Here is a 233,773-nt window from a genome sequence, read left to right on the forward strand (position 1 = left end):
GAGGGATAGAGAGCCAGAAACGTCAATAAGAGAGAGACATTGATCAGTTGCCTCCTGCACACCCATACTGGGGATGTGCCCACAACCAAGGTACATGCCCTTGACCGGAATCGAACCTGGGACCCTTCAGTCTGCAGGCCAACACTCCATCCACTGAGCCAAACCGGTCAGGGAAGAACCCTCACTTTTTCATTTAAGTCAGTGAAGGCTTTCCCAAGGGAGTGCTGCGTAAGCTAAAACTTAATGAATAAGTAAGCAGAAGCTAGGTACGTAGCTAGGATCTTAGTTTGGGGAAAAGGAAATGTTTCAGACAAAAGATTGTATGTGTTCCCTCAAGTGTTGTCTTGAGCTGGAAAGCAACATAACCTCAAGGAACTGAAAGATGTTCAACAAGATTGGAGCAAAGAGAGTGAAGGAAAGAGAGCGGCAAGGTGCAGAGGAGGGGCCGTTGGGAGCTAGGTGGCCTAGAGTCTCCTAGGCAAGTGCATGACTGTGAAAGTGGGAGGCTGAGGAGTCAATGAGATGGTCACTGGAGATGAGGTGTCCAGGGACTAAGACATTAGGAGTTGTTTGGCCCATCGACATGAACAGTGATGATTGCAGGAGTCAGACCAGAGAGGAGACGGGCTCAAAGTCATTAGCAGATAATTTAAAGATGCAATGAGGACACCAAGAAATGGCTGGAGGAATTTTATCTCTCACCCTGTAATCTCCACTAACCCTGTCAAGTCACCCAAATAGTAGGAGTAGTAATAACAAAAATTAGTGATATGGGCAAGAGATCAATTGCTATGTAATAGGGTGGGAAATTAGGTGTTTTGACTGAATGGATTTTTTAAATTTATTTTTTATTATAGTAGACATACAATATATTATTTTCAGGTGTATCACACGTGGTTAGATAATTATATACCTTATGAAGTGGTCACCATGATAAGTCTAGTACCCATATGGCACCATACATAGGTATTATGATATTATTCACTATATTCCCTATGCTGGCAATTTGTATTTCTTAGTTCCCTTCACCTGTTTTACCCAATTCCCTTACCCCACCTCCCATCTGACAATGGTCAGTTTGTCTTCTGTATCTATGCATTTGTTCCTATTTTGTTTCATTTGTTAAATTACTTTGTGTTTAGATTCCACATAGAAGTAAAATCACATAATATTTGTCTTTCTCTGCCTGACTTATTTCATTTAGCCTAATACCCTCTAGGTCAGTAGTTCTCAACCTTCTGGCCCTTTAAATACAGTTTCTCATGTTGTGACCCAACCATAAAATTATTTTCGTTGCTACTTCATAATTGTAATGTTGCTACTGTTATGAATCATAATGTAAATATCTGATATGCAGGATGGTCTTAGGCGACCCCTGGGAAAGGATTGTTCGACCGCCAAAGGGGTCGCGACCCACAGGTTGAGAACCGCTGTTCTAGGTCCATCCATATTGCAAATGGCAAGATTTTTTTTTTAATGGCTAAGGAATATTACTATATATATATTTTATATATATATATAATGTCTTCTTTATCCATTCATCTGTCAATGGACACCTAAGTTGCTTCTGTATCTTGGCTATTGTAAACAATGCTGCTAGATCAGGTTGATGCCTGGGGCAGGAACACAACCCTTGGATAAGACCGTCCTGTCTCCAGCTTCTCCCTCTATGAGAATCTTCCACTTGGCAGATAAATCCAACTCTTCCTCATCGTAACGTCCTCCCTTGACCCTGCACACAGTCTGTCGACTGCTAGCTGTTCACAGCTAAACTTGCTGACCTGCTGACAGCAGTGAAACGGGGGTTTCAGAGCTGTCCCTGCATACAGGAGCAGGGCTTTGGCTGCTCAGGTCACCTCTACCACTGTCTTTCTTCTCTGATTCCCACAACAAGCTGTGGGGTTCTCCCAAAATGAAGGAAGATTCTTTCCCTTTGGCCTGGCTTATGAACAGAGAGGGGGAAAGCAGGGAAAGACAACAGCAAATTCTTCTGATAAAAAGACAGGGGGAAGCTTCCTGAAAGTGTAAACTTGGCAGCGTTTGAGCCCACCCTTCCCTCCCAACCTCTCTGGCCTCCCTCTCTTCCCTGCTTCCTACACTTTCCTCCTGCCTTCTCACACTGTTCTGCAGTCGCGTCAAAGGCCTCGCAATTTTAAACTTCCTTATGTTTATGTGCATCTTGTTTCTTTCACTTGGAATGCCTTGTCCATCTATCCCCCTTTGGCCTTAAACTCCCAGGAGAATACGTCGACCTTTAAACACTAAATGGACAGACCCTCTCTTTTGGATAAGAACAACGAAGTCGAAGGGAAAACATGACAATAAGATTTCTGATATGTTTGAAGTTGTTAGGAAAATGTAAAAGAAGTTTGAAGACATAAAGTCCAAGTGTCAGCATTTTGTCCAGAAAATGCTCCTAAAAATAAGAGGAAGATTTCTATGAAAGTATGAAGCCCTATCACAAAGAAGCTAGTAGATGAAATTAGAATGACTACAATGGCAAGAAAAGCTAGCGACTACTATGTGCATGTGTTACATGTCCCGAATGAACAATGGGAACAGAGGTACCCAGGATGTGAGCTTTTAGATCCAAAAGATGTCCCAGGTTCTTCACTGTCACCAAGTCTTCAGTGGCTGATGTTAAACTCAACTCAAGCCTGAAGTAGGTCAACGAAGGGGCCCTCAACATAGTTATGACATAATCAAGAAGCAGATTGTCCTGGTGCATAATCTCTTATTGCATTTCAAAGAGGCAAACAGCTTACTCTGGCCTTCAAATGATTTCCTCCCTGAGGCGAAAGGAGGAAAGAGGCTATTCTTTTCTTAAAAGAAGGACATACTGTTAACAAGGAAAACCAGACCATTGTAGGTCATCTTAAAAGAATGAACCAAGGGGTCTACCAGTGACTTAGAGGTTACTTTTTCTGTGAACCTTTTTATTACTGTCTACTGCATTACTTTCATTACTTTTATGACCCTCTTCTGCATGTCATAAATATTACATTATTGCACACATTTCGCTCTGCTGTAGTTTATTTCTTCATGTCTCTGTCTCTCTTACTGGGTTGTAAGCCATTTAAGGACAGAGACATTTGGTACCATTTTTGTTCTCTGTGTCTGCTCAGGGTTGACTGCCTAATTATACTAAACCGAACTTAAAAAGGACTCTCTGTGTTCTCGCAAGGAATGTCACTACGACATGAGTACTCTAAGCTAAAGTAAAGAATATGCATGAGTTGTTGTTTTTTTTACTGGAACTCTGATACCTTAGTAGGAGCAATATCCAACACAAAGCCAAGTTTCCTGACAGGACTTTAAATCAAATGCTCTTTGTTTTTGCGACTCTATCCCAATCTCTTGCTGCCTTTGTCTGCTAACTCTTGGTGATTGTTTAATGCTCTACAGCTGTTTTCACTTCGAGGATTTTAAGTTTTTCTTTCACCAAAAGGCATGAAATAGCTTATGTATAAACTAGTGACCCCGTGCATGGATTCATGCATGTTGAAAGGGAATTAATTAGAAAGCGATGGCATGATGGAACTGGGCAAGACAGGCTGGACACGGCCTGGAGTCAACCTCCTGCGGTCCCTCCCCAGCCAGCTGTACCTGTGGTGGCCCCATGGCTCCCAGGGCATCTGCAGGGTGAGTGAGGTCCCTCTGGCAGGTAGGGTCCCTGGCCTGCAGGGATTGGGCCAAAACCAGCTCTCCAACATCCCCAGGGGTCCAGGAGTGTGAGAGGGCACTCTGCAAAGTTGCTGTCGTACAAAGTGTGAAACACAGACGCAAGTGTGCAGTAACCCAGATTTGGGGCCGACAGTGCCCCAGCAACAACATAACCCACGGCCAAAGGTGGAATCATGCAGCCCCACGAGGAATCAGGCTCCCTCCTCTCTGGTTTCGGGGCGCGTCATCCAAGAACCGCCACTGCCAAGTCACTGCAGCTCGGTAGCTCCTGCATTGAGCATCTGCCCCCTGTTGGTCAGTGTGCATCATAGTGACCAGTCAGACAGTCCAGACACTCAGCATATTAGCCTTTTATATATATAGATAGTTTTTTAATGGAATTATTTCTTATATTTACCTCCCAATTTTGCACCCCTGCCACCTTCCATCCAAAACATAAGCTAGCCTCCCCTACACAGTACATCAGTTACCTATCTGTGAATATCATCACCTTAAGTCCAATGTAACCCAGAATTCCTCGTTTAGGCAGCTCAGCATATCCATCCCAAGGCTTGCTGGCAATGTAGTCGCTACTCTGCTCTCCTTCATACGTACTGCACATCATTGAGCAATCCATGAACTAATTTTCTATGAAAATACCACTGAAAAAGCACAGCCCATCAATCTTTACAAAGAAAAGGCAGCAAAGGAAATGGTGGCCTAAGGATGACTTTATTCAAGTCCCAATGGCCCAATCAGAAGCATTCATTTTGCATGATGCAATGTCTAACTATCCTGATAAAATAGTTCTCTTTGCATATTTTTTTGTCTGGGTTGTTTAACCAAGGGTCAAGGCTTGAAAATAATAGCAGATGGCCAGAAGTCATGAGTCCAGCATTCTAGACTCAGCTTGGAACTAACTGTGTGAGCTTGGTCAAGTCACCTATTTATTTTAATTGTCATTTTTTATTTCCCTTGGGCTAAGCAAAAAATAAAATATACTGAACCTGTGATAAAGATGCTTTTATCAAGAACTGTGAGGGGTCTAAGATTTACACTACTTGAAATCATACAAGTTAGCCTGCCACAATTTCATGGATACCGTAAAATAAAAACATAAGATTCCTGGGTCAGAGACCAAGGGTTTTTATCATGACATAGCAAGTGGCATGGGCATCAGTATATTCGCTTCAGTTCTTCTTCTGCCCAAGTTGCATGGGTATGACAGTGGGCCCAAAAGGAAGCTTGCACGTAGTTCATTGCATTTCAGAACAGGAACCCTGATTTTAGGGAATCCAAATTCTTATAATGTGCAATGAGCATGCCTGCTTTTGCCCCAAGGAAGACACTCTATTTTCCAATGCTGTTTGCTAAGTTAATATCCTTTAAAAGATAGCACAGAACAAAAAGCAATCAATGCCTTGCTCACAAGACATGCAGAAATGTGAGAGACCCATGTAGACTTATCTCCCAAAATTTGGCAACCTTTGTATAAAGGAAGTATGTCCTACTTATCTATCAGTTTTCTAGGAAAACTATTTCTAGAAGATGTACTTAATTATGATTTTTCTTTAGTGTTCAGATTGAATGTAAGTAATAAGATTCTTTTTTTCTAAGAATCTCACTCTATAAGGGCCTTATTCTCCTAAACAACAAGTATTGGTATTATATCTATTTCATGGAATTTTATATTGAGTTATTGTATCTATCATAATCAGGTTCTAATATAAACCAGATGTTGTCCTAGGTCTGTGTTTGACATATTTTATCTTTTAAAAGTACTGCAAGGTTTTACAGATGTTGGAAACTGAAGTTAAATAAGTTATCAGAATCTACATACTTCTGCTTTCTAAAGCCATGCCTTTCCACTAGCCTGTGCGGTTGATTAGTAGCCAATAAATATGTGGAAGTGGCCTGATGCCTAAGTCATTGACATTGACAACTGAAGTTTACTAAGTGCTATTTGAACAACAGTCATTCTCAATGCCTAAGCCAGTGAGTGCATCAGTTTTTAGTGTGAATGAAAAGTATGTGGGGAGGATGTGAAGATGCAGATTCTAGAGCTTCAACCCAAGAGACTCTGACTCGACTGCTCTTTGTTGTGGTCCATTAATCTCTATTTTGTTCTTCTTATTTTTTATTGATTTATTTTAGGCAGAGAGAGAGAGAGAGAGAGAGAGAGAGAGAGAGAGAGATCAATTTGCTGTTTTCTTTGTTTGTTTATTTATTTATTTATGAATTCATTGGTTGATTCTTATATATGCCCTGACAGGGGATCAAACCCGAAACCTTGGCATATCGGGACAATGCTCTAACGAAGTGAAATGCTGGCTAAGGCTCCAATAATCTCTATTTTATTTTATTTTTAATTAAATCTTTATTGTTCAGATTATTACATTAGTTACCCTTTTTTCCCACCATAACTCCCCTCCACCCAGTTCCCACCCCACCCTCCGCCCTCACTCCCCACCCACTGTCCTCATCCATAGGTGCACGATTATTGTCCAATCTCTTCCCTCACCCCACACCCCTTCCCCCCCCACAAGAATAGTCCGTCCAATCCCTTTCTATGTCCCTGATTCTATTACATTCGCCAGTTCATACTGTTCATCAGATATTTATTCCCTTGATTTTTATTTTATTTTTTTTTTTCAATTGGAAATAAAATTTAATGTGCTGCAGTCAATGAAACATAAGTGAGGATTAATTTTATCTAGAGTTACAGATTTCCAAAGGAGAGAAAAAGAATAAGTTATGAATCTATACTTAGCAATATATATGAAATGCATTTGTCAATAAGAATCCATGAAACATCTTTTATATATAGAAAATATTTCCAAAGGATAATTCATTTGACAGAGAAGCAAAATGGTGAAAAAAAATGCTGACAACCCTCCCCCAAGCCCCCACTCAGATAATTTATGGAAATAGCAAGAAAACAAAACACCTCTCTAATGTATAATGTTTAATGAGCAATAATAACTATTGCCAATCAGATGAAAAGGAACTTTCTCCACTTTTGGTGGAGAAAGGATCAAGTTGCAGTTTTGTTCTGCTCACCTTTAGAATTAATAAATAGGTTGTTTGTCAACTTATCTGCAATGTTTTTTTTTTTTTAATTAAATCTTTATTGTTCAGATTATTACATTTGTTCCTCTTTTTTTCCCCCCATAACTCCCCTCCTCCCAGTTCCCGCCCCACCCTCCGCCCTCACTCCCCACCCACTGTCCTCATCCATAGGTGCACGATTTTTGTCCAGTCTCTTCCCGCATCTCCCACACCCCTTTCCCCCCCAGGAATAGTCAGTCCATTCCCTTTCTATGTCCCTGATTCTATTATAATCAACAGTTCATTCTGTTCATCAGATTATTTATTCACTTGATTCTTAGATTCACTTGTTGATAGACGCATATTTGTTGTTCATAATTTGTATCTTTACCTTTTTCTTCCTCTTCCTCTTCTTAAAGGATACCTTTCAGCATTTCATATAATCCTGGTTTGGTGGTGATGAACTCCTTTAGCTTTTCCTTATCTGTGAAGCTCTTTATCTGACCTTCAATTCTGAATGATAGCTTTGCTGGATAAAGTAATCTTGGTTGTAGGTTCTTGGTATTCATCACTTTGAATATTTCTTGCCACTCCTTTCTGGCCTGCAAAGTTTCTGTTGAGAAATCAGCTGACAGTCGTATGGGTATTCCCTTGTAGGTAACTGAGTTTCTTTCTCTTGCTGTTTTTAAGATTCTCTCTTTATCTTTTGCTCTTGGCATTTTAATGATGATGTGTCTTGGTGTGGTCCTCTTTGGATTCCTTTTGTTTGGGGTTCTCCGCGCTTCTTGGACCTGTAAGTCCATTTCTTTCACCAGGTGGGGGAAGTTTTCTGTCATTATTTCTTCAAATAGGTTTTCAATATCTTGGTCTCTCTCATCTTCTGGGACCCCTATAATTCTGATGTTGGTACGCTTGAAGCTGTCCCAGAGGCTCCTTACACTATCCTCGCATTTTTGGATTCTTTTTTCATTTTGCTTTTCCGGTTGGGTGTTTTTTGCTTCCTCGCATTTCAAATCATTGACTTGATTCTTGCGCTCCTCTGGTCTGCTGTCGGGAGTCTGTATAATATTCGTTATTTCAGTCCGTGTATGCTTAATTTCTAGTTGGTTCCCCAATATAAGATCGAGGGTCTCATTAGATTTCTTGAGGATCTCACTACATTTATCGGCGGCTTCTAGACAGTTCTTAAGAGACCTTAAAAGTGTGGTTCTGAACTCTATATCTTCCATTGACAATTTTGTCCTGTTTCTTTGTCTCCGCATTTTGTTATGCTTCCTTGGTGCACCTCCTAGTGGTCTTTATTTGCAGTCTTATAGTTAAATCGTGATTGTTGTAGCTAATTCCAGGGAGGGTTTGACCTCTAGGCCAAGTGGCTATGAGAATCAGCTGTGTCAGTAGTGAGAGAACTTCTGTCCTCTAGGGAGGTGCTAATCTAGCCTTTGCCTGAGGCTATCCGGCAAATGCCTGTGTGCAGGGCTTGGGCGGGGCGGGTAGAACAGGATCAACAGGGTGGGCCGGAGAGAGCAGTTATGGCGGCTCTCAGTCCTGTCCCCAGGGGCTCTGCCTCTCTGAGTCCCAGCACCCGCTGCAAAGCTCAGAGAGAAAGCTGCACTCGCTCTGACCGAAGCCAGACAGTCCCGCTTCTCCCGTTTGAGTCTGGGTCCCTAAAGACTCGCCCGGATCTGGAGCTCAGAGTCTGCGACTCCCTCCCGATTGAAAACGCCAACCTCGCCCTCCGCCGCCAGCCCGCTCTGCGCACTCCGCACCTCAGAATTTGACTTCAGCACTGCGCCTCTTCTGAGTGTCCGTATGCGTTTCTCTTTCCTCCTAGTTGTAGGACTTCCACTCAGCCAGCGTTCCTGTGGTTCTGGGTGATGTCCCTTCCGTTTTTTGGTTTCACTTTTGAAGTAGTTGTTCAAAGCAGCAAACTCCGGCGTTAACCTATGCCGCCATCTTGGTTCTCAACTTCTATTCCCTTGATTTTTAGATTCACTTGTTGATAGATATGTATTTATTGTTCATAATTTGTATCTTTACCTTTTTCTTCTTCTTCCTCTTCTTAAAGGATACCTTTCAGCATTTCATATAATACTGGTTTGGTGGTGATGAACTCCTTTAGCTTTTTCTTATCTGTGAAGCTCTTTATCTGGCCTTGAATTCTGAATGATAGCTTTGCTGGATAAAGTAATCTTGGTTGTAGGTTCTTGGTATTCATCACTTTGAATATTTCTTGCCACTCCCTTCTGGCCTGCAAAGTTTCTGTTGAGAAATCAGCTGACAGTAGTATGGGTATTCCCTTGTAGGTAACTGACTGTCTTTCTCTTGTTGCTTTTAGGATTCTCTCTTTATCTTTTGCTCTTGGCATTTTAATGATGATGTGTCTTGGTGTGGTCCTCTTTGGATTCCTTTTGTTTGGGGTTCTCTGCTCTTCCTGGACTTGTAAGTCTATTTCTTTCACCAGGTAGGGGAAGTTTTCTGTCATTATTTCTTCAAAGAGGTTTTCAATATCTTGCTCGCTCTCTTCTTCTGGCACCCCTATAATTCGGATGTTGGTGCACTTGAAGCTGTCCCAGAGGCTCCTTACGCTATCTTCGTATTTTTGGATTGTTTTTTCATTTTGCTTTTCCAGTTGGGTGTTTTTTGCTTCTTCATATTTCAAATCTTTGACTTGATTCTTGCGCTCCTCTGGTCTGCTGTAGGGAGTCTGTATAATGTTCTTTATTTCAGTCAGTGTATGCTTAATTTCTAGTTTGTCCTTTTTCACAACATCGAGGCTCTCATTAGATTTCTTGAGGATCTCACTACATTTATCAGCAGTCTCACCAGTCTTCTTGAAGATCTCACTACATTTATTGGCGGTCTCACCAGTCTTTTCAAAGGCCTTATTAAGTTTATCGGCGGCTTCTAGACGGTTCTTTAAAGACCTTAAAAGTGTGGTTTTGAACTCTATATCCAACAGTTTGCTTTCCTCCAATTCTGTCGTTTGTGTCCTGTTTCTTTGTCTCGGCATTTTTTATGCTTCACTGTGTCAATAGAGTGCCTTTTTGTGCTAAGTGTCCCAATTACCTGAGGTAGACACTCTTGGTGCACCCCCTTGTGGGCTTTGTGCACAGTCTTGTTGTAATTAAGCCTTGATTGTTGTAGTTATCACTGTGAAGAATTGACCTCCAGGCCAATTGGCTGTGAGAATCAGCTGTGTCTGCAGTGGGAGAACTTCTGTGCTGGAGACACCCCTCTGGGGGTAGACTTGCTTAGATGGGGCTTTGGTGCTCACTGAGTCTGCCCCCTGGGTGTATCTTTTATGGCTCCACGGAGCTGCAAACTGGATGGTCCCACTCTGACCTCTGGGCTTCCTGGCTCCTGGATCTCTAGGGAGGTGCTAATTTAGCATTTGCCTGAGGCTATCCAGCAAAAGTCTCCCTGCAGGGCTTGGGTGGGGCGGGTCCCATGGGATCAACAGGGTGGGGTTAGCAATTATGGCTGCTCTCAGTCTTGCCCTCAGAGGCTCTGCTTCTCAGTGTCCCAGTAATCACTGCAAGCCCCACGGAGAGAAAGCTGCCCTAGGGTTCTGAGCGATGCCAGACAGTCCCGCTTCTCCCGTATGAGTCTGGGTCCCTAGAGACTCGCCCGGAGCTGGAGCTCAGGGCTGGAGACTCCCTCCCAATTGAAAACAACAACCACGCCCTCAGCCACCAGCCCGCTCCACATGCACTCCGCACCTTAGTATTTTACTTCAGCACTGTGCCTCCTCTGAGTCTCGGTATGCTTTTCTCTTTCCTCCTAGTTGTAGAACTTTCACTCAGCCAGCCTTCCTGTGGTTCTGGATGATGTCCGTTCCGTCTTTTAGTTGTATTTTTGAAGTGATTGTTCGAGGCAGCAAATTCCGGTATTTACCTATGCCGCCATCTTGGTTTCTCCCAATCTCTATTTTAAACAAGTTCTTCGAAGTATTTTAATGCAGGTGCTCCTTGAACATCATCTGAAAAACACTGGGACCCCTAACTATAAAGAGAATGACATGAGACAAAGTTTCACTCCAGGACAGATGACAGTTTTACAAGTGTGAGAATGGTTGTTAATTTGTTAAAAAATACTATGAACAACTCTACTCCAACAAACTAGACAACCTGGAGGAAATGGACATATTCCTAGAAAAATACAACCTTCCAAAACTCAATCAGGAAGAATCTAAAAATCTCAATAGGCCAATAACTATGGAAGAAATTGAAGCAGCAATCAAAAAGCTTCCAGCAAACAAAAGCCCAGGGCCAGATGGCTTCACAGGGGAGTTTTACCAAACATTCAAGGAAGAACTAAAACCTATCCTCCTCAGACTATTCCAAAAAATTCAAGAGGAAGGAACACTTCCAAGCTCATTCTATGAAGCCAGCATCACCCTAATACCAAAACCAGATAAAGACAACATAATGAAAGAGAATTACAGGCCAATATCCCTCATGAACATAGATGCCAAAATCTTCAACAAAATCCTAGCAAATTGGATCCAGCAGTACATCAGAAAGATCATACACCATGACCAAGTAGGATTTATCCCAGGGATGCAAGGATTGTACAATATCCGCAAATCAGTAAACTCAATATATCACATAAACAAATTGAGAGATAAAAACCACATAGTCATATCAATTGATTCTGAAAAAGCACTTGACAAAATCCAACACCCATTTTTGATAAAAACTCTCAGCAAAGTGGGAATAGAAGGATCATACTTCAACATAATAAAAGCCATATATGACAAACCCACAGCCAATATCATACTCAATGGGCAAAAACTAAAACCATTTCCCCTAAGAACAGGAACAAGACAGGGATGCCCACTCTCACCACTCCTGTTTGACATAGTACTGGAAGTACTAGCCATTGCAATTAGACAAGAAGAAGAAATAAAAGGCATCAAAATTGGAAATGAAGAAGTAAAACTGTCCTTATTTGCGGATGACATGATATTGTACATAAAAAACCCCTAAAGACTCCATCAAAAAACTATTAGACTTAATAAATGAATTCAGCAATGTAGCAGGATACAAAATTAACGCCAAGAAATCTATGACATTTCTATACACCAATAATGAACTTACAGAAAGAGAGACTAAAAAGTAGCCCCATTTACCATCACACCAAAAAAATTAAGATACCTAGGAATAAACTTAACTAAAGAGGTAAAAGAATTCTACTCAGAAAACTACAGGAGAAACCAAGATGGCAGCATAGGTAAACACCGGAAATTGCTGCCTTCCACAACAAATTCAAAAATACAACTAAAAGACAAAACGGACATCATCCAGAACTACAGGAAGGCTGGCTGAGTGGAAATTCTACAACTAGAAGAAAAGAGAAAAGCACACTGAGACTCAGAGGAGCTGCAGAGGTAAAGTGCAGAGGTATGGAGGCGCACGCAGCAAGGGCTGGCGACTGAGGACGCAGCTGTCTTTTTGAATCGGGAGGGAGTCACAAGCTCCCGACTGCTCTGAACTCGTTCTGGGTGAGTCTCTGGGGACCTAGACTCATACGGGGAGAAACTGGACTGTCTGGCAGCAGGCAGAACTCAGAACTCAAGGGCGGTCGGTTTTCTCTCAAAGGTGCTTGCAGTGATTACTGGGACACTGAGACGCCGGGGCCCCTTAGGGCAGGGCTGAGGATCAGCCATAGCTGCTTGCTTCACCCTGTTGATTCCCTCAGACCCCCCCCCCCCCACACACACACACACACACACACACCCAGGCTGCAGCAGAGGCTTTTGCATATGAATGCCCTGGCCCTTCGCAATCTGAAAATTACCTAACAACTGCAGCTGGGTCAGACAGAACCAGAACTTCCAAGAGAAGGCCCAAGGCCCCACAGCAGCTTGCATTGCTTCACAGCTGGGCCTCATTTGGGCACCTCCAAACCCCAAACAAGGAAGGGGAATCTGCAGATCTCTTTGTAGCTCCTGCTGGGTAGCCTCAGGAAGAGGCTAAATTAGCACCTCCTTAGATCCAAGAGCCAGTGTACCCAGTGGTCAGAGTGGGACCATCCAGATTACAACTCCTAAGATCCATAAGGGACACCTCAGGGGGCAGACTCAGTGAGCACCAAATCCCCACTGAAGCAAGTCTTGCCCCATAAGGGTGTCTTCAGCACAGAAGTTCCCCCACTGTAGACACAGCTGATTCTCACAGCCAATAGGCCTGGAGGTCAATTCCTCTCAGTGATACCTACAACAATCAAGGCTTAACTACAAGACTGTGCACAAAGCTCACAAAGGGGTGCACCAAGAGTGTACACCTCAGGTAATTGGGGAGGCTGAGCCACTGGGCCCTATAGGACACCTAGCACACAAAGCCACTCTACCAACACAGGAAGCATAAAAAATGTGGAGACAAAGAAACAGGACACAAATGACAGAAATGGAGGAAAGCAAGCTACTGGATATTGAGCTCAAAACCACACTTTTAAGGTTTTTCAAGAACTTTCTAAAAACTGCTGATAAATGTAGTGAGACCCTCAAGAAATCTAGTGAGACCCTTGAGGTTATGACAAAGGACAAACTAGAAATTAAGCATACACTGACTGAAATAAAGGATATTATGCAGAGTTCCAATAGCAGACTAGAGGATCGCAAGAATCAAGTCAAAGATTTGAAATACGAAGAAGCAAAAAACACCCAACTGGAAAAGCAAAATGAAAAAACAATCCAAAAATACGAAGATAGCGTAAGGAGCCTCTGGGACAGCTTCAAGCGCACCAACATCCGAATTATAGGGGTGCCAGAAGAAGAGAGAGAGCAAGATATTGAAAACCTCTTTGAAGAAATAATGACAGAAATCTTCCCCTACCTGGTGAAAGAAATAGACTTACAAGTCCAGGAAGAGCAGAGAACCCCAAACAAAAGGAATCCAAAGAGGACCACACCAAGACACATCATAATTAAAATGCCAAGAGCAAAAGATAAAGAGAGAATCCTAAAAGCAACAAGAGAAAGACAGTCAGTTACCTACAAGGGAATACCCATACTACTGTCAGCTGATTTCTCAACAGAAACTTTGCAGGCCAGAAGGGAGTGGCAAGAAATATTCAAAGTGATGAATACCAAGAACCTACAACCAAGATTACTTTATCCAGCAAAGCTATCATTCAGAATTCAAGGCCAGATAAAGAGCTTCACAGATAAGAAAAAGCTAAAGGAGTTCATCACCACCAAACCAGTATTATATGAAATGCTGAAAGGTATCCTTTAAGAAGAGGAAGAAGAAGAAAAAGGTAAAGATACAAATTATGAACAACAAATACACATCTATCAACAAGTGAATCTAAAAATCAAGTGAATAAATAATCTGATGAACAGAATAAACTGGTGATTATAATAGAATCAGAGGCATAGAAAGGGAATGGACTGACTATTCTTGGGGGGGAAAGGGGTGTGGGGGATGCAGGAAAAGACTGGACAATAATCGTGCACCTATGGATGAGGACAGTAGCGGGGGGAGAGGGGGTTGAGGGAGGAGGGTGGGATGGGAACTGGGTGGAGGAGACCTATGGGGGTAAAAAAGAGGAACAACTGTAATAAGCTGAACAATAAAGATTTAATTAAAAAAAAAGAAAACTACAGGATGTTTAAAAAAGAGAGGAAGATATAAACAGATGGAAGAACATACCATGTTCATGGATTGGTAGAATCAACATCATTAAAATGTCCATACTACCCAAAGCAATCTACAAATACAATGCAATCCCCATTAAAATACCAACGACATATTTCACAAACCTAGAACGAACTCTCCAAAAATTCATCTGGAATAAAAAAAAGACCCCGAATAGCTGCAGCAATCCTGAGAAAGAAGAATAAAGTAGGTGGGATCTCAATACCAGATATCAAGCTGTATTACAAAGCCACTGTTCTCAAAACTGCCTGGTACTGGCACAAGAACAGACATATAGAACAATGGAATAGAATAGAGAACCCAGAAATCGACCCGAACCAATATGCTCAATTAATATTTGACAAAGGAGGCAAGAACATGCAATGGAGTCAAGACAGTCTCTTCAATAAATGGTGCTGGGAAAATTGGACAGATACATGCAAAAAAATGAAACTAGACCATCAATTTACACCATACACAAAAATAAACTCAAAATGGATAAAGGACTTAAATGTAAGACGGGAAACCATAAAAATACTAGAGGAATCCAAAGGCAACAAAATCTCAGACATATACCGAAGCAATTTCTTCACCAATACATCTCCTAGGACATTGGAAACTAAAGAAAAAATAAACAAATGGGACTACATCAAAATAAAAAGCTTCTGCACAGCAAAAGAAACCACCAACAAAACAACAAGAAAGCCCACTGCAAGGGAGAACATATTTGCCAATGTTATCACGGATAAGGGTTTAATCTCCAACATTTATAGGCAACTCATACAACTTAACAAAAGGAAGATAAACAATCCAATCAAAAAATGGGCAAAGGACCAAAGTAGACACTTTTCAAAAGAGGACATTCAGAAAGCCAAGAGACATATGAAAACATGCTCAAAGTCACTAATCATCCAAGAGCTGCAAATCAAAACAACAATGAGGTATCATCTCACACCTGTCAGAATGGCTATCATCAACAAATCAACAAACGACAAGTGCTGGAGAGGATGCGGAGAAAAGGGAACACTCATGCACTGCTGGTGGAAATGTAGACTGGTGCAGCCACTATGGAAGACAGTATGGAGTTTCCTCAAAAAGTTAAAAATGGAACTCCCATTTAACCCAGTAATCCCACTTCTAGGAATATATCCCAAGAAACCAGAAACACCAATCAGAAAGGATATATGCATCCCTATGTTCATAGCAGCACAATTCACCATAGCGAAGATCTGGAAACAGCCTAAGTGCCCATCAGCAGATGAATGGATTAGAAAACTGTGATACATCTACACAATGGAATACTACACTGCTATAAAAAAGAAGGAATTCTTACCATTTGCAACAGCATGGATGGAACTGGAGAGCATTATGCTAAGTGAAATAAGTGAAATAAGCCAGTCAATGAAAGAAAAATACCACATGATCTCACTCATTTATGGATAATAAAGACCATTATAAACTGATGAACAAAAATAGATTAAAGCAATTAAAAAGCTAATTCAGGAGGCAAAGTGTATAAATAAATAAACAAGTAAATTTGCACATTATTATCAACCAGATATTGGATTTGGCTCTGCAAAATACAGGAAAAGACAATATCCAAACTTTGTATATATGACCTAATTTAGGATTCTAGATCCTGGTCTATTCATAAAGAAGATGTATTTCTTTTTTCCCAAAGGTTTTATGAGAAATAGTGATGACTGCCAAGCAAAGAAATGCTGTGAGATTTGCAGCCTCTCTGAGCCTCAGCAAAATGGAAATAATAAAGTTGACTTCTTGGGGGTTTTGGTTATTGGTGTGTGTGTGTGTGTGTGTGTGTGTGTGTGTGTGTGTGTGTGTGTGTGTGTTTAGAGAAAGAGAACAATTTGTTGTTTTGGGAGTCATTTATAAAGATTTAAATTATTTCCCAAGTGCCTGTGTCTAGCACATTGTAGGCACTCATTAAGTAGCAGAACTACTGTGTGCTTTTCTTGTATTTCCCACCAACATTGTAGAAGAGTGAGAAAGCTGCCAACTCCATCCTCAGTCAGGTTAGCACAGGTTGGGGAAGGTGCTGTGTGCTGGCAAAGCCTGGTTTTAGATCTGAAGTGTGGAATGCAGAGGGTCCTATGGAGAGCAGTGTGTGTTTCAAAGAAGAGTTTCCACCAGTAGGTGGCACTTTGCTTATTGTAGATAAAATGTCATCATGTACTAAGGTTTTATGTATTTTAGGTTTGTCTCTAATAAAGCTGAATACAATTCACTGATATTTTATTTAATTATTTTACGTATTTTGTAAATATAATAGATCTAATTCTAGAGAAATGAAACAAGGATTTTATCCTAAAGGAAGGATATAGATAGGAAATAGGACAGCGTAAAGATGGCAATATATTTCAGGTTGATGCATAAAGGTTATTTGTCATTCCCTGTGTGAAAGCTGCGGTATGTAATCCATTTGCTTTTTCATTTTTGTTGTTCAAATCCTGTCTTTCATAGAGTGAGCCAAACAATTCCTTTCATGCCCTCTAGTGGATATTTGAAGTTAAACATCAATAACATGGCAAAGTAAGCAAAATAATAATACACAGGATCTTCAAAACCTTTTTTAAAATAGTTTTTTTGTAATTAAAATTCCACTATATCTGTCCACTGGTGTCAGCATTCTCTTTTTCTCTGCCTATAATGCAAATTTCCGAGTCAGCTCTTCCTATTGTGTGGAAATTATTGGTTGAGGGGAAGGGAGTCAGTAGATGTGGCTTTGTATCACTGCCACCTCTGGGGCATCTCAGAGTGGCTGTGACATTGTGATACTTAAGAAGCCTCTTTTTTATTCCTATTTTTGTTCAATAGTCATATCCACTGGCAGGTGAAACTTGTATTGGAAGGGTGAGAGGTAGAACTAGCCCATTACTGAAGCATTCTTTATATTAGCTGTTCCACCACACACATATACGCCATCAGGAGAACAAAGGAGTACTTTACCTGATCATCTGGTTGCCCATGGCCATTCCTATAGAATACCTCCCAACCCCAATTCATTTCACCCACCCTCTCTCAGGGGCTGAGTGTTACTTAGCAGGACCATACCAGTTATTAAATATTGAAATACTTTGCCTGGTCGGTGTGGCTCAGTGGTTGAGCTTTGACTATACACCAGGAGATCATGGTAGGATTCCCCATCAGGGCACATGCCCGGGATTGCGGGCTTGATCCCTAGTAGGGGGCAGGCAGGAGGCAGCCCATCAATGATTCTCTGTTATCATTGATGTTTCTATTTCTCTCTCCTTCTTCCTTCCTCTCTGATATCAATAAATGTATTTTTTAAAAAATATATTGAAATACTCCGGATGCACACAGAGCCACCCAGCGGGAGATCACTCCCCTCCCTTTGTTGTAGTCTCAGTCACTCAGAGTCATCCCCTCTACTTCAAGGAGAGCAAGGAAACTAAACTTGGGATTACCTGGGCCACGGCTCCCATAAAACCAAACGGGAAGAGGCCCAGACTCCTCTTTCCACTTGGATGATATCACCGAGTGTTCAAGGAACTTTAAAAGAAAGTACAGTCATGACTCGCATACAAGTATAAAACAAATATGTGTCAAATCTTTCACTTAACTCATTAATTAAATGAGGGAACTGGTAAAATGAGAGACTCAAATAACTCAACAGGAAATTCCATTAAATAGATAAGAGCACAATTACTTGTTGACGGAGAGAGTAAAGCTCCATTAACAACCATTTTCAAAGGAGAAGCCAAAAAGCAGAGGCATTTATAAATCAGGAATGCTGAAACGAATTAGCAAATGGAAACATAACTTGTATTTTTTTGGAGAAGAGGGAAGAGAAAGTCAATTAACCCTTCATTGGACAGAGTTTATTTATAGGTCTATGGACGTATTTGCATTGCTCTTAGTTGTTTACAAGTTAACTTTGTGCTCATTGGAATTGTAAAATAGCTAACCAAAGACGGCGATGCACATTACTATAGGCAGACATCCCCAGTGTTACAGCATTCTCTTGAAAAGATATTAATCTTGCTTGCTTATTCCAAAGTCTTTAATGTTTCCTTACACGGATGAAGTAGAAGAAAAATGAGTAGGATTGATCCGTGAGCACTTTCCTTCCCTTACTAGCAGTTGCCATTGGATTTGGGTTAGGGAATCGGTAAGAAAGATTAAGAAAAGTAACTACTTACTCATCAGCACCAATCCCAGCAGAGTATTTCAGAGATGAATTATAGAAGCAAAGATATTTTCACATCCATTAATTCATGCAACTAATTCTTATTGACACCTACTATATGCCTAGCTCTAGGAAAACCATGAGTTCCCATGGTTTCCAGGGCACTACTATAACTAAAAACCATTTAACCCCTAAATAAGGAGGGCTATGAAGTTTGAAAACACAGTGTAAAAATCCTGTTCACCTGTTTACCTCTTAGGCTAGTTGTCTGACCATCTTGCTCATCCATATTTTTCATGATTGATGCAACCTGTCTGTAAATTTTTCACCATAATCTTCCTTCACCCATTCCTGTGACCCCTAGCCCTCATTCCAGGATGGTTTTGGCCATCTTAAAGGTCTATTAGAGTACCCCAGCAAAATAGTAAGTCTTAAAGCTGACATCTCAGTGGGCCTGGGGTAAGATTTTCTATATTATATTAAAGTCATATCCTTCTCCAACAAAGGTATAAGTCAAAAGTGCCTTATTTTCAGGCCTTTGTCTTCAGCCATCTTGTCTAAGATATTATTTAGACTTGATTTAAATTTTGAAAAACATCAAAGCAAGTTAGATCTGTACTGATGGAAACACCAACTAGGAATAGGTAGGTGTGCCCCGAGTGGGCTGAAAAAACAATGACACATGTCTACCAGGAGGTGGCAGTGTTGCTTCTCTAAATATCTCACAGATCAGAAAGGACCTTAATTCTAGGGACAGAAACTGAGGGAGGCTATTTCTTGACTCATTTTACACTTAATTCATAAGTATTCCTTACAGAAAAGAACATGACTTACATGAGTTCCATCTCAAAGTTCACCATAATAATAATACTCGAAATATACACAGAGGCAAAATATAATACTAGGAATATTTCTTTAAGTACAATATGAGTCCATAGACACATATTGAACCATCACTGTGGAAGGTTCCCTTCTGGAAGTTCTATGTGAAAGACAGAGAAAAGTAAAGGACCTCAACCCTTAAGAAATTTGGAAGAGACTTGGAAAGAAGAACTACATTCATCTAACTAGTGCTCCTAAATCTTTCCTCCTCAGAGACATTCAACTTGCTGCTTCATGGCTAACCAGAGGATTGTTCTTCTTCCTTAGCCTATCATAGCCATGTTTTCTTTACCCCTTTCACTTGTTTGACTTAAAATATCTCAGCCCTTTACCTTTTTAGTGCTGGAGGCAAAGAAATAAGTCTTAAGATAAAGGGGGCATCTTGCAACCCTTCTTCCCAGGCAGCCAAATAGTCCCCAACTCGAATGACACCTGACTTCTCAAGGTCAACGTGATAATTCCCACAGAGACTTCAGCAGCCTGCCCACACTGAACAAAAGTTTAGTAGTCAAGAATTTCGAAGGCATAAATTGTTTTGCCTTACTTATTATATTTTCAACTTTAACCATTGAACAAACTGCATTTCATTAACGTGTTACGACAAAGAGTAGTAACTAATCCGACACCCCTCTGTTTGCCAACCAATACCAACAATAATCGTCATTAATAGCCTGTCCTGGGCTTTTTCTCTGACAGGCAAAGGCCCTCCCTTGGTCTCCATGAAATGGAAGCCACTGTGTGAACTCTGCGTCTGTGTGACGAGGCTCTGACTCAGAAAGCTCAGTCATTAGTTTCAGTGTCTCCAGCATAACTTCAGGATTCGCATCGCTGGGTAGAGGGAGTGGTTGTGTGTTAGTTTATTTTATTTCCAGGCAAAGGAATCATACAGCCAGCCTTCCTAGGGCCACTGGTCATCTACTGCTCCCTCTTCTCTTCCCCACCCCGCAGGTTTGGGGTGGTTTTGCTAGTTGAAGCTCATGGCTGAGAACACAGTGGCTAACGCTGCCGAGGGGAGACACCAGGTCAGCAGCTGAACCCCTAAAGCCATGCGCGCCTGCCCCATACGTGCCTGTCCTTCGTCGTTAGTGGGCTTCCAGGTTAAATAGCTGAGACAGCGCGAAGAAAAAGACGACCACAGCCCAACAGGAACGACGCTGTGGCTAAAATTAAGTCTTCGTACTAAGCATGCATTTTTAATGTGAACGTTTATGAAAGTTGCCTCTTAGTGTTTAGACAGGCTGTTTCTTCATTGGTTATTTATGATGCTTTGAGCTGGAAACACGAGCTAGATGGGAAAGCCAGAGAATGGGATTTACTTAACCGACAACCTCAGCCCATCGTAAATAAAGAGAGGCAAGCCCATCAGCTCTTCAAGCTGCATCATGGTAAGTAAACTTGGGAAAGCTACCAGGATTCAGCACATCTTCTTTCCCTCCCAACCTGAAATTTCGTCATGACATCATGTCTGATTGGTTTGTTTCTCTACGAGGGATTCTCTGCCGTGTTGTTTAATTGTGTGCCATTTTATAATTTGGAATGTAACTATAGGAAAAAATTTTTTCCATAAAATTGAAGAGCTACAAACAAAATGCCTTCACCCAAGTGAAAATAGCTTGGAGGGGGAGGGGAGCAAGGAGGTGCTAGAGATGAAGACAAAATTCGGTCTGAGTAGAAAAAAGGAGGGCTTGAGACCCCAGGAGTGAAAATGGTCCCCTGGTCGGTTCAGTTCTTTGTGCCAGACCCCTCCTGGAATGCAGGGTTTTTTTGGACCTTGGGTGCAAGATTCCTCCGAGAGTATTAAAGGGCTGCAGTGGGGTTGCCCGAGGAGTGAGCTTCTTCAAACAAATTTGCCCTGAAAAACGAGTTTCTGAGCCCATGTGCTGGGGCTCCAGCCTGGACCGTGGTTGAGTTGCTTGTATGTCTCTCAAGTTAAGATACAAGTCCTAAGCAGCCATCTAAGCTAGTCTGCCATCTTCAGAGAAGCCGAGACTGTGCTGGCTTCTGTGTCCTGAAAGAATGCATTAATCCCCACTTCACACGCAGAGTAATCCCCAGAAATGTGGTAAACAGATTTAGAATGCCCAGGGCCCGAGGCCCAGAGTGAATAGGGGATCTGGGTCCCACCCAAGGGGACTGGTGAAGCAGCTTATTTCTGTTTCAGGTGGAGATCCCGTGAGCCACTCATGTCTAACGGGGCCTTTCCAAGTTCTGTTTTTACAAAGCCAAGATATGCAGCACACAAGATACAGTAACTACCTTAAGAGCTCTCAATCCTACCCTCCGGGAGGGATGGCTTTCCTCCTGGGGACTGTGTCACCATTCCAAATCTTCCCCCCTGATTTGCCGATAAAGGTGAATTTCACATCGCTCAGACCTGACAGACTGCGGGCCACGCTGGTTTTTACCTTAAGCTCATTCTTAAAATAGTACCTTCTTGCTTGGACACCCTCGGAGGTGATGCATAGCGCTGGAATAAGAGGGTGTGACAGTGAATAGAACCTGCAGGAGCTGTGGTGCCCTCTGAAATAGCTCCAAATTCTAGGATTAGCTGGACTGGCCCAACAGGCAGGCTAGTTCCCAAGACAGAAACATTTGGATCACTGCAGGTCTCTTGGCTGTATAGGCAGAGGGTAAGGACTCTCGGTAACAGTCAAATCCATTTCGTTTTTTAAAAACTATATATGTATTGATTTTAGAGAGGAAGAGAGAGGGAGAGAGATAGAAACATAAATGATGAGAGAGAACCATTGATTGGCTGCTTCCTGCACACCCTCTAATGGGGATCCAGACCACAACCCGGGCATGTGCCCTGACCAGGAATCGAACCATGACCTCCTGGTTCATAGGTCGATGCTCAACTACTGAGCCACACCGGCCGGACTCAAATCCATTTCTAGAAGCATTTCATAGTTGTGCGCACAGACCCGGTGCTAACCACCTGTGGGCCAACATGTGCCACCAGTGTTTTATAAAATAAAGTCACAGTTACTTCTTTTTCTTCAATTACAGTTGACATTCAATATTATATTAGTTTCAGGTGTACAGCATAGTGGTAGACATTTATATAACTTATGAAGTGATTCCCCCAATAAGTCTAGGACGCCCCTGACACCATACACAGTGATTACACTATTATTTACTATATTCCCTATGCTGTACTATACATCTCTAAAAATAACAGCTATTTCTAATTCTGAGTTGCATTACATGGGTGTGTTCACATTGTGAAAAAATCATCAAGGGGTCCACTTAAAATTGTGGCTATGTCCATATACTTCAATAAAAAGTTTACTTAGCCTGGCCCGTATGGCTCGGTGGTTGAGTGTCAACCTATGAACCAGGAAGTCATGGTTCCATTCCAGGTCAGGCACATGCCTGGGTTGGGGGCTCAGTCCCCAGTGGGGGGCAAGAGGCAACCAAATCCATGATTCTTCTCATCACTGATGTATCTATCTCTCTCCCTCTTCCTTCCTCTCTGAAATCAATAAAAAATGTTTTTTAAGTTTCTTAAAGAAAACAGCAGAGGATTGTTCTAGATATGGGGTCAGCAAATGATGGTTAGTGGGCTAAATCCTACCACCTACTGTTTTTTATGACCTGTGAGCTATGGATGGTGTGTATATTTTTTAATTGGTTTTTTAAAAAAAGAAAAAGGTGAAAAACAGGAGAAAAGTAGTATTTTGTGCATGTGAAAATTGTATGAATTTTCAAAATTCAGTGTCCATGAAGAAGGTTTTATTGGCACAGCCACTTCCATTCTTTTACATAGTGTCTATGGCTGTTTTTGTGCTGCAACAACAAAGTTGAGTAGCTGAGAAAGAAATATGACCTTCAAAGCCTAAAATATTTATATTTACAGTTGACCCTTGAATAACATGGGTTTGAACTACACAAATCCACTTATATGCGGGGTGTGTGTGTTTTTTTAATAAATACTGTAAATGTATTTTATTTTACTTATAATTTTCTTTAAAATTTTTTTCTTTAATTTATCTTTCAATCATAATTGACATATTATATTCATTTCAGGTGAACAACACAGAGATTAGACATTTATATACATTGCAAAGTGATCATCCCAATGAGTCTGGTACCCATCTGGCACCATACTCAGCTATTATAATGACTTTCTTAAAAACATTTTTTCTCTAACTCACTTTATGGTAAGAATACAGTTTTTAATACCTATAACATACCAAATATGTGTCAATTAACTGTATATATTATCAATAAGGCTTCCAATCAACAGTAGGCTAGGAGTAGTTGAGTAGTTATACATCAACTTTCAACTTCCCAGGGTGGGGCGGGGGGCTGCCAGTGCCCCTAACACCCACTTTGTTTGAAGGTCAACTATATATTATATTATAATAGATTCTATTATATAGAAATATTATATTCATATCTTGTTTTTTACAGAAACTGTTTACTGACCCTTGTTCTTGATTTAAGAAGACAAGGGATATGGGACAACCAAATCTTGGTAGGATCTAGATCAGAGTAAAAAGACACTTGGAAACGTAAGTACATTCTGTGTGATCAGATAATGTTTTTGGATTAGAACCGTGTTAAATTTCCTGGTGTGATCATAGTGTTGTGTTATGTGGGAGAGTGTCCTTGCTCTTAGGAGGAACATCCTGTTGCAACTAATTTGCAAATGGTTGGGGAAGATGTATCCAAAAAGCATACAAATTTCTCACAGATGTGATAACATGTTAACAGTTAGTGAATTGAGGTGAAGGATATAAGAGTCTTTATCCTGCTATTCTTTGAGCATTTCTGCAGGTTTGAAAGTTTTTAAAGTAAAAAAATGGGGAAAATAAAAAATACATGCCTAAAAACAATATTAATTTAAAAAGAAGTCACTAAGCAGGATATACATGATCAATGGGTAGCACATGCTGAAGGTTAATCAGTTAATACAGTGGTTTGAGGTTTGCACATAAACCTCTTTAGCAATTATACTTTGGGGGGTGTCATCTGTCAGCCACGGCTCTCACCCTTGTGGCTTTTCTGAATTCTCCTTTCTGTTTTTTTCTGAGCCCATTCCAGACTGCAAGGGGTTTACCAAAGATTTACTTGTTATTCAATCTCCACATTTGAAGCAAAACGATAGTCAGTGTTTATCCTGACCTTGGAGAAACTAAAAAAATTACCTCCCACATAAACGTGCTTTTTAGTTTTTCCCAGAGGGACCCAGCAATCTATCGTTAACTGTCACTGTGCCTTTTAAGAATTATTTAATTCCTTGAAGATTTATTACCTCTTTAATCAGAGCAAGCGTTTAACACACCAGTAATGATCAGTAATGTACCAGTAATTATACACCGTTCTCAACCTACATTTTCTGTGTGTGTGTTTTATGGGAGTTTCTTTTCTAAATTATGCCTTTGTCTGTGGGCAGCAATTCTGAGGTTTAGGAACCAGCTGAGGTATCGATTATCTTAAAAGGTTGCCTATGGATCTGTAAGGGCTCGAACATCCTGTGCAGAAGCACTCGCAGGCGGGGCCTTGGAATGCAGTAAATGTCATTGTCACTCTTCAGGATCATGTCAGGCTGACGGATTGTGATATAAAATCTGTTTTATCACAACTCATTTTCATCTCCGATTTGTCAAGCAGAGAGAGACGGTGCAGGTTGTGGCTTCTCAAGGAAACGAAAACAGCGTTTGTTTTATTAATAGAGTCGATGGTCTTTTCAGAGCAAAATGTAGATCAGAAACAAATTATCCTTTCCCTACTGGCTGAGATTGAAAACAACTCCCAACTGTCACAGAAAGGAACTAGGCTTCATGTGAAAATGCATGAATCAGCTTCTAAAAATAAAATTGGAAGCACTTTTCCTTGCTGCAACCGTCATTCCAGGAAAGTAAGTTATAGGAGTGTCTCACATTGTTTTATGGGACTTGGAGATGTAAATGATTTTTGGTAGACATCCTGTCGGCTTCCTATTTGAATCAGCCCAGAATGAAGCTGAAGAGAAGTTTGGGGGTGGGGGGTAGGGGAGCGAAGGACCGTTACTGGCAGTGAAACAACCAGCCATTGCCAATAACTTAGTAAGTCCATACATACACATTACACTCCCTTCAAAGTTTTTTATTGGTCATGTCCACACAGACTGAAGGTTCTAAACCGGTGGCCCCTCTCAAGGCTGATTGTGAGGACTCTGGCTGTTTTATGGAAGGACCCACAGCACAGCGTGGAGGAAGGCGATAGGAGTTCGCTCTTTGTGACCCTGTGCCTACCGCTCCGGGTCCGGGCCAGCGGCAGGTCGGGTATCCTCCACCTCCAGGGAGGTGCAGCTCTGTTCGGTGAGCCCTGCAAAAGGCATTTGCAAAGTAAAGCACAGAAGTTAAACAACCAGGCGTATGGCATGGGGGTAACACAGTTTCTCTCTCCTTCGTGGGCATTTCTTCCTATTCTCCTGTCCTTCTATCATTTATGCAGCACCCTGAGACCGAGGCTTCTTTCCAAAGAGGCGAGAGGACACCAATGACCCTGAGAAGAACAACAGGATTTCGCAGCAGCCCCGGACGTCTATATTGATTTCCAACGTAGCTGCTTAAAGCCACGCCAGGGCCAGGTTCAGGGGGGAAAGAAAATCGGTTTCTTGAGCTCCAGAAGGAAAAGAACATGAAGCGTTCAGAACGTCGTGCTTATAGGTCAGGTTCAGTGTCTGATTGGGAAGGTCGTTCTTCTGAAACACAGAGGAAAGATAAGAACGGTTGAGGGAGTGGAAAGACAGAAAGGGAGCTGATGATGTGGGTCTTCGTAAACGAGCTCCTGGCTCCAAATCCCTAGGAGGGAAGGGGTGATGGGACCCCCCAGAAAGGTGTGGGAAGACAAGATGGGAGGAGGGACTTGTGCCCTGGGTGCTGTCTGGCATGCTGGGAGGAAATGACCTTCCCGGGCACCCTGTGCCCACATGCAGTGGCATGGGAGGAAGGGCCCATGCAGGAGAGAAAGGATGTGAGCTGGCCCACGTGACCAAGGTGCCACTGAGTCTCCTTCTGTACCTGGGTACCTGAGGGAGGCCTGGGAGTGATCAGGGACTTGAGTGAGCGCAGAGAGAACTGAAGCGCTGAACTGCAGAGGAGGAGAGGGGCTCCCCGAGGAGAGGCTGCAGGGTGGGCCGCCAGAGTCGGAGATGAGTTGGGGAAAGTTGCTGAGTTTCAGAAGCCCAGCAGTCACCAGCCAGAGTTCAGTCAGGAACCACGTCAACAGGGGAGAAAGCTGACCCCAGCCAAGCTGTTGCCCTGAGGCAAGCCTGTTGTGAGAACCAGCTCTGAGTTACATCAGCAGTGGGTGCCAGCAGCAGAGTGACTGCAGCCTGGAAGGCTTCTCAGTGCCGGGGCCTCTGACCGCTCCTGGGAGGGAGAAGGAGAAGGGAGAAGAGGTGAAACAGGAAATGGCCATGTGCCTCCACAGAGACGGGCCTTCTGCTAAATGCAGTGGCCCCTAAACCAGGCCCTCTTGCCCCTCCAGGGACGTTTGAAAATCTCTGGAGGCATTTTTGGCTGGTGTGTGGAGGAAGGGGAGGTGGCTCCAGGCGTGGAGTTGGCAGAGGTCAGGCCTGCTGCCAAACATCCACAGGGCGCAGCACAGCCCCCCGTAGTCTTGTCCAGCCCCAATGTGAATAGTGCTGCGGGTGAGAAACCCTGAGTCAAACTGGCCGACTCACCACCATCAGCAGAAATGAAAACATGGGCAATGTTCGAAAAAGTTCTATTTTTGTGCAATGGCGTTCCTAAATACAAATATGTACAGGTACACACATGTAAGCAATACAATGCAAGGATGGATATTGGAAAAAAATCCGGAGTGGAACAAAAAATGTGAGGACATAGCTCTGAGAAACTTTAACATTTAAAGGTTAAGTAGGAAACAACGGTCAAGGAGACTTTGGGAAGGGGCCACGAGATAAAAAAAAAAAAAAAAAAAAAACAATCGGGGGTGGGGGAGCACGCAGGAGGAAGCCCATCAATGACTCTCTCATCACTGATGTCTCTATCTCTCTCCCCCTCCCTTCTCTGAAATCAATCAGAATACATTTTTAAAAGTGAACAAACAAACAAAAACCAAGGGGGTGTGTACTATCACAAAAGAAAAGAATGGCTCAAGCAGGACAGAGCCGCCACCTGTGCAAAACGCTCTAAGAAGTGAAAGTGACTCGTAAACAGTGAGCCACTTGACTTCAGCCTCCTGCCTATTAGGTGGGAAGCGATGAGATGCAGAGTCATGTCCAAGAATTAGCTTTAGGTAGGAGAGGAGATTGCAACATCAGAGGCTGAATTGCCTGTTAAACTTCCCACATCAGAGGCCAAATTGTCTGTTGAAACTGAGATGGAAAGAAATGAAGAGAAACCAAAGAGTGTGCAAGCTTTCAAATGGTGAAAGTATGAAGAGTAGGAAGGTCGGTCAATTAAAGAAATTGGGTCAGAAGCATGGGCAGTGTTGAGCGCCCAGTGAAGGCTGGTGGTCAAGAAATTGTAGTGATAATGATCAGCGTGTGATGTGATATTTCCGCAGCACTACTCAGCTGCCTGATGCAATCACAGAGGAGACACCTAGCCAGAGTAGCCGGCACAGGGTTTGTAGGCATGGTGGTCCTTAGCCAGGGTTTGTGTCAGAGTCACACTGGAATTTTTGGGAACCACTCACACACAGGCATAGACTATACTCCAGAGCTGGCTCCAGAAAGTTGATGGTTGGTCCATGCATCCCTTCTGTTTGGAGGAAATTCCTCAGTGACGTGCAATTCCTAGTTAGTAACCACTCTTCGGGTGCCACCAAAGACAGACGGGCAAAGGAGTTAGCAGGGAAGGGATGAGAATGATGGGCAGTAAAATCTAAACCAGCGTAAGGAAAGAAGTAAAGTCATAGCATCTCACAGGGAGCAGTAATAGAGAGATCAATAGACAGGAGGTCCCAATAAAGTCAAATAACATGTAGAAAGAGTACTGACAGCAGGATTTGGATTCAGCAAATTTAGGGTACATTTTCATTCTCACCATCAATGTTTAAAGAAGAGAAAAAAAAAATAACCTGTCATCTCCCATAAAGCTGTGTGTTCTTGTAAACTGTGGCCCAGAAATGCTTGTCATTTTCTCATTATTCACAGATGCCTTCCCACAGTGGGTGAAGGACAGAAGACAAGCACACTTGAAAGAGGAAACCATGATGAGAAGGGCTGTCCGACACTGACAACTGAGCGTCAATCATTTCCCCGTGAGCCACCGTTTCTTGTCATTCAAACGGTAAGACAGTAACGCTGAGTATGAGGCAAAAATTGTGCCTTTCTTGTACAATTCAGACTTTGCCTTTTCCCTGTACATTTACTTCTACTGGTATAATTCTCCTTACAGTAAACAAAACGATTGCTACAAAGAGAACATTATTTCAGGGTGACGTCAGAAGGAAGACTTAGAATAATGAGGGCTTTAGGAAAGGAATTTAGAATTTTTATCTCTGGTCAGTACATTATTTAACAGATCATCTCTTTAAGACCCATAAATCTTTAAATTCATCTTTGAAGTTGTCTTCTTCTAATTTTAAGAACTGTGGCTGATGTTCTCATCCCCCAGCAGCCCTTCTGCGCAACTCTATCAGCGAGGGCGATGAGGAGACCCCTCGCAGCATTCTCCTAAGGGCAAGTTGCTCTGCTGTAATGTGGTAGCTCCCCACGTTTCTGTGTTTGTTTTTAGTTTTCCCAGGAGTAGGTCCAAACTCATTGGAATGGCAGAGAAGGTTCTTCATGGTCCAGCCACCGGCTCCTTCTCCAGCCCTCTTATCACTTTCTTCCTTCTCTCTCTGGAAGCCTGCACTTGAGTCACACCAAGTGATGGCATTTCTTGGTGATAATATGCTCTCAGCTAGGAACACACTCCCCCAAGTCTTCAGGATGGGAGACAGATTCTATTCTCAGTTTTGCCATCATACAGGTGGCCTCAGTTTTTCCCTCTGCAAACTAAGGGTTTTAGAGACTTAGCAGTTGCAAAGTGTGGTCCCTGGCCCCCCTATATACTTTGATAGGCAGGTGTGTGTGTGTGTGTGTGTGTGTGTGTGTGTGTGTGTGTGTGTGTGTGTGTGTGTGTGTGTTCCAGTCTCCAGCCTAGTCCTCACCACTCTCTCACCTACACCCAGCAGCATACACATTTACACTTGTGCCTGGCCCCTGGAAGCACATGAATTGGCACCAAAAGGCCAAATGATCTCTAAGGTTTCATCCAGGTCTACCAACATGTGAAATAAATTAACTCCATAACTCAGGCTCAAGCAGCTGGTAAATGTGCAGGAAACACATAAAAGACCTCAGCCTCAGGTACCAGAGACCCTATCAAATAGTCCTGGACTGACACCAAGACCTTTACAAAACAATCAGATTCCCTTGACTGATCCCATATGGCTAACGAATTTGCTCTCTCTTACCATGTGGCTTAGCAGGTATTATCACCATCGCTCCCAACATGGTCTGTTTTCCACACAAAACCAAACTGATTTCTCCACAGAACACCTGTCCCTTTTGAAGCTGTAACCCAATGATCAATAACCTTTACTTCCTTCCTGAATAATAATTTATATGAGAGAAAACGAAGGTCCTAATCTTTCTCATTCTAGCCCTGGCCAGCACCTGCAGGGCTCAGCTGCAGAGGAGGAAATCTGGGGCCCATTTCTCCCAGCACTTGACTTTGACAGGATCATGAACCACTGGAATTCCAGTCCACTCCGGGGAAGCTTGTTGTTCAGATTCTGTGATATATGCTCACCTACTCCCAACATCCATTTCCTTTGACGTAAAGAGTATGGCCTTTTCTTTGACCAAAGCCCAACTCATCTTCAACTAGTTTGAACTTTTTTTTCTTACACTAAACTCATGCTGTTCAGATCTGGTGAAAACAAATAAATCACCCAATTTGCCCCAAAAGAAAAAAGGCTGTGACTGCTGCTGAAGGGCAGAGGGCTGGATCAGATGGTCTCTTAAGACCCCTTCTAGCTCAGCCATTTTATGAATCTAGTTTAAGTTCATTGAAAGATGACGCCACAACTGTGGAAACCTCACAACATCTTATGAATAAAAATTACTGGAAAAATGCAAGTGGTCTATATTAAGAAATCTCTCCTCAAAAATGAAAACAAGGACTCATTGAGGAAGTACATGCGGACACACCAACTTCTGGACATCAAAGAAAAGGCCAAAGTAATTCAGGGCTGGAATATGGCGAGTGGCACCCAGAGATTTGAGAATTATGTCCAGGTGATGATCTACAGCTGTAGAGAGTCCAGACCTGGGATACTCAGAGTGACTTATGACTGCAGAGCTATGTACAAGAAATATATTTAGAAGTGGAGGAAAGAAAGATTGCTAGTGTCTCTGTAAGTGCTTGTAAGCCTCTGAGAAATAGCTAAGCGCTTTTAAAGCCATAAGTAAATATATGACCATTTGTAACCTTGATCAACCTTTGGAAGTGAAGACACATTGTGCCTGAGAAGACAGGGTAGGCATTCATGCAGCCAGAATCATAGCAGCCTTCAGTTTCATTCATTTGGAAATGATCTTTCACTTCTGAAACTCATTTGGTTAGGCAGTGTATCAACAAAAAATCCTAAAATTGGCTATCTTGTGTAAACATAGAACTGCATTCTAATAACTGTTTACACACACAGCAGACAAAAGGGATTGTCTCTCAATTAAAAGGAAAAAACGGAACTAAGGAAGAGAGGAAAAGAGGGAGGAAGAAAAGAAAGGAAAGGAGAGGGGAGGAGAGGAGAGGAGAGGAGAGGAGAGGAGAGGAGAGGAGAGGAGAGGAGAGGAGAGGAGAGGAGAGGAGAGGAGAGGAAGGGGAGGGGAAGAGGAGGGGGAGGAAAGGAGAGGGGAGGGGAGGGGAGGAATAGAGAGAGACATTTTCTGAAAAGATGTTTGAAAGATTGGCCTTGGGAAGGTAGGCATTAAAATCCTACTGATAGGCTACAGTGGTCGGCAAACTCATTAGTCAACAGAGCCAAATATCAACAGTACTTCTTCAAAATAGACTTACCCAGGCCGAAAACCGACTTCTGCGCATGGGCCACGAAGTTTCAATAGCACTGTACGTGCGCGCCCGCACGTGTATTTTGTGGAAGAACCACACTCAAGGGGCCAAAGAGCCACATGTGGCTCGCGAGCCACAGTTTGCCGACCAGAGGCTAGGATAAGACAAAACTGCAGCTCAGAGAGAGGAAGTGGTTTTCCCAAGGTCACACAAATAACAGATAGAGCAGGACTTGAACTTGAGCACCCTTTCCCTCAATCCCATGCTGCCTACTGGACAATGCTACTCAGTTGGTGTGACTCCCAAAGATGGCCCTACAGGTTACTGCTCTGCAAGGCAAAGTATACAAAGTTTCTCCCTCCCATTCTCTGTCCCCAAAAGAATGGCAGCATTGGTGAGTTGATAAACTATATGTATTTGCAACCAAAGAGAATAAAAACAGACTCTCATTTCTAAATAACAAGTCTGGGGAAAAGGTCTACATAATTGGTAAATACTTGGCAAACTTAATTTTTCTTCTCTGTAGATATAGACAACATTGAGCATTTGTATGATAAATTCAGAGCAAATCAAATATATGTGGCCAATGAACATTTTTAAGATACCCTTTTCTGCCCTAGCTGGTTTGGCTCAATGGATAAAGCGTCAGCCTGTGGACTGAAGGGTCCCAGGTTCGATTCTGGCCAAGGGCACATGCCTGGGTTGCAGGCTCGATCCCCAGTAGGGGGTGGGCAGGAGGCAGCCAATCAATGATTCTCTTTCATCATTGATGTTTCTCTCTCTCTCTCTCTCTCTCTCTCTCTCTCTCTCTCTCTCTATCTCTCTCTCTCGCTCTCTCTCTTTCTCTCTCTCTCTCTCCCTTCCTCTCTAAAAAATCAATAAAAAATTTTTTTTTTTTTTTTAAAAAAGATACCCTTTTCTGCTTCACCTGGGTTTCCTGCATAATCAGCTCCTCAGGTAATTAAGGTACAAGCTAGTAGGCATGGCATATCAAGCCACATCTTGGCCTTCCACTTTCTCCCTAACATGAAAGGGGAGCTATTATAAATAACTGCTCCGAAAGTTCCCAGCCTTTCGGTTGTAATGAGTTATGTATTATAGTGAAAGAGGAGCTTTTGATAATATCTTGGCTGATTTTATAAAGGTTGCTTCACAAATAAAATACATAGAAGACTTGAATCAATTTGGTTATGGGAGAAACTGTTTTGAGGTAACATGCAAAATATATATTTAAAGTATTTCTGCTAGAAATTTTTAGAAATATTTGCCTTAAAATATAGGTGTATTTTCCTATATATGTATACAAGACAATGGTGTATATTAACTCTTTGTTTTAAAAATTCATTTTGTTTAAAAAATGTAGCCAGAAAAAGAATCCACAGTTTGATTCATTAGCTAAATAAAAGTTTTTAAACCTAAAGTACATGTCCTCTTAAAAGTTGGGGGGAAAGCACAACAGTAATGAAATGAAACAAGCTATATTACCCAAAGTCTCTACCCATGAGTAATCATCAGGAAAAATGTTATATACAGTCATTAGGGCCAAAGAGTAGAGGAGAAATAATGGTAAATTCAACATTTTATAGTTTGATATCACTCCTTTTGGGATTCATGCAAAGTACTAAGTAAGGCAACTGAGTTCTTTAAGTCTGAGAATCTAATAATGATTATAGCTGCCATTTACAAAGCACTTACTATAAACCAGACACTGTACTAAGTACCTTGCATGCATTACCTCATTTAACCCTCACAATAACTTATGAAGTGGGTGCTATTTTTATTCCATGTTTATAAAGGCCTAGACTAAAGTTTAGAGACATTGCCCAAGGTCACTGAGATAATAAACAAAAATCTCTGACTCAAACTCTGCCCGACTCCTGAATCTGGACTCAATCATTATGCAATATTAACTTGCTATTAAAGAAAGCCATTGTTCATTCATTCAAACACTTCTATTGATTGCAGAACCAATGAAGGTTTTAAAGCATGATCAGACTTGTTTTTAGGAACCTTACTCTGGCAGTGGAGTGGGGAATGACCTATGTGGAGGAGGAGACTGCTGGCAAGGACATAGTTTAGGATGCTATTGCAGTGGTCTGAGCAAGACATGAAGACCTTCACTTAGGCAGGTAGTAGCAGTGAAAATGGAGATACTTAGTTTTATAGCAGAACTAGAGGCCCAGTGCACGAAATTCTTGCACAGGTTGGGGGCAGGGGTGGTGGTGGTCGGTCTCTCAGTCTGGCCTGCACCCTCTCCATTCCGGAACCCATTGGGGGATGTCAGACTGCCGGTTTAGGCCCGATCTCAGGGATCGGACCTAAACCGGCAGTCTGACATCCCTCTCACAATCTGGGACTGCTGGCTCCTAACTGCTTACCTGCCTGCCTGCCTGATTGCCCCTAACCACCTCTGCCTGCCAGCCTGATGCCCCTAACATCTCCCCTGCCAGCCCGATCACCCCTAACCTCTCTGCCTGCCTGCCTGATCACCCCTAACTGCCTCTGCCTCGGCCCCGCCACCATGGCTTTGTCCAGAAGGATGTCTGGAAGGTCACCTGGAAGATGTCTGGTCTAATTAGCGTATTACCTTTTTATTAGTATAGATTAGTAGCAGTGGATGAGAAACTGTGACAGGTGAGAGAGAGTGGATTATTGAGGATGACTCTGTCTTCTAGCTTAGAGCCTGAGCAATGCCATTGATGGCAGATAAAAGGGCCGAGAACAAGTTGGTTAGGGCAGTGGGGATAATGAATTTGGTTTGGGTGTCTGAGGCAATTCAATTAGGTGTGCAGAGCTAAACATACTCCTAGGTAGGCATCATGATTGTAAGGATAGAGGTTGAAGTCAAGGGAACAGGGGGAATCACTCAGGGAGAGTTTAAAGGGTTAGGAGAGAAAAGAGACCAACAGCTAGAGCCTTGTGAAACACCACCAGGGAAGGGTGAGCAGAGGACGCCCAGGAGCAGAGTGCTGAGTGGCAGGAGAACTAGAGTGAGCTGTATTCAGAAAGCAAAGGAAGGGGTTTCAAGAAGGAAATGATCCAGGGAAGCCAATCAAAAAAGGCCCAAATATAGATCTTTGGATTTAGCCATTAAAAAGCCATTAGCTCAGGGTACATCGAGCAGTGGAAGTCAATGTCATTTTAGAGTCATCAGAGCCTGTTGGGTATTAGGAATAAACTTCTTACCTGATGGAAGAAGGCTGTAGGAATCTTACTATGGCTTCAAAAGAGTATAGGCCAGGCTTTTGGTGTTCCTACAAATTCTGAACTCTGTGTTTAACTGGATTCAAAATATTAACATTGCTTGACTTAATTTTTTTAAATTTAAATTCAAAGTCAAAGTGAGAGAGGCCTTCAAGATAATAAATGCTTGACATCCCATAATTGTTCTTATGTAAGGATAGAAGCCCAGAGACTTAGGTTAATTCAGTGCTCACAGTTATGTCAAGACCAGTCCTGATGAGAGAGACCATGTAATTTTGTAGACCTAAATGCTAAAATGAAGCTGTCACATGCCAAGCAACAGTATCAGTGATTCTCCGAGCCTGAAAGTTTTGAAATTATGTGATTCGTGATAAATTTTAAATTTGCACATTCTCATCTCAAATTTTGTACATAAAAAAAACTTTATTTTTATTTTGTACTATTTTAATATAGATTATTCAGATTCACATAAAACACATCCACACTATATTATAACATTACTTTATAATAAATATTACTTTATAAAATAATATTACTTTATATATAAAATACCTAAGTAAGCTTTTCAAATGTTAAAATTTGGCAAATATAATTGAGATTACATTTTTGCTTTATCATATTACTTCCTAAATAAGTTCAATAGAAATGTAAGGTATATTAATATTATCGTTAATCAAATATCACAGTAACCTATCATCTTGCCATTTGAGATCCTTCTGTAAGAAGCTAATGGATTTTGTAAAGTGTTTGTGTCAGTGTGAACTAATCTCCACTTGGAGTGGGCCACCTATATCAACCCTGTGTTTTATGTGAAAGGCATAAATTATTTTGTTTTACATTTGAGACACTGGGTCTGTGAGAAAGTGACAAAGACAACTTGAGTTATGGGTGAGTCAGATTAAATCAGACAAAGAGTGAACAGATTCCTGTGCTTCTAGGCTTATTCTCGCCTTTGTTATACCACAAATAGACTGTCTCTGTACCCACACCCCACTCTACCAATCTAATGGAATGAATTGTATTGTTTGTATTTCAGAAAAAGTCTTTCTTTTGTCATTTTCACTTGTAGTTAGCTGGTAAGATAACAATATTACAATATCTAGAACTAAAAGTATGTTATCTCAAAATTACAAATGCCAGTGATAAATATCCTATATAATAAAACCCTAGTATGCAAATCAACTGAGCAGTGGAACGACCGGTCACTATGATGCGCACTGACCAACAGGGAGTAGATGCTCAACACAGGGGGAGCACCGCTCAGCCAGAAGCTGGCTCATGACTGGCAAGTGCAGCAGCGGTGGCAGGAACCACTCCTGCCTCCACAGCAGTGCTAAGGACCCCTTGGGGGTCCCAGACTGCAAGAGGGTGCAGGCCAGGCTGAGGGGCTCCCTCCCCCCCCCCCCCCAGTGCACCAGGCTTCTAGTTTATATATAATAGGTCAATATTAACATTTTAACAAAATCAACATTGATGTTGACGGAGAAAGAATGGCTACATGAAGTATGTCCAGCTGCAAACATCTCATAGTCACAGAAAATAGGAGGGACTCCTTGAAGTTAGAAAGTCATTTAGTTCAGAGGAGAAGACTTAAAAACAGTAGCTGAGACAAAAGAAAAAAAAAATACAACTTTCATTCATGATCCAATTCTCTGAAGACTGCATCCAAACTGATTAGAGGGTGTGTGACAGCCAAATGGGTTTGGCCAATGGAACAGGGTGTGGTGGAGGGATTTAAGTTTGGGACTAGGAAACTGGAGCCTGACTTTACTCTAATTATGTATATCCCATCTTTCCCTTTCCCTCCAAGATTTCAATATATTTGTCTATAGAAATTGTGGGTGTGGGGAGGGATTATTTGTAGTGTGCCTTGTACAATACATGCTAAGGTAATAAACTATGATAAAAAGTTCTATTCAGTCCTAGCTGGAGATGAGTTAAATAGGCTAGACCACTGAGAGGTAATTTAGAGCATGGGTGATTTTTTAAGAAGCAATGATCTTCTTTCCCTGTATTACATTTCAGTGTGGAAAATATTGGACAGTACAGAAAAATAAAAATAATTGAAATTTACCCATAAATCCAGAAATCAACACTGTTGACATTTAGTGTATTTTCTTTGAGTCTTGTGTATGTGTGTGCTTGTGACACATGATAATCTACACTATTAAAGAGAAAACATTGGTTTTAATAAGTTATAATCATACTATATATAGAGCTTTGTAGCCTGCATTTTTCACTGGATAGAAAATATCAATATTTTAAAAATAATCTTTGAGGACTTTTGGTGGCTTTCATATTATTCTACTGAATGCACTTAACATTATTTATTTAATCCCATCTTGTTATATATTTAAGTTGTTTTCAACTTTTTGTAATTAAAAAACATGCCACATTGAATATCTTTAAATATGAATCTTTGTAGCTAATTGATATATGATTAAAATAAACTTTGGGTATCAAAATCACTTAGTAAAATGATATGAACATTGTGGACTCTTGATATACATATATTCCCAAAGGACCTTCTCAAAAGGTTATACCAAGTGAACATTGTGCAGTATTGTATTAGAATGTGCATTTCCATGAAATTTATTTTTTATCTGTAATATTTAATAAGTTTTTAAAAGAGTATTTTGCTTGTTTTTAATTTTGATTATTCATGAGAAATATTGTTGAAGTAGGATAAGTATCTATGCATTTTTAATTGAATCACTTATTTTTCAATATAGAAGACACAATCTACCAGCTCACCAAAAGAATGTCTAAAAGAGCAAACTTCCAGCTTACAGTTAAAAAGACAGTAGAAACTGCAAGCCCCAGAGGATACTCAGCCATCTACCAATGATCTAGAACAGGGATGGAAAATGTGTCAAATATATGGTGCCTTTGTTCTCCTTCCTCTCCCTCTCTATTAACTGGCAGGCATCACTAATTGATCAGGGCACTATTTTTCCAATTAGCCTAGATGTACTCTCAGAATTCTTCTCAAACCAACTACTATCATTCTGAGCTATTATCCCTTTTAGTTGGTACTTGAAATAAAACCAGTTTTCCTCCTTGGCCCAGAGTGTAGCCTACGATTCCACTGAAAACGATAAAGGCAGGGAACCAACAATGTTACCTGGCCATTGGACTCTTCCTCAGCTCTAGTCTTCTTGCAAGTACATATCATAGAAATGCACTGTTAGCTACACACAAATTTTCCTGTTGCATATACTCCATTGACACATACAATGCACTTATGGAAGTTCCCACCCCCTTTCCATGTCCTCCTTAGTTTCTAAAATAGTACTCCTTGAAGATACTCACTAAATAGCTGTTGGCTGTCTAACAGTGTAATTGTCAGGATTCATCTTAGGTCTCTTCAAGCTCAATAGAGATTATTTCCCCGAAGTTTGCCTTTTCTGTCCAGCATTCAGTTATGTTTCATCTTCCTTCTTCTCTCTTCCTATTTTAATGTCCCCTTTTAATGCAGCTGTTACCATTCCCTAAAGAGACACCATTTCATGAGATCCTGAATGGCTATGTCCATTCAATAAGCACATATGAGGGTGACTGCTGTGTGGCATCTTTAGAGATCAATAAAATCATTCTTGTGTAGACTATCAGTCTTAGAGAAATGGTGCCCTTTTATTTAGCTGCAAAAGAAGGAAGCAGCTGGTGAAGAGTCGATAATGAGATAAACAGCAGGAAGGACCAGGCCAGCGGAACTGATGACGAATGACTAGTGAGCCTTTCCCAGAATGAAGGTTAGCCTGTCTCCCAGCCTCTGCAACTCTCCTCTTCCAACAGCTCAGGCCACCAATGACCAATCCCAACCTAAGAGATAAGATGTTCATTTCTATTTGAGATACAATGCATCTGGTTCATCATGGAACTTCCCACATATTCAATCAGTCATTTGTTAGTCAATATTTTTGAGTACCTATTATATGCCAGACACAGTAGTCAGCAAGACAGGCATGATGCCTGCCAAAGGAAATATATGGAATAATTAGGGGAGACTTTAGTTGTTCTACAATCTCTATGAATCCCCCCATCCCACATAAATTCTTAGTCCTTCTAATCAGACTGCCACTCAAATCCTCTCCTATGGAAATTCTGGAGCACCACTTGTCTGATCCCTGCCCTCATGGAACTTACATTTAGTGGTCAAGCACCAACAAGTTAGCACTCAGTGACAACCCAGGACTACAGATGCTCTGATGGGGGCACCAACTGGGGCTATGGACACTCAAGAAGGACATTGAACCCAAGTGTCATGGAAATGACATTCAAGATGAGACCTAAAGCATATGACTTAGGTAGTGAAGAGGCAGGACAAAGAGTCCTAAGCAGAGGATTCAGTATCTACAAAGACCAGAAGGAAAGTCTAAGAACTGTTGGTTTTGGAGGGTAGAAAGTGAGTGGGCAAAGGGTAAGGGAAACAGGGCAAATCACAAGATATGGGCTGGGGAAGTGAGAAGAGCCAGATGTAAGAGAGCTATAAGCCATGGGGTTTGGACTCTATCCAAAAAGAACTGGGAAGCCAACTTGTTGACAGCAAGCAAATAAACTGATCAATCTGTGTTTAGAAAGACAAGAGGGTGAACGATGGAGGAGAGAGAAGTAAAGCTGGAGGAGAGGGCTTCCTCTAGTCTACACACTAGATGTGGTGACGATGGCGATGGGAAGAAGTGTGAGAGTTGTGTTAGTTTTCTAGGTTTGCTGGTACAAACGGCCATAAAATGGGTGGCTTAAAATAATCGAAAATCTCACAGTTCCGGTGGCTAGAAGTTTGACATTAAGGTGTTGGCAGGGCCATGCTTCTTCTGATACCTCTAGCAGAGAATCCTTCTTCTCTCCTCTAGCTGCCGGCATTTTTTTAGCTGCCAGCATTTGACAGCAATGCCCGGCTCGTAGATTCACTGCTCCAGGCACATGTCCATCTTCTCCCTGTGTGGTTTCACATCATCTTCCCTCTGTGCATATTTGTCTCTAGACCCAGATTTCCCCTTTTTATAAGAGCAATAGTTGTATTGGATTAAAGCCCACCCTAATGACCTCATTTTAATTTCATTGCCTCTGTAAAGACCCTATTTCCAAGAAAGGTCTCATTCTGAGGTTCTGGGAATTAAGACTCCAACATATCTTTTATGAGGAACAAAATTCAACACATAACAGGTCTCTTCAAGTCCCAGTTTCTACCTGATGCCCTGGGTTAGAGGGGTGCCTTGTTCCCTGACCCTAAGCCCATGTCCTCCAAGATATAGCACTGCCTTGTTCTCCACAGCCCTCCTTCCAAAGGCTAGAGACTTGTCTCAGCCCAGGAAATGGAATCTTCGGGACTTTCCTACTACCACTCACTGCTTGCCAGTTCAGCTCTTAGAATGTTTTCTGTATCTGAATTCCTCAGCCAAAGCACTGTCCATTCCACGATGTCTCATTCCCACGATGCAACATTCCTCTCTCAAAAAGCAATTAAAAATATTTTATTAAAAAAATATTTATTGAAGGGCTCTAAGAATACTCCCCAAAATTAAAAACCATCTAAAAATTAAATATATACTATATTATACTATATATTTATATATGTAAAAATGTATATATTATATGTATAAATTGATGGTAGATATAGGCTATCCAGAACCATGTTTGTTTCCCACAGCTCAAATACTCATCCCCACTCAATGGGGGGGTGGGGGGGGAATCACAGTCTGAAAGTTCTCAATTACCTGATCTTTAGTTTAAAAGAGCAAGTCTACCTTCTTCTTGGTGCTTTTAAGGATTTAGATTTGCAGAGTTTGGCTCCAGTATAAGTGAGTTATACAATAGATGTATGAATGTAAAAATACAAATTTTTAAAGCTCAGGTCACAAATGAATTCTCACAATTTTCTGTGAGGGACTGAAGTTTCAACTCAATTTAATCACCAGAAGAGAACAGGTTAGGGAGCCAGAGTAGAATCAGCGCACCTGTGGTTACTGAATAAATATTTGATGATGTTGATTATATTCTTGCTCAAGGCTGAGAGGTTGTCACCAACAGAGAGATAGCTGATCAAGTCAAATGGCTTGTTCTTATTAGCATGTAAAACTCATATCAGACTTTTACTTGTTAATAATGTCATATGTTGTAAAGATAGAGTTTTCTTTTTTTTTATTAAATTGACTGAGATGACATTGGTCAATATGAACATATAGGATAACAGAGTTTTCTAAGCTCAGATGCCTACCAGTTATTTATAAGTAATTCCCTCTGTGTATCGAATTGGGTTGAGAGGCTCCAAAACAATGCATGGGTTGACAGAATGATCTCATTCCTTCATTAAAGTAAAGGAAGCACTAAAGGGATTATCCAAATAGATGAATTCTAAATCTGATTTGACTTCAATAATATCTCCTGGATATTTCAGTCAAATTGTGTTGTTACTCACTTCATTTGTCCATTTTATACAGATGAACCCATCATAATTACACTAAGTTTAAAGGAAAGATGCTCCTGTTCAATTGTTTTGTCATTCAGCAAACTTGTATTTCTAATAGCAACAACCAACCTGTTACGTAACCAACAATTGCTATGTCTTCTTAATCTATTTTTAATCTTGCTTTCATAACTCAAAAGCATAAACACTTCATTGATTTTTTTACTGTGTTTTTATCAGTATGTTGTTTAATTGATGCTAAGGTGAAGGTGTTTTTATAGTAACAGGCAAAGCCAGGGGTGGGTGAACCTCTGACACCACTAGAGACCTAGCAAATTTGACTTAGAGGAAGTTTGTCTTTGCTGCCTTCTTGCCTCCTTTTAGTCTCAGAACTTCCATCTTCACAACACTCTTTATACTGAGCTTCCACAAGTTGTCCCCTGTCGTGTAAAGCCTTCTATTAAAATACTGCTCAGGGTTCACATCCCATTACCCTCACCAAGCGCCCTGTAAAATAAAAGAGATAAAATGCTTCCATTCTCATTTTCTCCACTCCACTTCAAAATATCTCCTTAGCTTGGAATTAAGAAACGTTAGCAGATTAAAAGAGCTCACATTAATGTCACATTATACAAGAAGAATATGTTAGATAAGATGTGGAAAGAAAAAGAGTGAAATAGGGTTCTTGGTGGCCCTCATGTGTCTATCTACTTCTCCATGATGGGAGGAACAATGTGGCAACCCATCTTTGAAAAGATGCCTCCCCATTTTCCTGTTTACTGCATCCTTTCCAATCCAATTTTCTCTGACTGGTTGATCTCGGCCTTTCAAATTAAACACGACTATGCCTATTTAAAAATTTTCAATTATAGTTGACATTCCATGTTATATTACGTGTACTGCATAGTGCTTAGACATTTATATAACTTATGATGTGATTCCCCCAGATAAGCCTATTACCCCCCTGGCAGCATACACTTATTACAATATTACTGACTGTATTCCCGAGGCTGTATTTGACGTCCCCGTGAAATACGGCTCTACGTTGATTATCTTCAATTTAGACCTCAGAAAGAGTTACTCTTCCATCTACTACCAGGAGTTTTTCTTCGGACACCCACACAGAATGAAAGGAGAAAGCTTTGATGTTTTCTTCATTTTGCCCTCACTTCACACAGAATCATCTTTCTGTTTTTAGATACCATGGGTAATTTGGGAACACCAAACTATGCAAATAACCACACCCTTCTCTAAGTTTCAGTAATTCATAATTAAACAACTCCCTTAAAGGGCTTTTTGGAGAGTGGAAGCTGGCTTTAAAAATGTGCGTCAGTTTTTCATTGAACACAATTCAAAAACAGCCCCATAACGTGTTGTGTGTGTGTGTGTGTGTGTGTGTGTGTGTGTGTGTGTGTATGTGTGTGTGTGTGTGTGGGTGTGTGTGTATGTGGGTGTGTGTGTGGGTGTGTGTGTATGTGTGTGTGTGTGTGTATGTGTATGTGTGTGTGTGTGTGTGTGTGTGTGTGTGTGGGTGTGTGTGTTATTGATTTTAGAGAGAAAGAGGAAGGGGGAGAGGGGAAGAGAGAAAGAGAGAGAGAAATCTCGGTTTGTTGTTCCACTTATTTATGTTATCATTGCTTACTTCTTGTATGTGCCCTGATGGGAGGTCGAACCCTCAACCTTAGTGTACTGGGACAGTGCTCTAACCCAATGAGCTACCCAGCCAGTATTTGTTTTTAATGTGCCATTGTAAAATAATTCACTGGAATAAACATAAAGTTGAGTTTTAAAAGGCCAAGGTAGTGGGATTTTAAAATAATTGTAGATTTTATAAGTTAAAAAATTGTGGACTATTGTCATTTATGTTTCTATTTCTTTTCCAATGAGACACGTTGGGTTAAGTTCTATTTTTAAATGTATCTGAGCCTCTAGAGAAGAAATTTATTTTTGTTATTATTATTATTATGTTATTGATTTCAGAGAGGAAGGGAGAGAGAGAGAGAGAGAGAGAGAGAGAGAGAGAGAAATGATTAGAGAGAATCTTTGATCAGATGCCCCCTACAAGGCCTGAGCCCACAACCCCAGCACGTACCCTTGAATGGAATTGAACCTCGGACCCTTCAGTCCACAGGCCGACACTCTATCCACAGAGCCAAACCAGCTAGGGTGAGAAGATACTTAAATAAAGGTCCAGGATACTGGTTCTATCAAACTTGAATCTTCAAGACCAAAACCCACTGAAGTGGCTGAGCCTAGCACCAGCACAAGCTGATACAGAGCGGTAAAAATTATCTCCTATTTATAGGTAATAAAGTTAATGTTATTGGGGAATAAAGTTAATGTAATGGGGACAGTGCTGATACAGAGCGGTAGGACATCACATTTGGCAAAGCAGCATTTTGAGTGTGAGCCTGAATTACTGTAGGAAGGAAAGTTTATGGCATTTCCCCCTTCATTTTGAGATTTGTCAACAGTACTTCACAATAGGGGAAAAAATACAACCGTCATATAACAGCAGAATGCATTTGTACAGAAGGATCAATAGGCTTTAGCATCAGACATCCCACTCAATCCAGAAGCATTTCAAGCTGGTAAAAGCAGGGTCGGTCAAGGGGAATCCACACTAAGCACTCAAGAACCTCCAAGTAGGGATAAGCCTGACGGAAATGCTGCATAAGGATAACACTCGAAGGCTGATTAGTGACACTGCAGCCATTACTATGCAACACGAAATTTGCAGAAAAACCTTATACTAGTAGTTGTGATGATTGGAATACAGATCAAGATACTACAACAAGGAGACCCAACAATACAACACCTTAAGTAAGACAGAAGTTTATTTTATACATTCTGTCCAGAGGTAGTTGAGCACCCTTAGGTGCATAGGTGGCTCTGTTTCAGGGTCAGACAGGGAGCCAAGTTGCTTTGATTTTGATGCTCTGCCTCTTATTAAGGTTCTCTCATCTCATTTTCATGACAGATGGTGGCTCATGAGCACCAGACTATGGTTGGGCCCCAAGAAGCAGGAAATGAGAAAGTAGAGGTCAATTAACCTCTTTTACAATAACATACCCTCCAAATTACATATCCTCATCACAAATTACATCACATATCCTCACAGCTACATGCAAAAGAGTCTGGGAAAATCTAAAACTCAAGAGCTTCTCCTACTCAAAGGAGAATGGGAATTGTAGTCCAATTAGAATTTTCCCATAGTAATTAAATGACAAGCTTCAAAATACATGTGTGTGCTTATATACACACACTAACACACAAGCATACTTATGAGTAATTAGGTGCTTACAGGAGGGCAATATTACTTACTGGTAGGTAGATCAAGAATAGACTTTGAGGCTAGGGAGACCTGAGTTTGAATCCTGACTCTATCATTGACTAGGCATGTTGCTCTTCTAAACATTAACTTTATTACCCATAAATAGGAGATAATTTTTACTTCATAGAAATGTTACAAGGGGTAAATTAAAGAATGTGTAATTTTTAATGATAGGAAAATTTTTTTCTGGTCTTTGTCCTGAGTTCCTGGCATGGAGCTTCTAAAACTCATAGAATTTCCCAAGTATCTTTGTCATTCATGAACTCCTTGGCTTGCCCCCGAGTGTGGGCTAACAAGATGGAAAGGGCTCTGGATGGGGACTGGTTAGCAGAAAGACCAGCCATGTGATTAGAGGGTTGGGGCTTTGGGCCATGTGATAACAGCCCAATCTCCTGACTTGGTGTGTGTGTAGCGGGGAGGGGCGGGTTGGGGGCTGGAGATGAAGTTCAGTCATGTAGCCAAGGATTCAATATGTAATGAAATCCCAATAAAAACTCTGGCCACCAGAGCTCAGTGGAGCTGCCTGGTTGGTGAATACCTAGGGTGATGCATTCTCATGCCACAAGGAGAAGGCAAAGAAGCTCTATGTTCAGGACCCTCCCTGACCTCGCCCTATGTGTCTCTTCATTTGACTGGTCTTGATTTATGTCCTTTATATGAAAAATTTAATAATAGTGTTTTCCTGAATTCCGTGAGTTGTTCTAGTGAACTATCACACCTGGAGGGTTTGTAGGGACCCCCATATTTGTAGCCAATCAGTCAGATATGCAGGTGGCCTAGGGACCCCGAAGTGTGGCCAGCACCTGAAGTGAAGGCAGTCTTGCGGAGGACCAAGCCCTTAACTTCGATGGTTAAGGACAGAGTTGAATTGCAGTACACCAGTTCAAAATGCTTAGGCAGTCATTGGAAATGTGAGAGCTCCATAAAGGCTAAGTGCTATCCTTGCGTTTAATTATTATTACTAGGGTTATCGTTACTTGATTGAGTTACTGGACTCCTCGTGATGTTGAAATAATATGGAATCATTAGCCTACAGTCCTTCTTACCAGAGTGTAGGACACATTTTCCTCAACATGTGGCATCTCCAAGCCTCCTTCTACAAATAGGAAGTTGAAATAATTGCCTATGTCCCTGCCAAGTTAGTGAAGAAAACCCAGTACACCACCAGGGCTTGCCTCAAATAAGCAACGTGACCATCCTCAACAGCACCCAGTTTAAAGGGGCCCACGTGAATGCCACTGACAAAGTACACAAGCTTCTGAGCCCCTCAGAATTTGGAGCCATCTGAAGGAGGTGGCATTTTATTCAAGCTTGAGTTCACCATGTATATATATTTGAGGGCTGCTACCATGTGGGAGGGGTTCCCAACTCACAAGGAAGTCGCCTTGCCTGGCTGGGTGAAGGCATGTGCTTTAGGACAAAGAGGCATCACCAACATCTGGGCAAGACATGGGGAAGATATTTTAAATACGTAAGTGTGGTAGAAAAAAGCATGTGATTTCCTGTTTGGCAGCATTGTGTTCAAATGTAGTCTTTGATTTGAGGTAAATTGTTTAATCTCTCTGAACCTTAGTTTCCCTCTTATGTAAAACAGGGTAGTAATGAGTCATTCTTAGGTTGTTGGGAGGAAGCACTGAGCTTGGATGATGCATGCAGAGCATTTTCCATAGCACCCGGCTTCAGAGAAGCAACCGAATGCATGTTCGTTCCCATCCCTTTCGCTTCATGGGGCCTGGTGGGAGGGAAAGCCTTCTACTCACTTACTGTTTTAAAAGCCCAGTGCAGAAAGCTTTCTAGGGTCGGATTACCAGTTATTCTTTTCCTGAAAGGCAAGTCTTAAGTTACAGTTCTACTGTAAACATCTCCAAAACACTACAGGCAGAAAGATCAAGGAGATTTGCAGTTCTTAGAAGGATTCGTGATATCCCATGTAAGTTCATATTTCAAGGCTGATCTGTTGGTTTGATGGGATTCTGTCATCAGGAGTTTTCTTTCTCCATGTGGCTTCTAAGAAGATAATCTGACCTTCACAGTTTATTTCCCACAATTTGTCCCTTTGCACGGGTAGTATTATTTTCTATCACTTTGGCATTTTAAAGAACATTTCTATTTCGAATTCACTGTAGAGGATGGAAACTGGACACTTCCACTAATGAAGATTTTTTTTCTTAATTTAGTCAGAGCTTTCAACTCTTCATCTCTCCTCTTTCCCTGATGCTAAAATCCTGCCTGCTTATACTGCCAAGGTAGAAACAACTGCAAAGCTCAAGGTTGCTTTCAACAGATAGCTATTTGTCTGATGCCATAGGGAGGTAGGATATAACTCCTTCAGAAGGAATGCGCCTTTATGGTGAACACGATCTATAAGTTGTTGGGCTTAAAAACATCATTAGATGAATATTAATCAATTAATAAGTAAGTATTTGTAATTACGGGTATGTGCAAACATTAATTATAAAAAGTTTACCCCTGTATTTTTCAGTGTTTCTACTTCATAAAACAATAACTCATAAAGAAGTAGAAATAAATGAAATGCCCAACCAATAAAGAATTCATTAACACTTGTGAAATTCTATAGGATAGAACATTATTTGGCCATTAAAAATGAAATTGTAGGGGCATATTTATTAATATATTTATATATTAGCAGCCTACATGTGCAAAAAAATAAAATTATAAAATTATGCATGGTGCAATGCCATTTTGGTAAAATAATTTCATATTTATGTATTAGTTGTATACTATGAATATGCCAAGAAAAATGTCTAAAAGCTAATGCACTAAAATGCAAGTGATAGAATTACAGATTATTTTTATTTTCTTCTTTGTTTTGAATATAGTTTTTGTCTATAATGAACATGCATCGCTCGCATACATTTTTACTTTACTATTAAAATAAGCATTTTCTGATCACAGTAAGCTCAGTGGGATGTAAGAACAGCATAATAAGGCTTTGTAGTAAAGAGAGTTTATGTGCTAGAAGGGGCAGTGAATCAGGAGTCCAGGCCCCAGCTGAATTCCAGGATGCTTGCATCCATAATAAACTCGCCTCTGTGCGAGATAACCTTGGGCAAGCCCTATGCCTTTTCTGTACATCACTTTTTCCACAGGGGAAGGCACGATGACATTCCACACCTCCATATGATATCACGCAGACTGGGTGCGTACCTCCTACATGCTCTGGGTCACAGGAAAATCCCGCCCACTGTCAGCACTTGGATTTCCATTAGTGATGTGAGCTACGGGTTTGTTGGATATTTATTTAGTATTTCTATTTATTTTGCTATTATTAGATTATGTTCTGGAAACTTTTCCATGCATCATGGAGAGGCTTCTCCGTGGGTAATCTTGCATTGGTAATCATTTCCATCAGGAGCAGGGAGGCTGTGTTGCTTTTTGCTTCTCTATTAAGTTCGAGGAGATCTTTTCTAAATCTTTGTATTTGGTTTTGCAGTGAAGACTTTACCAAAACAAAAATTTACCTCTGACTAGGGAGCTGGATAATTCAGCAAAAGGGAAATTACTAATAAGAATTTGTAATGGCAGTTTAGACAATCATACAGCCCACTGAAGAGAAAATAGATTATAAATCAGAGAAATACCATAAAGTTGTGCAGGTTGGTCTTCAGCTTTTATAGTCTTTATCATTCTCGGTGAGACTATGGTTTAGAGTAGATGCTTGAATCTTCGAATGTCTAATGATATGGGAAAAAGCTCATGTAATCATTTGAAAAGATCGGAGGTTAGGGAAATTGCTATCCATTGTTTCTTCAAATTAAAATGAACAGGGTAAATCTGACATTTGGGCATTTAAATCAGAATAAATAACAAGCAATAAGCCTTACACGGGCTTCTGATAGTCTTCCTAGCTCTGCATTAGGCGTGCTTCTTTCTGTGTATGGCAAAAAACTGGAGTACTGGGAACCTTGCCCCGAGGTTACAGATGACCAACATCAGGTGACTAATCATGGTTCAGTTTTGATTCCAATTCAACCATTAATGAAAGTAGGCATTCTTGGTGTAATATTCAGTGCAAGAAAGGCTCAAAAAGAAAATGTGATATACAACCCTCCTGAAAAGCCACTGCCTGGTTCCATTATCACCTTTTTATATGTGTTGCTCACGGTAGCTATGGTAACTAGCATTTAAGACGGGCAAGCACACACAAAGTCCTCGCTGATGGGACAGCTCTCTCCTGAATGGCTTTGTTTCAAGTCTAAGATTTCTCTGTCTGCTTTTGCAGCACATTTCACCTCCAAAGTCTTGAGTGACTAACTTACTGCTAGGAGGTGGGCAGGCTAAGGGGAAAAGGGGGTGTGGGGTGCTGGAGACAGGCTGCATTAGGGCCACCTGCCCTTTCAGAAAAAAAAAATGTAGATGTCCAGTGCAGTGAGTCTCAACCCCGTGTGTTCAGCTGGGAAAGAGAGAGGCTGGTCTGTGACAGCTGTTGCATTGTTGAGAGCTGTGCTGGGCCAGCCCCCTCCGGGAGCAGAGATGGGGTCAGGCCCTGCGTTGCCCGGCCACAAACTCACCGTAACCTTGCTTGGGCAGGGGGCGGGGTGGGAGCACGGCTTCCAAATCGAGACTGAAAAAGGACAGATGATCTTTCAAGAGTTGAAGTCAGAGCAAAGAAAGGAAAGGGAGCAAAGCGGGGGAGAGGAAAGCTAAGCTGGAATTAATACTCTGAGTATTGATGAAAAACAAATCAGGCTAGTGATTTTTATTTGGATTTAAATACATTTTGGTGTATCTCATCTAGTGTTTTAGCAGCTATGGGTAACATGTTGAAACATGTTGTGGTAAAAGTAAAAATGGTAAATAGAAACTCTTCCATTTGGGCTTTTATATTTTCAACATAAAGGGATGCTGACAATTGTATCCAAGGAGGCCTAGTATGCTAGCTTTTCTGGCATTCCAGCAGACCCCAAATATCCCTTTTGGAAGACTACACATGACATGACATTGCAGGACACATTAACCTTGGTTGGGATATTTTTACACATATAAACCCTAAACTGAATGACAAACTAATAATTTCCAAGCATTTCTCTAAAGGAAGCTTATATTTTGGTTGGCAAATGTGCCTAGGGGAAGTATTACATTAATAATACTTGCTTTTTAGACAATTGCTTTTTTTTTATGTAGTCGGGTGCTTTATGGTTGAAAAGAGAATGAGTACACTTTAGCTTTTATGACTAGTCTACCTGAAGAATACTCAGGAAGCACAAAAATAAAGCCCTGTCTCATGCCAGAGGGAAAAGTTTGATGATTAATGGCTTGAGAAATATATATATATATATTTAATATCCATCATAAAATATTATATATTATATATATTATGTATGTTTTATATATATCTACAAATTGATCAGATATGAGAAAAATAAACAATATTGCTTTGCTAATGAATATTATAATTATATAATCTGGCCTTCAGCCAACCCAAAGTTGGACCTAAATCCAATAATTTGGGGATAAAACATATAAAAACTTATGACCCATAACATAAAAGCTCCATTTCCTCAAGCCCTTGAGTTTAGTTACATCTCTGATACTGCTAAGTGGAGAAATGGCTTGTGGAAAAGAGCTCTAGAACTTTCCTGTATGTCTGAAGTGCTGCATATGACATTTAGGCCAGAAAAGCTAACTTATCGGTTTAGTTTCATGGTCAGTGCCCATGTAAGGGGTGGGCAAGGCTACGGAATTAGGCATCCCATTCTGATAATCTTACTGGTCTCTTTCTTGCTAAGCTCAAAAGCAAAGCAGCAGCAGTTAAAGAGGTACAGCTGTTCGAAGTGCTTTTTTATTTCGGTCCATTGGCAGACAATTGCAATGTGATTTCTTAATGCTAACGGGCAGATGCCACGCAATGCACCCATTAGCAAAAGAAGGGTATGTCTTATCGATTGCTATAGCTAAGAACCATGCTGATAAATAAGAGTTGACTTTTATAAGGCATTATGCCTTGAGAAGTTCAGACATTCAAGGGACCCATATAAGGAAGTTGAATAGACTGGGGAAGGGCTCGTCCCATTATGTACCAAACATCTCACCAAAGCCACACCTATCTGTCCTGATTCCCCAGAGACATGCCAGAGCATAGGCTTAGGGACACCAGAGAGACCTAATTTCAAATATAGTTGTGTGACCTTGAGCAAATTACTTAATGTCTCTGAACTTCAATTTACTGTCTATAAATCAATGGATTTTTTTTTTTTTGAGAAATAACAAAGTATACAAAGTGCGTACTTAGCACAGTGCCAGGTACATGTTAAGCCTTCCCTTTCACTCATCAATCTCACTCCCCTGCCACTTACTTCTCTGCTTCAAACCTATGCAGCAATAGGAAAGCTATTCTTTTACTTGATACCTTCATTTGCTCAACATTTTAGCAGTTGTTGGTCTTCCAATTTTTTGCACAATTGAAAAAGTAGACTGGCCTAGAGTTATTATGAGGACAAAAAGAAGTAATGCATATAAACTGTATGTTGGAGGTAGCATTCATATATTCATTCCTTCTACAAATATTTGTATGTGTCTGTGCCAGGACTGGAAGCCAGACTTGTCCTCAATCTATGTAGGGCGGTATAGGGTACAGGAAAGTACTGAGGCAGGATGGAACACAAAAACCACTTCCATAAAAGAGGTAATGCTTGAGTTGAATCTTGAAAGAAAAGAGAGAAGCAGCCAGATTGGGAGCAGGAGAGAGTGGATAGGGTGTGTCAGGAAGGAGGAGGAGTGGGGAGGAAAGAAGTGCCAGGAAAATACAACACCCAGAGCTTTCAAGGCACTTTTTCACTTCCTAATCTCAAACATGAGCAACTAGGGACTGCGCTCAGCGAGGAACACTCTTAACATGAAAATAAAAGATTGAACCCCAAAGAGAGAGAGAGAGAGAGAGAGAGAGAGAGAGAGAGAGAGAGAGAATATTACTTTGTGAGGAAATAAAAATAACGAAAGAACTCTTTTTTAAACAATCATTATTAATATCATCATTGAGGTTAGGAAAGATTTGATACCCATAAAAAATAGAATGCTATAAAAAAATAATGAACAACGACAAAAAGCTCATGGAAATGAAAATCTTGAAAGCAAGATGAAGGTAGTTGATATGTAGAAGAAAAAAAAAAGGAGATAAAAGCTAAAACATCCTGAATTTTAAGATGAACAAAGTGAATCTTGTTACTATGTTACAGATTTTTGTTTTCTCCATAAGGCTACACACTAGAATTATTTCAAATACAAACAGCTGACTGTGAGATAACTGCTAATAACCTAAGGATGAAGGGGTTACTGAGAATTAAAAGGTTGAATTACTATTCCTCAGTCTACATAGGAAAATTGCCACCTCCAGTCCTGAGTGCTGTTGGCCACAAAATCCTGGGGCAGAAAGTGGTGAGACTATGTTCCCATGTCTCACATGTTAAAAAATAATATTTACAAGAGGATAAAATGATTTTCGTAAAACATAAAATAAACATATTCGAAAAGTTTTATTTAACTCACTAAGGAGGGAACCAGTAAGATATTATAATTGGTTCAGAAAAGAACTCCAAGTACCATGCATTTACAGTGAGAAAAGGACTGATGAAATGAACTTGAAGAAAAAAGCTTGGAAAGTAAATTAGAGTTGCCTTAGTTTTTTAATAGCTGAATCAGAAAATAAGCTATGAAATGTATTTTAAAAAAACTAATAATATATGCTCAGTTTTAATGGCCTTACTTTTTTGGTTTGTTTACTGATTAATGCCTTTGTCTACAACATAAAGGGTTATTCTTGTCTTCAAATGTAATCTGCCTGGACAGCAAAAATTCTGTGCCTTACCAGAAAATTTCTCTGTGCTCCATATTAACTTTATTATGTCCTTTAATACTCAAGCCCATGCCCAGAAGGTTCCTCACTTCTGATAGAGCTATGTGTCGTCCTTTCAATTGTGTTGTTTTCTATGTTTATTTTGAATGTTTTATTGCCACTTCAATTAGTAACCAAGTGCTTTTTCACAAACACCCATGATCTCATCTTAATTGATATCAAAATTTCCTCTGATAACTTTTTTTTATCTTTGCCTTCCCAGAAAATGGCCTGGCCCTTATCAAAATTGTTACCTATGTGAATTCTTCTTCAGCTTCTTCTTATTACATTCTAATTTATATTTTTTCACAGTCCCTTTCCAAGACCCAACACTGGGACATGCACTTCCAGTTGCCCAAGGTATTCCCTGAGCTAGACAAGGGCCATGCTGAAGATTTTCCCTTCTCCTAACTCTTCCAGCAAAACCCACCTGTCCTGTGTCTCCTTCCCTAGAATTTCTGTTATATATAGTTATCTGATTAACTATTCCATGGTAAGGAATTAATAATATCCTTTTCCAGAGATCATTTGCCTTTTAGCAGAAGAAAACATTAAAAAGTATTTAAATATTGGCGTACATATTGAATACTGTTTGGTGTTGGGCATTATGCTCTACCTACATCATCAGACATGGCCAATTTCTTGACCCAGGATGCTTAAATTCTATTAAATTAAGTCACTGTGGTAAGTGGTATAGGAAAGTTGCATATAAAAAGTGCCAGAAAGCCTCACCTTTAAGTTCAATTGATTTCTAAAAAGGTGCCAAGCCAATTCAATAGGGGAAAGAACAGTCTTCAATAATTGATACTGTGACAACTGTATATTTACATGTAAAAGAATGAAGTTAGATCTCTACCTCTCACCAGACACGGAAATTAAAAATAGATCAAAATCTAACTATAAGTGCAAACTAGGAAACTCAAAAGAAAATATAGGAGTAAGTCTTCATTACCAAGGATAAGCAATGGTTTCTTTGATACAATAACAAAAGCACAAGCAACCAAAGAAAAACTAGAGGTTAGACTTTAAAATTATTAAAAACTTTTGTGCTTCAGAGAGAAAACAAGATGGTGGCATAGGTTAACACCGGAGATTGCTGCCTCGAACAACCACTTCAAAAAACAACTAAACGACGGAACAGACATCATCCAGAACCACAGGAAGGCTGGCTGAGTGGAAATTCTACAACTAGGAGGAAAGAGAATATCATACCCAGACTCAGAGGAAGAACAGTGCTGAAGTGAAATACTCAGGTGCGGAGTGCGCGCGCGGAGCGGGCTGGCGGCGAGGGCGCGGTTGTTGTTTTCAATCGGGAGGGAGTTTCAGACTCTGAGCTCCAGATCTGGGCAAGTCTCTAGGGACCCAGACTCAAACGGGAGAAGCAGGACTGTCTGGCTTCGGTTGGAACTCGAAGGCAGCTTTCTCTCCGAGGTTTGCAGCTGTTGCTGGGACTCTGTGAGGCAGAGCCCCTAGGGACGGAACTGAGAGCAGCCATAACTGCTCGCTCCGGCCAGCCCTGTAGATCCCCGGGGACCCACCCCGCAAGCCCTGTGCAGAGCCATTTGCCGGATAGCCTCAGACAAATGCTAGATTAGCACCGCCCTAGAGATCCAGCACAGAAGCTCTCCCGCTGCAGACACAGCAGACTCTCATAGCCAGTTAGCCTGGAGGTCAAATCACCCCCGGTATTGCCGACAACAATCAAGGCTTAACTACAATAAGATTGTGCACAAAGACCACTAGGGGGTGCACCAAGAAAAGATAAAAAAAATTCGGAGACAAAGAAACAGGACAAAACTGTCAATGGAGGATATTGAGTTCAGAACCACACTTTTAAGGTCTCTTAAGAACTGTCTAGAAGCCGCTGATAAGTGTAGTGAGATCCTCAAGAAATCTAATGAGACCCTCAATGTTATGATAAAGAACCAACTAGAAATTAAGCATACACTGACTGAAATAACGAATACTATACAGACTCCCAACAGCAGACCAGAGGAGCGCAAGGATCAAGGCAAAGATTTGAAATGCGAAGAAGCAAAAAACACCCAACCAGAAAAGCAAAATGAAAAAAGAATCCGAAAATACGAAGATAGTGTAAGGAGCCTCTGGGACAGCTTCAAGCGTACCAACATCAGAATTATAGGGGTGCCAGAAGATAAGAGAGAGCAAGATATTGAAAACCTATTTGAAGAAATAATGACAGAAAACTTCCCCCACCTGGTGAAAGAAATAGACTTACAGGTCCAAGAAGCGCAGAGAACCCCAAACAAAAGGAATCCAAAGAGGACCACACCAAGACACATCATAATTAAAATGCCAAGAGCAAAAGACAAAGAGAGAATCTTAAAAGCAGCAAGAGAAAGAAACTCAGTTACCTACAAGGGACTACCCATACGACTGCCAGCTGATTTCTCAACAGAAACTTTGCAGGCCAGAAGAGAATGGCAAGAAATATTCAAAGTGATGAATACCAAGAACCTACAACCAAGATTACTTTATCCAGCAAAGCTATCATTCAGAACTGAAGGTCAGATAAAGAGCTTCACAGATAAGGAAAAGCTAAAGGAGTTCATCGCCACCAAACCAGTATTAGATGAAATGCTGGAAGGTATCCTTTAAGAGGAGGAAGAAGAAGAAAAAGGTAAAGATACAAATTATGAACAACAAACATGCATCTATCAACAAGAGAATCTAAGAATCAAGTGAATAAATAATCTGGTGATCATAATAGAATCAGGGACATAGAAAGGGAATGGACTGACTATTCTTGGGGGGGAAGGGGTGTGGGAGATGCGGGAAGAGACAACAAAAATCATGCACCTATGGATGAGGACAGTGAGTGGGGAGTGAGGGCGGAGGGTGGGGTGGGAACTGGGAGGAGGGGAGTTATAGGGGGAAAAAAGAGGAACAAATGTAATAATCTGAACAATAAAGATTTAATTAAAAAAAAAAACTTTTGTGCTTCAAAGGACAGCATCACGGAAGTGAGAAGACAACACACAGAATGGGAGCAAATATTTGCAAATCATATCTCTGATAAGAGACTGGTATCAAGAATATATAGATAACTGTAGGGTTGTATCAAGAGTATGTAAAGAATAGACAATTCTCCAAAAAGAAAGATATACAAGTGGCTAAGAAGCACATGAGAAGATGCTCAATTTGCTTAATCATTAGGAAAATGCAAATGAAAATCACAATAAGATACCTCATCACACAAACTAAGGTGGTATAATTAAAAAGGCAGATAATAACAACTGTGGGGAAGGATGTAGAAAAATTTGAACCTTCATTCACTGCTAGTGTGAATACACTGTCACTTTGAAAAACATTTTGGTAGTTCCTCAAAATGTTAAACATAAAGTTACTATATAAAATGTATGTCCACACAAAAATTTATACATTAATATCCATACAGCATTGTTCATAATAACCAAAAAGTGGAAACAACCCAAATGTCCCTCAGCTGATGATTGGAAAACAAAATGTGGCATCTATAATAATAAAAGCATAATATGCAAATAGACCAAATGGCCGAACAGCGGAATGACCATCTGGGTGTCCTTCTGGACGACCCTCTGGATGAAGCCGGGGTCAAGGCTGCTGCGGCTGTGAGGGCCGAGGCAGCCAGGGCTGCGAAGGCCTACTCTTGCATGAATTTCATGCATAGGCCTCTAGTATTCCTCTAATGGAATGTTATTTGGCCATGAAAAGGAATGAAGTACCACCCTAGCCGGATAGAGCATCAGCCTGTGGACCAAAGGGTCCCATGTTCGAATCCAGTCAAGGGCATGTACCTTGATTGCAAGCTCCTGCCCAGGCTGGGCCCTGGTTGGGGTGCAAGCAGGAGGCGACCAGTTGATGTGCTTCTCTCACATTGATGTTTCTCTCTATCTTTCCCATTCTCTTCCAATCTCACTAAAAATCAATGGAAAAATATATCCTCGAGAGAGAGAGGATTAACAAAAAAAGGGGGTGGGGGGAATGAAGTACAGATGTACACTACAACATGAATACCTTAAAAACATTATACTAAGTGAAAGAAGCCAGTCAAAAAAGACCACACTTTGTGATTCCATTTTTGTGAAATGTCCAGAATAGGCAAAATCATAGAGGAAGAAAGTAGCTTTAGTGGTGGCCAGGGGCTGAGAGGAATGGGGAGTGTGTGCTAACGGGTACAGGGATTCTTTTAGGGGTAATGAAATGATCTAAAATCAGATTGCAGTGGTGGTTACATACTGGAAATATTCTAAAAGCCACTGGACTGTACACATTAAGTTAGTGAATTTTATGGAATGTGAAATATATCTCAATATATCTCTGTATTTTTTTTTAAATCCCAGAACCATGGAGTAATGAGAAGAGGAAAGCTTTATGAAGAAAAAGACATTTGATCTATAGATTAAAGGATAAGAGGTAGCTGGCCACATAGAGGAAGGTGAAAGGACTTTTCAGCGAGACAGAAAAGCTAAGAATTTGTGAACTGCATGGTATTTGAGAAATGTATGGCTAGAAAGAGATCAGTGGGGAAATAAGCCTGGAAAATAAAACAAAGGTCTGAATCAGCCAGTCTCAGCAGGAGAGAGAAGGAGTGATCCTAAGAGGGTAAAGAGAAGGTGAAGAGGCTGTTCACAGAGGTTTGAGCAGAGCTAAGGGAACCCAAATAGGATGGTGATGCTCTCCTGGGACCAATGACATCAGGAAGTTGTATGACCCTGAGGCCTAAAGGTGTGATGAAGGAAAAAATGACCAGAACTCAGTGAAAACTACAGCTAAGGGAAAGAACCCCATCAGTTTGGACCTTAGGTGGGGGAATGCAGTCACTGCCAAACCTTGGAGGAAAGAAGGCTAGGGGGAAAATACTGTGACTTCTCTGTCAGCCAACCCAGAAGGCACAGAGCACAGAACCAGTTGACACAGTCCACACAGGTCAGCTTCCTGGGGCGGAGAGCTGGGCCAAGTGTGAAGAGGGAGCCTGCAGAGGAAGCAGCACAAGGCCAGACCATAAAAGACCCGTGGGCCTTGCCAAGCAGTCTGGACTCTGTTCTGCAGACAGGAGGAAACCATAAAAGGAGCTTAAGTAGGGAAATGACTGTAAAGTGATGGTTTGGAGGGAGAGAGCCCAAAACTGGTTCTCAAAGTGTGGTCCCCAGACCAGCAGCCCATGCATCACCAGAAGACTTGTCAGAAATGCAAATTCCTGGGTTCCCTCACTGACCTACTGAATCAGAAATTATGGGCATGGGCCCAGCCATCTGTATTTTAACCAGCATCTCCAGGTGATCTATGGGTGCTGAAGGAGCACCATTAACCTAGAACACCCTCCCTGCATCACATACTCAGCAAGATTATTAGAAAGTTGCAAATCACACCCGTTTTAAACAAGAGTGTGGCTTGGCCTCAGCAGAGCCACCACTTACAGGTGAGCAGTGCACGTTTCTCCCAGGCCCCATTCAGGTAGACCTCCAGGGCCTGCTCACTGGGGACCTGGAGAGGGTGGAGAAAATACTATGGACCCACCCATTTCCCTTACTGATTAGTATTTCCAGGCACAAGCCTTAGTCTGTAGGGAAGGAAATGTAATGCCCATATACACTGAGTGGCCAGATTATTATGACCACCTGACGTTTGTAGGCAAATTAGCCGTACATCGTATGGAATACGGAAGCCAAAGGCCTGTTCGAACACCTTTGCTGTCTGCAGTCACCAAGATAAAATGTCTCCAATTCGCACAGGAACACAAGGATTGGACAGTCAAGCATTGGAAAAAAGTCATGTGGTCCGATGAATCACATTTCCAGTTGCATCATGCAGATGGCAGTGAGAATTCGGCAGAAACAGCATGAAAGCATGCACCCCACATGCATGAGTACAGCCCTTCAAGTGGGTGGGGGGCAGTGTTACGGTTTGGGGCATGTTTTTCTGGCATGATTTGGGCCCTTTAATTCGTGTGGAACAACGTCTGAATAGCACAACATACCTAAGTATCGCTGCTGATCAAGTTCATCCTGTCATGTTGATGGCGTATCCCAATGGAGATGGCTTCTTCCAACAAGACAATGCGCCATGCCACAGTGCTCGTATTGTGCAGGAGTGGTTTCAAGAACATGAGGGAGACTTTACCTTGCTTAGGTGGCCCCCACAATCACCAGACCTCAATCCAATGGAGCATTTGTGGGATGAAGTTAAAAGAGCCATCAGGCAGCTGGTTCCACAACCATCAAATCTCATAGAACTGGACAGTGCTATTCATCAGGCATGGTGTCAGATTCCTCGCATCCCCTTTCAACATCTTGTGGAGTCAATGCCAAGAAGAATTGCCATAGTATTTGAAGGCAAAAGGTGGCCCAACGAAGTACTGATGGGGTGGTCATAATAATCTGGCCACTCACGTTCAAATATATTCCACGTTCAAAGGCTGTTAAATCTTGTTGTGTACCATATCTTCAGAAAAAAATCACTTCTACCGCCGTGGTAAACAACCTGCTTCCCTATTTATAATGGTCTGGCCCTCTAGCAACTTCAGCGCGAAATTATAGCTAATTTGCCTACAAACGTCAGGTAGTCATAATAATCTGGCCATTCAGTGTATATCAGAATGATGTGAATCCTCAGTCCTAGAAAAAATTTGCATTTGTTGAAAGAGCACACTCTGGTCTTTCCCCTTGGAAAGAGACTGGGTGAAGGGTTGCTTGTCCTATGCAAGACCCAGAGAGATTCTCTCTTGAAAGTAGTCATATTTGAAAATATTCTAAATACTGCATTCAAAATTGATTGACTAAATAAATTATGGTACATCCTCAAGTGTAATAAATACTATGTAGCATTATAGTCGATGATTCATAAGAACATTTAATGTAATTTTAACTTTTAAAAGTACATATTCTATATGATTCTTTTTTAAATTACATGAATATTATTTATGCATAGAAATAATATGGAGGGGTATACTTCAAAATATTAATAATTCTTATCTCTAGGTGGTAAAATGATATGGTTTTTACTTATTTCTTTTAATTTATTTGTATTTTAATAATTTTTTATAATGAACATGCATTCTGAGATAAGAAATGCAAGTTATTATTTCAAAGAGAAAGCAGAAAATGTAATAAAAATACGTTAATATTTAAATACTTGAAATTTTGAAAATATGTGCAACAGCTAAATTATCATAAACAAAGTTAAGAGGTATGTCAAACTGGCAAGATATTTGTAAATTAGCCCTAGCTGGTTTGGCTCAGTGGATAGAGCATTGGCCTGTGGACTGAAGGATCCTGAGTTCGATTCTGGTCAAGGGCACATGCCCAGGTTGGGGGCTTGATCCCCAATGGGGGACATGCAGGAGGCTGCCAATCAATGATTCTCTCTCATTGATGTTTCTATCTCTCTCTCCCTCTCCCTTCCTCTCTGAAATCAATAAAAGATATTTGTAAATTATATGACAACGGGTTAATAAGAGAAAGAATACCCTAATATAAAAGTTGGCTTAAGTCATAAACTGCAATCTATAAAATAAGAAATATGAATGCATTTAAAACTATATATATATATTTAACCTTGCCAATAATCAAAGAAATTAAAAAATAAAATAAGGTACACTTTTTTGCTTTTCTGATTGGCAAAGATTAAAATGAGTAATCCAAAATAAAATAAAATGAATAAAGCCAGAGTTTTGTGAGAGTGTGGAAAATAGATATATTATCATGGTTTTGAAAATAATATAGTTTCAAAATTTTTAGATGATAATTTCAGAATATGTTCTGAAAGCCCTAAAATACAGCCTTTGACCAGGTAGGATTTTTTTCTGAGAATATAATTAAATAATTGTACATAAGTTTATGTTTAGCTAATTAACATTGAAAAGATGCTTAACCTCACTACTAACCCGAAAAACTCAAAAATAAGTCATTGTTATGCCCTGGGTGGCATTCTCAGAGGTTAGAGCATTGGCCTGTGCATCAAGTTTGATTCCTGGTCAAGAGCATGTACCTGGGTTATAAATTCAATCCCAGACTCCTGTGGGGTATGGGAGGCAACTAATCCATGCTTATCTCTCATATCAATGTTTCTCTTTCTTTCCCTCTCCCTACCTTCCTCCCTCCCTTCCACTCTCTCTCTAAAAATCAATGGAAAAGGTATCCTCAAGCGATAACTAACAATGTGTGTGTGTGTGCATTATTGTTTAGAAAAAATTAAAATATATATGTTCATCTATGGGGCTGTCAAAATTAAAATAATTTCCCAATGTCAAGCATTGTCAAAGTTCTGAAGATACAGATACATATTACTTATAGGAAGCTAACTTGGTATACCCACTTTGGAAGATAAATTTGACACTATTTAAGAAAATACCATGCTTATTTTGACCCAATGATTGTACTTTTTAGTATATAACCTAGAGAAAAGATGCACATGCTCAAAGAGAGACACATAAGGATACCCATGTTCATACATGATTCGTAATAGACAAGAAAAAAAACAAACAGGAAGAACAGCCTAAATTCCCTTATGTAGGGAGCAGATAAATAAGAGCAAGTAAAATTATAACATGGAGGACTAAATTAGGTTTATGTATAATGATATGGGAGATGTCAAAAACATATTGGTGAATGAGAAAAGCAAACTGCAGAAAAATATATACAGAATAATAGTATTTATGTAAAAAATACACAATAAGACATTACTAAATGCTTTTGATACATGTCTTATATATGTATGTACAAAACTGGACTGTAGTATGAACCCAACTCATCATAGTTACCGCCTCACAGAGGAAGGATGGGGAACAGATTGGAAGATGGTAGCCAAAGGAATTTTTGTTTGGAACAGTCTCACTTTTTTTTTAAAGAATATTTGTATACTTTAAAAATATTTACATACATGGAAAGGCTGGGAAATAATGTGTTGTTGAAATATTTATAGTAGTGAATTCCGAGTAATGGGAAATGGGTGTTAGTTTCTGCTTTCGACATTTTTATTTATTAAAAATTCAGGATCTTTCCCCAAAGAGATGTATATAAAGAAGTTTTATTGTAGCTTTGTTAAAAAGAAGTAGAAGGAGGACAGGGCGGGTTGGGGGGAGGTCATGGGGAGAAGGACGGAAGAAAAGAAAAAATCTGAAAAGCTACATAGTGTATGATTCCAATTATATGACATTGTGGAAAAATCAGAACTACAGAGACAGTAAAAAGATCTGTGGTTGCTAGGGGTTGAGGGAGGCAGGGATGAATAGGAGGAGCACAGAGGATTTTTAGGGCAGTGGAACTGCTCTTGTGGTGCTGTAATAGGGGGGTACAAGTCATTACACATTTGATCAAATCCATAGAATGTGCAAAGCCAAGTATGAACCCTAATGTTAACTGTGGACTTCCGGTGAGAATGTGTCAATGCAGGTTCATCCATTGTAACAAATGTACCACTCTGGTGAGGGATGTTGCTAATGGGGAAGACCATGCACGTGCTGGGGCAGAGGGTATAAGGGAAATCCTACCTTCCTCTCAATTTTTCTATGAACCTAACTGCTTTAAAATATAAAGGTAGAAGTTCCAACACAGAGGCTTGATGAAATTATGCTATATCATGGAAGAAACTGTTATCATTGAAAACAGTAATAATATGGATAAAGACATTTTAAAACTTATGAGTAAGAATAAGATCAAAGTTAAAAAAGGGGGGGGAGGCTGGTGCAAACAGAATATATGTTATGAATTCATTTTGCTAAAAAGAAGCTAATATTTCCAAATGATAGATCTGCAGGTGATGTTCTTTTTGTTTATCTGTATTTTCTTATTTATCTAAAGAGAGCATTACTGATTAAATAATAAAGTTGATAAAAAAAATGAAGTCTAGCAAGGGTAAGTTAATGGCAAATCTAGTATCACCCTATTCGATTTTTTGTTGTTTTTTTTTATTGATTTTTTAGAGAGAGAACATCGATTTGTTGTTCCACTTATTTATGCATTCATTGGTTGCTTCTTGTATGTGCCCTGACTGGGATTGAACCTGAAGCCTTGGCAGATTAGGACGATGCTCTAAGCAACTGTGCTATCTGGCCAGCCTATTCAATTTTTATTTAGCTTATATACATCTCTTTTATCTTTTTTAAAAATATGTTTTTATTTATTTTAGAGAGAGAGGAAGGGAGAGGAAGAGAAAGATAGAAACACTGATGAGCGAGAAACATCAATCGGTGACCCCCTGCACTCACCCTACTCCGGATCAAGCCCACAATCTGGGAATCAAACCAGTGACCTCTTTGTTCATGGGTGGATGCTAACCACTGAACACACCAGCTGGGACATCTCTTTTATTTTTTCTAATAAACTGCCCAGCAGATCGTTATTCCAAAAGACACTCAGGACTTCATGCTGCCAGGAGAAACATTATGATGGGCAAAAAGGATTTAAAATATAATTTCATATGAAAATACAGCCCTGGCTAGTGTGGCTCAATTGCTTGAGCATCATCCCATGCACCAAAAGGTTGCCGGTTGGATTCCCCATTAGGGTACATGCCCAGGTTGTGGGCTCGATCCCCAGTAGGGGGCATGTAGGAGACAGCCATTCAATAATTCTCTCTCATCATTGATGTTTCTATCTCTCTCCCCCTTCCTCTCTGACATCAATAAAAAAAATAGATATCTTTTTTAAAAGGCAAATGATTTATTGTGTTACCCCCTAATGTGGTACAGCTAAGGACTAGGCAACGAGCTCTATGTATAGGAACCTGGGTGCCAGTACCCAACAGTATTTCTAACCTGTAGAGAGCCAAGCCTCTGACTCAGAATTACCTGGAGCCCTGGTTAAAATGAAGCTCCACACAGGCCTGACCACAAGGCCTGACCCTCGGTAAGAGCCTCAAAGTTTTTATGTATGCTAAAACTCAAAAGCCTTGGCCAGAGACTGACCACCAAATCCCTGTGATGTTCCAGAAACGTGGATTCTTCATCAAAGTGCCAGTCCAGAAAGGTGGTATCAGTTGCACTCCCCCTCGACAGAGCCTTGGCATTTCAAAGAGTACCAGAGACAGAAGGAAATGCATCCAGGGTGAGTTATCTTTAGGCAGTCTTAGAGAAGAAAGAGTGAGCCCGGGAATTCCTGTGGATCCAAACCACAGGGCCAGGCCTATCACATAGGTGATGAGCTGGCAAGGAGATAAACTCCTAGGATGCAAGGAATGCTCCTGACACATCACAGAGGAAGTCTGCTGTTGACAAAGACTCTCTCCTGTTCCTCAGGACATCAGGATGATAACAAGCATTGCTAAACGACTCCGTGGGCAACGCTAAAAATGATTTGCTCTATCCCTTCCCTGCCTCCAACCAGTTTCTGACTATAGGAGGTGGAGAGAGAACAAGAAAGCCAAGCTTCCCCTCGTCAGTAAATATGAGCTCCAGTACACATGGCGCACCCTCTGGAGTGGACCTGCAGTGTCCACTGGCCAGTGTAGCCACTGGCCACGTGTGGCTATTAAGCACTTGAAATGCGGCTAGTCTGAATCAGGATGTGCTGTGTGAAATACCCATCCATTTTTTTTGAAGACAGTGTGAAATAAAAAGTGTAAACTATCTAGTTAATGATTTTTTATTACATGCCAAAAGATATTTTGCATATAGTTGGTCAAAATTGGTCTCACCTGTTTACTTGTACTTTTCCTAGAACATCTTAAAGTGCATACGTGACTTGTAATATAGCTCTATCAGACAGCAGCTCTCTAGAACGAAAAGGTAAGCAGATGCTGCCTAGCAAAAAAAAAAAAAAAAAAAAAAAAAAAAAAATATATATATATATATATATATATATATATATATATATATATACCAAGTGGTTAGATTAGTCTATTGCCTGTCAACCTAGCACAGTTTCCATTCCAAAAATGCCTCTCTGACCTTCACTCAAGTCGCTGAAATTTCTTTCTCTTTCTCTGGTGAAGTTCCCTGTGGTGAAATGAGAGATACATTCTTGTTTTTATTTTATTTTTTTTAATCTCTCAGTTCCTCAAGGCCAAGGACTTTGTGTTCTGAGTTTTGCCTGCCCCACTATGAATGCAAGATAAAGATGCAAGCAACAATGAGCACCATCTGTGAAACTCCCTTCCGTTGTTCACACCTCAGGGTAGTTCATTAACATTTGTGGTTGTGTAATAGCTCTCGGGTGTATAGATGAACAGCTAGAGGTAATTGCTGAACACTTATTGCTAATGAGTAAAGGCTGATTGAGAGTTGATAATGGAGAGTTCTGGTTAACTCTGGACAATAGATCAAAGGCAATTCAAGCACCAGAAGACACCTGTTTTGTGCAATACATAGGGGAGTAAGGAGGGGAATAAGAAGCAAAGAGATTAGAATTGTAAATAGAATATACATTTAGTAATCATAGCAGGAAGACCTGGAATAGCTGGACAGAGGAATTTTAGATGTGAGTTTAAATGTTAGAGCTAAGATAGGTCTCCTAAACTAGGCAAAGCTAGAATTGGTTGTGCTCTTTGTGTGTTTAATTACACATTGAGCTGTTCTTACAAAATGATAAATTGTGCGTGCATACAAACATCTGCAACCTACCCTGACTCACGTGCGCGCGCGCGCCCACACACACACACACACACACACACACACGCACTTGCTCACACACTCCCCTCTCTAAGGCTGGAAGTTCCACAGTTCCCACAACAACCAGCCTGGGTAATGTGGAGCTTTTCAAGTATGAATCTGAAAAAAATATAGAGAGAGGATTGCAGTGTTTAATTTTCAAACATTTGTTATTCTGGGGCTGCTTGTACCAGGGGGCCATGACCAAAACAAGGATTAACTTAAATCCAACTTTGGCCAGATCAGGAAAATCTGTGGGTCAGAGGGAGGAGTCTGTGAAAATCACAGACACATTTTAAAGGATTAAGCAGCTTGTTTGCAGTGTCCTTGTGTGGGACCTGCCCCATTCCTTTCCATTCCAATACTCTTCCCCCAACTCTTACTCTGTCTTAGTTTTTTGTATTATTTGCTTTTTGTTCATTGTCACAATATGCTGCCAATTAGAGATGATTTGTGTTTGCAAGATTCCTTCCTAAAAATTCAAATGATTCTAGGAAAGTAGGGACTAGTCACACATTTGTGTAAACTTCTCTAATTACACCTGAAACCAGCTGTGTTGGAGAAATGGCTGGGGGAGCTATGACTAAGAGGAGGAGAGAGGAAGTAATTTTTGGAACTTGGAGCACTTTAGGAATTCAGACGGACCTGTGGAGGTACCATGTGGAGAATACAGAGTGCCACGAGGGCATAGGAGCCTGATGAGGGGGCACCAGATACTGAGAGAGCTGAGAGTGGGAGGCATACGTGAGGTGAGGGGAGAGATGAGGACACACTTCACCAATTTAGATCTTTCAGGTCACCATCTGTTGGAGAAGGAAAAGTAATGCTCTTTCCTCTTTTCTGCTCTTTCTTATTCCTGCAAAGACTGCTACCTTCCCTCACATTGAGACTCAGGCTAACATGATTAATGCTATGACTGTTCTATTCTGGGATATATTTGCATTTTTTGGTCTAGCCTGGGAACCTGACCACCATACTATATAATCCTATATAATAAAAGCATAGTATGCAAATTGTCCCCTCAACCGAGAGTTCTTCAGGGAGTTTGCCCTGGGGGCAGGGCTTGCCAGGGGAAGGGAGGGAGTACACGGCTGGCCACCGCCAGCCATTAGGGACCCTGCCAGTGCACGAATTTCATGCACTGGGCCTCTAGTTTATAATATTAACCATTTTTTCTCCTTAAGAAAAAACAAATATTCACTAATGCAAGCAGGTGAAATGGGACAAAATAATTCTTAAGATGTAAATTACCCATAAATATAGCTTAGATAACAGCTTTATGCTTCTAATAAAGTGGTTATTCTTGGGATGATTAAGCTATGATCCCAAAATAATCATCCTTTTTACAAAAAAAAAATTCATTTCATAAACAGCTCTCCACATTGTCTCTGAGAGATTATTTTTATCATTATTTTGCAGGCTCATGAAAAAGTTTTAAGAACAGCCTGTGGGGCCCTGCTCTAAGCTGCTATGCAGCCTCAGTGCCAGTTTCATTATTCCAGAACTCTCTCTCTCTCTCTCTCTCTCTCTCTCTCTCTCTCTCTCTCTCTCTGCATCCCAGCTGATACCTACAGAGCCCTGAGCTGACTTCCTTCTCTTCCTCGTTCAAAACCACTTACCCCCTGCTAACCTATCACCAAGTTCTTCTTTCCTGTCTGAGGGACAATGCTCAGCTCCCTGAACTGAATAAGGACTCTTCTCTGCTCAGGCTCTGATGCCACACTTCTGCCCAAATTGAGTAAAATGACACATGTACTCCATTTCTAGAATCCAGCAGCAGAATGAAGCCATGAGAGAAAGAACAGAGCATTGCAGAGCAGTTAGAAGAGGGCCGTTCTCTTCTATTACAAATATGGGGATGGACAATGCCAGTAAATGTTTAACAACTGGATATGTGGGGGGGCCCCCTAACCTGTAGCACTTGCAGATTTTCATGATGTCACTACTCCCACCATTATTGGCTATCAATATGACGTCACTGACTGTGGAGCTGGGAAGGGATGTACGGGGTACACCATGAACCTCAAGATCATAGATAATAGTTCAATGTAGAAATAATGAACAAGGGATGAGTTTTCAACGTAACTTATTTAACTATAAGTTTATATAATTTAATTTATAATAGTAACTGTGTTTAATACCTACCTGGCTCACAAAATTTCCAAAATCTAGCCATGGTTTTTGGGAGGCGGTGTCATGGGGCCCCAACATACCAGTGACATCGATCTGCCCTGAGCAGGGGACTCTCTCCTGCACATTTTAAGTAGGACTGTACAGAGTGAAAAGGCTTCCTGAAATGAGGGCTGTTGAGATCTGCACCACTTATTTAAAATCATATATTTATCTTAGAGACATCTGGGTTTTCTTTGGAGGTTCCCATCCTAGACGTTGACTTTATTCAAAGCTATGCAACTTGCAAATTCTAGTCGGCTTGTAGCCAGAGGTGGTGGCGCTTCCAGCATAGTTAACACACATGCAAAGTCAGGAAGGGATGACCCTGTTATTCAGAATCACTGTCACACATGAGTGCAGAGTAATGGGCTTATATTTCCCTTGTTTTAGCTGTGTTTAGATTTAAATGAGGATAATTTCCTAAAACAATAACATAAATCCCAGAGAAGAAAACCTGTCACTTGCAGGAAAGCAAAGCCAGAATAAAGCATTCCAATATCTCCTTTTCCATTTTAACGGGGTGGCTAGTCTTCTGAAAATCCAAAATATTATTTTAGGAGCTTGAGACATAGGGAGAGGGCAGAGACAACCCCAGAGAAAAGGTTACAATCACAGCGTGGTGAAGAGAAAATACTCTCACAGAGATAATAGGCCATGACATATTGTATTGAAGTGTGGCTTTCCATGAGAAATTCCCCATCACGAGGTTCTCATGTAATGCGGGACGAAAGTCGTCCCTAATCTGCAAATCCAGTGTAGAAGTGCTAACACAACCTGCTGTGAAACGCGGCTCTCACATAAATCCCACGCACTGGAATATTTCAGCTACAAAGGAGAATATATCTGCCAGGGTAATTCCCAAGAGGAAAGTTACAGAGAAAGTCAACAGAATCCTTTCTCTCCACAGAACACCCAGCCTATTTTTTTTTTTACTTGTAGACAAGGTTTTGCCACACGTGGATTGCCCATTTGAGGGTAAAAGAGCCCATAGAGAAATTTGATGTTTAAAGAGAAAAAGAAAATCAAAATTGTGTGACACGCTCAGGAGGGAATATTTTGAAAGCTCGCATGGGATGGTTCATCTAACATGGATGGCTAGGGAATTTTTACCCATGGAAGGTCAGTTGAGTCTTCATCTGAGAATTCCTGGCCAAGAGTGGCAGGACTGTGTATCTGGAGGCAAAACTTCAGTCTTCCAAACCAGAAAGAGTTGGCCTCAGGGCTTTCGCATAATTCAGGAAGCATTCTGCATCTTCTGTTTCTATTATTCTTGAGAAGTTTTAGGTTGCTATCTTAAGTTTTTAGATTTTATCTTTATTTCCTAATCAGTTGCCCTATTGCTTTAGAATTTATGTGTCTACATTGATTTGTTACCTCAGAATGCTATAAACTCCTCTCCCTCCCTCAAGAACCACCAAATTTTATTGTTAAGATGCTGACAGATTTACCAGCTTTTCCAGACACCTCTTGGGGATGGCTGCCAAGTTCACAACTTTTTCCTCTCTGGGAAGACTCCCACAACGGGACAAGTCCTGAGGGATCATATCTGAGCCACACAATCTTGTCATCGTTGCTATAGATGAGGGGTTTGAAAACTTTCGTGTGCCAGAATGGGCTGGAGGACTTGTTCAAACACAGACGTGGGACCCAACCCTCAAGTTTTTTCCAGTAGGTCTACGGGTGGGGCTCAAGCATTTGCATTTCCCACAAGCTCTCAGGTGATACTGATGTTACTGGTCTGGACCCACACTTTGAGAACCACTGCTGTAGAGAATTGAGGCGGAGATCGTTTCTCTAAGATAGGGCAATCCGCTTCTCTCGGGAATTTGAAATTTGGAACAAAGACACACAGAGACTGAGGGCTATTAGAGCAATGCTCTGGAGAGAAGGTTCGCAGAGCTGGTCTTGTTTTTTTAAATATATTTTTATTGATTTCAGAGAGGAAGGGAGAGGGAGAGAGTAACAGAAACATTCATGATGAGAGAGAATCATTGATCGGCTGCCTCCTGTACACCTCACACTGGGGACCGAGCCCACAACCTGGGGGAGGTGCCCTGATCAGGAGTCAAACTATGACCTCCTGGTTCATAGGTTGACGCTCAACCACTGAGCCATGCCAGCTGAGCTGGTCTTGTTCTTAAGTGGTGCCTTAGTTGTTCAAGTCTTTGAATGAATCCTAATACATTTTTTAGTTTGCATAAACTGGCCATGGAAAGGTTCTGTAGTCTGCCCCTAAAAGAACTTGAACTAAGACAAGGGTATATCAGTTAAGTGTTCCACCACAAAAACAAAAACCATTCTAAGTCTCTAAGACAGTTGTAATATAGTAGAGGGCATTGTCTTAGGAGGTCTAAGACAAACAGGCAATGAGAGATTAGTCACAACAGGAAGCTATCACCACCCTTAGTCTGGAGGGACAAAAGGAGAACAGAAGCTGGGGCAATCTGGAAGAATCTGGGACCACAACAGACTAGTCCAACAGAGGAAATGCTGCTCAGGCTGCCAGAAACTTCACCCAGAGCAGCTCTGCAGAGGTGGAGAAATACCCTGGCTTTCCCCTTTCTCCTGCCCCCAATCTCCCAGCAGTCTTCTCTGCGCTGGGAAGCTTGGGAGAGATGGCTTGTGATACTGAGGACAATTTGGGGCACTGCAGAAGGACACAGTGTGATCTGAAAACTAGCCAAGAACTAGCACTGTTCAATTTGGATTTCTCATTTTTTCTTCAAAGTATATTTTGCCTACTTACAAGTTAGTGAGATAATATGCATGCATGTATAATTTCTCAGTTTCTTGTTAAGAATGAGATTTTTTTAAAAAACATGTTATTGATTTTAGAGAGAGAGGAAGGGAGAGAAAGAGAGAGAAACATCGATGTGAGACAGAAACATTGATCGGTTGCCTCCCGTACACATCATGACCAGGTATGTGCCCTGACCGGAATTCAACCAGCCATCTTTCGGTGCATGGAGCCTCCCTCAACCAAATGAGCCACATTGGCCATAGCAAGAATAAGATTTTTTTTTAAATGTAAATATGTTTTTTATTAAGTTGTTCCATAATTGGGGTGGACATTTCTGAGATGATCTCTAGGGGAACATCACAAATGATAACAAGAACTAGCATTTGTATAGTTCCTTTCAATTTGTCTCATCTAATTTAATCCTCACAAACCTTGAGAAGTAGGTTTTATTATTAGCCCCATTCTTTTGTTTCTAATATTTTCATTGATTTCAGAGAGGAAGGGAGAGGGAGAGAGAGAAAGAAACATCAATGATGAGAGAGAATCATTGATCGGCTGCCTCCTTCATGCCCAGCACTGGGGATTGAGCCCACAAACCAGGCATGTGCCCTTAACCGGAATCAAATTTTGGACCCTTCAATCTGCAGGCCGATGCTCTATCCACTGAGCCAAACCGGCTAGGGCAGCCTCATTCTTTAAATAAGGAAACCAAGGCTCAGAGAGAATAAGTCACCCAGAACAAGCCAAGTCACATTGTTCAAAAGGAGCAAACGGCCTGATCCCAAACCTGGGCTCAGCACACAAACTCAATTGTTGCAAAACACCAAGCCATTGTGTGAAAACACATGCAAGGCTACAAACTTAAAATTCTTTCTCTGTTCATATCTCATTTCCTCCCTTATCTAAAACCCAACATCTAGAGTGAAACCTTGTAGCCAGAACTAAGAGATTACTTTGAAAGATCAGCAAAATACCCTGTGTCTTCCCCCTTCCCTGCCCCTTCCCGCTCCCTCTACCTCTAAAAGGTCAATGAAATCTGTCTTCAGTGGTCCCACAGCTTCCTAATTAGTAGGCAATGATTGTGGGACAAGACAAGGCCTTTCAAAAGATCATTCTAGAATAGCAGCAGTTGTTTAAAAAGAGAAGAAAAAAGTAAAGAAACCCATTGACTGGGAATATAAATTAATAGAGTGGATATTTTAAAATACATTTTTATTGATTTCAGAGAGAAAGGAAGAGGGAGAGACAGATAGAAACATCAATAATGAAGAAGAATCACCGATCGGCTGCATGTGTCCTGACCGGGAATCGAACTGTGACCTCTTGGTTCCTAGGTCGACGCTCAACCACTGAGCGACCCAACTGGGCTGGAGAGAGGAGAGAGGAGGAGAGAAAGATCCCTTCTATCTCCATAGGAGTTAAGCTTCTGGTCTCAGGATCTCAGACTGCATTTCTGATGCTGAAGAGCCATCTTTGTTTCCCCTGGTTACCAGTGAAACAGTGTGCCGGGATCCGTTCAAATCCATTACACTTATAGCAAAATGCTTCCAAACACAATGTCTTGCTTTCATTACTTATCATCTATATTTATATCTATTTCATAGGAAGTAGAGCTCACACATGCACAGCCCCACATTCCGGTGCTTAAACTCTATTGTGCACGATGACCTTTATATATGTAACATGGCACATCCCTATATTAATTGCTATAAAGAGTAGACTATTTTTTCCAGGCAGACTCCATTCTTTCATTTACTGCTAAAAACCCAAGATAATTTGCTGTAAGGTGATTTTGTTCTATAAAGTTACCACTCAGTGTGCTTTATTAATATACTTTTATCTGTAAGGATAAACCCTGCCTTATGGAGAATCTCTACATTCAATCTAAGTAAATTCCAGGCTCACTGATTATATTTCCATCTAAAAGTTTTACACAGTTATAAAACCGGGAGAGCTTTTAGAATCATCCCAGGTCAAGTTTCTTTCTGAATACTTTTCCACAATGAACTGCAATACATTAAGCCTTCTAAGCCTACCCATTAGCTAGAATATCACTGATTGTACTCTTGATCTGATGGCCAGTGGAACATTTGTATTGTCTGGGTTCCATTTAAGACAATATTTGGAATGGACAGAATAGTTCAGAACAGGAGAGCAACATTCAAAGTTATCTTCCTTCAGTGGAGAAAAATGTGTCTGGTACATAAGCAATAGGCTTGTTAAAAGAAAGCCAGAACTCAGCCCTAAAGCACCTCTCTCCGCAGAACAAAGCATTTTCCTCTCCTCTGAGATCTGCAACTAGCTTCATGAATATTTTTCTCTTGAACCCAAGTTATTGTTGCACAATGAAATGAGATAATAAGTGATAAGATTTCCACCAAAATTAGGTGGAGAGTTGTTTAAAATAGTAATTGTGAACTTCACAAGACATACAGTATTCTAGAGATATTGCTAGTGGAAATGGGCTGTGAGCTGATCCATATATGTGATTTCAATATCAAATGTGGTTGTAATGTAACCTATTTTTACAACTGAAATAAGTAGATGCATTGGGGGGTGTTTGTTTTTCCAGTTAAAAAAAGACACCTTGCGATAGCTGTCAATGTTATATATATTCTTTCATATTTGGCATTCATTGAATGAAAAATGCCACGGAAATATTTTACATATTAAAAATAAAATCTTCCTGAAGGCTCAGAATTCTGATACACACCTTTACCATTTAGGTATATTAAGATCAGGGCAATTCTTGAACAGCATGTCGTTTGCTTTAGATCATTTAAAAATATTTGAAGCTAAAAGTATGGAAAATGGGGGCACAGTGTTAATGACTTAAAAGTAAGTGTGTACGCATATATATCATTTATTAAAACTTTTAGAAAAAGATGTCTTCCTGGGAGTTGAAAGCCATCAGAGCGGGAAGTCTGCTGCAGGGAAGAACAAAAGCATGGCTGCGCGATAGCATTATCTCTGCAGCAGCAGCAGCAGCAGGCTCCCCGAGGGAGGGCTGCGGCGACTGTCTTGTCTATTACACTGCATTTTTATTAGTGACAACCTCCGTTATTCTGTCAGCTCTGCCAACTAAGCTGTTCCCTGCGAACTCCGTTAAACGGGAGAAGGAAAGAGAAGACAGAAAGATAAATTGTACCAAGTGGGGCACGCGGGGATTTATTCCTCTCCTTCGGGGTGGGCTTCGCTTCACCCTCGGGGACTTGGGGGAATTCCAGGACTGCATTTAACCCAGAAACCCATGCGTTCTATTAATTAGTTGCTACGCGAAGGGAAGGCAGTGAAAGACTTAATCTTCTGTTTCCAGCTGGGCAGGGCTGGTCGGAGCTGCCTGGCCGATGCGCACTAGCCCGGAGCATTTGGGGCCCTCAGAGCCCCCACCGGCAGTGGAGGTCAAGTCAAAGAGCACGACCGCAGGATGCCCCCCGCCCGCGCGGTCCGCAATTTAGCTTCTGCACGACCACCGCTACCACTGCAAGGCTGGAGGGCGGGGAGGGGGCGGGTCCCTCTGGGGGCGGGACTAGGGGCGGAGACAAAGAGGCTGAGGAATCCGTCGGGAAATGTAGTTCGGCTAGCCCCAGTAGCATAGCTACCCAGGTACTTCTTGGGAAATTTGGACTGCAACTCCCAAGAGTCTGTGGGGCCGAAAGGGAAGTCCATGCGCAGTGGGCGCCACATTGCATCCTATCAGCGGAGGAGGGAGTGATGTCACCTGCGAGTTGGTAACCTACTAGCGGCTGTGAAGGAAACTGTTTAACCGGATCCCATTGTACCCGGAGCGCAGAGCCGCCTTTCCAGCATGCAGGGGCTGCTCAGGTAAGGGGGGACGTGCCGCCTCGCCCGCCGCATTCATTCATGAAGTGGCACTGCGCGGTGGCGGCGGGGGGTCGGGGGGGGGCGCCCTTCTTCGGGTCGGCGCTGGTTTCGCGGCGCACCCTCCGGCTGCCTCCCCCGAGCTCGCGGACCAGTAGGTAAATATTAAACCCGTCCTTCAGGTTGGGTCTGGGTGGGAACAGGACCTAGATAGCTCCCGGCTGCCAAGCTGGATTTGGGAAAATGGCTGCAAGCACGGCGCAAAGAGAGGCGAGCCCAGAGGAAGGCGCCCCAGAAGATGAGGGTCCCTCCCTCCTTTCTTTCAGAGGCGCTCGGATGCCTCGAAAGCCGGCGGGGTACCCGGTACAGCCGTCTTCCCGCAGTCACCGGGGGCTGGGATTCCGGGGGTCGTGGCCTGGGCTGCGGGCACTGCCACTGTCGGGAGCTGCTGGCCGGGAGGGGAGGCTCCTAGAGGGAGAATCCTGAGGGGGTTTCGGAGGTGGCGACAGGGAAGGAGGGATCCGCGCGGAGCCCCCGCCACCCCGGGCACCTTCCCGTAGTGGAAGGGATGGGAGAACTGCAATCCAGGCTGAGTCGTAAGCTAAAGGTTTCAAAAGAGAGGAGGGGAAACCCGCGCTGCGGAAGGAGCGAGGGGTGTTGGCGGACAGCGGCGAGGGGAGGCTGCCGCCCGCGGACCGGGTTCCAGGCGCCGCGGCGCGCTCCTGCCCCCCCGGCCCTCCGAGGAGGGCGCACCTGGGCCCCCCCCTGCACCGATTGCTCCTTCCACGAAGAGCACCTGAGCTGGGGTGAAGCGTCTTCCCGGAGCCCCGGGTGGGAGGTGGTAAAGCATTGGGGGGTGTCGCATAATCTAACGATAAGGCTCTCTGTCGGGGAGGAGGGCGCGGTAACCGGCTTTTCCCACCTGGGGCCGAGAATACTACGACTTGTGATCCGCTTGCCTTCTGTTGGAAGACGTGCGCGCGGCCCGAGGACTCCGTACCGTCCCCTGGGTTTCCCTTGCGGTTCCCAGCACGCTTATTCTTTCGTTTGCTCACTCGCTGATCAAACCCTGCTAATGGCTCTGTTCTCAAGCTGCTCGCAGCCTGACGTTGGGTGTTCTGGGCCCAGGAATAAGATGCCCACGTCCCACTTTCCCCAACCGCGCCCCTCTTTGCCCCCCATCACCCCCAGGTGACCATCAAGAGCAAATGCCACCCGTGACCGTTGTGCTATCGCGAAGCTGGTAGTTTCTTGAGGCTCCAGAGCGACCTAGTGAATGGAAGCGGAGTTTGTCCGCAAGATGAATCCCGTTGCCATGGCGACTCCTGCCGTCGGAATCTTAACTGCTCGCACTGCTGTTTCAATTCGATGTGGCTCTGCGGGCAGCTGGGAGGGAGTGGCCAGTGAGTGTGGTCAAATGCTCGCCCTGGGCCCAGCTGCTCTCTGCTCTTCACCGGTTTCACAGCCCTGGGCTCGCTCCATTTTCGTGTAAAGAGCTTGGACACAGTTCTTGGCCACTTTTTCTCTCAGATTGCCCGTACCTCGTCCCTCCCCAGAAATAATTGTTTGGAGCCTTCTTCCTGAGGCAAATTCTGAAAATTGCAATGGAGAGGTCTTTCCCCTTTCAGGATAGCTACTTCTTTTTCCTAGTGCCGCGAATTACAATGTTGGAGGGAGCTTTCCCCATGTGGGAGCTCTCTGGCCACCTGCAAAGGTCCTCAGTGTGACCTAGGTGCAACCAACTGGAAGTTTTTATGGACAAGTGTTAACTGAAATTGAATTCTGGAAGTCACTGCCATCCCTTGTGGTTCTGATAAAAGCTAAAAGCCTGCCTAGAGGATGCAGGCACTTGAGAGTGAGGCGTGCTGGGCTGGGATCTAGGGAGCCTGCCCTGGGCCCTACCAGCTCTGTCAGTACTGGCTACCCACTCTGAGGTTAAACCCTTTACCTCTGGGGACCTCAGTCATGAGTGATGTGGAGAGAAGGTACAGCAGGTTTCTTAAAGTTGATTCTAGGTATAAAATCCTGTGACTCTAAGGACTTGGTCATTGTCTTTTATTTTATTTTTAAAGAAAGATGGAGATGAATGTTTAAACCAAGCTTCTACCACTGTGGCATTTGGGTTAATATCTCGAAGCGTCACTTGGATGGCAAAATAACCTGGCTATACATGGCAAGTCTTCAAAGTGTGCAAGGCAGCTATGTTACTATTTATATTATTTTATTTATTTTTATTTTTTGTTAATTCTCACCCAAGGATATATTTTTCCATTGATATTTTTAGGGAGAGTGGAAGAGAGAGGGAAAGAGAGAGAGAAACATTGATGTGACCAGGGCTCGGGTCAAGGAAGAGTCCGCAACCAAGGTTCGTGCCCTTGAGCAGAATCAAACCCTGGAACCTTTGGTCCACAGGCCAATGCTCTATCCACTGAGCCAAACCAGCTAGGGCACTATTTATATTATTTCTAATACTGTTACAGTATCTTGACTTCTCTTTGTTCTTTTATGTTCCAATTAATTGTTTAGGTTTTGCCTTTTTTGAATGCAGTTATTTGCAACTTGATTTCATTAAGTGTAATTGATTACACAAATATTTTGTTTCCCTTCTGCTTTCATTTTATACCAAGGTGTATTATCCCAGATATTGCTGTTAAGCGGAAGGGGGCGGGGGAGGAGGGAGTGTGTATCTGTGAGAGTCTATGCATGTGCATTTGTGTGCAGGTGAATGCTTGGGGATGCTATGTGCTGGGTGATTGACATTCATCAACTCATTTGAAGTAGGTAAATCCTTTCTCATGGGGAAATGGGATCAGATATCACTTACTCTTTATTTTTGCCCTAGATTATCATTGACTGAAACAAAAATTTCTTTTATCTGTTTACTTTCTGCCTCTCTATAATTCTGACACCCATTCCAAGGTATGGGTATTTTCCTCACTCTTCTAAGGTCTTTGAGAGCAGGGTCTGTGTCTTGTCTGTCCCTGTCCCTCCAGCATTTGAATCAGTGCTTGTCCACATAGGTACTTAATAAATATTTGCAGAATAAATATTAAGTAGTTGAGCCATGATTAGAGATCCAATATCTGTATCCTTTCTCCACTGATAGTTCTGTCATCAACTGTAATATTCCTCATAGCTTTCTGTCAAGCAATTGCATTTGGCATAAGCCGTATTTCCTGTGTAGCATGTGACTTGAAGTATAAAAGGCCTTTCACGTGTTTGAAATGTACATATTTTGCGACTATCTGCTTTTGGAATACATTCACCCACAGAGGTTCCCCCTGCACCCCCAATTCTTTTTTTTTTTTAACTTACTGATTTTTAGAGAGAGAGAGGAACATTGATTTTGTTGTTCTACTTACTTATGCATTCATAAGTTGATTCTTCTATGTGCCCTGACTGGGGATTGATCCAAAATCTTGGTGTATTGGGATGATGCTCTAACCAACTGAGCTACCTGGTCAGGGTCCCCTATATTCTTAATACAATTCTTATTACCCCAGACCAGACAGTTCTAGATTTCTCTCCATTGTATTATCCTTGGCCCAGATACTAGTAACTTTCCCAGGAGGTGTATGATAGGAGAACAGGGAGAGTGACCAAGACAAAGATAACTAGAGGCTTTTGCCAGGCCACCAATGGCTCCTGGGGCACCACTTGGGTACAAAAGCTAGACAATAGCGCTCTCATCTGGGATGGAGTTGTTCTATAAACAGGATCAGCTGGCTGACCTGATAGAGGAATAGGGTGGGAGCCATTTGTCCAATATTTGTAACATTCTGTTACCATCTGGTAAGTCAGGTTCTGTGGGTTTTCAGAAGTATAAATTAGTGAGGAGGTGTGATAGTGAAGAGGGTGTGGTGGGTCATGTCCTTGGGTGGTGCCTACAGGAGCTCAGTGAGTAGGTGCCAAGGAATTTGAATCCTGGCTTTCCTGTTTGTGGACACGCTCTGGGTGTTAAGAATGTGTTGTGTTATATCTGTGTGTGGTTTTATTTGAGCTACTTTGTTTAAAAGGGTGCTTTTGTTGTTGGTAGTATAGTCGTCAGAACAAATAGTGTTTACCAACAAAATATACTTAAGATTGAGAGTGCTTCATTTTGTAAACATTTGGGGGATGGTATTAAGAGTGGCTTTGGCTTGGGAATCTTGAGTTCTTCTGTGAAATCCCTTAAAAAGTTACAGCTATTGGATCAGGGGAAATAAGCTTTTCCAACAAAAAAGGTACCACTGAGAACCTTAGGTGCTTGGTTCAGGAAATAATCACAAGAGCTTGTAACTTCCATGGGGCTCTCCTAGCTTCATATCATGCTCTGGGCATTTCTAAGTGTTAAAGTCTATCCCTTATATTGCAGGAAACAAAGCAGTTTTGTCAAGTTATGTTAGCCACCTTGTTTAATCTCTAGGGGGGGGGGGGGCATCAGTCAAAACGAAAATTCTATTTTGTTTGTGAATTTTCTTTGAATAAGGAGTGTGGACTACTGTCACTTATTTAGACATTACAATTTCCAACTTGGTATTGAAGTAAAACTTCTAAATGAATATATATTTTAAACACTCATAGCATCAGTTCTTAGTGGTTTTCCCAAGAACTCGATTTAAAGGGAACTGATAGCACAAGTAACATTTAAGAAATAGGTAAGGATGGCTTCAGAAAATGAATAGGATTATGGCTGGTGTTTTGCCATATATTACATAATATTAATAAAAGGAAAGACATGAGAAAAACTTCCTGAATAATTAACGGAAAACTCGCAGGAAAGAACCCTGACACCCGAGGACCGAAAGTGGAGACCGCATAGAGCCTGGATTACTGCATGTAACATTATTATACTTAAGATAGTTTTTCTCGAAATATTAATGTTTATTGCATGTAAAAAAAAAAGAAATAGGTAAGGAGGGCAGTTTCTGTATGTTGGCAGGGCGGGGTGGGGTAGGCCGGGGTTGAGGATACTTAATTAATTCATTCGTTTGTTTGTTTGTTTGTTTGAGGTGACACTGGTCAGTGGGGTCGTATAGGTTTCAAGTGTACATTTCTATGGTACATGATCTGTATATGGCATTGTGTTCCCACCACCCGAAGTCAGATCATCTTCCATCACAATATATTTGGCCTCCTTTACCCTTTTCTTGAAGTCACAGTCATTTGGCAAGTGTACTGTCTGTTGTTGTTGTTTGTTTTATTGTTGATCCTCACCCCAGCATATTTTTTCCTTTTTTTTTAGTTTTTTTTTTTTTAGAGAGAGTAGAAGGGAGGGGGAGAGACAGAATCATGATATGAAAGAGGCACATCGATTGGTTGCCTCCTGTACTCCTCCCACTGGTGCTGGGAATGGAGCCTGCAACCCAGGTACCTGCCCTTGACCTGAATTGAATCTTCAACCCTTCAGTCTGTGTGTGACACTCTAACCACTGAGCAAACCGGCTAGGTCGTGTACTGTCTTTTTATGTAGATTGTGTTTAGAGGGGTCGAGAGCTGCTGGTAGAGATCAGAATTGAAGATTATCTTTGTCCCCCACCCCCGGATTCCTGCAAGCCACCACTTAGTACCCCCACTGAAAGACAAACAGATGATGAGTTGCAAGTTGATTTTGGTGACCTACATGCCACTCTAACAGACTATTTCTGCAGCAAAAAAAAAAAAGTGTTTACCTTTTTATTTTCTGGCATCCTTTCCACTGTTCCAGGAACGGAGAACTGAGCATTTCAGAGTGAGTTTGCATAGTACACATTTCTAAAAACGATTGAAATGGGAAATCCTAGGAGCACAGCAACAAGCATACAGAACTCCCCTCCCCCCAGTAAACTGAGGTTACCAAATTCATCCTCAGCAACTTTGATGAGCTTATTTTCCTTGCTGATGATTAAGCACGCCTGGTTTTTCCTCTGTCTGAACATCTGCAGTAAGGGCTTCCCTCACCTGGAATGTGCACTCTTCTGAGTGTCTAGAGTCTCCCTGTGCTTTCACATCCAGCTGGAATGCCACAGCTTCCAGGAAGCCTTCCCTGCCTGTCCTTCAGCTTTCACCACCCGCCTCTGCTCCTTTCTTCTCAGAGCCCTTTGCCTGACCACACAACTTAACATTTACAGCTAATGTGCAACTAATAGTCCAGCTATGTGAGGTGCTTACCTTGTGCCAAGCTCTTCCTAATACTTGACACGACCTTAATCATTGGTTCCTTACACCTACTCTATGAAATAGGTATTATTACCACCATTTTACAGGTGAGGCAACTGAGGCATGAAGAAGTTAAGGAATTTGCCTAGCTCAATTCACACAATTGGCAGAAGTAGCAGACCAAGTTAGGGACCCAGAACTAGACCAGGCAGTCTAGTTCTTTACATCCTACACTCTTATCTTGCTTTTAGTTTTCCTACATATCATATTCTTTTCTCTCTATCCAGTTGGGGAACCACAACTTCCTTTGCATCTCTTAATTTTAAAATAGTGCTAGGTCAATAAATGGTGGGTTGATTGAGGGTAAAAATGCTTCTACACTTAACGGTATCTTATAGTCTGGTTTTTCTGGAAATGTTGCATGAAATTAAAAATGGTGCATTTGCTTATTTGAGTGATAAAACTTTTGAACTCCCTTCTGTTTGCTATGTGAATGATAGGCAAGTTATTCAAAAAAGGAAATGCTCTTATATTCCAAATCTATTCGGAGCCTTCCCAGTCAAGTCCCTCTTTATTAACTGAGATAACCTCTCAGTAGGTTGAATCCCTTATCTGAATCCCTTATCCAGAACAGGCCCACAGAGCCTGCCTGGAGAGTTAAGACTTTCATAACTTCTTAGCTTCCCTCTTCCCTGTTGCTTTTAACATACATTGTAAAAGCTTTTCTGAAAAGAAAATAATGAAAACTCTAGCAGTAGTCAAACATGTAACCCAATATTGGGTATTCTTAGATATTAAACTGTTTTATTCCACCTTAGAAGAAAGACTTTTATTTATTTTTACAGTGGAACAGATTTGGTGCCAAATATACAATTGCAATTCTTTTAATCCACAGTCACTATTGTGAATTTAGAGTGGAAAACTAGGGAAGCAAGTTCAAGTTCCAGTGTAGTTGGTGCGATTTCCTGACTTACAATAGATCTTTTCCTTTTGGCTTAATACTGAATATTGTGCCACTTTGACAATAATTAGTGAAGACAGTTTACTAAAACATGAACTGTGTCATTTAGGGAAATAATAGAAAACTTATGCCCTAACAGCATATTGCAAGGGAAGGACAATAAAAACAAAAGATTTGTTAGTCATTTAGGCTACTCAAACGTAATATTCATTCACCAGACATTGATTTCAGAAACTTTTTATTTTTTCATTCATCTTGTTACACTTTCTAAGTATGTCATTCACCTTTAGTGACAACCTGAGCTCATTCTGTTCTATATATTGCACCAGAATTAGAGTTGAAAGTTACTTGTGTTTCTCCCAGGTACACAATTAGGGTCACCTATTAAATAGGTCTTTGTCCTTTTCATTTCTAAAAAAAAATCTGTGAGTTTGGCAAATGTTGCCCATCTGATGGACTTTCTGAATTTAGACTTCCAAAGGTAGATAGCCCACATCTGAGCATTGGCCATTGTGTGGGCAATACAGATGTCCATCTTTTGTTTTTGAGATGGGTTCTAATATTCTGGCTTGTTGGCTAAGCTCAGTTTGTTAGTGACGTACAAACCAGGTCAAGGGCATGGGTTAGTTTGACTTGTTTTGGAGCCACAAACTGCACCTGTAATCCTAGTCAACTTTTTTTTTTTTTAACTCATCATGCTTTTGGTTACAGAGGAGAGTAGATAGTACACTGGCTGTATCAGTGCATGGCCATTACCACTAGAGGCAAATATGGTGCCATGTTATAAACTGAACTGATGTGTGTGGGGTCCTTAATTTTTTCAGAAGCCATGAGTTAGAGGCAAGGCTTTGCTGGCAGTTTGCCAAGGGACTATATGCTCTGACAGGTATCACAATTGGGTCAGGACTAGGGGACATTTCCTAAAACTTTGTCCAAATCCCATAAGCCTTGTCTTTTCCCTTTCTTGGGGGTGTGACTGAAGTCATTAGTGTGTTTTGGTGCTACTTCTGAGCTTATCTTTTATAATGCATCTGCAGATATGCACCTTAGAAGAGGGAGGGATGGTGGTCACCATCATTCACCGAGTGAATCAGGTTGTTCATATGTGTCTAGGCATAAATTTGTATGTTTCATAGAGATTGGGTAACACCAACTAGTGACACGTCTAAACACGACTTAATTTAGGACCTGCAGTTCTGTGACAAGGTCAGACTTGGGCCCCTCCTAAATCCTGACAACTTATTACAAAACTTATTGTATAAAGTTAAAGAAAATGAACAAATTTAACCATTTGAAGGACCTTTTTGCACTATTTTACTCTTGGTGAAATTGTGGATACAGAAAATGTCCTATGGTGCTATCCAAGGTAAATTATTTAGGATTTTCTTTAAATGCATTTACAGTTACCCTATAATAGTAGTTGTTATTTGATTGATTGATTTTTTTAAATTTTGTTTTATTGCTTAAAGTATTACAGAGAGTATTACAAATGTTGTTATTTGATTTAAATGATGATGGCCAAAGAAACAATAATAACATTTGTCTGTTTCTTATTCTGTTTGTGTGTGGCAATTGTGATTGCATTAGAGGTGTGCCCACCCCTCTCCACCATACCCTCCCTTCCCTACCTCCCATTGCTCAGCACTCAATGGTAATTCAAATTAATTAAAAGTCAGAGTGTGGAATGAATTGTGCTGGAGTTGAAGTTGATGGCTGAGATTGCATCGTGTTTTTAGAAGGTTAATTGAATAGCCTGTCATTATATTTTGTGTTTTAAACATTAAGAATAGAGATTGGATCGGACTGGAAAACCTCTATGACCCATTTGGGGCTTGGTGTTCTGTGAGTAGGTGACACTTCCAGCTACAGAAGTTCCAGGGACTGTGGCAAGAAACTGCCGTGCCTATGACAATCTCTGCTAAGAGACTGATATAAAAACATGTTCTTTTTAGTTTGACCCAGTTTCTTTTGAGGTTATGACTGAGGCTTCCTTTCTTCCATACTCCACCTTTTCCTACTACACTCCTTGGATTGTAATTTGAGTGTGGAGGACCATCGAACTGCTGCCAGTCGGCTCTCTCAGCCTCCCTGTGGGCAGAGGGAGCCGCTGTCCCCAGGCTGCCAGTTTCCATATAAGGGGAGCCATGGTCTCTGACATTACGGAGAAACACATCTTTCCCCTGAACCTCCTAACTTAGGATGGGGAGCTTGTGGCAGCAGAGAGGGGAAGGTTTACGTTTGAATTCTCCAGCGCGCAGATTGTTTTTCTGATGGAACAAGTTGGAGGAAGTACGTGGAAGGGAGGACAGAGGGAGTTACTGGGTTTCACTTATCTTATCATTTGTTTCCCTCTGGATTGCCTTTGTTTATACTGTCTCTTCAGGCCAGGAATTCCTCCAGCAGAAGCATGCATACACGTGGGGATATTCAGATGGCGCTTCCTTCTTGAGTTCCTGCTGACTTGGCTTTCCTCTCTACTGCCTGATCTGAAAGGAGGGCTGGGGATATTTAACCGGCTTTGGATTTTTCTGTTATATGGAAAGAGATGTAAAATACTGACTTGAGGCAAATGTGTTAATGACTTTTCTGATGAGGAAAGAGGACGATGCTATGTAGGTTTAAATTTAACATAGAACTTATTTGTGTGTAGATTGTTTTTAGTCAGGAATGCTTGACACCTTGAGTGAAATCCCTTTGCCTTTGGTTGCGGCTTTGCAATTGCACAGAGGAAAAAGAAACCAGTTGATTTTAGATTCAGGTTTGGGTACTCGGCACTTTTATGTTTTTAAAAAATATTATTATTGATTTCAGAGAGGAAGGGAGAGGGAGAGAGATAGAAACATCAATGATGAGAGAGAATCATTGATCGGCTGCCTCCTGCATGCCCCCTATCGGGCACCGAGCCCACAACCTGGGCATGTCCCTTGACCGGAATCAAATCTGGGACCCTTCAGTCCACAGGCCAGCATTCTATCCACTGAGCCAAGTTTTATCCACTATGCCAAACCTACCAGGGCAATATTGGCAATTTTAAACATTCTGGGCCTCTTTCTTCATCTGTGGCACAAGGTAAAAATTCGAAAATTTTATGAGAAAGGTACCATCTTAAAATGACCTCACTTATGCAGCGTTGTGTAACATTGGCATATTACCCACTGGGTTTCCCTAGAATGGAGATCAGTTGGCCCCTGCTCTTAGCACAATGTACCTGAGACCCTGTTCTTGGCTGAAGCTGAACCCTCAAGACTGGATCTGTAGTCTGTTTTCCTTAATTGAATAGCTTCTAGTTACCTCCTCCAGTGCTGACTCTCAGGTCCATGTGATGAGGCTAGAGTCTTTGAGTGATCATCTAGTTCTGTTTAAATTGATAATTCTCTTTACACCACAGTTTGACCACGAGTGGTACCCAGGATGGATGTAGCCAGCTGTCATGTTTTGTTTGGATAGTACAGTGTTATTCTTAAAATGGAATGATTTTAGTGAGCATTTCACTCTGGTTTGTCGAAGACCTCACCCCACCCCAGTGGCTCATACACAGTCACTTTATTTATGTGATATTTCTCTAGCTCGTTAGCCCTTGAAGGCATTTGCGTTTCAGTTAAAAGGTAAACCTATTTTAAACTGCATTAAATTGTGATGAGAATCTCTTCAAACATTTATCTAGCAGTAGGTTGGCAAATGACCCAATCCAGGATCTCTCAACCCCAGCACTATTGACATTTTAAACTGGATAATTGTTTATTGTGTGGAGCTGTATTGTGCACTATAAGATGTTTATCAGCATCCTTGGCCCCTACCCACTAGATGCCAATAGCAACTTTCCCCCATTTGTAACAACCAAAAATGTCTTTAGACATTGCCCAATGTCCCCTGGGGGCAAAATCAGCCTCAGTGAGAGGCAGTTGACAGACTTGGAATGGTCTGAGAACTTTAAACACTGGACCAAGCTTGGATATTTAGAGATAAATTGGAATTCATCTGGGAAACCAAGCTACCCTGCTGTTTTTATTTATTTGGGCAGTTGGTTAGAGCAAAGTAAAGGTCAGTGGATTAGGCCCTTTGGGGTCACTTCTCCATTCTTCCATGACCACTGCCTGGGAGGCCAGCCACATTTTAAGGACATGTCCTTGGTCACAACAGGGGACTGTGAGACACTGATGCTGGGTCAGGGCAAACCCACCAGAGCTAGTGGGTAAACAACTTTGAAGCCCATGGCCTGTGTTGGTAGATCAGTAATGTTATCTGTGGGTAAGGAAGATGAAGCTTCGGAGAAGGAAAAGGTCATCTCTGTCATTATTGCCAAAGGCCAAATGATTAAAAAAAAGAAAAAAGAGCCTTAAATCAGCAGCGTGGGAAGAACTCTGAAAAGGATTAATAGAGTGACATTCCATTTTTTTCTCACCCTTAAACAAGAATCTCTTTAAAACTTGACTCTAAAACTTGGGCTTTGGCAACACTCAAACTGGCCTTGCTCTCAGAAAAACGTTGATAAGATTTTCAGTGTACACAGGGAGAATGTTGTGAAGTTTCAACTAACCATCTCAAGCTCAGTTCTTGAGCAACTAATGCAAAGATAATGCTTGGGGAAGCGCAGTTTCAGTTAAAAGGTAAACTGGAGTCCCTTATTAGAGGCAGAGGTGGGACTTTGGAAGGGATCCGTGCCTCTTCCCGAAGGCTGTGTGTTGGTTCTGCATCTCAAATGTACATCAGAATTTGGGCGGATTTTAGAAAGAGATGTTTAGGGGTTTTGATTCAGTGAGATTGGGGTTTGAGCTTCAAGCTCCCCAGATAATTCTGATATTTAACGAGGACTGAAAACTAGTGGGAAGTGCAAATGATCTTGCAATTTGGGAATGTGTGCTGGGCCCAGATGGCTGGCTGGTAAAATGTTTTGTTTTTAAAATTTTTGCATCCTTTTTGGCTTGAATGTGTGGGGGTATTTTTGTTTTCTTACTTCTCTAGAATTTTGAGTTTGTGAAAAGGATTACTCTTTTACTCTTTACATGTGCTGTATTATCTGGTACATGGAACCGAATGCTTCTAATAATCTTGAAGCTGTATTATTTTTTGGCAGGCTTTACTGAAAAACTTGTGGAAGTTATCTACTTTTCAAGATGCTTCTCTGAGAGGATTCAATTTGCATATTAACCTATTGTTTAAAAGACAAGGAAGCAGAAATCACCCTATCACAAATGGCCCAACACCTTGAGTGTCCTTGAGATAAAGTAGGTGGGAGAGTAGTTCAGTATCAGCTTCTCTTCTAGAAAAATCTACATTCTAGGAAGGACCTAAACATTTCAAAGCTAAGTTTAACTCAGGGAATTTCCCACCCGACTTTTCTCTCTGGTTTCATAAACATGAGGTAGATTTGTTTCCTGCAAGTGTCCTTTAGCCAATGCCATGCGCCACCGTGGAGGACTACAGAGTCCCAGCGTTATAACTGCCAAAGATGGAAAATGAATAAAATGGCTTCTTTCACTCAGATTTTGCTTAGACTTTCAGATCCAGATTTCTATCAAGCATAGCAGAGGCAAGGGACTAAGTTTTAGGGGAAAACATTATACTGGGCATTTTATGGACTATCTCATAAAGCAACATTTCAAAACATGATTCATTCATTTTAGCATGTTAAAAAATGTTTAAATGTTGGGTGTAAACATTTCGGAATGCTGTTTTAAAATCCCAGATTTTTTTCTTTGGAATATAGAACTCTTGTTTTAACTTAAATAAAGCTCGAATCATCCTCTGTCATCAGCTTCTGAAACAAACAAATTGCATTGAAGAGTCTCCTCAATGAAAGATTCATTGCTTTCATTGGCAAGTAGTTTCATGTTTTGCTTATTTGGATTATGTTTGTGTTTTTAAAGGGATGGTCACAGCATTAGTAATAGGAAGCAATACTCTACAATCCCAAATCACAGTTTTTCCAATATTTGTTATGCAATAGATCAAATCTTCTACCCTCAGTATTTTTCTTTCATAAATGCTGATTTTGAGTCCCAGATGGCCAGTGTTTTCTAGTGCTAGAGAAAGATGTGTTAGTGTGGCATGGTATAGAGAAAGGATGACAGATAAAAAGAAAGACAGAACACAGTGTTTCTTCATAGGGTAATGAAAATGTTCTAAAATTTGTGGTAATGGTTACATGGTGTGAGGATATACATTTGTGCCCCCTTATCCACAGGTAATATGTTTCAAGTCCCCCAGAGGATGCCTGAAACCATAGATAGTATCAAATCCTAAATATATAATGTTTTTTCCTATACATGCATACCTATGATAATGTTTAACTTATAAATTTGGCACAGTAAGAAATTAACAACAATAACTAATAATTGAATAATTATAAAAATATACTGTAATAAAAGTTATGTGAATCTGGGCTCTCTCTCAATATATCTTATTGTACTATACTCACCTTGTAATGATCGGAGATGATAAAATGCCTAGTGATAGAATGTAGTAAGGTGAACGATTACGCATTGTGATGTAGCTACTTTCTGAGGGTCTGTCAGAAAGAGGATCATCTGATTTGGGTGATCCTGGATCATCTGAGCCATGCTGATGGTTGAATGTCAGGAGCAGATGATGTCAGTGGTTGGGGAAATTTAATATTTTCAGACTATGGTTGACTGCCAGTAACTGAAACCACAGAAAGCGAAATTGAAAATAAGGGAAGGGGGTTGGACTACTATACTAAGACCCACTGAACTTTATATTTTAAATGAATGAATTTTATGGTATGTGAGTTATGTCTCAATAAAGCTGTTATTTAAAAAAAGGAGTCAGACTAAGTTAAACTTTAAAAATATAATTTTAGACTTTAGGGAGGTCTTACTTTTCCATTTCTTTACCTCATGTATATCTCAATTTTTTCCTCTAAATAAATAGTTGTATATCATGGACAAAAAATAACGGTTGTGATAATTCTTCCAAGTTTATGGACCACTTTAAACATGGGAAACTTATAAAGAAATTTTTGTAGTAGAACCTGGCTTATAATTTTCTTATTCCTCTTAATTGTGAGCTAGGTTAGGTATTAAAGGATAGAAAGCTTTGCACTATTTTATACCTGCTGTGATGGTGGACTAAGGTTTAGGTGATACATTTGGCTTAGTTACACTTTGCTTTAAATTTGTTCCATTTGATATTTTGCAGGATTTTCCTGCTGTATGAGCCTTTACACCGTGTAAAAAGCACTCAAGTATGTAATCTTGCCTGTAAAGCTAACTATGTGTGTTAGAAAAGAAATAATTCACTTATAAGAGATTATGTAGCTCAAGGTTTCTCAGATTTGGATTCATGATCCTTTGAGGAACACTGCATAAAAAATTAAATTGCTGGATATTTAGGGACTCATTTGATGCCAGTGGATCATAAACTTGTATGCAGACGTGGTGGGTAGGCTTTGAGGTACTGTGATTCTATTCAGGTATAAGATGCTTATCCAGGCATATTAGTTTTATTGTTGAGTAATGAATTGCCACAAATGTAGTGGCTTAAAACTCTACCAGGTCAGAAGTCTGGGCATGCTTGGCTAGGTTCTCTGCTCACGGTCTCACCAGGCTAAAACTCGAGTCGGCCAAGGCTGCAGTTCTCATCTGGGGAACAGGGGCTGATGTTGGCAGAATTTATTTCCTTGTGGCATTAGGACTGAGGACTGCTACCTGTTGGCCAGGGACTGCTTTTAGCTCCTAGAGGCCACCCACATTCCATGCCATGTGGTCCACACTGGCAGTTCACACATGGATGGTTGCTTTCTTCCAGACTAGCGGGAACACACTTCTTTGACTTTCTTCTCTGCAATCAGCTGGGCAACGGCTTGGATCAGGCCAACCCAGGTAATCTCCCTTTGACAATAGAATAACATAACCAGGGGAGTGATATCTTATCATATTCACAGGTTCTATTTATTCAAAGTTCAGCCTATGATACCAGATAACAGAATTTATGCCAGTAGACTTTGATGATTATTAAAATGAACATTGAAAATCTAAAAATGAAAGACACCTCACAAACGTGCTTCAGGATCCCCTCAGGTCTTCCTTCCTTAAATGGCTCCCGTCAGACTTAACTGCTTCTCATCCCTACTTTTTTTTGTTTTAAGTAGAGTGAACATAGAGATTTTTAAAAAAGTTTTATTCTTGAAAATTTCCAACACACCAGTAAGAATTACTAATATAGCTAGTGTGAGAAGCCTCCATATACTCACAGCTTCACCAATTATCAGTCATGACTAATCTTTCATTTCTACCACCAACCACTTTAAAGTATATTCCAGAGAGCTTATGATTTTCTCTGTAAACATTTTTGTAATTATGTTCAAAATAATCAGGACTCTCTTTAAAAACATAACTAAAATACCACTATCAGTCCTATAATAATTTTTATATTATTTCTTTAAACTTACTGAACATCTCATCAGTTTTCAAATTTACCCATTACTTTTTTAAAAGTGTGTTCAACTCAGGATTTCAATAAGTTTCTTATGTTACAGTTTTTGATATGTCCCCTAAGCCTCTCTCAATCCATGCAGGACTTTCCCTTGCAAATTACTTATGAAGAGAAAGAACCCTATTTGTCTTGTAGGGTTGTTTTAGAGATTGGACCTCATGGTACAAATCTCTCTTTCTGTTTCCTGTAAATTAGTTAAGATGAAAATAATTAATACCACGGACCTATCTGATCACTAGAGATAGAAAAGCTTCTTTGGGAAATAAAATGTATAGATAAAATTTATTAAATGCATTTGTGTATAGATAATTGGAAAAACATTTGGGAGTAGAGCAAGTATGTTGGGTTTTTCACAACTGTTATTGAGAGCAATCTAAGTGTTATGTACTTACAGTGTATGAATTAGTGCCATTTAAAATCTTATAGGAAATATACAACATATGGATTTATTAAGTAACACTTGGATTTGTTTAGTTCTTTGGCCTAAGTGTTTTTGTTAAATCAGGTTTTAGTTCCCATAAAAGGGGGAAAAATTCTTAAGGAAGAAGGTGTTTCAGTTTTGAGTCTTGGAAATAGCCATATTTTAAAAATTGTGAACATTATGAAATAATTGCTTTTTCGTAATAGGGCTTTGTTAGTAATTTCATAATGCAGACTCTCCAAAGATATGCCCTTTGTCCTCAAAGAACATTATGTATAGATTAAATCTTTACTATTGAAATATTATATTTTTAAAAGCATAACACTTAATATTGTTTTAAAAGAAGAATTTTGTATGACTGCCATTGAAAGAAAGTAGAAGAGATTATTTTAAATTTTGTTTGGGAGGAAAAATAACATTGGGTTGAAAGAATTAAAATCTTAATTAAGAGCATAATAGCTTAGAATACAGAGTACAGAACTTTTTCTGTAAAGGGCCAGATAGTAAATATTTTAGGCTTTGTGGGCCATACTGTCCCTGTCAACTAATTCTTCCATTGTGATAGGAAAAGCAGCCATAGACAATATGGAAACATGGGTGTGGCAAGTTGGGAAAAACTGACATCTTGACAACATCGAGTTTTATCCATGAATATGGAATATCTCTCCATTTATTTAGGTCTTTGATTTTGTCCATCAGAGTTTTATAGTTTTCCTTATATAGATATTGGCCTAGTTAAAAGAAAAAAAAAAAAAAGCCAAAGATTATTTCTGGAGAACCTGCTCCACCACAAATAGCTGAAAAGATACTTAGTAATCTCTTTTGGGCATATCTAAAGCTTAGGGTTTTCCCTAAAAGTAGTCCATTCTCTGACAAATGTTGGCCTGCTCAGCATGGAAAATTTATAAGGCTATTCTGAAACTATTAACTCAGAAACTTATTCTATTTGACTATAAAAGTTAGTATTGGTTACTATGTGAAAAAATGGGGAAAGTATGAGGAAATAGAGAAAAATCTCACAAAGGAGGCAAATAATGTTAATATCATGGGAAAATATATGAAGTTTAAAAATATTTTTAGTTAATATATATTAATTTTATTTATTGATTGATTTTTGGGGAGAGAGAGGAAGGGAGAAAGAAAGAAAGGTAGGTAGAGAGAGAAACATTGATTTGTTGTCCCACTTATGTATGCATTCATTGGTTGATTTGTATATGTGCCCCGACTGGGGATCGAACTTGCAACCTCGGCATATTGGGACAAAGCTCTAACCAACCGAGCTACCTGGCCAGGGCCAAACATATATTTTAAATTATATATTATCTGCACTCTTTTGCATCCTTTCCCCAACAAAATGTTGTTATAGCATTTTTCACGTTATTAAAACTTTGTATTATGGTAAAAAACACATACCATAAAATTTACCATCTTAACCATTATTAAGTATACAGTCCAATAGTATTAAACATATTTTGCATTGTTGTAAAACACATCTCCAGAACATTTTCACCTTGCAGAATTGAAACTCTGTACCAATTCCTCCTTTGCCTCTCCCCCTATCTCCTGGTAACCACCATTCTACTCTATGAATTTGACTACTTTAGATACCTTATATAAGCCAAACCATACAGTATTTGTTCTTTTGTGACTGGCTTATTTTACTTAGCATAAAGTCCTCAATGTTCATCCATTTTGTAGCTTGTGATAGGATTTCCTTCCTTTTTAAAGCTGCATAGTATTCTGTTTTATGTATATACCACATTTTGCTTATCTATTCACTCACTGATGGACATTTGGTTTCTTCCACCTCTTGACAATTGTGAATAATGCTGCTATGGATGTGGGTGTGCAAATATCTCTTTGAGAACATGCTTCCAGTTTTTTTGGATATGGAAGGTGGGGATATACCTAGAGTCTGGGTTATATGGTAGTTCTATTTTTAATATTTTGAGAATCTGCTGTACAATTTTACATTCCCACCAACACAAGTACACATCTTCACCAACGTTTGTAATTTTCTGGGTTTTTGTTTTTTGATATTAGCCATCCTAATGGGTCGTAAGGTTATTAAAACTCTTAATAAATTTCTTAGATGGTGGCATTTATTTCTAATTTATGTGCAGTATAGGGTAATCATTTTCCTAATTTTTTTTTCATTAAAAACTTATGAACATTTTGTCATATTTCAGACCATTTTCTTTTTTTTTTTTTTAAATATATTTTTTATTGATTTTTTACAGAGAGGAAGGGAGAGAGATAGAGAGTCAGAAACATCGATGAGAGAGAAACATCGACCAGCCGCCTCCTGCACATCCCCCACCGGGGATGTGCCCGCAACCCAGGTACATGCCCTTGACCGGAATCGAACCTGGGACCCTTCAGTCCGCAGGCCGACGCTCTATCCACTGAGCCAAACCGGTTTCGGCGAGACCATTTTCTTAGGGTACATTCTTAGAAATTAAATTAATAGGTCAAAAGGTATATAATTTTTTAAAGCTTTTTGTAAGTACTGCCAAATTGTCCTCAAGAAAGGTTTTCCCCGTTGACACTGAATTAGGGTATTAAAGCATGTTTCATTTCACCCATGACTATGCTGAGTATTACCTTACAATTATCTGTCATTGAGCAACTGACAAGTGTTTTCACATTGTATTTTAATTTGCATTTAAAAATTTTGTTAAATCTTTTTTTCTTTCTATGCTATTTGTACTTTTCCTTTCTTTCTCAAGTGGCCTGTTTACCCATTTATCTGTTTAAATCTCAATGTTTTGAACAGATCATAAAAGAAATTAATTAGCACTGCAAATATGAAGCTATCAAAACTTTTCATAATTGCAGTAAACAATCATGGAATCCATTAGAAGGAAACTTAAGAGACCTCTGGGCACATTTAAAATTACCAAAATATTTCTCTGTGATTAAGGGTTTCTGGCTGCAGATTTGCAAATTTAATTATCTTAACAAGCCCTTTCCTCATTATCTGGAGGCAAAGCTTAGGCCAGCTCCTGTCATTTTATGGCCAGTTTGCATTTTGCGGAGTTTGCCTCAGTGGTTTTCCTACTATCTGTGGCTTTTCTGCTGATAGCGAGATTGCTATAGGGAAGGCATTTCTGAAGGCAGATAGAACAGGGAGATGATATGAAGTTTTTCCGTCGGACTGAACATGTTTGGAAGAATAGGAGGTAGAACAATGAAATAATCCAAATATTATGAGGAGGGAGACAGGAGTTTATATTAGAATGGTTTATGTGATAAAAGAAATGTTATACCCTGTTCTTTTTCTTTATAAATGTATTGTAAAACAGATACTCAGATGCTTAGCTAAAATATTTAAAGCATTGTCTGTACAGCACCCAATGTTAGAAAAATGCTGTACTCCTCATGGCCCAGTTGCCTTTGTGTCATCAACATAAGTCAATATTGTGAGGGAAATGGGTTTCCACGTACCTTAAGTGCTTTAGGTTTGTTCTCATTTAGACAGAAAATAAAAAAGGTTCATGTTTTGAAACTAATTTTAGATGATTATGGTAGCCTAATAATAGAACATAATACAGTGTTTTCCAGCACATTTTAGAGAAGACCGCTTATTCAGTGTTATGGTTGTGTTTTGTTTTGTTTTCTGGAACTCATTTGATGTGCAGCGGCTGTCTGTCTGTCTTTGTTCAAAGAGTAACAAACAAAATGCACAACACATCCTGTGGGACTTTCTTCAAGGCGAATGTTGGCAAGTAGTCCCTGTGCATTTATTGGGAGATGTAGTTTGACCCAAGGGTGTATAGGTTGTTAGGATAGTATTCTCTGGAGTAAGGACCAAGATCCTAAGGAGAAGGTCACCTTTGCACTCTCCTCCCGGAAACATCAATTCATGTCTTCCTGGCCCGGAAGAATAAATATTTCAGGCAATTGGTTAGTTCCCAAGCGCCACTCAAGTCACAAGTGGTTTGACTCATAAAATTGACTGAGGGAGCCCTAGCTGGTTTGGCTCAGTGAACAGAGTCTCAGCCTCGGTCTGAAGGGTCCTGGGGTTCCAGGTACGAATCTGGTCAAGGGCACATGCCTGGGCTGCGAGCTCGATCCCCAGGTGTGGTGCGTGCAGGAGACAGCTGATCAATGATTCTCTGTCATCATTGATGTTTTCTCTCTCTCTCCCTTCCTCTCTGAAATCAATAAAAATATATTTTAAAAAATTAAAAACTAACTAAATAAAATTGACTGACAGCAGAATTTCCAAGAGTACCAAATGCCCTCTTTTGCCACATCTACTTCAAGGGTGAAGACCGTTCTCAGCAAGCAGACTGTTGACATTCTAGCAAATGTGACAGGACGCACAGTTATTGTGGAGGGCCCTAGAGATACCTGCGGAGGGACTTCAATCACATTAAGTACAACTCAACCTCCTTGGAAAGAAAAAGAGGCTCTGGTTGACAAATGGTGGGGAAATAGAAAGGGACTGTGCACTCTGCAGCATGTGCACAACGTGATCAAAGTGTGTTACATTGGGCTTCCCGCAAGATGAGGTCTGTGTGGGCTCACTTCCCCATTGGCGTTGTTATTCCGGAGAATGGTTCTTTTGTTAAAATCAGAAATTTCCTGGGCGAACAATATATCTGCAGGGTTCAGATGAGGTCAGTCAGGCATTGCTTGTTCAGTATCTCAAGCCCAGAAAGATGAGTTAATTCCTGAAAGAAACGACATTGAACTTGTATCAAATTTAGCTGCTTTGATTCAGTAAGCCAAAACAGTTAAAAACAAGGATATCAGAAAAATTTTGGATGGTATCTATGTTTCTAAAAAAGGAACAGTTAGTTCAGTAGGCTAACCAATAACATCTAACTTGTTCAGCAAGATGCCAGATGATTCCTCAGACTTACTTGTGATATTTTAAAGATGCAATAAAAGCCATGCATTGATTAGAGGTGGGAAGTACCAAATGCCTTTCTAAGTAAGGAATCAGACAAATATAAAAAACTGCTCTGTTATTTTCTGATTCTCCCATCCTTTGTTAATTCGTATTATAAAAGTTTTAGGTTGACTATGACCAATCAATTCACATTTTGTAATGTTCTTTATTTAGGTTTAACTTTTTAAAGGGGCTGCTCCTAAGTAGGTCAAACTTTGACATTTTGTAGGATATCATTAATTTTCTACTGAGATGGGCAACTATCATTTGGTTTGTGTTTACTGAGCAACTCAAATGTGTAAGTTATCTTGTTTTCTATTGAAGAAACATTTTTAATACCTAAGCTTAAAAGTGACAAAGTATAGGTTTATTTTATAGCAATAAGCTATAATTTATTTAGTACAGTCATCTAGTTGAGAGGCATGAACTTTTTTCAAGTGAGTATTTTTATAGCATCAAACCAAAAGCCCTTATATTATGCATTATCCCATGGAGAACTAATAGTAATTAAGTCAAAGTTTCAAACTATGTGCTATGACTCAAATTGTAGAAAACTCTCCAGTAGGCAGTGCTAATTTTGTTAAAAATATATTTTTATTGATTTCAGAGAGGAAAGGAGAGGGAGAGAGAGATGGAAACATCAATGATGAGAGAGAATCATTGATTGGCTGCCTCCTGCACACCCTACTGGGGATTGAGCCAGCAACCCGGGCATGTGCCCTTCACTGGAATTGAACCAGGGACCCTTCAGTCTGCAGGCTGACGCTCTATCCACTGAGCCAAACTGGCTAGGGCAGCAGTCTAATTCTTTAGCCTCCTATCTACTTGTGTGACTTTGGCCAACAATCTTCTGGGTTTCAGTTTCCTAACCTGTAAAATGTAAAGGTTAGCTCACCAGTTCTGTGACAGTTTTGTTGTATCTCCAGTGGTTTTTAAAGGAATGTAGCATTCACTGTCTGAGTTGATTCTGTTCTGAATCAGAAGTCAGGATGCCTCCTTTTTAGACCTGGCACAATTGAAACCTGGAATGAATTATTTGCCTACTGGTAAATTTAGTGTGATGACAGAATCAGAGTTAGAACTCAGATCTCCTGAACATTGCATCTCAGATGATTAACTGACACAGCCCTGGATGTCAGATTGATGTATCCCCTCCCTCACTTCCTATTCCCTCCAAAGCCATGGCATACAGTGTTTATCTAATGATTATCTAATATGGCATTTCTTTCCTGCCTGGACATGGCCTCAGAATCCTTCTCAAGCAAAAAAGGCATCTAACTAGTTGTACACTGTTGGAAGTAGAATCTTTAAAATAAAAAACCCACTGTAACTTATCTTAAGAAGATTTACTTACATTGTTTAACTCAGGTAGAGTATTGTTGCTTTCTCTTTAGTAGTGGTTCACAATGTAATGATTCCTTTTTAATTTAAAAAGAAACTATAGATTCCCACAGGACCATGAATTCAGTTACACTTAAATGGATTTCAATTTTATTAATCACAGTATCTAAATTCATTTTTTAAAAATGAGCATACATATCTATGTGAGACATTTTACATGCTTATAAATGATACCTTCCCACCCCCTTCCACCCCCCACAACAAGACTCAGGCATTAGAAACCATTACTCTATACCACTTTGTCTTTATTTTTCTAAGTAGGGTGAAGTTGTTTTGTTTTAATTTAAAAAATGCATTCTTTTTTAAAAAGTTATTTATTGATTTGAGAGAGAGAGGCATCAATTTGTTGTTGCACTTAATTATGATTCATTGGTTGATTCTTGTATGTGTCCTGACCAGGGATCGAATCCACAACCTTGACATATTGGGATAACACTCTAACCAACTGAACAACCCAGCCAGGGCAGGATGAGGTTTTTGTTTTAAGAGATCTCAGTGGTTTTCATACTATGTGCTGTAGAGTCCCAATTCTAGCAAATGCCTCATGGGAGATTCCCTCCCCCATTGTCCCCCCTCATCCCCCTTCCAGCTTTAACCACCCTGACTGCTTCAAACCCTTATATATTGGGGTTCTTTATGAGATTTCATTTGGATAAAGAATTTCACAGCTTAAAAAAATATTGAAAACCACTGCTAATCCCACCTTCCCATTTTACACAGTGTTTCGGGGTTACCCTGTTAGGATAACCAGGATGAAGAGCTCCATTGTCTGACTTACAGGCCACTCTTCATCTCCCTACCTGAGCTGCTATTCATGGAACCCCTGGAGGATGTAAGCTGACACCACCGCCAGCTGAGAGTGCAGCACATGCTTATATGGAAAGAAAAATTGTTTGCGTTGTAATACCAGGGGACTCAAATCTGTTCCACCCTTGATTAAAAGGTTATGTGGTGTACATATTTGTAAATGGCTGTCTTGTTTGGGTGTGGGCTTCTCTCCCTATTTGGCGTGGGTGGAGGGATGGTGAAACCTTTCTTTTTTAAACCTGATTTTCTTATAAAACAGTAAAGAGCTATGCCATGGGCAGAAGACAGTTTCCTTTTTCTTTTCTCCCAGTGCTGTGTCCTTCCCTATTGTGTTTGTGGCATGCTTTACCTTGACCTTATTTTAACCACTGTTCAAGAAGTCTTTGGTCTCTTTCCTGGATTTCACCGTTTATCAAAGCACAACTTCAGAACTCACTTCTCCGCAGTGCTCACCTATTGCCATTATTACATCAACATGCCATCACGATATCATGCCTGCCTGGTCTGGGCTACCTTTTTTTTTTTTTTTTGCCTAGGGTTTAGCATGAAGCCAAAAGTCCCTCCAAAGCTCAGTGTGATTCCTAGGACTTGCTTACTTCGCTTGGACGTTGGGGCCAGGTGATCCAGAATAACGCAACACTATCTGCTGACAGTCTGTAGAGGCTGCTGTGTCCATCTCATCTCCACACCTGGGTGTGGGGTGTTAAGTGTTTCCCACTTAGAGTCTTCTTGGTTGGTGGGGCCTAGATAGTGCTGACTGCCCCCGCAGACCCCTGCCAGGCTGCCTGCTCCCTCACCCTCCTCAGGAAGGCCATCTTGTGTAGAAACACTTCTGTTAACTGTGGCAAAGCCAGACGCTTCCGTTCATCAGTATTTTCAACTTCCTTGTTTCTCATCATCAGAAATGACTTTCTCTGGCCCACCTCACTGTTTACTAAAGCAGAAGAGCAAAAGTTAAGAATATAAAAGAGTCCTGACCAGGTAGCTCAGTTGTTAGAGTGTTGCAGGTTCGCTGTCCAGTCAGGGCACATCCAAGAATTAACCATCCAATACATAAATAAGAGAACAACAAATCTCTTTCTCTCTCCCCCCTTCCTCTCTATCTCTAAAAATCAGTTTTTTAAAAATAATGTAAAAGGAAGAAAAAAAACAAAACACAGGAAAGCCTTATATCAGACATCTGATCATTAGACAGTTGAGCAGTAATTTTTGCTTCTAAGTCATAAAGCTGAGATGTAAAGGAGATTTCGGGAACTTAGTGAAAGACTTCACTTGAGCATGGATTTCTTCTTGTCATTTCCCACGTGGAAATTAAAAAGCTATTTGCTATTTTTACTGGGAGATATTTTCCACTCATTTGTCAGCCTTCGAAGTCTCTCTTCTTTCAGAATGAGCTAGGATGGTTAATTGCAAATTCTTTATCTATCTAAGGAAAGATTGTACGCGAGCTTTAGTTGTCACAGCATGTCACCAACACCACTCTAGAGGAAGACTCACCAAGTTCTCTTCCAGGGAAAAAGCTTGGTGAGCAACATAATGAGTTAGAAGGACCCTTAACGTATATATGGACTTTGTGTGCTTTGGTGGACATATTTCACTAATGGTAACTTAGTTTTTTCCCAAGGCAAATTAGGAACTGGGAGATGTTAAAATGTCCACTGCCTGTATCTGTGTCACTGGAATTATTGATTAGCTTGTGATAATCACAACCAAAGTGACTGCTTTTTCAAGTAAAAGGAGGGTAACCTCAAGGATTATGACCCAAAGGTTGTTTAAAAAAGGCATCCCTAGAAATCTGAGTCTTGTTAACTGTAATGTGTCAATATCAATTTCCTTTGATAATGTACATAAGACATCACTAATGGGGGATGCAGGAGACTTTTCTGTACTTTTTTTTCAATTATGAGTCTATGGTTATAGAAAGATAAAAAGTAAAAACAAACAAAAAATACACAAAATACTGAGAAGAATAATTGCCATTCCAGGTGAAACATTTCAGGTCTGAATTCCCTCCCTCCCTCCTTCTTTCTTTTCTACCTCCCTCAGCTGTACTATTGAGTTATATTTCACATACATAAGTCACCTATTTTAGAGTACGTAGTTAGTTTTTTCTGTGTTCATTGATTTATTCACAAAGTTGTAGAGCCATCACCACAATCTAATCCTAGAATATTTCAACTCTCCAAAAAGGAACTATAGGCATTAGATGTCATCTGTGTACCCCATCTTCCCCCACCCCATTCGCATACCAGACAACCATTAATATGCTTTTTTGTTATTGTTGTTAATCCTTACCCAAGGATATTTTTCCATTGATTTTTAGAAAGGAGGAGAAGAGACACAGAGAGAGAAACATTGATGTGAGAGCGAGACATCAATTGGTTGCCTCTTGCATGTACCCCGACCAGTCAGGGTCGAGCCTGCAACTGAGGTACGTGCCTTTGACCGGAATCGAAATCATGACCCTTCAGTCCATGGGCCGATGCTCTATCCACTGAACCCAACTGGCTAGGGCAATAATATGCTTTTAAAAAATTATATGTTTGTATTAATTTCAGAGAGAGAGAGGAAGGGATAGGGAGAGAGAAACATCGATGTGAAAGAGAAACATTGATTGGTTGCCTCCCAATTGTACCCGGACTGGGGACCGAACCTGAAATCTGGGCATGTGCCCTGACCAGGAATCACTTGGTGACCTTTTGGTACACAGGACAACACTCAACCAATTGAGCCACATCAGCCGAGCATCATTAATATGCTTTTTGTCTGGATGGGTTGGCCTATTCTGGACATTTAATGTAAATGGAGTCATACAATATATGGCCTTTTGTGACTGGCTTCTTTCATTTAGTATAATGTTTTCAAAAGTTCATCCATGTCAGAGCATGTATTGGTACTTAACCCTTTTTTTGCCAAATAATATTCCACTGTATGGATATACCACATTTTGCGTATTTATTGACGTTTAGGTTGTTTTCATTCTTTGGCTCATATGAATAATGCTACTGTCAACATGTGTGTATAATTTTGTGTGAACATATGTTTTCAATCCTCTTGGGGTAAATACCTTAAGTGTAGAATTTCTGGGGCATATGGAGACTATGTTTAACACTTTGAGGAACTGCCAAATGATTTCCAAACTGGCTGCACTGTTTTATACTCCCACCAGCAATGACTGAGTGTTTCGATTTCTCCACACCTCAGGTGTTTCCTAAACACTGTTTTTATTATGTTTACAAAATGTTTCCTCTTGTCTTGGTAGGTGTGGGAGCATGGAGTTGAATGATAATTTGGAGGAAATGAAAGAAATGAAAATCAAATAAATTATTTTCAGATTGGCTCAGCATAACTCTGGAAACCTTTCAGCCCTGAGCCTACAAACCTTCCTGTTTGACTGGATATGACATTACCAGGAATTTTACTTTCCTGCTTTTATTCTCCCTGAGGAGAAAAAAGAAATATGTATTTTCCTCAGCTAGACATGGAGGGTTCAAACAAACAAAAAGGACCCCTAAGTTATTAATAATTCCACGGGAACATGGACTTGGTTTATGCCCAGATTCGTTTCTCTAAAATCATTCTCTTGGTGCTTCCTCTGCGCTGTTCTCCACCAGAGTGTAACTTAAGAGCTGAATCAAGGTTTGTTCAGTTGGTGTTTGGAAAAGAAACGGTGACTGGATGCTGGTCAGCTGGCTCAGGGCCGTTGGCAGGCCTGCCACACACCATGCTTTCTGCAGGCCGGAGCCTCTCAGGCTCTTAAAGGCCTGCAACAGGCGGTTATGTTTGAATTTACCATCTGAGCTAAGAATAACAAGACCTTTTATAATTGCCATGGCAATCAAGTCTGGAGATTCTGGAAGTGGTGCAGTGCATCAGCTAAGATAAGAAAGACTCCATCTTCTGTGCCCTGGACAGCCCACCAGGGGAGTAGGCATGGCTGGGAACACCAAAATATGTCATTTCTTAGTTCTGGTATATAAATATGGCAACTCCTACTGTGTCCTGCCACTATTGGTTACTTTTGGTCATATATTGACAATAAGCAAGTGGTTTTGCCTGCTGAAACCACTGTAACAGAGAAGGCCCGCCTCTTATGATTGCCCCTCTCACATCCACCCGTTTTTATTCTTGCAGAGCAGAACTTGATGAATGATATTTATTTGCAAGAGTAGATTCCCTCCAGATTTTCATTCACTTACCCAGGGTGAGCCCTTGACACTCTCCTTGTGGGTAGGGTTCATTACTTTCAGATAGGGTAGAAGGTGAGTGTTGGTCCCTAGGGCCTCTCCAGTGCTGTTTTAGCTGATCTCCTTCAGCAGTGACTAGACAGACCTCTTCTGACTTCCCTGAATGTTTTACTCAAATGAGGAGAGGACCCCATGTTTCTAGTTTCTCTCCATTTCAAATTGCTCCTCTCAGGCACATTCATTCAGTGTGTCTTGTGTTATCTCCATCAAATCTCTATCTTGCTTCCATTAAAATAAGGTTGGAGGTGGCGGTGTATGTGTATAGGAGTGTGTGGTTTGAACACCTGCCTACTTATTACACCATGCAAATTACCTACCCATTTTATTAAGCTTATATTTTAGATTAGACAAAAACAAGATTTTAAGTACATCAATTTCAAGGGTCAATTTCATATCACCATGAAGAATTTAAGATTAGGATAACAGTTGACGTGTTTTCTGTTGGCTAACCCATTGTGTAATTTCTGCAGTAGTTAATGTATTTGGCTTAATGATATCAGTTGGAACTATAAAGAACTGAATTTTAAATATATACAATGCATATATATTTCTTTTTGCTTGTTTGTGGCCCAGCCATGCTTTGACCAGATTGAGAGTTCATAAACCTTCCCAAACTCTCCAAAATGGAAGTGTCTAGCAGTTTAGAACTGATCTTCAATACATATTTGTGCACCTGGCATTGTGTTTGACCTGATCTTGGGAGAAAGAGGACTATCTGAAAAAGCCTGGTTCTCATAGGTGTGGGGAGTGGGAAACTGGCTCTTCCTAATTTTATATGCACCTTTTTTATTACTGACCACAGTAAACTCAGAGAGGCAGCCTGTCTGATCTGCCACTTCTCAAGACCAGCTCCCTGTGAGTGTCTGTGACTGATTTCTAAGGCAGTAAGCATTTATCAAGCACCAGTCACCATTAAAACTTCATACAGCTACCTTCAACTTGAGCACCTTAAGTGGATTTATCTACATTACAACTTATCCACAGACAATCATCCTTTTACCTCTCTGTGACATTTTCACCTTTGATGGGCTTCTGATTATATCAGTGTGGATTTATAACTGCAGTTCTGAGTGAAATTTTAGATTCAATTTTCTAAATAAAACATGTCCTATGCTGTCCAATATGGTAGTGAATAAGCTGTACATGGCTATTTAAATTTTAATTAGTTAAAATTAAATTCAGTTCCTCGCTCATACTGGTCACATTTCAGACCCTCATTGGCCTCATGGGGCCATTGGACAGTGCAGATAGAACATATCTGTCATAACAGCAAGTTGGCTGATTGTAGACTTTTCTCTACCCCAGATCATCCCAGGAAGCCATTAGTCACAGTAAAGGAAAAGTTTGCTTAGGTGAATTCAGGTGCTGGAAAATTTCTGCTGTCTGTCCTGGGCCTAAAATGAGAAAAATAAGTAGATGTGCCACTTGTGCTCTGTTTTATTCTGGGCAGTATTTCCTGGCTGTGTTGTTTGTTTGTTTGTTTGTTTTCAAAGGTCTGTGAATGTCCAGTAATCAGACTTGCTCATATTCAAATGAAAGTTTAATATTCGGAAACAGTATATAAATTATTATCTACTATCTCCTTCCATTAGAGCCAATACTTCTAATTCTAGGTCCAGGAGTGAGACGAGGGTAAGTTAAAATTTTACCAAGATTTGATTACCTGAGGCTCTTGAGCATGGTGGTACCTTTCCCCACCTCCTTTGTTCCCTAGCTCTCACTCTCTCTGGAGCACTTTAGAGCCTTTCCCACTCTCCTTTCTCCAGGTGCCTATATCCTTGCTTGCTTTCTCCTGAGTTCTAAGGCCCTTCTTTTGCCCTGTAATTTGTTTCTTGAGCCTACACAGCCCAGCTGGCTCATTTCTTTTAGCTGTTTGACTTTCTCAATAAATTTTGCTTGCTTAAATAAAGATTTGATTATCACTATTGACCTGCTTTCTAATGGTACATCTATCTATGAGTTTCATCTTACTCAGGTTTTGTCTTTTGGAGAGTTCAGTTTCATTTTGGTTTAAATATATGCTATTGGCTTTTAGTTCTTTGGGGATAGTTTTAAGATTGATTATTTGGTAACTAGTGGCCCGGTGCACAAAATTCGTGCATGGGGGAGGGGGTGTCCCTCAGCCTGGCCTGCACCCTCTCCAATCTGGGACCCCTCGGGGGATGTACGACTGCCGGTTTAGGCCTGATCCCTCTTGTAATCCGGGACTTCTGACTCCTAACCACTCACCTGCCTGCCTGCCTTATTGCCCCCAACCACTCTACCTGCCCGCCTGCTTGCCCCCAACTGCCCCCCCCCCCCCCGCTGGCCTGCTCACCCCAACTGCCCCTCCCGCTGTCCTGATCACCCCTAGCTGCCCCACACCCCCTCCCCCCCTGCCGGCCTGATCACCCTCAACTGCCCTCCCCTCCTGGCCTGATTGCCCCTAACTACCTCTACCTTGGCCCTGCCACCTTGGCTTTGTCCAGAAGGACGTCCTGAAGGTCTCCCGGTCTAATTAGCATATTACCCTTTTATTAGTATAGATTATCTTTTTCCACCTTGAAATTTGAATTTACAAGTTATAATTTATAAATAAAAGAATTGAGCACAAATCTCTTTCCTCAGTCCTCCACATATGACTGTTAAGTTATTAATGCTTTTGTATGACTGATATCTAAAGGTTGAGGCTGCTGCATACAAACCATACAACATAGACAAACATTGTGTTAGCTCTCTGGGAAGGTTCTGGCAATTAACTGAAAGATCTTTCCTAAGCAATATGAGCATTCCTTCTTTAATTTCCATTAACTTGAATAATTCTCGATGGCTTGATGGTGTCTACATCAAAATTATATCTAAATTCTTCTCCAAACACAGGCCAAGCATGTGATGCTAAAGATAAATTTAACTCCCTCCACCCCAACTACCCCATCACCAGCCTATCTTCAGAAACTTCGTAGATGAGGTTGTTTGAGTTGTTTCTTTAAAAACTGATTTTATTTAATTTATTCATTTTTATTTATTTATTTTTTATTACTTCTCACCTGAGGATATTTTTCCCATTACTTTTCAGAGAGGGTGGAAGGAAGGGAGGGGGGAGAGAGAGAGAAACATTGATGTGAGAGATACATCGACCAGTTGTCTCCTGCACACGCCCCAACTGGGGGCGTAGAGTAAACCCAAAACCCAGGTATGTGCCATTGACCTGGAATCGAACCCTAGACCCTTCAGTGCTCGGGCCAGTACTCTAACCACTGAGCACACCAGCCAGGGCCTTTAAAATTTAAAAAAAAAAAAATCTTCCTGAGGGCTGGAAAAACTTACTCCATAGCAATTAGCCAGTTCTTGCCATAACCTCCAGGGGAAATCACTGGTATGCTGTGGTGAGTATCCTGGGGCTTGTTCTCCGCTCTCTTCTGGGACAAGCAGGAGTACCTCTTATTCTTGTTACAGCACTTCAAGAAGGGCTTTTACATTCACTCTTTCAGGAAGCATCATTCAAATTCTTTATTCTGTTGTTATGTTTCATACCTGCTTAAAATTGGTGGCACTATTATTTTTTTTTTGTAGTCCATGGTAAATTTGTGTGTAGACTATTATAAAATACCCTTCTCCAAGAGTAAAACCTTGGGTTAGAATCTAGAAAATTTGGAATTTCTGCTCTCCAGACCTGGATCTTAGATCTAGTCCAGACTTAGTGCCAATGTCATTATAAACTCATGAATTATAGAAACATATAATGTTTGGTTTGAGCATAAACTTGGTCATCATGTGTTCTGATTCATTCAGCCCCTATTTTGGCCTCTTGCTCTCAGGATTCTGTTTTTCTCGAATGCCTTTGGTGCCCACTTCTTTACCTCAGGGACTATGTGTGGTAGTACATCTGGCTATACATTTTTCATTCTTAGCTGTGGTCCAACATCTTGCTCCAAATGCATACGTTTGCCTTGTCTGGGTGCTAGCCATAGATTGTGTTTGAACCCAAGAGTGGTTTGTGCTATAAATGTGGCTATTCGTTTTGAAAATAAACATTTTCCAGAATGACATCCATTGGCCATCAATGAACCACAATGAAAAGCATTGTCTTGGCTTCAGTTCTTGATTTTAAGCATTTAACCCATGTTTCAAGGCTTCTCCTCCTGGGATTTTGTTTTACCAGAAGCTTCTGGCAGGAGATAGATTAGTCTGAGGAAGAGATCCATAGAAGTCAGACAATTGATATACCTGTTCTCTACATGTCATGGAACTTAACTAAATTTTAAACTCATTAAGGACAAGGGAAAAATATTTTTTTAAAGTTTTTAATTATTTCAGAGAGGAAGGGAAAGGGAAAGGGAAAGAGAGAAAGAAAACATCAATGATGAGAGAGAATTAATGATCGGCTGCCTCTTGTACACCCTCCTACTGGGGATTAAGCCTGCAACTTGGGCACGTGCCTTGACCAGGAATCGAACTTTGACCTCCTGTTTCATAGGTCGATGTTCAACCACTGAACCACACTGGCTGGGCTCCCTTTTATTAACAAGAGGAATAGAAGTTGAGAGAAATTGAAGATCGAAGCGAGAAAGATCTTCATTTAATTGAGAGGCGTTTATCCTGAAAATATAATAATAAGGGCCCTTTCCATAGAGTCTAGGACTGGGCTATGGTACTCAATAGCATCCTGTGTCACTTTCAAGGCAACATGTGTCTATATAGGCTGGCACTGCCCAACTCCAGTCACAGGAAGTACAGTGTGAATGGTGCCCCCAGAGTTAGCAAGGTTATGGTTTCTACCTTTCCATATCTTTGGCTATGTTTCTGTCAGATTATTTTCCCACTTCCGGACTTTAATAAACATGTACAGAATAGGTCTATAGAATTTCCAGTGAAACAAGTAACCACTGTTTTCAGTTAAAATATTTCTTTCTCCATAGTTAATATATAGTATACCTTCAAAGTAATTCTCTTATGTTCTAATCTTAGCATCTGATTCTTTATACAGACTCCCTTGCACATATCAATGTACTTTTAGAAAGCGAACCACTGTACTGAAATGGGTTTACATGTGGACAGGAAAGGTGTGGTGTACCTTTCATTTCCTTCCTTCTGTTCCTCGCTCCTGAAAATGTGCTTTCAGTGAAGAGGGGGAAGTCTCTGGCTCTCCATTACAGACCACCTATGTAGGCTACCTTCTTGTTCTCTTCCACTGTTTAGCTGAGACAGCTGGCAGTGAGATTGGGTGACTCGTGTTTGTGGGAAGGTCCTGAAGGATCTCTTGGGGATGGCCAGGTATCAGAAGTGTGATTTGCAAGTTTAATCTGTTCCAACAGAACATTTCTGTAGTGTTTATCCTATGCTGCATAAAGAACAGTAGGAGAGTTCACATGTGGGCATGATGGTCTGGAGCAGCGGTTCTCAACCTGTGGGTCGCAACCCCTTTGGCGGTTGAACGACCCTTTCACAGGGGTCGCCTAAGACCATCCTGCATATCAGATATTTACATTACGATTCATAACAGTAGCAACATTACAGTTATGAAGTAGCAACAAAAATAATTTTATGGTTGGGGGTCACAACATGAGGAACTGTATTTAAAGGGCCAGAAGGTTGAGAACCACTGGTCTGGAGGTATCTGTAACCTCATACCTGGGCCAGTTTTCCCAGCATCCCAGACCAGATCTGGTGCTCACCGTTCACACTGTAAGCTCTTCCACTGAACTTGACTCTTCTTGAGAGCAGGATGGGAGGGATCTTGTTTACTGTCATAACATTACTGCTGGGCTCTCATCTGCACACCCAGGACTATTAAATGGGTGGCACTCACTGCCAAAGGCCGGCTGTCAGTGACTTCTTATGCCCAGTCATCTGCACCAAGCTGTATCTCTGTCTCGCACTCAAACAGCTGAGGCAGCACTGTTGTTTCTGTGTGACCAAAGGACATTCCCATATGACTCCTCTCTGCTGTTATACAGTGAAATGTGATCCTTTGATACTCCTTTTTTTTTTTTTAATTTTGCACTACCATTGTAGTTATATAATTTTACATAGCATGGGAAAATGAAGTAAGGCTGTATTTTTCTATCTGCCATTGGGGAAAAGGTTTGCCTCAGATGGGGGCAGCACAGAGCATAGAACCTGGCTACTAGTAGATGCCCCTTAAATATTTTTTGAAAAAGTGCTGGAATTGTAGCATATTTCGACTCACACGTTGTTTTTTCCTACCACTCTCTTTTTTCTTTCTTTGCTCATCTTAAGTTGGGGGAGACCTAGATGGTGATACTTAAATCCTTTAAATTTGGGCATGATAAGAAAGTATAATCACAATGTCAACATTCTGTCATTCTCTGTTCATCTTTCTTTATGGAAAAAATAATAATTATAGTGGTTCTCACTGACACAATTCCAAGGATCAAATCGTTTCTCATACCATAAGTTAGATATTAAGATATTTTACCTAGAGGTAATATCAGCTTCTCATAGAATTTTGAAATTACATTCTTGCCCAGTATTGTCCTTCATCTCCCCACCCCACATATTTACTTGCAAGAAAAAACTAAAGGAAGGGGAAGTTAAATTTTTACTTTTGGTTGAAAATGATTTAGAGCATCACTTGATTTGATAATATCTGGAAATTCACTTAACTCAAACTGTTTTGTCTTCCCACACATTTCGAATGAATGCTAAAAGGAAAATAGCCTCTGTAGAAGCAGAAGGGTTATTTTTAGATTGCACTCCTATATTTGGGCTGCATTATTCAGATTTTATTCCCGCTGGGCCCGGGTCATATTTATGTGTACTGTGCTTGATGGATTTTCCTTATTTGTCTCTACCCAGAACCACCTGGAGGCCAGCACACTCAGTACACATGTCAGTTTGTAATCTAAATAAATCGTGTGTCTTCTTTGTGGTCCGTTTTCCTCTGCCCTTCTCCCAAAGATCAAAAGGTTACTTTGTTTTAGATTTACCTCTGGTTTCAAGTAATTTATTTTTCCTAGTTACCAGTGGCAGTCCTGTTGATAGAATGAATACTCTCTCCATTTCCACCCTCCCCCCCCCCCCGAGTTCTAAAACACCTTTATTTTCCATTTTAATGATATATTACATTTAGAAAATGTTAGAGAAGTAGTCTAATAAATTCTTTTTTTATGAGAATTTGATTATGGATATTCGTAGCTCTGATTAGCCAGCAAGTATTGAAACTAAGAAGCATTTAGTGGGCTGACTTGGAAGATTCCTCAGTGGACGCCTTTTTGCCCAACCTGACATGTCAGCAGTGGAGGTTATTGATTTAACATGTTTACAGAAGACACTCCTGGTTTTGACTGAGCAGAGGATGCTTCTTGTCCTTTGTTCTCCATTACGTGTGAAGATCTTCCTGACACCAGTGAATCATTTAGCTTTTGGTTTTTGTAAGTTGTATTTTTTATTTCTGTGAGTAAAAAGAACATGCAAATATGGTGAAAAGGAAGATCTACGTTTACTTGTAATCTGTCCTGACCCTTTCTGTATTCATTCTGCTCTCAATTTTGAAGTAAATACAGTAGAAAGATTTCTCCATTTGTTTACTTTTATCAGGTGGTCAACAGTGTAGTCCTACAGTTTAAAAACTTGGTGAGAGTAAATAAGGTTGTTTAAAACCTGCTTAATTAAACTTCCTGGTTGAAATTCGAAGGAAGGAGGCTTAACCCTGCCACATGAGCCAGCTTCTGTTCTTAGCAAGCCCTCAGAGACCCTTCAGCGAAGCCATGCTCTGGGTGGTGGTTTCCATCTTATGGGTGGCCGTGGCTATTTTCCTGCCTATAAATAGTTCACTATGTTGGAATGCATGTCAAATAGCTTTCTTCCTCACCGCCCATTTTAATAGCAGAATGTTTGAGATAATGGAACAGTGTGAGAGGGATAAATTTAGTTCTGTCAACTCACTAGTGTAAACCTTAGTTGATTTTAAGTTTAAGGCCCATCATTAACTCTCCTCCCCCTGCAAAAGGAGTTTCTACTGTGGTGTAGATGAGGCTAACCACGTGACAAATCGACTATTTCTCTGTGGAACTGTAGAAAAATAGGTGGGCCTCTTATCACTTCCTTACAAACAGATCCGCCAGGGGGGACTAGACTCCTGTAGCCTTTGTTACCTGGAAGTCTGACTGGGGTAGCACAGAGACTAGGGTAACTGGAAGCAAACACTGCAGCGGAGTGAACAGGGTGATGGTATGGATATTGGGGCTGAGGCCTCTTTTACAAATGGGAGTCCCCTTACCCTGGGAGGCAGTAGTGTTCCAGAGGGTAACATGGAGCCTCTTCCTGGGGTTGGGTTTCTTTCTTTTCAAGCAAATTAAACACTTAAGAAATAGAACAGGTATTAATTAAGTTGACTAGAGACTTCCAAGTCATGTGAATTTAAGCATTATTCTATGGCACGTTGAACTCCTTTCATCATTCTATCGTAAGAACAAAGTTTTCTCTGTTGAACAACTGCTTACTTGCTGTCAACATGTCTTTTGCTGCTGCCAGTGATGTAGAGGTTAAAACCAATCAAATTCAAATGTTTCTAGCAGCTAGGTAATGTTCCTGAGCATGGGAAGGAAAGCAGTCATTCATTTTGCCCATCAAACACACAAGAATATTAATTTCCACCTATCTCCCATTTTTTTTGGACATGTGACACACCATCTTCTGTTTTCTCAGTTAAAAAAAAAATCTTTATTGTTGAAAGTATTACAGATGTCCCCCTCTACCCCCGTTGAAATCCACCTTTTTTATTTTTTTAACCCTAACCGGAGGATATTTTTTAATTGATTTTAGAGAGGGTGAAAAGGAGGGAGGAGGGAGAGAGAGAGACAGACACACATCAATTGGTTTTCTCTTACATGCATCCTGACCTGGACCAGGTTTGAGCCTGCAACTGAGGTACGTGCCTGTGACTGGGAATGGAACCCACGACCCTTCTCCTCGGGCTGATGCTCTAACTACTGCTCAGGTTATTTTCTCATTTTTGATAGAAATTCAAGTCCACGAATTATTTCACCTTCCTTCTAATTCTTCTATAAGGAAAAATAAAAGTGCAAGCAATAATGCTGAAAAATGGCAACTGACTCCTAGCCTTGGTGTTAGAGAAAGAATAGGAAGTACCATGGCAAACTGTGCACCAAACTGGCGCTGCTAGGAAATGAAAGTCTTGTGTTAATAAAATGCCCACCTATTTGGCAATTAATAAAACATCATTTTTAAACATTATTATAATTTTTAATTAATAAATCATTTATTTTTATTGATTTTTTTAGAGGGAAGGGAAGGGGGGAGAGAGAGAGAGAGGGGGAGAGAGAGAGAGAGAGAGAGAGGGGGGGGGGAGAGAGAGAGAGAGAGAGAGAAAGAGAAAGAGAAAGAGAAAGAGAAAGAGAAAGAGAAAGAGAAAGAAGAGAAAGAGAAAGAGAAAGAGACATCAATTGGATGCCTCCCGTACACACCCCAACTGGGGCTCGAACTCACAACCTAGGTATGTGCCCTGACTGGGAATCAAAACCGTCACCTTCTGGGATGATGCTCCAACCAACTGAACCACACTGGCCAAGGCAAAACATTATTTTTTAACAAGACTGTTGGTCTAGTTAGTTAAGAGTTTGGCTCTGAGCCGGAGCGCCAGTGTTCAAATCTCAGTTGCTCCATTTATTCACTGTGTAACCTTGGGCGAGTAAACTTAATCTTAAGCCTCAGGTCCTTGCTATAAAATGACACCAGTAATAAAAAACTGTGGGCTTGTAGGTAGAATTTGATGGGATAGTTCATTAGAAGAATTCAGTGCCTGGCATATAGAAAGTGCTTAACAAACATTAGCTGCACTGTATTTTCAGTTAACACCGAGTAGATCTAAGAAAGTGTGTCGCCAAACCACCAATATGCAACTTCTGTTTAAGAGCATAGGCACTGGGCATTTACTTGATCTTTGGGCAAGTTATGTAATACCTTTGAGCCTTTGTTTCTAATCTGTTGTTAAGTATGGCACAATAGAACTTACTTCTGAGCTTAATGAGGATTCAGTGAGGTAAGGCATGTGAAGTGATTGGCACAGTTGGTAAATATACTATTTATTGAGCACTTAGTAAAGTATCCACCAGCCCCAGGGTTAATACTATTTTATCCCCATTTTATAGGGGATGAAACTGATTGCAAGTTAATTCTGGGAATTGTGCAGTGGCTTTCCTCGAGTAGTGCTGCTGCTTAAAGGTTCACACTTCGGCGTATTTCTTAAAGCTGTTCTATAGCCTGTTCCAATCTGCTTATAAACATCTATGCTGTCAACACACAGTGTTACCATGAGAGCTTATTCTGCAGATCCATGCATTTTCAGGTCTTAGCGAAGGCCAGTTGGATGTCATCCCTCCAGAATATCTCATAACTAATTTTTCCTTTTAACTTTAGATTGTTCACTGAGAGTCATAGTTTTATCAAAGCATTTCTGTCTTGGCCTTTCTTCTGCATGCCCTTGACTTCTTTTATTCTTGGATCGAAAAATGGAAAGTTGTCTTTTCATATTCATAAATCCTCTAAAAATATTGGAGGGGAAAGGGCATTAACACAGTAGATTGATATGGTGGCTGAAATTCAATCCTCCGTTTAGTTTGGAGATGGTAAACGAAGCCATATGGTACATCTTTACAGGCTTTCGAGGAATATTGCATTTTGTCCAAACCAGTCAACTACTTTGAAAGCTTTCTGGTAGTTCATGCTCATAGCTGGTATGCAGAAGTGGTGAGGAAATGGACCTCACTTCATCCAATGAATAGCCTAGTGGACTTAAGAAAATAGACTTAATTATGTTTAATAATGGGAAATTCCCTTTCTTTATAAAAAATCCCATTGGAAATGGTCACTTTATGTCTTTACAATGAGAAGAGCAGTCGATCTTTTAGCGGGTGTGGGGAATGGGTAATTGCTTCCTTGGTAAGAACTGTTTCTAGTAAGGTGTTCTTAGGAGTTGCTAGGCATTTGAGGTTTCAGGTAATTTTCAGCAGATTGAAAGGAAGAAGTGACAGAATGAAGCTTCCAGAGCAATCCTTAGACTTTGATTTGTTTACTGTCTAGTACTGTTTTAATAGCTAAGGATCTGATGATGGAAATTTATTAGGCTCATGATTCTGTTTATTACTCATTGCACATGGTCTGGCCCTTGCTGACTCCTTTGACCTTGCCTCAGGCCTCTTTCTCTTGTCCACTATGCTTCAGGTACATTAGTCACCTTTTTGTTTCTTGAGCAGGCCTAGCATTTCCTCCCCTTAAGCCTTTGCTATTCTCTCTGCCTGGGACAATCTTTAGATTGTCTTCAACTTCCTGGCTGTCATCTTCATGACTTTGCATCTGCTAAAGAATCCTACCCCTTCAGAATCCTTGGCCAATATTTGCCTGTGTCCTCTCCCTAGAATATGACTTCCATGAAGATGGGGCATCATCTTTCTGGTTAATGATGGGCCTCCAACACTGAGAACAATCCTCAAAGGTAGTCAATATATGTTAAATGAATTAATTAATTCATTTTTAATGTAAGTATTTTTGAAAACATTCCCAAACTTCTTGCTTCATGTACTTAATGTAGACCAAGGGTCAGCAAACTTTTTCTATAAGGTTCTAGATTTTAAGTGTTTTAGGCTTTGGGGGCCAAAATATCTCTGTGTCAATGACTGCCATAGACAATCTATAAATATGGATGTAGATGTGACCTAATAAAACTTTATTTACAAAGACTGTTGCTGAGGGGAGGAGTACCACATTTGGCCTGAGGGCTGTAGTTTGCTTACATCTCATGCAGAATCCATTGGTTTTAACCTATACATTCTGGAATATATGTGAAAGAATGTGGGATTTGAAGAGCAGCTATCTTTTTTTTTTTTTTTTAAATATGTTTTATTGATTTCAGAGAGGGAGAGAGAGAGAGAAACATCAATGATGAGAGAGAATCATTGATTGGCTGCCTCCTGCATGTCCCACAGTGGGGATCGAGCCTGCAACCGAGGCATATGCCCTGACCGGGAATTGAACTGTGACCTACTGGTTCATAGATCAACGCTCAACCACCGAGCCACACCCGTCAAGCAAGAGCAGCTATCATAATTGGAGTCTCAGTTCACTTGGTTTATAACCAGGAGCTTATGAACATCTATTCCTATTCTGCTAGAAGGGAACATGTAGTAAAAATTATTTGTAGCATGATAGAAACATTCCAAAAGAGTGACATTCCCCAGGTGGTGGAACACATATTAGAGATTGTTGTAACAGAAAAAATAAGTTCTGTTCTAGCATTGCAGTGGAAATACCAAGAAGAATATTTATAAGAATTAAAAATTGAAAAAGTTTATTTTGACCACCATTGGCCAATCTAAAGCCAATATAGGATTTAGTTTAGGCTAATGCAGCAAATTTAGGAAGTGGGAGCATCTGAAATTATGGAACACTTCATGCAATTTTCTTCTGAAGGAAGCATAAACTCAAGGATACCTATATGCTATTGGGCATCCTTTTGAAAACTTGTACTTATTAGATATTTTGTATGTGTTTTTTTTTTCACCAGGATTGGCACAGGCCCTGTAGTCTTTAGTAAGACACTACCACATACTATACTACCTAGTAGCTAAGGAAACTGTTGGTCCCCTGGACCTTTTCCATTCTCTCCAAACTGCTCCCAGAGGCAGGAACCAGCTGGTCAGCGGGAAGTCTCTCTGAACTAGCTCTTTTAGTTATTGGAAGGATCACAGATTCACAGATGATATGCCGCATAGTTTGTCTCTGGAGTTGGTTTTCTACTTTTCTTCTTTGAAAGAGTTAGAGAAAATGTATTCAAAGTTTATTCGTTCTACCAAACAGTTAATTAAATTGTTAAAAATCATTTTGTTGTTGTTGTTGTTAATCCTCACCTGAGGATATTTTTCCTTTGATTTTTAAAGAGAGTGGAAGAGAGGGGGAGAGACAGAAACATTGATGTGAGAGAAACACATTGATTGGTTACCTGCCATACGGGGCCAGGGATCCAGCCTGCAACCGAGGTACATGCCCTTGACCCTTCAGTCCATGGGTTGACGCTCTATCCACTGAGCCAAACAGGCTAGGGCTAGATTGTTAAAACACTGATGAAATTCCAAGCAAATAGATTTTTTTTGGTTTATTTACTTGCCAATCAATTTTTAAAGTTGTGGTAAAAAAACACGTTTGTGCAGGGTTTTGAGATTCATTTGCTAGGTCAGTTATATGAGTTTTCAAGAATCCATTTAGAATCATTTTTTTGAGTCTCCTTGATTGCTATTTCTTCAAATTAATCTGTGACTTTGAGGAAGTCATTTAATCTCTTATCGCCTCATTATCTATAAAATGAAGATCAGATGAATTTTAGTTGAGCACATTTGCCAGCTCCAGTTTTACTGTAAATGGGAAAATTAGTGAAGCCCATATATCCATTTGAAGCTACTAGCATGCTTTTAGATGATATATTCATAAATTGCTTTTCCTTCAAAACTAAATGGTCTGTTGAATAATTTGTGAGGATATAATTGAAACTTTGAAGAGTAGGATATTTGTTCTTTACATTGCTATCGTTCCATCAGTGGGTATGGAGGCTATTTAGAGAGAAATACTGGGGGCACAAATGATTCATGTTCTTAACATAATAGCTCAGGGCCTAGTAAGATAAGTGTCTTGGATGTCTTTCATCAGTTTTGTTTGTCTGTTTTATGAGATGTCTTTTTGATCTTGTGAATCAGAGAAAGTTCAAGGAAGTCCAGCAGCACCCCTGTTCTCAGCTAGACTCAAATGGAACCCAGAGTTCCCCAGGATGTGTTTCTAACAGGGAGCAAGCAGGCAGCTGGCTTGTAGGCCCTTCCTTCGGCTCCACTAAGATGTAACAGTTCTCTAAAGGCCCATTCATATTTCATCTTTAAAAAAAAAATTCTGAGATCATCCTAATTGGAAGTGCCCTTTTTGTCCTCTGAATCCTTATAGTACTTAATACCTCTTTTGTGGCGTTTATATCTGTTGCTCTGTATTTTGTTGGGTTCATGAGTCTCTCCTCTGTTAGATTGTAAGCTCCTAACTGACTGGAACCAAGTGTGATTTCTCTTACTGTTTCCCACCCTATTGGGACTGTCTTGGATATCGTTAGTTTATCCTTCCTCTGTGTTCTCAGAGTACATCTGCAGGTCAGCCTCTCCCTTTTATCTACTTAATTTCCGAAAGGCACAGAGTATGGCTTATTCCATTTTGTATTTCCAATTTTTCCCATATAACCCCTGATAAGTAGCTGCTTAATTGATGTGAAGATGAATGAAAGATTGAGTAAAGCTGTAGTTGGCCAATAAAACACTGGAATATCTACATTTGTATGATTTTTTTTGCTGCTGTAGACACTTTCCGGAAGTATAATGCATTGCCCTTTAAAATATCAAATGTGTTGATAACACATAGTAGTCATCTATTTCAAAAATAATGTAAATGATGTTTCTTCCATTACAGCCTTTTAGTAAAGAATCTCAGGCTGCTCTTTGTTAGATGATTCCAGGTTGGGCAGGCTGGCATTGCAGAATATTGTAAAAAGGATGGTCTGGCCCAGGGCTGGGCAAACTTTTTGACTCGAGGGCCACAATGGGTTCTTAAACTGGACCGGAGGGCCGGAACAAAAGCATGGATGGAGTGTTTGTGTGAACTAATATAAATTCAAAGTAAACATCATTACATAAAAGGTACGGTCTTTTTTTTTTTTTTTTTTTTAGTTTTATTCATTTCAAACGGGCCGGATCTGGCCCTCGGGCCATAGTTTGCCCACGGCTGGTCTGGCCCAACAGGTGTGGCTCAGTGGTCGAGTGTCGACCTACGAACCAGGAGGTTATGGTTCGATTTCCAGTTGGGGCACATGCCCAGAATTTGGGCTCGATCCCCAGTGGGGGGGGGGGGGGGGTGGATGGGGGAGGTAGCTGATCATTGATTCTCTCTCATCATTGATGTTTCTCTCTCCCTCTCCCTTCCTCTCTGAAATCAATAAAAAAAATATTAAAGAAAAAAGATGGTCTGAATTCAAGTTCCTACTCTGCTACTTAGGAGTGGTTTGTCCTTGTGGAGGTCACTTTAGTGCTCAAAGCCAGTTTCTCATCTGTAAACTCAAAAACAATATCTGATTGCCTGTGCCTCTCTCTTCATCTCTCAGAGTTGTCTGGAAAATCAAATGATATGATACATACAGAAGTACTTAGAAAACCATAAATTACCTTACAGAGGAAGTATACTATTGCATATTATGAAATAGGCTGACACCCTATGGTTTTAACACTTACATTTTTTTGTGATTATATAAAATAAGTAATCCAACCTATAATTAGGACAGTTGGCTATTACCCAAATAGGGGCCTCATATTCCACCTATTAGCCCCAAACCCTGAAAAAAGGATGGTACTGCCCTGTTAAACATAGGTTCCTTATTGCCATGGTAGCTCTTTTTCTAAATGGAGAAAGAGAGAGATGTAGCTAATGAATTATATGCTCAGAGCAGAGCAGTAAATTTCATCCACCCCACCCATGCCTATTCCAGTTTCTTCATCCCCTTCTTTCTCACCTCCCACAACTAGTTTCATATGTTTACTTTTTATAGGCTCTGTAGTCAAATTTTCAGATTCTTGATACCTTTCTTAATTTTTGCCTTGCTGTTTGCTTTCTCACCCCCCCCCCCCCCCAGCCCTCCCTGTTATATTTCTTCTTCTTTCTTCTCTCAAACTCTACTCCTGTGGACGGAGTTAGAGATGAATGGCTAAAATTTCGGATTGTGGCCTGTCTTTGAGAAAGAGGGGTGATGGTGGTTATTTCTGAATGCTCCTTGCTTAGCAATGATTATGACTTTTACATTCTACTAACTATATCTTTTCAGCATCCATATATACCAAAACTTGGATTATTTCCAAGCTTTGGGGTATAAGTCCCCCATAGGCTTATTTAAGATTCCTAGAAAGTCAGTCTGGCAAATTTTGTTTCCAAAAATAAGAACCCTTTGAGAAAAGAAGTGTTACTTTATTCATACTGATTTGTGGGCAGCAAAATCTTGAGAGCCTTCTCTAAAATGAGACATTTGTCTTTGGATTTATGGCTTGATTATTAGGTTGAGTCTTAGAAATAATAACACAGCTTAAAAGAGATGAGGGGGTATGGTTTGTAGAAAGAAAGTGGACTTTGGGATGAGACAGGCAGGCTTTAACTCCTTGCTAATACCTTCTAATTCTATGAATTTTCTTTGTATCTTACTTTCATTATTGTGAAACTGTCATATCTTCTTTCCAGCATGACTGTAGAAATTAGTCAACGTCCCATATCATCTCTGACACTTGGAGGTTCTCAGTAAGTGGGAGTTTCATTTCATTTAGTAAAATGGAGCATGAATCAGGGTCTTTTACATTGTTAAGGGACAGAAACCCCACTTAAATTGGCCTAAGGGAAAAACATTCACTGAAGTGTTGGGAAATTCAAGGGATACTTCACTTGTGACTCAGCAGGATCTAGTAGTTAAATGATGTCATTGAAACCTCCTCATCTCCCCACCTCTTTGACCCATCTCTCAGTTCTGCTTTTGCCTATGTTGGCTTTGTTCTTGGGCAGTTTCCAACCCGTAGTGGAGAAGACAGCTATTGTAAATTCCAGGTGTATGTGGTCCTTACATCTCATGATTCCAAGAAAAGGAGAGCAACCTTTCATCTGCAGCATCTATCCGCATTAAGACCTCTGGACTTCTTTGTGTTGTGTGACCACCCCTAGAGGAGTCACTCTGTCCAGAGGATGAAGTGCCATGATTAGTCAAGCCAATGCCAGGTGTCCATCTCTATGGATAGAGAGGCAGAACCACTTAGTTGCTATCCCATTAGAATCACATGGAGAAGGAGATGAAGTAATTCTTGGAGGTGTGCAAGGTAGACAAATAGGTAGGAGACATGTTTATTAGATGTAGCGATAAGAAATGTCAAAAACAGGTACAGCATACTCTCAAATTTTACTCTGTGTGTGTGTGTGTGTGTGTGTGTGTGTGTGTGTGTGTTTGGATTGATTATCTGTGGACATCTCTGCCGTGGTTGCTTTTCCAGTATGAGCAAGTATAGTTGTTAACCAGCATGTTTTTCCACAAAGGGACTGCCTTTTACCTTTTATGTGCCACCACCCAGGGAGGTGCGTGGTGTTTATAGAGGAGTAACCAAGAAGGAGCCAGGAACCAGGTTAGCAAGAGCATTGGTCACAACTTTACTTACTGCTGATGAATAGGAGAGACACCTAACGAAAACAGATCGTCCTGGTTGATTATGTTCATGGAATGGAAAATGGTACCTGTAAGGTAAATAGTAATTTCAGGAGAAATAAGAAGATGTGGGGCATAGGGACAAGGTTATGGTATATATGTAGAAATCATAATTAAGTAAGAATCAAATATTTTTGGTCATGTCTTAAAGTAGTAGATTGAATGTTCCCTTGAAATGCAAAACCTAACTTTCTTGATATTTTTTTAATTTTATTTTGAGGTTTCTTTTAGTGTTATCGTTCCTCTTACTTTCTTGTCCCTCTTCTTAAAAAGATGCGAATGTTTGCCTTCATCTTTTGTGAACAGCTGTTATGCTTCCATTTGGTGCCCTTTTGTAATTTATACTTTCTATTACTGTATTTGCTTGCTCTTTTAAGATTGGGTCAGAAGCCATGACTGTAACAAGATACACTGTACTACTATTTCAATAGTTTTAGAATCCAGATTTAGGAAGCAGGACTTTGAGATTACTGAAATAGAACAAAAAAAATCCTTAATTAGACACTTCTAGTCTTTTATATACTGTTCCTGGGGCTGCCACCTGGAGAGTAGATGTTCTGAAGATAAAGAGAGCAATTTTTACTTCTATTACAAAAAAATACAGTGAATTTAAAGGGATTCTGAGTTGTATTTAGGGGGAAAGTGAATAGCTATGGCATTCTGTTGCTATGGTGATGAGATGGAATTGTGTTGATAAATAGCGTTGTCTTTAGTAAATGGTTTGGTATCCTCCCCTCTTTCTCCTCCCCCACCTCATTCTAAATTATAAGTTTAAAGGAAAAAAGTCATTGCTCATATTGGTGTTTTGCAGTTGGACAGATTGTTTTCATTTTGAGATCTAGCAATTGTAGGGTTGGGTGCGGTGACATGGAAAAGTGCAGAAATGAAAATATTCTGTGAAGCAAGGTCAGATCATAGATATTCATTGACAGTGGACTCTATTCCCAGGAGGACAAAGGATCATTGCTTATCTCTTTGATTAATCCAAATGACAAATGGATATAGAGCACATTGAAAGTGCTTGGTATATTGAAGAAGGTTGATACCTGAAAGTTATTTTTAAAAAATACTTGTTTACAAACAGATGTGACTAAACCTTTTAAACTTTCACTTGATAATCAAGGTGAAAAAATGTAGTCCAAGCACATGTTAAGAAAATTAGCCATGGCCAGGCGCATACACCAAAAGGTTGCAGGTTTGATTCCTGGTCAGGGCACATACATGCTAGGTTGCAGGTTCATTCCCCAATTGGGGTGCATAGCAGCTGTTCAATGTTTCTCTCTCTCTCTCTCTCTCTCTCTCTCTCTCTCTCTCTCCTCTCCTCTCCCTCTCCCTCTCCCTCTCCCTCTCCCTCTCCCTCTCCCTCTCCCTCTCCCTCTCCCTCTCCCTCTCCCTCTCCCTCTCCCTCTCCCTCTCCCTGTCTCTAAAATCAATAAACATATCCTTGGGTGAGGATTTAAAAAGAAATAGTAGAAGGGACTAAGATGCAAACAAGTTCCCTTCTCCAGTCTCCATTTTATTTTATTTTAATATTTTTACTGATTTTTAGAGCAAGAGGAAGGGGGAGAGAGAGAGAGAGAGAGAGAGAGAGAGAGAGAGAGAGAGGGAGAGAGAGAGAAACATCCACATGAAATTCGATGTTTGGCTGCCTCCTGCAGGATCCTGCTGGGGATCAAACCCAAAACCTGGTAGTGTGCCCTGATCAGGAATCAAACTAGCAGCCTTTTTGTGCAAAGGATGATGCCCAGCTAACTGAACCACACCAGCCAGGACTCCAGTCTCCATTTTATTTTCCAGAAGGAGATACTCTTAATGGATTTTTGTATCTATTATCACATGTTAGACAATTTTTTGCATGTTTTAATAAGTATATCCTTTTTACATTTATGATATGTCATGTTTATTATGCAACTTGAACTTTTTACTTAATATAATTTAGAGTTCTTAATATGAGAAAAGATGCCCATTCTTTTTCATGGTTGTATAGTATTTCATTCTGCAGAGGTACCCTATGTCATTTAACCAGTCCTATATTGATGGCTTCCCATATTTAGCCATTTGATGACTTTTGGCAGTTTAACGATATTCCTGAGGATATGAAGTCCAAACATTAACCCTCAGTCCAACTACTCTAGGCTTGGTAAAAGAGTCCAAATAACAATTTAAAACAGGGCCTTTCTTGTTATCACACTCAGAATGAATTTTGCAAGAGAAGCAGTCTGTTTAGTGTCTAGTCTTGAATTACTCAATGAAGCAATTACTGTCTTCACCTAATTATTTAGAAAATACAAGAGTTGGGTGGAGTGGGCACATTGGACAGTATCAGCTTCCTTCACACTTCCCTTTTGATGACTGGAATGACTTTTTTTTTTTTGGCTCAGGTTTAAGTCAAGAGTGTGGTAATCCATGTATAGTAATTAAACTTCAGTAAGGATCTTTCTTCACTATCTGTTTGGCTCTTGCCATTTCAGAATTGTTTATTAAGCTATGTGAGTAACTTCCCAAGGATATTTATCACATAGAAATCACCAGTGAAAAAACACACTCTTTATTGCAGCTGCTGATAATTTTAATTTGGTTGATTATTAGCTTTATTTAATGAAAAAAGATGATATATATTCACCAGTTTATCTGTTCAACACCAGTGCTCTCCTGTCCTTGGCAGTGATTGCTAGTTCTCACAGCTTTTCCCTATTCCTTCCCCATCTTCAAAGTCTATGCATTGCCTTTATTTTGTACAGGGTGTGAAGGCTTTTTTTTTTTTTTAAATTATTTTTATTGACTTTTAGAGAAAGAGGAAGGGAGAGGGAGAGAGAAAGAGAGACATTGATTGGCTGCCTCCTACACACCCCCTACTGAGGATCAAGCCCTCAACCTGGGTATGTGCCCTGACCAGGAATCAAACCAAGGACCTCTCGGTGCCCCAGAGGACACTCAACCAACTGAACCACACTGTCCAAGGCTTTGTATGCACTTTAAAACTGCCCACCCTGACCCTAGTCAGTGTGGCTCAGTTAGTTGGGCGTCAGCCTGTGTACCAAAAGGTTGCTGGTTGGATTCCGGTCAGGTCACATGCCTGGGTTGCAGGCTTGATCCCCAGTAGGGGGCACGCAGGAGGCAGCCAATTGATGGTTCTTTCTCTTCCTCTCCCTTCTTCTCTCTCTAAAATCAATAAAAATGTATTTTTTAAAAAAACTTCCCAAAGATATTTATCACATAGAAATCACCAGTGAAAAAACACACTCTTTTTTGCAGCTGCTGATAATTTTAATTTGGTTGATTATTAGCTTTATTTAATGAAAAAAGATGATATATATTAAAGTGCATTTTTTAAAATATACTTTATTGATTTTTTACAGAGAGGAAGGGAGAGAGATAGAGAGTTAGAAACATCGATGAGAGAGAAACATCGATCAGCTGCCTCCTGCACACCCCTTACTGGAATCGAACCTGGGACCCTTCAGTCCATAGGCCAATGCTCTATCCACTGAGCCAAACCAGTCAGGGCAATAAAGTGCATATTAAAAGACTGTTTCCCTGGGAGCACATGCGAACTTTTACTTCCTTAAGCCTCTACCTTCACTCCCAGAAATAGTATCATTATCTATTACCCATCTTCCTACATCATCTGGGATTTCTGGAAGTGATTTGAAACTCAATTGCCAAAGGAGCTAATTAATTACTAACTCTTACAGGTCCTGCTGTCTTTGATATTTTCCCAAAGCTTGATAGGCATGTCCCATTGACTGATGCTAGGCCATTTGTTCAGAACTGGTAATCATTTTTCTATGAACTGTGTTTACAGATGTTCTAGTGTCTTAGAGAGATATCAGAAAAATCCATTTTACTTTTCCATTGAGCATTTTCTTCCAACATAATGGTAACTTTAATTCACTGGGACTGATATCAGTATACTGGTAATCATTTTGCGGTCTTCAGAATCAATTTCCTTTCCAGCTGTCTGCAATGAATATTTAGTGAAAGAGTTTGAAGGAATAGGGTTTCAATCTCGTAAACTTTTTGGTGGTCAGGAAATAATTAGAATCATCTCCTAGGACCATTGTTAGCATTCAGACCTCAATTTCATAACATTCCTTGATAAAAGTCTTAACTTGGTCCTGGTAAGACCATCTCTTGCCTCTTTTAAATTCATATGATCATGATGTTTTCATTTAGTTCTATAACAGTGTGATGACTTTTTGTTGGTTGATAAGGAGGACTCCAAACATTTCACCTTTTAAAGATAGAACTTTTAGAGCATGTATTTGAGAAAATTGCTAGAAACCAGCCTTAAAGTTGTTGTAACCAGTCAGTACCCAAATAAATGACTTATGCATAATTTTTAAAAAATAAGTCTTTATTGTTCAGATTATTACAGTTGTTCCTCTTTTTTCTCCCCATAGTTCCCCTCCACCTGGTTCCCACCCCACTCCATGTCCTTACCCCCCCCCCATTGTCCTCGTCCATAGGTGTTTGATTTTTGTCCAGTCTCTTCCCAAATCCCCCACACCTCCTTCCCCTCCATGAATTGTCAGTCCACTCCCTTTCTATGCCCCTGATTCTATTATATTCACCAGTTTATTCTGTTCATCATATTTTTTATTCACTTGATTTTTAGATTCACTTGTTGATAGATATGTATTTGTTGTCACTTTGTTGTTCATAATTTTTATCTTTACCTTTTTCTTCTTCTTCCTCTTCTTAAAGAATACACTTCAGCATTTCATATAATACTCGTTTGGTGGTGATGAACTCCTTTAGCTTTTTCTTATGTGTGATGCTCTTTATCTGACCTTCAATTCTAAATGATAGCTTTGCTGGGTAGAGTAATCTTGGTTGTAGGTTTTTGCTATTCATCACTTTGAATATTTCTTGCCACTCCCTTCTGGCTTGCATAGTTTCTGTTGAGAATCAGCTGACAGGCGTATGGGTACTCCCTTGTAGGTAACTAACTGTTTTTCTCTTGCTGCTTTTAATATTCTCTCTTTGTCTTTTGCCCTTGGCATTTTAATTATGATATATCTTGGTGTGGTCCTCTTTGGATTCCTTTTGTTTGGGGTTCTCTGCACTTCCTGGACTTGTAAGTCTATTTCTTTCACCAGGTAGGGGAAGTTTTCTGTCATTATTTCTTCAAATAGGTTTTCAATATCTTGCTCTCTCTCTTCTTCTGGCACCCCTATAATTCAGATGTTGGTTTGCTTGAAGTTGTCCCAGAGGCTCCTTACACTATCTTCATATTTTTGGATTCTTTTTGCTTTTCCGATTGGGTGTTTTTTACTTCTTTGTATTTCAAATCTTTGACTTGATTCTTGGGATCCTCTAGTCTGCTGTTGGATCTCTGTATATTATTCTTTATTTCAGTCAGTGTATGCTTAATTTCTGATTGGTCCTTTTTCATATCCTTGAGGGTCTCACTAAATTTCTCGGAGGTTTCTAGAAGATTCTTGAGTAACCTTATAACCATGGTTTTAAACTCTATGTCCAGTAGTTTGCTTTCCTCCATTTCTTTCATTTGTGACATGTTTCTTTGTCTTTGCTGCTTCCCTGTGTTGATAGAGTGGCTTTGTGCGCTAGGGTCCTATAGGACCCAGTGGCTCAGCCTCCCCAGTCACCTGAGGTGGATGCTCTTGGTGCACCCCTTTGTGGGCTGTGTGCATAGTCTTGTTGTAGTTAAGCCTTGATTGTTGTTGGTATCAGTGGGAGGAATTGACCTCCAGGCCAATTGGCTGTGAGAATCAGCTGTGTCTATGGTGGGAGAACTTCTGTGCTGATGCTCTTATGATTTCTATTCCATAATAGAAGCCTAATTGAAACACAGCCAAATAAAAGGAAAACATAATAGAACTTATTTCTTTTCTAACTGACCCTGTAATCATGTGAAGAACTTCCAATATAATGGCATCGTGAAGTGGAAATTCTCCAATAATTGCCTCTTGGGAACAAGGTTGCATCTAGCATTTCATCCAAATGTTTAGATTTGTTGGCTGACATACAACTTTTAAATGGGCCATTTTGGTGGATCTACAAATCAATATAATATGACAATGTAGCTGTCAGCATTTTTGGGCATGGGTTGCAAGTATACACAAAGCAAGTGGTAAATTTTTTTAAAATATATTTTTATTGATTTCAGAGAGGAAGGGGGAGAGAGAGAGAGAGTGAGAGAGAGAGAGAGAAATCAGTGATGAGAGAGAATCATTGATTGGCTGCCTCCTGCACATTCCCCACCTGGGATTGAGCTCACAACCCCGAGCATATGTCCTGACTGGGAATTGAACCATGACCTCCTGGTTCATAGGTTGATGCTCAACCACTGAGCCACATCAGCCAGATAAGCAAGCTGTAATTTTAAATAAAAGAATTAATGTAATGACTAACAACTTTTTAGGTGTATACTTAGAGTTTTAATGAGATTATTGAGAAGGCTTGCAAATGTTCTCATTTCAATAGAATACTGACATCTGCATGATGCATTTATGAGAGTTCATTATCCACATGAAACTATTTTTATAGACTCCAAAAGTCTTAAGACACACATGGAAATAATAGCCACCATTTATTGAGCATCTTCCATGTGCCAAGCATTTGGCTAAATACTTTAGTAACTTTACAGTTAATATTTCTATTTATGTGTGGATTGCTATGCATTCACATATATAGGGGTATGTGTTGTATGTGCAGCTATCAATACAGTTTTGTTTTACTTTTGACACAAATGGTGATACATGTGTATTGTTATGCAACTTGATTTCTACCCCTCCTCCCCTTAACATTAATATGTTATATCTTTCCATGTCAGTGTCCATGAGTCTAGCACATTCTTTGAACCTGGGCTTAAGATTCTGTTCTCAAACTTGCCTACACATTGGAATCACCTGTGAAGTTTGAGAAAACTCCTATTCACTGGGCCCCCAGTATAGGAGAATCTGATATAATTGGTTCAGAGTAGAGCCTGCGCATCAAGATAAGAGAACCAGTGTTTTACAATAGAGATGCACCAACATTTATTAAAACATTCCCTATTGAAGGACGCAGATGATTCTCTTGTTACAAATAATGAATCCTGTTTTCTTTCTATTATAGAGTTGCAGTGTACATTTTGTTACTATATCTCTGTGAGTATTAGCTGTAGGTTAATTCCTAGATATACATTCTAGGAGTTCTTAGATGTGGATCAAAGAACCAGTATATTAAAAATAACAAAAGACACTGTTAGATTGCTCCCACTGAGGCAACCCAATTGACTTTTCCATCCACAGGTTATTAGATTGCCCATTGTGGGGCTGAGGGCTCTCCCTCTTGTCCCTCCTCCCCCGTTAAAAAAAATCGGTTCTGATTTTGAAGGTTGTATATCTCAGTGCTTATGGAGATTCCCAATGTGAAGGGAGACTGGGGAAACCTCATATCAAAGCTTTATTTCTCTATATCTTTTTAGTGCTGTCCCTTTCAAAATTAGTTTTATAGGCTGACACAACAAAGTAATGTCTTCAGTTTTAATCATTAGTGGGTGTGTGTCTCTCTCAGGAAGGGCTGGGGCAGCTCTGGTTGAAGAGCAACACCCACTAGGTCCACACAACACCTGAAACAGATGGAGGCCAGAGTGCCTCTTTACTGCCTTATTTCTATACCTGCACTTGCATTCAGAGGAAGCGTTTACTATCATCTTTCCATAAACTGCTCTTGAAGATTTATTATGTAAAATTTGTAGGTAGAGTTTTATGAAGGGCAGAGTACTTCTTTCAAAGGGAGTTTCAGTTTTCATAATATGACTCCCCATGATCTGTCCTTATTGTTTCTGGGTGGCTTCTCCTTGCCTCATCATGAGCAGGACTCATTAGGGGATAGTGCAAGAATAGGTGTGGTGCCGGCCTTGCCCAAAATGAGCCCCTCTGAGCAGCAGGCATTTGGAGAGACTCAGGATCTTGTAAACAACTCATCGCACTATAATTTTAAACCCAGGAATCACTATGTATTTAGCTTTCTATAGATATATTTTATATTTGTAATGGCAAGTGGTGGCTGTATCCACACGTGTTCAGAATTAATCTTTCTGAGGGAAAAGTGTGAAAGCCAGTGGCCCTGGGCCCTTTCAGTACTAGGTTTTCTATCTTGGTGACTAATCTGCAATTACTCTCCTGGGCAGACAAGATGCCTTCAGATTAAAAAACAGACTAATCAGTAGATGACATCAGTGGCTGAGGGCAGTCCGGTCCATGTCGCAGAGGTCAGCATCTTTGTGATAACTAAGTTGGGTGTGCTACATGGAACTTTTCATATAAGTGGTTGGATTGAAATGTTAAACTTGTTTATTGCTTTAAAATGTACAGGAAAGCTAAGATTTAAAACTATATTTTTATTGATTTCAGAGAGGAAGGGAGAGGGAGAGAGAGGTAGAAACATCAATGATGAGAGAGAATCATTGATCTGCTGTCTCCTACACGCTCCACACTCAGGATGGAGCCTGCAACCAGGGCATGTGCCCTGACCGGGAGTTGACCCGTGACCTCCTGGTCCATAGGTCGATGCTCAACCACTGAGCTACACTGGCCAGGCTAAGATTATTTTAATATGTTTTTCCACACTCTCCCCTCCCCAAAACCCTCAGAGAAATTCCCACAGTTTGCAGATAAGCTGACTAACCTGCAGAGCCCTTAATTTAGTGATGACAACTGCCCTGTAGAGATTAAACCAGCCTCATTCCAGGAATTTGTTCTGCTGATACACACAGGAATGTCAGAGAAAGGAATCTGGTCAACATACTTTCACCAAACAGTAGCTATCAAATATAAATTCCCCCTCTGACTTTGTAATGCTATTCTTATTTCCCTTTGTAATGTCCACTTAAAACCCATCAGTCATAGAGGGCTTCAGTCATTCCTAAAGTCACTCCGTGGAAGAAGTGGTTGAGCCCAGGTCGTTACTCCACGTTACATGAGTCATATTGTGTCTGTTCTTCAGCACTTCCCTAACTGAAGAGCACAGACAGTGGCCGTGCGAAAGATGGGGGTTTCTTAATAGTTACCAGAGAGAGAGGCCAATTTTAACCAAGAACTTTTGTTCTACAGGGTGTTTCATTTTCTCCTGTTGCAATTGTATTAATGTAATCTCGGCATAAAAGTAGTCAGAAGAACATGAAGATAGGAACGTAATTAGCAAGTTTTAAATTTTGCTTTCAGTGAACTTGAACATATAAAGCCCCCAGGCAAGCTTTTGTGTCTCTATTTTCATTCCAGAGACCTTGAGTTCCATAGCATGTCAGGCGACATTGTTCTTCATAGGCGCCTGTGTAGAAATAGAAAGTATACCTACTTGGCAATAAGATGCCTTGATGATAAGATGTGGTCATAGTGTTAGGAGTAAGACTGTTGAACAGCATTTGGTTGAGGGCTGAAAAGGTGAGTAGGGGACTTTTCCAGGGGACCAGGTCTCCTGCCTCCCTGCAGAGAGGGACTGAACATTACTGTAAGGGTGGCGTCAGGAGTCCTGGGCCCAGAGTACCTTCAGCATATCTTCTCTAACTCACACTACACTTTGCCTGAAGATCTGGAAAACAGTTATTCAAACTAAGTATGTACCTGTTCAACCTCTTCTCTGTCAGGATATGCCAGAATTATTTCAGTTGTGAGAAGGTTCCAAAAAAATGACTGAAGATATATTTCTTTTTGGGCAATGTCTTTTAATGTCATTTGCGTTTTCTGTATGGATGGCACTGAAAGGTTGGCTGCTTGTAGAGGAATTTCTGCAACCTCAAATGCCTATGTGTGGTGAGTGAGGTGGGGAGACATTTTAAGAGGTTCCACATTTACCTGTAGTTGTGAAGACTGACTGTAAGGGTATTTCTGTGGGATCAGCAGAGGACCGGAGCACATAGAGTGCAGGTGGTTGCTGGTGTCTTGCAATATACAAGTACTCTTTCCGGGTGACTGTGATGTCTTACTCTCATATCCTTTACGAAAGACCTGCTAGGTGATTTAAAAAAATTGCATTCTTTTTTTTTTTTTTTTTACAAGCTTGTTAAAGAACAAAACTTGGCCTCTTGGAAGAGCAAGAGCTTTGATATGACAACAGACTGTAGCTTCCTATGTTTGTGTAACCTTCCCATTTACTTTGTCTTTGTACAATCTGAGTGGATCCCTTAGAGGCAGTGAAGATAGAAACCCAGAAGGGGAATATGACTTGCATTTCTTTCAGTTTCAGCTTAAATTTGTTTATTGACTTAAATCACAGACTAGCAGCAGGTCAGCAGACCCAAGGGCACAGGCTGTCTGGCGAGGCTGTGCATTCTTTGGTGGGGAGCTCCGATGACACTTTTGGTTTGGCTCTTCTCCCAGATGATCAAGACGAGATGTCTTGGCTTCCAGACTGGTTTCTGTCACGTGAACAACACAAACTTCCTAACTAGAGAACTGTGTTGTGTTGGCTTTAGGGATTTAGGCCCTAAACCCATGGTTAAAGAACTGAGTCATGACAGACAGGCATGGCCAGCTCTTGAGGGTGAAACCCAGAGGTCTCCTCCTTTGCTCTTTACATGAGTGAGAGGGTGTTTTTGGCAGGAGCCTCTGCCTTGGGCTTGGAAAACCACTGTTCAGTACGTGCTGGTGGAGGCTTGGTCTCCCTGGAGGGTGTGCATGGGCTTCACTTGGGTTGCTTCCTCCCGTATCTAGGGAGGAAGTGGGAAAGGAAGGGGCCTGGTTCTGGCTTCCACTTTGCACAACCCTGCCTGCACTGATGCGGAGAGGACATGGAGGAGGGAGTGCGGTTTGCTTTGCTTTTGCTACTCTGCTTCAGGCCGTGCAGCAGAGGTGTCCTCGGGGTGCCGATGGCTTTTCTGCATGCTTGGTCTTTGGTTTTCTCGTGCGTGGTGCGGTGCCTGCCTCGTTTTCTTTTTGCATCAGAAAAGTCGCTAGACTGACAGGACTGACTGCTGGGGGAATTTCCAGAAGCCACTCCAAGAAGTGCCCTCTTCGAACATCTTTTTGGGACCAAGTATGTGGGAAGGGCTGTCCCCAAACTTACGCCCTTTCCGTTTCCTGATGGTGACGAAGTTGAAACTTGCAGGGAAAATACATCCTCTTTCCAGTGTTTCTCCTCCAACCTTTAGACTGTATCCCAAGATTTATTTTTTAAAGCTCCGAATAGTATTTGGCATCTGGTGTACTTGGGAAATGAAACCAGACATGAGGAATGTGAGAGGGGAGAGAGATGGCCAAGGAAAGAAGCAAAGCAATTTTTTCCTTTCACATTCTTTTTGATAAGAGAATCTTGGTTAGCATTATCGTGTTGTTAAAACCCAAATTGCCTGTTAGGGCCTTTTGGGAAAATGTGGGGTAAAATGCAGCTCTGAAAACAATAGGTATGACGATTAAAACTGAGGGTTCCCCTAACTATTCTAGTTGCTCTTAAGGCACAAATTTTCTTCATTGTCCCTCTTTTTGTGTCTGTGACATTGTTTCAGTGACTCCAGAGATTATTTATAATAAAGAAACAATGACAGTATTTTAGAGTTGGAATTATAATTGGAGAATTAAATGTGAATTACTGTCTATCTTGATTAAAGTAATAGAAATTGGGCATGACATAGATGGTGCCCTGTGCACTCTGAGGATACATGCAGGAACTCTCAACTGTTGAACCAAGCTGGTGGCTGGGAGGAGCTCACAGTCTCTCCTTCTTCCCTTCCTCCAGCATCTAAGCCAGCCGTGGGCAAACTACGGCCTGCGGGCCAGATCCGGCCTGTTTGAAATGAATAAAACTAAAAAAAAAAAAAAGACCGTACCCTTTTATGTAATGATGTTTACTTTGAATTTATATTAGTTCACACAAACACTCCATCCATGCTTTTGTTCCGGCCCTCTGGCCCAGTTTAAGAACCCATTGTGGCCCTCGAGTCAAAAAGTTTGCCCACCCCTGATAAGCTGTTGTTTTCCATATAACCACTTTGGTTAGAGGAAAACCGTGGTGACTTAGCAGGTGAACACATAATTTTCTGTCTGGACAGCCATCTTATAAATGTATGGCAGAAGTCTCTGCTGAACCAGTTTAAATTACATATACATATCAATGCATATCTATTTGTGGACATAACCTTCCAAGTTTCCCATGTATATTTGGTACTGATCATGTGTTGCTTTCTGGAAAACGAACTGTACATGTCACACATGTATTGTGACTTGGCATTATCAGAGGAAAATGTTAAGGAGCTTTTTCTTGTGAACTATGAAGTTTTTCAATTTTTTGTGATTATCGTGATTATGATTCTCTACATTTCTTAAAATTTGGCTCCCATTTTTTTACTTTACCACATTGAGAGTCCTGTTTGTTTTGTTAAAGATAGTACAAATGACTTCGACTTTGAGCTAGGCCACAGATGGATTACATTTTTTATTCTTTGCTAAGCAAAATGCACCTGCTACAGAATCTTAAGTAGCTTTTTAATTGCTTCCTTGTGCATGGCATAGCAATAGTCATCTGTAATGTTGAAGATGGATTATATTTTGGATGTCCCAGAAGTGACCCCCCCCCCCCCCCCCCCCCCCCGCAACAATGCCAGAAGCTGAGATTGGAAGATGTGTTCTGGTTGAGGGCCCAGCTGTCATGGTGGAATTAGTCCTTTCCCTCAGGCTGATCTGATTAAAAAGGGGCCAAGATGTGGAAACATAGGCTCCTGGTTTCAGTAACTGAATTCCCTCTTTACTGGGCAGACGAACCAGAACCAATTTCACTGCTCCCTAAATGTTCCTCAGAGGCTGTGGTCTCCCTGATCCATGGGTCTTCTTCATCTGTTTCTCTAGCACCAAACAAAGTGTCTGGCCTATGGGTTGAGGAGACTCAGCTATGATTGCAGAGTAAGTGAATACATTGTGGGTAGTGTTTACTGAATGTAAGGAATGGGGAAATGTCTCAGAGATTCAGAGATACTTCCAAAGGAGCTTACTTGAGGATGGGTGGAAAAATAGGCACCAGTTAGTTCAGCCAGAAAGAAATTCCTCTCTCAAGGGAAGCTGCAAATACCCCGAGGATGAAGTCTGTGTGTGAGACTACTGCCAGTGTCAAAGACTTGACAAGTGGCTAAAGAACACTTGGTGATCTGATTGGCCTCAAATTGGCAGTTGTGAAAAACGGATCTACAGGCAACTGTGGGAAGAACACCCCATCGCATAACCCTGAAGCTCAGAGACGAGATCATTGGTTCACTTAGGCGTTTGTGCTTTTGCATTCAACAAACATTTATTGAGAATATACTGTGTGCCAGAGAGTGAATGAACGTGGTCCCTGTCTCAGGAGCTCATAGTTTAGGGTCATGATTTTTTGAAACAAAAACACCCATTCAACTATGTATATAATGCTAACTGTGTAGAAAGAAATGTGTGACTGTCTCTGGGAAACTTAAGACTCATAAAACAGCAGTATCAGAGTAGGTCGCGAATGGTGAGTGGAAGATGGTCAGGTAAAGAAGGAAAAGAGCACTCTATGCTGAGGGTCTACAGAGGTGTGAGCTCAGAAGTGTGATTTGTCAAGGTCTGATGACTGCATGCACAGGGGTGTGTGGGGGTTAGGAGGCAGGAGGTGGCATGTGGGCACACAGTATTCAGGGTATTGGGACACAGGGGTAGAAAATAAAGTAGGCAAGGGCCAGGCCATTGAGGGTCTTGTGGTCCATGCCGGAAAGTTGGACTGTATCCAAGAGACAATGCAGAGCTGAGTGGCACAGTCAGATTTATGATGTGCTGAGAATAAATCCCAGACTCCTCACTCTGGTATATGAGGCCCTGGGGTCTGGGCCCCTGTCCTCTCCAGCCTCTTCTCTCTTAACACTCCTACTACCCACTATGCTCCAGCCACACTGATCTTCCTTCCCTAACTCAAACATCCAAGTTCCCCACCTGCTTGAGGCTTCTGTACACACTCCTGCCTGGAATCCTTTTCCCTGACACTTTCAGGGTTAGTCCATGTACCCACTGGGTCCTCATTTAAAGGCCCCTCTCTGGAGAGGCCTTCCCTGATCACACTATCTAAAGTAGCCATTTACACCCACCACCACCATTTTCTTTCACTTGCTTCTTGCATCCCCTATAACACTAACCAAAATCAATACTTGTTTTAGTTTACTTGATTTTTTTCCCTGTCTTCTCCAAAGTAAATAAGCCCTCTGAGGTTACATTGTCTCATTTTCATCCCTCTTTCCTAAGTACCTAGTCCAGTGTTGAATATGTAATTTGATCAACATTTGACTTCATGAATTAAGTGGGTGAATATGATAGACTAAAGCCATTTTAGCAACCTTCAACCCATGGGCCCACATGGGCACACTACCTGTTTTTGTGTGGTCCACGAGCTAAGAATGCTTTTTTACATTTTTAAATGATACAACAAATAAGAAAAGATTAATATTTTGTGACATGACATTATATGAAATTCAGATTTCAGAGCCCACAAATAAACTTTATTGACACACAGGCATGCCCATGTTCACAGATGCCTGTGGCTGCTTTCATGACAAAATGATAGAGTTGAGTAATTGTGATCGAGTTTTAATGGCCTCAAAAGCCGAAAATATTTAATATGTGGCCCTTTACAGAAAAGATTTGCCAACCTCTAGACTGGTGAACCAACAATCAGAGAGAGGAGTTAAGAAGCTGTTGCAGTCATTCAGATGGGAGATGGCAGTAGGCTAAACTAAGGTCATGACCTTGAGGTTGAAGAGGGTGGGGACTGGATTCCAGTCTATTAAGCAAGCAGGTTTCCTGACTACCGCCAAGCTTCCCTGTCCCACTCCCAAACAATTAGGCTTTTCTGAATAAACATTTCTTTGCCTTTACCAGCAAATAAAGTCTCCCTCAAAATTTTTCTAATTGCCATGCTCCCTCCCAAGTGTCCTCTTAAGTCTCAAATGTGAAATGGGGATAATGGAATGAAGTGTTGGGTATGAGGTGCTTACCAAAATCCTATTCACAGTCTGTTGCTGGGATCCCTCATTAGTGAAGTGCTAGAGCAGGTAACTGGCTAGACTTATCTACTGCCACTAAGGGGTCAGGTGGGATGATTCCTTTGGCTTCCTGTTTTGGTCTTTGTCTAGGAGACTAGGCTCTGAACAATGGCGTTCCAGACATGTGTTTTAAAAATGGTTGTTTGTTGGAAATCTCAAAGCTTTGCCATCATCTGCAGTTTAAGTTTTGGTTTAAAAGAAGACTTTGTATTTGGGGTTTCTACAAAGGAATTAGCATCAAACTTGGCCTTTGGGCTTTACTAAGGTCTTTAAACACAAATCATCTGTTAAAGGCAATATTTTGTCATTAAAATGATTTCAATTAGTTTCTTTCTTTCTTTTTTTTTTTTTTTTAATCTTCACCCAAGGATATTTTTCCATTGATTTTCAGAGAGAGAGTGGAAGAGAAAGGGAAAGACAGAGAGAAACATCGATGTAAGAGAAACATATTGATTGGTTGCCTCCTGAACATGCCCTGACCAGGGCCCAGGCCAGGGAGGAGCCTGCAGCTGAGGTACATGCCTTTGAACGGAATTGAATCTGGGACCCTGTGGCCACAGGCCAATGCTCTATCCACTGAGCCAAACCAGCTAGCGCTCAATTAGTTTCTTAAAAGTAATAACCTCTGTATCTTAGTACACATCTTAAAAACTAAACAAGACTCTCATATTCTTGGTTTATAGAACTATTGACATTTTTTTTAAGACTTAAAAAATGCTTTGAACTGATTTTTAGATTTTAGCATTTCCTCTGCGCCCCTTCTGAATACAGCCAGAATGTAACATAACTTGGGTTTAACTGAAACAACTTGTACATTGCAAAACTAAAGCAATGATCTTTCTATTCATTTCCCAAGTACTTTGGTTATATTCCTATATGTGTGAGCCACTAATCAACACTAGTGGTAGGCACTTTTCTTTTTGGAGTTGACGCTTCAATGATGGAGAAAGACCCAGATCATAAATTACTCTGTTGGCTGTGTGTCATGGGGTCACAAAATGCTGAGGGCCCAGACCTCATTTCAATGAGTAAGTTAGTACATGTGTCCCGTATACTGTCATGTGCTGGGGACAGAGCAATGACCAATATATGCAAGGCCCTTGCCCCATGAAATAATTAAATAAGATAATTTTGTTGTTGGTGGTGGGAACCATACCAAGAGTTAGACCAGTGGGGCCAGACCGGGCCTGGGTTCAGCAACTTGAGTCCAGCTAGGAAAGAAATCAGAGCCAAGACTCAAACTATAAGAGAACATTTATTTAGGAAATCACAGAGATGGAAGAAATGAGTGGTAGAAGAAATGGCTCAGGAAACAAGGTACAGAGGCAAAAGAAGGGCCCTTGAGTTTGGGAATGAGGAGGGAAATGGTGACATGCCTGGAGGGAAGGTGACGGAGAAGGAGAGGAGGGGAGATGGATGGGTTTGTTCCCTGAAGGGAGAGCTCGCTGGGTCCTCTGTCCTAAAGGTTTTAAGGGTGGAGATTTTAGAAGAGGTCCCAGAAAGACCTAGAGTATTCAACAGCTTTCCAGGTGTGTCCTTTCAGGGTCTAGGTTGGAGCCATGGCAGGGGGGTCATTCTCCAATGCAGCTACTCCTAAGGTCAGCCATGGAATCCCTTGTCTGGTTTTGTTGCTCTTCTGGGCCTGGAACTGAAATGCAACTAAGGTCTACATGTATCTCTAGGGAGGAAAGGTCAGGGGGTCCAAACCACAAGACCAGCAATGTGCTAGGTGAGGAAGGGTTACCCTGAGGTCTCACCCTACAATTATCCGTTGCTAGGCACCTGAGGCTTTCTACCCTGGGGACCTTCTGTACTTGGCCCATCATCCTTGCTCTGCTAATATCTGTCTAACTGCCTACCTCAATTTCAAATAGTGGTAACTGCCATGAAGAATACCCAGGCTAAAGGGATACGATAGAGAGTGACTGAGGCATGGGAGGAGCACTATTGCAGATAGATTGTTGGGTATGTCTTCTCTGAGAAAGTGAAATTTGTACTGAGGTCATAATGATGAGGATGAGTTACTGTGCACAGATGTGAGCCAGAACATACCAGTTAAGGGCACAGCTGATGCAAAGGTCCTGAGTTAGGAACCAACATGGCCAGTGTAGTCGAAATGCAGTTACTCATAAAAGAGTGTTACATGGTGAGGAGAGACAGATAGGGGCCAGATTTTGGAGACCCTTGACTGCTGTTGATGGCCTTTGTATATTCGTATAATTACAGTAAATAGCCACAGGAGGTTTTCATAAAATAAAATTAACAACTAATAATTCAAGATCCAAAATGGATCAAAGCAAGCTACTGGAATTGAAGCTGGAATTAGCACCCAGTGAAAATCTCTACTTTCTCCCCTATCTCCCATCTAATAGTTGGGTACCTTACACCTTAGGCAGAGCCAGGGACTTCTCACATCCATCCTATCCCATTCACAGACATTAGTTAGTTCTTCCTTATGTCTTCTTTTAATAGCTACTCATTCGTTTTAAATTTAACCTTGGGGATGACACAGCTCTTGTTTCTCTTTCTGAGTATCAGTCCTGAAACCAGTTCAAGGATAGTGCAAACCTCTGCCTGCCCCTCAATTCTTCAATTCCTTTTCAGGATGTGCCTGCAGTAGTGTTAGCCCTGTATCAGGGCATGTTGACATTATCAGAATGGTGACACTAATAACATAGTCTGATTATCTGCAATCTACTCTCTGGGAGGGTGCTCAGCATTCATTGTAGTTTCTCCAGCAAGGTCGCCCACCCACAGCTCTAAAAAATGAAAGAAATCAAGACTCAACAACTTGTTCTCTCTCTCTCTCTCTCTCTCTCTCTCTCTCTCTCTCTCTCTCTCCCCCCCCCCCCAGTCATTAAAAATGTAATTTTTTTTTTTTTGTAAGAATTCAAACCCAAAGGGTATAAAGTGAAAGGGAAAAGGAGTAGTTCTCCAATTACCTGCCGGAAGCTGGTCCATCCTTGCTGCTTGACACAGTCGCTGCAGGGAAGAAACATCTGCACAGCATATGTTTCAAGGGACCTGGGGTATATGGCATACTGTTCTTAATATGTTTGTTCCCCTTCTTAGCGCTATGTGTTTTAACCAAGGTCACCTCTCCGAGAAAGGTTGTTTCCCCAGGTGGGGATTTTTCCCTGGAGTTAGGGATTAACAGGACTAAGGAAGGGAATAAAACCCCTTAACTAAGTGCCAGGCAGGTAATTAATCACTTTAACTATAAACAATCATGCTTAAGCTACATAATCTTTACTTAGGATAATCTCCTTCAGTTACTTCCATGTAGCTTAACAGAACAATAGAGTAGTGACCTAGGAATGGAGATAACAAATGCCCTAACCTTTGGAATAGAATGGATAGGATTAAAATCAACTGGTATAAATACAGATGTAACAGGAGAATAAAGACAGAACCTGGCTGGAGAACCTGGCTAGGCTGCTGATCAACTGAAGGCTGTCTTCGTGTCATTCCTTCTTCGCCAACTCCTTCCACACCTTTGGGAACCCCTGGACCTGCTGGGGTTGGACCCCAACAATTACCTATTTTTATTTTGGAGATTATTGCTGTTAACACTTACACATATTCATAAATGCTTTAAAACATGTAATCCTGTAATATGTGGTATATATATCATATAGCATCTTGAACATTTTTTCATATCTAGATACACAGATGCCTGTTCTTTTTAATGAGTACAAAGTATTCTATTATGTGAATATACTATAATTTATTTAACCATCTCCCTATTAGTAAACTCACTTGTATCTTTTATGTTTGAAAATCTCTGACCCTTCTAGCTCATGATAAATCATACTTCCTTTGTTATAAATTTAAATTATTCAACACTAAACATTAACTGAGTTAATGATTTCTTCCCGGCACTGTGCAGGGCACTGGAGCCGCCAACATGCTTAATACATAGCCCCTGCCCCCAATTTGAGTTATCACAGTCTAACAGGAAGACACACTCCTAAAAAACTGAGAGAGAAAGTGACATGAGCTGGAATGCCTTAGCTATATATTATTAGTTCCACTTGGGGAAGGTAAAGAAGGGGGTGTTAGAATTCAACTATAAAGGATGAGGTCTTCTGGGGGCAAGGAAGAGACAGGATTCATACACAGGGAATAACAACAAAATGGTTTGGCAGGAAAGAGCATGTGATGTACCAAGAATGGCCAGTAGCTCAATGTGACAGCAGCGCCTGTGGGTGTGGACTGACCAGTGTTGTACTGTTTGCCCAGCAGTTGGCTATAGGAAACATTCAACAAGTGAATAGAAGGACATGTGCTCTTTGCCCAACTGGACTCCAGACTCTCTTGGGGTTACTCTCTCTATGCCCTGCCATGCCTCCAGTGCAGGGGGCTCTTTCTCGAATTGGTCTGATTTAAATATATATATATCTTATTCACTTTGCACTCTTAACCATGTCATGTCCCTCTTTTTTGCAGAGTGTAGTCACTCAAGAAATAGAACAGAATTCAGCCATGGCCCCGAGGAAGAGAGGTGGACGGGGGATTTCATTCATCTTTTGCTGTTTCCGCAATAATGATCACCCAGAAATCACGTATCGGCTGCGAAATGATAGCAACTTTGCACTTCAGACCATGGAGCCAGCGTTACCCATGCCCCCTGTGGAGGAGCTGGACGTCATGTTCAGTGAACTCGTGGTAAGTCCCAGACTTCCATCCTAACAGTGATTGGAGGTAGGAGGGAGAGGAAAGGATGTGAGTGGTTTGGTTTTGTTAGCCATGGACTTGCCCTGCTTCAGTGATGTGGCCCCAATCTGTCCTTTATGTCTGCAGCCCCACTGTTATCACTGAGCCTGTGGAAAGAGAGAAGGAAGAAGGAAGCATTACTATATCAAAGGGCCTTACTGGTGCTTTAAGTGGAGCGATTTAAACCTAAAGTCTTCAAATATGTGGCAGTACTGCATCTTAGGTTATCCTTTCTAATTCTTCTCCATCCCAACCTGATTCTCTACTTGTGTGCACAAACAGTTCCCTCATCTGCTTCATACCTCATGGGAGTCCCCAGTGTTTCCTCCATTCCCACTCCCAGTGTACAATAGTAATGTCTTTTTAAAAATTAGTCGGACTACCCCCCGTCCTTGACCCTTTGATGAAAGACATTATTACTTAAGCACAGTATAATTATTTAGCCTAATGATAGGATTGCAATAATAACTGTTGTGGGAAACTTTTTATACATACTATCATCTTTGAGAATCCACTATCCTGAAGTGAGAGATGTGTCTGATGTAGGATCCAAAAACTGTTGTGAGAAATTTTTTATAGATACTATTTTATTTTAGAATCCACTGTACTGAAATGAGAGGTGTAGCTGGTATAGGACCCATTTACTAAGAGATGTAAGGGCTTTCTTCAACTTAGCTTTTTAGGCATCTCCAAAGTAGTGTTTCTTTCCATCCCATGTTTCAAGAGGATATTATGGCACTGACATGGTGATTAGGAAGACCTTGCTTCAAATTACTGCTCTGACTTTATTATCTGTACTAGTTTGGAAAAAGCATATGCCTTTTCTGAGCTTGTCTTCTGGAAAGTGGAGGAAAAAAATAATACTTTCTCCTAATTTGATGTAATGTTTAAATGAGAATAATAAATGGCCCAATGTCTGGTCCTCATTGGTGCTTAATAAGTGTTACATTAGTACTCTATCCACCTCAGTTACCACTGGCATTTTATAATGGAGTTAGTTCTAATCAGACCATTTGTATTATTGAGTAGATAACAGAGAGTGCTATTGTTTTGCATGACTGTGTCAAAAAGTAATATAGGCTGTGTCACTTCCCTCCAGGGGTATTATCTGAACTGATTGTGTCACCTCAGCTCTTCTAGACCAGAATTCACCTCTAAGCTTTTCCTACAAGAGAAGCCAATATGAGGGAGTATTATGCATGAAGCTGTTATTTGAGTTCCAGTCTCCTGAGTAGATTAATGGGTCTATTACCAACCAAAACTGGTTGGCAAAAAGAAGAGATGACTCTTGGCAGCACCTTTATACTTTATGAAATTGAACATTTCAGTGTTTCAGCAATCTACCCTCTGCCATCGTCACTGCATACAGACTCTGTTCTAAGTGTTAATGAGGATGCTCGAAATAGAAAACTGGAACCTGCTCCCAAAGAGCTGACAGTTTCAGGAGCAAAAGGGGGGCAATAAAGGTATAATGCCACCAAAGGAAGAAGCACAGCCCACTTATGCTTAGATTGTGTGTAAATGGCTTGTGGTGGTGTTGGTGATGAGGAGGGTGGTCAAGGAAAACTTTCTGGAGGAAGTGAGTTGTGAGGAGCGATTGAAGGTGAGAAGGGAAGTGGAGGGGATCAGTATTAATGATAATCTTAGTCATCTTGAGCTAGATTTTTCTGTAATAGCAAAACCTCAGTGGTTACAGCAGCAAATGAAACCAGTGTGGGTCAGCTGTGGCTCTGCTCCTCTCCATCTTCTTTACAAGACCCAGCCCTGGTGGAAGAGGAAAGAGAGACATGGTACTTGGGGTGGTGAATACACAATACAATATATAGATGATGTATTAGAGAATTGTACACCTGAAACCTTTATAATTTTACTAACCAATGTCACCCCAATAAATTCAATAAAAAAGAAAAAAAAAGGCATGGTAAACTGCAAGTGGGCTCTAAGCTTGTGCTTGGAAATGACACATGTCACTTCTGCCCACATTTCTTTGGCCAAGGCAAATCACATGGCCACTCCTGAGCTCACAGGGCAGGGATGTATCATTCTTCAGTAAAGACTGGCACCATAAGTCACACGGCCAAGCCTGAGGTCGTTGGTACGTGTGGAGGACACAGTCTTCTCCTAGGGAGGGGCAGTGAACCACCTGCCATGATGGCTACCAAGACGAGCAATAATGAGGTATTTACAGGCTTGGTTTTATTTCCCACTTAAAGCATTTTTAAATCAAAAGTCAACCTAAGAAGACAGATGTTGCTGATAGATGAAGACCTCCTTGGTGGTTGTGGAGCTGGTGGGCAGAGCTTGTACCCTCAAAGCATCCACATCCACTGTCCTTTCAATCGTGTTCTGTCATCCTCCCCAAATGAGACCTGAGCCAGAGCCTGTGTGGTGGCAGCTCCATGTACATCTTGAAGACAGCTCATTGTTGTGTCTTCATAAGGGAGAAAATTCCACGTTCTGCCTTAGTGATGTCTTTATTCTGTGTGAAAATTGCCCACAGCTGTTAGTTGTTAAAAAGCCAATGCCAAACCAGAACTTGAGGCTGAAACCATTGGAAAACAAATTATCTTGAGGTTTGTATCTGTCCTGGTGAGTAACGGATGAATTTTTGTCTACTTCTGATTTTAGGGACTTAAACCACAATCTATCCAACTGCCAAAGGTGTCCTGGGACAAGGGAAGTAGACTCAGAGCCACTGGAAACCTCTGTCCTGGATTCTCTTGAGCAGTCTCAGAAGCAGTTCTGCCTCTGCCAATTCCCAGGAGAGGGAGGCCACGTGGGGAGGTGGAGAGTGCATAGCCTCTGGAGTCAGACCACTCTGCAACCTAGCTAACTCCTTTCAGGTGGTTTCTGCTGGAATTTGAGTTTATTTTCTTATCTATAAAATGGGGATAATACCTTCTCTCCTGTAGGTTGGTATGAAGACTAAAGCAGATAGCCTTTTAAAGGGCTGAAACCTAGTAGGTGCTTTACATCCCACATCCTAGTGCAGGGAGATAATTCACGTGTTTTCTGGGCACAACACTTCTAAGCATATATCCCAGACGTTTCCTTTTCTTGAAAGCTAATCTGACTGCTGTGAGCGAGCCAATGTGGGTCCCAACTTGCAGGCCATTTTACCTTTGTATCTGTTGGAAAGCATCTCATCAGAGCTGGTTGTTGTAAGCTAGTTTCCTTGGCCTTGTCGGATGAGTTACTCATTTAATGTTTTTAAAAGTGATACTAAATAGGTTACTTTCAGAATAGCTTACTGCAACCTTATCATCTCATAAATAAAGCAGGCCTGTATGGGAGGTCAGCCATGTGAATCTTTAAAGAGGGTGGGCAGCAAGGAGTGCCTTGTTCTCTAGCAGGTTCCCTGTCATAGCAGGAGAAACAGAATCAATCCAATTTCAGGAAGTAGTGGTTTCTGGAGGTCCCAGTCCCACCCCCTGCCTATTTAAAAAATAACAACGTTATTGAGATATAATTCACACGCCATATAATTAACCTATTTGAAGTATACAGTTCACTTGGCTTTTAATAAATTCACAGAATTGTGCAATGAATTTCAGAACATTTTTATCACCCCCAAAAGCACTGTCACTCCCCATTTTTCCCCAACCTGACCATCTCTTGGCAACCACTAGTCTACTCTCTCTTTCTGTGAATCTGCCTATTCTGAGCATTTTATAGAAATGAAATCATGTAATATGTGGTCATATGTAGTCATTTGTCACTGGCTTCTTTCACTTAGTATAAATGTTTTCAGGGTTTCTATCCTTGTTGTAGCATGTATCAGTACTTCATTTCTTTCTATTGCCAAATAATATTCCAGTGAAAGGACATACCACATTTTGTTTACCCACTTATCATGAATTATGCTGCTATACCGTAAACATTCATTCACAAGTCTGTGTGGAAATATATTTTCAATCCTCATGGAGTAGAATTGCTGGGTTGTATGGTAACACTGTTTAACTTTTGAGGAACTGCCAGACTGTTTTCCAAAGTGGCTGCACCATTTTACATTCCCATCAACAAAGTATGAGGGTTCCAGTTTCTCCACATATTTGCCAACACTTGAGAGTTTGTGTAACCTCTGCTAACCATACATTTTATGCCTATTATACAAAAAACTATCAATACTTTTTTCCTGTGTTACCTTCCTGCCTCACCTCTGTCTCAGGCACAAGTCAGAACCATAACCAATCTGAGACCCAGCACTGATCCCATAAAATAAGATTCAGCTGAAGTCTTGTATTTTCTACAGGCTTTTAAAGGTCTTAGGTTATCCCCACCAACCTATTTGAAGAGTTGTAGGTATGACAGCTCTATACACTGTTTTTACTCAAGCAACTTTTCCATGTCAATGTTAGTAATAGGAGATTTCTTTGGGATGAACAGAAGAATGTGTCATTAATTGGCAGACCAATTTTTTTGATCTGTATTGTGTTAAGTGCCAGGCCCTGAAGTAACTGGTCAACAAAACAGACATGGTCCTTCATGACTTTGAGAGGCTGGTGAGGGAAATAGGTAACTAAACACACAGTCTTACCGGATGTGACCAACCGCTATGAGATGGGGTATGCTCAAGCAGTACATTTTGCTGGGATAACCTGTATTCTACCGCACTCCTCCCCCCACCCCCCCCCCTTTTTTTTTTTACAAGGAGGAAGTTCCACTCACAGGTCCCATTTCCTTCACCTTTAACCCTCTTGCTGGGGAGTAACCGTGCCAGCTTCTCTTTAGTCTCAGTTTCTCTCCTGTTCTGTATTTCTCTGAAAATCAACCTGCTTTCAGAAAACACATATTCCGTGACCCGAGGTGCTATAAATGTCATAGGAATGAGCCCCCTGTGGGAGTTCTGCAGTTGAGCAGCTACCCTTGTGATTGGTGGTGAATGTCCAGTTCATCATGAAATCTCAGCAAGCCCACTTGTCTGCAGACAAAAGTTGATTCTCCCAACTTTTTATTTCCATTTGCTGATTCCTTAGCTTAGCTCGCAGATCATTCCAAACTTGCTAGGGAAGGAGGATACTATTTACTGACAACAACCCCCAAACCCCTCAGGCATCAGGCACCTAACCCAGTGTGAAAGGCTTCCTGGAGGAAGTGACATTGACTGTGTGACATGAAAATCAAGAAGGAATTACTGAGACAAAGAGGAGAGAAAAGAGTGCCACTGACCATGAGAACAGCATGCATATGTGCTGGGAGGTGAGAGAGAAAGTGTGGGAGACTCAAGGAGATGAAAGTTCATAGAGATGGAACATGAAATAGGAGGCTGTGAGCACTGGGGGCTCTGAGAGGCGAGCCTGGAAAGGGAGATGGGGTGGTTGTATTGTTGCTTAAATTATTTATCTCGGACTTTTTCTGAACCAGAGGAAAGTACCTCTGCTTTTTTAAAAAAAAAATTATGTTTTTTTTCAGTGAACTAAGTATACCAAAGTGTTTTGCTATCTGGTTATGTTACAAAACATAATGATTGCTTTTTTGCCTTCTCTGTGAAGTTTTGGTAAGTTTAGCGAAAGGTGTTATATCTTCCAGAGTAGATTCTGAGTGTGTTTCCTTTGAGTCCAATTGTTGAGGTGAAATGACTTCTTGTTACAATTCATACCTCCTCTGGCTACTTTAATTTTGAAATAAAATTACTAGAAGTTCCCTTTCCCTTTTCTACTCAATGCATAGACTCCTGCATACATCAGGAGTTGATGGACTAAGGGTTTCCTACAGAATATTCTCTGGGAACAGTGATATTGGACTTGATTTCTCCTCTCAGGTTTCCTCTGCTCTTTTGCCTTGTGAAACATATAATGTCCCACTGCTTTTCCTGGTGAGATTTTAGGTGAGAAATCAGGCAATTCTGGTTATTATTTTTGAAGTGTACTATGGTAAATCACATGTCTTACAACACACCGTCTTTTACCTTGAATCTATTTTACAACTGATTAGAGGGAAACATGCTGTAAATCACTGTGAATTTATAGCTAGATGAAAATAATACTCAGTATGCCCCCAAGTTTTCCTAAGCCTAAAATAATACCAGTTCCATTTTCCATGTTTTTTTGAAATATATTTTTATTGATTCAGAGAGGAAGGGAGAGGGAGAGAGATAGAAACATCAATGATGAGAGAGAATCATTGATTGACTGCCTCCTGCACACCCCCTACAGGGGATCGAGCCCACAACCAGGCATATGCCCTTGACTAGAATCGAACCTGGGACCCTTCAGTCCACAGGCCGATGCTTTACCCACTGAGCCAAACTAGCTAGGGTTCCACGGTTTTTTTTTGTTGTTGTTGTTAATCTGCCAGTTCTTAGTCCTCCATTTATTTGGCCAATGGGTCTCATGTTCTTGGATAATATATAGAGTGTTGTGCCTTTCAGGAAATGTTAAAATATTTTTAAAAAACTTACTAAGAAATTCATTACCGGTCATAAAACCACCATTTATACTATTGAGGATTGTCAACAGAAGTTACAATCTCAATGAGGAAGGTAGTGATGATGGATACTGTAGGATGATGGCAAGATTTGTATCCTCATAAATATAATTACTTACTGTAGGTCCATTTTATTAAGTACCGAGGACATTCTTAACATTGTAGCCAGCATAGAATTTGAGAAATGAAGATAGAAGGAATGAGAGAATTTAGTTGATGTATCAGAGTTAGATGAATTCACAGTTAAGGTAAGCTATGCCAAGTGAACTCCCTTGGGGACCTACATCAGTAATCTCTTCATTTTTTCAGCATATTCTGAAGTCACTTTGGTATGAAAGAAACTATAGGAATCCAAATTAGTCTCATGGATTTACCAGCATACAAATTTTGTTCTTTTACTAGCCATGTGAATTGTTACCCATCTTCTCAGGCTTCCAACATAATATTTTATTATTATTATTTCTAGGGCTATTTTAAGCTCTCTTTAATAAAAAAAAAAAAAGTCTTCCATTTTCACCAGAATTGATGAATAGTTTCAACACTTTTTATTTCTTTATTTTTAACACTTTCCTTTTATACTAAGACCATGAAAGAATAAAAAGTTTCTTCCTTGCTGGTGTGGCTCAGTGGTTGAGCATTGACCTATGAACCAGGAAGTTGAGGTTTCCTGGTCAGGACATATGCCCAGGTTGTGGTCTCGATCCCAAGTGGGGGGCATACAACAGGCAGCCAATCAATGATTCTCTCTTATCATTGATGTTTCTATCTATTTCTCCCTCTCCCTTCCTCTCTGAAATATATATATATATATATATATAGAATAGAAAGTTTCTTACAGGAGCTATTATTCATATTATTCAGTTCACTGTCTCCAAGAAAGATGAAAAGATCGGGTAGCAAGAACATACAATTTTAACCTGATTGAAGAAAAAAGAAACTGGTTGTAAGGAGCCATAATTTAAATCTATTGTTTCTTAATTAGAATGTGAAGGATTGCTCAGCAATTAAGCAGAGGAAATCAGACTTCAAAGATATAACTAGAATAGTCTCAAAGTTTCAGCTGTCTGGAAGCTAGAAATCAGGGTCTAATGAAGGAATTGATATGAAAATTGTTCTATTTCTATGAGGTTACAAATTATTTTTATTTGATAAACCTATAAAGGTCAAAAGAAAAAATTCTACTTCGATAAAGGACATGATTAGTTGACAGAGAAGAAAAAATGTTGGCTAGATCTCCTCTTAACACTGTGGCATTTTTGGATAAATCAACTCGATGAGTACATAGAAAAATATTTAGAACAGCATGGAAATATGCAGTATATCACAAAGGGAAGTGGGAATGTAGATATGGGCTTAAGTGCTAAAATTCCTATGAAGTCGATGTGAGCTGCTGCCAATGTACAGTCAATTTAAATATGACAAAAAATGATCCCAAACCCAGAACTTGATAAATAAGTTACGTTGCCCCGTGGTCAACTGATGGCTGTTGTACAGGGTGCTGTTGTTGACATAGGTGGTTCAGAATAAAAGTCTGCTTAGAGACAGTAAGATGGTCAACATGGCTTCTTAAGCTTCTTTCTTGTCCTCTGTTTCATTAACCAAATGCAGTCAAGTTTAAGTTAAAACCCCAAAACCATTTTATTCCTTGTAGTCCTAAATTTATATTTTATCGCACTAAGATCATTCCAATTGTTCTTTTCTACAGCTGTTAAATTTAGATTTTGACTGCATGTTGCATACTTTGTTATCGATCATTACCTTTATTTCTGGGTGCTTAATTTAAATGATTGAAAGGAGGGGGAGCTTGAAGAGATGGAGGAAAGAAACTTTTTTTTAAATACAAATACTTCAAAGTCATCTCTGAACTTAATAATGTTGTTAAGAAAATGGTTGTCCCATTTGCCCTGATGAATTTCATTACTATGAGTCTTAAAGAGACTCTGAGCAGCATGTATCTACTTGGTTTTTGGCTACAGTTTTAAATCTGATTATTTAACTTAATCCTCAGGCTACCATGTACAAAATTACAGAGTCAACACACTGTCCTGACTTTCCAACTCTCTACATGCCCCCCATATAAACCAGTATATTTAAAAGAATGGGAGAAAAAAAAATGATCTCCATAAATAGTGTGGTTTAGGTAATCTTTCAAGTGTCATTTTGAAAATGTGTCTCAGTAACAGCTGGAACAGTCTGGTAGTTTCTACAAATAACTGCACATGAGAACATATACTGATGCATTAGGAACCATCTAAACATCATTGCTTTTACAGAAAATATGTCACCTGTAGAAGGTAAATACCCAGTATGTGGTTGGTGTATTTTAGTCCTATTTTTATTTGCTATGCTTAGAATTCTCCCCTCCCCCACCTTTAATTCCCAGAATTCCTCTGGAAATTAAAACTATTTATTCATGCATATTATAGGAGCTCAGTACCAGCTTCATCTTTTAGTTATAATTTTCTGGCTCATGTGTGTTTTTTAAAACCAGATCCCTGAGAAAGTTGCATTTTCCCCCTTTTATCTAATGTTAAATAAATCCACTAGAAACATCCTACAGCTGCTAGTTATTTATTTCATTACACAGTGTAATTTTTAAAAACTAAACTAAACCAAATGACTGAAAGCTTACTCTAGTTGTTTTCAGGAAAGATGGGCATTTCTTGGATGTAGAAGAAAAAGTCAGCTGTCCTTTGCCATCATCTAAACAATCAGACAGTTTGAGTTTGTTCCCATGGGGACACACATTCTGTTCAATTCACTGTAAATATGCACCCTTGCATCTTCAGAGAGTAGAATGGCACACAGGCTTTGTATTTGCCTATTATACCCTCAGGATTCCCAGGGCCTGGAGCAGTGCCTGGCCCAGAGTAAGTGCTCAGGAAATGCTTGTGGCATGGACGAATAACTAATTACTGAAGGATAGCACATGAGATGCTCAGTGAGTATTTGAATGAATGAATGCTTCTTTCAGCAGTTGGGTTTGTATTTTGGATTATTATCAAAGTAAAAGTGACAGATTTCGGCTGGTCCCTGCTCTCTTCCCGCTCCCCATCACCTATTGTCATTCTCTTTGCTCATCTTCATTTGAAGGTCACTTACTATGGGAGCACCAAAGTGGCTGGCAGATTCAAAGGATAAGAGTGATAATGTTGAAGAAATATTTTCTGTCCTTAACAGTATCTCTACCATATATTACATGGTAAAATAAATAAATAGATGCAATGTGGAAAGAGACTCATTGTACTAGGTATCTTTTGACATGATTAAAACTTAAAGATGTCACGTAAGCTGCCAAACATGTCTCTGGAGGGCATGCTGAGCGGGTGTGGAGGGCTGGCAGGAGCAGTGCTGGTGCCACTGAGGCAGGGTGTGTGTGTAGAGTTGGCTTCACAATTGCCAACCGCTGATTTCTCATCTGTCACTTTACAGCTGGGTCAGTGTCCCAGGAGACAAAACCCCTCCATTTAATTAGGAAAACACTGCTTAGAAATCCTCTCAATTAAGCCTTGTCAACAGAAGCTGTACTAGATTGTAGGTGTAAAAACTGGAAATTGGGGTGACTGGATGGATATTGAAAGATGATTTTAACATATATTTAGAACATTTATTTTAGACTACTAGAAAACTGCTGGCAAGGCAGACTAATTTAAAGTTACTCTGATGAGTTTCTAGTTGAAATACACAAAGAATCTAAATAAGAAACCTACAGGGTTAGAGCAGACTTTGTCTAACAAATTGGGTATAGTTTGCATTGCCTACTATTAAAAACAGGAAGAAAAATAGTATAAAACACCCATCATTGGTAGTAAGAAACCAAAACTTATTTCTATTTAGTTAGCCTTTGCCTGTGGGATTTCTCAAGTTTTATTTTTCTATATTGAAGGAAGAGATGTCTATCAGACACAGAACATTACTGTGTAGGTGGTGGTGAGTCATGTTGTGGTATTTTGTGTAATGACTAAGAATGTTGGCAGAAATCTTACAGGCTGAAAACCTGTAAGGTTTGGTCTGTGTGTGTACACATCCCTTTTGAAATTTAAAACTCTGTTGTTTTCCATTTATGTCTTTCTTAACTGGTAGGAGCAGCTAATAGTTCACGGAGTGTACCTCTATTTAGTATGACAAAAATCTTATTTAACTTTCAGATTCCAAACTATCACTGAGAAGATAAAATACTGTTTTCAGGGTCATTGTGGTTAAATTTTAAGAGCTATGTTGGCAATTCACAGCTCCTGGATGTGATGGTCATTTGCTGTGATGGGGTTGGATGTTCATAAATTTAATGAATTATCACAGCCTAATAGTACATTTTCTCCATACTGCCGAAATGGCACCCTTCAGCCCACCATATGCCTTGCCTGGCCTTTTCCCCTTGATGGTATTTATCACCGTGTTATATGACTTGAGGTCTGGTCACTTGCCCCTTCAAAGGTTTGACTTGTTTCTGATAATGTTGAGTTGTAGGATGGGAGAGAGGGTTAAATCTGGAGAAGGCGGGCATTGCCAATTAGTGGTGGGGTGTATTTGAGGTGAACCCAAGGGTTGCTGCCTTCTGGGCATGTGGGAAAACTTTGGCATGTGGTCAGGTTAGGATGGGCAAATAAAGCTTGTTTGCTGTGAGCAAATACTTGGTATATTTAATTTGAAGGAGAGAAGTGAGCCTTGTCTGAGTAATAATATGATCAGGAATTCTGTGAGCTCTCTACGTTGAGTCAGATAGATGCTTACCTTGTCAAGAACCACTAAAAAGTAAAACACACATAAAACTCAAACCACCAAAAACACAAAACAATGAGTTGATTGTCAGGTGACTCCAAGGGCCTATCTTAGCTTCTCCCTCTCATTTTTCTTCTCCATTCCCCCAGCATTAATTACAGGTCCTCCTACCTGTGAATGTATTGGTATGTATATAAAGAATTAGCTTAACTCATTGGAAATAGAAATCCTGAATTTCTTTATTAGAGCTTTCTGTTGGTAGCTAGAAACTTACTTGTTAGCTCACTGAAATTTAATGATTTGGTAGGTTTTCAAGGAATGAATGCTTTTAATATTGCTTTGGAGGTTTTATAAATAATCCAATTTTTTGTTTAGTGCACATCACTGAAAAGAAGTTTTCAACTCATTCAAGACCCTTATTGTATATTATTTAAAAATTCCTTCCCTTGCTTTATCTAGCAAATCAGTCCATTTCCTGAGATTTGTTTGTACTGTGCTAATTGTTTTCTGATTTATGTAGATTTCTCAATAGAGCTGCCTGCTTACTCCAGGGTATAGGACTAGTGAGATTTCTTTGTCCCGAAGCTTTTTGGAACCTTTTAGGTAGGGCTTAATAATGTGCTTTGTTAGGGATGAAGCCTGGGACTTTAGTTCCCACAGCTGGGCTTCTCTTCAAGTTCCTTTCTTTTTAATAACATATATATATATTTATATATAATTAATACCTTTCCTCTAAGATATTACAAATAATTTTATAGAGATATGACAAATGTAATTAATCTCTTCTCTAAGAAGAAGGGTTTTGTTGGTTTTTCAGAAACTTGAACTTTCTGTAGAGAGGAATGATACTTGGCAAAAGTGTTTCTCCTTTCATCACTCACTAAGTCATTTTCCTTCAGCCAACTTTAAAAAATATCTAATAACATGAAAAAAAACTCTATGGCCAATGAATGGAGCTAGGCCATACAAGTCTAACGTGTAGTGGCAGAAACTAAATTTGTTTTGTTTATCTTTACATTTATCAACTGCCAGTCCCCAAAACAAGTGGGCATGTGATCAAAAATCCTAACATGTGGTGCTGTTGGAGGAAGATGAGGTGAGGTGGGGCAGGTTGGCAAAGGCCATATCATGAAGGGTCTACACCTATCAGCTAAGGAATTTGGACTTTATCCTGAAAAGAAAGGGACCTGTTGAAGCCTTCTGTCATCTTGTCTTCCTAACTAGATTCTAAATTCCATAAAATCAGGGTCTGTTGTTCATTTTTGTATTCTTTATAATGTCTGGCCATGGTCAGCGAGTAAGTGCTGATTGATCTCTAGGGCTGTGATAATGTCTGAGTCTTGCATGCTTGATTCAGCCATATTACTAAAATAGAATGAGTCAGAGCACAGAAAGTTTTGGAATGGAGGGGTGGGGGTCTTATTGCATCCTGGGCATTGTGCCTAGGCACCCCTAGTTATTGTCTAATTTAAGCTGTGTCACTTTCCTTGCTCAGAATCTGCCAATGGCCTGAGTGCTCTTAAGATAAAGAACAAAAGTTCATAGTGGCCCTCCAGGCTGCTGCTGTTCACTGTCTGCAGTGCCTTTTTTTTAACCTATTAATTCCTAGCCATCTCTCAGCTAGTTCTCACTTTCCTTCCCTGGAACAACCTTCACTGCCCCACCTTTCCCCCAGATAAGTGGGCCCTTGAAGCTCAGCTTCCCGTGTGATCATCATGTGATATTTGATTTCCCTTCTGCCTGCTCAAGAATCTGAGCTCTGTGATACCATTTTGTCCTCTATACCTAGCACAATGCCTGACATTTAGTAGAAACACTTTTTTGGTTGCATGAATGAATCCTTGAGATAACTGTCAGACATATACTATCACTAATTTTTCAGGAGAAGAAATTGAAGTTCAGAGGTTAAGTCACTTGTTCAAGGTTGCACAACCCATAGAGCCAGACCTGGAACTCAGGGATGTCTGACAACAAAATCCTCCTCCTTCTGCTAACAGACAGCATGCATTTTCATATTTGCATCAGCGTTGTGATTCTGCCTACCTGTTGAATGATCGATAGAATGAACAGGTTCTGGTGCTTAAGAATGTGGGCTCTGTAACCAGACAGTCTAGAGTAGACTCAAGTTCCTCCTCCACCTTTGTTACCTTGAGCAAGCTACTTAATCTCTCTGAATTCACCTTCCTGGAAAATGAGGTAATATTACCCACTTAATAGGATTGCTGTGAGGGTAAACTAAATTAATTCATATAAAATTCTAATACTAAGTACACAGAATGTGCTCACTAATTGCTAGTCGTTACTATTACCAGTATCCATTAATTCCTTCCTTTTTTTTTACTGTAATCTAAAATTATATCCAGAGACCCTATAGCAATTTTTAATTTATTTTATGAAAATTCACTTCTTGCATGAAACCATCTGCTCCTAAGTCCTTGTTCAACTGTGCTCTCTCAATTCTAAATTGGTCATTTCGGTGTCACAGCAGAAGCAGAAGTTTTCTACCTATAAGAGCAAAATGTGGTACTATTAATAGCCTTTGCTCTGAATATTTAGATTTTAGGATTCATATTTCTTTGCACCTCAGCTCAGTTAGCAAAAACACAGTGCCGTAGTGTAGTAAAGGATGTAACATTAATAACACTGTTCGCTCTCTTACAAATCACAAACCTTTCCCCAAACTAGGCATGAGATTATCAAGCTGTTACAATAACTAACCTGACCCCCTTCTCCCCAAGTAATCCTAATTGTTGGGAAGTGATTTATGTCACCATTATTTTCCTCATTCATCAATAGATGAAAGCAGGTGTGTGACTTACAGGAAATTAAAAAAGAAAGGAAGGAAGAAAAATAATTACTTCACATATATAATAGTTGCATGCCAAAATTATAACATTTTTAGCATGTTCCCTCCAGTGGAACTTTCTCTAAATATTGTTCTTTCCCTCGTTGTTCATTGTTGAAATTCTTAACTAGCTTTTTTATAGTTAGTATATAATAGTATGTGGGTGTGTTTTAGTGACTTAACTGTTACCTTTTTTTTGTTAGTATTATTGATTCCAGAGAAATGAACAGAGAGAGGTGGGGGAGGAGAGAGAGAGAAACATCTATCACCCCCCACTCCCCCCCCCCACACACACACACACGTGCACGCACACGCACACACACCCACGGGGGATGGAACCAGCAACCTGGGTATGTGCCCTGACCAGGAATGGAACCTGCTACCTTTTGGTGTACGAGATGATGCTCCAACCAACTGAACCACATCAGCCAGGGCTGTTTACCTTGTTAAAGAAGATGTGTTTAAATGTTGAAAGAAATAACAACAGTACAGTTGCCCCCACTGCCCCCCCCCCCCCCCCCCCCCCCCCCCCGCCTTGTCAGGCATTGCTACATGCTTAATTGATGTTTCTTATCCTCACAAAAGCCCTGTAAGAGAAATGATATGCCCACCCTGGAGATGAGGAAGTAGAAGTTTAATAAGATGAAGAACTTCCCTGGGAATCGGGAATGTATCAGGCCCTGAGTGGCTAGGCCCTGGCGGTACATATGGGTGTTAACAAGACAGAGCATCAGGGGATAACCAGCAGCAAGCCTGAAAGTACATGGGGTTATACATGGAAGACCGTCAGGGCCAGCTGAGGAATACATGGTTCATTTTGTAGGTAATGTGGAGCGAACGAAGTTTTTGAATCAGGAGCTCAAAATAGCACAGGTGCTCTGTTTTTAAGGTGGTGGTTTTAAAGTGTGGTCCCCAGACTAGCAGCAGCGGCAACGCTTGGAAACTTATTAGAAATGGAAATTGTTATACTTCCTCCCACCTGCTCAGTCCTAAACACTGAGCGATCAGTGATGCAAGGAGTCCTCTGGGTGATGCTGGTGCTGGCTCAAGTTTGAGAATTCATTTCTTGATGAGTTCTAGCCTTGCTGTAGGAAGGAGTGCAGGGCAAGGAGGAACATGTGGAGGCTATTGCCAAAAGCCAAGGGAGGGGTTATTAGAGCATAAGTTTGGGTGGTTTCATTGGAAATGAAAAAAAGGAAAATCATGAGACTTTTCAAGGAAGAAATAATAGGACTTGATGATGAAACAGGGTGCGAGTATGAAATAGGAAGTCAGTGTTCATGCGTCGCAGAATTGCCGATATACACCACCAAAGGCATTCAGAACGGGGACTGTTTATACTCCTCAAGGACCTAAGCCTAATTGTGCATTAATTTATAGCATCTTTTTATAAGTCTTAGGCTCACCAATCTGCCATGCTCAGCTAGATAACTTTCCCTGTAGAATAACAATGGGCCAAATGCTCAATACCAACCATGGATTGAGTTATCAAATGCCAAGAACTTTCCTCTAAGCACTTTATATTCATTATCCCATTGTTGTTATTCATTAGTTATGGATGTTTATAAATTACCTTTCCTCAGTGTCCAATCTAAGCTGCACACCACTGTAAAGTTAATGTTTCCAGACACTGGTCTGAGAGGCCAAGAGTCTGGGCTCTGGAGTTAGACAGCTCTGGGCTGAAAACCCAGCCATTCCTTTACCAGGTGTGTGGTCTTGAGCAAATTACTTACCCAGTCTTCTGCCTCAAGTTCTCTCGACTGTATTAAACAGGGATTATTATTACAATGAGGATGTGATAATGAGTGGAACTCTTAGGGTTGCTCTGGGACTAAATGAGAAAATGCCTGCACCATGCTTGTCATGTAAGGTACTGAATAAATGTCAGTGGAATTTATGGTGATGAAGATGTCACTCCCTTGCTCGGAACCTTCATCCCTTTATTGGCTTTCCTTGGTCAGGACAATTAACTCCTTAGCCTGGCATTTAAGACTTTCCACAAACTGGTTTCTCTACCTCTCAACACTTTTATGTGATGATGCTTTGCATAATCCCAGTGCTTCAGCCAAGCTGGTGTGTGTCCCCCAAACACACCAAGTGTGTGACCCCACCCCCGCCTTTGATTCAGTTCTTTCTCTCCTCTTATCACGTCCAAATCCTTTAGGGCTCAGCGTGATACTCAGTGTTTATGGAGCAAACCCTGATCTGTAATACAATTAATCCTTCCAAACTCTAGCGCCTATTGCCTTTACTGATCAATGGACTCTCTGCAGCAGTGCATGTGGCTCAGGATACTCCAGTCCATCTTCTGCCCACTTCCCCGTACCCTTCAGTAAATGCAGTGCCTCATCCCTCGTGCTGTGCTTGGTGCCAAGCTCCGTGCCAGGATTGCCTTCTTGATAGTGGTAACATGCACCTTAACTTAGGTTCCTGGTCTTTTCTGAGTTCATTTAAATGCATGTTGATGTTTTTGGTTTGTTTTTTTTCTCTCTCCCTGGTGATGCTGATAACTTCCTTGTACAGATAACAAATTATTTCTGAAATACTAATTATTATTTTTCTTCTCAGGATGAACTTGACCTCACAGACAAACACAGGGAGGCCATGTTTGCACTTCCAGCTGAGAAAAAATGGCAAATATACTGTAGCAAGAAAAAGGTAAGATATACCTTGAATATATGGTTAACTGGAAAATTATCATTTTTAATTCCCTTTGCTCTCCCGTGTCACCACCAGAGTTCAAACAGCTGTTTATAATGTGCAAACCAGAATGACCATGTTCTGCTGTGGTGTTGGTGCTACCTTCAGCAAAGGGACAACTCCTTGGATGTTGTTTTTATCAGCGTTTCACTGGACACCACTTCCCTACCTTGTACCTGTAACCGTTAATTCATAATCCTATACAACTGAGACCCAAAATAACATTGGCTGACACAACGACGAAGTGTCCCCCCCTCCCCCGCTCTTTAGTAAAAGTTTATATACTGGTATAGGTAGGTTAGGGCTAGTACTGTGGGGTCACACCCTCTGTGACCACCTTCTAACAGCTTTTTATTTCACCATCTCTAAGGCCTTGTCCTCGTGGTGGCTCTCCAGCCATTTCACATTCCTAACTAAGGCTGGAGGAAAGGGGAAGAAGGAAAACCTTCCCCCCTAAGCTCTTAGGGGCATGCCCTGGAGTTATGCACCCCAATTCCCCTCACCTTCCACTGTTAGCAGATGGCCACACCTCACTGCAAGGAACACAGTCTTTATTCTGGGTGGTCACTCCCAGTTAAAAGCTGGAGGATCTCTTACCTTCACAGAAGCGGAGAATGGATATTGGCAGCAAAACCCCTAAAGCTCTTATTTCCTAGCATCCATGGTGTAGGCATCGCCTGAGGACTGGAGATCCTGCAGTAAAGTTCATTCTGCCGTCCTTTAAACCCTGGCAGATTCTTAGATATTCCCATTCCATTTTTGGAACCTGCTCATGGCCATCTTTAGCCACTTTCCCTCTGTTCCAACGGAGACTTGAATCAAGCTGGGGTAAGAGGAAGGGCAGGGACAGCACCCAGGAGAAATGTTACTTCTGTCTAACAGGCAGTGGACACGCTGATTACTCACTATTGTCCCAGGGAAATAAGAGCAAACTGCAACAATCCAGTATCTTTTCAAGACATGGTATCAGTCAGGGAAGCCTTTTCTCGGGTGACTTGTATGATTGGGGCCTCCATTTTGCCCACGTGCTGTCTCTTAGCACCGGTCTCCTCTTTGCTGCCTCTGTAGCTGGCATGCCACCCTCCAGAGCCCTTCTCCTGCATGAGTCTGCTGGTGCCCCTCCCCAACCAGACTTGATGTTTTGGCACCATGTTTTACTGGTCTCCATAATCCAGCTTCTGATACTTTGAAATGAATGTACCACTGATGAGTGAACCATAAGTTATCATTACGTTAAACTGAACTGTCAACATTTTGAAGCACATTCAGTTCTCCACCTGAGCAGTTACACTATGTGTGGGGTTTGGTTCCAGGGCCCTTGCTGAGAGACAGGTCCAGCTGTAACTTCTCTGTGTGAACCTCGAGCCACTATCAGATCAGACCAAGTGCAGCCTTAAGGGTTCCCGATCAGTCATAACCAGGAAGATGTGTTTGTGAATGAATCTGTCCCCTTCTCCTCTTCCTCTTTGTACACATCTTACCAACTGGAAAAGTTCTGTTCTGTTGAACTGATTGTCATGACTCAGGAAGCAAATAAAACACAGAGAGAATTTTAAAATGAAATATAATGTGCTTAGTTCTGCAAGTGATGTATAGCGAGGTCTTTGGAAAAGGGATCTTTTCACACAGCTGTCTTAAAGACCTGGCCCCTGGAACTGAGAACAAAAAGTCCTCAAGTGCCTGTGTACACAGAGGACATTGTCTATTTTGGCTCATCCGAAAGCAGGTTTTTTTCTCAAAGTTAGGAAGCAATATGAAGCTGGGATTGAAATATGCACTGGAGGAAAGGAAAGGGCAGGCAAATGGGAGCAGCTCACCGAGGGAAAAGTTTTCTTCTTTCCCAGATTTTATTACACCCTTGACAGCAATTGAAAGTTAATCATGGAAACTACTGCCCCTTAGATTAGAAAAGGCAAACCCTGGGGAATAGTAATGACCTCGGGCTCACAGCTGCTGCTCATTTTTCAATTTCCAGGGGGTTTTGCAGTACGGATATGGATGTGGCCACTGGCTCAAAATCCTACTCTTGGTGGGTGGATGGCCCCCTCCTGCGCGTACCTGGCCACGTTGCACAGATCTCTGAGAACACAGTTCTGCGAGCTCCATCCCAGCAGCTTGGATTTCGTATGTGACTTAGTAGTGGCGCCTCGGAGGGGGAAAGGCATTTTAACTCTCTGGGGAGTCCCAAGGGCATACAGATCTGCCTCACTTTAAAATGGATAGTAGCAGTGCTTTGACTAAGGATGTTGATTAGAGCTTCTCACACTGCTGAAACTAGACTATGCCTTTGGTCTAAAATGGGCCTTTTTGAGCTCTTAATAGTTCAGGAAATAACACAGTGAGTGAGAGAACACAAGCACCTGAGCACGGAATGGCACGATGTTTACCTCTCTTTCCAGAATGTGCCCTCCTGAAGGACAGGTTGGCCATCTCAGAATGGAGCCGTGTTGGCCATCCTTAATATGGAGGATGGATTATTTTCCTTGAACCATCTCATGTAGCCTTTTCAAATCAGGCTTGTCACTAGCAAGCCAAGCCAAAGGCTAAGGGAAAGCAATCCACCCTTGGCTCCTTCACATTTCCCATCTTTCAAGATTAGAACTCAGGGCATTACAGACCTTCTCACACATAGTGAGGCCACCGGTTAAAGGCCCACAAAAACCAACAGAAACAGACACTGGAGTTGGTGAAAGGCAGGCTTTCTGTTTAAAAGTGCACAGGACTGGGAACTGAAGAGGAAGCCAGATCTTTCTCAGCCAAGTGGCTCTTTTCCATCCAAGAATGACTAGAGTCCCAGCAGTGGCTATCTGCTTATCAAGCTCTGTGTTCATTTCTCAAACTTCTCTATCTAAGTCTCTGGTTGAAAAACCTATTTCCAGAGCCAAAATGAAAGCAGCAAAAGTATTTCTGGATCTAAAAGAATTGGAAGGAAACTAATTGGAATTTTGCCTAATTGAGTAATCCGGGGGAGAGCAAGAGATGGATGTTGTGGCCTTGTTGAAAGTCCAAACAGATCTGTAGGAACAACTGGACTGGTTGATCAGCCATGGTTTGTCATATGCAGCCATCCACTGTCACATTCTTTAACTTTCATGAAAGATCCCCCAAAAGGTCCTGTTGGTGGGGCTTGATGGGGGAAGGGGTGTATTTTCAAATAGGAAATGTTTGTGGTTCTTATCTTTAAAGGTAATTCCCTTTTTACTTCCAATCACAACATACTCTTTTGTTTAAGTGAGGTTTTTCCCAGTCTCCAGCCAGAAACTGCATCTGTTAACAATCTTTTGGATTTTAAACTGAAGCTTTTTAAACAATGAACCATCTGACCACGAAAGGCATCTGGCCATGCTGTATTTGCTTATTGTTAACATGATTTTTAAACCCTGGGAAAAGCGAGGAGTAGGTCTTCAGAGAGGAGAAAACAAAATGGTGTATCTACTGTAGTATGGTGACAGCAATCTTATCAGCACAGGCAGGTACCTTTAACGGCAGCTCTTCACAGGGAGCTGTGGCACTGAACCAGTCCGCATAGTATCTAAAACATGCTTTATCTCCTCTTTGAGCTTCTGAGTTTGCAAAGTAAGTGAATGGGGCTCTAGACCCTGTTAACTGTAGTGACACCAGATCTTTGCGGCAAAGATCAGGATTTGACGACTGCACCTAATTCTTCCTCCTTTCATTTCTGATCTCTAAAGCCAAGGCTTACGTACAGGCTTTGTAGTCTTCACATTACATCTCTGCGTCTTTCAAGGTTTACTTTGGAGAAGGTGAATTTTTTCTGTGCTGCTGAGTTTGTTTGACTCAATTAAATCATTCCAGAATCTCACCCAACCTGGCTGCAGTTCAGCTGTTGTGATTTGTGCAGAGTACTGATTCTGAAGACATCTAGCACAAGTGACTGAAAATTCAGCCCATACTTTACATGCAGTCCTTTTATTTGGTTTGCATATCCTAATTAGATCTCCTCCCTGCTCCTCTCCCCAGAAAGGAATTCTTTCACCGAACACACACACACATACACACACACACACAGAGACAGATTAAAATTGCATTGTGTATGGTCACCAGGATGCACTTCCTTCAGATCCTTAAAAGTTGAGGCTCTCCTGCGTTTGGAGTACACGGATGGAGTGGTTTAATCAAAACACAGATTTAAAGGAACATGTGCTAAGTGGTGGAATTAAAGACAAAAGGAATCATCAGTTCCCTCACAAACTATCAAACAAACTAGCTAAAAAAGAAAGTTGGTAGGTTAGTCCTCTGGTCGTCCCCACTACCCTGAAGAGAAGCTGCAGTGGGTCTGCTGGGAGGGGAAACATGAACGGTTAGGCATTTGACCTGGAAGATCTGATTGGAACGATAAATTAGACATCCTTTTCTTTCTTCACTGTAGCTATTTCAATAGACATTAGAGTGAGTTTTGCTTTTTAGTGCCCACTTTGCTAGATGTCAAGATGTGGGAGAGGGAACCAGTACATGAGAGACAACTAGATTTCAGTAACACTATTTCTAGACTTCTTGAGAGGTACCTGGTTTCGTCTACTGCCATTGAGTTTTCACCCCGATAATAGATTCCAGTTGGCATTTGTGCCTCTAATGCTAAGAGGTTAAAGAAAGTGGCAGATGTAGTAATGATTAGAAGTAGGATTGAGCTGTCTTTCCCCCTCTGTTTCTCTGAAGACTAGATAAGGAAAGCACAGTAGTTGGGAGACAATGAGCATTTCCAGGCTCTGTGTCTCTGAAACTCCCTGCCTCATCCACATATTTCCTGGCTCTGAGAGATGAGGATTTGTGTATAATCCCACATTGAAATGGTGAGGAATAGCAAGCTTCGAGTCGGGCACTTCACTTAATGAAACAATGCAGTTGGTGAAGGGCAGGTTGATGTGTGAGTCACCTGATGTGTATTGAGTACCTTCTCTGGAGCTAGATCCTGAGGATGATTAACCAATAAGTCAATTTTCCTGGAGCGGGTGGTACTGGTAGGAGAAGCAGATAAAATCAAATAATTGCAGATCTTGTCCTTAAGCTTCATTATAGGGTAAGCAGACAGGCTCTGGGGCACAGAGGAAGGAGCCACCGAGGGTCTATGCATGTGACTGGGAGAAGCTCCTTTGCCACTCTGACCCATCAGCAGTTATGCTGGGAAAGGGCTGATGTTGTCATGCTTTCACCCCCCTCGTCTAGAACAGGCTCCTTTTCCAACAGTCGAGCTGTGTTTGCATGCACTGTACACTTTCCCTCTTGATTTGTACTTTGTTCTTTGTTGCTTTTGCCAATGCTTAAAAGGCCAAGTTTATACTGTTGGCCTAATCTCATCTTTACTAAACACAATTTGTAGGGCTTGTTAGGAAATCTATAAAGAAGCTTAAACTTTGGTAAAATGAAGATATTGGGGGCAGGGTGGGGGGAGAAGGGGAAGACTGAAATAACAGGTTTGTTCAGCCTGGAGAAGAGAAGGGTGGAAACTTCAACATAAGCTGACGTTCACTGGTTATACCCCAGCGAAACTATAGAATCTGTTGAAATATTGTCAACTTGCAATTGGTAAAGAGCAGCTGCCCCAATAAAAACCACACCGACAATCTGATTCTTCCCCCTAAGGACCCACCAGTCTTTCTCCATGATTCAGGGGCTCCAGGGTGAACTCTTAGCATGGCACAACAGGGGGAAGGTGGATATAAACTAGGGGAGAACGAGGATAGGCTGGAGTCCACAAGGAGAGACCGAAGCCCATGTCAGTTCTCGCTGCCTCTGCCTCCAAAGATGGAGGAGGATCCAGGGAAAGGTGGAGCAGTTGCAGAGCGGCCTGCTGCTCCACGCCAATGAGGTTAGTCAGCAGATAGGGGACAAAGTGGACAAAAAGGTACCCACTTTGCTCCCACCCGCCACATCGCCCATGAGAGAGGCCTTCTGTGGCTCACTGACCCAGAAACCTACAAGAAAGGGTGTCATTCAGCCTCGCCAACTTGAACAGTGCATGCAAACCAGTGTTGTGTTGTCAAGACAACCCTGGCTCTTTTTTCATTGTCTAACCCAGGGACCCTTTTTCTTTCCCTCTCTCTCTTTCTGCTCTTACCCGGCGGCATTAAAACAAAGGTGAATCTGTAAACCACCCAGAGTCTGTCAATATCATTTATTAGGCAGTGACTGAAACCATGGTGATTTTGGCCCTAATGAGATTTCTTTAGCTTTCTGCCCCAAAATCCACTAAAGGCATGTTTCACCTTGCCCTTGCCCCTCTAAGCAGCATAATCTCAAAGCTAGCTATTCATTTTATTCCTTAATTTTATTTTTATTACAAAAACATGCCATCAAAATGAGCACCAAATTTTAGGTTAGAGTACAAAATTTAAAGATTCTCTGCCTCTAGCAGCCCTTAAACTAACATTGTATTCCAGTAAGGGCATTTGGTTCATGAGTATTTATTTGCCTCTTCTTCCTATAATCCCTTTGTTCAATAACACCAGTTTGGAGTATTTGAGTATTTTTTCCTCCCAGTTCTGTCACTCCAGCCATGCCAGCTACCACCCCTGCCTGGTGGTGTCCAGAATGGTCCAGAGCTACAGCTTGTGTTTTCATAAATGTTGACTCTCAGTGCCCAGCTTCACTAATGCAGAAGCAGTAAGCAAACTCACCCACAGAGTGAACCAAAACACATCCATCTTTCTTCCTTGGTGCTTGGACAAGCAAACAAATCTAAAATATTGTAGACACCCTCTGAGTCTTCTGGTTCTACATACAGTCCTGTTTTTCAGGCTTGAGATACTGCTAGCGAAAGGATACAACACAGAGGTTTCATTAAACAAGTCAATTTTCAAAAATAAGTAACTTATTAGGTTGAAGCGAGTCAGATTTACAAGGGCCCTGTTCAGCAACCACATTTGTTCAAAGTCTCAGCATTAAAATTCAATAGTGCGATCTAGCTGTGTGATTTCCAAGTTAAGCTAATAAAACAAAACTTCAGTGTTAAGATTATAAAAGAACGTTTCGGCACAGTTGCAGATACTGTTATTGATGGAAGTCTTAAACCTAGTTACCAGAGCAGACAGTCTGGGTTCCAAGAAATTGGCACTTTCTAAAATTTCTAAAAAAGCAAAAAACTAACAAACCTCAAGTCATGGGATAAATTATTATTTGCTGGTTGATTATTTTTGTTATGAAATTTTTTTTTTCTTTTTATTATTAGTTAAGGTATTACAAATGTGTCCTCATCCCCCCCATTAACCCCCAACCTCCCCCCCAAGTACAGAATATAATAAACACCCATGTTTAACAAATGCCAACATTTTATCATCTTTACCTTGGATTTTTTTAAAAAGACGTAAAACATTTTAATATAGTTGAATCCCAGTGATGTCTTCTATTCTGAAGGTGGTATGTGGCTTTTTTCTTTAACCTTATTTTGCACATGTAGATTAATTAAAAATATATGGTATTCCTTTATTTTAACTGTGATATAATAATGTTCATTAAAGGAAAATGCCACGGTTTAATTTTTTTATTCCCCTTTGAATAATACTTATTTCCAATATTTTATTATTAAAAATGTATTGTAATGAACATATTTGTGCATGTGTTCAAAAATTTCTCTAGGATAGACACCTAGACATCTAATTACTGTGTTGTTTGATATGAACATTTTACCTGTAATTGTCTCCAAAGTGGTTGTAACAACTTATACCCGTAGTAAATTAGTTGCCAACTGTCTGAGGGGAGAGAATTATTTTCCCATTACCCTGATCAATCAATCACTTGGCATAAACTTGAATGTTTCAGGTACACGAAACTGCCATTAAAGTTCTTCCATTTTCTCCCATATGTCTTAGCAAGTCAAATTGAAGTAAAATTTACTGGAATAGAAGGTGTTCATTTTAAAAAGAAAAACCCAAGGGTTAGAAAATGAAAAGTGTTCCATTCAAATACCATCAAGCCATACAAGGTGTTAGAAGTACATAAAAATGGACAATTCACCCAGCATTGTGTTTATTTGGTTTGACTGCAAAGGAAACTGCTCTGTGTGTGGTTCATCCTTCCTCTCCTCTCGATCTTTTTACACCCTCAGTTCCAGCCCCAGGCAAATTGTGTTTCCCTCTCTCAAGCTCCTGACTGATGTATGCCATCACCCAGCCAGGAAGTTCCTCTGGGGCATCCGCCACTTCCCTGATGGTGACTAAGGTGCAGGTGCAGAATCAGCACGTCCGCCCAAACAAGCAGCTTAGCTGTGGCTGGAAATCACATAGCAGCATCTTCATCTTGAGCATCTCCTTATAAAATTGTGAAAGTCTTTCTTTTTCATACTCCCTGGTTCCTTCGAATATTAAGAAATTGAGATGTGCAACTTGCTGTCTGGCTATCCCTCAGGCCTAAAATCTGAGCTATGTACAAGTCAACTTATGGATTTGGGGATTGTTGGTTCTTTAGTCTAGAGATACTTAACTCTGCTTTCTTCTTCATAGCATTGTACAAACAGTGAATATGTATGTGCTTCATGGATACCATCTCTCTTTGATGTTTCCTCAGACTTGCCTTTCTTCATTGAGTAATCCCTTTATCCTGGGCCTTGCTTTCTTTGTAATTAGGGAACGCCAGGCTGGAAGAGGGTGGAGAGAATGACCCTGTGTTTGTGTTCATTTCGAATCATTCAAACAACAGTAAAAACAAATAAGTAAGCAATGTACAGCTGAACTAAGCAATGTACAGCTGAGAAAAAATAATTTCTTAGTTGGACAAACCAATTAATGGGGAGCATGGGGTTGTGTGTCCCGTGGAGCTCTATTTTGTCCTCTGGAGTGGAGGCCAGAGAAACACCTCCCACAGCTTTCACTCTGCTTATCACCTTAGTGCTGTACTGTGGGGAGAACGCTCCTGTGTAGGCTCCAGCCACTGGAAGAGACTTGGAGCTCTGGGTTTCAATGGAAGCCCGGGGCGGGTAGTGGTCTTAAGCTGCCGCAGAGCAGCTATCTTTGGCTTCCCAGTCTTAATTCTTAACCAGGTTCCTTTTGAGAGCTCGGGTACAGGACAAATTCCATCTCGTGTCAATTGCAGGGTGAGGAACAGTGACTATCTTGGAGCTCTCAATCTTTGTCGTAGAGTACTTGTCAACAGTGCTATTGTGTAACCAAGGTTCTGATTGCAACTATTTGGGCCTCTGAGCCCCTTGCCTCTGTGGATTGAAACACAAGGACATAACTCCATTTCACTTCCAAATCTGAACAGTGAGCGAGAGGTCTGAGTGATAGCTCTATGACTGGTAGAAAGTGATATCACTATATCTCACATCCAAGAATCTAGAAGTAGCTCCCGGTCTGGTATCAGCTGAACAATGGACCCCTGAGGGACACACAGCACAGGGCTCACTCCAGAACAATGCACATCCTTTGTTTCAGTATTCCTTAGGAGTGTGCTTCCTTCCCCGGTTAACTGAGCACACAATGAAGAACCTCAAGCAGAGCTGACAAAAAGGTTTATCTTGATTACTAACTCTGAACAATTAGGGGTTGAAGCCTGAAGCACTTTGGGAAGCATTAGAGGTTATGAATAGGATCAATAAGAATAGTGTGGTAACTGATGAGCAGTGTCTTCCATGACACATGATGGGGAAATGTGTCATATGTAGCAAATATTTGCCATCTTTGTCTTTGAAGGCTCTTCTTGCTTCTAGATTATAGTTGGATGTAAGTATCATACTTCCTACTTCTTTTCTCCTGGGTCTCTCCCCGGTTCTCTGCAGATTCTCTAAATGCTATGGCACCTACTTCCATAGAAAGAATGCCGCAAGCCTGCCTGACCTCACATCTCCAGGAGATAGGTTTATGAAGGACATCAACAGAAGGAAGTTTTTTTCTGATATCTTTGGAAAAGATGTCAGACAAAAACAAAACCACTTTCTCTGAGTTTTCCATATATATGTGTGTGTGTGTATATATATATATATATATATATATACACACACACACACACATATACATATATATACATATATATGTGAAATAAGTATATGCATATGTATTTATGCATCTTTTTCACTAATAACTCTTGCACACCTAATACTGTTGCATCTATGTTATGCTTGGAGCATTTCAGAATTTCACACACACACCCCATTCCCCACAGAGTAGGAAGAAGCTTTGAGCTTCCAGTGTAAGTTAGAATGCACTGCTAATACCTCTAATTTGGGCTTCTCCTAATTCCTTATACTTCAGGAACCTAGTGCTTTGTGAAACTGGAAGCTGGTTACAGTAGAAAGACTACCGAAGAATACCAACTCTAAATTACGGTGTCTTAAATTCCCTTGTGCTTCTTCAATGAGGTACAGAACAACATTTGACTTAAGCAGTCTTAAGATGGCATCCCCATGCCCTCACATATCTGAGACAGTGATATCTTCCAACTGATGCTTTTCTTCTTTATTTCCTTTTGCCAAAAATGCTGTCAATAATTCAGTAGTGTGCCACAGAGTCAGTGATGGCTTAAAATTAGAAATAAGGTTATGACTCTTCTTCTAGGAGATAGTTAGCCCTGTCTTAGCATTTTTCAGTCATCCTGAGAATGCTTCCGTGAATGGAATATGCCTTTGTGGGCTTAATGTTTCCCCTGATTCTCTTCTTAGTTTAATTACTGTTTTCCAAAGTCCTCCCTTTATAGCCTCGTGTTAAGCATTATATTGCAAATCATAAACACACTTTGATTGTTTTCCCAAGAGTAGGTTACAGAACATCAAAACCTGCTTTATGGCATTCTGAAAAGCTGGTCTGGTAGCAGGAAATCTGGTGGCAAGATGTGAGGCAACAAAGACCATTGACATCACTGATTGGGTTTCCACACTGCAAAAGGGTAGTGATGTGTGTCCAGACATGCAAATTTACCAACCAGCTGATCTAATCGTACTGAGGACTGTAGCACTCCATGGTGGTTTATGGGTCAAAGACTTGACTCTTAACAAGCTACATAGAAGTAATTTGTTTTATGTCACTGTATACTTTGTGTCACAGGCAACAAGGGAATGTGGGCTTGTATCATTTCTGAAAATAATAATTGAAGAATGTTTCTTTTCTTTTCCATGAAAATGAGGGGAATTGTCGTCTAAAATTGCCTTCAGATGTTGGAGTTGTACTGATTGAGATTTTTAGGCTCCAATCATATTCCAGGCTGTGAAGTGCTTTGCCAAAGAAATGATTTGTTAATAAATAAAACAAATGTCTCATAGTTTGGGAAGTGGGATGTAAAGTCTCAGTTTTTAATTCTAGGTAAGGATTATGACTATTTTTTAGATACATCGGAACATGAAATCCATTTTCCCCCAGGATCCTGTACAGGTGACTTTTAAGTTTTCAATTCTTTCAAGACAGCCAAGGCCTCTTCAGGAGAGAAGAGGGTGTTGGAACAAAGTGAGCCCCTGAGCTGTTCCAGAAATGCAGTTGGTTTCTGTCTCTTGAAGTCTTATTGTCACTTGACTGTTTCATTGCTGCTGTTCCCATCAGGAGACGAGGTGTCTTTAAAGTAGTACTCTTTTCTTGCTTTTCTGGGGTATGTTATTTGGGGAGAGAACAAAAATGATAGCTGATTGAGAGCTGCCATGCAAGTCGGATTTTCAATGTGCTAACATTTCATTTCAGGTCATTCAGAAATTTTTGATGATTTTTACCAGTGTAGATAAAGTTTGTGACAATAAGAAAATAATGTAATATTTTATGCTATCGAGGAAATGTTTCAAAGCATTTTTCCCAGTAGAGCTTTGGATTTTTATTTTGAAGATACATTGATAAGGACTGGAGTTTAGTAAAAATGCAGGAGTTAATAATACTTGACTGTTTATTTTTGTCATGATGAGAAGAGGGAGTGAAGTCTATAAATGAATACAGTTCTTTGTAGCTCTACTTGCAAAAACTGAGAACCTATTGTCAGAATAAGTTTGTGATCTTGTAAGAAACTCAATGCTAAAGTTTGGAAACATATTCTCATATGTCTCCTCTTGTATTCATGGATCACTAACAAGCAAAACAGGGAGCTTTGCTCTCTTATTTATGTATTCTAACATCAAGAACAGTGCCTAGGCCATTATAAAACTCAATAAACATTTATTGGATGAGTAAATGAATGAAAAGGAAAGCAAATGACTTTTTAGATTCAGTTCAGCACTGTGAATTTTAAGTATGATGACAGAGGGTTTCTATCCTGCCCAAGAGAAGCCCTATGTTCAGCAATTAACTGCCAAAATATTTTGAATTTAATTTAAAAAGGTCTGCCGCTTGCATCTATAGACGCTTATGGCATACAAATGGTTAATATTGCTCCCAAGTTACACTGCTATTCTTAAATGTCATTGGATTCCAGACCAAACTATTGGGAAACAGTGGTCAAGTTTTGGTTATTTTCAGGCTAGAGGTGAAGGGTGTGGGGCGTGAGTCTAAACTCAATGAACTCATAGCTTTTGTTTTGTTTTATGAGCAGAAGTCTTAGAAGTACTCCCAATGATTTGCCCAACAAACATCTGGACAGGATAGAGGACCAGGTGCAGCTGTGCATGTAAGGTAGATAGAGTGGAGTGGTCTCTGTGGTTTCAAGTTGGAGATCAGTGATGTACAAATAGAAACTGTGCCGCATAGCCTAGACAAAGCAACAGAAACAGGCGAGATTGAGGCGAAGTGGTCAGGACCGGGTAGGTGTTCTCGAGCTAGGCCTTTGGGCGGGCCAGCTTTGAGCAATTGGGTAACTTAGGTGAGAGAAGCCTGGAGCAGAGTATTAGTCATACAACTTGGCTTCCACATTACACCTTTATAGATGGTGTTCTCCTCAACTAGGAAAGTACTAGTCATGCATCTCTTATTCTGCTACACTGTAATTATATTGAAATGGGGGAATTTACTGAATGTTCTGTCCATAGCATTCTGCAGAGTAACCTCTACTTTTTACTATCTTTGAGCTATTTAACAACTCTGAAAATTGTTTTAAAAGCCTGATAGTGCAAATAATTCTTGCCCATTGAAATGCAAATGTTGAATGCAGTTGATTATGGTCCTGCTGACCGGTTTTGTATCTATATGTAAAGAGATGCTTATGTGTGTCTTTGCTCCTCGGATTCTCTTTTTGAAGCCATTGTGACATCTTAGCAGTTCCCTCATTTATTAATGAGTTCACTAAAATCTTTGACATAAGTTTATGTCATGATTTGTCCTATATCAATAGAGAATTTTTAACTTAGAGGATTGATCAAGGGGCTAACATTATAAATGGTCTGAGGTCTTTAATAATATTTTAGGCTGGAGTACATGATATGATTCCAGGAAGCTCTCTATGGGAAAGTGTGCATTATATATCGATTCTACTGAGCTTTAGATCTACCTAGACCAGTGAGGGGAAGGAGCGGGGCTCAGGGGTTCAGAAGAGGTGTCTGGCTTCACACCCATTCATGGAAGAAGTTCCCATGATATTTGAAGAGAGGATGGCTGTACAGGAGAGGAGTAGGGGCTCAGAAGCGTGATCTAGAGACCTAAAAAAAACAATGCTCTACCGGGGCTTAAACATCCCCCAGTTTCTCCCCAGTTTCTCTAGTCACTCATTTTTTAATTCATTAACTTACATTTATGTTTAGAGATCAAGTGTCCTCAAGCTTACAACAAGAAAACTAATTTTACTGTTACTGAAATAGAGATGCCCAATACAACAAGGACTGTGCATTTTTACCTCTGCTTCATATGGCATGTATCTTTTATTTCTAAATCGTAAATGCTATTTGCTGTGGACCATTAGGAGAGCTAGCACTTGTTTGTTTTCCTCTTGGGAGACGCTGGTCAAATCGTCCCGATGTCCTCTCAGTAGGGACTGTCTAGCATTGTACATCACTGACAAGCCATGTGAGAAGAGTCCTTTCATAGGAATCAAGATATATTTGTTGGAGTTATTTTCGTGAAGGATGAACATGAGGGTCTGATGAACTTATGGAAAATGTGAGATTTATTTATGAATTGAGGAAGATAAACTTGTGCTATACAGCCAGTGGAGAATTTTTGGCTTGGTTAGAGAGAAGACTTCGGGAGAACATAATAGCTTTATTCAAATTGTTCAAATATTTGCTGGGTTATAGCTCATAGGAGAAATTAGACTTACTCCATGCAGTTCCCAAGGGCAAAACTAAGGCCAACAAGTGCTTGAAGTTATAAGGAGACATCTGTCGATTCAGTATGAGGTGAATTTTCTAACAGTACTGGCTGTGATTGTGGACCCCTTCGAGCCTTCTCTCTGAGAGCACACAATCGATCACTTGCTGATGACATATAAAGGACCCCTGAGAGGGGAAACTCAAACTGGGGTGTCTCTAGAGTCAGAGACCTAGCTCTATAATCATGTGATGGTTTTCCTTAAAAACATACAGATGTGTTGCAGCATTAGGAAATATAGGGATAGAGGTTTGCTTTTCTTCGATGATCCTAAATGCTAAACATGAGAGCTACCCTCCAGTTTTTCCAGAAAATGACTGGCATTTTGACCCTTGGAGGATGTGTAGGGTTGCCTGGAGGATGAAGAAGCTTCTATTCTGTGTGGGCCCAACCGGATTTTGGCAACAGATGAGCTTGATGTATAATTGTGGCAGTGACCAGAAAATGTAGCCAGGACCAGCAGTCCCAGGAACCACATGACTCTTGAAATGTGACAACATACGTAGGAGTTATTTTTTTGAAACCAGCTGCTGCCCTTTGGCAAGCTTTTGATATAAGATGTAGCTTCAGCCCACTGTCAGGTGAGAGGTAACATTGGGAGGACTGAGGAAAAGCAACAGTCTTTAGGGAGCCTGGATTGTGGGCCTGCTGGTTCTTCTCTTAAGAACCTGGAGAGTATTATGCTAAGAGAAATAAGCCAGTGAGCAAAAGACATGTATCACATGATCTCCCTTATATGTGGAATCTAATGATCAAAATAACCTGACAAAATAGATCCAGAAACATGGAAGGATGCAACAGACTGAGGATCCTCAGAGGGAATGGGGGTAGGAAGAGTCCAACCAAAGAACTTATATGCATACTAGAGGCCCAGTGCACAAATCTGTGCACAGGTGGGGTCCCTCAGTCTAGTCGGTGATCGGGGCCAATTGGGGCCGTCTTGCCCAGTCCCCATCTCGCCCAGTCCCAATCAGGGCCAATCGGGGCTGGCTGGCCTGGGGGAGGGACCGCAGGAGGTTGGCCAGCTACAGGGAGGGACCACAGGAGGTTGGCCGGCTGTGGGAGATTGGCTGGCTGAGGGAGCGCACCACCCGGCCAGCCAGGGGAAGGGACTGCAGGAGGTTGGCCAACCAGGGGATGTTGGCTGTGTAAGTGCACTGACCACTAGGGGGCAGCTCCTGTGTTGAGCGAATGCCCCCTGGTGGCCAGTGTGTGTCATAACTACCATCCGGTCATCCAGTCATCCAGTCATAATGGTCACTTAGGCTTTTATATATATAGACTAGAGGCCTGGTACACGAAATTTGTGCACTCGGGAGGGGGAGGGCTCCCTCAGCCTCACTTGTGCCCTCTCACAGTCCAGGAGCCCTCGGGGGATGTCCGCTCTCTGTGGGGAGCAGGCCTAAGCTGGCAGTCGAACATCCTTAGCGCTGCCGCGGAGGTGGGAGAGGCTCGCCAGCCATGAGCCTGGCTTCTGGCTGAGCAGCGCTCCCCCTGTGGGAGCACACTGACCACCAGGGGGCAGCCCCTGCATTGAGCATCTGCCTCCTGGTGGTCAGTGTGTGTCATAGCGACCAGTCATTCTAGCATTCGGTCGATTTGCATATTAGCCTTTTATTATATAGGATATAGATATGAATAACCCATGGACACAGACAATAGTGGAGTGAAGGTCTGGATAGGAAGGGGGTCAATGGGTGGAAAGAGAGGGGAGGGATATCTGTAATACTTTCAAGATAAAGATAAATTAAAATAAATAAAGGAAAAAAACACCAGGTAGGCACATCCTAAAATAAAGTATCATTAAAAAAGGGGTGGGGGGGATAGAAACAGCTGGGGGCTAATATCAGGATATGCCATGCTATTTTAACTACTTTTAGGGAGTAGTGAGCTTGGTAAGAAGGTAGGTTTTTCAGGCATAGTAGGTCCTGCTGCTTCTCTAGAAAAAGTGCAGGTTACTGGGAAATTTCAAACACCCTATGAGCTGATGTTAACTTACAGCTGGGTTTACTAGAGACAGAGTGGCTTCACAAAGAGGAGGAAGCTTGGAAAACAGTTGGTGATCAAGTTAGAATTCTTATGTACTCCCACCCTCTTGAGAGCCAAACTCTATCTAGTACCAACTGTGGCCTGTGGGCTGGATCTGGCCAGCCACCTGTTTTTGTAAATGCAGTACTATGGAAACGTGGTGATGCTCATCCTGTGAGTTATCTGTGGCTGCCTTGTACACATACAGTGGTAGGGTCCTATAGTTGCAACAGACTGTGTGGTCTGCAAAGCCTGAAATATTTATTATCTGGCCCTTTCCAGAGAAAGTTCTCCAACCACTGGTTTCTACGCTGTTCCTCTAGACTTCATCGGGGCCATCTGTTGAGGAGATGCTGGTTATACATTACTGAGGCAGAGGGGAAAGTTGGCAGAAGTGATTAGCAAGGCCTTCCACAAAATATTTTTCCACCTTCCATTGTACCTGTTCTTTCAATCCAGTTTCACCCACATTAACTCCTGATTTCCTATCACTCACTTGAGTATGGCAAATGCCACACACATCATGAAGAAATGCCTAAGAGAATGAAATATTTTGGCCTTTCTGCCTCTTTCTAACTAGAATTTTCTAAAAATTCTAAGCACAGAATGAATTTATTTATTAGTATACTAGAGGCCCGGTGCACAAAAATTTGTGCACTGTGGGGTCCCTCAGCCTGGCCTGTGCCCTCTCACAGTCTGGGACCCCTCAGGGGATATCCATCTGCTGGCTTAGGCCCACTCCCTGGGGGGATTGGGCCTAAGCTGGCAGTCAGACATCCCTCTGGTAGCCTGGGAGCCCTCAGGGGATGTCCACTTGCCAGTGGGGACCAGGCCTAAGCTGCAGTCGGACATCCTTAGTGCTGCTGATGAGGCCGGAGAGGCTCCCACCACCACCGCTGTGCTGGCAGCTGGCAGCTGGCAGCCTGGCTTGTGGCTGAGCAGAGCTCCCCCTGTGGGAGTGCACTGACCACCAGGGGGCATCTCCTGCATTGAGCGTCTGCTCCTTGGTGGTCAGTGTGTATCATAGTGACCAGTCATTCCCAGTCATTCTGCCGTTAGGGTCAATTTGCATATTACCCTTTTATTATATGCCTGGTGCATGGGTGGGGGCTGGCTGGTTTGCCCTGAAGGGTGGGGGTCCCGCTAGGGTGCCTGGCCAGGCTGGGTGAGGGGCTGAGGGCCGTTTTCAGGTTGGCCACACCCCCTTCAGGGTGGGGGTCCCTCCTGGTGTGCCTGGCCAGCCTGGGTGAGGGGCTGATGGCTGTTTGCAGACTGGCCACGGCCCCCAGCCACCCAAGCTCCCAGGGGAGGCTGGCCGGAAGCAGGTATCTTGGATTTATTTATCTTCTATAATTGAAATTTTGTTGCCTTTAGCAGAGGCCACAGCTGGCCAAGGCAGGTGGGAAACTTGCCTTCCTCCATTGCCAGGGCAACCAAGCCTCCTGCTTGCTCCAGCTCCCTGGCTGCTGGCCGCCATCTTGGTTGGATTAATTTGCATGTATTCGCTCTGATTGGCTGGTGGGTGTGGCTTGGGCGTAGCAAAGGTATGGTCAATTTGCATGTTTCTCTTTTATTAGATTAGATGGTGGTGGATCCATAGAAACCAGAATAGTAATGACTAATGAAACAGATGACCATTTTGATCACTACCAAGGGATAGAATTTCTTGATCCTATAAATGATCGCAGTTAACATGTTTTCTAATAACATTTTCTTTACAAATGGATCAGGTTTTTACTATTTAGTTGCCTTTGTCCTATACTGCAGATTGTCAGAATGAAATTTACTTCATACTATCATGCCGAAATAATACTTTTGTGCTGTTGAAATTCAATTGGTTAAACTTTAATATATCCCTGCTATTTGAGGCTGTTAGTACTCATACATTGCTGGAGAATTGTTAGCCAATCCAGGCAGGGAACCTCATGGGAATATAGTAGAATACGTGAGACATAGCTTTAGTTGGCCACGTGCTTCAGCCTATGATTTGTGGGCTTGTAAACAACCCCAGAGCATGTCCTTTACCATTGATTGACCTTTGCACAGACTATTTCGGGCCTTACTAAGAGCATCTTAAACTGAGGAAACACAACCAGTTTGTACATATTATTACTTGAGAAATTATCCTATTAAAATCTTGTCCTGTGTTAATTTCAAAAGCTGTTATTTTTAAAAGACTTAATTTTTAAACTGTACTCCAAGACCCACTTATATTACCGAAGGACTTTAGCTGCTACCAAGAAATTGTTTACCACACAAATATATAAGTGTGGAAATTTAGAAAATTCTAGCTTGCTTTGGGTACATAAATCTTAACCCAAGTCATAGTTTCTTTCTCTGCACAGACAGTTGATATTAGGATTATATTGTGTTTTAGAAATAGAAACTCTAATGAGAGGAAGACAATTCGAGAAATGTTTTCAAATATTTGCTGTGGGAGCAGAGGGGTACCCCAGGGGTAGAGAACAGAGACACCCCAAAGCTTATAGGGTCTTGACTCAATGCATTTCACATTACACAGAACACCAGAAAAAATAAAGCTCTTATCCTAATAGAACATGTAATGCTTTGGAACTTCTGTTTTAATTGTGAATAAACTACTAGTGCATGTTCTTGGAAAAGCAGAAGTTGGGATTGTACAAAAGTTTATATGTGAGAGACCCGCTGCTGCTGAGAGGTGGCCACTGTTAAATTGAATTGTATATATTTCCATAAATGTTGTGTATACAGTATACGTACTTCTCTTTGCTACGGGCAGGAAATATTACTTTGAAACTTTTCCCTCAATATATTTGGTCATTTTTAATATCATTACATAACTTCATTCTTAATTACTGCCACAAGATAATTTATTCAACCATACCCCTTCCATTTGTTAACTTTATTATTTGCTAATTCAAACAGCACTACAGTGAAATAAAGTTCTTTGTAATATATATCTGTGGAAGTCTAAATTTGTAATTGTGGGCTAAATTCCTGAAAGTAGACTTACACATCAAAGACTGTGTGTTTTAAATTTGAACAGTTACTGCCAAGATTCACCTCCAAACTGATTGCTCCAAGTTTTACAGTCCTAGTAGCAAGGACTTAGAATGGCCACAGCTAAAGATTCTGGAACAGTTTCATTATCATCCTAGCTGACATTTATTGAGCATGTTCTGTGTGTATTTGTCCCCAGCTCTTTTTTCACTTTTATTAACTTTTTAAATCCTAACAATGACCTTGTGAGGTAGGAACTCATTTTACAGATAAAGAAACTAAAACTGAGTCACACAGAGAGGTTACTTATCTTGCCTGACAGCCTGTCAGTCACCGAAGGTAGTGAGTGACTGAGGATTCAGATGTGTGTCCTTGATGGTGATAGAGTGACCATGTCTGAGTTTCTAATAGTGAAGTGGTTAGGAGAGAAAGGCCAGCTTTGCACTTAATGTGTATTGCTTGGGATTCATCTAAGGTCTAAGCTTAGAAGTTGCTCTGATTCTTTCCTACTGACTGAAGTTTCAGCAAGGTGGCCTTTGGCAGCTCATCTATCTTCTCTTTGCCTCTTATTTCCTTTTTAGTAAAATGAATATAATAGCAACACCTGCTTTGGGGGTAGATTAAATGAAGAGCACAGTGCTTATAACAGTGTTTGACACAAACTATGTATGTGTTGGATTTTGCTGTTGCTTCCATTATAACTTCCTTTATATAATTAATGTATACAATCGTGTATATTTTGTATTTGTTTCTGTAGAACAAATATGTAGGATTGAGGTGGATAGCTCAAAGAATAATACCTGTTAGAGGTGGTAAAACAAGGACCCAGGAATATTGTACTCATTGCACTCTGTCAGGAGTTTCTTTCCAGTGCTCCTCGGGGGACTCCCAGGGAACGATTACATTCATTTCCTTCTGTCTGTGCCTCTGTAGAACTATAGACTCTGGCAGCCTCACACAGCAGGAGAGAGTTGATTCATAGATGTGAGTTTCAGTTGCCTACTGTAGACATCCACTGTAGACATCTGTATAGAAGGGCCAGGATCGCACAGGGGAAACTGGAGATGCATTGATAGAATGAAGAACTCTTGAGAAAAGCCCCCCAGGAATATGGTGATAGCACTTGGTACATTTACAAGAAGTTTTCACATACGTGAGCTCATTTGATTTTCTCAGATTGAGGCATGTGAAATAAAGTCTTCCCCTTATTTTGACTACAGTATCTAGGTCTACTCTTTATCTGTTTATATTATTAAAGCATTTCCAAAGTGTAGAGATTTCTCTATATGTATTAATCTTTGGTTTCTAAAATGATTTTTGTTTCACAACCATGACTATTAAGCTCTATTACAACAGACAGGCTCTCATGGGACCCAAACATGGGGCATGATTTTGTTGTCGTTTTGGAAATTTGCCCTAGTTTGGGGGAATAAAAAGATCTGGCACCTTCTATTTCATTTTATAGGTTCAAATACCATTGAATGCCATTGTGGGTTTTGGCTTGCTGAAAACATTGTTAACTGGGGTTTTGCTAATTTTACTCCCTTTTAAGAGGAGAGAAGGGTTCAGCCTTCACACTACCATTTAGCTAGTTTATTAGCATGTTAAATAATAATCAAGGCCTCTTCTAAAAACTCATCAGATTTCTTAAGCTTTTTAAAACCATGAAGTGTAATCCAGCCCAACTTCAAAGCTGCTGCTGTAGCCTTCGTCCCCATCATCTGCCTTGTTCAGTCTCCAAATTAAATTCATGCAACTGCCTGAGTTCACATATCAGTTACTGCCAGCTTTTTAAGGCGCTGTAAGCAATAGTTACTTTGTCCCCTTTCTGTGACTACTTAAAGAATAGCTTTGAAATTACGTTTCTTTTATCTTACCCAAGTAGACCTGACTAGAAAGATTGCTTACAGAAAGTGTAGGAGCGGTGGGGGAAGGGGAGGGGGGGAGGGGGTGTGTGTATGGGTTTTTTTGAGGGAAAGTATAGGACTGAAATTAATAGCCCCACCTTGAAACCACTATCCTGAGGTTTGGGATTCTGACACCAGTAAATAGATAGTAACTTCTTCATTGTCTCGTAGCAGCTACGAGTGAGTACCTGGTCTAGTATCTTCTCCAAAGGGATCCATTGTCCTAAGCAGCTCTCTGAATGTGAAGTTAGAGAATAGCTGACATTTTCTTCTTCGGGTCTGATTGCTCACAAATGACTTGCAACACATAGGTGTGCACACATGCATGGATGGATATCCCTGACCACAATGCCATCTCCTGGCTGATTCGATGCTCCAGTGGGGCTGCCTGACCCACTTATTTATTTATCTTGGAGTGTGGGTTCAGTCTGGCACAGACCTCCCATCCATGAATCCCTGAGGCTCTGGTGCTGGCTTCAGGTCACCTGGTTTGTAAGACAAGACTGGCTGGAGTGGTTTAGGAATAGGTTCCCGAATTCCTTGGGTGTCGGTTCTCTTCAGCTCAGACAGACACATTACATTTTCTATCCAAACTCAGTCTGTTATAGCCTGAGGGCTGGGCCTGGGACTAATGTGTGTTCATTTTATCACCTTCCCTTCAATGTCAAGCTTTATTCCCCATCCTCATCTGAAGCAGAATCTAGTTGTGCTCACATCATATGAAACCCTCCTTTAAAATTGTTACTGTCTGCTGGAGCCATAATAAACTAACTTACAAAAGTCTAGTTAACAGCTAGCTGAATCCTGTGGCCATTTTTTAAGACAACTTTTCCTCTATTGTGGATTTCATCCAGACGAGTAGTCCAGCAGTACTGTCCTCAGTGTGACACGGACTCAGAGATCCTTTGTCCGTGCAGCAAACACAGTGCCCTGCCCAATGTTATTGTGCCCCTGAAGAAAAACAACTTCACACCATGATGTGGTTAAGTTCCCATTGAAATGACTTCAGCACTCCCTGGAAATTGACTGGGAGACCACCCTAGTCAAGTGGAGAGCCTGATGATTGAAAGCCAACATTTGTAGACAAATATTTTCTATCTCAATGCCTCCTAGGGGTTTGTGTGGGCGAGTGTCTCGATGCTCTGGAAGTCAGATGTGCTTATGGCCCTTGAATGTTTACAGCTGGTGGTATTTTACCTTTTTGTTTTTCTCTTTAGGATCAGGAAGAAAACAAGGGAGCGACAAGTTGGCCTGAATTCTACATTGATCAGCTCAATTCCATGGCTGCTGTAGGTATACTTTCTGTTCTCTAACACATGGTTTAAAATACAAGTCTAATACAAAGCACACAGTTGCACAATTAATTCACTTGAGTAAGAACTACCAAATGTCATTATCTTTCCAAACTCCACTCCAAATGTTCAGTGTTGGGAAAACAGGGCTGGAGGGAGGGCAGGAGTGGTACTTGGCAAAATTATTTTTTCCAGTATGTTTTAAATAAAATCAGCACACCCTCAAATATATGTGAGTTTAATGTTATAAGAGAAAATGTAATCTTAAATCTGGCTGATGTTCAACTTTAACTTGCAATTGTTCTTACCGATTATTTAGAGTTTCATTACAGCAGCACTGTTCTAAAAATTAATGCCATTTAAAGATAACTAGAGGCCCGGTGCACAAAAATTTGTGCACTCGGGGGGGTGGGGGGGTCCCTCAGCCCGGCCTGTGCCCTCTCGCAGTCTGGGACCCCTCGGGAGATAACGCCCTGCTGGCTTAGGCCTGCTCCCGGGTGGCAGAGGGCAGGCCCAATCCCTAGGTGCAGCCCCTGGTCGGGCTCAGAGCAGGGCTGATTGTGAAGTTGGGGCGCCGCCCCCTGTCATGCACAGAGCAGGGAGATTGGGAGGTTGTGATGCCACCCTCAGTCACGCTCAGGGTAGGGCCGATTGGGGGGTTGGGGCACCGTCCCCTGTCACACTCAAGGCAGGGTCGATGGGGAGGTTGCAGCGCCACCCCCGGTCACGCACAGAGCAGGGCCAATCAGGGGGTTGGGGCTCTGTACCCCGTCACACACAGAGCAGGGCCCGTGGGGGGGGGGGGTTGGGGAGCTCCCCCCTATCAGGCACAGAGCAGGGTTGATCAGGGGGTTGGGGCGCCTTCCCCTGTCACAAACAGAGCTACAGGGCGATCAGGGGGTTTGGGCACTGCCCCCTGGTACGCTGATCCCGGTGCCAGGAGGCATATTACCCTTTTACTATATAGGGTAGAGGCCTGGTGCATGGTTGGGTGCCGGCTGGTTTTCCCTGAAGGGTGTCCTGGATCAGGGTGGGGGTCCCCACTGGGGTGCCTGGCCAGTCTGGGTGAGGGGCTGAGGGCTGTTTTCAGGCTGTGGGTGACTGAAGCTCCCAACTGCTCCTTTTTTTCTTTTTTTTTTTTTATTCTGGGCCAGCTTTAGCTTGAGGCTTGGCTCCAGCTCTTAGGCCTCCCCTCCTGAAAGTAGGTTTCTGGCCTTTGCTTACAATGTTGCGAATCTGCTGGCTGAAGTCCGGCTGTATTTGTTACAATGTTTCTTAAACTGCCCGCTCAGAGGCCTGCAGCCGCAGGCGGGGAACATTGGTTTCCTCCAACGATCCTCCGTCACTGAGGCAACCAAGCCTCATGTTAGTTTCAAGCTGCCTGGATGCCGGCCGCCATCTTGGCTGATAGTTAATTTGCATATTGCCCTGATTAGCCAATGAAAAGGGTAGCGGTCGTACGCCAATTACCATGTTTCTCTTTTATTAGTGTAGATGACACTCTCTTCATTGTTCTCCTCCAGTTCTCTTATTGAGGATTTATTTAGTTCCTGGGTTCTTGATTTTACAGGGCACCAAGATACTCTCTTGCTCATATAAATAACAAAAAATCTATGGTATGAATGGTGTTATGAAAAGGCATAATAATAATACCACCACTGAGATGTCCTTGGGAAATCTTTGGTACATGTATTTTTGGTTTAGTAATTGCTTAAAATGCATTCTCCGTGTCTAAAGCAGAAGTCTTTGTGATGTCGGCATTCTGAGCAGCTTGAGGGGCCCGTATTGATCCCAGCCGAAATATGTAGTGGAAAACAAGTCATCAGCTTTTAACCTTAGGAGCTTAATCCCCTTCCTGATGATAACAATAGGAGGTTGCCCACAGTAGAACATGGCCTTTGCCTCAGTGGACACACTCATGCTTTTAAGAGCCAGTCTGTTAGATTCGGCTTTGAGTTTATACTGTCCATACAGATGATAGCTTCCATAATGCTTTCTTCTACCTCTTTCTTCCTTGCCTTCCCCAGAGTGCTTGTGGAGAATTAGTTTCTTATCGCTGAAAGCAAACGTTTTGCTGCTGCTGCAAAAGTTAAAAACTGACCAGAATATGTGAATCATTCACACTTTGCTAAACTTTCAGAGGCCTTGACTTTTAGCAACTTCCTCTTTTCTGGCTTTTCCTTTGAAGATGCTTCTGCTGTCCTACAGTGGATAATAAACAGCCCGGTAAATGTGAACAAGGCTAGATTTCATAGAGGCTTCTGCCCCAAGGGTTTCTACTCAGAAAGTACAGCAGAAAAGAATAGAAAGTAACTCCCAAATCCTCCTCATTCAAGGCATCCTCCACAAGGGCAAAGATGAGAAAAGGGCGATTTCAGCATTTGCATGAATATGTTAGCAGAATGTGAAGCTTGTGGTGACTATCAGGGATTTTCTATGCTTCTGCCTAAACCCTAATAATTTAGAGTCATTTACATTTCCTTCTTATAAAGGTTATTTTCTGAATTCTTGTTCTTTGCTGTTAGGGAAAAAAGGACCTGCTGGGCAGGCTGTCTTTTATTCTAATGGAGTCAGCATTGTTTGATAGCTAACAGGGGCACTTGCTTTTTTGTGAATGAATTCACTTCCATAAATGGAGAAGCACTAAACACTATGGATTTTTCCTTTCTTCATATTTAGGGACCATTAGGTTAATTGGTCTTTTAGTGACTTATCCATGGCTGTCCGGTATCCACCTGGCTCCCTTCCTGCTCTAGGGGGTCCGTGATGTGCCCGTGTGTGGCCTCCATCAAGAGCCTTCTTTTCTCCTCATCCAGTCCTTGGACTTTGTGTACATTTTTAAATTATATTTGCTTTCTTTCCAAGAGAATCTCAAGGCTAATAAATTGGCAGTCACTTTGCTATTCTTTGTGTTAAACACCTAGAAAAGCTTTCTAATGCTCCGTTAAGGATCCAGCCAGTGTCTTTCCAGGGTTAAATATCAAAGGTGTTAACAGTTTATGAATTAGTGAGACCAGAGAACTACTGCATGCATAAAGGAGTAAGGAGGCCTGATAAGACCAGAAACTCTGCTGGATATTCTGTTTTCCTCAGCACACTTGTTGCCGCCACCTCCTCCCATAGTTCTGGCTAATCGCTCTGGTAACTGTATTAGAGGATGCCTACAACACACAGCCGAATCCTGAGGCGTTGTCCCCGGGACTGGAAGGCACACCGTTTGTTCAGTCCTTTTATGGCGTGGCAGCCAGATTCTGGCTCTTTACTAGGAAATTCTTGAGGGGCATTTATCCATTGTCATCATCCTTTGCCTTCAGCATCAGTAGCGACTACGGCTTTTGAGTGTGCATCTTATGACAAGAAGTATACAGGCACTTTACATGTTGTTTTAAAGGCTTACAAGCACCCTATGCTGTAAGTGCTATTTATAGATAAGGAGTCTGAGACTCAGAAAGGTTACCTTGACCAAGCTCATCTAATTAGGAAGTGGTAGAGCTGGAATTTAAACCCATCAGCCTGAGCTGAAAGACTCCTTTCCAATTTGCCTCTCACTAACTTGGGTTAAAAAGCCATAAAAGAGGCCTCGGAATCCCTCCCCATTCCCCACTTCCAAGTTTTCTGAGGCGGGGCAGGCATCTGTTTTCTTTAATGCCTTGAGAGTGATAAACAGTCCAGGTCAAGGACTGCAGCACTTACTAGTTTGTGAAGCCGTTTGTGGAGCAAGTTCAGCTACTTACGCAAGCCTCCTAACAAGGATGCTTTGTTCTTTAGAGGACCACTGAATGATCCATTGAAGAGTGAAAAATGGAATAATAAAAGTGCGGCCCAATAGGTTGCAGAAGGACCTGGTCTCTCTGTGTGTGACTTTGTACACTCTTAGGGTGAAAGGGTGTGAGGTGGAACTCAGTGTGCTTAGCCTGCCGGCTTACTGATTTCACACCAATGAAATGTCCAAACCAGAGCCTGGTTCCTGACTCCCAGCCTGGAAGGGTTTCTGTGCCTGTGCCTTTCTCTTAGACCCGCATGCTCCAGTGTATACTGTGGCAGCTTTGACCAGATCCTCTGCCAGGGTGCACATTCCGTCACAGCCTATCCCGCATACTGGATGTTTGGTGTAGCAGCCATCTGCAGAAATGTAGGCATACCCCCTCTTCTATAAAAAGCTGCAAATGAGCCTTCTTCCTAAATGTGAAGATTGGAAACGTGAGACTTGCCATAAATCATTTCATTTTGAAAAGTTGCATTAGTATATTAGGTTCATCTACATCCTCTGCTTTCTCAATATAGTAAGCAATCTTAGATTTAAATCTTGTGTCACATACAAAACATAGGATATTGTGTTTTGTTTTGAGAGGAAAGTAATTGTCCTTATATTGGGAAGGGAAATTCCAATTTAATTTTCTTGACTTTTCTTAAATCTCCCACCTCTACTAGGGAGAGACTCAATGTAGTGTGCTTTTATATGTCCCACCCTCTTCAAGGTTAAGATAAATGTGTGCCAATTCTCTTAGTATTAGTGAACCATAATAAAAAATGTGAGTAGTCTTTAATTTGGGGACTCTTTTGTGTGATTAAGCTTAGGAACAAGGAGTGATGTTCATAAAAGGCTTGATTCTGAGCTGCAGAGTCAAAGGATTGCTTAAGAGTGTAGAGTTCAGCTGTGCCTTGGGAGATTAAATATACTTGGCTGGATTTGTGCTGAATTTTCCAGAGGATGGGTCTCATAGAGCTGTGAAGGAATTCACTGACTATTCTGCACACAGCTTCTTCCCAGCCACCCTCTGGTGACAGCTGTCCAGATGCATCACTAGCAAGAGGACAACTTTAGCAGAAACTAACAGCTTAAAAACAAGATTTTACTGATTTTTATTTCAGTTGCCATAAATGATACTGATATTTATGTTTGCTTTGGGCTTTATCCTCCTAATTGTGAAGTCAAAGTTAGACTTTAATTAACATCTAGTTACTTAATGCTGATACTGTTAACTAGAAAATAATTAAGCAAAGTCTCCCCTTGATGATTTGTTTTCCTGAAAGAAAGGAAGAGACTGGGTCATTGTGACACATTGGATGAGAGGCAAACTTTTTTCAATACCCTGTTTCCCAACCACACATTTTATCAGAATTGTTAACAGGTGAAAAGACTGTGACTAGCCAAGCCCGTGTACAGAGTAGGATGAAGGCAAGGGACCAGTGATTCCATGTGTAGAGGCACCTGGGCCCAGAAGACCTGGGATAATTCTAATACAACTAGGGCAGCGGTTCTCAACCTGTGGGTCGCAAACCCTTTGGTGGTCGAACGACCCTTTCACAGGAGTTGCCTAAGACCATCCTGCATATCAGATATTTACATTACGATTCATAACAGTAGCAACATTACAGTTATGAAGTAGCATCGAAAATAATTTTATGGTTGGGTCACAACATGAGGCACTGTATTTAAAGGGCCAGAAGGTTGAGAAACACTGAACTAGGGGCTGATGGGGTGAAGGGAAAGGAAAAGACTTTTTAACAAGTCTGTAAGCTAATTAGCATTCATGACTTTATAATACCAACTGAGATCTGCTTCCTTAGGACCTTGTTCTTCCAAGTGAGGCCCACAGACCTGCATCCATATTGCATGGAAACTAGTCAGAAATGCAGCCTCTTAGGCTGCGCCCCAGACCAAACAACTCAGAACCTGCATTTCAACAGACCCCCAGATGATTCATATCCACGCTAAAGATTGAGAAGCAGTGCTCTAGCAGATCCCTGGGAAGGGAGAGTGCACACACACACACACACTCCATATCCTAATTTCCAAATGATGTTGAGTTGTTTCTAAAACTTAAGCATTTCCATCATAGAAAGAATTGTCCATCATAGTATCAGGTCCAATTTAATTCTTCCTTTTAAAAAATATTTGATGGAACCACAAATGTAAAAGACTATACTTTTCGTCTGAGGAATGGGAGAGATAGGGTGGGGGGATTGCTGCCCACCTCAGCTTGATAGTGTGATAATGTTATTAACTTTAATTGTCAGAATGTTGTTATTAACTACAGGTTAGCTCTTCTTTCTATCTAATATAAATAGTAATATCTCATCAGAGTGCGGTTTTAGAATAGTTACACAAACATTTGGACAACTTAATCTCTATTAAGTTTTCTAAACATTGCCTTAAAGCTTTATTTAAAATTGGAAATAACTAACTTTTAGTAGAGATAACAAATATGTGGAATTCTTGGCGTTTGCTCCACATTTTGGCTTGTAGTAAATCTTTGTTACAGATTAATTATTTATTTGTATTAGAAGTAATAGTAGCATGTAATCTGTGGGTTTGCCTTGTTTATACCATAATTCAAATATAGAATTGGATAAAGTAACCTCAGTTTTCTTTGCATAGAGAAAATCTCTGCTCGCATTAGAGAAGGAAGAAGAAGAAGAAAGAAGTAAAACTATAGAGAGCTTGAAGACAGCACTAAGGACAAAACCAATGAGGTAATTTTTTCCTAGGTAGTATATACTACTTGCCTCTTTACTTTTCTTTTTTTCTTCTACTCTTCTCCTCTAGCCCTTCTTTCTCTCTTTTCTTTCTAATTCCTTTTTTCCCCCTGCAACAGCCAAACTTTTGAGGAAGTCCTCAGTTAAAAGCATGTAATTGAACCATGGATAAAATACTTTAATCACTGAACATTCAATAAATTGATTTCCTTCAATTAAAAGATATGCAAGTAGCCATTAAAATGGCTAAAATAAAATAAAAAACAAAACAAAACAGAGACTAACAAGTGTTGGTGTGGATGTGGAGAAATTGCCACCCTCACTAATTGCTGGTGAGAATGAAACATAGTGTTGCCACATGACCCAACAATTCTACTCCATAATGTATAGCCAAGGGAAATGAAAAAAGTAACCTCCAAAACTTACACACAAATGTTCATATCAGCATTATTCATAATAGCAAAAAAGTGGAAACAGCCCAGATTCTGTCAACTGATGGATAGATAAATAAAATATTATATATCCATAAAATGGATTATTCAGCCATAAAAAAGAATAGAGTACTGACACATCCTACAACATGGATGAGCCTTGAAAATATTGGTGCAATGTGAAGAAGGCAATACACAAAGGACCATGTATTATATGATTCCATTTATAGTAACTATGCAGAAGAGCCAGTCCACAGAGACAGAAGGTTTAGTGGTTGCCTGGGTTTGGGGAGAAGGGGAAATAGTCTTTTGGAGATGATTGAATTGATAAAGTGTTCTAAAATCACAGAGTGGCAGTGGTTCACAACTCTGGGAATATATTAAAAATCACAAAATTGTTCATTTGAAAGTGTAAATTTTATATCTCAAAAACACTAATGGGGGGGATGAGGACACATTTGTAATACCTTAACTAATAATAAAAAACAAAAACAAACAAACAAAAAAAAAAACACTGTTACTGAAAAGAGGATGGGCAATCATCTTCCACTGTGTGCCTCCCACACCTTATTTTCCATCAATGCCTCTAAGGTTTGCTGAAGTGTTGGGCTTATCGGTACATTTCATTAGCACAAGTGCTATGAATGAAGCCAACTGGTTTTAACTAGCTTGGCTATATCTGGGTCATGTGTTTGGGTGAAAAGGCTGGAAGATAAAGATATATTTCCTTTATTTGACTATAAAATGCTAACTAAGAAAAACCTACTGGCTCATCAAAACTCTTATGTAGTTGTCTGACAGAGGTTTTCTAGCCTAGATCAGTGTTTCCCTCCATGTGTGTTCTTTGTTCTCAGATGTCAGTGGGTATCCAAGACTAAATAAGTTTGGAAATTTCTAGAGTAGTCAGATAAACAGGTTATGTTACTTCTGAACTTTTTAGAGGCTTAACAAGCAGATGTACATTCTGAATTACTCTTGATTGAATTTACAGTAAATAAGTACCATAAATATCAATAAAATTGATATACGGTGATAAAATGTTGCTTTTACTGTTTTATGTACTTGGATTCTGAGTAGCATGCAATACAAAAGAAGGATTTTGCTACAGAACCTTAGGGTTCTGTATTCGTTTGACAAGCAAATATCCTGAAGTTTAAGGATTCTCTTTGACTTTCGTTGATAGGAGACCTGCCTGAGTCAGTGGTTAGTACATAAAAGTGCATGGGGACTGGGTACTCATAGGATCAGCAGATGACTTAACCTAAGACAAATGTTCTGAGTGCCTTCTTGCTCCTGATTTTCTGTGGCTATATGATCTGATAATTGGTTCTTTGTGTCAGTTGAGATCTGTTTACCTCAAGGGGAGATTTTTTTCACACTTCTGGTTAGACTTGACCACTGGGTCTGTGTCGAGGAAGAGGCCGGAATTCAGAAGACTTCATCGGTGTGAGCCTTTTGGTCTTTAGGAACTGCATCTTCTTCCTTTCTCCTGCTCCCCGCCCCCTAAACCTTTCCATTAAGGGCTATTACAGAATTCCAAGAGACTTAAGTCTGGCACATTTTAATCTCCTCCTGACAGGTTTGTAACCAGATTCATCGACTTGGATGGCCTGTCATGTATTCTCAACTTTCTAAAGACCATGGACTACGAGACCTCGGAGTCTCGCATACATACCTCTCTCATTGGATGTATAAAAGCACTCATGAACAACTCTCAAGGTCGGGCTCATGTCCTGGCTCATTCTGAGAGTATCAATGTAATTGCTCAGAGTCTGAGCACAGAGAACATTAAAACGAAGGTGGCTGTGCTGGAAATCTTGGGCGCCGTGTGCCTGGTTCCCGGGGGCCACAAGAAGGTTTTGCAGGCCATGCTGCACTACCAGAAGTATGCCAGCGAGAGAACCCGCTTTCAGGTGGGTGTGTTCCTCTCTGCTTCTTCATTCACCCTCTGTCAGGTCCTCTCCTGGCACTGAGCGGGGAACATAACTTGAGATTTCCTTGGTGGTCATTACTTAGACCATGACGTCAAACATTTCTTTCCTCTTAGGTTTTAGAACCAGCGAGTAGAGTATGCTTTCTATAATTGATCAATCCGGGGTTTTGGATTTACTGAACTTGAAAATGTGACCCAGGTTCCTACACACGATAGAGCACGCATCTTTTGAATCCACTAAATGGGATGTGCCCTGAAAATTTTACAGGTTGCCCTTCTTAGCTTAGGAGCAGCCTAAACAGTGAGATTATGTCACCATAATTATACTCACATGGAAGAAGCAAGCAGAGTTAACGAAGCAGTCTTTTATATTTTGTATGCATGTATATATGAACATATATGATATTCAGAATTTTGAAAGAGTTTTTAGGCCTAATCTTTAAAAAGTGGCTTTCTATGGATCAATGTGATTCTGACTAAGCACATGATTTTAAAAATTAACTTCTAATAAAATGAGTGGAAGGTTAGTAATGATTCGGTCCTTTTTTTTATATTTGTATCCTTTGTAGACATTAATTAATGACTTGGATAAAAGCACAGGGCGGTACCGGGATGAAGTGAGTCTCAAGACTGCCATCATGTCCTTTATCAATGCAGTGCTGAGCCAAGGCGCAGGCGTGGTAAGGACCTTACGTAAAAAACATATATTATTAAAGAATATTTTTTGAAAGATTACTGACTATTCTAAAAAGGTAAATATGAATTTTATCACCCTTTTACTTTCAGGAAAGTTTGGACTTTAGACTTCATCTGCGCTATGAATTTCTGATGTTAGGAATTCAGCCTGTCATAGATAAACTAAGGGAACATGAAAATTCAACATTAGATAGGTAAGTCAAGCTGTACGGTCTGAGACAGTTCGTGCTTTCTCCTTGTGTGTAGTGCCACTCTGTCAACTACTTGTAACCTGTCCGTGACACAAGGTACTTGCACCAGAATGTCAGCTCGGCTGATGCTGTTTATTATGTTAAGACTTTCTTGGTGAACGCAGCAGCGCACCGTGTGGAGCACTTAGTGTGGTTTTGGCACTGGCCCTGAATCCGTTTCCTGGACTGGAATCTTGTGTGCCTGTGTTTGTAGGGTGTCTTAATAGCATCTCTTTGTCTTTCAGGCATTTAGACTTTTTTGAAATGCTCCGAAATGAAGATGAACTAGAATTTGCCAAAAGATTTGAACTGGTATGTGGGCTTACAATTATTCTGACTTGACTCATGAGCTCACGGAGTCCCCCGTTGCAACATGTGTTGTAGAGCCAGCATGCAGTAGTGTGACCTAAAGGCAACATCAGAGTTCTGCTCTGCTACCTACGTGGCAGGATGCACTTCTGTTTGCCTTAGGTTTGCTTACCTTGCATTGTGGGAACTGAGGAACTTGGGTATTTGACTTAAATTTCTTTTTCATGTGAAATAGGTTCACATAGACACAAAAAGTGCAACTCAGATGTTTGAGCTGACCAGGAAGAGGCTGACCCACAGTGAAGCTTACCCTCACTTCATGTCTATCCTGCACCACTGCCTCCAAATGCCTTGTGAGTGTTTGTGATACGTATTCTTCAGTGTTTGGGCATCATCCAAAGGGCTGTGTCTTCTGGACATGCTGATTAGGTTGGGTGCACACCAGGGATTTCAAACCTTGGTTTTGTGGCAGCCCAGTGTTTCTCCACACAGCCTGTGGGATGTCGTGAAGTTCTCAAAATGAAATTAATTATAACTTGCTTTGATTTTAAAAATAAACATACACCTTACAACACATATAGACAGGGGTACAGAGTTCCTCTCAAGTAAGTAAATGATAATCGCAGGTCTGAATTCCAGAAACTCTGGGAAGTGTAGGTACAGATGTAAACATCTCTCTGGTTCCAAGGCTGGGCCTTCGGGTGATCATGTTGAAAAAATATTCATTCTAGTTGAGAAATAACCTGATGTATTTTCCACCACTGTTTTCTTTTGTAGACAAGAGAAGTGGCAACACCGTTCAGTACTGGCTCCTACTAGATAGAATTATACAGCAAATAGTTATCCAGAATGACAAAGGACAGGACCCTGACTCCACACCTTTGGAAAACTTTAATATTAAGAATGTCGTACGGATGTAAGTTTCTTCCTACTTTGCTGTCTGTAAGATAATAGTGCCAGTTGTAAGACATTTATTTTAATCCTACTTTAAAATAGCAGCTGGGAGAACTGAAATGTTTTAGAGGTCAAATAGGAATTCCTTGCTATACACGTGTATTATATCTAAGTCTCGTCTGGATTGCCAAGTGTATCAAGCATGCTGAGGGGTTCTCTGCAGCAGATTGTTTGTACCTAGAGAGCATGCATTTAGCAGCAGGCCTTTTGTGAGTTTTCTAATGAATGCTACTTTAACTATTACACAGGTTGGTTAATGAAAATGAAGTCAAGCAGTGGAAGGAACAAGCAGAAAAAATGAGAAAAGGTAAATGATGAGGCCCTGACAAGAGAAGAGGCTACATTATTTGTTATTGGGCAACTAACTCTGCTTTCTGTATATTTTAGAAATTTACATTGATGCATCTTATTGACCTTAGTACATAAGTCTTTTTTTTTCATGTCTTAAAGGCATTTTGTACTGGTTTTTCTTGAATTTATGCTATTTTAATTGTCATGCTACTTCCCAAATTTTATCCCTTTACTATAATCATATAAGTTTTTTGAAAAAGCTTGAAGAATTTGCTGTTCAGTGTTTAATTAAAATTTTCTTGACTATTAGTCTTCTTAGCCCATCTCCTACTGCATAGTTGCTCTTTAAAGCACACTGGGTTGTTAAAAATATACTAAGGAACACCAGGGATTGCCCAGAATTTTAAAAGAGAAACACGGGCACTTGGTTTCGGCAGCCCAATTCTTCACATGACCTCACTTTAGCACCAGTTATAAAGAGAGAAATCATGCAGAGGAACACTGACCTTTGTAGATATATGTGTTATATGACATTAACAGGCCAGCTACTGGTGAGTATTTGGATATGTCGTTGATAGTAATAGTAAGCATTGGATGACAGGAGGGTCATTTGTGCCCATGCTGTGCTAGCCTCACACAGAATGGGTATAACTTTCTCTCCTCCTTCAAAATATTACCAAATTAAAGTTGGCCCCTTTGAGAAAACAGTCATACTCCCAGCCAGTATTCATTGACTTCCTGTTCCTTGTCCACGTTACTCAGTCACAGCCAGTGAAATACAAGAGCACTCACGCCAAGAGTGTTGAAAAGAAGATCGAAGAGCTGCAGAAGCACTTCCTTCCCTCTTGTCCTTTTCCATTGAGCAGAAGGGCAGGGCCACACTGATAGGGGAAAACGCCAAATGTGAAGTTCTGTCATATTCCAAGTTCCTCACATGAATTCAGATTGCTCTCCAAAAAGTAAGGTTGCACATCCATTTTTAGAAATAAATTCTAGAAACTTCTATAGAAAAAAAAAATAGGAACATTGACTAAAATAGTAAAGAGAAATTATATCAAAAGAAAATGATCAATGAGTGGTATTTTAGGGATATACCCTTAAAGGATGGAGACTCAGGTGTGCAAGTTGATGAGAGAACTGAGGACAGAGCTTTGCGGTCATTCAATCACTCACTCCATGGATACTCACTGAGTGCCTCAGTGTGTCAGGCATGTGCTGGGCTCTGGGTCTGCGTCTCAGCTCTGCCCCTGACTGTGTGGGTAGGCTAAGCCCTGATCTCTTCTCCAGCCTCCTCCTCTGAAAAATGAAGAGTAAACCTAAATCACAGGGTTGCTGTGAAGATTAAATGACAAAAGGAATGTAAGGACTGAAGCATCGTGTCCAACACATGCCGGTTGCACAATAAATGACAGGGACTTTTGTAGGCTGCGGTGATACAGAGAAAATGGCCACGGTCAGTAGGAGGAACAGGATGTTTTAAAGCGAGGTCAAGGGAAGGGAGTGAAAGGAGACATAGTAGATAAAACTCTGTTCTGGAAGCTTCAAGTAGCAAAGTTGTGTTAAAGAGGGCACGTGTTGATGAGTTAGTCAGAGGGTGGAGGCTGTGAGGAGACAGGAAGTTCCATGACCCTGAAAGGTGGAGCATATCTGGGGAGAATTCTCTTGTGCAGCACACCCAGTGAGCACTGAGTAAACGCTTAGTAAATGGATGATAAATGGATGCCATTTGTGGAGAGAATCCTTTAGTCTGGAGCTTACCAAACCTGGCATTACATCAGAATCATCTAGGGAGCATTTGGAAACCACAGACCCCAAGCCCTGCCCCAGCCTGCAAAAGAGACTTTCTGGGATAGAGTCTGGGTTTCTGAGATGTTACTCCCTCAGGCGGTTCTGGGGTGAGGCCAGATGTCAGAGGCTAATGACTGGTGATGGAGAGTCGAATCTTACAGCTGTCAAGGAGGAATGAAACGGAGATAGAAGAAGGAAAAGGGGAGACAGGGAGGGAGTTTTCAGATGTGTCTGACTGCCCAAAGTGGTAGACGTGGTAAAAGTGGGTTAACCGTTACCTTCGCTCCAAGGCTGGTAAAAGCCAAGGACTTGGGTGTCTTGAACCCTTCTCTGCAAAGTCTGATCTTGGTGGACTCAAGAGGGAAAGTAAGAGACAGAGAAAGCAAAATTTTCAATGTGTGATCAAATTTGGACATAGACACCAACTCTGTATAGCTCTGCCCCAGTGGGTTATCTCTCTAGTGGGTTTACTGATATAAAAAGAATAGGGATTGTAATTGGGGCCAAGCATTGGAAATGAAGACCTGCAGTCTAAACTTCTTTAGTCCTCTTTTCTAAAGCCCATCACTCCCATTAGTGCTAGAGCGGCCGGCATATTGACAATGCAGATAAGCACTACTGCTGATTCCAGCAGGACTGGGAGTCAGTAAAACTACACATGAGAACAACTACTTTTCTCCCCATAGGACGGTGATTCTCATGGTCAGCCAGTACCACCGCCCTAAAGATATTTAATGCTGAGATGATAACCTTTGTTTTCACAAGTTTTAAGAACTATTTGCCAGAAGCATAACATTCTTCTAGTCCAAGTAGCCTTCTGAGGGGGGTGGAAGAAATGGCTGCTTTGGAACAAACACTGGTCTGGCAGCAGCATTTCCTCACAGTGCAAGATCCTTCCTCTCAGCCCCTCTGTGAGTCAGACACAAGCCAGAAAAGCTAGCTAAGCAACCCTGGGCCTCTCTCTTCATTTCTAACTTGTGAAGAGGCCCTTTTGATACTCATTTTCCCGAGTGTCAGTGAAGGGCCATGTCTATGACAGGATTCTGAATGAAGTTCCAAACAGGCACCATTCTCCTGCCCAAGAGCTGTGGCTCTAGGGTCTCTTCCTCCGTCTCTTAGAAAATGTAGTAGTGAGTAAAGTTCTTCATCTGAAGCCCCCTCTAAGTACAAACACCATTGCGCCCGCAAGCCGCTCCCCTTGATGGAGAAGAGGAATATTTACCTAATAAAGAACCTCCCCATCCTCAGTTTTCTTTGTAGAGAAGACGCTTCGGCTTTGAAGAGAGCCTGGTTTTCATATCTGGCTGTTTCCTATGCAGAGCACAATGAGCTACAACAGAAATTGGAAAAGAAAGAGAGAGAATGTGACGCCAAGACCCAAGAGAAGGAGGAGATGATGCAGACCTTAAATAAAATGAAAGAGAAGCTTGAAAAGGAGACCACTGAGCATAAGCAAGTCAAGCAGCAGGTGGCGGATCTGACAGCCCAGCTGCACGAGCTCAGCAGGGTGAGGACCACAGGCAGCGGCTCCACCCTCCCTGATCCTGCCCCTGAGCCCCTCGTCCTAAGTCGCCAGCTCCTGACTCGGGGAGAAAACCTGAACCAGCTCCCGATTTACTGCGTGGTTGTGAGACTCGCCCCCTCTGCTATCTTACAGGCTGGGCAGCAGAGGCGATTTGGAGTGTGTATTTTTTAAATACAAATCCTCTAATAAGAGCAAGGGGAGTCCCATTAGCCTTTTAAAATAAAAACTGATTTCCAGAAAACCCAACTGGACAATGGTTCAAAAGTGAGAGGTGTGTGAACACTTTGCGTAGAAGCACCAGAGCACCAAATACAAAGGCCCCACACAGTAGAGTCCACCATGGCCTGGAAGGTCTGTTGGCCTTACTGCCCCTTAGATCCCACATGCTCAGAATTCCTCTGTAATTTCAGGCAAAGTGTCAGACTTTTAAAATCATCCAGTGAATTTACTTCTTCCATTGACCTCTTTTCCTATGTTTATCTTTGCAGAGGGCTGTCTGTGCTTCAATCCCAGGTGGACCTTCGCCTGGGGCCCCAGGGGCACCCTTTCCCTCCTCTGTGCCAGGGTCTCTCCTTCCTCCCCCACCGCCCCCACCTCTGCCAGGAGGAGTGCTTCCTCCTCCTCCTCCTCCCCTCCCCCCAGGGGGGCCTCCCCCTCCCCCAGGGCCTCCTCCCTTGGGGGGGATCATGCCCCCTCCTGGTGCTCCGCTGGGTCTGGCACTAAAGAAGAAGAACATTCCTCAGCCCACCAACGCCCTGAAATCCTTCAACTGGTCCAAGCTGCCGGAGGTAAGCCATTGATCCCGCTCCCCCCTCCAATGGGTGTCATTAGCAGCTCACGGTGCTGTCACAGAAAGGGGACACAGCCCTGGCTGTTAAGTGATTTTATTTTCTAGTATGGACTCGGGCTTCTCACCACCTTAGATATTTAAGTGATAAAGCTTCTGAAATAAATGGCACCTTGTTGGAAGCCAGCTCACTTTGAGCATCTGGTAGAATGAAAAATTGGGGATAGCAGCATTTTAAAATATAACCACGTCTGTTCTTTTTGTGTATAGCTGTAAACCCTAGTGCTTATTAACTTAATATTTGCAGAACAAGCTGGAAGGAACAGTATGGACTGAAATTGATGATTCAAAAGTCTTCAAAATTCTAGATCTTGAAGACCTGGAACGAACTTTCTCTGCCTACCAAAGACAGCAGGTAACAGCACATGCCTTCCAGATGCTACAGAGGAAACCACATCCTCATGCATGATCCCTGGCCACCTGCCATACCCATGCCATGATAGGCATCTTAGTTCTAGGCTGTTTGGTCTACCCTGCATGTTCCTGCAAAGCAGCCTGGTGTATGTGTCCACACGTGTGTGCCTGTCAGTGCGTGTGTGTGAACATGTCAAAGGTATATAAGCTTCTTGTTAGGGAGCTTCATACCCTGGTGTGTGTCCAAGACCTTGTCTCCACTGGTGGAAGTTCTGTATATTAACTTGTTTAGCCAAAATAACGTTTTGTCTGAAGCCATTTTAGTTTATCTGACTTTGGAAAAAAACACACCATATCAGATGGTTATTATCAGAAGCAGACTGCTTTTTTTCAAATAGATGGGACCTTTAGAAGTTTGGGGGTTGGTGAATGGCTGTAATTTGGCGGCTAGCTGGAGCCTAGAGAGAAGTTTTTATTATGTCATGAACACTATCGACTCAGAGTGGGGCTGGGAGGCTGAGCAAGTGCACAGGTGGCGGTGATGCAACTAGGACCAGGGAAGCTTTGGGAAGTGAGCAGAGCCCTCGTGATAGTGGTGAGAGCATGTGATCCGTGAACTCCCGTCAAGTATGCGTGGTACCTCTCACGTGGGCCAGAAGAGGTCACAGCAAGGTGGCCAGGTTCAGCGTTTCAGAAGAACAAGGAAGAGGTGGAGTGGGGTCCCAGGCAGGCAGTCAGAGACCTGGGAAGGGAAAAATGAAGTCCCTGAGTGTGAGAAGGAAGATCCTTAAGGGTGACTGTGGGAGGGAAATGATGAGGAAAGCAGAGTGCGGCTTAAACAAGGAGCACTCGGGTGCTGTGCATCTGCCAGGCAGGGGCATTCCTCGGGCTTTGCTGAGAGGCCCTTCGCTCCTGAATGAATCATGCCGGAGTTGAGTCTCCTCAAACAAGCAGCACACTTCCTAGTCTGCTTAGGCCTGGCCTGGTGCCTAGGAAAGAGTTCTCAAAGCAGAACTGCCCTGCACCGAGGGAGAAGATGCCTGCAGCTGGGAGGGGACACAAAAGATGGGGGGGGTTATTTTTAAAATGGCCTTGAATACATCTGCCATTGAAAAGAAAAGTGGATATGTCCTTTAGCCAGAATATTTTCACTTAGAGGGACAGCCTCTCTGCAGTGCATTTTAATGCTATTCTAGAAGTGTGCAAAAACGCAAGTGTTGCCTGGCATGGCCGCATAACCTTAAAACAGGACTAGCTGGTATCAGACGTAAGTGTGAAGGCAAGCTTGGGCAATACCATGCACACCATTAAAGGAAATGAGGAACAGGAAGATAGGACGTTGTCCACTAGGAAGCGAGACACTTGACCTTTCAAGTAAAGGGTGTGTTTAGAGCCCTCATACAGCAGGTGCTTGGCGCAGACTCATCCCTGATCGGCGGCAAGGGTCTCCTCCCTCTGCTGTCACAGCAAGGTGTTCTCTGGGCCTTGACAGTTTAGCTGATTTCCTGGGAAAGTCAAATAATTTTCTGACCTCATTACATGGCCCATTGATTTTCTACTTTAGTTTCAGTTACTAATAGTAATACTGGTCCGTTCTGGTTTCTGAAGGTGAGGATTTGGTAAGTAAATTAAAGGAAGGGAAAACAGCAGTTATTCCAAATGATGCTATTCAAGCCTGAGCATGTGGCTTGCATTTATTATGAAGGCAGGTGGTTGAAAGACCCAAGTTTACAAGACTCATAATTAACTGGCTTTCAGCAGAAGGTGCAAAAGGATGCTGCCAAAATGCTCTGGGACAAATATGTGGACAGTTCTTAAGAGCTCTGGGAGACAGGGTTGCAGAAAGCCTGGCATTGGGCAATTGTCTCCTAGCAACCAGTCACTGTTTAACTAATCAGTAGTCATTGCAGTCAGGCTAGACCAGCACATTTCAGTTGTACTTACCACTAAGTAAATGGCAAGTAGAACCATTGGTGCCATTTTCAATAGCACTTCCTGGAGAAAAGTTTCAACATACCTGCTCAGCTTGGTTCAAGCATGTTTCTCCTCTTGCTGCAAGAATTTGAGATGAGAACTTGAAAGCCATAAATATATTTCCCAAATGAAGGAAATCTGAGCCATTTCATTGAACTTACTGAACGTAGAGGTAGAAAAGATGCAGGCACTCTAGTGAGAAGTTGTAGACAGAATAAAGGAAACAGGCTGCCTGTCGCTGACTGTCCGCTAGTCTCAGAGTATTGTATAATTATCACACTTGAGCTGCTTTCTTTTCCACTCCCAAATGAATACTAGGAACCTATTTTTCCTATGGTATCTCCTCTTTCTTCCCTCCAGAGTTTAAATAAAAAATAACAACAAGAAAAACAGACCTTGGTCAAATTCCCTATACTAGTACTTCAGCCAGTTGATTGGCCAAATAAATTTCTCAGAGAGGAAAGGAACCCATGTAAGCCATTATCTGTGTGCATGCAACAGGAACATTGCACAGAGGAAGATTGGGGAGGAGGGGGGAAAATATTTATATATATCAGATCAGTATAATTTAGATGAATATTAATTAATGACATTTAGGAGAGATTTTTCTATAAATATATGTTCATAAACATGCACAAGATATGCTCCATTTGATTTTTAAAAATATTGTATCATTAAAAACAGGACAAATATTTATACTGTCTGCTTTATATATGAAGTATTTCAAATGATGCAAATGTATTAAATGGTTACGCAGGCCTACAATGCAACTTGTAGAATAAAAGCAGAGATAAGGGAAATCTTTAAATAACAGTAAGGTAGGCTAAAAGATGATAATCAGTTTTGGTATGGAGTTCCCAGTCTCATCAACCCTAAAGTTAGTTCTCAAGGAGCTCTTATACTTATTTTTGAATTTAATCCTCACACCAGTTCTATGAAGTGAGTATTATTCCTATTTCACAGATAATTAAAAAATGGCTTAGTGTATATTCAGTGTCCAAACAGGTAGCACAGTCAAGTATACCAATTGCATAATTCTTAGCTTCCTGTTGTTCTTATGCCATGGTTTTATTCATTGTGAAGGTTGGGTTTTGCAAAGGATTTTCTTTAACTGCAGTTTTAAGAATAAGACCATTCTTATTCAGGCCTTTTTTCAGTGTGGATATCAAAGGTGTGCAGGGCTGATTATATAAGCTTACGCGCCACATAAAATGGAATTTAATAGCGTGCAGTTATTCCCCTGCTCACATTCCAAAAGTTCATTTGAAAGTCAATTTCTTGAATCTCAAAAGCTCTTTTCCTCATTAAAACTATATTACACAGGCCAGCCACAAAAGGCTTATTTTATTATATAAAGAAGTGCATTGTGTAGTAATACTATTTCACATACAATTAAACAATATTCATATTGGTTTTGTGGGAAATTTTATCTTGAGATGTTATAAATTCATTCTCCCTATCCATGTAGTTGGACAGAGGGAAATGAACTTGACATTTACCTAGACTAGAGGGAGTCATATCTTTGTGGCAATAAATTAACAGCTCACTATCTTCATTCCTCCCCGCTGCTCTTTGCCTGAGGACACCCCTTCTTTATAGGTCCTGTTATCAGCCCGCAGAATAATATCTCAAAGCCTCTCTGCTCTGATTTAGGGAACAAAGGGTAACTGTGTCTCAGACTCCACAACCTGATCTCGCCTGCCAGTGTGTAATGCACAGATCATTCTTGGGGTCCCTTTCGGAACATTTAATGGTTCTTCTGATACAAATGGTCAAATAATTTTCCTTTTTATTCTTTTTACATGTTTCATTATTCTGTTTATCTCGTTTTCACATTGAAAAATTATGTGATTTAGGAATATATTTCAATAATCTTGGTCCTTGAACACTGAAGAGAAAATTGTAAATGATGATTTTTCTTAAGACTAAAGTATAAGGTAGAGGTTCTGTAATGGACTGCATGGTAAGAGTTAATCAAATGCAGGGTTTATATAAACATCAGTGTATACAATTTTTCTGGAGAGAGATCCCAGCTTTTATCAGATTTACAAAGGAATCTCAACCTCAAAAAGATTAAGACCCATTCATTTATTATCTGAGAACTGTTGAGTCATTACTTCATTGTGGAACCCTATCTATAATAATCTATCAGCACTATTCCTGAAAATGCAAATCCCAACTTCCTATTTATATTCCAAGCCCAAAGCTCTACACCAAAAAGATCACCTGGAAAAATCAGGCAGCCTGTTAGGTGGAGCCAAAGATAAATGATTCTGTCAAGTTTGGTTCAAGCCAGTTAGTGAAGAATTTAAGGTTTCAAAAAGAATGTTAACTTATTTGAAATAGATCTGGAAACATTGTTATTTTTGTCATGCCCCATCTAATAAACTTTGTGATTTTATTTAAAATGTGATGATTCAAGCACTCTTTAAAGGAAGGGAATCATAAGGCTAACAATTAACCAAACTCTCCCATGGCATTCCTCATCCCCTCCCCTGGAAAGATGAGACACATTACTTAGCTATTAATTGTTGCACTTATTACTGCCGCTGCTTACAAAGGGGAGATCTGGACCAACTGTTCAACTCAGCTGAAAGCAGGACAGTAGGAGAAGAAAAGGACTTGATCATCAGCTTGAAAGATAATTTTATGATAGCTTCCAAGTCCTGAGCTCATAACTGTGTGTCAGACATTGTACAAAATGCCTTACATGCATTATCACATTTAATCCTCATACTAGTAATCCAGTTGTTGACCCCATTTTACGGACAGACTGAGCACCAATACCAGCTAGTTATTGATAGTTGCTTGATTCCATAGCCCATGACAGCAGAGGTCAGAAATCTCCATTTCCTGATGGTGGGAATTTATGGAGAGTTGCCAGAGAACTTTTTAGAAGTTTCTTTTCTGAAGGCCAGACAGTGAGAGCCAGATGTAAATTCAACTAAGCAGCTTGTCTCTTTAAAAGAGAAAAGTAGGGTGCCCTAGCCGGTTTGGCTCAGTGGATAGAGCATCGGCCTGCGGACTGAAGGGTCCCAGGTTCGGTTCCAGTCAAGGGCACATGCCCGGGTTGTGGGCTCGATCCCCAGCAGGGGACGTGCAGGAGGCAGCTGATCAATAATTCTCTCTCATTGATGTTTCTATCTCCCTCTCCCTTCCTCTCTGAAATCAATAAAAATATATTTTATAAAACAAAAAAAAGAGAAAAGTAGGGTAAGGCCTCATGGAGTTCACGTCATCATAGTTCTTTCTGCCCTTGAAAGGAGAAACTGCTTTTAAAGGGAACAAGTCCTAAGGAGTTTTAGAGTAGAAAAATTGACAATTACAAGGACAGGAGAAAACTGTGACATCAGAGGAGAAGTTTTCTTGTGGTTATCAATTATTTTTTAATGCCATTCTAGAAAAACAGTCCCTCATGTCAGGGTGGAGACAGGGGAGGGGGCATTTTGTTTCCCTCAAGGATGCTATCTATGAAGCCGCCCATCTGCGTAAAATTGGCCTTAGTGGCACTGCCAGAACCAGTGAGGCCTTAAGGAATTTGCTGAACAAATGCTGGTTGTGCTAGTGGTTGGTCCAAAAACTGGGGTGTGTTTTGCACACCGAAGCTGTATTCATTCCATCATGGCAAGAATATATAAAGAAATTTGTGACTTTCTCATAATGTGTCAATTACTTCTTCCTCTTTTCTTCTTCATTCCAAGTCTTTTCTATGGACTATTTCAAGAAGAGGCTGTTGACTTTTGTATGCTAGAAACAGCCCTGAGGCAGTTGGGACAGGGCCACCGATGACTACACAGCACACAGATCCCTTATTGTCTCCCAATTAGTGAGCTCTGTCTTTTCCCTCCCTGTCGCACCTATGAGCACTGAGGGTTAATACTACTGACCTATGTTGTTGAACCAGTCTTTTGTCTTTTCATAATCCTCCCTTGTGATACAAGAAGACAGAAGATTGCTTCCACCAAATATATATGTAGTAGTATATACCAATGGGAATAATTTCCTTAAGTTGATTCAATTGATTTTTTTTTTTCACTTCAAGTAAAAATCATGTTGAATCAATGGAGACCAGTGGTCCTTTCAAACAGGATGTGGTTCCTTTCCCAACTTGAGTCTTCTTGGGGTGTTTGAATTCCTTTCTCAATTTGATTTTCCACCAGTGAAAATGAGGTGCGGCCCATGCCATCTATCTCTCTCTACCCCGAATGCTCAGTACCATGCCCTTATTTGTATTTTCCGCCAGAGTCTCTCATTTTCATTCACCCTCATTGATGCTCCTAGGAGCGTAGTCACCTCTTACACCCCTCCCTGATCTCCTGGACTTACCCCCTTTGTTGCTGTGGTTTCTGAGCTGCATGTATCTGATTTGCCTTTCCCATGCCTCTGCCGTGGCTGTAGGACTTCTTTGTGAGCAGTAACTCCAAGCAGGTAAGTGAGCTACTACCTGAACCTCGCTTAGTGTAAACCAGCTCCCTATAAGCTCGAAAAGTCTCTGTTATCTTGTTTTGTTCAGGTAGTGTAACAATGCCTAGGTAATTTCATGTTGGGTTTCAACTCTTAGCTGGAATCTCATCACCACAAAAGACAGTTGCTAAGTTTGGTCACATGGTGCTCTTGGTATAAATTCCACGTCATCTTTGTTTCCTAAGCTGTTACACAATTCCAGAGCTCCTTACATTTTATAAATGGGTCCTGACAACTGATAATATTAAACTTGCTATTTATCTAGTTAGTCTATGTTTTCACCTTGATGTCCAGCTTACACAAACAGTATCTTATATATGATTGTTTTATGCTTCTCCCACCGTAAGCTATGACTGGCCATCATTGCTTACAGCTTTCTGCACAGCAGCAGGGTTGCAAGTAGTGTTTCGTTGTTAACTCAAGTAATTGGACTAATGCCTTGAGCTGTCCATCAGGCTCCAGGGTAACGAAAGGTACCATCTGGGCTTGGGAGCTTCCTGTTGCACATGACGACGTTTGGGGTCTTCATTGTTCAGCCTTTTAAGTGCTTAGGATGCAAGCGGTTGTGGGGTGAATGTGCCCTACAAATGGCCGGACCAGCGATGGCAGGCCTCAGCTGAGCTTGATTCATAGTGACAGTTCTGTCTGCTGTCCATAGGGGCTTGGGGGACAAAAGGAGGGCACCACTCCCTGATAATGTATGCACGCGTAGCATCTTCAACTTAGGAGCACTTTGTTCTTCCAAACAATGCTTTTTCAAATGTGGGTGGTCAGTGCTTCTTATTTTCCCTTTGTCTACTAGATTTTAGTCTTTGTTTCAATTCCATCACCCTCCTACACTCCCCCCTCACCATCTCAGCTTTGCCTGTGTGTGTGTGTGTGTGTGTGCGTGCGTGTGTGTGTGTGAGAGAGAGAGTGTGTGTGTGTGGGGGGGGGCGTGCACGCAGGAAAAGTATGTGTCTGAAGCTGGAGTGTCCCTGGTTGACTGTGATTGATTTCTCTCATGCTCTTTATAGAAAGAAGCAGATGCCATCGATGACACACTGAGTTCCAAACTAAAAGTCAAAGAGCTTTCGGTGATTGATGGTCGGAGAGCTCAGAATTGCAACATCCTTCTATCAAGGTATTGTTGATGTTGAATAACATTTTTGGTAGGACCAACTTCTCTATCATGTGGCTCCAAAATACGTGTTTTCACTTGTTCTTATACCACAACTGTGTGAGATACTATTTTTCGGACTCTCTGCTAAGGTGAGGACAACTGTGGTGCTTACTCTCCCAGTGGAATCTGTCAGAGCGGGTTGCCTACTGTCTTAGAGTTTAATTTCCACAGACTCCTAAGTTTAAAAAGCAGAACCTCCCAAGTCCATGTTTGTGTGTGTGTCCCTCTCCCCCTCAGTTAGCCTGTAAAATGGACGTTACTTTTATTTATACATACTTCTTGGCTTCAGAGATATTTTGGCTGTTGAGTAAACACTGTCACAGAATCAGGCCTGACGATGAACCTTTTCTTTTTTTTTAAATTTTCCTTTCTGTAGTCATCTTTTTATACTTCAAGGTTATATGATTTCATGCTCTTTCTGAACATTTTTATGACTAAAAGAATATGTAAATCTCAAACCTCAATGAAACGCTAATGTAACTAATTCAGCTAATGTTCAGAAATCTTTCTCATAACTAGTGAACCATCTCGACCTTGGAACTTGAAAAGAAGAAAGGAAATTTTGGAGCCTGGAATCTGATTGTCGCTTCAGGTTGTCTAGGGCATTTCTAGTAACCTGTCTGGATCTAGTTTCTTCTTTTCTCTAAAGGGGACTTTCACATCAGGCAAAAGTACCTAATGCTTATTAGGGGAATGAAGATGTAAAGAATCCTGAATTTTGAGGCTTTAAGTGTAAGTCCCATTGGTTGCATTCCAGAAAGAATGCTGTATATGCATTGAGGCTGGTGTCAGGTGACTTCTCTTTCAGGGAGAGGGAAGAGAGAAAGTAGGAGTCCTGAGTTTTTAGAGGGTCTTAGAGTAAGTTTCTTTTAACACAAAAAGCTGCTGCTTGGTTTTCAGCCTAGAAGCTTGATTGTTAGCCAGATATATATTACTCCAGGGACCAAATGTTTCTTTTAGTGAAAGAGAAATTGAAGCCTAGTGAGATCCCTGAATTTTAATACAACTGATGCGGTAACATGAACCATCCTGTTAGCTAGCATTTCCTTTCTGCCTCTGGAAGAAGGGACGCTGTGTAAATGGCCAGGCCCTGTATATCCCCACATTTGCTCCTCGATCACATGCTCAGGAAGACACCACTGAAAGCAATTGAAGGCCTCTTATTTTTCTTCTGGGTGTACACAGTCTGTTTTGTTCCAGTTTTTTTAATCCTCCTGAGGATATGTTTATTGATTTTAGAGGGAGGGGGGGAGAGAGAGAAACATCAATGGGGGAGAAAAACATTGATCGGTTGCCTCCCATGTCTACCCTGATTGGGAATTGAACTCACAACCTTTTTTTGGTGTGCATGACAACGCTCAACCAACTGAGCTCCAGCTGGGGCTATGTCAATTTCTTTTACAAATAACATTCTTTATTTATTTTTTTTATCTCACCAGAGGATATTTTTTCTTTGATTTTTAGAGAGAGCAAGACAGAGAGAAATATCGATGTGAGAGAAATATCGATTGGTTGCCTCCTGCACATGCCCTGACCAGGGCCCTGGCCAGGGAGGAGCCTGCAACCAAGGTACGTGCCCTTGACCAGAAGCAAACCCAAACCCTTCTATCCACTGTGCCAAACCAGCGAGGGCTACAAATAACATTCTTAACAGCAAAATAAAATGAAAATTTGGGAAAAGTGGTGTTTTTTTTTTAATTTTTTCCTATATTTTCAGGAGGAATACTTTAAAACAACTTGACCAAGGAAGCTGTCACTCTTGAATTTCCATGGCACTTAAGTGCTCTTAGGACTACAAATTGTGACCCAGTTCCTTATAGACAGATTATTCTCGGTACTAGGTGCCAACCAGAGTAATTACACTAGTTATAGATAAGGTTACATATCTTGCTGGCAGATTTCCCATCCCTTAATTGACAGAATCATTTCATATTTGTGGTATGTAATTCCCTTGTTACCTCAAAAATGTCAGAACCTAAGATGACTTAGAACTTGAATGTATCCGAACTCTGGAAGACAGCTTTAAGAGCTTGCCTCATATCTGTTAGATTATCTATTAAAACACAATTTAATGAATAAGTGCTATTGCAGTGTGCATAATTAAAAGTTATTGTGCGTAACAAAGCAATTTAGAGTCTCAGTTGACCTTATGGTAATTGAGCCTATTGATCAGGTTCCAAACCTTCCCTCCCACAGAGGATCCATCAGCGCTTGCTTTCCTGCTCAGTAGTCAATAGTTTGCACTCCCTCCTTGGGAAAGTGCAGGGCTGATGTGCTATATGTGCTGTGGTGAAGGTAAAAGAAATTAAGCAGGTTTCATTTTAGTTTGTTTTTTATTTAGTTTTTGTAACCAGTCAGCAGTTCTCCTGATTTCGTTCTTCCCTTTTCGTCGGCAATGCATTGCTACCCACTAAGGACCCAGGGGCTTAACGGAGGGAAGAGGTCTGGGAGAGCATGTTTGATATGTTTTCTTAGAGAGTTACCGCTTTGAAGCATCTGCCTGCCTGGTGCCCTGCCGGGTGCCTTGGGATGTACCCACACTTAAGATAGCACTGCTGCCATGGGAAGCTCATGCTGACTGGAGAAGAAAGGTGACACAGGCGAGGTGACTTGTGAACGATGCAGGGCTCAGATTGGTCTGACAAGGAGACAGAAGCTCAGCCAGGTCAGAGGGACAGTGGGCCTCAAAGGGCGATAAGTTACCTGGGCACGGGGGACAGAGGCAGTTCCCAGGAGGCGTGCAGCTGGAGAAAAGGCACCAGAGGGGTATGAGCCACTAATAAAGAGAGCCCTGTGATTGCAGCAGATGGTTGTCGCTTGGATTGAATGAGACCAGGCAGGAGAGCCTGCAGTCCGTGCCCGGTGCCTTCGTGAGGGCAGGAGTCCACCCAGGATCCACCATGCCCTCCTCATCTATAAGACGGAGATAATGAGAGTGGTGGCCTGGCAGTGGGCCTGTGAGAGTGGACCTGGCAGGGTGCCTGCATGTGGGAGCTGCTCAGTCAGTGGCTTGTTCACGTGCCCATGAGATCGGAAATTGGCGCAGCTTGTTCGGAAGGAGATCACTTTGTCTTAATAAGGTTGCAAGTTTGATCGTGTGCAGGACAGGTTGGAATGGGTCAAGGACTGCAGCCGTCGGGTAGGAGGCTCTTTCTGTTGCCCAGGGGAGACCTGACAAGGGACAGAGTTGAGAGAGATGGAGAAGCCCTGAACAGAACCCGGAGACTGATTTTGTACATGGGGACAATGAGTAGGAACATTTCCAAGTTGATGTCAAGATTTCTTACCTTTCCACACTTACTATCTTTCTTTTTTCCTGCTTATTTCATTTCCAAAGGGTGGCAACCCTCTCTGTTTCTTATCTCGCTGACTAGGAATTTAATTCCTAGCAACATAGTCATTACATCAAATTCCGCCCCAGTGGAAAGTCTGGGGTATATTCCATTTAATGAGTGTATGTCTGCAGTGCTTCTTCTCCCTCGGAGCTCTTCCTTACCCACACACTGCAAGTCAGTGGACTCTTTGGTCAGAGGCACCTGCCACAATCTCACCTGGACCTGAGCAGACAAACAGAAAGGAAGCCCTTCCCATCCCAGGGGCCGGGGAGGGTGGCTACAGACCCTTTGTATGTGCCCGCAGCATGAATGGGGTCACTGTGGCTCCTAGGAAGAGAGTGCCTGGAAGGTAGGTTTTGAATCAGAAGCTCCAGGCCATGAGGGACTCTGAGGAGGGAGTGGAATGAGAATCCATTCCTCGGCCCCGGGCAGGGTAAGCAGCAACTTTTCTACTGCATGTCTGTAGGTGGTACGTGGCAGTCTAAAATTCACTCTGCTTTACTCCCCCAAACACCTCTCCCTTCCAAAGGGGAAAAAATAAAAGACAGGAAGAAACTGGGAAGCTGGCTTATATTGCAAAATGAACCCACCTAAAAACACGTTTATGAGTGTCCTGCCATTCTTTTTTCCAGATGCCCTCTAGCATGGCAGCCGGGGTGTCGTAAACCACAGAACTTTTAAAGCAGGAGGATTTGGCTTAAATCCACCGAGGCCTAGCTAAGGCTGAGGTAGCCATCCATCCCTAACTTACTGTAATTACGCCTGGATGTTCCAATTCTCTTGGCACATTTTTGAAATACTTGAGTAGAGCAAGGTAGATTTAAATACTGTTTTTAAATGGCCAGTTTGTTTCCTGCTTGTAAAGAAAGTTGAAGTGGGTGTCTTAGAAGTTGCCACCCTCCAGCACACCAGAGTGCTGCTGCCGAGCTTTAAAAGCAATTAAAAGGCTAGGACTGGTAGGGGCCTTAAATTACAGAGATTAGCAGCTCATTCTGTGGATGACAGATGACACTAAGAACCCGGCAGCCTATGGAACCATCCCGGAGGGCAGCATACCTTCTCTTTCCCCAAGGTAGAGTTTCTCTGTCTGCTCCAACGGGCCACGTGCAAGGCGGCATGTTGACAGGTCGATTTTCTTAAGTACTACCCATTAAAGTCTCCAGTCTCTTTGTGGGCCACATTAAGAGAAACCAAAATTGTTATGAAGTAGAGCTAGTGCTTAGTCCAGACAGCCTCTCAGGGGGTTGAGGAGCATAAATATATACAATTTCAAAAGCAAGAAGTTCTGCACTCCATATGGGGAGCTAATGAAATGCACGTCTGATACTTCAAGTATTGTTCTCTGATTTTCAACTCCTTTTCTTTTAAATGCAAAACAGAAGGAACTCTGCAGAACTGCATCCTAATGTGGTTTCTTCAATTCAGTGTGAAAAGGACAGGGGACTAATTTATTTTTTTCTTATAAGCCGAGCTTTTCTCGTGAGGACTATAGACATTTCCACAGCCAGTTGGTTTCCATTAGTGGCAGTTTCCACCTTCCCTAACGTTCCCTTCCTCGGCCTCACAGGACCACACCGTGGTGTTTGCCCTTAACTGACTGAAGAGCCTTCGGTGTCCTGGGATGTAGGGCTGCCCGGGCCTGTGCAGTGGAGACCTCGATGCTGGGATAGTTTTTCCCGCCATTCGTTTCATCCAGGCCAGTTTGCCTAATTGTTCCACATCATGGAGGCTTTTCCCTCATGATGTTCCACTGACTACCATGTTTATGGGGCACTGACTAAAACAATCTGTAGAAGTCTGCTCAGGCCCAGCTTACTGTCCACAGCCCAGGAGTTCTGATGTTTCCACCATCGGGCAAGGCGGTAGCATGGGCCTTGTTTTAGAACGTGGACAGCTGGGCGTGTTGCCTAGAGGCTCTATTTGGATATGAAAACATGAAATAGAAAAGAGTGGTATTAGTACACTAGGGTTCCCCAATTTGTGCTCCTTCCCTGTCCTACTTATTGGCACATGAAACAACGTTCCGTTTAAATGGCGGGGTGGATGGTTTTAACGAGATTGTGTCAAAATCTAGAGGAGGGAATGAGCCAGAGTTGTCAGAGCGGGCTCCTCCCTGATGGCCTTTGTGTCCACCCAGCTCTCTCCAGCCCTCTGTCTGTCTGTCTGTGAGAACATGGCAAGCACCTGAGCTTTGTGTGCACCTGTGCCTCAGCTTATCAGTTGATTCTCCCACCTCTAAAATAGATACCACGTCTTCTAATTCTATTTTGACACTCCCAGGCCTCATGGGTAGTGTATGCAGAGAGGAATCTATGGTGAAATAATGGGTATAAGAGTACTTTGGGAAGTGTTCATAATAACCCTACTAAGTGCTATTTAATGATCAGATAACTGCACGTGACTATTAAGGTTACATAAGTATTGCTGCCCTTTTTTCTGGTGTAGAGAAGTCTGCTTTGTAGAATATACATACAGTGTATTGAGCCCTTCTATGGCCAGGTACTATGCTGAACAGTTCACATGTATTATTTCACTTTATACACCTATACACACACTCCTTTATTTAAGTGTAGTCGTTATTATCCCTACTTTATAGATGAGGAAACTGGGCTAAAGAAGTGCTTTTTCCAACATCTCACTGGCCAAGAAGTGTCAGAGCCAAGATTGGGGACTAGCCTTTCCAATGTCAGTTCCCCTGTCCTCAAACGTTTCCTGTGAGGGCTGTACGTCTTGCTCCAGATTTGTGTTTATGTCTTTCTCTTTAGTCCTAAATGTTATTCTTCTTGAAGGTCTTAGACTGAAGAACAGATCAAATGAAGTTAATATGCCACAGTAGTGGTAGCTTGTAAGGAAGTGAAATTTAAAAAAATAAGTCTGGGTTAGATGTTTACAAATAAAACAAAAGAATGACTCCGTTGTTACAGCTAATAATCTGGTTATGACTATTGGTTGTGTCTACTAAAAACACATTTTTAGAAGGATGGTTTATTTATTTATTTTTATCCTCACTGGAGGATATATTTTTTCCACTGATTTTTAGAGAAAGTGGAAGGGGTGGAGAGAGAGAAAAACATCGATGTGAGAGAAACACATCAATTGGTTGCCTCCTGCACATGGCCCAGCCGGGGCCAGAGATTGAACCTGCAGCCCAGGTACATGCCCTTGACCAGGAATTGAACCCGTGTCCCTCCAGTGTGCGGGGGGCGGGGGGACGACACACTCTAATCACTGAACACACCGGCCAGGGCTGCAAGTATGTTTTTTTGTTGTTGCTTGTTTTGTTTTGTTTTTTAAATATATTTTTATTGATTTCAGAGAGAAAGAGAGAAGGAGAGAGAGACAGAAACATCAATAATGAGAATCATTGATAGGCTGCCTCCTGCACACCCCCTGCTGGGGATCAAGCCTGCAAGCCAGGCATGTGCCCTTGGCTGGAATCGAACCTGGGACCCTTCTGTCCACAGGCTGACGTTCTATCCACTGAGCCAAACTGGCTAGGGCCAAGTATGTTTTAATATCATGACTCTTTACAGCTAACACTTTGGTGTTCTGACATAATCAAGACATAAATCCTTAATGAAATTAATAAATCATATAAACTTATTATAGATAGAAAACAGATTTGTGTCTTTGCTTAAATCCTTCCCTAAGCAATATTTATAAAAAGAATTTGGGATTAGCATCAAGAATGTTGGGTTTGTGTGGATACTGCCACTTCTCTATATGTTTTACCATGGGCAGTGGCTTCACTCTTCTGAGCCTCGGTTTCTTCCTCTATTAAACAAACAAAATGAACCATTAGAGTTATTTTGAAGTTCAGATGAAATAACATGTGAAAACTCCTCAACTGTGAAGTGCTTGTACTTTTTATTACTTATATTAACTGTTGTTCAATTTTTAACACTACTAGTAACATAGATTCTAAACTTATTTAAATGCATTTTAATATGACAGCAAGCTTACACTCCTGATATATAATCACATTAAGATTCTAGTCTTCCACTGTCACCTGTAGTTCATGAATATATTAAAGAGAATGGTGTGTATGGGTGTTGCCCCTACTTCTCATCTGCTAATCCCTAAGCAACAGAACATAACAACTTTGTTCGCTGTGTCAGCAGAGCATTACAAAGCCCTGAAAGAATGTTAGAGCAGTTTCAAAATACTATTTTTAGGTGCAATATTGTCAGGAAATAAGTTTTCACTGAGAGATTTCTTAGCAAAACGGTATTTGAAAATCAGCAGCTGGAGTAGCAAAATGAATTATCTTCCATAAAAGTTTAATGCTCAAACCAGTATTGTTAACAAAATAAAATATTCTTTCTCCAGGTTGAGATTATCCAATGATGAAATCAAACGAGCAATTCTAACAATGGATGAGCAGGAAGATCTGCCCAAGGACATGCTGGAGCAGGTGAGCTGCCAGACGTCTCTCACAGCATAAGTGATGGCGAGCTTTCAGCAGGGAGTAAGACACTGAGGAAAGTGGCTGTTGCTGGTAGACAATGTTTTCATCTCTGAACTGAGGAGGTTGAGCCCAGGTTCCATAGGGTTCCATTAGGAAATTATTGTGGCTCTGTTCTCTCCATGTTCCTCAAAATGATGGGTGAGACGCAAGGTGATAATGTTTGTCAGATGCCTGGGATCCACAATGCCAGCATTTGGCAAACGTGTCCTCCTGCTGCTATTACGTTCTTATGCCTTTGTAAGCCAGATATATATCTATTTGATTTACTGAAAAATCTGTTTCACAGGAGTATCAAGAATCTACATAAACTGACCCTTGCTAAATCCTTAATACAATTGGTGTCTTGGTCTTGGCTTGCCATTCCCACAACCACAATTATACCCCCAGCACTACCTTCTACATCTAAATATTCACATATATCGTAAGGTGGGGTTTCAGTTCCTTGGGGCTAAGACATATGACACGCTTCTTCATCATACGTGGCAGTACATTCAGTTGCCAGAGCTGGCAAGCCTGGGATGGATTTACCCACAGTCAGCACACATCCTTGTTCGTGGTATTTGGAGATGATTTGTATTGTCCTTGGCGGGCAAGTCAAGGTGTGGTGGCCTAGCCTCTCTTCAAGCAGTGTTTCTACAACATGCTCTGTGCGTGCTGTCCAGCAGCTTTGTTCAGTGTCCCCAAGTGACAGTGCTGGTAGCTAGCAGATGTTCTCGAGTTATGACCTATCTCTTGGTCGGGGCCTGAACTGTTCTGACTGCTTGTCTCATGGTCCCTGGGACCATGAGTGATTTGGGGCAAAAGGTCCATGTTTGTAAGAGCCATGTACACCTAGGGTTGACTGTGGACACAAGCAATCATGAATCCAGGCTGAACTTGAGGGCTCACCTGGAGGGGTGCTCAGCTCCCAAGAGCAGAGGAAAAGAATATTTTGCATTGCCAGCAGTGACCCTGGGTGGCGAGGCTGCTCCCGATGGGGTGCTGTCTGCATGTGCATTTCCAGTGGTGCTCACTGGTGTCCTGAAAGGTCTGGGACACAAAGCAGGGAGGAGCGATGAGTGCGGTGTCACCACCCAAATGGGCCCTCCCTCCCTGGAGCCACTGCAGCTGCAATGGTCGGAGGTGAAAACCCTCGCGCTTTGCAATGGGAAAACCTGCATACTGTCCTTTTAAGGTTTGATTTAGTTTTCAAAACAGTGACTGTGTTTCCAAGTCTATTGGGATGCTCTGTGTATGAATAGTTTAAAAGTAATTCCTGGAGAACCAAGATGGCGGCATAGGTTAACGCCGGAGTTTGCTGCTTTGAACAACTACTTCAAAAGTGAAACCAAAAAACGGAAGGGACAGCACCCAGAACCACAGGAACGCTGGCTGAGTGGAAGTCCTACAACTAGGAGGAAAGAGAAACGCATACGGACACTCAGAGGAGGCGCAGTGCTGAAGTCAAATTCTGAGGTGCGGAGTGCGCGAGCGGGCTGGCGGCGGAGGGCGCGGTTGGCGTTTTCAATCGGGAGGGAGTCGCAGACTCTGAGCTCCAGATCCGGGCGAGTCTTTAGGGACCCAGACTCAAACGGGAGCAGCGGGACTGTCTGGCTTCGGTCAGAGCGAGTGCAGCTTTCTCTCTGAGCTTTGCAGCGGGTGCTGGGACTCAGAGAGGCAGAGCCCCTGGGGACAGGACTGAGAGCCGCCATAACTGCTCTCTCCGGCCCACCCTGTTGATCCTGTCCGACCCGCCCCGCCCAAGCCCTGCACAGAGGCTTTTGCCGGATAGCCTCAGGCAAAGGCTAGATTAGCACCTCCCTAGAGGACAGAAGTTCTCTCACTACTGACACAGCTGATTCTCATAGCCACTTGGCCTGGAGGTCAAACCCTCCCTGGAATTAGCTACAACAATCAAGATTTAACTATAAGACTTCGAACAAAGACCACTAGGGGGTGCACCAAGGAAGTATAACAAAATGCGGAGACAAAGAAACAGGACAAAATTGTCAATGGAAGATATAGAGTTCAGAACCACACTTTTAAGGTCTCTCAAGAACTGTTTAGAAGCTGCCGATAAACTTAATGAGATCTACAAGAAAACTAATAAGACCCTCGATCTTATATTGGGGAACCAACTAGAAATTAAGCATACACGGACTGAAATAACGAATATTATACAGACTCCCGACAGCAGACCAGAGGAGCGCAAGAATCAAGTCAATGATTTGAAATGCGAGGAAGCAAAAAACACCCAACCGGAAAAGCAAAATGAAAAAAGAATCCAAAAATGCGAGGATAGTGTAAGGAGCCTCTGGGACAGCTTCAAGTGTACCAACATCAGAATTATAGGGGTGCCAGAAGATGAGAGAGAGCAAGATATTGAAAACCTATTTGAAGAAATAATGACAGAAAACTTCCCCCACCTGGTATAAGAAACGGACTTACAGGTCCAAGAAGCTCGGAGAACCCCAAACAAAAGGAATCCAAAGAGGACCACACCAAGACACATCATAATTAAAATGCCAAGAGCAAAAGATAAAGAGAGAATCTTAAAAACAGCAAGAGAAAGAAACTCAGTTACCTACAAGGGAATACCCATACGACTGTCAGCTGATTTCTCAACAGAAACTTTGCAGGCCAGAAGGGAGTGGCAAGAAATATTCAAAGTGATGAATACCAAGAACCTACAACCAAGATTACTTTATCCAGCAAAGCTATCATTCAGAATTGAAGGTCAGATAAAGAGCTTCACAGATAAGGAAAAGCTAAAGGAGTTCATCACCACCAAACCAGGATTATATGAAATGCTGAAAGGTATCCTTTAAGAAGAGGAAGAGGAAGTAAAAGATAAAGATACAAATTATGAACAACAAATATGCATCTATCAACAAGTGAATCTAAGAATCAAGTGAATAAATAATCTGATGAACAGAATGAACTGTTGATTATAATAGAATCAGGGACATAGAAAGGGAATGGACTGACTATTCCTGGGGGGGAAAGGGGTGTGGGAGATGCGGGAAGAGACTGGACAAAAATCGTGCACCTATGGATGAGGACAGTGGGTGGGGAGTGAGGGCGGAGGGTGGGGCGGGAACTGGGAGGAGGGGAGTTATGGGGGGAAAAAAAAGAGGAACAAATGTAATAATCTGAACAATAAAGATTTAATTTAAAAAAAAAAAAAAAAGTAATTCCTTAGCCTCCGATTCATTTTTTAGAGTATTTGCAGCTCCTCCCTCCCACACCGCAAACCATCAGACCCGCCTCCGCCATCCCCACCCCCAGGTGGCCCCCTTGGCAGCGGTCTGCCTCAGCAGTCACTGGCCCAGAGTGAAGAGCCGCAGAAAGCTGCCTTAGTCTTGAGGCCTTCAGCCCCTATCGACAAGGTCATATGTTTAAATTCCACAAGATCTGTTTACTGTGAAATTGCATCCAGCACAATTCCTCCTTTAGGGAAAGGATTTCAAAATCTTGCCAGAAGGGCTTGCAGTGCAAATAGAATGAACTTCAAATAAATACAAGTAAGAAAGTCAGTCTATGAAGCAGAATCTGGCCCCCGAGGACCCCTGACCTGATCTCTCCGGTGACTCTGTGTCTCGTGCTCTTCCTTTTCTCCCTGATCTGCTATTCCCCCTGTTCCCTTTTCCTTCATACCACACTCTTCCCAGATAGGCGCTGGAGCCAGCCTCTCTTTCCTCCTCTGTGACTTGCATGTGAGCCACATTCATTTCCTCCTCTCCTGCTTTTAGCTCCTGAGCTCAGAAATCAGATGAGGTCAGTATACTCTCTTGGAATGTATACCTTTCTCCCACCCCCAGGTGTTTGTCTAACTCATCTCTAAAACTCTCCACACACAGTCTGTTATCCGTGCTTTGAGAAGGTCTGTACCTTTAGCATGGTCCTCTTACTATTCTCTTGTAATGAAAGAGAGCTAGTGGCCGTGTTATCCTGGACAGAGTTGTGGGCTCAGCATCATGAGTGGGGGCGATACCTGAGACTAGAACTGAATTTCCTTGCTAGTAGGTAAAAATCCAAACTAAGGTAGGGAAGCAAGCCTTTTTTTCTCTCTTCCTTCTCATCGCCCTTGCCACTGCCTTCCCTCTTGCACTGAGGAAGAGCAAGAAGAAGCTTGTCCTGTCCACTGTCACTATTTGAACAGCGGATCATAAATGGCCAGAAGCTGCCAGGCCATCAGACAATGAACTCTCCAGCATCCACTTTCATCTCCCGCCCCTGCCACACCATCAGGAAAGAGGGGTGTCTCTGGCTCGGGGACCAGCCAGATTAGAGACTCTGCCCTCTCCTAGGTCTATCACCTCTGCCTCTTGACATGTAACTTGTTTGAGTCTCAGCTTTTCAACACATGCCTCTTAAGACCCCACATCTCCATCTAGCTGTTGTCCTCTCTCTTTTTTGGCACAGCTCAAGTTCTTGAAAGTCTGTCCCCACTCACCTCCTATTCACTCTTCCTCTACTCACTGCAGTTGCCTTCCTCACCTCCCAAAGCTGTGCTCACCAAGGACACACAAATCCTTGTTGCCAAAGCTAGGGCACTTTGCAGCCTTCTCTTCCTTGATTTCTTGGTGTGGCACTGATGGCACTTGCTCCCTGATGAAATGCTTCCCTCCTTTGGGCCTGGGATTCCACAGTGGCCCCTCCACGGCCTCCTTTGAAGGTGTCTCTTGTCCTCCTCCCTTAAATGCTGGCTTCTCTGGAGCCCTGCTCTTTTTCTCTCGATGTCTGTCCAGGTTGCCTCACTCACTTCCAAGCACATTACAACCAATACCAATGCTTCGTCTTCCTAACAGGTTAGGATTTCAGACCCAGTTGTCCTCTTGCCTACTAGAAATCACTACTTGCTACTCCTGCCATATTTGGAACTCTAAACTCACATTCTCCCCATCCACCCATCATGAGCCTTCTCTTCATGGGTTCCCTGGTACACACTGTATACAGATTGCCTCAGTCAGAAGCCGGTAGCTCATCCTTTTGACTCTCATCTACCATAATTCATCCATCAACAAGCCAGGCCAGTTCTACTCAAACCCCCTAAATAGCTCTAGGACCTCTCCACTGCCCAGTCCAGGCCACCATCCTCTCACCTGAATCACTGCGTTAGCCATCTAATCCTAGCCCCTAATACTTCCGATCCCTTCTAATTCTACCTCCATTCTTCAGGCACAGTAACCTTTTTAAAAATGCAGACTCATTCCCCTACTTAGGATTTTGAGTTTATCCCAGTACCCTCAAAATAAGACTGAACTTTTTAATTTAATTGATTTGAGAGAGAGAGAAAGGGTGGGGGGTGAGGAGAGAAACCTCGATTTGCTGTTCCACTTATTTATGTATTCATTGGTTGATTCTCGTTTGTTCCCTGACTGGGGATCAAACTGGCATCTTTAGAGTATCGGGATGATGCTCTAACCAACTGAGCTACCTGGCCAGGGCAAGACTGAACTTCTTAACAGGCCTTTGCTACTCCCCAACCTTGACCACTGCTGCCCTCCCCCACTGCTGGTCCAGCTGCTCTTCCACCTGCATAAGTGCTATGTCACCAATGCCAGGCCCTGGCACATGATAGACACTGCCTGGAATACACTTCCACCCTCACACCCTTCACCTCCTTCCCTGTGGTTCTACTTCTCTTCCTCTGCTGGTCGCACCCATACTGACTGCCTTTTCTGAGGTGCCTGGTTAAATCCAGCATTTGAAACCCTGCTAAATAGAGTACCCAATGTCAGCATCAAGTTCTAGGGAGGACCTTGGGGCCCACAGAGTCAGTGTAATTTATTTTTTTAAATGTCCACAGGCATTTGATCTAGAAAATAGCACACATGCCTATGCACACATACACATATTTGTTCCTTTAAAGGAAATCAGACACACACAGAAGTACTTTTTCCACCTTAAATGGTATTTCTGTTTAAATGGTATTCCACATTCCATGTCATTTCTTCCTCCAAAATAAAGTAAAAGCTTCAAATCCCACTGCATTCCTCTCATCCAATTCTACATAGAGAAAAGAGAGAGAGAATTAGATAAGCAAAATGAATGGAAAATACACATAGAATAACTCATCCCAGCATGATGTAATAGAAAAAAGGGTAGAGCTGGGCGTCAAGAGACCCAGATTCTGTTTCTGGTGATGACACACTCTTGCCTTACGATCCTGGGGGAAGTTTTCTAACCTCTCTGGACCTCATTCGTACCTTCTAATGAGAGGGCGGGATCTCCAGGGCCCTCAGATGGTCTGTGTGAAGTAGGGCATGGTGAAGAACTGCTGCATCTGGTTTGAGAGGCAGGACAGAACAGAAAGGGGCTGGGAATGAATCTTACACCAGTTTATCTACTTTCAAGTAAAAATGGAAAGATTTAGTCGTTTCTAGTGTATCTTAACAATCACTTCTGAGCCGAGCTTATAAATTAAAAGTTAAACTTTCATCTTGGGACAAATTAACTGAAAGGGTGAAAAATTACTGAAGAAATTTAAGTTACAGACCTCACTTTTAATATTTGTGTGTCCTTTTTAGCTCTTGAAATTCGTTCCTGAAAAAAGTGACATTGACCTTCTGGAGGAACATAAACATGAGCTGGATCGGATGGCCAAGGCTGACAGGTTCCTCTTTGAGATGAGCCGGTGAGTTTAAAAATGCTTAAAGGTAAAGACGTCCCTTACTCTCTAAGGAAGTTAAACTTTTGCTTCATGTTGAAGCCTTTTTGAATTGCAGAATCTTTTCAAGTCAGAGTTGTGTGGAATTTGTTTTGCTTATTTGCATCCTTGTCCGTGGGTGAGACAGGGTCAGGGTTTCTTCACAATTATCTCTACTTCTGGGCTTTTTGACTCATGAGTTTCGACCTATTCAAGTTATAACTTCCTGGTTCCATTCAGTGTCATGCTCCTCACCTCTGATTTTGGGGGATTGTTTCTTACTCTCCCTTCTACTTCCACATCTCAATGATGGACAGACTCTGATGTCAACCTGGAGCCCACATAGCTGAACAGCCAGGTCTGGGTGTTGAGTCATGACACAAGCAGACATCACTAATCGATGGTGGCATTCTTCTCACAGAGCCTTGGCAAGCTTTCCAAGCCTTCTCCAGAAGTCCCTGCAGCAGCCACTGTTCTTAGTTGACTCTGGCGTGTGAGTTGAATGTAGGTACCTTCCCAGGCCTAGCAAATTGATTCTGCACTAGAGAAGGACCAGCAGTCCTGAAACTCGCAGTCAGCCCAGGCAGAGCACTTCTGAGTGCCAGAGGCCAACATGTGTAGCCAAGGTGGACATGCCTCTTACTCCACATTGCTGCCCAATCCAGACTTATTTTTGTTGTTCTGTCTCAACTTGCCTACTGCAGGAAGACAAAGGATGGTTTTGAAATTTTGACAGGTGTGCCCAGCAACCTGTATAGACAAACCTGATGGCCACCTACAATAGCTCCACGTAGTCTTTGTCCAGACCTTTGTGTGCATCATCTCACTTAGTCCTCCTGTCGGCCCTGCCAGGAGGGCTGTGAGGTCCAGAGCTGTTCTCTTCCATTTAACGGAGTCGTTATGGTACCTGTTCAAGGTCACCTAATAAAGGAGAGCCTGGACCGCACACCCAGGTCTGTCTGATTGCATAGAATAGATTTGGAGGAGGGGCTGATCCCTGGTCCTACTGGACTGAAATTTTCACCCAAGAGCCATATAGGCAGTGATTTCAGAAGATCTGGCCCAAAATGTCCACTCTCTCCTTCTCAGCAGCTTAGAGCTTTAACCTTGGTGGTGACCAGAGGCCAGATCTATCCTTCTTATCTGGAGTAGCCAGTTGCTATCTTGGAAGGCAGAGCTTGCCAGCCTCAGGGAGCAGAGAGGGAGCCACATGGAAAAAGAAGGTTTGGAGATGTGCGTGAGTGAGAAGACGGTATGAGGAGAAAGTCCTGGAGGCAGTTTCCTCTGTGCTTTTGCCACAGGCAGACTTGTGGAAAGCTAGAATCCAGGAGAGAAGTGTGGGAAACAACCTTTATCTGCAGCAGAAGGGGGAGTCTTATCACTTACATCCCCTTTACCCCTTCTCTGTTCAAGAACTGCTAGGACTTGGAGGAAGGGAAGGGGTCTTTAGTCAACTGCAGCCAGCCATTGTCTAATCTGATTGGAGAGGAGGACCCTGGAGCAATTGCCCAGTTCCCCTGTAGGTCTGAGGAAAGTGGGCCCTCAAGGCAGAGTTGCCTCATGCCCATGCTCCTCTCCAGGAGAGAGAGAGAGAAACAAAGAGAGAGTCTGGGGTTGGGGAGAGGGCTCTGAGGTACCTCCCCTCCAAGTCCATTGAGTGAACATAGACATATTAAGTGAATGCTCATCAGTCTATGCTTGCTTTTACAGAATTAATCACTATCAGCAAAGATTGCAGTCGCTGTACTTCAAAAAGAAGTTTGCAGAGCGTGTCGCAGAAGTTAAACCTAAAGTGGAAGGTAAAGTCAAAATCAAGCCACCCAGATTGAAAATGATGTTCATTTTAAGTGCCCATGTCCAAGTGCAATCCTAATGCATATAGTAAACAGGATTCCTTTGGTAGTGTTTTTGCTCAAAATCTTTTGGGATTCTGTCAGGTGATTACTTATTGTCAGCACCTGGCTCGCTGGCCTGGCCTGGGCTCTGGAGCTCACAACACACCTCCTGGCTCCTCTGCAGGACTGGGGTTTTGACCACATGGTGTTACTGAGGAATATATTTGACTGCTACTAGCATTAAACTTTTAACTAGCTTTCTTGCAACAGGCCTTACTAGATTTTTCTAAGGGAAGACTTGAAGCTATAAATGTGGGTTGATTTTGAGACGATTAAATGTGGAAATGTTTGAAATATGGTCGAGGCAGCTGGAGAGCACAGCCCCAGAAGGCCGGCTGGAACCGAGACCCTGCTCGGGCCCTGATCCCGGATGCCACCTGCAAACTGTAACATGCAACACACCTGGCCAATGTTTCTATCAATGGAATTGATCAGTAAGCCTGTTGATCTGACTCACACCGGGCAAGAAAGTGTTTGCAAAGGAATGTGGGAAGTGCACTTTCTGTTCTGTGTATTTCTAACTGCTTCTGGTTGATAAGTCAGCCAAGAAAAGCCCTGGAAAGGGATAGGATTGTGCAACTGCCAGTGGGCCTCTTGAACAGGGTTAGCCGGCTCTCTGTCCTCTTACTTTTTGCTTCTAATTCAGGTGTTTCGAGAGTGCCCCTGGCCATCTAACAACCCAGTCTTGCACCTTCAGTACATACTCAGTGTGTGGAGTTAGAATGGGTTTCACTAAAAAGTCTCGGTTGTCATAGTTGCGTTTGTGCATGTTTTGTTTTGAAGCGATCCGCTCTGGCTCAGAAGAGGTGTTTAGGAGCAGTGCCCTGAAGCAGTTGCTGGAAGTGGTTTTGGCATTTGGAAATTACATGAATAAAGGCCAAAGAGGCAATGCATATGGATTCAAGATATCCAGCCTAAACAAGATTGCTGACACAAAATCCAGTATTGACAAGTAAGTACAGGATCTTGGAGGACCCATGGCTTAAATCTGGACCCTCTGGTCCTGCAGTCTCCGGTGTGCACTTGTCTCTCTCACTGTTCTCTCTCACAAGCATGGGTACCCCCAAGTTCCTAGTGAGCCAATTATCCTTCATCCATTTTCAGTCCACAGGGATATCATCTAGTCCAAGTTTTTTGTTTGTTGGGTTTTCTTAGATAAACTTTTCATGTGGACTAAAGACAAATTCACTAATTATAAATGTACATCTTGCTAATTTTCACAAATTGAACACATCTGTGTAACTAGTGCCAGATCAAGAAAGAGAACACAACCAGTGTTCACATAGTCTGTGCATGACTCCCAGTCACTACCCCCACAGAGACCCGTGTTGTAGAGAAAAGGCTCAAAACCTGACAGCTGGCGATAGACGTGAAGCGTGCTGGGTTTTCACACATTGACGCTAGCAGCCATGTGAAGAAAGTGTGGTGTAAATGTCTCTTGGCTGTTCGTGCTCAGCTGCTCATCCCAAGACGCGTTAAAGTGCTGCCTATAAAGTGGGTTTCAGGTGGACAAACTGTTGGAGACACTGAGGTGTGGAAATGCCCTGGTGTCATTAGCAGGGAGGGTCATTAGCACATTCAGTCTCGTCTCCCTGAGAGCCACGTGTCTCTAAGGTTCTCGCTGACTTCAAACAAACATGCACAACTGTTTCTAAGATCAACTTCTCTGTACCTTCGTTCTTCTGTAAAATATGTGGGCTGTTCACCCTAATCATTCCTAACTAGTGAGGCTTACTGAGGCATAGCGTTATGGCCACCTAAATCCTCCCATAGGAAACAATGCGTTACATTGCGAGGCTAAGCCTTATTCTTGCGCTGTGCGGAGATGGATGAACAGAGGAGAGCTGTTGTTTTCTCACGGCCACCTTGTTTTTACTGTAAGCACTTGCTCCTTTCTCGGGCATTTCCACACTGATGGTCACCACAGCCCGTGAAGGACACGGGCCAAGTGCTGCATCACCTGCTGTCAGATAAAGACATCGGGCCACTCATTCCACTTGCCCACAGCCACAGCAAGCAGGGTGTTTGGCCTTACAGGTATTTGACACCTGTCATTGCTCTGTCTGCAGCTCTACACTACAAAACAGGTCTTATTTGGAGGTTGTAGTAAATAACTGTGGCATCTTACTTACAACATCAAGAGCAGCCATCTCTTTACGGAAGGGCGTTTTCTTCACCTGCACTTGCAAGTTGGGGAAGAGGGAAACCCTCACCACCAGTCAGTCCTGTTCTCCCACTCCTCTGCCTCTTCCCCCTCTAGCCACACCCCCCTTCCTACACACACACAAGCCTCTGATATCCTTTGCCCTCCCCAACTTACTGATAACCTGACCCTTACTGTGGGATGAACTGCTTATTGAAGTTACAGATTTTATCTACTCCACAAGCCTTTTCAAAACAAATAAAATGAAAGCATTTCTGATCTCTTTCTTTTTCCCCTTCTTTCTGCTTGTGCATATTTGCCCCCCGCCCCCCTGAAGTAGCACAGTGTCTAATAAACCTACAGTGCCTAGCAGAGAGCCTTGCCCATAAGCCCTCTTTAAATATTCATTGAATCTAATCAAACTACACAAGGGAGGGGGGCAGTCAGCATGAAGGGTACAGTCACTCTGCGTTCAAAGGCTTGTTTCTGGTCATGACAAGAGGATGATAGAATGTGCGCCTGAGTTGTTTTCTTATTCTCCAAGAATGTATATTCAGTCCAATGAGGTGTTATTTGGATAGCAAACATATATGGAAGCTCAGATCTGGTTTTATTTTTATTTTTTGCTAGTCCTCACCCGAGGATATTTTTCCCATTGACTTTTTTTAGAGAGAATGGAAGGGAGGGGGAGGGATAGAGAGAGAGAAACATTGATGTGAGAGAGACACATATCCCAACCAGGGCTGGGAATCAAGCCTGCAACCAAGGTATGTGCCCTTGACCGGAATCAAACCCAGGACCCTTCGGGTCTGTGGGCCTACACTCTATCCACTGAGCCAAACCAGCTAGGTCTCAGATCTGGTTTTAAATCTTTCTACACTAAGAAAGGTATATGTGGTCAGTTAAATTTAATTTTTTCTAAATAACAAAGCATTTCTCTGAAATAATGAAGAAAAATGGCATTTCCCTTTCTTTGATGGTGGTTGGGAATTTGCTCCCTCGGGCTGCTCCTCAGGTAGCAGGGACATGGGCAGGTAGTCACGTAGATTCTGGGAACTGCAAAGTTGACGTGCAGTGATACAGCTAGAATTTTTAACCACTGTTTTACTTTGCTGAGCAATTGTTCTCTAATTATTGAGAGAGAGAAAAATAGGGGAATTTTTTTACATGTGAGCCGTTGACTCAGAGGAACAGAATTACATTGACTCTGAAGCTGTGAGGGCAATTAGAGTGTTTTTCACTGTTGTGGAAGAGAAAACTGTGGCAGCTGCTACCTGAGCTGGAGGTGGGTGGGCTGTTGTGACAGCACTGTGAATTAGCAGCCATCTAAGAATTATGGAAATGTTTTAAAAGAAAAGCATTGTGTCCTGATTATGATAACTTCCAATAGACTAGTAGTTATTGATCCTGGCTGTTAGAATCACTGTAGAGTTTTAAAAAAAAAATACCCACACCTTACCCTGGCGGCGTGGTGGTTAGAGCAACAGCCCACACACTGAAGGATTGCAGGTTCGCTCAGGGGCAGGTATCTGGGTTGCAGGTTCAATCCCTGGTCCCAGTGGGGGTGCATACAGGAGGCAACCCATTGATGTGTCTCTCTCACATTGATATTTCTCTCCTCTCTCTCTCCTTCCTCCTTTCCCCTCCCTTCCACTCTCTCTGAAAATCAATGGAAAAAATATCCTTGGGTGAGGAATTAAAAAAAGAAAAAATGCCCACACCTGGCCCCACCTCATTCCAATTAAATGACTCTTAGTTGGGCCCACGTATCAAGTCCAGGTGATTATAGCACGCAGTGGAGTCGGGGACAACAGGGCCAGACTACCACAGCTTTGCCTAATAGTGTTCTGAGACGCCTGCCTTTTCAACCCAGGTCAGTGAGGGTTCAGACCTGTCACCACTGAAGAGGTAAGTGGGTTATGCAGTTAGGAGCTGAAGTGTTGCTAAAATTAGGAAGTGGATTCTTGGCTGCCAGGACACCATATCCATGATAGCACAGTCCTGGCCCACTTCCAGCCCTAGCCCTGAAATTGGGAGCTTTCTAACTCTCTGACCACCCTTTGCCACAACAGCAAAGCAAGTAAGTCAGAGGGGAAAACAGTTATCATAGAGGTCAAAGAAACTGTAAGTGAGAGTTATCAGTAATTGTCATCAGTGAGTTGCTGCTCTGTACTTTTAGACTTGAAATAGCTATCCTCTTTGGTGGGTTAAACATCCCTCAGTCCCCACCCCACCCTGCCTGGTATGCACTCTCTGGGCACACCTCTTCTTTGGGTGGATGCACTGTGAGGGTATGCCCCCGATGGTAATGGTTCAGCTTCATTTCAGTCACTCAGATTTTGAAGGATGTTATTTATGGGCCTTAGAAGTAATTCCTATCCCCTGTCCTTCCCTCATAGAAGATGTACCCTTCCTTTTGACATATGTTTATATAAATTTCATGTAGGCTCTCCCAATATCCCCTTCTTTTGAGAATCCTTGCCTTATAGGAACCTCCAAAATTTGAAATTAATGCAGGAATATAGCATTCTTGTGGGTTCAACCACTTGAATGTGCAAATCATATGCAGATATTAACCATGATTAATATTCTTTCCTTCTTTAATTGTAGGAACATTACACTTTTGCACTATCTCATAACTATTGTGGAAAATAAATACCCTAAGGTTCTCAACCTAAATGAAGAACTGCGGGACATTCCTCAAGCAGCAAAAGTAAAGTAAGTACAGTGAAATTTTTAGTTTTTATATCACTTGGACTGTGCCTTAGCCATTGAGAGAATCGGTTAGCTTTGCCTGAAAGGGGGCCTTCTGCTTGCTTTCCCCTGAATACTAGTATATGAAGTGAAGTTTGAACCTTACCCAAATCACTCAGATGTGTGACATGGTTTTGAATATATGTATATGTGCTCGCTCCTTTGGAGTACTCCCGCATGTGGTGCTTAACTTCCACGAGACCTCATCATGGGTTTATTCAGAGTATGCATTATGAGTTCAGGAATGTGGTTTCACTAGTACTTTTCAAAGGCAGTTATATTAAAATATAGGTAGTAAGTGAGGATAGATGGGTAAGCAAATAGAAGATCTAATGTCAGGGCGTAGCTGGTAGCTTTCACATGTGCACGCACACTCCCAGAAACCAAGGCAATCTTTTAATGGAAAGCAGTCCTTATGCAAATGAAGGCGCTAAAAATAAAAAGTGGAAAGTTGCCAAACTTTTACCACAAACTTCACACCACTTTTCAGAGACTGAGAAGCAGGCAATTTCCCTTGCTGTTCTCTCTCCTCCTACTTTTGGCCTTTTTTTTTTTTTTTTTTTTTTTTTTTTACATTTTAGCTGCATCTTTTTGTAGTGAATTTGAAAAGCATGATAAGCAGGCTTTCTCTCTGTAGAGTTTGGTAAAAGTGCACCATGTAAGACATGAAGTTAAAAATGAAGTGTTGGTGAGTTTGTTTACATGTGGATTATCAGTGATATTCTCTAATTTAAAAGTCGTCAAATAGAACGTGTTATGGAAGAAGTCCAGGGAGTTTTCTCTGTTTTTGTTTTTAAAGGCACAATAAAAACTAGTTAGTACAACCTTAAGAAAAATAATTGTTGATTGAAAGTTAAGCCACCACCTTGCAGTTTTCACATCATTGGAGCTTTAGTGAAAAGCAATACACAGTTATAAAGAGCACAGCGTGGCTGTGGCTGTGGACAAGCTCGCTTCTTTTACTTGTTCAAAGGGGGACACACATGGCAACACACTCATTTTCACATAGCGTGATTTGCTTAAGTAATATCTTTGAGATTAAAACATGGAATATTTTTGTATGTATGAAAGATATTTTTATTCTGCTATTTTTAACCTATACTAAAACAGATCTGCTGGCTGTGGAAAAGAAAAAACATAATTCCACAAGTTTAACATGGTGTTGTCTTTCTGTGAAATCTGAACATTGAAGGGAATTTTAAACATTTAAAGTAAACTGGTATGGACTTCCAAGCATGAAATATTAAGCCATCATATATTTAATACATGTAAGTCACATGTTCGTTACTAAAAGTTGCTCTTTGTAACAGCATGACGGAGCTGGACAAAGAAATAAGCACCTTGAGAAGTGGCCTGAAAGCAGTGGAGATGGTGAGTGTGTGTTTCTTTTCTAATTCCCCGTCTCGCCGCTGCGCCTGGTGCTGGTGACATCCAGCATGTGGTGTGCCCGCATACAAACAGTTATTGACTTAAAAGAAAACAGCAGCACTAAAGAAGCAAAGGCAGGTTGTGTTCAGCCAGGCAGCAGGGTTTCCTGCCTGGGAAGCAGGGCTCATTGACGTGGGCTGGACCAGATACTCTTCAGGGATCCTCATGGTGTTCCTGTCCTGTTAATAAATGATGTGTGCTCTCTCCGTAGTCATGGAACTTCTCTGTTGTGTTCAGGGAGTGTGTATTGAGCAGACACTTGGGGGTATGGCCTGTTCTCAAGGTGAGGGGTCGGGACGATTCAGAGTCCTTGCCGTCCAGGTGTTGCAATGGCCAAGAGCAGTCAGTCCAGAGAACACATTTGTGCAGCATGGCCACCTCCAGAAAAACACAGTGACGGCAAAGGGGGCTTCGGGAGAAGGGTGAAGGTAGCTTAGCCGAGGCTAGGAATGACTGGCATGTGTTAGTTAGAGGAAGCGTCCTTTCTGCAGGAGATGACATGAGCTATGCTGGGAAGAAGGGTAGACCTAGGTGCATGGAAGGGAGGATGTCCAGGGTTACAGACAACCTGGCCCAGGCCTCAGCGGGAGGGAAGCAGGTCAGACCACTGGAGGCAGTGGAAGACCATGGCTGTGATGGCACAGTGCCACCAGCTGCTGCACGGATGTCCCTGTCAGTGAGGAGCAGGTCAGGGGTGAGGAGCCTCGCTCAGGAGAATGGACATAGCTCCGGTCTGGCCCTCGGTGCGGGAGGCCGATTCGCAGGCAGCTTGGAAAGGTGCCCCTCTCTCAGATATTTTTCAAAACGATGCCATAGAAAGTAATTGACTCCATTAAAGACATAGTTCAACAAAAATTGAAGTTATAATGTCTAATCTTTTCCGTTTGCTTTTAGTAAACTAAGAAGCATGTAAGGTTTTCTTTTCCCCTGGGGAGGAGGGGAAGCTGTTTAAAAAGAAAAGCCGATGAGTGAACTTTCCTCCCAGTCCCAGTGGGCGAGACTGGGGGAGTCGTGGGACATCGTCGGTTTTCAGAGGCCAACGGAGAAGGGCCACTTGGGACGAGGCTGTTTTTCTTCCCCCCAGGAGAAGGCTTTCTTGAGCTGGAATGGCAGTCATGACCGCCCTACAGACTGATCATGAGCTACTTCACAGCAAGGCTCGGGGCGGGCCAGGACAGGGCAAGGAAGTTTTGTGTTTGGGTTTATTAAAGGCAGTTTTGCTGAAATCTCTCCGGCCCTGGGTCAGGTACACTGTCACACACTCTTCATAGGAAAGGGGCTCCAGAAGCCTCCCCTCCCCGTCCCCCGGCAGCTTAAATGTCAAGATGCAGGGTGGGAAGGAAATATAAATAGTCATGTGCCCTAATTGTGATTGGCAAAAGGTGATTATATTGTTCTTTTGAAACTATACACGAATGAAACACTTTAAAACTGCCTTCACGTCTACATCTCTCACACACAAACAATGCTAAGTTTCCAAAGTGCTAGGATTGTGGCCATTTTTTCCATCAGAGCAAGCTCCCTAATTTACGAGTTTCCACTAATGTTATGTCATTTGACTCTTGTGGTGACATAGACACTGCCCTTCTTCTACAAGTGAAGAAACTGAGGCCCAGGCCACTTGGCACGGCTTAGAACCAATCAGTGGCAGAGCTGAGTCAGAGCCCGTAGCCTGTGGCCTCTACTCGCCGGCTTGTTGGCACCTCTGCGAAAGCCGGTGAAGAAGGAAATAGATCCAGATTACATCCGTTGGCACACAGCATCGTTGTTACTGAGACTCTGGAGTCAGGCAGACCTGAGTTCAAATTCTGACCCTGTCATACATCAGTTATGTGACTTTGCATAAGGATTTAAAACCCTCTACAATGCCTCACTCATTGAGGTGTTGTGGGATTAAATAAGCAAGTGCATCTGGTAATGGTTGAAATTAAAATTCAATTTGAATAATGTGTGTTCATCACCATGGTAACAGAGAATATGGATAATTAACAATGCACTGATACTCCTCACCTGTCTGTTCATAAAAACTGAATCACTGGGTGGACAAGAAGGAAAATGGTAGCTGCAGTTGAAATTCTACCTACCCACATATCATGGTTTGGGAAGTAAGTAGATTTGGCATAGAGGGAAAGAAAAAAAAAAAATCAAGGAACCAGAGTTCTTGTTTAACTTCTATTAATTTTATCCAGATACTAATCTGCTTACATTTAAGCCAGTGTAAGGAGTCACACTGATAAAGGCAGACGATTGAATAAATTGCTGTTTTCAAGTATGTGTGCACCTGGGCATGGCCTAGCATGGTGGGCAGACGGCAGGTGGAGCGAGGGCATCACAAAATGTTCCAGAGCAGGTTTCCGACTCACTAAATTTGAGCATATGGAGAATGAGACATGGTGTGTCTGTATTCAAGGCTTACACTGACATTATCCATTTCCTGGGTTTAAGGAGCTGGAATATCAGAAGTCTCAGCCCTCGCAGCCTGGAGACAAATTTGTGTCCGTTGTCAGCCAGTTCATCACAGTGGCCAGCTTCAGCTTCTCCGATGTTGAAGATCTTCTAGCAGAAGCTAAGGATCTGGTAAGTTTCCCCTTGCAAAGGGCTGGTACTTTCAGATATTATACTATAAGTATATTTTCACCCCCCAGGCTGTGATCAATTAAAACATACCCTTTTTGTCTGCCTGGCCTATGTTGCCTTTAAGTTAGCAAGATTATGAAGTATCCAAATGGTGTAAAACCACTAAATAAACTAAGACAGTTTTCTACTGATTAATAGTGGGTCAAAGTACTTATCGCTGGAAACCAGAAAAGAGATTATGAAAACTAAAGTCAGGCAATGTGAGATCAGGTGTGACAAGACCATGTGCCTCAGTGTGCTCTCCTGAGATGCTTGGGAGGACAGGATACTCCCTCTTGAATCTCTAGCAGAACTTACACCAAGTTCAGCAGGCCAGAGGATGGCCCACATATAATATTCACAGTGGAGTATGAATTTAGAGTAATTTATTCTACTCAAAGTTTATAAAAATATGTTTTTATTTTTAGGAATTGATTTTTTTTTTTTGAGTGAGTCTGTAAACTATAATCACTATGCAATAATAGATAATTCCATGACAAATGATAAACAATAAAGACAATCAGAATAAATAAACAAGAACTTATTAAATGAGGTGTCTCTTAATCCTCTTAAGGCTTATTGCCAGAGGAATACTTTTTAATAAGAATTCTTTTTATAATTTTTGCTATTTCAAAATCTTGTGTTTCTATAAAGGAAAAATTTGTGTTGGTTAATTATTAAGACCTTTAAATTCTCCTGCCCATTTTCTCTCTCTCTCGTTATTTCCTCTTCCAAAATATATACATACTCATATACATATATAGGCATATATTCTCTCATTTTCTTTCTCGTTGTTGATAAATTATATTAAGCCCTTTCCCTGAACTATTAAGTACTTTTATACACCCATCTCTCAATTACCACAAATTTCACTTTAACTTGAATCTTTCCTTTGAAACTTGAGTAATGGATGTCATTTTTCTGTGGTCATATGTTCAGTTATAGAATTGGATGCTTGTTCTGTAAGTGTGCACACATACTGGTTAAAATTAAGAAGTAGATACATTAGATAGTCTCAACATTAAGCCCCATTTCCAACATTATTACATAAATGGAAAGACAATACATGTTCAATGACTGCTGTTAGAGGTCCAACCTCTGATGACTGCAATAGGTCAGCTATGCCAGCAGCCTCCACCGGGATAGCCCTCCGTGTCTGTGTGTGCCTCACCACTTGAAGTACACACTCGGTAAGGAAGGGGACCTCCTCCCCAAACCAGGCAATATAGTACCTACTTCATCAAGGGCTCAAACATTTTTATGGGAATCAACTGGATAGTTAACATTTTATTTAAACACACACATACACAGTGTGTTTTTTCTCTTTATTTTAGCGTGGGAACTTTAGTCTGGAACTAGTTTTCTTCATGTTTCTAAGACAAAAATATACATGACTTCATCAACACTAGAATTCCTAGATAAAAAGATCATTCAGGATGGCTTGGAGCGCATGAACTTGACTGTTTTAGAAACACAATTGTAGGCTGTCTATTGCCATTTTGTTCATACCAGAGCTTTTAGAAATGAGCTTATAAAACCATGGAACAGGCTGGAGCGCTGTATGTGGTGTGTGAAGAATGTTGTGTTTTTTCCTAAAGAGCTCTGGTTTCTAATAGAATATTTCCAAATAAGTAAAACATTGAGAACAACTCCTCAGTGATGGAAAAAGTGGTAAAGGAATATTTTATTATAAATTAAAGATATGAAATAACATTTATAAAATATCATCTACATATACACACATACACATATATAACATAATTAAAAATTGTTTATTTAAGAATAAATATTGAGGGGAAATTGAAGGGAGGTAGTCAGAAGGTACAAACATCCAGTCAGATAAGTCAGTCCTGGGGATGTGATGTTCTAAACACAGTGACTGTAGTGAGCACTGCCGTGTGCTGGGGTTGAAAGGTGTTAAGAGAGTAGGCCAAAGAGCTCTCATTGCAAGGGGAAAAAATATATTTTTCCCTTTTTTCTTTTTTTGTATCTATATGACATGATGGATGTTAACTAAACTTATTGTGGTAATCATTTCACAAATATTGTAAGTCAAGTCATTACACTGGATACCTTAAACTTAAACAGTGCTGTATGCAATTATATCTCAGTAAAACTGGAGGGTGGGATAAAAAATAAAAAGAGACTAAATATTGAAAACATTTCCTTTAGGTAGATAGTATCACTGAAATGTCAGAAAAACTTAATAATTAGGCAAGTCATGCCAAAAAAAAAAAATAAAAGTAGTTAGAAACTTTTGTGATGGGACTGTATAAACTTTATGGTCTAAATATGAAAAAAAAAATTAAAGTTCTAGAAATTTTTAAGTAGTGAATTAGGTCTAGAGAGTGATCATTTGCTTGACTTTGAATCTAGAAACACCATTCTTAGTAGCTTAACAGCCTTAGGCCATTACAGAGAAAGAAAAAGTCCAACCAACAGTTTGACCAGCATTGAACATATTTGAATGATCGTAATGACGCTGGCTCCTGGCAGCATGTGATTTCAAGTTATGAAGATAACTGCCAGAAGAACTAAAATTAGAAACAGTTAAAACTAAAAAGAATGAAAATACTATTTTATCATGTACATATATTTTAATATAACTTTTAAAAATTCTCCCTTAATCAGTTATTATTTTCTAATTGAGGCCCAGGAAATATGATAATACTGGCATTATTTATTATTAGAAAGAGCATCTAAGAAGCACTGGATCCCATTTGTTTTTGATATTGACCATATGGCACCAATAAATGATATTAAACTACTTCAAAGAAAAGTTAAAAGTACAAGTTTCCCTACCCCTGCTGAGTTTGCTATTAGTTTTATGTCTTGAGTGCTCTGCCCTATGATATTTTGCTTTCTTGTTTTTACTACTGTTTAGTTAATAAAAAGTCATAGGAGGTAATCATAGATTTTAAGCTGAAATGAGGCAGACAAGAATAAATGGTTTCAAAAGTCGAGGAGTATTCATTCTTTTACTTTAAAAATGACAGAGAGACATGTTTGGCAGCCAAGGATAAATGCAGGCTCACTCAGACCCCGCAAGTTAAATTTGGCTCAACTTGAGCTTGAGTGCTGGAGGGATTTGATAGTGGAACTCTCGTGGAACACCGGATTTACTAAAACCTCCTTCTTTCCAGTTTACTAAAGCAGTGAAACACTTTGGGGAAGAGGCTGGCAAAATGCAGCCAGATGAGTTCTTTGGCATTTTCGATCAGTTCCTTCAAGCTGTGTCAGAAGCCAAACAAGAGAATGAAAACATACGAAAGAGGAAGGAGGAGGAAGAGCGCCGAGCGCGCATGGAAGCTCAGGTAAGAGAATGATGGGTTAGTTGGCTAGTTGGCCGATCCCCCCTCCTAGAAGGTCTGTTGCTTCAACTCTTGGTTTTTCAGTAGCACTCTGGTGTGCTGGCAAGAAGGAGGGCACTCTCTAGAATGCTGTTTGGAGTTTAAATAGGTAGCAAGTTTCCCTTGGGCAATTTGGCATCTGCCTCCAAAGCCCCCCAGATTATATCCACATTCCTTGATCTGGAAACTCATTTCTTAGAAATTAGTCTAAAGAAATCACCATAAATTTGCATGAGAACAGCAGTCTTTATAATTGCCCCAACTGCAGACAATCTAAAAAGGCATCAGTTCTAAAGGAGTAATAGCTACATGGAGGAATATTTATGTAGCCCTTAAAAGTCATGTCTTCGAAGACTAATAATGCAAGAAAGCTTACAAAATGATTTCTACACAAAACCTTTTTTTTTTAAATGTAAAATAAGTGTAAATACAGAAAATAATAGTGGTGCGATATTCCCCTAAAAAGTTCACAATGATTATCTCTTGATAGTAGAATTAACCTAGTGTATGGTGACAGGAGAAGACTTGACTTTGGGTGGTGGGCACACAGTACAATATACATATCTTGTAACGTAGAAACCCACACCTAAAATCTATATGTTCATGTTGACCAATGTCACCCCAATAAATTTAATAAATTACTAAATAAAAGAATTAAGGATGAATTTTTTTCCTTTTTGTGTATCTGAATTATCCAAATTTTCTATAATGTATGTGTATTATTTGGCTTTTAATAATAGTAAGTTGCATAGCGAGTTCCAGGCATTCACAATAGATACCGGCTAAGCCTTTGATGTAAGGAGGGTGGCCCGATGAGTATTTGCTTTTAGTCTCTCTGTACCATCAAGGAAACCACTATTTGGGGTCAGTTTAATAGTGATGATGTTCTCATTCCATTATAGAAATAGAAATTGCTTCAATTGCTCTTTAACTGGAATATCATTAGGTTTACCTAGATTCTAGATGGCGAGATTCTAATCACCAAGTAGTGCTCACTTTTCTCTATTGATTATTGCTTCCACAATAAGCAATGTCCCAGTGACCCCTCTCTTGTGACTCTGAGGGGGGTTGGCAGCTGTAGATGAACATGGCTGGTGTGGCTGTAGCATTGCCATGTGTCACAGAATTCACCACCACTGTACACAAAATACAGCACTTTGACACTTCTAAGAGGGTGCTTTCTGTTTGCAGCTCAAAGAACAACGTGAAAGGGAACGTAAAATGAGGAAAGCTAAGGAGAATAGCGAGGAAGGCGGCGAGTTCGATGACCTGGTTTCAGCTCTGCGCTCGGGAGAAGTGTTTGACAAAGACCTCTCTAAACTGAAGCGGAATCGCAAACGCATTACCAACCAGATGACGGACAGCAGCCGCGAGAGACCAGTCACAAAACTTAATTTCTAATTTTCCTTGAATACTTTTTTAGAAAGCTCATTAGCAGCCCTTTGAAGTGACTAGAACTTTTCATTACACTGCCTTGCAATCCGAACAGTGGCAATTTCTCCTTTCATCTGTGAGTGCAGGTGTGAGTGTGTGTGTATGTAAATGTATGTGTATATGTATATTAGAATGTATATAGAAGTCTGCGTGTTATATGGAGACCTATCTGTATGGTTTTTAAAAACCTACGTTACTGTTTGTGCCCTGAAGCCCTTGGTGTATGCATTCATACTGAGTGTGGCTCGTCTTCTTCCCTGAACACCGCCTGTTCAGAAGCACAATTCTATCTCCTGAAAGAGATGACAGAGACATTCCCTAGAGTAAAAGGACAAAAAAAAAAGCTTGAAATATGATATGGTCTCCAAGCTTGGTGTGCTCTGGAATTATTTTCATTGGTGAAACCGGTGTTGGAAAGATACAGATTTAAAGTGGTTTTGGTGGTTGCCCATGTGATGCCGGTGCATCGCTTCAGGACCTGACAGGGCGAGCTCAGATTTCTGACGTGGGTGTAGGGAGGCGTCTGTAACTGCTCATGGAGGACATCTTGCACACAATCTGAATTATGTAGAATGTCAGTCAGAATCTTTTCATCTATTTAAAACTTGGACATCAATTTTTTTTTTCTTAATTTCACTGAGTTTTCTGCCAAGCATCCTAATGATTTCTTTACATTGCTTTTGGGAAGAACACTATCAAAATGCAATCTGTGCTCTTGTTAAAGAAAAAAACTGCCAGAGTGTGCTTGTTCTAACAATAAATAAAATTCCCACCCAAGACCTAAAAGGAGGGATTCTCTGAAGGATTAAAAATTATTTTTAAAATTGTTTATGGGGTGCCTTCCCCTCCTTTTTTTTTTTTTTTTTGGTATTATCTATTTTCAGTCTTTTTTAGGACAAGCTGTGTCTTTTGTAAATATAGGTCTGGACTAAAGAATACTTAGTAAATGCACAAAATGTCAACAACACCAACAGAGATGCCGAGATCTGTTTAGCTCTAAGTATGTCTGAAGTGCTTTCCTGTTATATGTTGTCATTTTTAATTGTGTGTCAGTAAAGCTACCTGTAAAACTTCAGTCCAAAAGATAAAGCTCTCAGGGAGAAATGGATAAAAACAATGAACATTAGAAAATAAAATATAGATACTTACCATTAACCTACCAACTCTTAATATTTTTAAATTATATGGTATATAAAGGGGGCTGTTACTTTTTTTTTTTTGGCTTTGCTTTATTTATTTGTAGTGGGGGAGGAGGGCTAAGGGTCTCTCTTTTCTTTCCATCTATCCTGTTGTGGTTGGGTTTCCTGTGGAGAGAGTAGTTTGTCCTGTTGCACTAGAACATTATTTACTCACTAAATTGAGTTTTTCATTCAATTAACAAATATTTATTAAACACCTACTATGTGCCAAGCATAGTAGGGCTACAATAGTAAGCAAGACAGAACCTCTGCCCCCAAGGAACTCATGTTCTAATGGGGATGTTAGGGGTGAATAAAATACCAATGCGTGCGCTGTATAGAAATTGTGCTATTTAAAAATAGTTTGTATAAACTATAATGCTTAGCGCGGACGGCAAGGTCCCTGCGCTGTGTGGAAGCTGTGAAATAATGCTCTAAGAGTTGTCAAGAGCTGTGGTTTTCATTTTCCCCTTCATTGCAAACTTAGTGACTTTCTACAATTAATGGAAGTAAATGACTAGCAAATAAAACATAAATACACAGCAGAGGTTGGGCTCCCCCAACCTTTAGTTACCAAGGTCTGCAAATACACCATGTTAAAGGTGCAGGCAGAGACTGTTCAAAAAAGGCTTGGAGATGAGGAGGAGTGGGATATGCTGATGGATTTGTCTATTCCTTAACTAAAGTGCCTCTATATATATTCTTTTCTATTTATAGCAGGAGAATTTGGTCTGGCTCCATTTGGGGACTGCATTTTGAAAATGGCTTTGTTTTACAGTTTAAGGAATAGACAAGTGGTTGGAGAGTCACTAAAGGAGCAAGCTGTGTGTCATGTCCCTGTTGCCCTTTCCAATCATCCTCATTTTGAGATGACCATCCTGGTTTGCCTCCTATGCCATTTCCATTTTTGGTTTCTTTCCCCAAAAGCTGTGTGCAGGTAATTCCATGTGCCATTGTTGGAAAAAAAAAAAAAAAATCTACTTTTTTAGATTGGTGCTGGTGTAAGTAGCCACTTTTCTCTCTTGGATGTGTATTTTAAAGTTTGTGTTTTTTTAAATTAATGCCAAAAAGAAAAAGCATTATAATTTGTAAACTTAATTGTATGTCTTGTATCTTATTAGCTTAGTAGTTGGACCCACTTAGTCTTTAGGTGCAAAACTGTTGCTATAGTACCAAGAAGAAAATGTTGTATGTGTTATGAAATTGTACATTTTTTAAATAGCAATATGCAATAAAGAGATGAATTCATTGGGTGTATGTATTTGCTTTCTATGCGTTATTAAAGCAGCATTATTAATTTTTTGCATGTTCCACCATTAAATTTAAGTATTGCAAGTTATTTACTAGATCAGAAATATATACATATTTTTTAACTTGTACATACTAGTCCTGGAAGGGTATAGTTTTCTGCTATGGTAGCATTCAGCATGTCCACAGCCTACAATATGCTACCTCTTTCTATAACCTCTTTGTATAACTCTGTGTGAGTTATACGGTTTCATGGTGGGGCTACTGATAAAATTATTCACCTGGGGGTATTGAAAAAACTGTAGTCTCTAGAATCAAAATCTATTTCATGTTGAAGCATTTCCTCTTTAAAAGTTAATTTATGATATAGGTTGATATGAGAAGTGTTGCCTGTTCCAAACAAGGAAGGTGTATTTTATCCTCTGAAAACTGGGCCTTTTTCTTGGCCCCACATCACTTTGGCTGCCTGGCTATCCTCAACCCATTGTGAAGTCAAGCTGAAAACAGACGTCCCGGTGGTTGATGGAGGACCCAGGCACTTTCCATCTTCAGAATGGATTGATGATGTCCTTGTAACCCATCTTGTTTTTCATCCAGTCAGTAACACCTTAATCAATAAAGAAAAAGTTAAAAAAACACACAAATATATATTTTATTTTATTTTTAAAAAGGCTACTTTGTTCTCTGATGCTTTGTTTTCATTCAGATGGAAGAGAGCCTTCTACTCATAGGTATATTCCATTCCACAAATATACTGAATGTACCTACCATTGCCTATTTGTATGTTTGAGCATGAAGCTACATACAGAACCACCTAAACCTTCAGTTGCCCTTGGTGTGTTAATAGAAGTAGGGGAAAACATGAAACTTTCAGATCATTACATTTACTTTTATGTCTTTGGTTCCTCCCCCCCCCCCCCACACACACACACACAAAATCATCACTGGGGAAAAATGTGCTTCTGTCAGGAGGTGAAGCTATCT

General features: G+C 41.3%; 1 protein-coding gene across 6 annotated transcripts; it reads left to right on the forward strand.

Moving 5' to 3' along the window:
* Positions 1-73,343: 73,343 nt before the first annotated feature.
* Positions 73,344-232,794, forward strand: DAAM1 (dishevelled associated activator of morphogenesis 1). 6 transcript variants are annotated; one of them, XM_036308927.1, is made up of 26 exons: positions 117,874-118,153; positions 137,553-137,771; positions 154,378-154,467; positions 176,797-176,868; positions 183,254-183,348; positions 185,362-185,695; positions 186,285-186,395; positions 186,502-186,605; positions 186,887-186,953; positions 187,186-187,303; positions 187,728-187,866; positions 188,153-188,211; positions 191,303-191,490; positions 191,997-192,296; positions 192,603-192,710; positions 199,082-199,111; positions 200,164-200,270; positions 207,974-208,058; positions 214,625-214,731; positions 216,454-216,542; positions 217,422-217,590; positions 221,392-221,499; positions 222,846-222,906; positions 225,409-225,540; positions 228,723-228,893; positions 230,121-232,794. In XM_036308927.1, exons 1-26 carry the CDS (start codon positions 118,133-118,135, stop codon positions 230,328-230,330), a joined length of 3,294 nt encoding a protein of 1,097 aa, XP_036164820.1. In that variant the 5' UTR covers positions 117,874-118,132; the 3' UTR covers positions 230,331-232,794. The 6 variants fall into 6 exon arrangements, 5 of the variants coding, with proteins under 5 accessions (XP_036164787.1, XP_036164797.1, XP_036164820.1 ...); XM_036308894.1 differs by lacking the exons at positions 117,874-118,153; positions 199,082-199,111 and adding an exon at positions 73,344-73,546; XM_036308904.1 differs by lacking the exons at positions 117,874-118,153; positions 199,082-199,111 and adding an exon at positions 73,554-73,701.
* The last annotated feature ends 979 nt before the right edge of the window (positions 232,795-233,773 follow it).

The sequence above is a fragment of the Myotis myotis genome, unplaced genomic scaffold (assembly GCF_014108235.1).
Source record: "Myotis myotis isolate mMyoMyo1 unplaced genomic scaffold, mMyoMyo1.p scaffold_m19_p_1, whole genome shotgun sequence".
Classification (NCBI taxonomy): domain Eukaryota; kingdom Metazoa; phylum Chordata; class Mammalia; order Chiroptera; family Vespertilionidae; genus Myotis; species Myotis myotis.

Excerpts from the sequence above, each read along its gene's own strand:
- DAAM1 (XM_036308927.1), top strand. The coding sequence starts at position 118,133 with ATGGAAAATGGTACCTGTAAG. Across the intron at positions 176,869-183,253 it reads AGCTCAATTCCATGGCTGCT|AGAAAATCTCTGCTCGCATT; the intron begins GTAGGTATACTT and ends TTCTTTGCATAG. Across the intron at positions 217,591-221,391 it reads ACAAAATCCAGTATTGACAA|GAACATTACACTTTTGCACT; the intron begins GTAAGTACAGGA and ends CTTTAATTGTAG.